Raw genomic sequence first — 217,754 nt, forward strand, 5'->3', positions numbered from 1 at the left:
TCTGTGCTCACTTCCACACCTGGCACGCCTTCAGAAACCAGCACTGCCCAGTAAGTTCAACAGCCTTGAGTGGGAGTCCAGTCTTCGCTTCTGCTCTGAGAGCCCTTCCTGGCAGCAGCTCCTTGCTAGCTGCCTAACGTACAGAAGTAGGTCAAGAAGATAGGATAAAACAGCTAGTCAAGAGATGGGGCCACTAACCATTTCACAAAGCACATTTGCCTTTCCCAGGATGCTCCTGCACCTTGAAAAAAGCATAGGTTAGTAGGAGTGACAACTTCATACATCAAAAGACTTCTTGCTGGAAGATTAGTCAGGGCATTTAACTTACCGTCTATTAAATTTTCAGTTTCCATTTCTCTTTCCTGCCCATGTAGAGAAAGAGAGGCTTGTGACCAGTTTACTAGACACAGCTACCTGAATGAGCAGGAGCCTACTTCTAGGCAGAAAGCAGGCTCAACACCTTCTGGGTTGCTCTGGCAGTGAGCAATGGGTTGGTGCCTCTCACACCCCCACGTACTAGGTTCCTCCCACCCTGAAGACTGGAGAACAGGGGTTATGCAAGGTACCAGAATAATTAATGTAAAAATAAGAATTGTCTGTGCAGTAATAGCCGTTAGACAACTGCTTGACTTCAATTCTGGCAGCACGCTGCCTGCTCCCTGGGCCTCTGTGCAGCACTAGCTGCAGGCTTCCGCAGCGCCCGTAGAGGCGGAGGAGTCTTCACTGGCACCAGACCTCTAGACAGATGCAGCTCTCAGTCTGGGGGAGAGCCCTCACTCTGTGTTTACACAGGGGTCCAGATGATATTGGGTCTAGTGGAGTACTGATCGCTTGTAGGACTCCTGCCCAGACAGGATGGGAGGACACCACCCGTTAACCTGAACGCGGCAGCCATAACGTACAACTGGGAAGAGGTTACAGCCTTTCGCACCAGAAAGCTTCTCAAACTTTACATGTATGGAATCGCTCCACGAGCGCTACGAGACAGCTGCTGCACCGGAGCGCGGCACCCAACAGGCAGCTTGAACCAAGGCAGACCGCTGCTGAGCTAACAGCAACCTAACCAGTTTGGCTCGCTGGCTGTGTTTACATTCGGATCTTGAATGCTGCCGCGGAGCTGCGTGACTGGCAGAGATCACCAGCCAGAACAAGCCTCTGCTGAAATTTGTGCTGTCAAGCCATTTGCAGAATCACAGTGACCCAGAAAGGTGGTATTATTTCAAACGATTTCAACTGGGTTTAATTTAAGAAATCACAAAGTGTACCAAACAACCCCTGACATTTTAATATTTAATTGCAAGGAGTCATCCTCTGATAGCTGGGGAGGCTGCATTTAAGTTGCTGAAAAAAGGTATTTTGACTTCACATTTTACAAGGCCTAGTCCTTTTCTTCTGTTATACAATGCAACTCCCTTGGAGACATCCTGCTTGTTTTCATGAAGAGCTACAGCAGGCATGTATGTCACTGTAGACTTCAGCTGTGTTGGTACCTGTGTAAACGTCCAGGAAGTGTAATGTTTTCCCACAGAAAACACTATTTTTGTCTTACGGATGCTGACCTTGCATTCTGAAGTGGAAAAGCAGTATTAATCTGAAGAGATTCTCCTAGTTTCTTTTATTACCATTATGAAGCTTCGAAAACTAGGCTGTTCTTTTTAAGTCAGATGAGATTCTATTGAAATACTCTCTGTTTCACTGCTAAGTGGCAAAATTAAGTATTTCTACACCAGAAAGTACTTTTCTTTAACCATGACATCTGCATTAATGAATCTTCTTTTGTGAACATGTTTTAAAAGGATTTGTCTCTCCAGTTTCTAACAATTGAGAATAAACCATGGTTCTAGCCTTAGAAACTCAATACCAGAGCAGTAACTCTTACAGTACCTTCAGGGGCCAGTCAAAGAGACCCGGGAAAATGTCAGAACGTAAGGGTTCACATACCAAAGAAAAGGGAATCTTCTGAGCCAGTGTTTCTCTTCTCTGCCTCAGTTACCTGCCAGAATCTAAAAATTTGCCGTTGCTTTCAATGTTTTTCATTATTTTCATGCAGAATAAAGGGAAGATAATGCAGAAAGGTGCTTTGTATTTGATGGAAGCAAACAAACAGGAAAGGGAAACAAAGTGTACAAAATGAATTTTTATTAAATGAAAGAAAATCTGTTTTGTGGGTCAAATATGAAATAGAATATACAAAAACTTTACATCAGGTGTCTTGTCAAAGAAATTAAATCCTATCTAGATTGAAGTAGCACTCGTTCTTTCCAAGACAACACGAATGGGTGAATATGCCTCTCATGGCAGTACAGGATCACAGAGTGTGCTGTGCTAAATTTCCGGTTACAGAGAAGAAACGTTAAAAACCTAAACGATGTCCCTAAAGAACCCAACTATTCCACAAAGTAACTTAAAAACATGAGTTTTGACCATTATGTATTCTCTTAGAAGCAAATGACAGGTGGGTCAAGTGCAGAGTTCACAAAGCTTGCATATCACTTTCTCTGTTTCGATACAAATATAAACCATTCTTTTTTATTTTAAAAATCCTTTTATATTTGATAGCATTTATTTGTGGAAAAGGATGACCAATTCATTAGGTTCCTGCTGTACTACCCAGACAATTCCATCACCTTTATCTCCTTTTTTTGAAGACCATTATCCATAAACCACAGACTGCAATATTTTTAAAAAGATGCTGCATGTTTAATCACAAATCTTTGTACCACTGTCCTGTATATGAAGGTTCTGTGGAGCAACTAACATGTCTTTGGCATAGCACACCAAGTCCCATTTAATACTTTTTTTGTTTAAAAAAGTATATTTTCCTTTAGTAAAACACCTTAAAAACATCTGTTTCCTATTTTGTAAAATAATGTGTCACCTCTTGTGTTGCTTTGCAAAATATACACACACATTTTGGAAAAACATTGAGTACTGACGTAAGGGACTCATCCGAAGTCCGATCTGTTTATGAGAAGTAAAATATAATTACAAATTCCGCCTTCTGCACGAGTGTCACATGAAGTCATTCAGTTCAGCTTCAAGTGCTGCTGCCATTTCATCTGCTTCAGAACTGCTTCCTTCCTCATCTTCATTGCTAGATTCTTTACTGGATTCACTGGCAGCATCATCTTCATCCAGCTTGCGCTTGTGACCCCTGGAAGGGTAGACAGAGACCATGTCCATGAATCAAGGTATCTCATTGTTTATTAACACAGGCCACTATTTAACGGAAGGAAAAAATGGGGCTATAGGACTCAACTTTTTTTCAGGTCTAGACAAGAAGTACAGCACTTGCTTTTAAATGAACAAACAGTAGTTAGTTTACACAACTGATTTCTTAATTGCTGTTATTTACTGTCAGCTGTAGGTGCAAAGAACAAAGTACTGTTAATTTTATTTCTCCCATTCTTCTGAACAAGGAATGAAAAAGTATAAGACTGTTTGAAAATAATGAGTTGATTTACTTTCCTCTCACATCCCAAAAGAAAGAAGAAATCCACTGTGTTAATGAGAGATTACCAAAATACATTATACGTTGTTACATGACTTTGAAATACCCAAGTTTCTGCTTTTTTATTATAAAAATAAATCCTTAACTGATGAACCAAATCTCACTGCACCAGCTTCTACACTTTCATGCTTCCAAATGTAGGGGTCTCGTTCTTCCCGTTCATGTCTCTCTGGATTAGTACTGCCAGGCTGAAAAACACATTTCTTAGTGTCTCAGGAGAATTAACCAGTTTAAACAGGAAGCCGATGTGCACCATACCCTGCCGAAAGAATCATGTTCCTGGTTGTGAAAGATCTCCAAGGAAAATCTAACGCTTCAACTGGGACATAGCCATAAGCAAAAGAATTTGGATTCGTGGAATCCTAAAATCTCTTTTCCTTGCCAAAAGGGAATTTTAAATCAGACATGTACTTCTGAGACAAAAATAAGCTGAGACTTTGCATTGCATAGAATTCATAATGAGCTCTAGAAACACCTTTAACATCCTCCCTTGATCATTTGATCAAATTCCAAGCAGAGAAATATATACAAAGGGGGTACCTCTGAAATAATTGTCCTTTTAATTGCTAGGTGGGGTTTCATTAAGAAGAGAATGCATCCACTTGCAATCATGAAATATTAATAACACGATCTTTTATCTTTTAGCAAAAAGCAGTAATTTAACAATGGTCCCTTTACTTCTGAGAGTATAGAGAAGTAATATACAGCAAGAAAAACCTTTGATAAATACTGACTTCAACTATGTGTATCCAAAAGAAATAAACAGAAAGATGAACAGTCAAACTTGTGAGCTTGTAAGCAACACTGAAATACAAAGCAATTTTTATTTACACAGACATTCTTATTGCCATTTTCTCAGGAGCCCAGACTGCTTGATTCGTGGGCTGGTTGAGTGACACCTGACCTCCCCTTTCTCAGCTTTTCAGGGAGATGGACAAGACGGGATGTGAAGTCTGGAGGGGAGTCCAGATCAAAATGGGAAGTCAGCAGGACTATGTTACCATGTTTTTCCTTTCTGCTGCACCAGTGGGACCAACAGATACGCCGCCGCTGCTTTACTGAGTGCTTCTTCACAGTGAGGTCAGGTAGGTTTTTCTGTTCGGTATAGGGTGGTAGGAGCAATACTCCAGGGAGGTAAGGCTGAAGCCCTGGGATTCAAGTCTGGGGTCTAAGTCCCTAACAAGGGAAAAATGGGATGAGGTGAAATCACTTCTGGAGTATTTTGCTATTGAAACTCAGATGTGGCCTGCTGAGGGAGTTACAGGGCACTAAATGCACTAATACAAAATACAAAACACTTTCTTGGGCATAGCACGGATTTCCATGCAGCCTACATCAGCACGCAGTTCAGACCAGGAAGCACTCGGACTAAAAATGCCCACTTGGAAGAAATCTTAGCACATTTCCATTAAAAGCTATACAAATGTATGGAGCTTGATTTTCACTTGCTCACTTCATGGTGATTTCGGCCTTCAGAGATACAGCACTATTTTCGGCATTAATGACACTATTAGCTAGAGAAAAGCTAACTGGGAATTAAAGAAAGCTGAAGGAGTCTTACTCAGCAAAAGAAGAAAAAAAAGTTGTGCGTATTTAACAAGTAGTGGATAACAAGTATACATGTAGTGTTAACCGAGAAATAAAGATAAATAAAGACATGGAGGGAATCTATAGAACAATGTTCGCAGCTGAAAACATTCATATTCATCTGTTTATAACACTGCATCTATAGAAACTGATGGTACCTACCAACTGAAAAATAAAATTAACAGGCTGACAGCTATAATTTATGCATACGAAACATATACACACAACCGCAGATGATGTATTAAAGAACCTGCAGAACAAGCAGGTTTTTAGAGCCAGCCAAATGTGAGTTTGCTGGGACCTAAATCAATAGCAAAGATCCTGTAGGAAAAAGGTCTAGGAAGAAACAGTATCTCACTGCCAGTTGATTATTTCTTAAAAGTGAAGAACAGTTCATTTACTAAGTAATTAAGGCAAAGACTAGCAAAATTACTAATTTATGCAACAAAACCACCTTTTTATTTAAATCTACTCCACAGCAACTAGACTTCAGTGAGGTCAATCAACAAAATACAAGGACCTGAAATACTCAGTGTAAGTTGTTAATTAAAGAACGGAGTTCCCGTCCACAAAAAGACTTCCCAGAAAACTCTAAGGGACAGTCCTGACGTATTTTCATCCCTCATTCAGTTGCATTAAACAGTACCTTTGCAAATGCAAAAGACTGAATGTGATCTATGTTGTCAGTTCTTGTTCTTTCGGGAAGGCTGGTACAACAGCTCTATTCAGTCTAGATGTGAAAACCTCCTCACTCATGAGGAGGAAAAAAACATCAAAAACATGAAAGAAAACACAACTAAGTATTAGTCCGCTGCTAGAAGAAACAAAACATCTCTTGAGAATTTGAGTATTGTTCTTATAAAGATATAAACACCTTTCACTATTCCGTACTGTAAACTGCAGCTTCATAGCTATTCCAAAAACATTTAAATGAGTATTATGGAATCAAATGCAAAGCTAACTCTGAGAGAAGTATGGAGGAAGACAATCAGTAGCATAGTGCCACATTTTTTATTTTCAAATTCAGAAAAGAGAGATAACATCCCCTTAATCATTTCTATCTTTAGAGAAAAGCAGTATATCCCCATGGCAGCATATCTATTAACATAACAAACAATTTAAAATGTGTATTTTCCTCATTATTTTCTACCCACTCCTTGTCATTTCCAGTTTCCGAGCCATTGTGCATAACACTTTTGAGTGGAAAAGTTAAGCACATACAGGATTCCTTCTTAATATTTAGAGAAAATGGTTCAGCAGTATGTTGCAGGCTTCCCTTAGCCTAATTTGCATTTTTAAAAGGAATTTTGCTGTACTGCTATTAAAAACAAATATATGGATAATAACTCAGTATCTTTAACCTCCTAAACGAACAATTAAACTTTCCAAATGACTTTACTTAGAACTTTAAATATCTGATAACTCCGTGAAAAAACTTGTACAATTCATATGTCCTTTGTCTTTGCATTAACTATTTCTCCATTGTAATACCCAGTACTAGGAGGCCCACCAGTTCATGTGATCAAGAAATTTTTTTAAAAGAGAACTACATTTTAAAAAGCCATGTATTTAAATGAATTATCAAGACATTTAAATAAACTACAAGTGTAATTAATAATGATATTAAAATAAAAAAACCCACTTGTAACTACAAACATATAAAGGTTATTTTTAGGAAAGTTTAATCTACAGAATGCTAATGATAAATATACTTAGTGGAATTCCAAATGAAGAGATAAGAAGAGAAGACATTACTAAGTTGCAATAGAGCATGGCATATGCCTATGAAAAATAGCACAGGAAAAATTATTGAAAATGAAAATTTATTCAGCTCTTGATCTGGTAGAATGACCACTAAATTATGTTTGCAAAGTACAACTATAGGTTGAATGAAAACTTCATTCTTACAAATTCAGTTTGAATTCAGTTCACCGAAAGAGCCATAGGGAACAAAGCAGTGAAAAAAAGTCCAATATTTGTTGCTTCTATTATCTTAAGGCTTTAATTTATAGTTAGCTGAAAATAAATAATGTTGGAATCCCCATTTTTTTCTGATTAATTGAAAAGCAGATTGTCTCCAGTCTGTTTTGCATCCCAATGACACCCTTTCAAGAAATACAGTGCTACCTTAAAATAGAAACATCTAATAAGCAGAGGAATTCAGAGGGCAACATAACCCTTGTTTTAACCAAAGCAAACATACACCTTTTCCTAACCTTGTTTTAAACTTGCAAAAGAGAACTGTAATAGCAAGTGTTTAAATAAATGTTCACTTTTATGTTAAACTCCACATACCCACAACCCCCACCCCTACTCTGATAAGTAAACTTCTAAATTATCGCAAATTGACCTCATTTTTTTCAATAGCTCCTAGAACTGGTACAGTAACAAAGTAGAGCCTGCAGACTAAGTGGGTTTAGTCTCCTACAAGCAACCAGCTTATAGGACTGACATCATAAATCAGGACTTAAATTGGGTACCAAATACAGTCATGTTACCCTCTAATGAGAATACTCACATAGCAGCCGTAAGCAGTTTGGAAGGCAATGGTTTGAAAAGGGCATTTTGAAACAGCTTGCTGCCTTCCAACAGTGTAACAACCCTGCAAGACTACCTACGCTGCCCCGGGCACACCTCTGAAGTCCGAGGTGGAAGGTCTGTCCCACAGACCTACATACACACCCAGTCCACATCTTTCTGTAAGCTCCTTCTGTAATGGAGAGAAGGGTGATGCTGAGTTTGGTAACACAAAAGGAATTTGACTGCCTTCCATAGAAATTTGACTGTGAGAACAATTTATTTAGATAAACTAGTTCTGTGGCAATGTCCTTCAGTTCGGAATTAGAGCTGGTAAACCAGAAGACCGTTCTTCAACCAGTTTTGAAGATGTCAGCCCACTACTTGACTAACAAGGTTAAAGAACATGAGATCTGAGAACACAAAGACTGAAAATCAGTGTTGTGGGCATTAATACATTAAACTGGACAGACAAGGTGATAAAATTTTCAGGGAGATGTTCCAAGTTTTGCAGTTATATTTGTTTAACATGGGATACATGGCAACATCTTTTATGTACGCTTGATACAATAGCGAGCAATTGTCCGTAGCAGGCCTGTAAAACTCAGGTGTCTGCCCTCTGGCAATTTGTCTCATACATCTGTTCAGGAACATCAAATTTTCTGCCCTGGTGCTCCTCCCTGGCCCTGGCACAGCACGCTGCCAAGCACCCAGCCTTAAGAGCAACAAATAGTACTAGCCCCATATTGGCAAGCTCGAGCGTGTGTTTTTACTTTCTGCTCATGCTATGACAAACAGGACGATATTTAGTGTCGCAGGAACAAATGCCAGACACCTCACATATTTCCTCATGAACTCATCCAACGTTGTCTGTGGGATTACAGGATGAACTAGAAATCTAATATGCAGAAAAATGCACAGAGAATGTTTATTGCAGAGCCCCGGCGTGCAGAAGGAGATCCTGCAGTTGGATGAACAGCATGCTTTTAACGCTCTTCACAAAAACGTCTTCGCAGAAATCCACCAATTCCAACCAACAGCTCCAAAATGTGAGATCTAATCAAATTCTGTACAGCTTCAGGGCATTTCTGCTTTCAAATTTAGCACACCTGCACACTATTTTAACACTGACCCTTCTGAAAACTTTAAAAAATATTTTAACAGCTTTATAGTTCTCTGAAGTAAACAGCCAATGTATATCTAAATTGAAAAAAAGTTTTTAAATTCAGCAAGTCATAGAAAATTTAAAACAAATTCAGAAATTACTACAATGTATCAACAAGGATATTTTATAAATTTTGCAAAAACTGTCCATTTGGCAAGGCTGTATTTTCCTGATATTTAGACCAACGGGAAAGTTTAGTAACAACCCCCTCCCCCCAACTCATTGAAAACAGTTATTTCTTAACAATTAAACATTTGGTTGGAATAGTCCAAAACCAAAGAGTGTAGCAATAAAGCTTTGAAATGAAAGACTGTGCACTGAACAAATTTTCTCTGCATTGAACTAATTAGGTACAGATAATTAAATTGGATCATGCAAAACTGAGAAGTTGAATCTACAATTTTGCTTATATAACTAAATCACAGATAAGCAAACTATGCCTCTAAAATATTACTTGTTATTTTACTAACTTCAAGTTGTTTAAAAACAATCCAGGTAGTTGCAAGAAGATATTTACAACGCCCAACATTGACTATTTCTTTAAGAAGCGAATATGACAGTGGCAGTTTTATGTCACATAACAAATACTCTTGTCATTGATTTGTAGAAGACAACAGATAATTAAATATCCTTTTCAATATGTGGAATTCCAGACTGTTACCTGACACTTCCATAATGGAAAATGCACAGATGCACTCTGGCATATCATCGCTTAATCCTATTGTAAATGAACAAAAACTGACGATCTATTCACCTTTCCTGAACAACCTCACCCCCTTTCTAGATGACTGCATTTGAGTAACCTCCCAATGGCAGAACAAGCTAAAATTTAGACAAAAAATACATGTTCATCAACATCAATATTTTCTAAAGGTAAACCAGGCCTTAGGTTGTTTGAATCAAGTTCTTTCTCCAGTTTCTTCTAGTTTACAAATACTACGCATTTTGACAACTAGTGTCAGGTGGCGGATTTGTAGCTCTGTGAAGATTCTGGGTAGCTCCAGGAGGCCGTAATAGGAGGTATCAAGGATCAGCAGCAAGCAAAGGAAGCTTCAAGTCTTCCTTCACCAGTGCCTAATAGGTACAGTACTGCAACTCTACCTGGATTTGGTTTGAAAAAAGTCCTCTGAAAATGGCGTCACTCAAATTGATTTGTTACAGGAAGCACTGCAGGAGATAGTCTCAGATAGTGATGAAGACTAATGTTCTCACTAGAGATCTAAATATGAGCTACTGTTTTAAAAAATAGTAGTATGCAATAAAAAAATTAAGATTAAAAGTGGGCAAAAGATATAAGATTTATGGGCAATTTAGAAAATTCAAAACCATACATCAAAATAAGGAGTTGGAAAAGAAACAGCATCTGATTTCTCTGAGAAAAGGCAAACCACCTTAATTTTTCTTACAGGAGCATACTGTGTGTGTGTAGGTACCCCTGTGCCAATATAGTGGAGTACAGCTACAATTTAAAGGCCCAGTGCTGCAAAGTAATGCTTGGAATTCACCTGCCCTGTCATCCTGGTCGGATTTGCCAGCATCGCCCAAACACTGAGAACATTCCTCAAGATGCACCACCGGGCATCTTAACAACTAAAGACATAACTTAGCTCATAACACACTAACTGTGCTGACCAAGGAGGATGGAAGTAGGACTTGGTATTCTCTTACTTATCTCGTGGCTTCTGAAGTTAGATATTCATAGCTTAGCTTAGTATGTATGTTAAAACATATGTTATGGGCTACACTGTTATACTGAAAGCTAAAATGATTTTGTCAAAGCTTTTAACTCTGATTTTCACTAACTCTTCCATGACTTTGACATTGTTTTCAATGAATTATTTAGATTAAATTGCAAATAACTAAAACCAACATCCTTCTAGGATGTTCATTCACTGAATAATGGCTTTGCTCACAAGAATATTAACTAAGATCATATCAGTTTCATCATAAAATATAAAAAAAACCCCACAAAACACATCACCAACTCTGTATGGATACTGCTAACATCTCCACTGGAGCACAGAGACGACTTAAAATTCCTTTAAAATGTTGCACTCCAAGGGGGTAAAAGACGCACACTCTCTCCATGCAGGTATATTCTTTTATGAAATGCACTAGCTCACTCCTGCCAAAAAAAGGGAGGACCTTCATCCTCCTGCATTCCCAGATCATTTAACTAGGTACTCCCTCGGTTTATTGGCTCTGCTGCCTGCCTAACAGTGTGGTAAACCAGTTAAATCCTCTGCTATCGCAAGTTGTCCACTGTCTTTTCTAGTTAGCTTTCCATAAGCATTACTTTACAGTGCAGGTGTTGAGGCACTAGAGCGGTTGTGAGGGTGCAGGTGATACTGTGGTACAGCTAGGAATATGGGAGTGAGATTGCCCCTATGGCAATCAGCTGCGACGTACGCTCCTCTGCATCATACAATGTTTTCCTGGAATAGTACGTTCCTCTACTACTTCTGTTTTTCCATCAGAAAACTTCAGCACTCCCCATGGCAAGACATGCTATCTTGGCACTCCCCATCCCCTCCACCTCCTCCTTCCCTCAATTCCCAGCCCTGCCAGCTTAGATTTTTCTTTATTTATTTATTCATAAAAAATTTATACAATAAATCTTTTTTTCCATTCAGTAAAACAGATTTGGGAAGACTTTATTTTGGAGATACAACAGCAGTGAAATGCATAGCTATGAAGAACCTAAAGATTAATTTGTCAGCATTAAAAAGCTGTATTTTAAGACACCATTTTGCTTCAGACATTCCAGTATGCTTCAGGATATTTTAGAAAAGCCAGTAAATTACAAGATGAAATGACATCAAGGCAGAATGTCACCTCTTGGTAGAAGAAATGTTGAACTGAAATTAGCTAGAAATTTGGGCTAGAAATTGCTGTGTTTCCATAAGAAACAGAGGAAAGGGGTGTCAAGGCTTGATTTACAAATAAGAAAAATTTGAGTTAAAGTTGTATCTGACAGAGCTACATGACTTTTATATCAGTTTTATAAGGTTTGTGTAAACAATATATACAGCATACCAATACATGCAATACAATCAAAACAGAATGCTATCCATCTTTCTTTAACTGTGCAATACTAACAAACTCCCTAAAAAGTGCATCTAGATTCATTAAATTTGGATCTCTACAATACTGGGTCACTAAGCATCACCAATTCAATGTGGATCATACTGGCATATGCCAGCCTATCTGCCAAATCAAATCACACTGCAGAGAATTCACCGTACCTGTTGTTTTCACACTAGCTAAGATATGACAAACTACTCAGTGCAGCAGATCACAGCTCTGCTAACTAACAGCACTTGATCCCATCTACAGTCTGCCCCACAATTTTTTCCATCAATATTTCTGGAACAAATTTGAACTAGCAAAGGCAGTTCATACTTGATCTGTACTTTCTGTTGTGCAGTTGCAAGTTTTTTTGATGGTCCTGCCCAAAAACCAGAATTCATTATATTGTTCAGCAGCAGCCTTTCCTGTACCTCTAATGAAGAAGATGCTTCATATCTATTACCAATCCAGAGTAACAGGTTGCTACTGAGCCTGGTCTTAGGTATGTAGTGGTACCAGCCATAGGCTCATTTAAAGTATGATTAGCAAGGTACATGGATATTTGAATGCATGCAAGAGAAATATGTGAAAAGGTGTTCTCTGGGCCCCAAATGACTACTGAGAGAGTCACAGTACTTCAAATGTTTAGCAAAAACTAAGGCTGCAACAAATTGTTCTCTTTCTGGTTGCTGAGAATGAGATAGCCACTCTGGTGTAGAGACAGGAGCGAGGTCTGATGGGCCAGGCAGAAGCCTGATCAGAAGAAAGACCAGACATTTCCCTTTGTGTACCTTTGGGAGTAAAACCACTTTGCAGGCCCTCTCCAAACTGACTGAGCATGCTCCACAGCTGAACTGTCTGGAACAAGGACTCGATCAGATATACCCCTGCTCCTTCCCAGCCAGCAGAGCCAGGTTACCCTTGGGGCACGGGAGGGGGTATGTGCAGCCATGGCAGAGAGGAGGAGCCAGGCCACATACAAAGATTTTCGAGGCACTTCTGGCCTCCCAGCTCAGGTGCGGTTGAACCACCCTTGTTAACACCTGGAACACACTAAAAACCTTCTTGGCAGACTTTCAGGTATCACCATTCTACACAAAGTGGTTTGAAGTGAACAGCAACATCAGCTGAGACATGTGTCTTTTATATTTCTGTTGATTGCACCTGTGAGCTATACAGGTCTAGCAGGAATATATTTTGTATGAGCATTTGTATGAGCATTTAACACAATCTGGTTTATCTGATGAGTTTTTTCACCGTAACTGGCAAAACAACTACTGTCATGTATTCTATTTAGTTTTCCAGTAAATATTTCCTGGGATAGCTAAAGGCACACTCAAGCCACAGTGGTAGTTTGAGAATCAGCAAAACGAGGGTCTGAACAGGAGATCTTCCCTTCAGTGACCAGGGACCTCTTCTGCACAGTGCGGTGGCAATATGCTTGAGCCACGCGGCAAAGGACACTTCTGCTGCTGTGACGTCTACTGTGGGGTGGGGAATTAAAATATCCATATTCTGCTTTCTATGTGCTTGGCTGATAACAATGCAGACACAATTCTCAACAATCAGCTTGATACAACAGACTTCTGAAATGAGTTAAAGTTTTCTACAAAATCTGACTTTGTTCTTCCCAATGGAAGAACCTACAATGATTAATAAACTACTCACAAATGGGATGATCTACCCACTTTAATTCCTGGGTTTTTTTTCCCTCCTGCATTAAGCAGCAGCACTGCTTCTCTTCTACCAACATTTTTAGCACATGCTTCAAGCAGGCATTTTAATTGTTGATATACATTGCTGTTTAGCAGCCATTACAGACTTGCAGAGGTCAAGATTAATAGACATTAGTTATTATGTGAAATAGTACTTTTAGAATTCATTAGGGAAACTAGAGGGTTGTAATACATCAGCTGTTTTTCCTGATTGGAACAATGTTGCCTTACAGCATTCGTACTAATGTCCTAGGTCTCAATAGGGGCATAGAATGAAGGATTAAAAACCTTCGCTAACAGTTGTTAATGTACTTCTTAGTTTCCTTATTCTCAAGAGATATTTAGATATCTGTACATCTTACTGAGGAAAAAAACCGAAATTGTTTAATAGCTTATAAATTGCACTGAAGCACTCAGTCTGACTAAAGGAAAAACTGCTGCCTAAATTACCTTAGGGCCAACGCTAGGCTACTCTTCGGAGTCTTCATGCCAGTCTTCTCACTTATAGGTAAACCGAAGCAGTATATTACTAGTTTTCCTCACCCTGAACTTCTACTTTACATCTTCCTTACCCCTCTCTATTCCTTCAAAGCCACAGATACAAACCAACATTAGTATCTATGGTCTGCTAAAATGGGGTAATGGTGGTAGTAACAAGTGCTTAAATATTCACCCAGCGCTGGGGGAATTGTCTCTCTTATGTGAGTGGGAGCAGGATACTGGAGTTTGGTACTGTTAATTGCTCCTGTGGAGAAACAGAAATAACTTCAAAATAATCCCATGCTTAGAATTTCTTGTTTGAATTCAGATCTCATCATAGGAAGGAACTGCCCCCTGTGTGTGGCACAAGTGCTCCAAAATCAGAGTGAAACGTTTTCCTATGCCTCCACCTGCGAGTGAACACTAAGAGCTCAGTTTTTTCAAATCCACTCAGCTTTCTAGTTCTCCCTCTCTTGCTCTGGCAATCACAGGAGCCAAACTGGAGCTACTGAGTCTAAAAGGTGGCAGAACATGTAACAGACCCTTAAGGAAATCAAGTCAAGAACTCCCAACTTGTCTCCCATTATCCTAGTTTCTTGCAGCCTTCATTTCTTCAAACTTAAATTGTACTCTTGGCATTTTCTGGATCTAGGTAATACCTAAATAAAATGTTTCACACAATAGCACCTCTCCCAGCTGGGCCAGAGACCCAGCAGATAATTGCCCTTTGTACATTGTTCTGAAGACTCTCCGCTCCTATCTGTGAGGCTGTTTTGAACAGTCCCACAGCCAACAATGCCGGGGGTAGCATTACAGTTCTCCCTCCCTACCTGCAAGCTCCTTGGACAGGGTCAATAGCCAGCTCCCATTTCCCTGGGTTGAGGTTAGGCTGGGGCAGCATGGGCTCTCTTTCTCTTTCACCTAATGCATCTCTGCTGTAGGCTCCTAGGACTTGCCCAGGGCTCTTCTGACTCCCAGGTAGCTTATGCATACTCTTTCCTCCAACTCTGACCTCAGCAATGTTGATTTTACAGTTCACTTAATGGTGATATGCTAATTAAAGCAAAGAAAACACTCATTCTTGATTCTGAGAAATTAATCTTTACTGCAGAAGCACAAGAAAAAAGAGCTAGATAAAAAGACAAACATGTTCAACTAATTTCTTCTTCTCACTAGTCTAAATCACTCCCTAGGCTTACAGCCAGGGTCCTTGAAGGGTGCCAGGATCCTCCCTGTTGCACACGGACTCTTCTCCAAACCGAAGTGTTGTTTTCCAATGCTTTGCACGTTGTTCTTCAGCTGGTCTCACAGTTAAACAAGAATCCTCTGCTAGAAAGCACGTGTCTCTCCTCTCTGATCATGTGAATGCCTCATCACTTTTCAGACCTCACTTTTTCTAAAACAGTAGTAAGAAATACTTGATTTCTATAGTCTGCTTCTACAAAATCCAGCTGTTTTAGACTGGTGCTTCTTGCAAATCTATTATAGAAAATTATTTACCCTCAGGCTCTAGTCATTCCATTGTCCCGGGGTGGAAGCTATTAGTTAATGGCTCTGCAGTGATAAAAGGCAATGGCTGCAGAAAGACTTCTACTTCAAATACATCGATGCATTAGTGAGAAATCGATTTCATTACTTCACCCAGAACTCTAAGTTATACACAGATTCACTGAATCATTACACACTGTAAAAATTAGAAAAGAGAAATGTAATACCAACAGCAATTCCTGTATATACTTTAGCATTTATTAGCACATTTAAGAAGGCAAGGAGAACAAGGTAAATACTCTTATGCCTGATGACCTAACATTATGGTTCCAAACTTCTGCCCCGGTACAAACTAGAAAAAAGTAACATCTTAGATTCTCAGTTCATTTTGCAGATACCAGCACACTTCTTATGGAAATTGCAAGTGAAGCCTATTTAGTGTTAAAGTAAATTGAGAAGATGAAGATATATTTTAACAGCACTTTACTAATTCTAGAAACATACAGACTCTTAAATTTCCTATCTATCCTTCCCCCAACTATTAGAACTGTTAGAAGTTAAGCATCATGTAGGCTTACTCAGTTAAGCCACATAGCTTTGAAGTAGGAAAACCCACTAAGAAAAAATGGTACCGACGAGTTCTCTATATACTAAGTAATATATACTATATTACTATATACTAAGACATACTAGCTTTCAAATCTGTTACTGAAAACACTTAGTATAAAGAGAAATTTATGCCATTTTTCACTTTTCCAAAGACACTTCTCTTCCCTGATCTCAACTGTGTAATCACTGTCCATCAATAGGTATAACCTATCATGTGTGGTTCAAGTTTATTAACTGTACACACAGACACACCTGGACTGGATAATATTATTGTATCTAAACAATTTCTAGTGATTTTCACAGTAGACAGTAAAAGAAGCTGAAGGCAGATGGTTACTATAATCAGACTGTATTTCAAAGCATTTTCAAGCTTCCTATCTGACTTGGTCTAACACAAACACAGGTATTATAAACTATCACTTTGTGAGAAAAGCACCCTTGTGCACTTTACATGTCTTTTCACAATTTGCAATGATTTGAATCCTCCATATTCTGGAGGGAAATGTGAAGATACCACAGAATATGTTAAAATATCTCACACAAGTTCAAGGTGCTAATGTTCAGCTATTTAGTGAACAATGAAAAAAATATTTATAGAACTATAGCTTACATTATTCTTAATGTAAAATTTATTAGATTTAAGTGATAGTTGAAGTGGAGATTACCTCACTCACTATGCCACCAAATGCTAAAGAAAATTGGCAAAAAAGCAACATCATATCCATATGGAGAGAGACTTTGGGAAAAATCTTAGAAAAAGGAAAGAAGGTTAAAAAATTTCAACTGCTGTTTATATCTGATAGGTTTGATTTGAAAAAACTTCACGTTTTGTGGGTATGGATATTACTGAGGAACAATTTATTCAAGTTGTTTAGGAACACTACAAAAAGGTAGTTCAGATATTCTCTCCAGAAAGAACCATCTCAGGAGAAACCAGCAAAAACCAGTCAGTCCCCTTGAACTTCAGCTATGGCATCTGCCATGCAAGATTTATAGAAAAAACCCACATGTTAGTGATAATACTGAAGTTTATAGGGACAAGATCAGTATCACTGACCATACAACAATAGTCAGCAGCATACTCACATGGGCTCTATTCTGCTGCTGCAGTTCTGAGCAGGCCACAAACAGCCCTCGGAAAGCAAGTAAGCATTGCTCATGCATGCTAGAAAGCGGAGCCAGCTCTTTTAGGATGGGTGCCATGCATATATGTAGCTACAACACTTGTCATCTAGGACTCTGGGAATGGCCCAGCTGCACCTTAAGAAGCTGCCTTGAGGTTAACGCATGCTCTAGCACAGGCCACAGTACAATGAAGCTAGTTACTTTTCGCATTAATTCTGTGCCAAGTTTTGCCTGGTTGGGCTGGAGAACTTTTAGATTGCACAGTTTGCTTTCTAAAAGCCTCTAGGAGGATAAGTATCTCCATTTTAGAGGAGACAAAAAAGCTGCAATAGAAACTTAACAGCCTGACACTTTGAGAAAACATGCACAAGCTGTGCATTTGCTCCTTGTAGGAAACAGAAATACAAGGCCTCAGTCTTGTGATCTAAATGTGAACCAGCACCTTGGTTAATTTTAGCTCTAGTTAATAGTCTAAATGTGTGAAAGTTTACACTCTTACTGGTCTCTCCCATTACTTTTTTTTCTTATCCAGTTAATGATCTGAGGCATTCCAAAATGCATATTCCTCTCTAATTAATAGATACTGTATTAGGCTTTTGCAATAACTCATCAGATAGCAGCCCAAAGTACTTCAGAAGCTGTAAGCAGCAGCTATGAAGTGAACAATGCCCTGTGATTTCTCCTGAAGCAGACTTTACATCAATCTCTTGTGCTATGTATATCAACAATATGTTTGTGTCTGGATTCTTAGAACAAGAACCTTCCTCTTCAACAGCTGAATATGCATACCTTCGTTTCCCTAACGATTTATGCATCTCTGAACATACAACAGACCTAGGTTTTTTCTCTGTAATTTTTCAATAATTTTGAGAGGTTTGACTTTGCAGTAAATGGTAGATGGAACCAGTTTGAATATCTCAACATATCCCTGCACAGTGAAATCCCATTCTCCTTTCTTTGCAAATCAGTAATTTTGACACAGGAAAACTATTTTATGAAGAAAGAAAAAATTCAGGATATATCTGACAAATAGAACAAAAAAAAAGAGAACTAGAATTTTATGCAAGAATACAGCAAGAATATATATATACACACACATATGATGTTTCTCCATTTTGACATGAACAGTAAGCCTAGTGCAGTAACTGGAAAACTGGAATTTCAGAGAATTATATCATGCTTGAAAAGCTTTACTGAAGAATGTTACATGTTTTTCTGATATAGAACTCCCACTTGAATGCCTCTGCTGAATGTGAAGTTTTGAAAATAAAAGTTTGAGGGCCAGGTGCCAAAGATCAGCTCTGGAGTGATCCACATTTCATGCGACCACTTTCATTATGGAGCAGTAACTTATGTCAGAGGAGTAGGATGAAGATGCTACTTTCCCTAAATTTCTGCCTATGACAACCCGTTCGTCAGAATCCTTAGCCTCTTGCAAAACTGATTTTGGTACTGCAAACTCTGGATGGCAAAAGCAGCCGCTTTTCATCTGTTCATTATACTAAAGTACCTTCAAGTCTAGGCTAGTACTTTAGATACTGCACATTTTCCATGCCTTTATTCTGGAATTATTATTATGCATGTTATGTAACAGCAAGGGTAAAAAGATTTTTTTTTTTTTTTAAACAAAAGGGGACTTGAGAAAAAAATTACTATGTCATTCTGAGGGTTGTATCACTCTGAAAACTCATCCACTCTGTGCTTACATCTTTCCCATCACAGCACGGACAGTGACACGTTAGAGGGCTAGTCATGCACACACATCATTTCTATTTTGCCACTGGTACTGTACCTTCTGGGTAATTACACTTAAAGAGTTTCCTGCTTTCCACAGGATTAAGAGTATGCTTTATGTGAAGGAGAAAAGAAATGTACAAATACAAGTAGCATCTAGCTCTGCACAAGTTGTAGCTTTGCATCTGCAATGTTGTCTTCCCATTTTCATTTAAAAACACAATTTCTTCCTTGAACACTGGTTGAAAAACTGAAAAACCTTAAGGGGAAAAAAAAAGTATATTTTGGATTGGTGTGTGCGTCCTCATATTTGTTCCTCTCTAGACCAGTATTCTTTGACTTACTTTGCTTTGGAAGATGTAGGAAATCTACACACTTCTCCCATTTGCCAAATATATATTAAGTACCTTCATCTGAAACATGGTGTAATATCTCAGTAGGCATAAATATGCCTTAGGAAAAGGTAATCTCCCCTATGTATTCCGTAAAGAATCCACGAAGAATTTCTTATAGTTTTTCTTCCCTCACAGAATCCTACCATAAATTTATAATACAACTTACAAAGAATCCTAAGGCTGGCAACATTGTTGTTTAATCTCTTAATTTAGCACATAAGAAAAATATGTTACCATCAAGAATCATACTAGAAGAAATCTAATGTATGCTTCCTAAACGAAGCTGGAAGCACAAAGCTTGCTTACTCATGCAAAATAGCTTTCTTAAATCCTCTGATTTTCATGCTATTCATCAATTTCTTCTTAAACACAACAACATATAAGATCATATTCCAGACAAGCATATAAAATATATTTTAATAAGAACACAGTTTCCTACAAAATTCACTGATGAGTCTTCAGGGCAAAACTACCGAGGTTAAGAGCAGCACAGATCCTTCCGTTAGACCCAAGTTTATCCCTCAGAACGGATGCCTGGGTCTTGGGGAGAGTTCCCCAGTTCCTTTCCCCCCCCTTTTTTTTTAAAAAAAAAAACAAACTAGTTAAGAACAACCTATGACTCTATATATGAAAAGCTGATCTCTTTGTATTAATATCTCATTTTTACTATAAAAAACTATTCCCTTCAAAACACTTTATTTTCACCACATATACAAGATAGAAATCACCTAAAATTTCTTCTTATTGAGATTGTTATTTAATTTTTTTTGTGTGTGGAACATCGCTTTATGTCCAAGGTACCTAGGAAATCATGGGTTTCAGTCTCCCTCTTCCCATATCTTATGATCCCCAGGCAGGAAGGACAATACACACATTTGCAGTAAGGACTGTGATTTTTAGAAGGAAGCCATTCTGAGGGCATAATAGAGTTGACAGTCTCTTTTTAAAATCCAAAGTAGTGTTTTATCAATTATCTTTTCAAAAATCATAAATTACCTCTTTTGTAATGGAAACAGCTGACAGCACTGAAGCCTAGGGAATAAGGAAGATGACAGATAAAGGGGAAAAAAACCCAAGCAATCAGGAATACAGGGAGTATGAAAGCCTCAGCCAGCCCATGGGAATTACTAATTCATATTTTTATTTTTAGAAAGATGCTATGGAATTTTCATCTAGAAGAGTGGCTTCAGATAATAGGAAGCCTGATCAATTACAGGGCTTTAAAATACTACCAGTGGGACTGCCTGACAGAGAATATCTAAGACAGGCACTACTGTACTTGAACTCTTAAGAGATTAAGGTGACAGTTCAGAAACTTCTCTTCTTCCAGCTTGGGAGACACTGAAATACATATCTAATAGAAAACGCAATCCCTGAAACGGTTGTACTGCTCACAGAAAGGGTGCACCACAGCAGGAAGAAACTCAGTGATGACACTGTCATGCAAGGTATGTGTTCCTTTACAACCAAGTACACAATTTTGATTTACAAGAGCGTATTTTCCTCTCTGTTGTCTTCAGGTTTTGATTTTGCTCTGTTCTCTCCTGTCTGCCCCCTCCAGAACTATCCGATGCCTTACACCAAGCTACCAACACTGGTACTTCACATCTTTTCTACTAGTTTCCCTAAAACTTGTATCTTCCTTTCTTCTTCTTGTACCTTCTTTTCTTCTCTAATTCACATTCTCCAGCATCCTCACAAGAGAGGCTCGCCTTTTTCTCAACATCCAGCCATGTAAAAATTTAAAAGTGACAAAACAGGGAAGGGAGCCCAAGCTCAGAAAAACACATTTGTTTTTAAGTTGCTGGAAAGAAAAAGACATTCCTTGATATGCAATATAGATGTCCCAGGCATTACACCCCAATATTCACCTTATAAATTATACTTGTGCCCTCAGCTTCTAGAAATAAAGCATCAGCTTAAAGCTCATATACCTTCCTTTATGAACAGTGAAGAACATAAAATCCATATGGGGAACTGGAAGGAGAACTTAATAAACACAGGAGATGGGAAGGGTTTGAAGGGTTGTTTTTAGTATTAAAAATTTAGCAATGCTAAAACTTGGCAGAAGGTGACAGCAAATATCAAAGAAATTTTAATTGGTAGAGTGAAGGAAAACTTTCAAGGCTTGCAAGTGTTTGTGTCACTGTTGACCTCTTTTCGAATATGAACCTTTCTACTGAGGAGAACATGCGATTTCCCCTCCTTTCTTCCATACTTTGATGCAATATGTCAATAGCATCTAGAGAAAGCTATTTTTATTGGGAACAGCTTCTAAAAACTGGCTGCTATTGATCAAATATTTTTAAAGATAACTATCTTTCCAAAGAACATATTTGACTGCAACGCTCCTTAGTTTTACAGCCGTACAAAACAGGGGCAGCCAGACTGTGTGCTGGGTTATCCTTGACAATAGAAAACTCAGGTAATACAAGTATTATCAGGTGAAGTTAGAGCATAGCACAAGAAACACCAAACACAATTTAGATCACTGATAGAAGCTGGGGCACTGCAAGACCCCAGATTTCTGTACTGCAACTCCAGAGAATGTTCTCAAAGAGGTGAAAAATCAGTGGAATAAAGAAAAAAAAAAACCAAACCAAACTCTTCACAGAGATAGCACACTTGAAACATCCAACTTGTACTGCATGGAGCCACCTCACTTCTGGGGGGTTTATAAGCTATCCAAAAGAGGCTGCCCTGCTGGAAATCGTGCAGCTTGGAGGTGTTGGACCTGAATTTGTACTGTACTACCTCGGCTTCAGCCTTTTAGTGTCTATGATTATGTAGCTAGCTCTCAGTTCTGTTGCTCAAATATCGTTTACCCCATGTTCCCTACTCTTTCATTGCACAGTATGGCCCCAGCTTTCCTTCTAATGCCTACAGCAGTACTGCACAGCACTGAAACCCAAGCAACAGAGGCGCCAGTGAGGAGGTGCTATGCCAAATCTGACAGCATTGAGCCAGGAAGGCGTACTCTTGGTGGAAGATGATTAGGTTACGGAACACTGAAGCAAACTGGGCATACATATAACTCCTTGGGCCCTGATGGGATGCACCCATGAGTTCTTGGAGAGCTGGCAGATGACACTGTGAGGCCACTCGAAATCTTTAAGTGGTCATAGAGATTGAGAGAGGTCCCCAATGACTGGAGGAATGCAATGTCACTCCTATCTTTAAAAAGGGCAGGAAGGAGGATAAAGGGAACTACAGGCCAGTCAGCCTCACCTCAGTCCCTGGGAAGGTGATGGAACAGCTAATCCTGGAAACCATTTCCAGGCACACGAAGGACAAGGTGATCAGGAGCGGTTAGCATGTGTCACCAAGGGGAAATTGTGCTTGACCAATGTGATAACCTTCTACAATGAAATGAATGGCTTGGTAGATGAGGGAAAAGCAGAAGATGCTTCACTAAGGCCTTTGACATTGTCTCTCATAAGATCATCATAGAGAAGCTGTTGAAGTATGGGCTGGATTAACAGTGAGGTGGCTTGAAAACTGGCTGAATGGCTGGGCCCCAAGGGTGGTGATGAGTGGTAAAAAGTCTAGTGGGAAGCCGGTAACTGGCTGTGTACCCCAGGGGTCCATATTGGGTCCAGTCCCATTTAACATCTTTGTTCGTGATCTGGATAATGGGGCAAAGCATACCCTCAGCAAGGTTGCAGATGATACAAAACTGGGAGGAACTGGTTACAGGCCATCCAGAGGGACCTCAAGAGGCTGGAAAAATGGACTGACAGGAACCTCACGAAGTGGAGCAAAGGGAAGTGCAAAGGTCTGCACCTGGGGAGGAATAACCCCATGACCTGTACAAGGTGGGTGCTGACTAGCTAAAAAGTGGAAAAGGACCTGGGGTTCCCAGTGGACACCAAGTTGAATCCGTGGTTCATGAACCAGCAACGTGCCCTTGTGGCAATGGGGACTAGTGGCATCCTGGGCTGCAGTAGGAGTGTTGCCAGCAGGTCGATTGAGGGAGGTCCTCCTTCCCCCCTAGACTCAGCATTGGTGATGCCGCTCACTAGACTCCTGCGTCCAGTGCTGGGCTCCCCAGGACAAAAGAGACATGTACATAAAAAAAGAGAGTCCAGTGAAGGGCCACAAAGGTGATTAAGGGACTGGGATCACCTCTCCTGTGAAGAAAGACGGAGGGTGGAGACTGGAGAAGAAAAGAGACGGCTTGCGGTATGGGGTGCTGTGTGGATCTCAATGTGCACAAATTTCTGAAGGGGTAGTGCAAAGATGACAGAGCCAGGCTCTTTTCAGTGGTGCCCAGTGACTGGACAAGAGGCAACAGGCACAAACTGAAACATAAGAAGTGCCATCTAAACATCAGGAAACACTTTCTCACTGTGACAGTGTTAAGCACTGGCACAGGTTGGCCAGAAAGGTTGCTGAGTCTTCATCCTTGAAGACCCTAAAAACTGCAGCACTACCACCTTGCCTCTCCAGCCCATTTGAGAACTCCTGTCTTACACGTAAGTATTTTATGCTTCTGTCATGAATGACCAGAAACTTTATGATCATGTGAAGAGCCTGATGCTGAACAAATGCTAGATTAGACTTGCAGAGATATGAAATCATTCATCTCCTGTTATAGGAGCGCACCTTGGTGCTCATCTGGGGGCCAGCAGACTTCAGGAGACAGCATTCACCTCTGGCGGTTCATTGCCCTTGCCTGTTCTCCCTGTCTTCCACCCAAACACATTCCAAATCTTCTGGAAAAAGAGCAGCATGCTAGCCCTACCTCTACAGCAGCACTAGAGCACTGAGATGGGCAGACAGCTAGATAACTTGCTGTAATATCTACTTTTCCCATAATTTTCATCCTCCATTGTCTCTAATACCACTCAAACCCATCCATTACATCCCAGACATGGATATGCCAATCATAATCAATCATTGCATAGTCTCTAGTGTCTTACAGACTGATGCATCAGCTCTCACAGAGAAAAAAGGACCACAACTAAACAAACCTGGGCTATACATTATGAAGACAGGATATTAACAGACCTATCTTGGCAAACAGACTGAAAAATTAAATTCATTCTCCCCTAACAACTCATGATACCAGAAGATCATGGAAAAGACAGAAAACAGGAATGGCTTCCTGTGGCTGGAAAAGTTTCCAGAGTCTTATCTGTCCTCATTCTGAATTTGGAGGGGAGCTCCTTCCAAACTTCTGGAGAGGAGAAAGTTTTCTCAGGGGCTACTCAAGGTTTCTGGAAAAAAATCCTACAGAATCCAAGGAGCACAAACTTCCACAGCTTGCTTTCCAAGTGAAATACTTCCTTTCTTAATCTGGACTTCTCTAGCAAATAGCTAGTTTTGTGCCTGCATTTCTGTATGTCTATGAAACACAATTTCAAGCAAGAACACACAACATTATACCATTGAAAACACTGAAATTATGGTAATTCATGACTAAGATGCTACGGAGAACAGAGTGAATAAATGAATCTGTACACATTCAGCTTTCTGATTTTCTCAATGCATCGGCACCTCACATATCTAGGACCAAAGATAGTACAAACTGCCTGATAGGTTCTTCCCTGACTGTTTGCTCACAGCGTTCATTTCCTGCTGTCTATGAAATCCTAAGCCACAGTCCGAAAGATGCCAACAGAGAGGTCAGAAAAAGAGGCCGTCACTGCAAGTTTGTCTCCAGCAAGGAGTACTAGCCCTGTGAAAACAAACTCTAACATTTTTCAGAAAGATCTAAATTCTAGATCCAAGCAGATCGAGGTCTAGAAATAAAATGCAGCTTTGCCACTGTCAGATAGATTTGTAAGATGACACTATAATCAAGCCTAGTATGTATGAAATAATGAAGTCAACATTTAACTTGCTTTCATAAAACAATATTCCAGTATAAGAAAGTGTTTGTATACTTTACAGATAATTAAGCTTTGTCCAAAAGTAAATTTCAAAATAAAAGCATAACTATACAAATGTGGCAGTTATAGCACTCTTTTCTCATCTCAGGACACAGCCCAGCTGGTTACTGATACAGAAGATATATGGTAGCAGGAAGAGTGCAACACATGTATTTGGATGAATGAGCAAAGTACTGATTCTCAGTTTCTTTGCCATCAAGACTTAGGTCCAGTTTCATGCCTTACTCAAAATCAAGGATCTTCTACAAGTACAAAAATCACTTATATGGCTACTTTTTGTGACAGATATTCCTCTTCTGGAGCAATGCTGTCATCTGCTTAGAAGCCCATTTATGTACAAACAACATGAATTTGATCTCTAGTTTCTGTTGGATAAATCAAAATTCTGGATGGGCTGCTTGCTTTCCGAGGTAAGCATGCTAAAGAACTTAGTTTATGGAGAACTGACTTTTAATTATTGCAGCTTTTCATCTTTAAGACTGCCTGCAGGCTGTAAATACAATTAATACACATAGCCAAAAAATTACTTTCTATTACAAATTATAATTTTTCAGTGTAAATGGATGACAGTAGGTTCTTACAGACAACATAATACAGGAATAAAGCCAACTGTAGAAGTGCAGAGAAAACTTCTCTGAAAAAACCTGAGGTGAACTGCAACCACTACTGGCCCCAACTAACTGAATATTCAGATTAATTTTCTCAGGTATCCACATGCACACTGTGTACCAACAAGACTAATCAGCACCTGGAAACATAACTGTAACTTAATCTGCAACTTAACTGAAGTTGTAGTAGGTGTATTTTTAGTAACAGCTCGAAAATTTAGGCCATTAAATTCATTAACAAGCTTGAAGATATGAATGTCTCATCTACTTAATTGAGTGCTTTTATATAAAACTAAGCCATGCATTCATTTGATTATATAGCTGATTTTGCCATTCATCAGTGCCACTCTTGTAATTTAAGTAATTTACCACTTGAAATTTTAAAATAAAGCAGTGTACTGCAATTTCCCAACATTTAAGTGATCAAGAAGAAATAATGCAAAATTGTGGTCACTTCTAGGTATAAGAGACTATCAAAAGTGATAGAAAAGGAATCCAACCCTGGAAGGATACAAAATTTTAAATGGAATAATATTCCAGGTGACATATACTATTGCCCTGTTGACACTGTACATACTGATAAAATATATTTTGTATATATGCACATGGGCCATAGGGCTAATTAAGACAGAAATAGAGTTTTACTTTAGATGAGCTATAAGCTCATACTGTGGCCTGAAGGTGCATTAGAGGCTGGAGCTTAGCAGGAAAGGTCTTAGAGTTGAATCCCAGCTTAGACTGACTTAAAGGAAAGGGTGAACTCCAAGACCCCTTGGGGAGGCACACCAAAGCATTGTTTCAAAGGCACACTCCTTATCTGGGCTAAAACACTGATGTAGACACAACCTGTAAGTACCAGAGTACATGCTTACTACCACCACTTGCTTCTCTGCTGAGAGCTGGGTACCTACTACATACAGAGACTGCTGCTTCATTTCCCAAAACTTCTTTCTTCTCTGATTTATTTTTGAAGAAATGTAAGAGAAATCATACATCCACACAACTCCGGTACTCTTGGTTTAATCCACCAAGAACCTCTACTCCTCACCTCATAACATAATCGTCATTAATGCTCACCTGGCTTACACCAACTTTGGAAGCATGACCCCTGGGAAACCACCAGATCTGAGGTTAGCCAAGTGTAAAAAGAAAAACATCCAATAGCTCCACAGAGAATATAACCTACATTTTGTGAACACCCTTGTACACTGGAGGGTATTAGAATTTTCTGAACAAAGACATTTTTCTGTTATACATTATTATAATGCAGCCTGGTCATAATATTAGTACATTTGGAGTATGACCTAAAGTAATAAAGTCATAGCTAAAAAGGTGATTTGATAGCATATAAAAGAGCCAAATGCTGCGTAGCTCAAGTGATAGCCTATCAAGCGGTACTTTTATAAATTATTTTTCTTTTTATAGCTGAATGATATATAGAAATAAAACAGAAGATTCTTCAAAAGCAACAGAAATAAATTATACTCCAATTATGGTCAATTTTATTTTATGCTTTTGCTAGTTTTATTTGCTAAACAGCCAGAGTAGTTCTAATGATGCTTTATGATTTATGAGTTTTTAGACTGGTCCACATGAATTTTCCCACATGAGATCATAAAGCTTACACTTCTTTTAAATTAGGGGGAAAAAAACCAAAGATTCTTTACCACAGCAGCAGAAGAAAACTAAACAAAAAAGCTGGAAGTGAAGGACACAGAGACCCACTCTAAAGGTTTAAGATATTAATAGAAAGACAACTTCTCTCTGAAAGCCAAGCAAAATGGTATAGCTTATAACTCAAAAACTCCCCTGGGGAACAGTTCCCTCAATCAGACAGCATATAATAACAAATGAAGAGGAAAAATATTTTTCACTAACATGATAATTTTGAGGTTTTTTACTAGTATTAGAGCACTCCATACAGTCTTCCTAAAAAGAAATGTTCAGTGCCAACCTCCCTAACACTGTTGTCCTCTTGTGGCAGGTCTTCCAGATAGCCTTTCGCTTGTGGAAATTAATTATTTTAGGGTTTCTCCCCCCCCCCTTTTTTTTAATAGAAATATAATTGGTTAAGAAATATTTAGTCAGGCATGACTGGCTTTTTTTTTTAATACTATCAAATAAAATAGCACCACACATTTATGTTCCTTAGACCACATCTACCTACCAATAACTTTCAGCATCTTTCCATCCACCTGTAGTTTACAAGGTACAGAAAACTCATCTCTGCACCTTCACCTGCTATTGGCATACCAATGCCGCAAAACCCTGATAAAACTAACATATACCCATTTTTCAACCTACCATTTCCATATGGTTTAAAGTTAGCCCCCCAGGAATAACATAACATAGCTATACCTCATAGCTTTGGAGGAGAAAAAAACCCTTTAGTTTTACAGGGCACTCATTACAGCATACTGAAGACCTAATTTAATTTAATATTAAAAAAAACTTGAAAATAAAGTTTTTGGCACAGAAAGACCTACAGAGACCTTTCTGTTAGTAAAAACTTTCTAAGAAGATTATACAGAACAAAGCAGAGAAAGCTGGGTATAAACCTTTCACAGCAATAGAATTTTGAAACCTCTGTGTAAAGCAATCTATGAAGCATTACAACTCCTCCTGTACATCCAACAAAGAAAATACAAGTGAACAAGTTAGATAAACAACATAATTCAGGCACAGGAAACGAGTTGAATATTGTTGCTATTTTGCCAACATCCTTGTTTCAAATATTGTGCATAAAAGAGCAACACGATTCCCTCAAAGTCAAAAAGGTTTCTCTAAATCTTAAGAAAAGACAACTCAGTCAGTAAAGCAGTGTTGACGTAGCGTTAACACCTTAAACCTTTAACAAAAAAACTGTTTTCAAACTAAATTTCTCTATGCATCTATTTTGGCCAAATTCTGAAAACTTCTAAATTTCTCAGTGTATATATTTTTCAAATAGAAGAATAACACAAATGTAAAGCCAAAAGATCCTTCAACGTTTTCATGGAGGGGTGTGTGTGTGTCTATAAAGGCACAGAAAAACATATTTAACTCCCTAAGTCACCTGAAATCACCTTCTTTGCTGAGCCTGACAAACCTCACTGGAGAGGAAAAAGTTAAGTTCCAGATAAACTCTGTTTTGTAACCTTTTTTTTTTTTTAGAAGGCAGAGGTCTTCCCAGTGGAAATACATCATAATATTAGGCTGACACAAAGAAGATAGTTTTCTGCAGTCCCTCCCTGCAGGAAGCACTCCTTTCCCCTCACTTGACTAAACAACTTGCCCATAACAATACTTCTCTTGAAGACAAGATAACTGTTAATTTTCTGATATGAGGAGACACTGAAGAGCAGCAAGCAGTCAGAGTAGTAACTTGTTTTCCAAGCCTGAAGTAACTAACAAGCCTCACAGTTGTTCTGGTCGCTGCAGACACAAAATATAGTTTTGCTCTAACAAAATGATCTCAGATGGTTGGTTGGGGGGGGGGGGGGGGGAAACAAACCAACCCGACAACAAAAACACCACCACACTAAAACCACCTCAGCCCTCTGCCCTGCCCTTCCCCTCTGAGGAAACATGCAGACAGGCACTGCCTGCAGCTGACAGCTTCCTCGGGACAGAAGCCATGCTGGATCTTCCATTTCGCCCTAATAATCAGAAGGAAAAAAAGCAAGTGGTTTTTCTAATAAGACAGCTTAAAAACTATATTCTGTAAGAGCTTTAACTTAGTTACAGAATAATTCATCATTTTACAAGGAAAACCAATGATGTTTAACCTCATTAATGAGGAGACAGAACTCTCTCTTTCTGGTCACGCTGTTACAGTACTTGCACGGTCAGACACAGACCAAAAGACTTGCAGTTATTTAACAGACAAATGACAATTAAAACCAAGAAAAAGCTTTAAACAATATAAATACAGTGGAAATGCTTCTTGATTTGTTACAAAGCCTATGGGTTTGCTTCTACAATGATTCAAGTCCACTGAGCAATATATGGCAAAATGTAAATGTGAAGTTCTTTCAGGCAGTTATTTAAGATGATTGCTTGTCTTTGTTTTAAGCAGGTATAGTATAACCCTCCATATCATCAAAACGAAATTTTAAGAGGCAATAGTTCGGTGAAAATATGCATGCAAACTTAGACTTATGACATTCAAAAAGTTACTTTCTCTATTGTACAAGTCTTCAAGTAGTCCTTGAAAAGAAAGACTGTCTTAGCAAACTTCAATGTCACTCGCACTTGCAAATGAAGCACAATGCATTATAATATATTATTTGCGAGGCCATAGCATAAGAATGATTTTTAGAAGTATGATTACAGTCAAATGATATGATTGGCATCTTTAAAAAGAAACCTGGTTTAAAGATAGTAAGAGGCATGATAAACAGAAGCGTGCTGCCAAGTAGATGCAATTTCAGGAGCAGGATTTCCAGCTCTCTTGATTTCTCCTTCTGCATCTTCTAAATCTCTACTGATAATTATAAATTGCTTTCAATATGGTGTTATAGCAGTTGAGTTTGTCTGACTTTTTTAGTCATTTGTAATTACATTCTAATACTGTTGAACCTCTCTGCTTAAAAATCCATTTAATTTTCAAATTTCAGTTAAAGCTGCAGAGATCAACAAGTAAAGACACTTAGAATAACTCACCAGTATATACTGAAGCTTTATCATACAGATTCCTCTAAGGAAGGAATTGCTTAAGAGCTTGGACGATCTTTCACTTCAATCACATGAAGCAAAGCTACTCAAAGGAAACGAAGTACAGGCTATAACTACCTCTTTTCAAATATAGCTATCCTTTGCACAGTTTGCTCTTAAATTTTTTTTGTGCCTTAAAACAGATACAAGAAGTACCAAAGGATGAGATTTACCTTAGTAGGTGTAGTTTATTTCACCAACTTTGAATGTCTATCTCCCCAAACTGTTTTTCTCTGAGAAAAATAGGGATAGACTGATTGGTTCAGATATACATAAATTTGGAGAGGTCAATTTTACCAGGCACATGAGATACTTTTGTTTCAAATATACTGTTAAGGTTGATTCTTAGCTTTTTATCTTTGTGTATCAACTACCAAAATAAATAATATTCTTACTACTTAATGTGGTTAAACATTGATGGGATGCACTTCAGTTGCCTGAAGCAACCCTAATGAACCTTTGAAGATGTTGACTAATCAGATCCTTAGCTAATCAAAGATTACAGCTGAAGGACTCTTGGGTTTTAGGACACATCTTTACCTTTAGAGTCCTAAGTGTTCCAGATTATAGCACTTTTAGTTTCTCCAGCAGGAAACACTTGGTGTAAAATACTTTACTAATCACATAAAACGTGAATAAGGATGGGCTAACACATCCTAACAAACTGTTGGGAGAAACACACGTACTTGGAACTTTGTCACATTTGGACAATTTTCAAGAGGGACTGAAAAAGGCACATCCTTGATACATATGCAACCTGTCACCTGAGATCCAGCACTCCAAAATCAAGGCTTACCAAGCCACAAACAGTTTTTTAAACACTGGAAAACTAGTGTGTTCTGCCTTTTAAAAATTTTTTTTTAAACTTTCTCCCCCCAGTTTAAATGGCTGAATGTTTTTTTACTTCATTTTTCCAAAAGCAATGAAGTGTAGAGCACAGAGCAAGTCTGAAAATATTTTAGCTCTAGCAGTTTATGCCTGGCAAAGTTAAAGCCAGTAAAATGGAGTTCTGCAAGAAGGATCAGGCAACTTAATGTTACTGATCCTACCTATTAAAATGTTTCTGCGAAAACAAAAGCCTTCCATCACAACAATTTATCACCTGCCAAAGCCTCCATTCTGCCCAGTTTGAGTTTTGGCCCTTTTTAGCTACATAAGTCCAGAAGGACTTGGAATTTAACAGGCTCGTAGGCAGTACAGCAGTGCGGTTTCTAGCTGGTACAATAGCAAAAAGCTTCAGGTTGAGTAAGTATTTTAGATATTTGCCCAACATGAAAAGAATCTTTACCAGGCTGCAGTTTAATAAGTATGCAGTAATGCTTTGCTGCCTACCTCCTCACACCACTAGAATATATTTTCACACGACAACTGTGTGTACATCAGCAGTTTAGTTTTTTATCCATATTTCATTGCAACCTTAAATAAAGGTAATCAGGAATACTCTGAGAATATATTCTAATATACTATTCAGAAACAGTATGAATAAGTGAGGTGAATAGGGGGATAGATACCGTATAGGTACTTCAATATGTTTTCTTTAAAAGAAAATGTATATTAATTAAAAAATTTTCTGTGTGAAGAAAAAAACATAGCATCAACAACCACTCATTTCCTGTGTTTGATTTTATTGTTTAATTTAAGGATCTATCAATGCCTTCTGCTTTTTTTTTTTGTTTCCATTTATCCAACCTTCTGGAACAAGGATCTACAATTTTCTAACTGGCAATCAGTGAAAGTGAGTTGTTGCTTCAACATAGTACAGAGGGTCGAGCATTTGGGACTAGAACAAACAAACAAAAAACAACCAAAAAAGGAAAAAAAAATCACATTTGTAGGAAACATTGATTTATTTAAAACTGCTTGAAAAAGCTGTTATTGCCCTAGAATCAATTTTGTCTTATGAGAGCTTTCAAGTAAAACCACTCCTAAATGAAAACGTATGAAACTAAATGAAAGCCCTCTTCCTTCTTAGTGTCTTCATCAAAATCACTTCCAAGCAGAAGTGACATTAAAATTCTGCAGAACAGCCAGCTCAGGCAAAAACAGCAAGATGTGCTGCCAAGAGGAGCGCTTGTCTTTAGAGGCTGATCCTGGATTTCAGTCTGGAGTGTTTCACCATTGCTTCTGGAAAAAGACCTAACTGAAGCTGCAGTAATTTTTTTAATTGCTTATGCGTACTACCTAAAGAGTCTGTTTACCTCCAAACTGTTGGAAACCCAAGGACATTCAGTCATTTAAACATACTCTTACCTTGTTGTAAGTATGAGAACTATCATTATATCAGGAAAATATTGTACCACCGGAAAACAACAACAAAATTTTCCAATTTGGAAGTTGAATTCAATCAACAATTTTGGGAAAAGGAAGTTGGAAGTTTCAATTCTTAATGCCTCAAAATACCCTTCCTGAATAGCCGCTTAAACTCTTCACAAGAGTACTGTACAGACTTGAAACATGCTAGCTAGTTCAGGTCTTGTATTACCCATATTAGTTAAGTTTTAAACACCCAAGTCAAAAGCACTTGCGGTAACCTTGCAAAATTTTTAATCAGAATTTCCTGTTACAAAAAACAAATATTAACCATATTCTCATTACCTGAAACATGGGGGGTTTTTTTCTTCTCAGATGTTGAATTTAGGATGTTGAATTAGACTGAATTTATAAGAAATTAGACTAATCACAGTAATAATTACAGAGACAAATTTGGATGTTCGCAGTGAAACAAACTCAATTTTCCCAATAACTTGAAACTTCAGAAGTGTAACAATCTAAAACTGGAGCCATCACATCATCTACACTGAGCTTCCTTTTACACGCTCCACCTTAAGAACAGGTTTTTCCAGGGAAGTACCTTCAAGCTGATAAATGCCATCTATTACTGCAAATTCTTAAAGCAAATCAGCTTTTCCCACAGCTGGTAGAGGAGGTGGTTGCCTGTCACGGATCTTTAATTTTGTGGAGTTTAGGTCTGTTTTTTCCCCCTACTCGGTGAGGAGACTTACTGGACCTCACTAAAATGAAGCAAGATGTTAATTAACATGTAGTATTCCAGTAGGAAAATTGCATTTGTTTACCAAACTACATCAAGGAACAATAATGAGCTGCTGCTCCTATCAAACACATTTTGTTTGATTGTGGATTTGTTATCTCATTGCCAACATCAATAAATGGGCTGTTCTTGCTTTCTAGCAATTGTAATTCCATGCAGATATCTTAAACTGCTCAAACAAGCTGCAAGATTCATCCTAATTCACCAACGCTTAACTGAAATACTGCTTCTGCAGTACAAAGAAAGGTATAACGTGTTTTGAGGGAACTCAGTCTTTAAGATGAGATGTTTTCCTCTGTAATCCCACAGTCATTGACACGGCAGGCCCACAGCCAAAACCACAGTGCAGTTTTAGAAATAGGCTTCTACTACAGTTTGAGACAATTCCAGTAATTAACTCCAGTTCTTGTAGAGTGAGATCTGAACAGGAGACTTACAAAATTACCTTAGTATTATGCATGACTAAACTCTACTGCTCCAGAAACTTTAGTTCAGCATAGCCACACACCAGAGATTCAGATTAAACATTTGAAGCAATTAATTGTGAAAAGTTATACCAATGAGAGCACAACGTTAAATTTTTCTTCAAATAAAATTTTCCAATTACCTACAATGGCAAATAATTATTTAAGACTTGTTCTCTCCAGAATTAAGCATGTTTTCTTGAACTTGATCCAAGTGTTGACCAAATACAGAAATATCAATCCCCTTTTCATTTTGCAGTCAGCCAAATCCCCTTAAATAAAATCTACTTCAAGGGAAAGGAGCTAATGAAATATTTAATTCTTAAAATTAACTTCACACAATGTGTTCTCTCTAGGGTGACCTTACAGAGTGGTTCTTCACCAGACAGACTGCTCGACAATTAAGTGAGCCATGGCTGATGGAACAAGTTAGCCGGGAAGCAGGAAAGGATGACTTTAAGCCACCAATATCTCTAAATTTAGATCTTCACCTTTTCTATATTGTTAACATCAAATGAACAGTATACTTGCATCATTGTAGTCTTCCAGAACTCATCTCTAATAGTGTAATAACACTGAGACTTCACTCATGAAACAATGCAATGAGTTGCTTAGTTATGAAAACAGAGGACCACTATTCTTTGGCAAAATGCTTGAATTTCTACAATTATTTTGCCAGCCCTATTTGAGATGTGCTGTTGGCTATTAAGGGTACTTTCAACAAGACTTTGGCCAATATACCAGTTAGTTCCTTGAAATGTTTTCAATAGATTGTCTCTGAAATTGTTTTTGAAAAATTTTCAGAGGACTATGAATTACAAATGCAGGGCTGACAGCCTGGGAAGCACTGAGCTGTAAAAACTTAGGTCCCAGGATTCTCAAAGCTGAGTGTCTCAAGAGGGATCTAGAAGATAGTGACAGTGAGTATACTGATTCGATTAGGATGAAAGGTGTCACCAACAAAATCTTGCACAGGAGTTTGCAGCACTCCTTTCTGGCAGCAAGAAAGCAAGCAAAACTAATTTCTGTCTTCTAGCAGAGTGGCTGTTGAAAGGAAATGTTATGTTTGAAATAAAAGAGAACACCTAAAAGAATCTAAGACATTCTTATGTTAGTACATAACATATCGCTGTTTCTTTTAGAAGTTTACCAAACGAGTACAGAGAAGACAATTGAAAGATTTGAGATTCTGAGCTCTGTTTTCCTTGATTATGAACTAGCAAGCCCTTTCTATAGAAAGCTGAAGTTTTATGAATCATTTAACACAGCTGTACTTCAAATTAAACCACTCTTCTCATTCATTAGGACAACAAAGAATAGACAGATTGACAAAACCTGTTATGGAAGAACTCAAAGGGCAGCTTTAATATGCAGACTCTTCTGACCAGACAGCCAGAAATGAGTGAAATAATTTACTTTAGTTCAGCAAATTCAAAGACTTATTCTACATAGAGTTTCAAAGACTGGAGGCTCCCTGAAAGACTTCAGATCAATACTACTCTGTAGCAAAATAACTTAAAATGCTTTTCTAGAATTCAGTAAGAAATACGTATCAGAAACTCAATGCAAATGTACAGAAGCAGAAGGCATTTCAGATGTTTTGAAAATAAGCTAAAGTCCAAGCATAAAGTACCATATACATCCTATACGTCTTTTACATCACTTTATACATCACTGAGCTATACTTCTGTAAAGTAGGATCCAATTCTGCAAGCAAAGTTTTGTTGCTAATAGATATCACTTCTAGTTATTAGATCTCTTCTCACTAGTTACTCAGAGGAGAATACTTCCTTCTTAAGCTGAAAAAAATATCTTAACACATGTATTGACATATCCATTCCAAAATAAAGAAATTCTCAGCAGAGCAACCATTAGACCTGACATCAGATTTATACAAGCTGAAATTACCAAGACTGGAACTACACACTTTAAAAAAACCTGGCCTTGGCACTGTGAATTGAGAGCAGTTAGAAAGAAGTTTATTAAAAAAGCACGCACTGGGAACCTGAACAAAACCTATGAAAATCAAATTAAAAATCCATACAGGTCTTCCGTGAATACATGATCAAACCTGTCCGATGTACATGAAGTCTAAACAAAGTTAACTGAACTGCTTAACAATAGACAGACACAAGTGTGGTTTACGAGCATACTTCAAATAACTGCCATACTTTTTAGCTGTAACCTTTCATGACTAAAATAATCTACTCAAACAGTTCATTGTATCACTGCATCAATCCATTTCATGCTTGCAACCTTTCTTCCTCATTCCTGCTCACCCCTGGGGGAAGGTCTCATGTTGGTGGACAACCTGCACAAAAAAAACAGAACAAAAAACCGACCCACCTCCCCGCACCAGAAAACTGCCCTTTACCAAACACCAAGCTGCAAAGGCCCATGGAGGTGCTGTGAACAGTGCTTTGGCAGCAGAGGGATGCAAAACCAGCCAAGCTGCCTCCAACCCCCTGTGCTTCAGGAAGGTCTCACATGTGGTGTGGTACCTGGAAGCTTTCAGCAGTCCCAACACCCAAACTGTCTTTCCTGCAAAGGAGCAGCTGCCACTCCTTCACTTCTCCGCAACTTCCCACAGTATAACAAGCCCTTACATTTACTAGAAACTGGAGACCTCTGAGAAAGACTCTCCATATCAGTGACTATTAACAGCAAATAGAACAGTGCTACAACAGTTCAGTTTCCTACTTAAGTTACTAAAAATGACAACATACTAATCCTATGAAAACTAATATTACAGCATAGGTAAATGAACTACATTATTTTTTACTTCAGTTTAAAGTACTCTCTGCTTGGACCATAATTCCTCAGGCACAAGTGAGGCATGTAAAGAGATATTGTACACCAGCGTGTTTGCAGCATGAGCTATCCTTCAAAAATCTGAAGGTTCCCATCATGTCCTTTCCCTCAAGAATTAGGACCTGACTGCAAGCCCTGCACTAGAACATATGAACACAGAAACAGAAGGGTTCCTCTGGACTATCACCTCATCATCTCATATGAACATAAGTACTCAGAAACTAAATTAGTATTATGTGATTTTTTTTTTTCCCCCTGCTAACTCCCACTCACCGCTAAACACATCCAATATCTTAAGAGAAATTTTAGGTGTATTATAGAAGATCATATGCCACAGATAAATGGCATGCCACTGGAAGACAGCAATAGAGACTGCACATCCCAGATTCCTGTTTTGTTGCCCCAGTTCCTTTGACATTTCAATTTATTAAATGAAGTGCACCCAATTTCCTAGCTTCAGTAATACAACTGCAGCATTTCCATCAAATATTTTCGAAGTCTGCTTTGCATCAGAAAATAGGCAAGTCAGACACATAGCACACATTTGCTGCACAGGGCTTCACAACTCCACTAGAAATGTCCAGGACGTAAAAACAGAGAGGCTAAACCCCAGCCTCTGACATATTGCTTGGCTGATTTTCTCAATGGCATTATTTGTTTCATGTGCCTGTCCATCCTTATACCAAAGATATTCTTTTAAGACTGTCAGTCTTTCACCTGATTTTTCCTCTTCCTACAAAGACCAGTATTAAAGCAAACTAACATGGAATATATTTGTTCAATATGCATTCTTATGGCAGCTACTTCCCAATATGCAAGTTTAAGATAAGGGGAAATAAGAGAACTGCAATTATGTTCACCATCACTCAAGTCTCAGTGGAGACAGCAGAGTGAAATCAAAATGCACTTGGAAAATAAAGCAAACTGTGCACTGACAACTTAAAGCTTGAAATATCTCACCTAATTTGACGCCTCTTGTTGCTAGGTATATACTGAGCTATGGAAGCTAAACACTGTTCTCTCACAAATTTTATTTGTACCAGTCTCAAAAGTTTTCATATTATGTATCATTAATTCTTACTAACACTTATTAAAACAATTGTGCACTTTCATGATTTATAATTCCTTATTCATGACTTAGAGCAAGTAGTTTCATGCGTGACATGTTTCAACTACATTAAGTGGAATTTCATTTTAAGTAGAAAATTTTAGTAGAATTCTGAGGGGCTCAGGTCCAGCTCCTGCTGAAGTCAGGCTCCTCTCCACTTCAACAAAAGGTGGATCAGAGTGCTAAACAGCAATTCATTTATTTAAAAAAAAAATGGTAAGAAGGAGCTCAGAAAAATACTATGTACACAAAGATCAAGACTATTTAAGAATAAAAGCTTGTTTACCTCCTTTAGGTTTTGTAACTAAAAGCTGCAAGTCTATTTTTATTGTTATGCAGGTCATAATCACAAGAGGCTGATCAAATGTTTATAGTATAAAGGGTTTTTTAAATTTACTAATTTCTATTTCATCTTTTTACACAGTATGAAAGTCACATTCATTGTTTGGTCTATGCAGTACCCTTTTACCATGACATGTGAGATAAAGGCAAGCATTTTATTAAGTTGCATAAGCAGCTAGGATTTTAAAACAACTCCAGGCTGTCAAATTGCAACCTAACTCTATAGTACCTACAAAAGTCAAAAGTAAATGGATGTAGGAAAGATGCTGCATTTCCTCTCCTTCTCTCAAAAAGTAGGTATTAGGTTTCTCCAAGATTACATTTTCTCCACCCATGAGAATTTTAGATCTGGCACCAATCAAAGAAATGATCAAGGTATTCTATAGATTTCAAGACTCAAGACTAATATTGAACAGCAGTGCTATATTTCTATCTTAAAAGTGCTATGGTTCCAGTGTCAGTAACTACTGGAAAGGTGCAATGGAGCCATGGAGCATTGCTTACCAGGAACCTGCAGTCTCTGCAGCCCTCACCTCTGCTAGAAATGAGCTGAACCAGAACACGAGTACTGGATCATATTTGGACTGCCTTTCTCTTGTGTATCTTTTGTTTTCTGGAAACATTAATGACTAAAATATGGAATCATGGTGATCATAAGTTGTGAAATAATGATGTGAACAGCTGGTCCAGGGTTGATTTACATAATGAATAGATGGGACTAGCCTTTAGAATACAAAGCCTCTGTATTTTAATGTGGCAAGAGGTGACGGTGTTTCATGGTAACAAATAACTCACAACTTCTAGCTATATGACAGAGCAGAAATAGTTTAAACTTATTAAATACAATTACAGCATCATTATGCTCCTAACACCCCAAAGACTCAAATTTTCAGAACAAGAACTTAAAATCTTTTTGGGATGTATATGCTTGTGTAGCATTTAGGTTTTAGAGAAGTGGCCCCCAGAAACTGTAGCTAGTATTTGTGTTGGTCATGGACATTTTAATCCTGCTGTTTAACAGCTATTCTTATATTACCCATCTGGTATGGTGTCTCTTTAGCACATACAACACTGACCACAAAAACATCAATTCACATTTAGAATGGAATTAGGATGATGGGCAGAGGCTCCTTTCTATCAAGCAGGATTTTCTGCCTAGCAGACACTGGGTCAGCACCTGAACCAGCACTTTGTGAGTACGTTTTCAAGCACTCCATCCAGGTTCAATCCCAGATGCAGTTTAACATAATGACAAGGAAACTCTTAAGAGGCAGAAAGGTCAAAAATAGAAAAAAGTTATTTAAGTAAGCCCTCTCAAATACTTTTTTTCTAGCATTAACACTATGACCTCCACATGGCATCTGCGTACAGAAGTACCGCCAAGCTTACTTATGAACCTTCCTATATAAAGCTAATTACAAATGCACAATCTCTGTCTTTGTAAACCATACATGTGGAATAGCATTTAGCAATAACCTTAAGCAATATTCCTTACTATGACTCTTTTTGCCTTTTGTTTTTCAGAATTTGGTTCATTTTCTACACAATAAAATATCACAGCATTAGGATTAATTAACAGTGACATGCCACCACCATGCCTTTACTGCTTCAAATGGTATTCTAAAAATATTCATTGCTGGCTTGCCTTTCTTCTTCCAAACCTCATTTAGAAGGGAATTTTTCTTCTAGCTATGAGAGACAGATTAAAGTCTTATACCTTTTAGACTGATATTTTTGTGAAGATGCTCAATGATTAGACATACCATGATAAACTGAAAGGCCTGAGCAAGCCTCCTATGTAGCTCTTTCTCCAATAAACTCCTGACATACATCAACCTTGCTGCCCCAATCAAAATCTCCTCATGAATATTTATAAATAGTGTTCTGTGGTGGTTTTTGCAATTTCTCTCATACATTCTTTGTGCGCTAGAACAAAGTTCATAAAAGTTAAAGTAATGTCAAGAAGTTGCTCAAGTCCTACTAATATCCTCCATTAAGGAAAAGATATTAGAGCTTAAATGCTTATAAGTGAGAACGGAATCTGGCTATGAGAGCAGAAGGAAACTATGATGCACATCTGAGTCATGTTTGCACTTTTAACACTTTGTGGTACAGGATGACGATCCCAGCAATTCTAAATTACAATTGCTATAGTCTTCATCTTATATTTCTCTCTATACATTGTTAGGGTTAAAAACTATTAATGGGCTGCACATATTTAAAATATATGCTTATTTCAGCAAGTTCTAGTTTACTAGCAAATTGGTTTATAATAGTCGTTCAACAGTCAATGGTGGGATACTAGAATACCTTTTGCAGAAGAGACTAGCAAGTTTACATTTCTTTCTGAGAAACTACAGCAGCAAACCATCTCAACAGCCTTATTTTTATGAATTTCCTATATAAAAATATCTCCAAAATTCAGCAGGAAAAAAACCCATAGCTTTCCAAAATCATGCTTTATTTTACCTAAAGTAACACTACAGATGATATTGTCATATATCTGATTCAGGATCAAGACTACTTTAAGATAAGTGCAGTTCAGTGGTCTTCAATTCTTTTAAAGCAGGCAATACCATCATTCTCAACAGATAGTTACTATGACCATTTCCTTAGATCAACCCCAAAACATTGCAGACATTGCATGACAATTTCAGAGTTACGAAAAAGTTACCTACTGACAGAGGTTATCAACAACAAAAAGACTGCATTGCCAAAAAGCATGCTGAATAGTGCACGAACACAGTGAAACTTCATTAACGCTTCTTTTTACACTTGAAGAACTCATACCTGGGTACACTGCCTGTTAAGCTTCGTTCACTTGACGATGATGACGACGATGATGATCCAGGTCTCTGATCTGTTTTCATTCCTAGAGTCTCTGTTGCACTAATCTGAGGTTTTTTACTTTCTTCTTCTGGTTTTTTTTTTTCACTATCACTTTCATCACTGCCTTCTCCTAAGATGTCATCCACCTGCCAAAGAGTGGAGAGTCAGTGTATCCACTGAGACTATTCTGTATCAATCCTTCATAATTGTTGGATTACCTTTAAATAAGCATTAAGAACATGCTTCAACTTTCCTTGACCTTCTTGAAAATTCAAATTAAAACCCAATATCTTCAATGCAGTTTCTCTAAGAGCTCTAGCAACATTCTATTCAAATTGAATATATTTAGTGTTTAACTTAAGCTAGGTGTGTATATATACTCACATACATGATACAGTAACAATTTAAGGTGTTTACACTTTATTATACTAACTTGAACAGCTGTAAACAAGAAACTGTATTATTTAAAAAGTGCTGTCTTATGAAATTAAAGTGATAGATGTTTTATACTATTGTAACATATAACAACATATACTTTATACTATACATACTTTATACTATTATATAGAATCACTTGGGCATGACATTAAAATCCTAGGTAATAAGTATTCTTATATTTACAGGTATTCCCTGATAGATGTAACTTTAAAGTGTATAAATAATACAGTACAAATGGAATGGAATATACAGAACCCCATTCTACCCAGATTGTCTGCTTATGCTAATTAACAGCAAACCTATCAAAACATTTACACATTTCATTCAGTAATTGTTTGGCCTTTGGTTCTGAAAAGTTAGCAGGGGATTTGATACTCTTCTACATACATGCTAATTTGCTCTGACAAGTCTGGAACTGCTGCAACCATCATTAAAAGCCAATCATACCCATGAGTTACCCTGCTGAGTTTCAAAACATTATATTCTGCATCAGCATTGAACTTTCAGAAAGAAATAAAAACGTGAGAAAACAGAGGTGAAGATCCTACAGCCTCTCTATTTTGTGAATGGCAGAGAACATGGAAAGAAGCTATGTGCGAATATTTCTCTACTAATATTTAAGAATTTTTCCTAAAAGCAGCTTATCTCAGCATAAGTTAAAATATGCTTAATTCTTTTCTGATGCCACAACTGCTTTATCAAGAAGAAAAACTCTGTATATGAACACGGACCAAAAGTCTGTAGACTGCTTATCCACTGCTTTTACACTGATAATCCCAAAAGCTAGAAGAAAGCTGTAAGAAAATCACATAAATCCTTCATAAATGCACCTCTAATTTATTTGTTTGTCTTGATATGCATGGTAGGAAAGTCAAAGCTGCCCTTCTGTTTATCAAACTAAATGCAGATCTACGCTGTGCCATTACTCTACTGGAAACATGGTAGAGGTAAATGAAATACCTTTTTCAGAGAAAGGGAACTCAAGGGAGAGCTTGCAAGCAAGGAGGGAGAAAAAATAGAAAAAAAAATAGAAGTTTGGTAACAAAGACCACCTATTCCATTTCTTTTTCTGATGTCCTAAGAGAAAAAAGGTGTATGACCCAAGACGATTAAGGTGCTCCATAGGCCAATTTCACCAAGGTGAGTCATAGGTGACTCCCATCACACTCCTGTTGACTTCAGAAAGATGGAGTATGTGGCATTTTTCTTCAGTCCTCTGCTAAACAGATGGATTTGGGGCATTTATTACCTTCCTACAGGCCTCACTCAGCTATTCCTGTTTGACGGTAGCAGCAAATAGTTTTTCTAGTTTTTCTTCCTTGTCTGTGCTACTTTCTACTGAGGATTCTGCCAATCTATATTCTTGCAAAAGATAAATTACGTAAAAGGAATAATACTAACAAAAAAAATCCCCAACTGTAAGAAGTACTTCAAAACTATTATTTTTGGATCTTTTCAGGAGACTTGCCAGCATAAGGGAAAGCAAGGACATTTTGTTACAAAGCATACTTGTGAAAAAACAATTTCTTTACATATGCAATTGTTCCAGAGTTCTACAACTGAACCTTTAAACTGGATTTAAAAATCCAGGCTATACTATCCTCAGATGCAATGACTTTTATAAAAAGTGAAAAATAACTTGCAAGCTTCTTAGACCTACAATTTAAGCTGTTTTTCTCTTGGCCCCTGTCTCGATACATTTTTGCTACCTGAAACATTGCTGTCTAATGGCTGGCTCTTTCATTGTGACAGCTGTAAAGAAACCATAATAAAAAAGGAACCACATACCAGCTTAGTACATCTAAACACAGATGACAGTTTCAGGTAGAAACTTTAGGAATTGCTGTGTCAAATCAAATTACATCAGTCCAAAAATGCTTTTCCCATGACCAGAGGTTGTCACATGCATTGAAAATAAGGATCATTGAACACATGGACTAAATTGCAAATTCTGCTGAAAAATACAAAGATTACCATCTTCATGTTCCAGGATTCTCAAAAGAAATGGAAAATATACTATGTTTCCATTGAGGCACCGAGCTTTAAGCCCTTCACTTGAACAAATTAATAGGTTAGAAAAGCACATTAGTACTTAAGCAGTAATTATGTATCTAGACACATTACTAACTTTAAATCAATTAAAAAAAAGCTTAAACAGAGGAAACTTTCAATCTGGTTCAGATCAAGACAGATACTCATGTAGCAACTACAACTTCTGCTTGTAACATTAGATTTTATATGATGGATACAAATGGAACACAACACTTCAGAAGAAAATGCCAACTAATACCAAATCTAACTGATAAGATACAGTGAGAGGATGTTTACTGCTTAAACACTACCGTAGCAGCTATCTTTAAAATACTTAAAGACTTTTATAACACAGCAAGAATGATTAACATTGAAAAAGAAAAATGATTCATCCCTTGAAGACAACAAATTGTTCCATTTAGCAAGAGAATGAGAAGTCTGACAACTCTTTTAAACACCCGATTGTAAAAGCTAGAAGAAGCCCTCAGCTGACAAAGCTATTTTATTTCTCATTTAGAAGGAACACAGCATACACTCATGCAGACAAAATATAGAGACCGAAAAGCAATAAGATGTTCAGTCTCATATTCTCTGATTATGAGCTGTAAAGTACCTAAAGCTGTGTTAAAAAGAAAGCCAAAACCTTCTGTAACATTAACAAACCAGGTCAGCTGGAAAATGTTCTTACTCCAGAAGTTGAGTTTACGTGTTCAAAATGAATTAAGACTGAAAAAACACCAAAGAAGAAACTGCCATGAGCAACCTCGATTTGTTAGAAAGGTAATTTACAGGCAATGTTTTGGGACAGCATTATAGATGCGACAGATCTATCATGATGCTTTACGTTTTTTGGAAGAAGCAATTACATGTGCGGTAATGTAAACTACATATTAAAAAAGGGAGCTGTGAATAAACTTTAATTCTTGTTTTAAACTAGCAAGTATTTAAAAATCCATGTTTTAATAGAACTGAGAAACTAACTACCTTAGACAGCAACAGGACAACACAGACAACTACCTAAATGATCCCTCCTAAGAGTGGTAGAATGCTCGGAATCAGTTCTTTACTGGAATTACAGAAAACTCTAAAAAAAGAATAGGTTTGATGGATAGCTATTAATTTTGTGCTCCAAGTTTTGCACAGAAGATACCCACATTCTCGCCCCTCCCCCCTTCCCAATAGACCAATTTTACTTTTGCTCCACTGACTGTATAAGTTAAGGGAAAACCAGAAAAAACCAGGTATTTACAAAGAGTTCTTTAGGTTTGTTTCTACTGCCACAAAAATGTCTCTTCAATGTTAGCAATGAAACAATTGAACCAGTATTGACAGTAAGCACAGATAAAAACCAACTGCTTTTCAGCAGTGTCTCCTAAGCATGTCTTTGAGATTGTGTTGAATACATTGCATCTTAGGGAAGAGCTTGCAGATATTAATATAATCTGCCATCTGAATGCGCCAAAAGGTTTTCATATGTACCTTATATTCCCCCCCATGGCATATAAATTCATAAAAATAACTCTAAAATGAAATGAGATGTCCAATTACCCCAGCAATTGCAGGTATCCCCATGTAAACATGGTACTACCCCAACATACTCTTTACAAGACTTTAAAATGCTGCCATGTTTGGGGCCAGGGACCGTGATGCCCTCTTAGTAGTTATTAAAAACCTAAAAGCTAGCAGATCACCACCTCTATCCAATCAGGGGGTAAATTGATGCTCTGAAACAAATGCCAGACAAAAAAGGCAAATAGATGTTTCACATATCAATTCAAATTTCACTAGCTTTATCTGCACTTCATTTCTTTTAATGTTCTTTCAATTAGCTTAATAAGCCTGACTCTCAGTGTTTCTGGTCAGGATGACATACGTACATCATGAACACGTTCAATACAGATGTCTTTTAATACATATCTCAAACTACCTATGTTCAATTACTTAAAATGTAATATCTGGTAGTCTTGAAAAAATTAATAATGAAATGCACATCACACCTTTTTTGAATATACTTAAATGTATTGCTGACTTCCTGAAATCCCAGCATGCTCAAACCTGTTCCTAAGAACTAAAACAGTTCCATGTTTGGGGCTGGTTTTGCTTGACATTTTCTCATTTTACCAAAACATATTTTGGGACTGATCTCCTACACTCTTGCATGACTGATATGAAGATTCTTTGTTATTAAAAAAAGAAGAGTAAAAAGCCAGTGTTTTGCTCTTATGGGTTACTTCTAAACTACAGGACACAAACTGCTCAAGGCTGTAAATATAGTGCATGTATTTTAGAAATTATCAAGTAAATGTGCATAAACAGGCAGAGAACACGAAAGACACTGCTTTTTAATTCTACCCTCAATTGCATCTGAAGTGTCTTACACCACATCTGCATTAGGAAGCTGTGCCTGAAACATGGGCACCTTCCAAATGCTGCTGACATCCTAATTGCTTTGCAGTGCATTAGCAGTACTGCCAAAAGATGCTCTTCCATGTAATTCATTGCTTCTCCAGCAGAACCGGTGGGCATGCTGTGTGTGGAATATGAAGAGTTTCCCTAGAGGACAGAGCTTGCTTTATAAGCTCCCATAATTCTCCATTTGATCCTATAATCTTTACCCCACCTTCATTTCCAATATTCCCTTCTGCTTTGTCCCAAACTATTGCTTTTTAGTAGATCAGTGGGGTTTTTACATATATTTTACATGAAACATTACAGAAATCAGCAGACTATTTCAGGAACTTTAACACAGCAGTAAAATTAGAAGCCAAAGAAAGAGTAGATGGGAAAAGTTAAATTCAAAATTATAAATTAAAAAAACACTTCTGAGCCTGTGAAATTAACAGTGAATAATGGTATTAGATTCCAAATCAGACAGAGTGGTGGCTCCATCTTCCTGGAGTTGTGCACTGAACTTTCTAAACTTCCAGCACAGAGGTATTAAACAAAACTGTTCAGCCAGTGAAAAAATAAATGGAAATAATATTGTAAAAAGTTTACTAACATCACATTATTAAGTACTTAGCAGGAATTAATACAGTACTGATAACTAAAAAAGTGCAGTTATCTTCCCATAACCCAAATTACAAGAGTCACCCAACAGTGCTTTACCACAGTGCTGCAGCCCTCAAAGATTTGATGCCAGCCAAAAGATACGTGCAATCTGGAAGCAATACCTGAACATGCAAAGGAGCCATACACTGTCCCATGGCAATGTAGGCCACTGAGAATATTTCACTGGCAAAGTACCACAGTCAAAGAAGATAAGACTCTTAAAAAGTTACGTTCTTCAAAAAGTTCAAGCAAGGCTGCCTAGCTGCCGACGCTGACATAGCATATAATTGCCTGACAAATTATTATTATTATAGTGCGTTCACAAATGCTTGTCCTCTCTTTCCTCAAGCTTCTCAAATCATACACCAGGCATTTGGCAAGAAAAGGAAAGGTTTATCAAGAGCCAGATTGCAGAAGTGAGATTTGTGCAACTGACTTAGGAAGTTTAATCCCTTGACACACCAAAAAAAGCACTTTTGCAAAGAAGAGTGAGAGGCCGTGACAGGATTGAAAAAGCATCTTCAGGAGCACAAGCAGAAAGTGAAGCACAGGATCTTTTACTCTTTGCAGGCAGCCATCTTTAATTTCAAATACTGCTTGGTCCTGTGCTAAACAGCATAAGACAGATTTTACCCATACTTTAGTAAAATGTAAGCAAGACCAGGTGTTAAGCAACTCTATATGTCAGAGTACGGTTTTTACAACGGCTGCCTATTTGAACGTTGAGGTGCCTATCGAATGCAGCATTAATCTAGTTTTTACTATATTTTAAAAGGCAACTGATTTGTTTTACATTATATCCTTGGTAAAGGGGGCTGAGTTCAGCAATATACATATAAAATTTTTAATTTTAGTGAAGCTAAAGAGCAAAAAAGCAATATCAACACCGAAGTATAGAGAAAACATAGCTGCCTTTAAAGACAGTTCCACTGAAGTTCCAAAAGCAAACCTTTTTTAGAAAGAAAAAAAAAACCTGAAATCAAGTGAATTAATCTTAGACAACCATAGTTACCCACACTGTGAAAAGATTCAAAGTAGAATCTGTTTTTAATGGTTTAAAAATGGTTTTAGGACAAGCTTTCAGAACATCCTATTAGTTTCAAAATAAGGGAACTTATTTTTCTTCACAATTTTTACTATCTACTGCATTTAATAAGTCTTGTTCTTTGTTCTTATATTCATAAACATTTTTTGTTTCTCTCTACCTTTCAGCAAGAACAACCCCAGAAAAATGAAATTTTTTAAAATCAGTAGTTTCTTCATTAGTAGAACATTTTAATGATTCCTTAGTTGCTATGTTTTTGTAATACAACAGCATTAATGAAATAATCAAAGGCTGCTGCTGAGGAACAAAGCAGTAATGAAGTCCCAGAATAAGGAGATCTTCATTCTCAAAATTTATTATTTAAAATACACCTTGCTTTTCTAAATATCTTATGGGATATTTTTGAGCAGGAGGTGATTACCTTTTTCCTCTGTGAAGGGGCATTACCCATGGATAATTTTTTTTAGTTTAGGCAATGAACAGATTTCCAACTTATATTAGAAGTCAGGCCTTCGCAACAAGAGCAAAACCAAACCTGTAACGTGTGCTTCCTGCACTCATGGTCTGGAATTCTGCTCATCTACTATTACTGATTTGCATATAGAAATATTAGCAGCCTGTGGTAAAGACCTACCAGTTTTAGGATGAAAAGCAATTATGTGAGGGGAAAAAACGCTTTAACCCTTGGCTCTATGCTGAGCACAGCTGCTCTGCTCAAGTTTGAAAAACAGCAATTGAAAAATACCATGTGGAAGTTACTTACAGGAGCTCCCACTGACAATCCCTGGAGGCCACACTGGGACCCTGCTGGGGAATAAGAGTGGCAACTGCAGTCCCGATAGCTGTAGCTCTCAGCACTGCTGCACGGGATTGGCTATAAAGCCTGCACACATTTTAACTGCAGCCCTGTGCAATATAGCATGCTCCTAAAAGGCAGATACTGCAGGGAAGAAAACCAAGTGAACCAAACAGGTCGCCCGTATTAATGTGACCACTTCCGCAAATGAAAAGGAAAGGTGAATTGTAGAGTTGTAGTCACAGTTACTACACTTGGGGCTTACTACTGCAGTTAATATTTAGACTAGAAACGAAATGTCAGAGATTACGTACTGTTACTGTTATTGAAACATAACACTAATAACAATCCTATATCCTTGCTTATGATCAAGTGAGAACGTCAATCCTCCAAAGAATTTAGAAGTTTTGAATATCTTTGAGTTTCCTGTCTGGAAAGCAATGCCTAGATTTGAAGAGAAACTTAATAAACATTCTTGAGATCTTTAGGGCAGATACTTGAAACTGCGAAAAGAAACATGAGGTCAAGTCTTTCCTTGGTAATTAGGGTGCCTTGAGTGCTGACTTAAGGATTCTAGGCAGTCCCCCTAAAACATTAGCATTATTATCAGCATAATGAAAATTGCTTTCTTCAATTAAATCAGTAACACTTCATGATGCTGGAAAGAGAAAAAAGGTCATTCCTAACTACCAATTTCTAAAATATAAAATTAAATTTGCATGGACTAAAAGTTACTAATTGTAAAATTCACAATGATTTCTTAATTCAAAGCCTCTAAGGAGAAAATGCCTCAAGGGAGATAATACAATGACTTCTCCAAAGCCTTCCTGAGTCAGTGACATCGCTGCCGCCTGGAAGCTATAGCTTTATCCTATTAAAAAGCCATCCATACCTCTAATCTTCCTTTCCTTTATTCTGCTTTCATAAGAAATCCTCTGCCAAAAGTTTGTTAAGTAGTAATAGGCCTGTAAATCTACATTGTAGTTTTTTTAAATGGTGAAAACTGAGAATAAAAATCACAATTACCATAATACCTACGGCCAGCATACAGCTGTTCACCTATCCAGCAAGACAGACTTGATGGAGATCACTGAAAAGAACGAACAGCATTTCAACTCTGCCTCAATTGCACATTAGCTTATGATTGGGATGGAGAGGAAGGACAGCCTGAGCCTACCGGAGGGTGGAGCCCTCTGTTTCTTCGGTTGCAGCATTTCTAAAACAGTGATGCCCTAACAGAAATCAGAGCTCCCTGGCTGATAAATGCAAATGACTTTTCACTTCAGACTGCTGAAAATATCCATGCCAGAATTTCCTTTTCTAGGCTCCAACAACATGAGTCAAAGGCCAGTGAGAAGATGATCTACTGCTACCCTTCAAAGAAAGAATGTGTTTTCAGTCTGTTACTGACCATTACTTAAGAAAATTTCTGGCTTTAAGACAAAAAGCCAGTAGTAGGAAGGGGTCTGTCCTGGGCTGCTTTGCAGGGAAGCAGTCTTCTGCTCACACCAGGGAAGCCTCCTCAGTAACAAACAGCCTTTCAGTTGAGTCCTGTTGTTCCACTGTGCTACACTGTGCACCTTAGTTTTGTAACACCATTTTAATGGTTTGCCTAGTGTTACTTTACCCAGCCATTAAAACTAAATACCATTAAACAAAGGGAGATGTGGCAAGACAGAGTCGAGTAAGGCCCCTTCCTCCTCTCCAAGCTTAACTGGGTGATCACAGAAAGCATGCTAGGAGTAGTCAGTTGAAACTTCACTGCCTAGATTACTTCTATGTACTCTGTAGCACTTGTATTGCTCAGCTGCAAGACCTTGAATAGAAGAAAAACCCCATTAGGGCCTGGATTTCTGCACTTCTTGGTGTCTTTTCCCAATATTTCTAAATCCATTATTAGGTTTGGCTGAAATGAGCTAACAATATTAATTTCTTCTAACTTCAATAGCTATAAGCAGCTATGGGCTGCAGCATGAGGCCATTTCTTTCTCAACAGGAAAGAATCCACTTAGTTTGACATCAGGAAAATTTTTTCCAAACATGGTAGCTAATCTAATAATTTTAAACTTATTTGATATTAATTTTTCCTCTGTACATGAAAACTTTTCATCTTCCTTTTGTCTCAATGAAATTAATAGCTTTTTGTGTATATTCTTACTACCTGAATGTTTAGGAGCAGTTATCTAAGGAACAAGACATTATCACCCACATCTTCAAAAAAGCTACCTTGTTTTTTAACATGCTTTAGGAGGTGATATTATGACATAATACATGTGAACAAAAACTTTCCTACAATACACAAAGCCTACATGAAAGGGTTTGGGCTGAATTTAAGTCACTTTGAAAGAAAATATTTTCTCCTACAAAGATGTCACTGGAAGGAGAAACTGTCTGAAGCAGGTTAAGTCATCCCCTCAGTACCTGACATTTAAGGGAGAATGCGTGATATAACTCAGTCCCATTTCTTCCGAGTAACCTCAGAAGAACTTGCCTTTCACTTTCTGTTTCATCTATTTTCTTTCTTTGGCATTAGAGCTTTTTTTCCTTTCAAATTTCTGACTTGATTTTTAGAGTCACATAATGCATTTATGCATGTGCTTCAACACCCCTTTGTCTCAAGCACTTCAAATGCAGATTTTACTGTACTCTATCACAATTATCACTGGCTCATCTGAGCAGGTGGTGAATCAGTAAAGTCAGAAATGTAACAAAAACTCATCTTGTTCATAATTCAAAAAAGAGTATTTTTTCCTCTATTTAAATCTCCATACACTGAAAACTGTCTTTGTACTATTCTGTTTTTGATAAAGGCATGCTGCAGGTTGGAATGTCAAGTCGGGCAGTGCTATTATATCTACTTTGATAGATTAGAAAAAAATTGCTGTAAACAGTTTAAGGAATATTACTAAACTTTAAAAAAGCTTTTATGAGATTAATTTAACATATAATTCATTTAGAGATTGAAGAATATGCAGTTTGTGACAGAGTATATGAATGTATAGCCTTTTTTCTGACCAGCTTTGGTTTCACAAACTGTTTCAGCAGAACGCATTTTAATTAAATTTAGTGATCCAAGATGTGAAAATCAGTGTTGGTTTCCCTACTGAAAATCACAGGATTTGACTAGTAAACATGCTCAGTACTTGCCAGCTTGGAGGTAATGGAAACCATTTGAGTGTTCAGCTTTTCCATTAAGCAAACTATTAATCTTGCTTTTTCTATTTCACATACCCCACCTATTTAAAAAAAACATCTTATTGGACATCGAAGAGTTTGTTAGTCTGTGATTCTAGAATCACAGAATAATTTAGATTGGAAGGGATCTCTGAAGGTCACCTGGTCCAACTCCCTGCTTGAAGCCAGTCCAGTTGTATCAGGTTACTTATGGCTTTCTCCAGGAGAGTTGAGTATCCCCAAATAAGGAGATCCACAACCACTCTGGGAAACGTGTTCCAAAGTTTGATCATCCCCAAGATTATATAATTTTTCCTTCTGCAGAGTCAAAGTAACCCATATTGCAATTTGTTTCTGTTGCCTCCTGCTCCGTCACTGCACACCTTTGGGTGTGCAAAGCCTCTGCCCGCTCTAAGCTCTTATGCAGTTGCTGACAGCTACTGAACTCTCATTACCATTACTAAATGAGTTGCATTTTGTTTGTAATAGTGTGTATTTTTTAAGGAAAAGCACTAGTTTGGATCTTGGTGGGCTCCACACAGGAATTTGTTTTAATACCGCATGGCTTTTATTACTAGGACAGAAATGAATGTTTTAATGGTTGATTGTCTGATTTCTGAAGAGCTAATATTTTATGGCAATTGAAATAAAAATATCAAGAGTATGAATTTAAAAAAATTAGGGGAAAGTAGCATGCTGGAGTTTGGCTTTACTTTCACAAATTAAAAACTTTTAATTTGCCTTTTCTCAGCGAACCAGGATAAGAACATTGAAATTACAGGACAAAAACTGAGCAACAAAAGGGAAGAGGTATTTAGTTAGATTTATCAAAATTTTTTTCCTCCCCTGCATAACACTATCAAGCATCAAGCAGAAACACAAGTGAGTACACCTTCAACAAGTAGGTGGTAGGTTTTAATTTAAATACAGGGTTTCCAGGTCTTGCAAGATTAGCAGAAACAAAAAGGAAGGAGGACTGCCACTTTCAACATCTCGCTGCTAGGCTGGACTACATACAACAAAATTATCTCATTGCTTGATAAGCAACATGTCAGTGATAGTAACAGCTTAATTACCTCCGACTACCTTTTTAAGCTGGTTTATTGCTTAGCTACAGCAGTTCCCTGTCCCACTTAATTTTATGTCTACACAAACACCCATAAGAGCACATGACAGCAGGAACAAACCACTAGGAATAGACTTCGGGTAAACATCTCTTAAATGTGTAGCCACAACCTGAATAGTACCAGTCTGCAACAGGAAGCAGACTGGTGACTTGGAAAAGTTATGTTAAAAGTGTTATCATATGCTCTTTAGTGGCCAGTATAGAATTTCGTAAACTGATAAACTGAACCCTCCACTGCTATTGCTGCTTACTGGCACTATCAACAGATTCTCTTATGGATAGTAAAATTCGTGTCACTGGGCAACCTTCAAGCTTTTCTGTAGCTGCAAATCTTAAAAAACAAAACCAAAAAAACCTGCAGTGGAACAGAAACCCAAGCTGCATGTTCAAGTTTAAGTACCACTCTTTTACTAAGTGTCCCGATTTCACCTTAGGCAAGCCTTCATCTAAAAGGAATGAGCTAGTGAGTGAACCCACAGACAATAGCCTGTTGTTTTGAATTCTGTTACACTCTTTTTGTAGACATAAGCACTATCTAAATATCCAGAGACTGGAAAACCTGGGGAGTCTGTTGATGCTATACAAATAGAATACTAATGTACACAAACTCATAGAGTAAAGGGAAAGGAGCAAGGAGAAGTCTTATACAGACTGTTGATGATCTTTAATCAATAGAAGTTAACTTTCAGGTGTGCAAAATGAACAAAGCCTAACATCAGTGTAGACTTTTCCTAGCCAACAAAAAGGTCTGGTAAAGACTAGAAGTATCCATACCTGTTAAACAAAAAAGGTAACACAGGTGGACACTTCAGGAATTTCAGCCTGCTGCAAATGTAACAGCATAGCTCCCACCTTGTAAACCTTTTCAGCAATATATTAAGATGTCGTAACAGTTTATAGTAGTACTGCTCACCCTTGTTTTAGAACAGGGCAGTATCATGATACTACTTGTTCTCGGAGCCATTCTTTCTACTTTAAAGAAAGTATAATTTGCTGATATGCAGCAAGAAGTAGCTTTGTTGCACAACTTTGCAAGTTCTCTCCTAAGAACTGTCAGTCTGGCTATTAACTGAGGCAGAGTTTTGCCAGAAGTCGTAACTTTCTTCTTATTCCTAGAGATGTAGCAAGGGACATGCACAAGTAGTCTAGTGATCAAGATTTTTTGTTTAGTAACATAAATTAATTTGCTAATGAAAGAATGCATCCAAATGTGTTTAAATACTATCACAAAATACCACTGACGAATTAAGCTAGAAATCTTAACATACTGTTAAAAATGACACATGGCAATTTGAGAGGGCACAGTGCCTGGGCTCTGAGTGATTTTTTCTGACACATTTTACTGCCAAGGGGAGACATCTGTAGCAAGATGCTAATGAAGTGCTGAGGGCAGCAAAGTATTGGTATATTAGTATCAAGGGACTGTACAATTTCTGAGCTCCTAATCTGGTTTTATATTATGTTATAAAGAGCAGAAATTTAGTACAAATCATTTAGCATAAAAAGTATTTAGCCTGCTTGTATTGCTTCCAGTCATTGCCTCAAAGCAAGTTTTCTTTGGACAGAAGCTTTATTTTACAACAATATTTTGATCATCAAAATATCTCCAAATGCCCTCTTGATGGCATCTGCTCTTGGAAATTCCATTTAAAATCCATAGACATTGAACCTTTCAGTTTTGTTTTGTGTTTCTATCTATTACGGTGTTTACCTCCACAAACATTTTGTAGAGGATAGCATATTGATTGCCCATGCCTAAAAAGCCATAGGATTCCTAGATAAAGACTAGGATGAAATGTAATCTACTGCTCAAACTCACTCCCACTCTGGCTCAGTTGATATCAGGTTCCTTGACACAGAGGCATCTTTGAACAGGTGCAGGCAGGTTTCTTCCATCCATCCAGCTTGTTGTCTGTCCAATTGGCTTCAAAAAGAGAATGGGACAGTTCTCTCTATACTCACTATTTTATCTGGCAACATCTGCTGAACCAGTAGAAGAGGTTTAAAGTAATTCCCCCCCTTGTATGAGAAGTGATACAGGTTTTTGCAGCCTGCACTTCTAAACAGAAAATCTCCACTTTGTAAAAAAAAGTACCAGGACACTTATCTACATATTCTCTTTCAAGTCATCCCCAAAGGCACTAGCTAATGCTGTAGCCAACCTGCAAGTACACTTAGCACATTATCCTTGAAAACTTCTGAGAACCATTTAGGACTTAACCCATTTGGTACTGCATTAAAATAAGAAATCCAAGAGCAGGAGGGAGCTTGAGTTGAACTAATTTCCAATCACCTCAACCTGAATTACAAATTTAGATTACATTTAAGGCTCTAACATGCTTCAGCTCAGACAAACACCAAATTTCTGAAATGCTGCAACTAATAATGCAGTCTGTATTGATCAGAAAACATTGTCTTTATACAATAAATCACAACTATGGACTTTACTCCAATAGATATAAGAGCCCAAATAATCCTCATGCGGAAAAAAGATATATGCAAGCATAAACAGAGTTTCAGGTATACACAATATGCAGACAAAAACCCATATTTTTTGCATCTCAATTGTTTCAAAGCTTTCTCACAATGAATCCTTGTTATCAGATGTTTTAACAACTCTGCTAGCACAGTGCTAGGTTTTACCATCCCAAGGTTAAGTGAAAGATATGCTTTCACTTACAGAGACTGAATAAATATGCATCGCTACACATATTTCAGAAAAATATGGTTTTTTCCATTTCAAAGGTTGAACTCCTGAACTACTTGTTCAGCATCATATAAAACTGTTCAGAAGTCATAGTTTCCTATATGAAATTGAAAATACAAAGGTGAGAAAAGACAGGCAAAAATCTGCTTGCATTTTTCTGCAAGTATCACGGCTGCAAAGGAACTTAAACTACTGCTGTGTAGAGCAATTTGGATACAGTAGAGCTTACCAGCTCAAACACACTCCTATATAAACGCAGATATGCTGTGTTCAAAATAGATTTATTCACACATACTATGAACAAGCTAGTAAACCCACCCTGATCCAAGCTACCGATAGGCAGAGCCAGCTTGGATCTTCCACGGCTTAGTAATTTTAACCTAAGTTTAGCGGTACCACTGCCAGACATCAGCTGGCTTCATGAAGGATTGCTTGGTTGTCAATGAATCCCTCTTCAGTAAGCCTGATTAGCTTGGTCTCATTATCACAATGGCTTGAGCCACTAATCCGTGTGTTCAAGCTAACAAAGACACCTCAAATAACGAGTATTGGGGAAAAACTATTTCTGAATTGGCTTTACTAGAAACTTGAAGATGGCAGTGAATACAGGTCAGTTTGAAATGGTTTCTGCTGAACTGGGCAATGGGTCTGCAAACAGACTATACAATCAAACATGCAGCTTTTAAGTGAAGTAGTGAAGAAATACGAGCACTGTGTATGTGCAAGTGTCCTGCACACCTAGCCCACTCAATAGCCAGGATTAGACACAGAATAAGTTCGGGGGGGTTGGGGGGAGGAAAACAATCCAAAACACAGTGAAAGATAAGCCCAGCAGCTGAAGAGTGGTCAGTTTCTAGAACAAGCTCAATATTAAGTTGATGAATACTATGCAGGTTCTGATCGGATCTCTCTGTCATGGCATGCCCACTATATCCCATCCTCAATACCTCTGTGATGAAGGAAGTTTGATGTTGGAGCCCTAAAATATCTGAGATAGGCAGCTGTCTGTGTTCATCTCAGAGAAAGTGGTATCATCATATTTGCTACAAGGAACAAGAGCGAATATTGCCTACAGCTGTGACCCCAGCAACGAGAAAGTCCAAGCTCATATACAAAAACCATAAGAACATAGAGTAACAATGACATTATCTCAAGTATAAAATTAATACCACTATTGTAGACGTGAAAAAGTTATAGCAGCATGGCCATTCAGGTAATTATTCATTTTGTGACTGCATTGCAGCAGGAAATTTTTCACATCAGTAGGAGGCTCTAGTTCTGCAGCTTTTCATCATATCTGTTAAAGCTGTACATGGAATGGAAATATTCTTGGTGATGCTGACACAGTAGCTAGTCCTGCAGCTGCAAGTGTTCTATCACACAGAGGCAGCACTGAGTGGCTATATTCAGTGCTCTCTGAAGCTGGTGCCTGACAAAAACAAAGACTACCAAAGCAAAGGAAAGATATATTAACTCGAAGACGTCTTAGAAGCAAGCAGTTGCAGTTATGCATAATTTCAATTTAAATAAGTCACCTTTTAATAACTGATCAAGAACTGCTGATTAAAGGGTAATGGTACAAACTCTCATTCAGTGCTGCATTTATAAATACCCTTGCCTTTATGTCACCAAAACGGACTTGCATTTTTATAAACCCAGAATTCCAAACACAAATTACATCTGTAAATAATTACAGCAGACTAGCATTATGCAAGTATTTGTAAAGATTCTCCATAGCACTTAACATATATTACGCTATATTGCATAGCTGTATTTATCCTTATGTTGAAATACAAGTATCAGTGCCTCTTGAAAAAACAAAAAAAAACAGTTGTGAAGAAACAGTTCAGACAGACCAGGACTTGAGCAGACACTTTTATATATCAGTCAGAGAACAACAGCTCAAATTTAAATGTAAAAACATGTTAGACTTGTGATGAGGCTCAATCAGGCCCTATATGCAGCTGCTCAGAATTATGTTAGGGATCAGCTTGCAAATTGTTTAACATGGCTCAGACAACTCAATCTTAACTGTGGCCAATTAGTGTTGACAGCCTAGCTGCATTTGATTTAGAATATGGAAGTAGACACATATGTTAAAATGAGGTTATTGAACTCTATATAAAGAAGTCAGTGAGCAAGCAAACAGCTGAAAAAGGCTTACAGCTTCTCTTTACTAAGGCCAAGCAGAGAAGGCTGCAGATACACAGTGTACTATCAGTGTTGGTAGAAAAACCAAACAGAATGTATGGAAAAGCCTTCTTCCCTATAGAATAACCAACCTTCACTTTAACACCTTGTACATACATTCTAGATGTGGAAGCTTTATAGACCTACTCTCCATTTCATATGGAATAACATTAGAATAATATATTTGCTGTATAACCAGGCAAAAAGCCTAATAAGTTGTTCATACCTGCAGAAACAAACACACAGAGCTCAGATTTAACCTTATTTGCATAATAATTTTTACATGTTGCTTAGCAGAATGACAGCAACATGTAAAGAGAAGATTGTTTTCTCAGTAGCTAATGAGAAAATCCTTTAAATGAAACATTTTTGAGAATACCTTTGGAAGAATGACAGAGGATCTGAATCAACTGTTGAGTGCGTCAGAAAAGTATGAAGAATATGTAAGATGGCAGAAGCATCTTTGTTGACAAGTAAGTCAAATCAATTTTTGACTTATGTCAATATAAGAAACAGGGAAATCCAGACAAAACTCAATCTTATTACTATAAATTTTATCAGATTCCTCAAAAATAGGTCAGGTCTGAAGTACAACTGCTTCTTTTGTTGATATCCATATATGGTGCAGCCCGTTAATAATATCTGTTGTAGCACAAACCATTTGTACTTATCTCATGATTAAATTACCTGTTAAAATATCTGGGCATAATAAAAGTGAATCAGTCGCAATCATATGTTTTTTTTATTTTCTCCTAACATAGCCCAACTAGCCAAGAATTTGACTGATCACGTTCATTCCCCACAAGATTCTATATAGTAATATCACCTTGTAATTAACAACTTGTCATAAGTGCCATCAAACTAATCCTTACATATATAGGTAGTTTCCATTTTTATCTCCAAAATGCAGATATTTATACAGTGTGCCATCTGAATGCCAAAAGGTTCCAATATGTTTCCCATATCCCCTCATGGCATATAAATCCATAAAAATAACTCTAAAATTAAAATAAGCTAAGTAGACCAGAAACCTTGCCTAATGTTTTCTAAGCAACCTGTGTAGAAAAACAGAAGCCATACAAAATTGATTGCCTACTTGAGATAATACCAAAGTAGATAAAAATTCTTCTCCTGGTTTGGTAATCAGTTGTCTTCTTGTAAGTCATGATATTACATATAAAAATGGTCTTTACAAACACTTAAAAAAAAGCTGCCAGGGCAAACTTGGACCATGATGCCCTCTTAATAAACAAAAACTAGCAGATAACCAGCTCTATGCAATGAGTGCATAAACTAAAGGTCTACAGATAAATATCAGACTAAAAAAAGGAAAATATGTTTCACATGTTGATAATCCATTTCAATTTCAGTAGCCTTATCTACACTGCTGTTTCTTTTAGTCTTCTTTCAGTTAGCTGAGTAAGTGTCAATGTTTCTGGTCAGGATGGTTTACCTACAACTTAAACATGACCAATACTGATTTACTTTTAATATGTTTATATTTTCTGTACCTAAAAAAATAAATGGAAATGCATTGCTACTTTCTAGAATTGTTTCCATTTTTTCAGTGGAAAGTGAATTCTTCAAAGCAAAGCAAAACAAAAAGGCAGAAACAAATATCCAGCTTCCTTTAAGTACTTGTCTTTCTCCATCCCTCTCTACTGATCTCAATTCTACAGTGCTGATTCTCATTGCCAAACTATTAAAAATAGAACTGGTCAACTTTACTCAGTTTTCTCTACTAATCAGATGAGATGTGGGTGATATAATTGCTTTAACATTATAATGTTTTAATGTTCAATTATTTCTGTGTTCTTTAACCATACTAGAGACAGGTAAATGTCAAAGTCTTAAACAGCCAAAAGCAGTAAAAATACTTTCCCTGTTTTACAACAGCTGTAGGCTATGTTCATTACGAAACAAAGTAACATTTCTTGGTGCATGAGGCAGCCACCACCCCACAGCAAGCGCTCCATGAAGATAAACCAGCACCCTGATTCCTTCCTAGCACAGCAGCCTCACTGTTTCTCTCCAGAAAACTAATCTGAGTGAAAGCAAGCAAGCAACACAAATTTAGTCTTGCTGGGTTAAGCCATTTGGTAATAAGCACTCCACACTGAAAACCAAAAGCTGATGGGGCTGGAGAATTGGAGTTTTTACAGCTTCCACGCTACCTGCTCTGCAGAGCACGAGGGCCAGAGGGGGCGCGGGAGCTGGCATGTGAGCGAAGGTGGCAGGAGGGCTGTAGGTAAGGGAACAGACAGCACCAGGAAGCACCAAGGCCCACGATGGACCTACATCAGCCAGTCCAAGTGTTCTCAGGTCTATTTATGCCACAAGATGTTTTGGCAAATTGTTTTCATACAGGCTCTTACTGCCTCTTAAGTTTTTGAAGAATAGCAGCACATTTACCTTTGACACTTCTCCATAGGTATACTTGCATCAATAGTTACCTCAAAAGTTTTTTAAAAGTTCAGTTCAAGGGGAAGCGGTCTAATAGTTGTAAAGCAGACCTCATAACTTCCGAGGGCTACGGTGCCTGTATGACAAGCACCGACAACAGCATGCACACGCATAGGCTCATTCCTTTAACTTAAAAAAAGGCTACAATTTATAAGAATAGACTGCTAGCTATATTTAGTATCTGGTAAATTTACGACATGCTACATGATGAGGTGTCACACAAGACATTTTGTATGAGAAACGTAGTTGTGGAAATTCAAAGAACTGTTAATGTACAATTCAGTGTCCAAGTGAGCCCCCCAGGCAGCTATTACTTTGCACTAGAGACCACATCCTCCACAATAAATTAGTATTTTTAAACTAACCAAGAGGCAACATGAGGTAACAGCTTTCACTAAACTGAAGGAGAAAAAACACTGCCTCTTAATTCTCTGCATGACATAGCCACTAACTTAAAATACAAACCAGAAATTAAAGGATAAATCTGCTTAGATGAAAGCAAAATGCAAAGCAGCAAAATGCAGAGTGACAAAATGGCCTTATATAGGAGCAGAATGTTGTCATTTCAGTCTTTATATATGGCACAAAAAATTCCAGCTTAGTTAAAGGTAAAGAATGTGCAGAATATACACCAAATCAACTGAGCCATTTTGATGCAGAAGTGGTTCATTAGGCAATTCCCACTCATGAAAAATCTGTATACTTAAGTGCACTGATGCACAGAACATACCTTTGCAATGCGGTCAGATTGCAGCTGCTTAGTACATATCCAGCCAGATGGTAGGAATCATTGCAGCTCCACTAACTGAAGTGAGAGATGGGAAAGCTGGAGGTCTGACTGGTATCAGATTCACTGTTTCTCTTCCCCTCTCCTAAGTCCCAAACTGAGAAGAATTTAAACCAGCAAAATATTTTACCTTAGATGGCAGAGATGATGACACTTGACAAGATACAGATGCTGCTCTCAAACACCCTGACAAAACCACGGTAATAATCACAGAAGCAAAACCATCACACAGCTAGTAGACTATGTGTGCACAGCTGTTCCAGGACATTAGTAATCCCAGGCCATCTTGGATGAGAAGGCACTGCAAAACGTAATTAGAAGTCTTTCTGCCTTACTGGAAGTTCCTTTTTAAACTTCTCATCAGCGAAGCCCATACTGGCTACCTGCCTAAGACTGGTCCTGCAAGTGTTGACAGAGACAGATGACAGCAACCTATGGCTGTCTTCTACTGTTACTTCTAGTCTACTACAAAAGTAGCAACAGCCTATGTAAGAGCAAGAGAGAACTGGATCTGGAGCTCAGTACAGGCTTGTAATTCACAGTGGGGACAGACAGAGGGGACAGACACGAGAGAGTAATTTTTTTCTTGTCACTGGCATTTTATAAGGAAGCATCTTGGAAACCATTCTATGCATTTGTACAATTTACACAGACTGGTGAATTAGAAAACAGCTGAATAGTAACATAAAGGAACTGTATTGACAGCCACAGCTCTTAAAGGAACAGTCAAGAGAATAATTTGTAGCCAAAAGGAAGAAAGGAATGAAAGTCTTGACCTTGCTTACTTATCTCATGGAAAAGTGATTTATCATACACAAGAATGACAACCTAATTGTGAAAGGGACACTGATTATGAAAGTGAAAATCTTTAAGATAATATAAAGCTGATTAAATAATAAATTAAATTGTCATTAAATTAAATTTCTAAATAAGCAAGACTAACAATTTATTAAATATTGCTCATAGGTCATTTTTGCTGGCCTTCTTTAAACATGTAATTGTATCAGTGCAGAAAGGAATCAATACGCCAGAAGTTCACAGGAGCAGTTCTCAGTGAATTCTGAAGAAATATCCTCACAAGATGATCCATGAGTAACCTCTGGGAAGAAGAACTGCATGTCATCAGGTACTGAGATAATCGGTTACAAATGAAAAGACACATGTATGCCTTTGCATGATTTGTATGCCATTACTTTCCTTTCCGCAACTTGCTTTAGGTAATAAATCTTATTTCTGGAAATGAACAGTCATTTGAAGCCTGGATTCCACTTTCTGGTTTTTGTTAGTGAAATACAGCAGACATGCACAACATTGTAGTGACTGGTAGGTCGGCAACTTCCACCTAGCTCAGGGGAAGGATGATGACTCCACACAATCACACCAAAAGCACACAATGAGCAGTCCTGTACCTCTATAGTAAGCGTTTGGGCAAGTAGACCTCTGCTGTAATGGACAGGAAGAGCTGCAGGCAGCCCAGTTCGCTCTCCCTACAGGACAGGCTTTTGCAACAGTTACTTTCCAACACAATCAATGAAAGGAAAAGTAGATACCTTCCCAGTGAAATTATTAGTTTTGAGAAAACAAAAGTCATCCTGGAACAGGTATTATCACAGAATGGTAGGGTTTGGAAGGCACCTCTGGAGAACACCTTGTCCAACTCCCCTGCTTGAGCAGGCACACCCAGAGCAGGGGGCACAGGAACATGTCCAGGCGGGTTTTGAATGTCTCCAGGGAAGGAGACTCCACAGCCTCTCTGGGCAGCCTGTGCCACTGCTCTGTCCCCCACGCAGGAAAGAGGTTTTTTCTTGTATTTAAGTGGAGCTTCCTGTGTTCCAACTTGTGCCCATTGCCCCTTGTCCTGTCATTGGGCACCACTGACAAGAGTCTAATCCCACAGTCTTGACACCCACCCTTTACCTATTTATAGGTATGAGATCCTCCCCACAGCCTTCTTGTCTCCAGCCTGAACAAACCCAAGTCTTTCAGCCTTTCCTTGTAAGGGAAACACTCCAGTCCCCTGATCATCTTTGTAGCTCTCCACTGGACTTGCTCAAGCAGTTCCCTCTCCTTATTAAACTGGGGGGCTCAAAACTGGACACAGTACTCCAGGTGTGGCCTCACTAGGGAAGAGCAGAGGTGGAGGATAGCCCCCCCTTGACCTGCTGGCCACATTCCTTTTTATGCACCCCAGGATACTGTTGGCCCTCTTGGCCACAAGGGCACAATGCTGGCTCAGGGTGGGCTTGCCATGAATGTCCACCAGCACTCCCAGGTCCTTCTCAACAGAGCTGCTTTCCAGTAGGTCAACCGCCAACCTGTACTGGTGCATGGGGTTGCTCCTCCCCAGGTGTAGGACCTTGCACTTGCTTTTGTTGAATTTTATCAGGTTCCCTCAGCCCAGCTCTGCAGCCTGTCCAGGTCTCATTGGATGGCAGCACAGCCTTCTGGTGTATCAGCCACTCCTCCCAGCTTGGTATCATCAGCAAATTTTGTCCAGGTCATTGATGAATATACTGAACAGGGCTGGATCCAGTACAGACCCCTGGGGAACACTGCTAGTGACAGGACTCCAACCAGATTCTGCCCCGTTGATCACGACCTCTGAGCTCTGCCGTTCAGCCAGTTCTCAATCCATCTCACTGTCCCCTCATCCAACCCACACTTCCTTAGTTCGTCTATAAGGATGCCATGGGAGACAGTGTCGAATGCCTTACTGAAGTCAAGATAGACAACATCCACTGCTGTCCCTTTGTCGACCCAGCCAGTCACGCCATCATAGAAGGCTATCAGGTTGGTCAAGCATGATCTTCCCTTGGTGAATCCATGTTAACTACTTCTGATAACCTTTTCCTCTAACATGCTTGGAGATGACCTCCAGGATTAACTGCTCCATCACATTTCCCGAGATTGAGGTGAGGCTGACTGGCCTATAGTTCCCCAGGTCCTCCTTGCTCTTTTTGAAGACTGGAGTGACATTTGCTTTCCTCCAGTCCTCAGGCACCTCTCCTGTCCTCCAAGACCTTTCAAAGATGATGGAGAGTGGCTTGGCAAGAACATCTGCCAGCTCCTTCAGCACTTGCGGGTGCATCCCATTGGGGCCCATGGATTTGCGAGGATCCAGTTTGCATAGGTGATCTCTGACCCAATCCTACTGAACCAAGTGCAAGTCCTCCTTTCTCCAGATTTTTTCCTCTCTTCTCGGGGGGCTGGGATGCCTGAGGGCCAGCCTTAGCAGTAAAGACCAAGGCAAAAAAGGCATTCAGTAACTCTGCCTTCTCTGCATCCTGCATCACCAGGGTCCCTTCCTCATTCAGCAGCGGGCCCACTGTATCCCCAGTCTTCCCTTTATTGCTGATGTATTTGAAGAAGCCCTTCTTATTATCTTTGGCATCCCTTGCCAGATTTCATTCCAAGTGGGCCTTCGCCTTCCTCGTTGCATCTCTGCCTACCCTGACAACATTCCTATATTCCTTCCAAGTGGCCAGTCCCTTTTTCCGCATACTGTGAACCTCCCTCTTCCACCTGAGTTTCACTAGAAGATCTTTGCTCATCCATGTGTGTTTCCTGGCTCCTCTGCCTGACTTCTTCCTCCTGGGGATGCACCAATCTTGAGTTTGGAGGAAGCAGTCCTTGACTACTGACCAGCTCTCTTGGACCCCTCTGCCTTCTAGAGCCCTAGCCCATGGGACTTGTCCGAGCAGGTCTTTGACGAGGCCAAAGTTGGCCCTCTTGAAGTCCAAGGCTGTAATTCTACTTGTTGCCCTGCTTCTACCATGCAGTATCCTGAAATTGACCATCTCATGGTCACTGCAGCCAACGCTACCCCCAACTCTCACATCCTCAACCAGCCTTTCCTTATTTTTTAGTGTAAGGTCAAGCAGCACATCTCGCCTTGTTGGCTCCTACACTTGCATGAAGAAGTTGTCCTCGATGCTCTACAGGAGCCTTCTGGATCATGCATGGCTCACTGTGTTGCTTTTCCAGCAAATATCAGGGTGATTGAAATGCCCCACGAGGGCCAGGGCCTGCGATTGTATTATGGATAAGAGGTATTTCTAGTTAGTTATTATTGACTGCAGTTAATTGTTTGGAGACTTCCTCTTTAAAGATGGTTTTCAATCCTTGCCCTTTGGTGAAACAAGCAACATATCATTAAGATTACAGCATACTAGATACAATCCAATATAAATAGAATTTTTATGGAATAATCTTTTGCAGGACATGTATCAGACAACAAGTTACTTAAAAAGAAAAATTTATCTAGGCTTTTAAAAATTACTATAAACAAGCTAATCTAACCGGCACCATTTAATTCTGCTTTCCTTTACCATTCCATAGCAGAGACAAAGAGCAGCAACCAGTTGCAAAGCATCTCTGTCTGGCTAACACAGAAAAAAGGTAGAAAGTGTTCTCTCAGCTGTGAGGCAGCAGTATTACCAGGCCGTGTCTTTCCCAAGTAGGGATCCATTCCTTATGCACTGATTTGGCAGTTGCCCTTTGAACAGCAATCCCATTACATTGAATACTCAGGTTCTTGCACTTTCCTAAAGCTCAGTCATGTCAGAGGCAAAGAAGCTATAATAGGGTCTGGTCTCCCAGATCCTCGGCACCAAAAGAGAGACACAAAAGGCTAAGTGGCCTGAAACTGCAACCCAATAGCTGGGATGCTATTAATTTCCTTTGACCTATTTGGTATCCACAGCCTGATTACAGCAAAAATAAGAGAAGATAAAAATCCATATAAGATCAAGTTTTAGCAGAGATGCCTATCCATGGCAGTTCTTCCCCGTGGCATTGGGAACAGGCTGTCCAGAGAGGTGGTAGTGTTGCTATCCCTGGAGGGACATACAGACGCAGCACTTCAGGGCATGGTTTAGGAGACATGGTAATGTTGGGTTGACAGTTGGACTTGATGATCCTAGAGGTCTTTTCCAACCTTTATGATTCTATGATTCTAATATTGGAACAGATATTGCTTTTTTACTAGGAAAAGCAACAGATTTTTAAATAGGTTAAGGAAAGGGATTTAATTTGGGAATAAATCATAATTAAATTCTCTTTATTGGCTTCCATCTTGATTCTTCTAGAAAAACTCTCCCCTGTATAAACTACATGCAAATTCTGTATTGCCTGGGGCTATGTGGTCTTTTCAGAGATTTTTTTGCAAAGAAAAAAACCAAGATTTCCTTTCCATGTTAAGCACAGAGGAGTTATTTATTGCTTATGTCCACAGGAACAGTGTATATAAACGCTTGCATTTCCTATTTAATTTCATTAAAAAAACCCCAGTGCCTAAAGCTAAAGGACTCCTTTTGATCTGGTAAAAATCCTTATCTGAATTTGCCAGGGCATTCAGCAAAAATACTAAGGATGCAGCTTTAAAGCTAGAGGGCTGCAGTTCTGCCTTCATTGCTCATTCCCAGCTCTTCCCATCTTCTGCCTGCTCCTGGCACTAGTAGTCATGCAGTGCCAACAGAGTTATTTCAGGAGGCTGGTAGTGATGAAAATTAACCTGAAAACTGATCCTTTTCTGACCAAACCAGCTCCCTGAACTAGCTTGCCGTATGGTCCCATGATTATCAACAGTGGCTCAGGGGCAGGAACACAGCAGCTGAAACTTGGGTTGGCTTACACTGCAGCAAAATCACACTGTAACTTGCTTTCACTCCTCTTGGATGACATACCCCTAACCCAAACAATCTCAGCACTACCACTTGTAGTTGTGGAGCAACACATCACCACCATGACTGAAAAAACTCCCTCTCTCCAGCAAGGTAGTCTGAGCAGCTGTAGATCTTGTGGCTGGTATAGCCACTAGAATGGGCACAAATGAAGCAAAAGCATTTTTGCAGCAGAGAGCAGAAATTTCACACTTTTTCGTAACATGACTGCAGAAAGGTTCTTACCCTGTAACATGTTTTGATAAAGAGTAAGATAGGGGCAAACACCTTTCTGTGGAAGTTAAACTAGTCAGTGTCACCAGAGTGAAATGAGCACTTACCAGCAATGCTTATCAAGCTTATTTTCACTTCATTTGATAATGTTCCTGACTGCAGAATCTCCTGTGTATGCTCCACTAAACTTATATTTTATGGACTACATTACCACATGTCCTCCCCATTTCATAATTGTACTCCCACACAACCCCATAAAATCCGATTTTATACTTACATTTATTGTACGTTAATACATCGTCTTTACCAAGGTGATGCTAGCAGTCCCAAGGCTAGTTCACAAAGGTTAGCCCCGCTTCGCTGCCTCTATAGTCAGCTCCCAGGAGACAACATTCTGGCACTACCATGTCCAGTTCAACCTTCCCAATACATGTCCTCTGTGCCCCCCCCCCCCCCCGCCCATGTCAGTGCTCATGTTTGATCCTTGATCAAACCATATTGGGGAGCTAAAATACCAGAAACTCCCGCCCTTCTTCCCCACCAACCCCCCCAGAAAAAAAAAAAACAAGTGAAAAGTTTCTTCTGGTTCAGCTGCTCAAGGATCTGAGAAATGTTAATTTAATAAAGACAGGGGTAGGAACAGAGACTGGTCAAAGGGAAACCTTTTGGCAACAACCATAACCTCAAATCATACTTCTGGAACCAAAGCTAAGTCAACTATGAAAAAAATCCATTGGAATTTGGGCTTAATTTGTTCTGAAGTTCAAGTAGCCTAGTCTCCAAAGATAATGTGCAGCTTAACTAAAAACATAATATAAAAACGGATCATCGCAATTTAAGATGTTTATATTTGCAGGATAGGTAGAAAAAACTTAATTTCTTTGGTCTAACTGTAGCAGCATAGAGAGAAATCAATCACAAAATGAACAGTGCCAGGAGATTCAGATTTCTAGCAAGGTCCCTAAATAGCACCTTTAAAAACAGAACAATACTTTACGCATTAATTCTGTAAAACATGTACACTTTCTTTTGACTCAGTGCACACACTGCAACAGCAATTCATTAATGTTTACCAAAAGCCACACCATTCGAAAAATGTTAGTACACCAAAACATAAAAACAGTGCATAATAACAATTTGCTTTAAGTACCACTGACAACCCAGAAGGAAGACACAGATGGATTCAGGGACTGGCATCATGACAAGAAATACTATTTCTTCTGAAAGTCTGAGATCAAATGGGCAAAATACCTTGGAACAAAAAGCAAAAGAAGTCTGAAAGCATCAATGCTGAGAGTTACTGGGTGAAGTTAAAAGCTTACACTCATCTGAAATTCTGATTAGATCATCACATTGGTTGAAAGTTATTGGACCTATCCCTAGAAAATCAGCTCAAGTTCCTCCAGAACCTTTCTAGCAACACCACATCTCAAAATTACACTATGCTGTATACATAAACCCTTTCTTTCCCTGGTGAAATGTGCAGTTTCCTTCTCGCACTCTTTTGAGGCCTGTTACAGCTAGACACTTGTAATCAACTTACTGCCAGAAACTAGCAAGTTATAGGCTCATGTCCCCACTCCCATGGATTATCTAAGCTCAAAGATGAATTTAAGCTCCAGGATCACTAGGTTTTATAGTAAAGTCACACACAGTGTAACAAATTCATAAAAACATGGTGCAAAGTGATAGGTACTTTTTCCTTGATATATCATTTAATATTATGTAAGACAGTAGCTCATTTGGAAAAAGCAGACGAGGATAAGCAAAAAATAAGCAGATGCTAGAGGTTCACAATGAGTTTAAAATAATGTGTTTTTGTATGAAAGAAGTACAGTTCGCCCTGTAACAGAAAGCTTCCTTCACCTGCAGAACCATGATAGCTATGATTTAACAGCACCACAATTACACACCTACAGATAACGAGGTCCCATGCTCCCCGCCTTTTGTTCTCTGATCTTCTCTACAGCCTGTGCCTTTCACATCCACAGACCTCTCTTCCATCCCACCATTGGTTTTGTCCTGATCATTTGAAGATTTTTAAGAAATAAAAACAGTTTAAAGTGACATCTGGCACAGCTAAACACACAGCAATGTGATAACGTGTTGCATGTGACAAAGCTATTCTTAACTGAAGTTCTGCTTTAAAGGCTTACTCACACACAAGAGGACTCCCATTCCTTAATTCGTTTGCTTTGCAGAGCATAACTACATTTTAGACTGAATAGTACTTGCTTAGTCTGCTGTAGCTTTTATTTCAAGCTACTGTAGTAGCATAGAAGGTCAGTTCAGACATGCCTAATTTAACAGAAGTTACACTGTTATGCATAACTATCATTACATTAGAAATCTGTCAGAATTAGTTAAGCTCACCTCTTTATCCATACTCTCTAAATCCTCTTTACATAAGGTGTACAGGGGCATTGTCTCAGACATACTTGGCTGGCGTTTCCGCTTAGATGGACCAGGCTGCTCTTCATTTTCACTCGCTGGTAGGTCTTCCTCTTCAAACATCTGCTGTTGATGCGGTTGAACAACTCTGAAAAATTTCAGGGGTCCCACATAAGATTTACTTGATTTACAGCTTGTCTAGAAATAAAATCCTATAAACAATTTATGACTACTAAATATCTATAACTTTGCTTAATAGGGTTCTGTGTTCATCAACAGAAGAAAGATCACGTCTCCCAATGATTGCTTCCATTTTCAGTCTGATGGCTTAAGTTCTTATTCTGCCTTTGACAAGGTACTCAACATTCTTGCCTCCCCATTGTTCTTGTAAGTAACCATCAAACCTTTCTTGAAGCCAAGAGTTTCAGTAGCTGCAGATGTGCTGCCCTTAAAATATGTTAAGGTTTGCTCAAGTGGAGTTCGTGCATCGACACATTTATCATTCTGGAAACAATTCTTAGGTTCTAATATATTTTCTCTCATCTATGTTTTGCTTGTATTCTTGAGTCTCAAAGTATACCTTTCTATTTCTCAACCTTACAGACAAGAGGTTTGCAAGTAAAAAGCTCGTTTCTGCAGCCTCAATGTTCAGACACTTCCCAGATGCTAAGCCTGGACAAGATGCAAAACAGACTATATTTGGTTTTGGCTCATGTATTCAAATATGGTAATAAAACACAAACTAAGAGAAAACGCTATTTTGTTAGTTACTGTATTTAACCAGAACATGCAGATACGGAATGTCAAAATGTCCGTAAAAATGGATAAAGTCATAATTATGGGAATTGCTTCATAATAGTAATAAAGAGACTACATCTAGAACAACAGGAGGAGACTTCTACCTTTCTTGGGTAACTTTTTTCAGTGACTATTGCTTCTAAGTCTTTAATAGTTAAGTAAAGACTGCTACACAATACAGTTTAACTATGAATATTAGGCTGTCACACTAACTTCCTGGAACACATTAGAGCAGCTCAGCGCCAACCTAAATCCTGTTCAAAGATCTCAGGTCATAAAGCTCATGGAGCACAGATGATTTATGTTAGCCACAAGACTGTGTGTGTGGAGAATGATTCCCACAAGTATAAAAGTGACTGTATTTGAAATCACGAGCTGTTTGAAGTTGTAACTAGGTGAGATATCATCAAGCTGTTTGAGGGTGGTGGCAATTAAGAAAGGGTACAGCATGGCCTCTGCTGACAACAGTTTCAGCACAGGATGGCTGCTTCTCATCAAGCCTGAATTTTTAAGAAACAGCTTTTGAACAGCAGCCCCACCCAAAAAAAGCCATTATTAAATTATGTAAATCCAGTCCCAGGTAAGGTTCTACAAAATTGTTTCTCCTCTCGTGAACATGACAGCTTCTAAACATCTAAACATCATATTTGGTTTTTTTTCTACATCAGTAATTTAATCCCAGAATGTATGACATCTGAAAGCCATACAAAGCTATCAATCGAGCTCATTTTGAGGGCTCCTATTTCCTAAATACACGTCTCTCTCCTCTCAAATCCCATGGATAGGTACAGGAGATGTGAAATCACATTTTTTTTAATTGGGGGTGGGTCATGGGGGAAGAGAACCAAGCCATTGCTGTGCCACCCAGAACTGTGCTGTCTGCTGCAGAAGACCCCCATCAGCTCAGCACTACTCAGCAACACAGAAGTGTTCCCCTTCACAGTTTGTCATTTCTGTGCACTGGAATCTCCTATGAAGCAAAACCAATGATTTAGATGTTGTGCAAATGGACAAACCAAACAGTTTTTCCATTAGAAATTTTCATCACAGCTTCATAGTTTGGGTCCTGCCACCCCCCACCCCCATTAAATGTTTTCTATTTTACAAGACCACACAGCTTTCTTTTGCTATTAAACTGCTCTCAGCCAATAACTTTCAGAGGTAAAAGAGGAAAAAAAATACAACATTCCACTATATTTTACAAAAGGATCTTTTAAAATATGATTTCCATGCCTTTTTAATAGGTACCCTAGCCAAGAGAAAGGTGGAGGAGCTATCTACATCCTTAGTAAAACAGAGAATGACAAAACAAAAGGTATAAGCATCTTAGACAACTGCATTAAAAACATTACAAGCTTGGCATGCAAGAATTACACATAAGTTATATGTAGCAGGCAGCCAAGCAGATTTTCTTACACTAGAAATTAATCTAGGTTTTTTTTTTTTTTTAAGAACACATTATCATACTGATGACAGTGAGAACTCCTCCTTTTGCAGTTCCTGTATCATTGTATTCTTTATTTTTTATTTGAACACTTTAGAGAACATTTCCCTCATCTCAACTGGTGGCAGAGGGCAGGAATTATTTTGCATCATATATAATAAAAATTGTATTGACAGTAATTCTGAAATACTGCACCCAAGACTAGACATAGCTAAGAAATTTTTTACTCAAGCAATAATATGCAGAAATATTACAAGTCTCAGGTTAGTCCTGAAGGCTCCACCATTGTTAAAAAAATAATCCCCCCAAGAATAAAATGTGATATCATCCTTGATCACATTATTATACAGAAATATTAACTGTAAAATAGCTATATTAATAGCTTCTAAAGGTTTTTCAGATTTTTCCTCCAGTATTTTCCAGCTGCTACTATATAAGAAACACTGGACTTCTCACCAAAGCATTCAAAAAAACAATATAAAACAAAAGACTTCAAGGTTTGTAAGAAATGTTTTTATTTTATCAAAGACATTTTTCAGGCTTTACATTTTTCCGCTGCTCATTACGTCAATTAAAATTTAAGGACATACAAATGCAGGAATTTACATTTATTTCTAATCAGATGAGATTCATGAGTACTTTTTCAAAAATAACACCATATTCAACCCTGCACAGGTTGGTTGACATTTCCCAATCTTACATGCACAAGGACGTGCACTAGAACTCACCGCATGCAGGGTGAGTTCAACATCTGTGGAATTAACAAGCATCTTAACACTTTCATTGATACGGCACCAGGGCAAAAGCTAAAATAGCATTATCATAATGGAAAAGTTAAAAATATTTAAGTTCCATTGATGATTTTAATTTGGTAATTCACATTTTTGCTGTCATAACAAGACATTAGATAGGAGAAAATTTAACAATGAGCATGTAAATTAAGACAAAATTTATAAGTTAAATGAATTTATATGAATCTTAAAGAATTGCTTTAGCCACCACCTGTTTGACATGCCTTTCCAACCCAAATATTTGGTTCATCTTAGCATTATTTAAAACCAGAGTACCACTTTTCACTTCTCATATGTAAATTATACCCATATTTTAAACCTTGCTTCACCTGTTAGTGTATTACTAGCATTCACTAGAATTTAGCCTGTAATATTTTGTCTTTATTCTAGTCCAATATGCCATTAGCATTTTTGGGGACAAAACTACATTACACTTCTCATGACCTGTTACAACTTTACTGTTTACTGTAATGTTTGTAGAATACTGTTGCCATGAGAATGCAAGTTGTTGAGGTACAGCTATGACAGGCAGGTTATTTTTAAAGAGGAATCCTTTCTGTTCTCCGAGAAGAGCTGCTGCCAGCCGCCACTGGGCAGCACTGCATTCCTTCCCTTCCAGTACAGCTGTAAACTCTTTACCACCCTTCCACTCAGGCTGTGACAGCCACGACAAAAAGCAGGTGTTTAAGTCTCACAGAGCCAAACACAATGGCAAGATCAATGCCTGTCGCACGAAACACTGACCAAATTAATTGAACCATCTGTAATTCACTGGTAACAGTTTCACTGCACATGTAAATATTTAAACTAATCATATTCTATTTTAAATTATGTTTCAAGTTGAATCCCAGAAAAACTAAAAGTGTTGAACCCAAAATAAAATAAAAAGTGAGAACTGAAACAGTTCATATGAAATGGTACTCAGATAACTTGAAGCCCTTTTCAGTAACCAGCCTTTCAAGATAATATCTTTAAGGTCTATTCCTATAGTAAGACACCAAGTACCATTGTTATGTCACATGCAGCTATCATCTCCAAGGGTTTCCTTTCTCAGCAGTGCAATTTTGTTGCCCATTGTCTGAAATTCAGAATCAGATTAAGTTTTCAGAAACCATCAAAGAAGATTATTGGTGGCTTCAACTATGTCCACCCACAACAGGAACAGTTGTGAGTGTTGGCAGCTTTACCTAACTCTGCTTAAATTCAATGACTTAGTTACAATTACTCTCATCTTTCTCTAGGAGGTGAACATATGAGCACACGAAGTCTGTCAGAATGCAAAATACTTTGCTCTTTCCCAAGAAATTGCTGCACTAAGGTAATTTTCTCTAAGGTCAAGTAACACATCAATTTTTACATTAGATGTGAAGCTTTTTTAAAAGCTATCATTGATGAATGCATTAAGACAAAGCAAAGCGATGATACAGTACTTCTGCCTCAGCTCTTGCTCGGTCAACACTCAAAGCTGTTCCTATTTGGCTTTTTGTTACTTCTTTACAGCCTTCATGCTCTGTCTGCACTGTACTTCCTATCCATTAAAACCACTTAAAGCAGTATTTGATCACTGCACTGCTTTCCTCCTAGACTTTATCAAGACACTCCTCACCATCTTAACTGAAGATAGCGGAACTGCTCTGAGGAATATAGACATGCCCCAATTAAGAGATCAGTGTTTACAGGTCAGTAGTTTTACCACTAGGAACAAATCAACAGGAAGTGATGGTGAAAATACTATTTCCCAGCATATATCTTATGCTAATCTCTTTTCTTACAGCTGCTTAGTTATTGGGTGAACTTGCAGCACTTTGTAACTGGATTAACTTTCTTAGATTAAAGTATCTCAACCCTGAGCATTGATAGTCAAAAAATGCCTAAGCGAAATAAAATAAGGGAGCAGAAAGGAGATACAGTCTCACTCCACCCCCAAAACCTGTCTGGGCCTCTGAGAAACAACTAAGAGGAGAGCTGAAGTATATTTCTCCCCTTTCCCGTAAGATGTTCAAGTGAAGAAGCACCTCTGCATTAAACAAAAATAGGCTTACGTGTGGACATAACTCTTCATTAAGTTGTTGTCAAAGGTAGAACAAACATCAAAACCTATTCTTTTTAAAGCATTGAATGATGCATTAATATCAACATAAACCATCATATTGAGGCATCTTAGAAGTGTCATGACAATTCTATGCACGTACAACATTCCCAGCTCTATTTCTAGACAAATTCTTTTCCACAATAACTGACAAAACCAGAAGTGTTTCAGCCGCCTTCTGGATCCATTCTGTGTCTTGATGATTCCAAGTTTTTCCTGTTTGTATAACATGTCATAGTAAAGTAAAATACAGACTTTAAAGACACAATTAAAAAGGGAACTGAAAACAAGATGTCTTCACAAAAGAGAATCAAAGGATCTGTGTTGACAGAAACAAGGAAGCTGAAATAAGAAAATGCTTATAAAAAGATGACAACAAAACACCATAGGATGAAATAATTTAGCAACAGGAAGATAGAGTGGAAGCATAACAAGCTACACTAATATACAAAACCCTTACAGGTGATACACAGCAAAAATGGCAGGGGAGGGAGCAGAAAGGTAGAAAACTGTGTGCATTTATAATTGTGCTTTGTATTTTTGTGGTTGCTTGGAAAACTGAATTGCTTTATCAGAGTATAGCAGTTGTTATCACATTGTACAAAGGAATTTTGATTACATTTTATGAAGACAAAAGCTTTGCCTTCAACTGGATACTTCTTTACCATTGGAGTCAATAAACCTTCTTAAACTTGTTAGCATTCTAGAAAGTTACATCTTTTATGTAGATACTTAGGCATGAATTTTAGATATTTTCCGCATCCTTAAGAGACAAGTGTTGTCTCTGTAGCTTAAGCAAATCCACAAATTTTGACGAAGTCCAGATGCTAGCCTTTGTACTTCAAAAAGCATGCTGCTTCCTCCTCCTGCTGCTTTAGCGTCTTGATTTAACGATCTAAGGATTAACTAGCACTTGGTCATATGGCCTTATTTAATAATCTGTCTGCAAAACAAAACACAAAGCTGATGTCCCATTTGAAGGAATTAAGTGAGGAGGAAAATTTTATAATCAAAAGTCGAATGCTAGTAGATATATTTTACAGACAGAAACCCAATCCAGTATTCTAAGACTTGTTAAAAAACATTAGCCTGCCCCACTTCAGAGATGAGTTATTCTAACGTTCTTTAGAGTGCATAAACTACACACTGCATTCATTTGTTCTGAGGTTTCTAGTTGCACTTAGGTAAGGCACAAAAAGCATCTGGAATTCTAGCATCATGATTTCACTTCAGCTGACTACTCACTTTCACTCATTTCCTTGGCTTTTTAGAAAGCAAACAAAGTAACTAAAGCAAAGATGACTATTTGATCAAATGCAAAAGATAACAAGAGTTAAATTTACTACAGCTTCTGAAAATATAATTGAGGCGACTCTTAGCTATGCTTTAGGTACCTGAAGGACGAGTGTTCACCGTGGACTGGTAAGGTGATAGGAGGAGCTGGAGACTGGATGTACATCGACTGGCCAGAGGTCTGAGCGCCCTTCCTGATTAGTTTTCCAGTGTTAGGATCATAAAGTCGAACTTCAGGACCAGGTTGAGACTTTGGATGGATGGGTGTTGGGTGAAACAGAGCTGTCTGAAATGTGCTGTGTGTATCAGGAAATGTGGCAGGGCTGTTCTCTCTGTTGGATGAAGTTCAGAAAAATATTGCTTCAGAAATTTAAATAAGCTATCTAACCAGAACAGAAAAAATGAGCATTCCCTTTTTCTAAGGGAAAAGGAAGGGGTGGATGGGGATGGACATGGAAAATTGTTGAGAAGACTTCCGAAGAAACATTTCTTCTCCCCCACCCCCATTAAAGTCTCAATGAATTTAAAACAGAAAAATGCAAAGACACAGATAATGTCATATTTACATTATTATGAAATTATTAAACATGCCTTAAAGTGTCTCAATATATAAAGTTACTGAAATTGCTTCCAGGTAGTAACAACTGAACAACTGGAGTAGCATGATAATCTGCATACATGCAACAAAGAGAAAAGCATGCTGTTGTAATAGATCTTAGTATTTGCTCTCCGATTTGGCTCTGAGAGAAAATAAACACAGGGTATTAATTTGCAAGTCATCCAAACTAATTTGTTAAAATACTAAGTTGCCTATGACCACACTGTTGCTTTTTAAAACATGATTTTGTAAGTGTCAGCAGAAACATTCAGATATCATTCTGCAGGAATCACCGTTATGGCATAGTATGATGAAGTGCCACAAAAAAAGGAAGCCAATTGAATAATTTTTAAAAATATTCAAATAAAACAGCATGTTACACACCATGAAACTGATGCTATAGAAAAAAACAGTTAAACTGTATTGTAACAAATATTAGAAATGCCACGAAACTGGAGTTTTTGCCATATGCTTTCATGGATGTTTCTGAAGTAGGCTTGTAGCATTAATACTTAAGGTCAACCAATTCCAAGCTTACGTATTCTTTTTTGCTATTCTCAAGCTCATTTTGTATGCAAATATTTTCTCACAGTTCATCCCTCACCTAGTTCATAAGTACTTTGTACCAGTAATCACTATTTCAAGCAGACTCAGCAAGGAGTAAATAGTTTCCAAAGAAGCTGCACATGTTGGGTTAATAAAGTAGAAGTATTTGCATTAAGATAGATGTCCTACTGACTAAGGTGGGGGGGTGTGGGGGTGGGCACGGGGAGTGAGGTAAAGTGTGAAGGTACATTGTATTTGAAACACAGAAGTAGGAAAAATCATCATTGCATTTCAATAAAATGGAAGAGTAAATTAAGATAGGTAGAAAGACCAACATTCATCTAGACAGCAAAAAATGGTACTTACAAACCACTGTCCAGATTTCTACTGAGAACCTGTCAGTGCCAGGCCTCTGAGACAAGTTAAACACCCCAAACAAATATTCCAAGTTTGATTAAAAAATTCTGATAGCACTTTAAAAAAAGTATTCTAGTCAAGCCATAAGTAGGCTACATAAGTTTTAGAGATCCTGGCTCTCTACCTAGTCCCCCATTTGATAAGTGATCTCACTTCCAGCCATTTCTACTTTTGGTGTCTTCAGAGCCTGTGAGGACTCTGCACACACACACTCTACCCTCAGAGGGCTAGCATCTTCTAAGCAGAAAGCAGATCTCTGGTCTACTTAGTCAATCACACCACTATCAGTTTCATATAGAAAACCCAATATGCTATGCCCCTTTCTGCCTAACCACAGAAGGGAAGGGCCTCCATTCGGCTTGCAAGACGCTATTAATGTGAGTCCATCCAAACAGATAAGTCAAGAAGCAGGAGCTGGCTCTACAGATTCTTGTCATGAATTATTTTACCCATAGCACTTTCCTAGAGGGGACTGTCCTTAATAGCCCTGACTACCTCTGTGTTAACAAAATTTTTGGCTGTCCCTTTTATTTGCTGTCATCCTAGTGCACTCATTTTTAACTGTTTCTCCTTCACTTTTTCTTTTAATGACAAATCTCCTATTCTCTCACTATTTCCTTTCTTCCAGTTGTTTCTAGTTTTTGCCTTCCAAACACTCTTAGATTCTTCTGCGGTATTTTTCTGTTTCTCTCTTCCTTGCCATACTTGTCATATTTTTCATGTTGTGGGAGTGCATACATTTTTTTAATCCATTTGGCAGCATGAATGATCCTGCACCTTGGTGGCATTCTCTGTGTTAGTTTGTAGATGAGCTGACAAGGTCAGCTGCTCCAGCTGAAGACTGCTAACAATGACAAATGCTAAAGAAACTACTGGTACCACAGGTTTCTCCTGATTCTGCTAGCTGCTGACTGCCTCCCAGTCCCTTAACAGTCTTCAGTTTAAGCAGCATTGTTGCATTAATAGTATGAATCTGAGGAGTGGCTAGGGGGAGACCCCTCTGTTAAGTCACGAGGTTCAGACAGGACCCCCTTGCTTTCTAAACTCCATTTCTGAGAGGAGTCTAGGTGCGGCTAAGTCCAGTCTTAGTCTCAGACTTGGTCAACGGTTTATTTTCTAAGGACTGTAGATGTAACTACCCATCAGAGTATTTGTGGCTAGTAACTAATTTGGCAGATGCCCAATTTAACATTATAAGGCCAATCGTGTTCAATGAGAACTATCACAGCTAGATTAATGAATAGTGTAATTTATTAAAGCAAGAAATACACAGGTTCTTTGGATTACCAGTGATAAATTTGCTGGCTACAAGACACACATAAATACCAAGGATATGAGCAACACTGCTTGGCTACAAGTACGTTAAAAAAAAAAATGAAGCAATTCTAACACATTGGAGATTTAAAGTGACTCTATATAGAGGTTTAAGTTTTCCCAGGGAAACCCTTAGTATAACCAAGTGTTCAAATCCTACCTAAAGGTGTCCCAGTGGGGGAAGAGAGGCTCAGCCTATCGACTGGTCCCAGAAGTCAGTATCTTCCCTAACACCCTTTTTCTCTTAAATTATTTTTTACCTGTCAGGTGGAGCTTGAGTGACTGTAGTCATACATACCTTTATTATGGTCAGTATAAAATTTCTTGCTTTGCTTTTAAAGGTGTAGACTAGAAAAAATTCAAAGTGCATGCCCAGTGAGGGGTGGTCGCACCTTACAGGCAGGTAGCTTTTGGGATGGGGGTGTGTTTTGGTATTATAATGAATAAAGTTTACCAAAAGGAAAGCATTTCATCAAAAGCATGACAGACTGTTGCCCAGGGTGGCAAATGTGCAGCGTACCAGCTCCATGGTACCTCAGGTTCCCACTTATCACACAGCCTGGCCACGATGCCTCCACACCGCTCCACCCTGAGCAACTCCTCTCAGAGTTAGTACACCAAGTTCTCCTGGCATTGCCGACACCTAAGGTTACGGGCCTACAGAACTCCTGTGGAATGGATTCCTCATGTCAGCTGGACTCCACCCTGAAAGCTTCTTCAATGCTGTATCTTCTCTAAAAACATAAGTTTAGTTTCTATGTCACCTCCAGCAATTATTCCACAAGCATAGAAACAGACAAAACCAGAAAACCAGAGGGTCTTTCATAAAATCTGTAAGCACTGCATGCCATTCTGAATTTGTCAGAAACCGATTTTATATCTGCATTAACAAATTAGAGTAGTTGTATGAATAACCTATTTTCATGGCCCCTACTCTCCCAAGTTCCCACTTACCTGTGTGTTTTGATATAGTCATCCTTCAAGGGAAAGAGCTGTTCCTCAACCTTGTCCCAGCGCTCCAGGCAGCTCCACAGCCAATCGGGGTTTACAACATGGAGGTCCTTGCAGTCCTGAGCTTGCCGTACCTTTTCTGTGCCTATTACGAAGACAAAAATAAAATTACAGTGTTCCCAGAAAGACAAAAGATAGTTTTAAGTACATACTGGTTTAAGAAAAACACTTTGTGATCAATCTTACAGAAAAAAAACACCTCTCCCCAATCCAACAAAACAATCACAACTGGTAGAAGTGAGACTAAGTGAGGTGCAATTATCTCAGTCTCAAGTTGGATGAAGGTATTTCTAACTTCCCAAAGCACTGGCACAATAGTCCGCTGAAATGAATCCATCCAGAAAACCTCTACATTTCCATGTTAACTAAACAAACAATATAAATACATTTTTGTATTTAACTCCTTTATTTCTATTTGTCAGAGCCTAAGCAGCAGTGACTCTTCAATGCTGTTAAAGCCTAACACTAACTTACACTAACTTCCTTATGCACAGTCCTCTGTACACACAGTATACTACCTTTTAACAGCCAGCCACCCACTCAACCTCCATTTGCCAGAAGCAGAGGCAAAGCAGACAAATGGATTATTTTGTGCCAAACGGGAACAACAAACATGAAGTTAAACATGGCGGGCTAGCACAAAGTCCACATGCACACTGCATTGTTGATGGTTTCAAGTAACAGGTGATCTCAAATTCCATCTTCTGGGTAAGCCAGAATAAGAAAGAAACTCAGTAAAGTTGCTATAAATCTTCACCAAGAAGCATCAAAACCAGGAAGCAAAAAGAAGCAAATAAAGATAGAAATTAACCTTTAAGTGTAGTCTGTCCCCAGAAACAGCTGACTGTCCAAATGATTCAAGAATGTATTTCTTCTATTTGATTGGAAAAATTAATTTTACCAATCATGGTACTTGTTTCAGCATTTATCAAAGAGATCTATGGAGGGACTGAACACCTGGAGACAACATGAAATTGTATAATCTGATAATAAATCATTAAATATATATACACAACATAGAAAAACCAAGGATTCTGACCTGATATATCTATGCTCACCACTTACATTATTTTTACACTGCACAAATACTGGTGTAGATGAATGTGATAAAGGAACTCTCAATCTGACGGTCTGTCTCATAGCTGAAAGCCACCACTCTTCCCTTTTGTTATATCCATATAATTCCTAGCATTTCATCTTATTTACATGTTTTTTAAAATGCTTATCAAACCAAATAATTTGTCCACATTCTGTCTTCGTGCAAGGACATTTAAATACACTTAATGTTGCACTACATTTTTTGTTTAGAAATGCAAAATAAAAGGAGACCATCAAGAACTAAAGGCAGGAGATCAATTAATGACTTAGCCCTCTAGGTTAAGAGCAGAGCTCTCAGACCTGAAGGTGAAGAATACATCACTTCAAACACTACCCACTCCTGTTGAAGTCCATCAATTCTGCACAGAGACCCTGGGGTTTCTTCCTGCAGATGCTTATATAAACCACAAGACTCCAGTCTAGTTTACCTTATTAACAAAAAAAAAAATCTAAGTAAAGTTTAATTTTTTAAAAATTTCAAGTTAGAATTTATGAGCCCGTGTCTATTTTCACAGATGTGCCTTCAGGAACAAAGCTTTCAGGAAAAAAAATCATGTTCCAGAAAAACTCTGACAAAGAAGCAAGAACAGTAAATTAATTTGATGGTTTCAACATAATTCCCTGCAGTTTTATCTGCATGACTGTCATTTAACAACACAACTTTCATTATTTTAATTAAAATGAAAGTCTTGAAGTACCCATACTTCTCCACATCATTTGCAGATGAGAGCAAACAGTCAATAGCAAATTCCTAAAGGCCCGTGTACAACCTGACCTAGAGTCTACGGGACAGACAGATCAACTGGAATGCACTTGAGGATCGACCTAACGAGTTACAGTTCAGTCTCTAGACTTCTGTAAATTCAAAAGGCTAAGTAAAACAGAAAGGGCAGGAGATCACTGTCCTTCACCAAAGTGCTGAAAGCTTCTGTTTCCCTGCTTTTTCTTCCCCCGCATCCAACAGATACAGGACCAGGGCTACCTTTTCCTCCATCTTTAGATACAAATATGTTTTTCTTGGATTTAGATTAAGAAAAATGTTCTGTGCACAAATACGTTCCTTCTATTTTCAGCAGCAAATGGAAGTAACTCCACAGTTGAGGATTTAAGAGCTGTACAGTAAATGTAAAGCTTTTCTCCACACTAGTATCTTTGCAATAAAAAAGCATTAATTTAAGAATCCAAGATAAACAAACAAAAATTAGTAAAGATAATCCCTTTCCAAACCACAGATGACTTAGAAATGCAATATTTTAAGTTTTGCCATAAAATAAAAAATAAAACCACTGTCCAACAAAGACTCAACAAAAACAATGTTAGAACTCCAATCACATTAATGTCAGCACACCTTTGCTGTTCAAGATGTTTTAACTGGCTAAAAAGCAAAAATCTTTAAGAAGGGAGGTCAGTGCACCCAGATCATTCATCTCAATACAAGAAATCTGTTTTTCAATTAATCATCAGTTACAAAAGTACAGTGACCCAGAGCACTTTCATGCAACAGTTGATGGAAATGAGGCAGTTTACAGTGCCAGAGGAAGCTTCCACTGGATATATTATTGGTTTTTAATTATTTTTATTATTTATATAGTCTCATTAGGAATTGTAGAATACCTGCAGTTAGAAACAGATAAGTATGAAGCTGTATTTACATTACACTGGGTATGTTTCAGAGGAAAGAGAGCAGAGGTTCTGAAGGATAATCAGATTGAGATCTGGTGGGGGGAAAACGGATTAAAAAAGTGAAAGATTTGGGTTGGAAAATGCTTTGTTTTGAGATTAAAGAAAAGCAATGACAACATAATAAGAACAGAGGTAAGACGACAGCTGTTATGAAGAGGATGCTGAAATCAGGTTCATAAGCATGGGAGTTTCAGGGGAAAAAAGCAATAAGAGCAAGTCCAGTGGAAGTTTAGGTACTTGTGCCTGGTATTATCAAATATGAGACATGAGTAGCAATACTGTCCTGCACATCACAACTCTGGAGCAGACCAAATACAATATAAAATAGCATGTGATTTCACTAGTAAGCACACAGAACAGTTACCCAGAGTTGGGGGTGCTACTGGATAGACAGAATAGACAGACTGCTTGTAATACCCTGAAGAAAAGCTTATCTGATACTGTAGTACATCCATTCACCCACTAAAGATATTGCTGCTCCTTTTGGACTTCATTGGGGGAACCTGAACAAAACCACAGAACTGCACTTCATCTCATGTCAAATCTGTGAAGTTATGTGAGAAGATGGCTTCCTCCAACTGTTTTTAAAGCTGATGTTTCTACACTGATAATTTGTCAGGTGCTTCATCTTGCTGCCTGTTCCACACATATGCATGCTGCGTTCACGCATATCTGAACATTTCATACCGGATATATGCTGAGGAGCTAAGTAAATTCTTCTTCTAGTCAACAGGATTGCAATGGAAGCCTTAAACATGAAAGGCAAAATGGCACTATTTTGTATGAAACTCTCAAGTTTCTGAAACAATTGCTCCAAAAGGTGTAAGCCATTAACATAAAATTAAAGTTGGCAACATGGAAGACCAATGTGTAATCAAACCCACCCCCTGAGGGTCAAAAGTCTTACCTTTCTCACCTCAGCAACACCAAGGCTTCTGCTCCCTCCCCGTTTCTAAAGCGCAGCTGCATATTGCACGCTTCAGCATACTGAAAATCGCATGAGGTAATACAACTGTGTCATCTCAAGGGCTGCCTTTTATTTCTAGCTGACATGTTCACAAACCAAGATTTCACACATAGGATGTTCTTAGACCAAGATTTGGTGGAACACCAAATGTAACTGGGTAGGAGAAATAGTACTTCAATACTTAATATCCTTGTCTTTTTCTCTCCCTTTCCCCAGCGTAACTTCCCCTTTTGGAAGTATGCTTATTAAGAACAAACAGCAGAAAGGATTTTAATCCCTCCAAGCAACAGTACTTCATCAGAAGTTCAGAACATCTGACTCATCCAACTGAGCTAAAAAATCTCTTAGAGAAAAACTGTTTCTGGACTGCTTTTTTGCATTATTCTCCTCTAATTGCTTTTCCCTACTTCATGTTCTAGTCTAAAATTGTTCCAAGAAGTTAGAGGTGCACAAGCCTTTCCATGTGAAGCAGCTGGGGACCAAATTCATCACATCTGCCCCCCTCTTGACAGATACAGCCTAAAGCACATAATATTGGGGAAAAGGTTATTTTCAAACCTGGGGAAGGGACTCATCAATTCTACTTTTGAACTTGCAAACAAAGGTTGAACACACAAAAAAGCCTTCTATTATTCTTAACAATTTGTTACTAAAAAAGCGATCAAAATCAATAATGCAACAATAAACTTCTACAGCTATTCTCCAAGACATACAGTTTTACTACAGCAGTTTTGTTTTATCTAAAGTATGAAGCAGACTAGGCACTTAAATAACATAGATAAACAAGACCTAAATGCATGTTTATGAAGACTAAGAAGAAACATTATACTGCATACTTGGCTATGTCCACATTACCAAGCAGTGCAGCCCAGAAGGGAGATCTGCAGGGCAAAAGGGTGCTGGATGAGCAATGCCCACCCCATACGTATTTCAGGGGGTTTTGCTTTGGGTTAGGTCTGCCCAGTCCTGTGGATTGACTGGCCACAAAAAGCTCAGCTGCCTGTGTCCTCCAATCCAATCTCACCCCTGAGGAACCCAGCGTATGGGCTTGAGGTTGTGCTGGGATGAACCAAAGTACATGGTAGGAAGTGACCACCAGAGTCACTCAAAACTTTCTCCTGATTTCAACACACTAAAGTCAACATATCCTTATGACAGTTTGCAACCAGGTTGCCAGATGTTGCTTGGAAAATCTGATCACAAGAAGTTTATTTCTCTTCAGACCATTTTTATATATAAATCTTGATTTATGATTAAATCCTGAAGTTCTTCAACAACGTTAACCAAAGACAAGTTGTACAGAACTCTGTCTTGTCCTACAAGTATTAAATGATCATGAAATGGTGACAGATGCGCTGTTTGGAGGCTATGTCTAGAGTTCAGCTTTAACACTATACTGTGCCTTGCCAGCAAAAGCAACAGGCGTACCTGGCCAGTGCCTGAGTTTAGAGCAGTGCTTAACTGAATTTTTTTAAAGACATGGCCTTTGAAAATATTCTTCAGAAAAAAAAAATCTGTGGACACGCCATAGCTATGTCTGGTAGAGACTTCACACCAAGTCGTAGGACAGGCTAACAAGACTTCATCTGCTGGCAGCTTTCTCTTCTCTTTTAGTACCTCAGAGCCAGCCTCTGGAGTAAGCATTTTTAAGTAGGCAGATGAGGATGAATAAAAGGAGCCACAGTTCATAGTACAATTGGTATTTTAAGCAACATGATACTTAATGGTATTAAGCAAAACTTGATGTAGGCTAAGTCATCTAAAGTAAGGAAGTTACCCCCATATAGCTTTCAAAGTATAGGAAAAGCCAGAATTAAATATATTTTGAAAAAGAAAAGAAAGATTCAGGGCCTAAACTGACATATTTCCACTCCTACTCCACTAGAATAATTTTTAAGTGACCTGAACAGCTTTATCTGCTCCACCAGCAAAGACTCAATACAAAAATCAACTATAGTATCTTTCATTTGTTCAGGAAAGAACATAACAAGGTTTATGAAATAGTGTGTTAACTGCTTAGCCAAGTGTGTACACAGCTATAACAACTCATCATCCGGTGCAGTTTACTGTTGCTTAAAGCAAACAGCAGATGTTTCAAAAACTGAAGTAAGATTTATGCAGCCCAGAGGTAAGTGGAAAGGACTACAGGGTAGCCTTTTCTCAGTCACTCAGATTTATGAAAGCCGATTAGATGATACAAAGATCCTTGTGTTTTACAGTACTTGAGGTAGATAGTATTTTCCTCCCTATATAATGAAAAAAATCCTAATTTTCTCCAGGAACAAGGATCTATTTATTTTCAGAATTCAGAGTATCTGTATCTGCAGAGAAACAAGCTGCCTGTCTACAGAGAGAGACATAAGTATATTCAAAGAATAAAATAAAGTTGAATTATTGCAATAGGCTGGCAAGAATGCTATAAACATTCTAAAGTGGTACTCACTAGCTGTTCATTCCATACATGAAGCTATGATGTGCTCACTTTGCAGGGGAAAAACCCATCCCTCCAAATTCCAAGGGGGTACTCTGTTTCACACCAACTTCTTCCCTTTTTATTTCCTCTGACAAATTCCTGCTCTGCCTTCAGAACTCAAAAGCTAACAGTATTTACCCTCACCGCTGCTTATTAAGCATATGCTGTTTACTAACAGCTCAGCTAATGCAAAGTGAACTTGCTTGTCTGAGTCCCAGGTCTGCTGTTGTTAGCAGGATCATCCAGAAACACCAAACAGACACATGCATTTTAAAATCACTTTTCTCAACCACATCAAAAGAGAAAAAGAAAAAAGAAAAGCAGAATGACATTGTCTGGTCTCAGATCACTGACTTCTCAATAAAATTCAAGAAAGGACATGCTTTTGTTTCCTCCTTTCACCAGCAATTAGATATCAAGCCCTGCTTCACATGTTGGCCACAGGAGCCAGAGATGCCATATTTGTATGGCTTACTAGCTGTAATAAAGACTGGTAGAATTTGCTTTCTAACCACATGAGAATCAGTATGAAAATCACATCGACAGCTGAATTATCACAAATCCAGCTGTGACAGGACACAATTTATATCCTTAAAATCTGATTAAACTTCAGAGTTTCCCTCATGAAATTAGGATGATGCAGCATTACTGCTCCCATCTAACCAGAGTTGAGGAAATATAGCCTTAATTTAAAAAAAAACACCCACACAAAAACCCACAAAAAACCCAAGACACACAAAACCCAAAACCCATCACAAAACCAAAATAAGTAATCCACAAGAATCTTACAAAAAGCATTATTGGAGAATATAGTTTTTTCTACCCTAAATCCCCCTATTTCATTGCCTTTGTTACCGAAATAATTACTAAGTGATGATGAAAGATGACGACAGTTGCTCATTAAGCAGAAAAGACTGCCAAGATACCTCTTCTACAATTAGTGCAATTCTTTTCTTCCTAAAAGCAGGGGTCAGCAACTACATACTGACAAAAAAGATTTTTTTATCCCAGCAATTCAGGAATAGTGGTGTTCTTGTGATTTCTTGTTTCAATTAGCAGGCAATATTTGAATATATTTTAAATAGCAAGTACAACACCAACATTACTTGACTACTTTGAAGGATAGTCTAGGTCTTCACAAAAAGTCTGAAATATATGAACTGCCCTGAAATTTATTCATTTTTCAGAAGAGCACTGAATATTACTTTAAATGTGTTAATAAACTCAATTCAAATACTATAAAGCATATTAATGTAATCAAAACCTGAAGTTAAAATAGTTTTTCATATTAAGATCTACATTAGTGGACTATTCACTAATAATGTGCAGGTAGTGAATAACTTGCTCATACACATCTTTGTTCTACTTTTGTACGTATCTATATAAACATACAACCCCCTTCAAACTGTACATTCCAAAAACAAGCAGGAAAAAAGCCTCATTTGCTGCTCATTATCACTGTGTACCTTAACATAATGTTATCCAACATTTTTTCCTCTAGAGAACTGCCTATGTTTGGGGGTGGGGTGGTGGTCTCATTTATCCTATCAATTTTATCACATCCCACAATAGTTGCATCCAATGTACAACTACACTCAGATGCTATCTAGTACCAGTTAGACAAAGCAACTTTGAAATGAAGAATTTTAAGCTTTGAAATTGGAAAAAAACATGAAAGTTATATTAACAGCTATTATGTCTCCGATGAAGTATGACAAACTTGTGTGATTCTTTGCTGATACAAGTATTGCTATTCCTGCAGTATTAAAAGAACTGTTCAGCAATAGTAATGAAACTACGGAGTCCTAAACTGATGCATCCACAGATTTTATCATTTCCCATTCACTATTTCAATTTCTACACCTTCACAAATCAGAATCCCAGCTCATCTCAATGAAACTAATTCAGCCTCTTCTGGTTTTTAGGTCGTTTTTACTACTCATATGCGTATCTACACCAGGACAATACATACAAACTCGCTACTTGACTGCAGATCCATTGGTACAATTTTTATTCTGATGCTACTTGACTAGGTCAGTACTGCAGCCCCTTCTTGCTACAGTTGGCCTTACCAACTTTTTAGTACAAGCCATCTGTGGTTTTTGTCACTAGACCGGTACATTGACATAGCTGAAAAGTGAGGTAAGTTTACAGTAGCCTAGCAAATATACAGCCTTATTGCTATTTAGGCAAATAACTATAAAAGATAGCTGATTAGCATATCACAGTATACTGGTAAATTGGCTGGTTTTAATCCATAGATTTTAAACTCTACTAATATTTAAAGGGGTAGAAATTAAGGAACTGCAACATTCTGCTTTTAGTCACTAAACACTGGAGGTTTTTTTATCACTGCCTCCTCAACAGGAGGAAATGATTCCTGGTCAGCTGTATAAGAAATGGAACAGGATATTTCTTAAGTCACACACACACTTCAAGAAAAGTACACACATCTATACTACCGCCAGTGAAAATATACTCCATTCTTTTATAGTGCAAGGTGATGAAACAAAGATGCTTCTTCTAAGTACTGAAAGCTTACATGAACAACAGCCAAGAAAAAAAAATATCATAGGTGGCAGATGTGTATTTCTTTGCTTATGACATATAAAGATGTCCTAAAACTACCTTGAAGTTCTAGATGATCTAAAACAATCAAAACCATGAAATCCAGAAGTAAGACTGCATATCAGATATTTAGATTCCATGCAACTTCAAAAGGCCAACAGTGAGGGAAGGGTGCACAAAAAATCTTTTACTAGAAGCCAATGGTGGCCTGTTGGCTCCTCTATGGCGGCTACCCAATGGTACATTCCTATCCACTATAGTTATGTAAAAAGAGGTAGCTTTGTGAAATCCATATCAAAAGTTATGCTAATCTCTTACATGTGCCATGACAATACACACAGAGCAGTGACAGGGTATCATCAGATTCCAGTCTCTTAGGATGATTAGGATGATGTGAAACTGAGCCATGAGAAGCTAAATCTGAGAAACTGAGGAAGAAAGAATTGCTATAACTTTATAGCAAGACCATTATAAACTTTTATCTGACACAAATGTCGAAGTTTCTAGTCAACATCTTTAATAGCCAGACACAGCATCACCAACTCTTAACCAGGAAGTGAGACATAACACGTTATGTGAGATGTTATTTAGTGGGTCCTCCTTTTAATTGTTAAAAGCCACACTTGATCAAAAAGCTGCAAAAAAGCCTTCAAAAAAGGCTTATTGTTTTAGGATGAATCTTCCCTTTAATTTCAATTTTAATCTCAGTTACATTAAAGCCTGTAGGTTATACAAAAAACAACCAACCAGCTCAAGGCATGAATGAACTGAAACACAAAAAAAGCTGATTGAAAACAAGTCTCATTTACCTACCTGTCCTTGCTGCAATGAGATGCGTTACTTTGTCAGGATCATCAGCACTCAGTACTAAATTCTTCACAATTTTAGCTCCAAGTGCTGTAGCATGATAGTGTTCCCGTGTTTTCTCAATGGGGAAGTTTGTTGGGTAGAGTCCGCTAAATATTATGGTTACATCTGCCAACACTTTACTTTTCAGTTCTGGTACTATTTTTCTGATGTCTGGAATTTCCTCAATTTCTTTTTTCAGGTACTTATCATACTTTGTGTAATAATCAGTATGAACCCTCACAAGGATCTCTTCGAGGTATATTAAATGGTCATCATCATCTGTATCATCCTCTTCCTCTTCTTCCTCCATACTCTGGTCTAAAGACTCTCCCATTGTAATTCCAGACTGTTCACTATTCTGAGACTCTGTTTCAGCTTCTTTCTTGTCTGCACACCCATTTCCTAAATCACAAAGGCTTTCCTGTTCACTTTCTTCTTGTGCTTCAAGATCAGTTTTGTCATGAACATTTTCACTAGGTAGAGATTGCGTGTCCCCAGAATGGTTCACCAGACCATCCTCCTTCTCACTCACATCAGTGCAACTCCCTTTCGGCAAATTTTCATCCTGCAAAGGTTGTTTGGATTCCTTCCAGCTTCTTTTTTCCTCGTTCTCACTATCTGATACAGAAGTGGATGACTTTCTGTTATCCAACCCACCGTCACTTTCACTGTCACTAGACAGTTCAAAGTCCAAGTCATTTGTTGTCTTGTCTTGGGTTTGCTGCTTCTCTGTCACTATTCTATCAACTTGTTCTGAAAAAACGTGAGATTCTTTTGTATTTGTCAAATCATTAGTGACCTCACTGTCCATTTTGTGATCAGCGCTATCATTTAAGGAGTCCTGGACATTAACTTTATCACAAGAGTTCATATCCCAGTCAGATGTTTCACTGCTTACAGAAGTACTTCCATTTGCAGTGCAGGTGTCCTTTGTAGCTTTGAGACCATTGCTTTGTTCTTCTACACATGTAACATTCTTTATTTCTTCAGCATCTTTTGCTGAATCCAGTGCCTCTGGTTTTGCAGAGTGGTTTACTAAGACACAGGGAAGAAATAAAGCATATACATATTTTCTCAGTTTCTTTTTTTAAAAATCTTAATCAAAATTTAATTATCTTTCCTTAAACACAGTTTACAGATGCAGTTAAAGTAACATAGGTCATGAGTAATTATTTGTTAACTATGCAAACATTAAAGGATTTATCTTGGTGCATGAGTTTTATGATTACATCTTGGGACAATGAAACTACTGTAGAGAAAAAAAAAATAGAGCAGAATTCGCTTCAGAAGGTCTCAATCCAGAACTACAAGGACTTTATAAACTTCCATGGCTTTCATATATTTCCTATTTTTCATAACCAAAATAACTGTATTTTAATAGTTGAAAAGATATGTTTTAGCAATACTAAGATGCTGTTCAAGGTTCATTTGAGACTGTGATGGAATGCAAGTAAAGAATAGACTCAAAGGCAGAAAAATAGTTTTAGGATGTGCCTTCAGATGTCTGCAGGAGAGAGACACAATTAAAGAAACCATAGGCATCCAGAAATCTGCACACAGACATTCATCAGGAACACCGGATGAAGTCACCCTGCTTTGTCTCTCTTCTGTGCATGTCCCTGCCCTGCAAGTAACAATACCAGTCAGGCATAGAGGTTCCACACCATAGTGGCCCAATCCAGTTTGAATACATTATTACTGTTTCCATATTGGACATCTCTAGGTCAACAAGGGAAAAAGAGTGATGTCACATAGATAAAAATAAAAAAACCCTTGGCAAAACTGGAAAAAACCTGCAATTCTTTCTTAGCTATTGTCTTTCAAATACATTTTTTCCCCAAATTAATACTAACATAGTGATGTATACCTTCTAAATCCACTGTTTATCTTATGCTGCTGACCCTGCTGAATGTAAGATTCTTGTGTCAAATGCCAGAGTGCCACATTCAGTGCTAAACATCCCACAGTAATTTTATTAGCATGATTTGGGTGGTAAGGTAAGCAGAGATCAAAACATTCATTTTCAGCAGTATGTTAAGACCAGACTATTGCTCCAAAGTGGGGCAGGGAAAGGGACCAAAAAGGAGAAAGAGGGAGTTGGTTCCCTGACCACTTACAGAGAAGAAAAAACTGCCTTGTTTTACATGGAGGGAAGGAGGAAGAGAGAAACTGTCCTCTACATGTTCTTTAACAGTTTTGTGTATTGCCACATCAGCTTTCCAGCCTTAACAGCCAAAATGTTATTACTGGTACTCCATTTTGCTGTAGTCACCTACTAAAAGGAAAGCTATTAACAAGAACAGTCAAGTTTTACTAAGCTTGTTGCATTTGTGCTGCAGGAGCATTCTGTCAACTACAATAGTCTAGGATTGCTCATCCAAGTGCAACAGCAATACTAGTAAGACCATCACAATGACTTATATCAATCACATCTGAAAAACAGAAAAAGTTGTAAAAGCAGTTTAAAAGCTATGTAATTACCTTTCTTCTTCATTTGAATTTCCCTTGACCCAGGAGGTGCATTTATATCTCCTATCCCCTGAAAGTATACATATTTCTTCACAGTTATCAAATTGGGTGCAAACTTCCAAACATCTTCTCTATCATCAATGATGCAAACCATGGAGTCCCCACATGGGAAGAGATCTCTAAGAGACAAAACAGTTGATAAAATTAATCTAGTTTTAGAAATTAATACTATCAATGAAAGTAGTTTCTGTTGATGTTCTGGTATATTACGAGCATGGCTGCAGGACATGCTTATATATGAACTTACAAAAAATCAGCAATATTAAAATTACAGAATTCAAAATACAATATTCAAACTAAGTTAATAAAAAAGGGAAACAGCTATTTTTAAATCTCTATCCCAAGAAGCAAGAACTAACAAGCCTTTGCAAAAACAAAACATTACAACATTTTGATCTAGTTTTCAGTTTATGTCAAAGAACAGCCTAAAGCCAACTATCACACGGATGATACACTACCTATATATAACTAGGAAAAAGACCCAGTTTTTAAAGAGTAGACTCATTCAGTCTAAGACAAAGGAAGTAAAAATTATTAATACTTATATAACCTAGGTGGAGGAGGTAGAATACTTAAGATAAACACATGCATATTAAAAACAGAGCAAGAAAAAAAGGCTTCTCATTTGCTATGGTCAGATGGGGATGGGGCAATAATTTTTAATTTAGCTATATGAAATATTAAACATATGTCTTTTAGAAAAAATCTTGGCTTTATAGTCCGAAAAAGATCAGAACCTTTTATTTAGACTAGAATATGAATTCAAGGCTCTAGGTTACCTAGTCTCAAGAAATACTGCAGAACAGAAACTACTAGATGTATAGCACATTTGAAAGCCAGAATACTAGGTATTTAAATATGAATTAACCTGAAACTGAGAATTTTAGTTTAATAAAAAAACTACAACATAAGTCATTATACCAGATCAGAAGCCATTAAAGTGGCAATATGGCTAAGTTACTACAAGAATAAAAAGAATAAGTGAAAACATGATGCCATTGCTGCACATTCTTACTGTTCCAGTACCACAGAACACATCAAGTAGATGAAATGCTGCAATACCCAGAACATTTCAGTTTTACAGAGACAGGGTTGATATTTAATAGGCAGATAAGGAAGAACTACAAACATGTTAAATATAGAGTAATTTAGCATATTGTTTCTCTCTCTTGTCCTATTTTAATGCATAAGACCCATATACATACCTAAGATTCCCAGTTTTAGAAAATGGATCGATACATTCATCCCTTGACAATATCCGATGGGAAAAAAGCTTCTTCTCAGGGTCCAAAAATCCTTTTGAAAGAAGAAATCAAAAAGTTAAAGTTCAAGATGTTTGTTCCTTGCTTATGTTCTATATAATGCAGCTATTTTAATCTGTGCAACAACAGTTTAACTAACAGACAATTTTAAGACAGGAGATATTATATGGGAGAAAGGGTAAGAACAGTGGATCAAGTATTTGTAACTAATGCAGTGGGATTAATTTTTAAAATCCCATCTCATTTTCTTTCAACATAGCAACAAAGTTCAAATTAAAATAACTAAATTTGTGACAGCCAAATAAATTAGGCTGAAAGAGATACATCAATTGATAGATACACATGATTTTTGTAACTTACATTTATCTCTCTACAGGTGGTTCTTTAAAGCTAAATGCTCTCCTTAGCTCATTATGCCTAGGGACTGCAGAGAAGTCTCACAAGAGTCGGCAATGTGCTGCAATACTTAAGCACAGTGGGCAAGTTAAGGGACAGTTTCAGCCGGAGCTCTTGCATTTTGTAGGTTTTAAGTTGTACCTCTAACAAATACTTTAATACATTTACATATAATGAATATAACCTGGGATTCCTAGAAATATTTAGGCCCAGTTGCAGTAACTTTTCTGACTGCACTCTAAAAAAACCAAACCAAAAACAAAACAGGAGAAGCTGTGCTAGCTGATCTTAAAGCAAGATAAAATGCCATTATTTAGGAAAATGGTGACTTGGGTGTACAAACACACATGCACATGCTTCTGAACCTAGCCTCCAATAACAAGTTCATCTTCATGAGCCACATCATCGCTTAGAAAGAAACTGGCATTTTACATGCTAATCTGAATTTTTCATTTTACTGTATTTATGTTGAAGTTTGCATCAACTTCTCATTTTTCTTATGAATAATACAAGGCAGTCAATACTTATCTGGGAACAATTTTTTACAGCTTTATTTTATTTTAAATGGTGGCCATCTTACAGCCAGAACCAGTTCAAAATAACTACAGGCTCTAAGGACCAACTTTTAATTTTCTTTCAAGGAGCTTTGCAATTTGCACAGAACACATGTTCAACTCCTTTTACAAGTCCAGCTCCCAGGAGTACATTAAGTTGGGTCTTCAAAAACAGAGGGTATAAATTAAAAAAAAAAAAATCAGTCATTTCTGAAAAGTTGATCCTTTATGTATTTAATATTAATGTGTAATTGGAATAACTTAAAACCCATAAAAGCAAGAAAATTCCGAGTTAAGGACAGAGGTTCAACCTTAACTCACCCGACTATGCTTAAGAATTGCTGCAAATTCGTAGAATCATCCCCTGTAGTGAGACCCTTGCAGTACCTAGGCATAATGAATTGAGAGAATTAGCTACAAAGATTTATTGCCATAAACACAGATATTTTGACAAACTACATAAGCTGTTGTACAAGTTTTTGTCCTCCCCAACCAAATTCTCTTCTACTAATTATCTGAATACACAGGGACGCTCTACACTAAATTGGACAGCAGCGCACTGATTAAATGGCAAAACCAGAATGAGGCATTCAGTTGCGGTGTTGTCTAGCTAGAGCTATAAGAAAAGGGAAGTTGAACTAGGAAAGCCTGAACACAGAAACCCTGGCTGCCAGGGATTAGAGATGAGGTAGCGTTCTGGAGCTTTTCAATAATGCTTTTGCAAAGACTTAATTTTAATACTTTTTCTTCTTCCTTGGTAATTCACTAAAAATACACTGAGGATAAAGCTCAGCAGAGATGCACCAGCAATGATAGAAGCCCATCTTAAGAAAGTTGGGTCTTTCAAAGCTAAGCCACTTGAACAGCAATACAGAAAAAAGCACTAGTCTTTCAAATAAGTTCTCCACGTGTCTTAAACTGTCGTTTCTTTTGAATGTTGCCTAGCCGCATGAATCAATATAACAGACAATCCTGATGTTTTCACATTTCAGGGAAATGACAGATAACATTTCATTCATCATAAATAATTCTTTTTCTTCAATAGTATGTGAATACAGTCTTTAAATCTTTGAAAAGGCTATATTGGCTTTTCACTAACCTATTTAGCAATTCTACTCCATGCAAGAGCAAACAAGACACCTAGTGGCTAGAGAACATATTGTTAGTTAAACCATTAACTTTTAATTGGTTTATGATTGCAAATAGAACATAAATCTCAAGAAATAAACTTTACATTAAAAATAATTAGATGCAGATACACCCTTAAAGATAAAACTAAGTAAAGGCTAAGACTTTATTTTAAAAAAATCATTATACTGCTTTCAATAACAAAAAATTGGGAAACCCTCATCATGGAAAACACTACTACCTTCAAAATAAAAATCTTTTCACAACCTACATATTGAAAGATTTAGAATTTTATGATAGTACACTGTTCAGGTATTAACCTTTAATAATGAAGGCTTCAAACTGATAGTACCTTCCAAAGTATTGGTGGCTTTTTCTTTAAGAAAAAAGTCCATACAGACCACCCACTTATATGTGGGGGCATTTTGTTGCAAGTTTTTATTACTTTGGAGCAATGGAAAGGTCTATGTATAAACTCATCAAGTATACAGAAACGGCAACAGTGTTCCTCAGAAGTGCTCTTAACATTGTTTCATTTATTTATTTATTCCTATCCATTTCCCACCACTGTATACTGAAAAATGATTATGGTCACAGTTTGCTGTCTTAGTGTTGATAATGAACTTTTTTCTTTGCAGCTTTTTTTTAATTGGAGAAATATCGGTTTGCAAAAATCATTCCAGAAGGATAAATGTTGATTAATTTCTCATTTTATAAGCATGTTTTAAAACATTAAAGCCTTTCATAGAATTCAAAGTGATTGAAGACAAAGACGCTGTTTCAAATCAAAACTGAGCTTCCATTTTTTTTTCATACATTAGACAATGTGCTAAGTATGCCTGTAAGTAGTATCTTGAACAAACTGAAGACACTATCATTATCCTTCAACTGCCATATTAGGAGGGACTCTTCAGTAGACTTACCTACAAGAGATTATTCCCCCAGTTGTTTGTTTTCCAGTATCTCAGACTGGGTCTTTGCACGCACAGTCTTATCAAGCTGTGTTACCTAATCTCACATAGACTTAGAAATGCAAACTTTTAAACTTAATTTTACAAGTCTTATTTAAAAACATTACAAGATGCAATGTTCAAACGTAACTAACTCATACTGGGGAAGTCCCAAATCTTGAAGACCTATTGAGTTAAATAGCAACTCCTAGTAGAAGTGATATAACAGCAGGATCCAACATGAATTTGAATAAATCCTTTTAAAAATAAATCTGAAATTAAATTGCTGAAGAATCAGGTCCCCTCCAGTTCTACTTCAGGTCCTACTTTAGAACCTGGAAAGGAGCTGTTGACCCAACCTTTCAGTAGCATTGGAGACCTTCAGACACTGGTGATTATATATACAAATATATTCTGTCAAATATTTATGGAAACACATACTGTAATATACTTGCTGTAACAAACCATACCTATGAATGCCCTCAACTTAGTCCTACTTTCTAAATTCCACTATAAATCTTAAGAGTGATTTCACATTGCGTTACTGTTGCCTAGTGGCCTCTGAACTCAAAATTCACAGTGGCATTGTCTTTTAAAACCAGCATTCAAGCTGACTTCAGTATTAAACACACTGAACTTCTCTTATGCCGAGTAGGAAAAAAATTAAGTAACAATTGGTCCAAAAAATTGTTTAGAAGAGAAATAATATAGGAAACTCTGGATTATAAAATTCAAAACTCATCATCATAAACAAGATACTACTTTGTAAATGTGTCAGACTAAGAAAGTGTTTAGGATAAATGACTTCAGCAGACAAACGGTGCTTACAAATATCAGCTAATCCCATGTAACAGCTGATGGGAGTCAGCTGGAATGAGAAAAAAAGGACTGACAAGATGTCATGGGTTTGCAAAATGAGGAAAAAGCCTTCCAGGACATGGAAGGAGCAGCTCAAGAGTTCAGATTTCAAAGGCGCATAGGATGTATATGGCGAACCTAAGAAAACAACCTCTTGCTTGTGAAAAAGATTCCTGGCGTTTTATTACAAGACCTTCCTTGATGTCGCATAAAATACCAGACTGACAGCTCTCCTTGAGAAATCATTTAACCAACACTGCCATCAAGTGTTCTCTATCTGTATTAGCTACATATTTCTGTTACTGCATCTCAGTTATATCTTGTGGACCAAAGGCTGTATCAACTGTTTCTCCATACCAACCTATTTCAGCTGAAACTGTAACCATCATCACTGTACAAGTAATCCACTTGTAGTTTGAATGCCTCTGAAGAGGTCAGACAGCTTCAGGCAAAAAATCCAGAAGTCTGGGGATGTCAGGAAGCAGCAATACCCTGATTTGCTTATTTGGTAGCTATTTACTTTGTGGAACAAATGGAGCAGCTCAAGTGTAATGCTCACAAAAAGGCCTGTCACATTGTAAGTATCAGTCTGTACCAGCATGGAGACTGCAGGGCAATCCAAATTTTAGCTCAGAGATTAAAATGAGCAAACACAGGACCAAATCACATGTTTAGAGAAGATCAATCATTGGGGAAGCATTAGTTAACTACCTCTGCAACTCACTCTTCTCCCTTGCTCTGAAGCATCTTCTGACCTTAGGTGACACGCAGATTTTGGCACATAGATCCAAGCAAGGAAGATTGCCCACCTGCTTTCTTACTACCAGGTATTTAGATCTAGTGTATAAGAAAACCATTCCCCTTTTGCTGCACAAGAAATAACCACGCTCCAAGAAGGACAACAAGGTACAAAAGTATTAATGCATTAGCAGTACACAACGTAAAATGCAACAGTGAGGCTGACAAAGCTTCAGGAATCATAGAATCATAAAAGTTGGAAAAGACCTCTAGGATCATCAAGCCCAACCATCAACCCAACACCACCAGGCCTCCTAAGCCATGTCCCCAAATGCCACATCAACATGTTTTTTGAACACCTCCAGGCATGGTGACTCCACCACCTCTCTGGGCAGCCTCTTCCAATGCCTGACCACTCTTTTAGTAAAGAAATTTCTCCTAATATCCAATCTAAACCTCCCCTGACACAGCTTGAAGCCATTCCTTCTTGTTCTATCACTAGTAACTTGGGAGAAGTTGTTTGAAGATTCTTCAAACAACTAAGCAAATACATATTGAGTAATGCAGGAACGTTTCCTTGGATGGGCAGGACAGGACATGCCTTTCCTGAACTTTCTTTCATGGAGAATTACTTGGAGACCACAAATAGGTATAGCTTTCCAATTACAGAATTCTCTTACATTTGTTGTTACAAGCATCTTCTGTAGCTTATTTAACATGCATAAAGAATTCTCTAATTACAGAATTCTTTTCCAAACTGTTCTAGAGCTTAGCTCTCTAACTATTTTGGAATCTTGCTTTCTTGCCAAGAAGTGGGATCATTGCTCAAGGCACACGTGGCAACATGACACAAAAAAAGCAGATGTGAAAGACAACTTAAAAAACATAGGAGACACAGAATAGCGGCAAGGACAGTCTGACATGCAGAGTCATAGCCTAAAACACTTAATTATATGGTCTTAGTCTGACAGATTTAACAAAGGAAAGTCTGAGGTGAAAATACTCTTCTGTCAAGGAAGACTCAAGATGCGGTGAAAGCCAATTTTACATTTTAAACACACTGTCACACTCCTAATGTGAATTCAACCCATATGCTTGCATCAGGTTTCTTTCATGCTTAATAGAAAAAAGAAAATATTTCAGCCAGTGACCCCCACCATAGACTATTATTGCTAAAATTTAAATGCAAGTCTTCAGTTACTAGGAGAAAATATTTCTAAAGTTCCTGAAAAGAGTATGTGAAAATATTGCTAGATCTGTGCTTTTCCTCAAATAAGCGCATCTCAGCTCCAGGATGCAAACAGAACTGCTGTAAATTGATCTATAGCTGCCAAACTTCCTTTGGTGAAGGGAAACAGGAGGAGGAGATAATTTAATGTTTTTCTGGAACTGTTGCTTTAGATTTCTAAGACAAGTGATGTTGCAGATCATTTTTAAAGCCCATTAGCATAATTTCTTACTTAATTCAATAGGAAGGAGCTAGTTGAAATGCCACAATCTGATTCTCTAACCATCAGGGAAGCAAAAAAAGCACACTTCTGATGGGGAAAAAAGGATTATTTCTAGAGTTACAGGCCATGCAGGAACCGCCTTGTAAATAAGCCAAGAATTCTGCTTACAGGACCACTTAGGAAGTGTTTTTGCCCTAAACAAAGAATACTTGAAAACAACCACAGAAAGAAAATGAGTTATATTAACTTTATGATTATGATGGCCGATTACATAAAACAACATACTACTCACCTGCAATTGTATGTGCATATAGTCTGCTGCCAAAAGTAAACACATGTAATTCATACAGCTTGGCAATTTTTTCCAGGAATTCCTTACAATGAGGACGCAAACGAGTATGCAGCATAGGCTCACCTCGACCTAACTGGAAGTGAAATATTCCCTGGAAGAAAAAGCATGTTTTATATTATCAAAATACTAAACAAAAATGACAGCATTCCAGAAATGTCCTCTTTCGTCACTTCCACTACCTTTATTCAGTCTGACTAGGCTAAAGCAAGTTTCAACCACAAAGGTTACGTAGATGAATAAAATCCAAAGCACATTTTCTCTCTGTGCCAGGCAGTCCAACACTAAGGTTTTCAAATGTAGGAAGCTGCACTGTTGAAAAGTTTATGATCAAGGTAACTGTCATTCAAATCTTTACTTATGGGAAACCAGCCTGAGAAAAGCAACTTGAGAAATCTCTCAAAGTTCAGGATCCCACTCCAATCAGTACTACTCAGTGAACTTCACTCAGATGAGTTTCAGTACACATTGAGCTCAGAGAAAGACTCTGTTGAATGGAAAAATATTATGTCTATGGAAACATACCATCAGATAGCAATCCAGGAAGGAAGTTTGCAGACAAAGATCCCAGTTAAAAATTATCTCAAAATCTTTTAAAGATTTTAAAGGTTTCTTCAAACCATGCATTTATACAGATGAAGACATAGCCTTTCAAATACACAAGGTTTTTTTAATCTTCAAGCTGAATATTCACTGTTCCCCTTCCTCTCAATTGCAAAGTATATTCACAGCTTGTTTTTTGCTAGCAGGTGTGAACACATGCTGAACCTACTGGGCACGAGAGAATGGCAAGAGGAACTAAGCAACTGCAGTTTGCATGACACTGGAGTTTGAATTTGCATCCTCCTGTACGAGACACTGTAGACACATTCTAATGTGCTTCCTGTTTTTAAGTTTCCAAATTGGAAATATTATATGCTAATAGTCCCTATCAGTTCAACAAGTGTTTCATGAAGAAATTAAACAGCAACACCCAAACTCCCACAAAAGAAACAAAACCAAAGGAAAAAATCACTAGATGTATTTATGGAATGACAGATGTACTAACATAGGACTTTGAACAGTAATTCATTATATCTGCTTCAGACTTGGAGGGGAACAAGTCTCATTACTGAATACTCAGCTTGTGAATTGTAGAGGAAGGAAAGCAGAGATTAAAAATAGCTACCTGAAACTTCTCACTTAAAGTTACTGGAATGGAGAAGTGCAGGAAAGCATAAATGGAAGAAAAAGTGTCAATTTAAATGTAGAGAAAAAAAGGAATATTTTCAGAAGGCTTGTTTCTCATTTTCGGTAGTTCTTCAACTACAATTTTATCTAACCACAGAATATTTTCTTTAAGAACTGTAATTTAAATGTTATTAGAAATATTCCTGCTACTTTGGCTTGAAAGTTAACACCAAATACTTACCTTATTAGACATTTGTTGGCAGTGCTGTTCTGTAGTATGGATTAACGTCTGGTCCAAATCTACCATGAGCACCAGCTTTCGATTTCGATGTAGTCGCTGTTGATCTTCTCTTCCTAGCTGCTCAGCTTGCTGTAACAAAAATATTCACAACTAAGCTTAGAAGAAGCAAATTAGGATTACTGCCATTTGTGTATTGTAATCTTGGGAAGTTCTGCTACAAACTAACTGAATAAGAAATGATGTTTCAGCATAACTGTAGTGATGACAGCTTTGTCAACAATTTTTTCTACAGGAAAAAAAATATTCCCAAAGTCTACTCTCAGATCTTTGTGACACTAGGAACTCTTAGAATTAATAAAGCAACACAACAACTTCCAACTTCCTAATGTAATAAATAAGTAACCACCAAGGTAATTTAAGGCCAAGAGCCTTGAGTAGAAACAGCAGTAGCTTTGGGGTACACAAAGGACAAGCTCATTGGTAAGTTCGAAAACTTTGGCTGCTACATTCAGCAATTTTGTATCAATTAGATACAATACAGCTGACAACACAAGGCTGAGTATAAAGCTGAAGCTGCTAATGACAGAAATTTTTAACTGTCAACCTAAGCTTAAAGCATATATGGCTTCAGACATAAATAGTTAGATTACGTAGTTCTATGTGGGCACTGGTATCAAAGACCTCATACTCCAGTAAATCTGAGTTGAAGTTAACTTTCTCTTGTGCACATTTATGAACTTTCAAAGTACCACATTAAGCTCTGTGTTCACTTTAACCACTTCTGATAGCAAGCTGTAACGTCACTCACAAGACAGCTAACTTAAAAGCAAAGTTAAGTGGACCATTATGGAGAAGTAGGAGTCAAGTGCAAATTGCCCTCTAAAACATGAGGACACTTCTAGCTGCTTATAGCTTCACGTTTCTTCTCATTGGTGTTCGTTGAGGAGTTACCAAAAAAAACCGCACCGAGCAGCAACATAAAAAGGTAAAAAAAGATCAAGTTGGTAAGGAAGACAAATAGAATGTAACCCAGCTGAATGCAATATCTGAAACATAATGAAATAAATTTAGCACACAGGTCAGCTGCAAACAAACTAGGTTTACTATATCTAGCAGCACCAATTTCAAGGTGAAGGGTGAAACTAGGTTTCAAAGACACTGCAAGCTTTGAACACATTTCAGCTAGTGGAATCTGAACTTTACATAAAGTGCTCATTCTTAGAGACAAAAACATTAAAGTAGGAAACTTTCAGGCTGCTGTCACAGAAGTGCCATGTTTTCAGTGCACAGCTCTAACACCACTACAAAATCTGATAACAATCAATCTGCATTAGGGTAAACAAACCATAACCATGGGCTACAGACATTCAACATCAAATTCTTCTTCAAAGGGAAGCCAGACTTGCTGTACGACGTAGATACAACATTGAAGAAACTCCTGTAGTTAAGCTTCTGAACTATAGAGCTACGGTGAAAGGTATGAATAAAGCAAGCATGACAGTACTTACCTCAGAGCTGACTTTCAGTTCTGGGACACTGTGAACCATAGACACAGTTGCTGTGGATAGTGGCACATTCTGCTTTCCATTCTTGCTTCGTATCCTAATCATGCAGGGAAAAGCACCAAAAGAGAGTAATAGTTTAGTGAGAAGTTGAACAAATCTGTAGTAACAAACTAGTCACCACCAAAACCACTATGATTAAAAAAGAGCTATTTTGACTAATACACTCCTTCGAATTCTTGTTAATGCAAGTTACTCAACAAAGTGGATAGAGAGATCGAAGGAGCTCACCATAAAAAACTTGCAAAGTCACTATAATTAGTTATGCTTCCATATAATTATTTAATGAAAATTGACTAAGATGAAACAGACATCTATTTACTGATTGGCATTAGAAAATGGCTATAAACTAAGTATAACTACCAAACCATTCAAGTTTAAAACTTCCTTTTTTTTTTTTTTGCAATCATTCCCCATGCAATTATCTACTTTTCTCCAAGCCAGACTATGAAGGAAATTTAAGCCAAAGGATAGGCGAAGTTACTCTTTTCCCTTCAGCACAAACATAACAAGGTACTACATGTGTGTACCTGTATTTTATTTATGTGTATAATACACACACATACAGTCTTACTTATGTAAAAATCCATATGATATATAGATGCATGTATATACAGATAAATATTGATACATACAGGTACATATCATATTGAGAGAATGAGTATGTGTACACACACGAGTACAAAACCTTGAAAACTGACGAAGTCGCCCCACACAGCATCAGTATCACTAGCTTCCAGCTTACACAGATCAATTTGTTGGGAACTCAGATATCTAATTTTAAAGACACTATTTATGGTTCACCAACATAAAAAAGATGCTACTGTACAAGTTTTGTCCTATGCGACACATGCAAATCGTTTAATTCTCCCAAGTACCTGTCCTACCAAGGACAAGATTTGGTATCAGATCTACAGCCAGAGTTAAACTTCACCCAGTTTTCACTTCATGACAAGCAAGCTCCCGAGGAGAAAAATGTTGCTGAGCTGTGTTAAGGCCGACAAAATCACAGATATGCTTTTATTTTACCGTAGTGTTTGGAAGCACCGATACCCAGAAACGAAAGAGGTATTTCATTTGGTCCAAAACTTATATGCACATTTTAGCATCTTGCATCCTTTGCTTCAGAGATCAGAACACCTCTTACATATAACACAGAAAGGTATTTTAAATGAGCCTTTATAGAAGATTAACTGTTTTCAGACCATTTGTTGAATGAACTTAAGAATTGTTTAACAGAAAGGATGTACCACCAACTAACACCCAACAAGCTGGCTGTAGACTGGCTGTACTTGCTTTTCTTCAAGTATTGATGCTTTTGAATTGCTTTCTGATGTAGGCTCAGCAGACCTTACACATTCTTCCAGATGTGTAAGCCATTTTGCATAAAATGAAGAGATTATCTGAAGTAGAGGAGTATTAACTGAGAAAACTTAATTCATTGCATACCCTGAGTTTACCTAGATTTTTAATGGACCTCAAATCAAGTATTCATTCAGGGCATGCAAGGCCATATTCATTAATATCCTAACTTTGTTAGGTCTGTTTTGCCAAATAATACTTGTTTACAAAATATTAACAGCCAACTTCTAATGAAAAGTTATATCCAACCATTGACTGGGCTACATACTGCATAACATTTTCAATATTCAGTCCACTTGCGCTGGTTTATAAGATAATGCTCACAAAATAATTCTTAATAATGACTATGAATTAAAATGAAACCAAAGTATTTCCTTCCAAATGAAATGAGCATGCAACATTCATTTCTAAAATCCAGGCTACTATGCAGTCCATTTTGGAAAAACAGCTGTTGAATTAGTCATTTGATATGCATAAAAAACATTCTATTTACCAACTATTAGTAATGAGAGAGCGCAAGAGAGAAATACAATCATCTTTTGAATTTGCTTTCTTTTTGGCCTAAGGCTTGAATTCCTTTAGTTCCATGGCAGAACATTTCACAAACAAATAGAAAACAGTTCTGAAGTCTTAAATTGAAAGCACTAGAGACAAGCTAGCTCCATTCAGACACAGTACAAATGAAGCAAGGTCGCATGAATGAGACATATTACCTCACAGCTATTTATACCTGTACAGATAAAACTCTCAGGTTTATTAAGTCACTGTTGACACACCTTACAACTCTCAACCTCAGTTGTGAGTACATAAAAAGCAAAGTGGGATATGTTGTGATGAGAATTTATGTCTGTGTGCATGCTCTTTACATTTTCTACCTAAGGTAGTAAACTGCCCCACATTTATCTCCACAGAAAGAGAGCGAGCACAGTTAAGTCAAATTTGTAGCGTGAAGTGTAACTCAAGTACCCATGTGGCATCTTATTCACCCATATTCCTAGTTACAAATCCCTGTAATGGCTAAAAGGAAATATAGTTCTAAACAATGTATCTGGGACTACAGTGACACATAAGGAGCAAGAGGGCATATATTTGAAAATTTCAGGGTGACAAAACAAGTGCCTTGTGTAAACAGCAGAAGTAAATGAAGACACTTTGCAACAGCGGCACAGATCCTGCCTATTTCACAGAACGGTCTAGGTTGGAAGGGACCCCTGGAGATCATCTTGTCCAAGCCCCCTGCTTGAGCAGGCACACCTAGAGAATGGGGCACAGGAACATGTCCAGGCAGGTTTTTAATGTCTCCAGGGAAGGAGGCCGCACAATCTCCCTGGGCAGCCTGTTCCACTGCTCTAGCACCCTCACAGGTTGGTTTTACTCACAAGGAACACCAATTCCTGCCTACAAGCAGCAATTTTTCAGTAAAGAAATATACTTTATTAAACGATTACACTGTTAATGTGATCAAGAATATATTCAGTCCACTCTAAGCAACAATTTAATGTACGAATCTCTCTCTACATATTTATATACACTTCTTTTAAAGCAAATGTGAAAGAGTGCTTTATGCTGAAATTTAACTTTCAGAAGAAACTCCCTCTGAACTTTCCTTATAGGAGCACTCTAAGTAGACCTACTTATGTTAGCCAGTATGAATTACTGTTCTTCCTCCCTACTAATATCTGCAGCTTCTCAGCTGCCCTTATAGGTATGACTCTACTAAGACTCAAAACAGAGAATCAAAGAAGTAAATGAGAAAAGGAAGAGATAGGATCCCTAAACACAAGCAAGGAGGGGATAGAAGAGTTGAGAATACTTACTGAGTCAAGTCCTGGCCACATTCTGCACACAAGCCTTTCATAACAACAGGATGGCTGCATCCTTCCAGTCTCACCAAGATGCCCCTAAAAAAGATGTAGTCATTCCATTTATTGCAGGTTGATTTCAGACACTTAGATTAATGACTGCAGATTGAAAGAATTTAAATAATAATTTCTGATTGTGATTTAAGTGCCAGCCCCTTAAAATATATGCTTTTGCCCCAACATGGGGAAAAAAGACACCAACTAAGTATTCAAATTATTCAATTTCACACCTTTAAAAGTCAAAGCATATATTAATGTCAGTTTCTAACCTTAGTTTAGCAAAGAAGGTCAGTGCATTAACAGAACAAGCATTATTTGTCCAGAAACAGTTTACATTCAATTAGATACAGCTCCCCATTAATATGCTAGAGCTACACAGTAATTAATACCTCCAGGGATGTTGACTCAACCACTTCCCTGGGCAGCCTGTTCCAGTGCTTCGCAACACTTTCACTGAAAAAATATTTACTAATATCTAAGCTAAGCTTCCCCTGGTGCAACTTCAGGCCATTTCCTCTTGTCCTATTGCTTCCTATGGGGGAGAAGAGACCAACACCCACCTCACTACAACCTCCTTTCAGGTAGTTGTAGAGAGCGATAAGGTCTCCCCTCAGCCTCCTCTTCTCCAGGCTAAACAACCCCAGCTCCCTCAGCCGCTCCTCATAAGACCTGCTCTCCAGACCCTTCACCAGCTTTGTTGCCCTTCTCTGAGTTGCTGGAGCATGTCCAACATCCTTCTTCTAGTGAGGGGTCCAAAACTGAACACAGTATTTGAGGTGCAGCCACCCCAGTGCCAAGTACAGGGGATGGGTTCTGTACTGATTTCATCTTAGTTTATTACTTTCTTGTGTCATAGCAGAAACATATGAAGACTGAAGCAGCCTTTAGTCTTCTCACAAAAATATTTTAATTTTTGATCCTTAAGCCTTGATTTGCCACATTTTAAACTAAAGACATGCAAAAGGATATTTTTTTCTTTCTTCCAAACAAGAGCTAAAACAAACCAGAAATTAGAGCTTGAAATGAAGGAGTACTATGTTTACTATTGCAAACTGCTTAGAAAGCAGTCTGCTTTTCAGCTGAATCATCCACAGCAGCACTCCTTTGTTCAAATTCAGTTCTCAAAATTCAGGGTCTTGAAAATATAATTTCTTTTCTCTCAATTACTTGAACAGTCATTACAAGAGACTTCTCCCATTTTCTTCAATACAATTGAAGGAGCTGATCTTTCAGACTCAGCTTTTTTAAAAAATCTCATAAGTAGATATAGTTCAGCTACTACAAGATTTCTCCAACTCTGACCATGAGCTGCAGCGCCTCTCTAGTATTTTACAAAAATAAGAGTCAAGCAAGTAAAAACAACCAAAATCATAAGCTGCTTGTCGTGTTTTCTCTTTGGCTTCAAATCTTTATTGCAATAAGCAGACAGCATCAGGAGAAACTGTTTTGCATGCTCAAATCTCTCATTCATATATTTGACTATTAAGCATTTGGGAATTCCAAAAGAAAATCCACTTTCCAAATGATGCCTGCAACTGCCTACTTCCAGTTCTCAATGACTAGAAGACTGATCACTCTACTAACAAAACTGCAGCTGACACCCATGCTGAGGATTTTTTTGTCTTTGAAAGCAAAAAACTAAATACAGGTGAGATTTATTTAAAGTCTTCACAAGCCATCATACTACCAGTAAGCCCATTTACAAAACTGCAGGTCTATTCTATTCTCACTGGCAGTCATCATCTGCTTGAAATTATACCTCCTCACCCTATACAAGCATTTTAGATCTCCTTTTTTAAACACAGTATGTATTTCACAGAAAACAAATAGTCTCAGTTTTGTACAAGAACTGCACAAGAGAAGCTATTTTTGTGGCTCTTGACTATGGGTAATTCATTGCTTTATTTAGTTCTCCTCTTAATCACCCTATGTTTGCGTTACTTCATTTCACTCTTCCCCCCCCTCCCTTTGACAATATGTCTGTCTTGCTATCTTCTACCTTGATTCATTGCTAAGTTCCTTCTGTTTAGGCTACCAGCTCACACTAAGGACCATGTCAGAATTGCTCATCTCCAACCTGTGTTCAGTGTATGAACCTGAAATTACAGACACCTAAAATGCAAAAAAACAACTCATGACACAATCTACAGAAACAGGCATAACAGTTTACAGTGATTGAGTTTTTACCCCAATTTATTGGTTTTCGGTAGTTCAGAAAAAAAGTCTTCTGAAGCCAAAATATCTTCAGACATTCTCTACTTTGCATCCAAGGTAACATCACACTCCAGGAACGTGACAGGAGGAGCTGGTATACTCATGCCCTGAGGTATGATTCAAATTAAGCCATTCAAGAGTTTCTGTTCACATACAAGTACACATCATCTTATCCTTTTGATTTTAACAGAGATTCTCACAAGAAAATTAGTTTAAATTATTAATCAATATTGTTAATTATTGTTAATTTGAGGCCACACCTGGAGTACTGTGTCCAGTTATGGGCCCCCCAGTTTAATAAGGAGAGGGAACTGCCTGAGCAAGTCCAGCAGAGAGCTACAAAGATGATCAGGGGACTAGAGGCTGAAACACTTGGGGTTGTTTAGCCCAGAGAAAAGACTATGGTGGAGTTTCATAAATACCTATAAATATCTAAAGGGTGGGTGTCAGGATGATGAGACTAGGCTCTTTTCAATAGTGCCCAATGACAGGACAAGGTGCAATGGGCACAAGTCGGAACACAGGAAGCTCCACTTAAATACAAGAAAAAACGTCTTTCCTGCGTGGGGGACAGAGCAGTGGATCAACCACGTTGATCAAGTTTCAAGTACAACTGTCAGGGTCTTAAGCAGACTTCTCCCAAGAGAAAAACCCAAACAACCCACATACTACTTAATGCTGCAGAAAGAATTAAGCATGCTTAAATATTCTACGCACCTAAATTTTAGCACTCATGCTTTAATTACTAAAAAATGAATATACTGTGGAAGAACAAGTATGGAACACAAGTAAAATTACTTTTGTGAATTTCAGAACTGGAAACACTCCTTTTACTATTGAAGGGTGGGATTTTCAAAAGGTAATGGCCAAGTTCCAAGACAATTATCAGACAAAAGCGAGCTGAAGTAAAGTGTGCATGCTTATTTTTAAATGGCTGCATGTACCAAATAGGGGTTCAGGTTTCTGCTTGTTCTCTTCTCCAGGTCATGAGTGAAGAAGAACACTTAAAGAACAGATCCACTGTTTACTCCACTTCTAGAGAGATTCCCTCCCTCGCCCCAGATCTGAATAATTACAATACACTCTACTGCTGGCAGCATTATCAGCATCTTCCTATTTCTCCCCAAACTTCTCCACGACCACTTGGTAATAAGCTGAGCTCATCGGCTACTTCAACAGTAACATTCCAAGGAAAATTGCCTCAAAAGATGCAAAATCTTTTTCCAGTTTTACAAACTGTGACAACTATGCAAGTGACCCAGGCACTGGGGAAGAGCTGTTGGGCTGTGAAAGGTGCAAGTGTTTTGGGGGGTGGCTGTGGAGGGGGTAGATCATTCCAATACCTACCCTGAGAGCCAAAGGACTGCAATAGGACAGCAAACTGCCCACATGGTTCCTTTTAAGTAACAAAATACAATTGGATTTAAGTGAAACTTGAACAAGTAAACAAGGAAACCTACTCTAGGATCTTATTGACATTGTTTCCAGATGTGCTTGTAAATAAGAAACAGATAACTAGGTGTGCCATTATATCAAAATTTTAATGTTGTTGCAACAATCATGGATAGGGATAGACATTTACTAGTGGTCTCAGGATGCAGATGACCATAAGCCCATCACTGTTCTCCCAGCACTTCCACACTTACACATTTTGACTGTTTCTAAAACAAGTCTTTTAACGATATCTGCTTTCAATCAGCAGCATGGGGGTCAGGGGGGAAATAGGAAAGCTTTCATGAAATCCAGTACAAGCATTTTGCTTTTATTAACAGAGGAAGTCAACGCCTTTGCTAATTCTAAGGCCTGGTCATTAGCACCGAGTCCAAATGTAAGAACTTTGTATCAAGCACAACCATGGCTGTGGTTCCTGGTAGGTTAATTACCCTGAGAAAGCCACCACATACAGTTCTCGTACCTATGCTACAATTTGCTACTCCTCAGCTGTAGCAACCAGTTAACTGTATCACTGAAGTGAACTCACTACAAACAAAAAGGAATCCCCTAAAGGTTTTATTATTTTCAAAATCTGTTGGTTGTTGGGTTTTTTTGCAGCATGATCTAACGCTTCCAGCAGCAAAGAATGATGGCAGCAAGTGTAGGAGTTACAGGACGACAGGAGCAATGACCATGAGATAGCTTTACTGAAGAAAACCACGCAGAGTTGTACCTTAAGGGCACCCAGCATAACAGGGTAACAGATAGGTTATCTCAGTTATTCAGAACCGGTGTAATTGAGTGTACGTTAGCCATGGCCTTCCATTACAGCTTGGCTCCACTTCGAGTCAACTGCTCCAATAGCTTGCTGCCAAAGAAAGGCAATGGCTTACTGGGGTGTTTTTCCCCCCACCCTCATATTCCTCTGAAAGCCCACCACCTCCTTTGGCACTTCCGGAAAGGACTATTTCAGTACCTTGGGAGCTAGAAGAATTGACCAGCCCTATCCGGGTTTGCTGCTGGGTTTAGAGAGCTAAAGCAGCTGATATAGGAGTCCAGCAAGTGACTGATGGGAAAAGATCAATAGTGCAAATGTTTCTACAAACAGAGGTAAGACCTGGGCAGTTTCAACAACACATATTTTCTCCCCACAGTAACCAGGCCACTTCATTAGCATTTATCTTACTTATCTGTTCAAGACTAGCTTGAACATCTCCATGCCATAGAGGCATAAGTTTTATTTATTAACTTAACACAGTCTGTTTCAAGGAACCATGCACTAGCATAGAAAATACAGTGCAATTTTCCAAATGTGTGAATGGGAAAATAGAAAAAAATTTACAAGATGAAGCTACTGCCCTGCACTCACTTGTATCTCATGGGTATCTGTCAAAAGCCAAGAGACTGCTGGGTTTCCTCAGATCAGTTTGGGACTGCCCTGGTTTTGGCTGGGATAGAGTTAATTCTCTTCACTGTAGCTGGTATAGTGCTGTGTTTTGGATTTAGGATAAGAATAATGTTGATAACACACTGATGTTTTAGTTGTTGCTGAGCAGCACTTACACTAAGTCAAGGACTTTTCAGCTTCTCATGCTTTGCCGACTGAGAAGGCTGGAGGTGCCCAAGAATCTGGGAGGGGGCACAGCCGGGACAGCTGACCGCAACTGGCCAAAGGGATATTCCATACCATATGATGTCATGCTCAGCATATAAAGCTGGGGGAAAGCTGGCCAGGGGAACACTGCTTGGGGACTGGCTGGGCATTATTTGGCAGGTGGTGAGCAATTGCATTGTGCATCACTTGCTTTGTACAGTCTTTTGTTATAATTACTATTCTATTTTACTTCAATTATTAAACTGTTCTTATCTCTTAAAGCTGCTGTTCTCAATCTGGTGCCATATGTCCTTGCAATTAGAAGATATAAAACCATACTAATGCAGCAAAATGAGATTCTAGTGTACAGGTGAACAAAAGCCCCCTCCAGGTTCCGCAACATGTTTAAGAGAGTGTTATTGGCAAATTGTCTAGGGATGAAAATACCAGGTGAACACATCTCAGATCAATGATTATTAATACGAACTACTGAATCAACCAACTGATCTAGAACAAACACAAGTACACAATCTTTTAGTTCTCATAAGACTAGAATGGCAGACAGATGAAGTCTGATTCAACTTAAAGCTTGCTTCTACAGTTTAATTTACTCAAATTTGTGAAACACTGACATTTGTTAGCTTGTATCAGAACAACATTTTGTGGTATGTGGCTGCAGCATTTAGAACCACTACAAAGAGCCCTCAAGCCCAATTTATATCAAACCACAGCCTCTGTTACAAAGGACTCCAGCTTTACAGAAGGATTTTTCAAAGCCTTAATCACCTTGAAAACACCATGTAAGAGTAAGTAAATCCTTACATGTTTAACCATTGTATGTATTTAACTCTCATCAGTATCTGTGAAGAAGCAGAGAGAGTCCTTCAATAACTGATTAACCATACCAAGGATGACAAGTACACATGGCCTGTGCTGCTACAGGCAACCAATGGCCTACAGCCTCTTCCAGATGCTGCAAGAAACTTGTCTCATCAGTTCTCTACAGAAGCCACTTGACTTACACTCAAGGACAGGGAAGCAGAGAAGGCTGTATTTCAGTATCTGTGAGGCACAAAAGGCCTCACCCAACTAAGTCAGCCATTGTGATAAAACCCAAAAAACCAAACAACCCCCACCAAAGAACATGCCCTATCCTAGCATGATGCAGACATCAGGGTAAAGACACATTTGTAATCATAACTATATAACAACTGTTGCAAGCAGTAGCTCATAGAAAGCATAGTCTACACTTCAAGGCATCACCTCAACCCTGCAAAGCTAATGGGGAAATCATGGATCTTGAAATTTTTTCCCTCCTGTTAAGCAAAAACTATTCATAACTATGAGTTAAAAATGTGTGCGAACTTCAAAACATTTTAGAACAGAAAAGCTGAAGTAAGTTTTCTTCTTTTCAGGCAAGATCTGTTCAGTTTTAGACATAGCTTATGAATGCCAAGAGAAACTTAGGCCCAGAGTTTCTGGATTTTATTTATAATCCAAAAGACATCTTAAGCATGAACTAAGTCTATTTCCCTGATTTGCAAGCCTTTAAGAAGCACTTCCATTTATTTCTGGAGAACAGTTCGGCATTACAGGGAAGGAAGTAATCCCCTCCTACCTTCCATGCACACATCTATGGGCAGCTTCTTACATTTTGAGCAGCGGCTGAGGGAGCTGGGGTTGTTTAATCTGGAGAAGAGGAGGCTGAGGGGAGACCTTATCGCTCTCTACAACTACCTGAAAGGAGGTTGTAGCGAGGCAGGGATCGGTCTCTTTTCCCTAGTAACAAGCAATAGGATGAGAGGAAATACTCTCAAGCTGCGCCAGGGGAAGTTTAGGTTGGATATTAGGAAAAACTTCACCAAAAGGGTTGTCAGACATTGGAACAGGCTGCCCATGGAGGTGGTGGAGTCTTATCCCTGAAGGTATTTAAAAGAAGGGCAGATGTCGTGCTTGAGGATATGGTTTAGTGGTAGACTCAGCAGTGTTAGGTTAGCAGTTGGATTCGATGATCTTAAGGGTCTTTTCTAACCTTAACAATTCTATGATTCTATGTTTCTAAAAACCACTGTTAAAAGTTAATGTACAATTAAAAAAAGTACGAAAAAAAGAAAAACAGTTTGCAGTGCCCTTTACATAAAATCTAGTAAATATTTCAAAGACGATTTAGAATGGTTTTCTATTTAGAACATTTTTAACTAAAATCTTATTTAGAAGAATTTAAAACTACTTTTTTTAAAAAAGGTAAAGTATATACTTCGCCATATTTTCACATAAAACCCCCTCAAAACAATGACATTCCTACAGAATGAATTCAAAAGTACAGAGTTAAGAGCTCACATCTTTCTAACTTGTTTCTGGTACTTCTAACAATAACAGAAGAAAACAGGCTGTCACATCTCAGTAATTCACTGAAGCACCAAAAGGTTCTGTAGTCCATCCATCCATCCCCCCAGTCATTACTATCAACTATTGACATTGCTGTTCTATGCATTTGTGTTTCTGTTGCCACCTATCCCCGACTGCAGTGTTAGCAGTCATGCAGCACTTCCCAAATAGTTGCAGCACAAGTCCAGCTGAGACTTGAGGAACTGCATCTAACAGTGCAGGCCGGAAGGATTGTAAAATTATTTTTTGTGTTCACACACAGGTTAAATTTTCTTAACTGAAGAGATGACTATCACTTGAAGCAGTAACAGTAAAATCAAAGTGAACGCATGTCCTTTGATTCCTTGACTACATTTAATATTAGAATTTTACACCAACCATAAAAACGTTATGGGAAGAGTCCCATAGGACTTCAAAGTACTCACAGCATCTCTAAGAAGTATTTGCAAATTCTAAATACAAACATATCAGCAATAGTCTAATTAATGCCAGTCACAGCTGGAAACATAACACATATCATAGCGAGCTTCCTTCTACCACATAAAGCGTCTTAGAAAAGTAAGAATTATGCAGGGTATAAAAGATGTTCTGAAATAGTTAAAACATAGTAGCTTTAAGAATGTGTCCAAATTTAAAAAACTGAACCGTACCTGTGGTTTCAATATGAATACCCAGGATTTTCATTGTTACACTAAAGAAGGTGTTTCATTTTTTATGATTTCCCCTCTCAGCATTTCATGAATCCACTGCCATCAGCACCTGCTTGTATAAGAATCACAGGGCAAAAGCAATAAGTGATACAGGTTTAAAAAAAAAAAAGAAACTACTTCACTCAAAGAAAAGCTGGCAAGGGAAGAATGAGGCATGGTACAGCTCCTACGATAATCTACTTGCAGCTTTCTAAGGAAAGATTTTTACAAAGCTTACATTATCCCAAGATCCATTTTTCTAAGCCACTAAGTGTAGCTTTTTAGCATATACACTTCAAGACAAGTTCATTGGTTCAGTTATATACATCTGACCACAGGATCGAAATTCTAAGTCACTCAAATCAACACACGGCACACATACATATTTATGATGAACTCTGCCAACCTAACTGGCATTTATCCAGAAAGTTGAAGTGGCAGAGTGGTGACTGTATATCCCACTAATTGACAGAACAATAATTAACCTAAAACTGCAGTTTTCAAGCCACACTTCAACTTTCACATCAGTTACTAAGGAACGGTAACCACAGCTGAACTGCGGCAGAGCCAGGTGACAACAGTCTTGGACTAATCCCATCTGACTCCTTTTTGTTCTTTTCCAGTGTATACCTTCTCAAATTCCCCACCTCTCCTTCACGTAAAGGTGCATAATTTCCCCTTATCTCACACCAATTTACCACTGTATTTCTCCTACACCCAGCCAAGATCACCTGTGATTACCTGAACAGATTCAGTTTGCCTTCTGCACCTGCAGGCATCTAGAGAAACAGCAACAGATGAACACCAAAACAGCCTGGACACCAAAGCAGAGAAAGGTGACTGAGAAAGAGACAGTTTGAAACACACACACAGCTAGCAGCAAAGCTATATATATGCTTTTTGCTTCTTCCTGGGCATAAGAAATCTGAGAGTCCTGTGATCTCTCCCCCTCTGCCTTAGATAGGTGCATCTCTCAACAAGGAACAACTACACCTTCTCCAAACATTTCACCACCTGCTCCATTAGAACAAGATACTTAAGCAACCGCAGTCCTTTGTCTGTTATTTCCAAACAATGAATAAAATGGGAAGAGGCCTACCACAGGGTGCAGAATCCTCAAGTCTAACAGCTTCCTCCCCTTCTTTCCCTTTTTGGATACTGTGGCAAACTTATCTTGACACTACCTTCTGCATGTTTTCCTCTGGGACTTGCTGTTACACCAAATGAACACACTTACATAGGAAAATTTAATAACTCTTAACACCCTTAAAAACAATTGTGAACAAGACCATTCTACGTTAGGCAGCGGTTTTCAAACCAAGGAGCAGCAGCTCCATATTTGGTAACAGCCACATGACATCACATGCTGTTGGGACACCCAACAGGAACCCCAACACACACTCCAAAAGCACAGCGCAACAGTTTAGAAAGCTGCTCAGCACATAAAGGGAAAGTATAATAAACAGCTGTAAAGTTACCCAGAAAGTTAATTAAGTTCCCTTCTTGTTTAGCAGTGGATGCCTGCCTTGGCTAGAACTGCTCACCCACCCTCTCTCCTGTAAGTGGGGATTCACCCAGTTCACTCCACTAAGCTTGGACAGAGGCCTTTTGCTTTAAACACCAGCCAAATGCTGCAACGTTTTAGATGTCATTTTTAAACTAGGAAGCACTACAATGCAAACAAATGGGTATTATTCAGTTCTACTCTAAATGTTTAAGTCAATGCCTTACTCTACAGTTTCTGAAAACATTTGTAGAAAGGCTTTTTTTTTTATATTATTAGTGAAGCAGCAGCCTGGCAATATCCCATACTTTCCTTAAAAAAAACATACTATAAAAAGCTGATGTGTTTGTAAGGCATAATCTACATGATACCACCTTTTACCTAGTAACGCATAAAGTAGAAAAGTCCTTCTGGATCTAGAGGGTTCTGATGAATGATATATTGTATAGATCATCCAGCATCAGCCTGGTTACCCGAAAACTAAATCACTTCAGTCCCATCAGACGACTAAAGAGAAACTCCCTTCCCGTTGCACTGGAAAGAGCACAAAGCCTTTGCTCTTTGTTTTGAAAATAGGTTTTTATACTGGCTTTTTTTCCCCTTTCTTTTTTCCAGTAGGACCACTGTTTCAGAAAACATGAGAAAATATACAGCATGCTCTCACAAATGGCATGTGTATTTCACCCTGGCTAATTCCTTTTCATCAACAGGCTAGTCTGAGGCCAACAGTAGTAGTTTCTACTGACTGGAAGCAATGGTTCATCCTTTCAGACAAGCAGCATTTCTTCACTAGAAGTAGGGATATAGATTCTGAAGGAAAACACATGGTTGTTAAGCACTGTTGTGCTCAAAATATGCTGAGAAATTCTCACCTGAGTTTCACAGTACACATTAAATATGGCAGCACTTTCTTGCCCACACCAAAGATGGGGGAACTTTTCCATCCTCCAAAGTCTTTTGAAGACCAGTAAGTCTATCCTGTTAGTGACAGTATCTACCTTTCCCCTATAGTCCAAAGGTGAGATTTCCAATTCCATAGGTCTAGGTTCAGCAAAACAAAACCTAGACAAAATGTATAATCAAGATCTTTGAACCGTAACCTGTAATGCTTTCCAGGAAGTCATTTTATGCTTCCCTATATACTTTAAGAGGCAACTGCTGCAAATTCAACTATCCACATGTGCTAGAAGACCTTAGATTAACCTTTAATTAACAATTTAAACTACACAAAACAGATATTCATAAGAATATTTTTATGAGTGACAACTTGCAATGTTGCAATTCTCTATTATTCTCAGAAAGATATCCCAAAATGAAAGGCTGGTAGCCCTTTCCTGAACCTTCAGACTAGAAAGTCCCAACTGGAAATATTTTTATATCATTTTGCTAATATTTTAGAATTTGCAATACCATCATCCCATATTCAGTTTTATTTAGTGAGTTCCAACATTGGGTTATCAAATCACCTAAGGGGAGTCTTCCACTAGGCAAGACTGACTTTGAAAATCCAAACAGCTGGGAACCCTACTAGGGTCAGCCCTTGAGTTAACACCAAACACAGTCATCAAATCAGAAAGGTTCAGGCAGGCATGCGAGTTGTACTACTAAGATTTCTCTAAAGGAAGAAAGCCTCTTAAGTCAAGATAGACTTTTAAGACAATTCAAAGCAAAATTCTTGTCTCTCTCTTCCTTCCTCAAACTTTTCCAATTGCTTCCACCTCAAAGGGCTAGGTATTGTGCAGCACAAAAATTAAAGATCTCATTCTAGTCCTCCAGTCAGAATTTTTGTTTATATATTTTCTCATCAGAAAAGAATTTATTTTACAATTAAAGAAAACCATGCAGCAGTTTCAGAAAAGAAATAACATGCATGTTTGCCTTGTGGTTTTCTAAACGCCTCTAGTATTGAAGTAAACCTCAAAAATACATTAAAGAAACTACACAGCAATTAAATAAAAATCCACTACAATTTACAGAATCACAGAATGGTAGGGGTTGGAAGGGAGCTCTGGAGATCATCTTGTCCAACCCCCCTGCTTGTGCAGGGACACGCAGTGCAGGGGGCACAGGAACGCATCCAGGCGGATTGTGAATGTCTCCAGGGAAGGAGACTCCACAGCCTCTCTGGGCAGCCTATTCCAGTCCCAAAAAACTGGGTAAAAGCAAAATCCATTTCCAGCACAGACATCTGCAAACATACACATTTTTTGGAGAGCGCTATAACCAGCTTGTAGTTCTGCAATGGGATGCAGAAAATAGTCCCATGAGCTATCTCACTCTGTCTGCTGGCCTGTGGGATTCTGCATACGCTCACATACAGTGGCAAAGTCCTTGAGGTCAAGTATGACAAGCAACTTACAGTAAGAACTCTGAGATCAGAAAAATCCCCTGGTTTGGGAGAAACTTCTTTGGGATAAAAGTAACATGTTGCTAAAGACTACCAGCCAAAATGCCATATGGGACATACACAATCTCACTAATAATATTTCCTGGTGTCAACATGTCATTTGCCCCCTTAATGACTCCAACAGCATTTACACAACCACTTTGATCTGACCTAAGTACATGCGGCTGCTGAAAGCATAAACTGCCCTCCCTTTCCATACACTACACTCCTGTTGCATCAACTGAGCAAAACAAGGGAATTGACCAGCATGGACCATTTCACAGGAGCTTAGGCAGGAAGGATAGAAATGAAAGAAAAGAGAGACCAAGCCATCTTTAGCTACATGATTTCCAACAGCCAACTCGCTGCAAGCTGGAGGCACACAGAAGTGTGAACATCCTTTCCAGCCAGCTCCTGTATTAGCCTGAAGCAATCACGAAACCACAGCCTCAGGAAGCTGCACTGAGAAGACCTGCAGACACAAGGCTGCTACAGCCATAACCACTGGTAACTTCCAAGCCTGATGCCCATTTTCAGTCAAACCTGACTGAGCAACTTGATTCTCTTAGACACAAAAGGGCCTACAGGTTTTGTGAAAATAGATGGTCACGTAAAGAAAAGAGACTTTGTACTCTACCATTCAGTCCTATTAGCTATAGTGTGAGCTCCCAACTTGTTAGGTGCCAGAGAACTAGGAAGAGGAAAAAAAGAAGGCAATGAAGGATGGAGAAGCCTCATTTAGAACTCTGGTATTTTCCAATATCAAATTCAAGCAAACACAAGACATGCATTAAAAAGCAAGCTTCCTTAGTATCACAATATACGATGGGAAGGGGGGGAAGACACACAGGAAACAGGCCAGAAAGATGCATACCAAAGTTTACTATATGAAAAAACCCCAGTGGAATGAATCCAAGGACAAAAAGGAATTAGATGACAGACGTAGTAAGCTGGGATTGTTAAGTGTTATTCAACAATCCTCAGTGGTTGGCAAGGAGGTTTTTTTGTAGACTCTAATTGACAGGGTATTATGAAAACATTTCTGTCTAACTGAAACAGCAAGTTGTTTTCCCTGTAGTTTATTACAAGTGTCATCAATTCAAAATAAACTGCAATTCATCAGCATTTTATTCCCCTTGAAGACTGTAACATGAAAGGTGTTGGGGTCCAGGGTTAAGTGTCCTCATCTTGGGTGGTAAGCTAGGCCTTGAGGCCCTGTGACATTAGATGAGTAAAGGAAGACATTTTAAAAATAGATAATCAAGTTTTTGATATAAAAATGCCAATTAACACCACATAAAAACCTACAGTGTTTGAGAACAAGTTCCCACCTCTTCCCTGCTATCTTCTCCAAAAAGAATAATACAAGTTTTACTTCACTAGAATCCAAATAGGTTTAATTTTTATTAAAACACTCATACTTTATGTTCTGTAGAACACCACAAGTTTTAGCTATTAAAGCTATGTAGTAAGACACAAAGTTACCAAAGCTGAAATGCACCGGTAATAAATATTTTGGAAGACTCTACTAATGTGAACCAAACAAAAGACTTTCAGTAGCCTATCATCAGTAGGGCCTGAAAGGGGACAATCATTTCATATTAGAAACACTGATGTAAATATTCACCTAGAACAAGGTACCGACCCAACTCAGAATTCTGACATACCTGTAGTAGCTTCAGAACAACTAACCTTGATGGGTAACTAGCATGAATAATACACAGAGCAGTGCAGCAGTTTTTGACATTCTATTTGTTGCTCCTGCCACCCATAGAAATTATGCTTCATTAACATCAAAGACCTTTCATTAACTGCTTGCTGCCATCCCTGCTATTTACAGTCCTAACAGGTCAAACACCTTCCTCTCTCGAGTCCTAGTTTGACATTTAATGCAAACCTACCTCTGCTAGTAGAGGCAAAAGCCACCTCCTGCCCACCTCGGGCTGTCACCCCCACCCCATACCATCCTCTCCCCTGTGGATGGTTTATGCCACTGTCAACACCAAAAAGCAGGTAATCAAACCACAAGAAAATTAAGTGCTATATATGTGGAAAATTACTTTCATGTGCCAAAATATTTCATCTCGTGCCTGATATAAGAGAAAAAAAATAACAGAAAGTTAGAAATGTATCTTCTTAAGAGAGAGACTTGTGCTAAAAGATGTCATTGTTTTCAGAAATAACGATGACCAAATTGACATAGAAAAAAACTTCGCCAGTCACATTATTTAACCTCAAATAAAAAGGTTTAATCAAGTTGTGTTCTCAGGTTCTAATGAAAAATATTTGGAATAGAAACAGTATTTCTACAGTGTTTAAGTGCCTGACAAATATTTGCACATATCTCTGGCTTATAGAGAATTCAGGGCTAAACTAACCAAACCCACTTTTCTGGAGGCAGCAAATGGCACCTACCACCCTGGATAGTTTGGATTAAACAAAAAAGTGTATCTTCTGGAGATGCTTAATAAATTTCAGCTACATAAAATACAGGTATGATTAAGGTAGGTAAACATTGCACAACCCTAACATATATTTAAATATTGCTGATAGGTAGTGAAAGGTTTTATTTCCCTTCCACAGAATGGGAAGCCACAGGCAAGAGATTAAAACCTCACCAAAAAAAACTTTCAAGTGACCAAAGAAATGCAGTTATATCTCCAACTGCTGACCAGCTCGACTACCCTTAGGTCATGCTGCTTCTACCTCTTTGCTTAAACTTTTCTTTTGCATCCACCAAGTAAATACCACTACAGCACGTAACAGAGAATGCATGCTGAAAAGTCAGAATTCCAGAAGCATAACATCTAGCAATGGCCAATATTAAGAACTAACTTCTAGCAGTATAAGAGACAAATGTTTTAGAAGCTGAGAACAATAATAATAAAGAACAGTATTTATTTTCTAATTGTCTCAAAACAAGGACTTGCTAATTGTAATCAAGTGAATCAAGTCTAGACAGATCCAATAAAAGCATTGTATAAAAATTGGTCCATTCAAGTCCTAAATGAGCAAAGCGAAACCTAAAATGCTGCTACATTAGACCTAGCATGTTTTATATAGTTACATTTACCATTTAAAATCTTTTTTGTTTTGGTTTTCGTCCCAAGTGCTTCACTAACATAATAAAACGACAACAAGATAACTTGATCTCTATTTCTATTCAGCACTATCAGGATGAATTTCATCACGTGTGTGGTGTTTTAAAATTTTAGTCTGTATTTTTAAGATGGTTTTAGTCCACCCTATCATTTATGGTACCTTTGTTCTAAATCAGATATTAAAAGATTGTCCACATTGCAACAGATGCAATAGCACAATGCTGATGTGGCACAAAAGGAAAGCCACAGTCTTATCTCAGAAAGAATAATACTCTCCGTAGCAAGAAAAACACAGCTTGTATCTCCTCTGCACCACCTTATATTACGGTCTGATAAAAGAATCAGATTGTTTTTTTCCTGAACCTTTGAGAGCACCCCCATACACAGATGTTTTGCATATACTGGCGATTTTCAATCAAGAAAGTTTAGGCCTGGCTGCACCCACCCAAAAAATCAAGAGAACTGCAATAAAAGAAAATAACTTGCTGTCATAAAACAGAGGAAGTAGCATGTTTCAATGGTTTCCTGTCGAGGAAAAAAAATCTGCTTGAAGTACAGCGTAGCAAACTATTAGCCCAATTTAACCTAGAAATCTGAGAGGCCCTAACTAACTATTAGCCATTTAAGAATTTAAAAACCGACAAACATCCAGTCTTATCAAGACATAGCCACTGTTAAACTGTGGAAAATGTGTCTCATTTAATCCCTTGCTCTTCTGAAAGTTCAAATTACACAGTCTTATTTATATTTGAGAAGCCTTATACCTTAAAACACCTACAGTATTAAGAGCATTTATGCTGCCAGTATTATATGTATGGTACCTAGTAATTCAAAAACATCTTGCCGCAGCGCTGATTCCCATTAAAATTCCTCTTAAGCAGCAGGAAATGATCCCTCTGCTACTCGAGTTTTGCACCGACCTAAAAGCGAACTGCCAAACTAAAATTAAAAAAAGTATTTCCGAGCAGTTTGGCCAGTAAGAGCAGTTTTCAGAGAACCCCGAAATAGGCGAAAGGGATGCTCAGCCCCGAGGCCGAGCTCATGGCAAAGGGCTCAGCTCTGGAACAAGGGACTAGAGCACGATCGCTTGCACCTCCCGCCCTCCCCCTCCTCCTCCTCCTCGCCCCGTCCTTCCCGGGCCGGCTGGGGCCCGCACCCCGGCCGGGGCAGCCCTGTGGGGACGGGACCCCCGCCAGCAGGGACAGGCTGCCGGGCCCACGCCAGCCGCCGCGGAGGGGTGGGGGGGGCCGGGAGCGAAGCTGGGGGACGGGACGGGGCTGCCGTGACACACCGCCTCACTAACGCCCGCCGTGGCGTGGGGCTGAGTGGGGAGCGGCCGGGAGGGGACGACGAGCGCCGGCGGCACGTTCCCGGCGGGCACCCAGGCGCAGGCCGCCCTCCAGCCAGAGGCCCCGCAGGGCGAGCAGGGCCCAGCCCGGCCCGGCCCCTCCACAGCAGAAGAGCGAAACCCGCGTGCCGGGTCCCGTTCCCCGGGCTGCCCGCCCCCGCACTCACCCGGGCGCGATGACCTGTCCGGGCCGCGCACACAGCTCCCGCACCACACCGGGCCGCTCCGCCTTCAGCTTGCGCTCGGGGCCGGCCCGCTGCTGAGCCGGCCGGGTGCTGGCGCCGCTGGCGGCGGGAGGCGGCGGAGCGGCGGCAGCGGCGGAGCCGGGACTGGCGGGGGGGCGCGGGGCGGGTGGCAGCGGGGCGCACAGCGCCAGCACCGACCCGATCTGCACCGCCGTCCCCACCGACACCTTCCACTCCAGCAGCCGCAGCGGCCGCGGGCCTGGCGCCCGGATCTCCGTGATCACCCCCGCCGGGCCCTCCGCGCCGGGCCCGCTGCCCCTCTCCGCCGTCCCCTCCATCGCCCCGGCGGGGGAGGGGTGGGGTTGGGGGGTGTCGCTACAGCAACGCCCGCGCCGCCGCTGTCCCGGCAGCAGGGCCGGAGCCTGGCGCTGCCGCCGGGGCGGGGGGAAAGAGGGGGCTGGGGGCGCCCCGCGAGTCACCGGCGGCGCCGACAGGCAGCGAGGTCACGGCCCCTTCGCGCAGGCGCCGTGCGCCAGGCGTCCGGCCGGGCTTAAAGGCACAGGCGCGCCCAGCTCGCCCCGCGGAGGCGGAGCGGGAGAGGCGGTGCGGGGCCGTGACGGGGAAGAGGAGGAGCCCCGCCTGCCCCGCCCCGGCGGAGGGAAAACGCGCGCGCCCCTCCCCCACTCCAAACACGTTTCCGGGTCCGCGCGTGGAACCGGTTCGTTCGCGGGGCGAGCGGCGGGGAGGTGCGCGCGCAGGAACTACGGCTCCCAGAAGGTGGCGCGCGCAGGGAGGGTCTGCCAGGCCCCGCCTTGCCGCGCGTGCCCGCCCTGGGTCGCCTGGAGGGGCCGCTGGGGGGGAGGGGCCGCTGGGGAGGCGGGGCGGGGCGGGGCGCGCGGGGCATGCCGGGTGCTGCGATGCTCCCCGTCCGGACCGGGGGCGGGAAACGGGCTGGGCTCAGGGGGGGCCGAGGGGAGGGAGAAGGATGGGAAGAAAGGGAAGAAAGACTCGGAAGAAGAAGCAGGCGGGGCGGGCGGGGCGGGGCGGGGCGGGGTGGGGTGGGGGGGCGGGGTGGGGTGGGTGGGCGGGCGGGCAGGGGGTGTCCAGCAGCCCTGAGCTCAGAGGCAGACACATCCGAGCACGTGCTGCTTGCTCCAGCACAGGCAAACCCTGACGTGGAGGTCCCTGCTGCTCTCCACGGGACCAACACTAGACCAGAGCTGAGGTCCGAGGCATTCCCAGGGGAGCACATGTATTTCCATCGAAAGAGGCCATGAGCATGCTTCCCGCCTGCCGCAGCAACGTCACGGAGTGCGGGTGCCTCTTCACATGGCCTCATGCAGTGCACCGAGGCGGGGCAAGGTGCTATAAGCATCCCTGGGAATGCACAACTACCTAGTGTCAGTAGCGCTCATGTAGCAAGCTCACCAAATCTTTGTTCCTCGTTGGCACTCCCAGAGTGAAGGTGTCTGGAGCAAGGAGCTCAGAGCAGAAGGCACAAAGGGGCTTCACAAAGAGGTCGCTTCCAGAGAGTGTTTGCCTGACTTGCTTGTAGCTGGGGTTTTGGCAGGGAGAAGCCAATGTGGACAGGAAAGCTTGACAGCACACAGTCTGTGGGCAGTCTCTAAAGAGCAGGTTCTCCTCATGTTTCTCCTCCAAACATGTCAGTAGGGATACCTTAGAACAAGAGCAGTGTGAGTGTGTTGGGAATTTGGGCTGCAAGGCGTCGCAGTGAACTCTGTGACAAGATGGGGTTGTGAGGCAGCCACCATTACCAATGACCAGAGAAAGAGGAATTCTTGAATGAAAATTGCCATGTGTCTTTATCAGCTGCTTGTACACAGGCGTAGCAACACACTGCGGGATTGCCTGTCTTTTCTAGATTCCTTTCTCGTGCAATGAACTGAAGGGAGCTGCTTTTTGGGAAGCCTCGATGTTACATAGTAAAGGAGGCTGTTGACTGTACAGTCCTCTGCTCATTTGCCAGAGAAGTTGGAAGGTGTGTTATGAATTACAGCTTCCTCACAAGGGGAGGAGGAGCAGGTGCTGATCTCTCTGGTGACCAAAGACAGGACCTGAGGGAATGGCAGGAAGATGTGCCAGGGGAGGTTTAGGTTGGGTATTAGGAAAAGGTTCTTCCCCCAGAGGGCGGTGGAGCACTGGAACAGGCTCCCCAGGGAGGCAGTCACAGCACCAAGCCTGCTGATATTCAAGCAGCACTTGGACAACACCCCCAGAGACATGGTATGAATTTGGTGTTGTCCTGTGCAGGGACAGGAGTTGGACTTGATGATCCTTGTGGGTGCCTTCCAACTCAGGTCATTCTGTGATTCTGTGAATGAACCTAAGGAACTGCAAGAAGAATAGTCCCGTTTCGTGGTGCTTCATTTGTACGTTGCTTAGGAGAATAGTATTTGCTCATTCTCTTTCTGCTCCAGAGTTCTTGTCCAAGGCAAGTGACTTCAGCCACAGTTTTAAGAAAGTGTTTGTGAACGTACTCTGCCCTGGAGTGTGTGAGGAGGGGGTCAATCCGCCTTGCCCTTACTGGACGAATTTACTCATAAGAAATTTTGTTATTGTAGTGATTAACAGGGTTTGAACAGTGGGAAATAAGTAGACGATGAGGCCACACACTGAACGTTGGGTTTAAAACCGAATACTGGACATTAGCATTGTGAGCCCCAGCTTTTCTTTGTATTTTGACTAGCAGCCTTAATTCTTATGTTCCATAGTGTGTATTGTTCTTAATAATATTCTTTTAATGTTGTCGTGTGCGTGCAGTAAAGCTACATGATAAAAGGTGAGTTGTTTCTTTTTTGTATGCTATTCCTCCCCTTACAAGGCTGCACAGTTCTCACTGGGGAGACTGGCAGTATCTCTCTACTACATATGTTGCACTATTTGCTATTTCTTAATCTGAAATAAAAACAATCAATGCTGAATAGACACGTCCACCCCCTTTCGTACATGAAAACTGAAGTTTACGCCACCAGTGACCACTGATGAGGCCACCATGGAGCTCCACCAGGAAGTGCTGACTTGCAGCCTTTCTCTTCATCTCTCATCTGACCAGTGTTTTTAGCACATACCCAGGCTTCTTTCTTGGTGGGGAGCAGATTGATAACATTCTGCTCAGGGGAAGCAGGCTGAGGCCTGCCTTAAGAGTGCAAATGAAAAGAGACAGCCTCAAAAAGCAGGAGAATTAATCAGGAATTTCCCTACCATTAAAGCTTTTATGGACTTCCAAGTCTAGCAAAACCCTGTTCCATCAAGAGTGGTAGTCATGATAGTCAAGAAAAACTGAAACAGTAGCTGATGTGGGAAGAGACCTCTGGAGATCATCTAGTCCCAACTCCCCAGCTCAAAGCGGGGCAACTAGCAGGTTGCTCAGGGCTGCGTCCAGTTGGGTTTTGAATATCTCCAAGGATGGAGGCTCTGCAGCCTTTCTGAGCAACCTATGCCAGTGTTCAACCAATCTTACAATGCAAAAAGCTTTTTCTTGTGTTTAAGTGGAATTTCCTGTGTTTCGGTTTGTGCCCATTGGCGCTTGTCCTTTCACAGGGCACCACTGACAAGAGTCTGGCTTTGTCTTCTTTATCAACCCTCCCCACCCCATCACATATTTATATACATTGGCAAAATCCCTCTGGAGCCTTCTTCAGGCTGAACAGTCCCAGCTCTCTCAGCCTCTTTTCTTATGAAGAGATGCTCCAAGCCCTTTAACGACATTTGTAGCCCTTTGCTGCACTTGCTCCAGTATGCCCATGCCTCTCTTGTACTGGACCCAGCACACCCCATGTGGTGTCACTAGTGCTGAGCACAGGGGAAGGGAGCACCTCCCTCACACCTATTGGCGGTGCTCTTCCTAATGCAGCACGGGATGCTGTTGCCATGTTTGCTGCAAGGGTTACATTTGCTGGTTCCTGGTGAGCTTGGTGTCCACCGGGGTCCTCAGGGCCTTTACTGAAGAGCTCCTTTCCAGACACTTGGCACCCAGCCTGTCCTGGTGCCTGGGCTTGTTCCTCCCCAGGGCTTGTCATGTCCTTTTCCTGAACTTCATGAAGTTCCTCTCTGCCCATTTCTCTATGTTGTCAAAGTCCCTCTGGATGGCAAGCACAACCATTTAGCCTGTCACCCACTCCTCCTGGCTTTGTATCACCTGCAGTCTTGCTGAACATGCTCTCTGCCCCATATCAAGGTCATTAATGAAGATGTTAAACAGTATTGGCCCCGTTATTGATGTCTGGGCAAACCGCTACTGAGTCAGTAAGTAGTGACAGGACACTCCTAGCGTAACATGAAGCACCAGGGACCAGCTTCATATTCATGCAGTATGGTTTGTTAGGGTTTTTTTTTTTTCCATTTCTGCCATAGGGAATAGTCTCTTTAAGGAAACCAGAAGAGATTGCAAATTTTCACCACATTCCCTGTGTGTAATCTTGCCCTGTGTTTGAAGATTAGCTCAGTGAAACTGTATTTGCTGGTACTGAATGATCTCTTACTGTATGTGGAAATGATAGTCTTGGCAGCAGAGCAGAACCATGTCATAAAAATGATGTGGCTTTGTTTGCCCTACAAATATCTCAAACCAATGGTTACTCTGTTTTCCCTTTGCCTGCTAATCTTCCTCACCCAAAGACGTACGTTTATGGTCACGCAGCTTTCTGAACACCTGCCATTTTCCTAAAAGCTGGCCTACCACACAGCCTTTATATATTTCAATATCATATCTGTCCTACCAGACCTCCTTGGATGGATAAAAACAGACAATATTTGATCCCTCACGGGCAGGTTTGATGCATGAAAGAATTGAGTGACTGAAGCCTGACACTGTGTGGCCACACAGGACTAGAACTGGTAATGTTACAGGTAAGGGATGAAGTAAGAAGAGCTCACCTCACCTTACCAACCCTGGTACGTTAACTCTTATCTCTGGAACAAGCTGAGGGTGTGCTGCAGCTTCTACAGTACTGCTGCTCTCAGAAAGTTTCTGCAGCCCCTCCTCCCACTGAAACTATTTTGTGATTTTCTCTGCACCTGTAATTGTGCAGATGACAAGCTCAGCTGGGAGAACAACAACAGAAATCTACATAATAATGATTTTTTTTTTCTGGTTACTTTGATTGCACCGAGACAAAGCTTTACAAAATAATTGCACCAATCAATCCTAGGTAGGTGCAAGGGAATCCCTGTGATGGTATGTGATGAGAACATTAGGGGAAGAATCTGTAATTCTCTTAAGCAAGTATAATTCTAAGGAACACACTGTGTTAAAATGCTTGACTTCATGTCTGGATATACCAGATGGCTTCCATCAAGAGGCAGATGTTTTCCCCAGTCTTCCCCTCAAAAAGGACATCAGAATTTAACCACGCCTTTGTATTTGAATGCATAGCATGAACAAAAGCATATGCTGTAGATATCAGCTTCATATAACTGTTGAGTGAAAGCACTGGGGTGGTAGATATAGCTTTGTGGGGATGCATTTCTTGAAAGTGATAGATTTTTTAAAATACATGCATTCAGTACGGCTGACTTCCAAGAAGATAAAGGAGATAATCTGCAGTTTATCTACTTAAGGTTGAAACATGCTTAGCTAAAACTTCTTTTAAGATAAAATACAAGTTACCCTGCTTTCAGTGTTCTAGCTTTAATGAAAATTCGAAATGCATTATATAATGCCTCTTAAAGGTGACTTGGCTGAGTATTTTCCTATTCAGACTGATGACTTTGATGCTGTAAGCCTGTCACAGCGTACTTAATCTACACTAATACCTGTTCCAGAGCAATTTTGTGAGGCTGTAGAGCACAAGGAGGCCAGTCTCCCAAAACCTACAAGCAGCTTTCTGCAAATGGGCAAGAGCTACGAAGTGCATGCTATATACCTCACTGCTCCCACGAGAGCTGTGGGGTGGTTTGCAGACAGGACGTGAGAGCAACTCACCAGTGATCCACAGATCCCCCTCCAGCTCGAAGCCCGGGCGTGCAGCTGCGGTGCAGGGTGGCTGGGCAAAGTCGCTCTTGTCTTTCCCCTGTGGCTGGGGATTTGAATGAACCAGCCGTCCTGGAGCTAGACAGCCCCGTTGCCAATTACATGACGTAATGTTATTAGGAGAGCTGTATCTGAACTACTCAGAAGTGATGTAAAAGTTGTTCAAGAGTCACAGACTGGCCAGTCCCTATGGCAAGGAATTTATAGCTATTTATATATAATTCCTCAGTGCAAGAAGTCTGCAAGACGGTATCACATTTAAATATTACAACAAAATATGGAGACATTCGAAAGCTCTCACCGCTTTCCCGTGCCCAGACACCTCATTGGATCCACTGTGATAACCAGTGACAGATTTCACTTGGGGAAATGAAATAACCTCATCGTGGTTTTTAAGCATTTCCAATAGGAAAGGAAGCTTTACCCTCCTCAAAAGCCGGCAGGACTTATTATCAGAAACTAGAGCAACTTTTGCTGTACGTGAGTATCCCACGTAAAAGATGTTTGGGTAGTTTCCATTGTGGCAATCCTTTCCTGTTTCTAGACTCTTGACTTGTCAGCCAAGGAGCTTCTGCCAGGGTTTCTGCTGGCTTTTACAGAAGCGACTCAGGGAATGACTTTAACACACAGAATACAATAAAATGCATATCTAGGGCTTGATCCCACTCACACTGAACTATCACAAATGTCGTCAATTGCCTTCAAAAGGAGACAATGCAAATTCTTATCATCACAATAATCAATTAGCAGGCAGTTTAAATTGCGCTGTCACCAGCTTTTACATCACCTGGCTCTTTGTGTTTGAAAATGTGATTTTCATGCTCTGTTCACATAGGATCTTAATTTTCTGGCAAAACTCTGTCCTATTCAGTGGAAATATAGAGGAGACTAATTTAGCTTCTCAATTTTTGTTTTTCTTGGGCAACCTGAAAGAAAAGGGTATAAAAAAAAAGCGTCTGTGGAAGTTAGTTACATTTTCCCTGCTCCTCCTTCTCTATGAGTGGGGTTAGTTTTACACTGGTGGATCTGCACAGGTGTATTCTGAGCAGCACAAATACTTTTGGATGGGTATTTTTCTATATAACAGTATACAAACTGGTTCCTGCCAGCTCGTCTGTGCAAGAGGTTATCACATACACACACCTACCCGAATGTGGCTACCCATACGTGCCCCAGCATAGACTCATCCTTCTGGTCCTGCCCTTGAAAACCCTACAGGTAGGTGTCCTTACTCATAAAGTAAACCATTATTTACTTTGTTGGGATTACTCCCACGGTGCCTTCACAGTCACGCTTCACGTCTTGAAGCCCACATAGTTTTGAAATGCACGACTCGGAAGCATGAATCAACACTTCTCCCTTTCTTAGCAGGAATGTGTACAGCTTAACATCCCTTCCCTCCTCTGCAGAAGGAGAACATGTCTAAACATTTTCATTTCAGAAAAGAAGCTGATGACAGAGTTTCCTGTGCCGTCACAACAGAAGTTCATTCAAGCTCTAGAATGGGCCATCAACCAGACAGGGCAGGCAATTTTTATCAGTGAGGATGTTTGTGAATGCAAAACTTTAGAGTGGTGATTTTGAGCCTGCGCTCTGCAGACCCTTGGGGCTGGTGAGTCCACAGATGGTGATTGAGGAAGACACTTTGGTGTGTAAGTAATCTACAGATGTGAAACTTTTGTCCCTCATCTCCACTGGAAAATGTGTAGAGATGAAAACCAGCAAACACCCAAAAAGCCCTGCCATAATGAAACACATGCTTTTCTTATCAGACATGTGCAAAAAGTTTTTTCAGACCCAAACTTTTTACCCTGCCCTTCCCTTTATGGAAGACCAAAGCTGTTTTTTTTAAGAAAGGTTTTTATCAGACCAAAACTTTCTGCCCTTCCCTTCCCTTTTACCCTCCCCCTTCCCATTTCCCATGAGTCTCCAGCCCAAGGAAAAAATGGGGGTGTTGGACCCCCCTTTGGTGACAGGCTGGGCGGGCAGCGCTACATGCTGTCCCTGCCAGGCGGCAGGTTCGGACTGCTCCCCCAGCCTGCTCCCCCAGCCTGGGAGGACTCGTGTTTCTCTGTAGTCTGCTTCAAGCAGAGTGCCACAGTGGCCTGTAAGGAGATATGATGTTGCGAATACTGAGTGTGACAACTCTTATTTGGGGGAGGGTGGGATCTATTTAGAGCAATGGGGGAAAACACACTCAACTGGGAAATTAAAAGTGTTGTTTCATCTGCACAGGCACAGGTAAAATGTAACCAGTAAGATTCAAAGTTCAGAAGAAGATTTAAGGTAATACTTTCCTGCTTATGGTGGATCAGAAAAAGTTCAGAAAACCAACCAGGAATGTAAGGGGGAAAGGAAGAAGCTGCCAGCAGTGGTTTTTAATCAAAGAGAAAAATCATAGCACTGCAAAGAAGATAAGCAGAATCAAAAGCGATCAAGAACGGAGCTACTGATAGAAGTGACAATTAAATAATCATTTGGTCTGGTGCCTTGCTGAGGAAAGATGAGCCTGGAGACAGAAGTCATTAGCAGGTGAGAACAGGGTGAGGCAAGCACCATTTTTTTTTTTCAAAGCGGGAATGAAAACAAGTACATCTGAAGCGGAAGGGGGAAGAAGGTACAACCACATAAACGATCAAAGAAGACATATCGTATACTGAGTTAGCATAACAGACAAGCATGGTAGCTTCTTAAACTGATCTTACAAACCATAAATTATGGCAGTAGCGTTAGTCGTGAGCGTCTGAACTGGTGAAAGTGGAGTTCCACATGCATTACTAAGAAACCTGTAATCATACATTGAGACACACAGAAACAATGTGGGTGTCTGCACAAACTGAGAACTAAATCCTTTTTCCCCTTTTACTTCATCTGAGAATTTGTTAAAAGGATGATGCTGAGATTTTTCTTTTCCATTATTTAAGGAATACTCAGGGGAGAGACATTTTCATATCCTGTTCTCATGAAGGCAAATTTGGACTCAACCTGATCCTGCTGATGGGTAGTTTCAAAGCAAAGGAGAGCATCTCTTAAAGATGATCCGTGAAGGAACCTCAATCAGTACACTCTTTGCTCCAGATGCTGGCTTCTTTGAGCTTTTAATGTATCACACAGGTGGAGAGGCCAGCTCTCAGTTAGCACACTCCTGGCATATGGAGTCATTTAAAGAATAGTCCCCCGAAGCAGATATAGGAAGCCACAGTATCCTGGAGTACTTGATCATTGGGTTTTGGACAAATGTATATATTGTATGCATTTCAGTTTGATAAAAATGCTTCTGTCTTAGAAATGCAAGCGAATGGGGTATATGTCGTATACTAAATATACATTTTTTTATAGTAGTAAAATCATAGTCTGGTAGAAAAACAAGGTCCAGGTATGATAGCAAAAGTCAGAACCATCCTCATGCTGAATTCAATTATGATCAAGACTTTCTGGTCAATATTTTGCTTTTCAACTGCATATTTTGCACACTATTTGCATGACATCTCCTTTTCTCTCTTTCCCTTGTTGGCTGACTTTATGCCCTTTTGGCTTGTCCTTTTTTGTTTTTTTTCTTTTTGAGCCTAGTGGTGATTCACTGGAAAAAAATCCATTTAGCCAGTGAGCAGGAATTTATGACCTATTTACAACTGAACTTCACTGTACTTTTGATAGGCCAAAGTCAACCCCCAAAGCACCCACCAGACTGCCTTTTAGAAACGGTGTCAAGTTCCCAGTGATTCCCTCCAGCCCTTCTGTGCTTACCTCACCTGGCCTGCTGTGTCATAGATGTTATTCACTATTTGCTCACCTAGAGTATTTTCTCTTAAAAGAACCTATAATCTTGGGGATGCACTGCATGTCTTCTGACAGGTCTCTAGAAGATACTGCACTGCAGGAGGAATAATGAGAAATAATGGCATTTGACGTTCTACACTCTGCTTCCTGGGGTAACACACCCAGCTCTTGTTTCTCGAGCTGTTGCTAACTCTGCTGCAAAGCCACTGCATTTCAGAGGCTAACCCTGGATCTATGAGCTGGACAACATGATGGTTTCCTAACATTCACCACAGGATGGCAGTGCAAGATTTTAATTTTCAGCCTCTGTTTCTATTGTATGTGTACGTGCCATGTGCGTGTGATGGCGTAGTTAGACAGAAAATTAAAACCAGTAGTGCTTTTTTCCATTTTGAAAAAAAGATATACTAGTTTTCTTTCAAATAGAGTTGGATTATGGAAACAGAGAACGAATAAGAAAACAATGCTGCTGCTGCTGCTGCACGTGAGGTGTTGCTATAAATGCCACATTTCAGAAACGCACCTCAGCCTTGTTCCTATGCTGACTATGCATGTAATTAATTTACATCTTCACCCCCGCCCCCCAGTATACAGTTTAAATTGCAAAGATCATTTAGATGATGCATTCTAAGTGGCTTTTGAATTCAGAGAGCTAGTGTCCTAAAATTACATCTTTGGCCTGTGTGCTAAGGCAGGACCCATGTGGTCCCAAAGCACGTTCAGCCGACAGAGCTGCAAGCAGTTGCCAGAAAGTTAGTTCAGCCTTCCTCGCCTGTCTCCAGCTTCACATTCCGATTTCTTTTCTGTTTGTGAGGCAAATCAGGGAATTCGACCTGTCTGAAAATGTACTGGACAAAACCGAACAGGTAGTTTTTTATCTGATTAGTTCCCCCATCTGTCTTGCAGCTTGGGTGCCAGCACTGGCAAGAGGAGGCAGCAGGGAGCCTGGATCATCCTTCCAACTGCACCTCATGCCCAGGCTGGTTAATGCAGGGGCAGAGCTGAAGAAAGCTTTCAGGCCTGGGCTCCACTGGTTGTTGATTCAACTGGCTTGCCATCACAGGTGCTATTTTCTGGTTTGGCGTTCACAGTGAAATGCTGATGGTGTAGCTTGCTCTGCGACATTTTTGTCAGGATGCAACACAGTAAAGTATCATCAGGGCTATATTAATGCCAAGGGCAATGCAGGATTTAAACAACGCGTCCTGCTTTGAACTGCTGTTGAAACACACCCATACACTCAACTTCTTACTGATATATGTGTCCATGCTAGTGAATTGCACTGACTGCACAGCTAAATCTCTACAAAAAGACTAGGCAGGTGAACTCAGGAGGCCGAATGCTGTATTGACAGCTGTCATGATTTCACAGCTTCTGTGATTATATGAGAACCTTGTTTGTCACTAAAAAACTTCACAGTTCAACAGAAGAGTTGAAAATATGAACTCTCTGGCTCAAAAACATGAAGGCATGTTTAATGTGTAAATCCATCATCTTTAGGGTAATGCTTTGAATGATGGGGACCTGCTTTACGATTTTTAATCCTTGGGACTGGCAGCCTTGTTGTTTCTTCCCTTCTGCATCATCCCAGTGGCTGAGCAAGGAGGGGTGCTAGGGTCTCAATTTGAATGCAGAGGAGTGAAAGCTGGGCACGCTCAACTCTGAACTCTGCTGCTCCTGTTCTCACTGAGCAAAAGCTCCAAGAGGCACAACTGGGGCATGGGCAATGTTCATCTGTTGGCTCTGAGTGCTGCTGGAGACAGACAGTTTGATAAACAAAAGCTAAAGTGTTCTTCCAGTGGCAGCTATCTGTCAGTGTTGCTACTTTTTTAAAGCTTATGTACGTGTGTTTACTAGTCCCAGTAGTCCACTGACAAATAAACAAAACACACAGTTCAGCAGTGCTGCTTGAGGCGTAATAAAGGCTCCACATAAACGCAGCAGAGCAGCACGCGCTTCTGCTTTCTCCCCTTCCCAATAAAGGGCAGTTTTATGTTTCAGAAGGTTTCTGGGATGACTGATATGATCTGATACAGAACCAGCCTGTATGTAGTGGGTGTCTCCACTGGAAGACTTAATGGAGGAAAAATGCATTTTCCATAGCTAGTAACACCCAGCAGTCTTAGCTGTATCTGAGAGAAGCGCTACTCTTACCCTGAGTGTCAGTCTTAGACTTCAGCCCATATTGGTAACATTTCTGAAATCTGGTATTTTTCTTTGCAGGGTAACTTCAGGTAAATCTCCTTTTTCTCTAAAGAGAAGAATATTTTTTTTCTCTCTCAGGTCATACCTTCCTCTCCATCTCTTCTAATGGGGTAGTGCTGACTGAAGAGCAGACAGAAATGCCCATTTAGTATGAGATGTGGCTGCATTCTACATTGTCTAAACAGAACTGATAAAAAACCTTTGCCTGTTCACTCTAAACTATGCAAAAGCTTTTCCCTTCTGTTCCGGACATGATATAATTTGTGTTTTCTTCTTTCATACATAGAAAACAATAACAAGTAGTCAGAAAGAGTACATGTGTGTATGCAACTGCAGTACCCCTTCAAAAACAAACCTTTAGTGCTACAGCTAATATTCTCTTATGTTTCAAGACACAGTGTCCCAAACAGATACCCTGCAAGTTCACAACCGCACAGACCCCGAGCATGCCACACAGCCTGTAGGGAATTAAGCTTCGCAAAAACCCCATGGCACAGGGAAGTATTTTGATTCCCAATGGTGATAATATATATTTCCACAGCAGCCAGTGGCAGGGACAGCTGCAGCCACAGTATGAGTGGGAAAGCAGGGAGCCTTTCTGCAGCATGTGACCCACAGCGTGAACACCCACCATTGTGGGCTGGTGTGGGGTGCTGCGTGGAGGAGTAGGGGTAGAAGGGGAATGGGACAGCCTTCTTGTAAATCACTGTTAGGATGGTGGTCCCACTAGGCTTGTTGTCCTGCAAGCCTGTGTAGTTCTTCTTCTTCTTCTGGAGAGTTTGCAATATGAAAGGGACCAGACTTGATGATCTTAGATGTCTCTTCCAACCTTAATGATTCTATGATTCCATGACGAGTGGGGGGGGGCATCAGGCTGCAGCGTAGTTATCAGGGGTACAGATGAGCCAACAGCACCAGGCTCTCCAGGTCAGAAGGGTGCAGACACTGAGCAGTGGTGATGGAGGCAGACCACAACCATGGGCAAACACTACCTGTTGCCTCTAATGCCTTTAATTACTCGAGCTGGAGCCCAGCTGTCCCCCTTTGGGAGGTACCGTTTTGCATGCATGTTCACCCACGTGCATGCACTTCACAGTGCCTCACTCCCAACACTTTCCTTTGGCAGGAGCTGTTTGGGGCTGAAGGGGGGAGGGGAAGAGATGGTCAAAACCAGAACTGAAAATGGGCAAAGGGAAGAGGAATATGGCAAGGAGGAAGAAAAAGAACAGAGGGGGGCAGGAAACACAGAGGGAACAGAGACTTAAGATACTGGCTGAGGACCTACAGTGGTGGGAGAGGGGTCTTGAAGAACAACAACAATCAAAGAGCAACAGACCAAGTGGTATTGCTTGTACACAAGCACATACTCACACACATATCAGAACTAACAGAAAATAGGTGTTAAGAGGAGGGAGGCTATCTCACATAGGAAGAGGCAGGGTTAAGCCATCTGTGGCTGTCCTGGTTACAAGAAGAGTCCAAGTGCCTCCTGCTCTGCACCCAGTTCAGTGCTGTGGCAACCCTGAGGCTCTGGAGGTGCCCACAGCCACCTTCCCAGTGTATCCTTCAGCTGCAGCAATGGTATGGGTCGGCAGGGCAGGCGGCTCTGGCGAGGCTCTCCATGGCTGCTGGCGAGCAGGCAGGTCAAGCCATGCATCTGCAGGAGCTGGCAGAGTTGAGAATAAAACTCAGATTTCCTGTGCCTCAGCTCTATCCACGAGGCCGTCGCTTCCCCACGCACTGATCTGACATTACAGAACGTATGGCGACGCAAAGCCACAAAGAAACTAAATTAAGAGAGTAGTGGGCGTATGACTTGCATGCAATGTTTCCCTTTCACTGCAAATTTCTCATTTACTGTTATTTTTGCATAGGCCCGTGTGACTGAATTCCCATAAAGTGGTCTCCCACACCTCAGGCAGTTATTAGAGCAAGAGGCAGTCACTGGGCCGATCTGTGCCTGGAAATTAGAGAGAGACAGACACAGACCAGGCATCTAAGAAAGAGACTGCAGCACGGGAAGGGATATATGAACCACTCTGGCACAATTGAGTTGTTAGGCAAATGATTAAAGCTAAAAAGGAGGAAAAATGAACCGCTTCCCTGGTTGTATATATAAGCTGGACATTTGTGGAGAGTGAGCAAGTGGAGCGGTTATCAACAATAAAGGAGTAATAAAAAGATAAGATCTTTGCATTCCAATTAAAAGAAAAATCATTGCAACAGGATCAGATGTTTTCCCTGGCAAAGAGGCAAAGAATTTTTCTCCAGGCAAAAGACAAATACCCACCTCTTCCTTTTTATCAAGTATTAACCCATAGGCCTCTGATAGTAAAAGGCAGAGAACCAGCATAGGAATTTCTATTGCAGATGGGAAACCACTTTTTTTTTTCCCCTTTGTTCAAATCTGAAGAAAGATTGGACCAATGAATCAATGGGGTGGAGGGAAACCAAGCTATTAGGAGATTAACATCAGGGGAAACTTTAGAGCAAGATGGCTTTTCTGATGGAATCGTGTAAGAAATTAAAGCAACAAATATCAGCTTTGCTTCCCCTTCCTGCCACCCCCACATTAGCCACATCTTTGCAAAACAGACCATGCAGCATGTACTGATTCAATGGCAAGGCTTACTTCTGTGATAAAGATTTTTCTCACTGAGACTTTCAAAGCTCCAAACAATGAAAAACAAGTATCAGGTGAAAAGATTCAATGACAACTTTGCAATATTCAATGTTGAGGTGACATGTACAAATGTTTGAGTCAATGGAACAAAAGTAAGTTTGCCTTTTCTGTATTGTTTTTTCAAGATTGTTCCAAAGCAACTAGAGTGATGCCTAAGGGTTAAGCACACAATTTACTGAAGACCTTCAGTGGCCACATTCTGGGTTGTCTTCTCTCTGTCAGTGCCAGGCAGTTAGAAAGCTAATCAGAGAGAAAGTCACTGACTATCCTTAAGGATCCATTGTGGAGACCGATGCTTTTTACAAAGTCAAGAAATATAATTGATTCAACTCCTCAGGAAGCCTGCTAACTGCTTAACCAAAATTTCAGAAATTATTTCAAAAATAGGAGTGCTTCATTATTTACGATCAGGTACAGTTTTTTAATCCGATTGAGCTTGAAAATTTTCAAATCTGTTTTCAGTGGAATATTGAGGTTTTTATTTTGTGCATATGCAGTGTAGACCTGAGAAGAGTATCTGCTTACCATGGAAAATGTTGACTGTAACTGAAAAAGAAAATGCCTTAAAATATAAGGAAATGCACCATTTCAGCCAGCATATTCAAGCCAAAATTATTTCATTTGATTGTGGCACAGTAGTACCTCTTAGAAAATGTAATGCAGTGGCTTGGTTTCCCTGGTCTCTTCTATGAACAAGTTTCCCATCCTGGCTCCAGCTCCCATCACGCCGGGGTAGCTGTGCTCATGCCAGGGACAGCTGTACCATGCCAGGGGAGGTGCATGCTCATGGGGAGACTTGCTCAGGCACGTGGGACTTCTGGCCTATAATGAGATACTGCAATTGCATTTATAGATCACAGTTTTGAAGTTATCACCCCTCTGCTGAAATATATCAATTTTCCAGTGGGAAATCCCTTCTCCAAATTTTCTGAGCAGAACTTATGTTTATCAGTCTCCTAATTCCAAAACCTTTTCTCCAGCACTTCCTTTCCTTTGACAATACACTAATAGCTTCATTCCCTTCCCTATCATTGGCTCATCTTTCTTCTTATGTGCAAGCATAGATCAGCTGAAACATGTATATCTCTTGTCTCCTTCTAATAACAATCTGATTCTTTACATTAGCTTTCAATTTCAAACATATTGAGGAGAAGGGTAAGAGGTTTTTGTACCCGTCATTTGTTTCAGTACTGGGTCTAAACAGAAATTCATTGCATCCCCCACTTCTACGTTTTACATACATTATAAAAAACGTTTTAACAACATTTGGCAGAACACAATTAGCCAGCGAACAGACCTTCCTGATAAATATTCACAGGTTCAAATCTGTAAGCAGTAGGCTGAATTATTGTCTACACTTATTGCATATGTTAAGTATGATGTCTTGGAAGTCTTCAGCAAGTTTCTAATTCTTAGTGTATGTTTGTTCTGTAATCACTGGGGAAAAAATATACACACACACACACACACATCTAGCTGTTGTTCCAGACAAAGATTCCTCATGTAGGTACCCAAGTGGTATCTTACACTCATTCCTTGTGGTCAATGAGTATGATGAATACATCCTTAGTAGCAAGATGACAGTTACTTCCTCATGGCAGGGAAATACCCAGAAGAGCATTAATAGATGTCAGTTGCAGAAAAATTGTCTGACCCATTGAACCTTTATTTTTTGCAGAGTAGATAGTAGCTATTTAATTTAAACATTTTTAATGTTGCATATATTTCATGAGGTATGTGTTTTAAAAAGTAGGTTTCCAGTACTGCGCAAAGTATTTGTCTAAGTAGCCTTTTCTTAGTTATCAGAGTTCAGGAAAACACATCTTAAAATAGGCCAACAGCTGAGCTTCTCAAGGGTACCTGCTAACCTAGGTATTCCTCATTTAGCCTGAACTTAGAGCCCTTAGAGCCTAACTTAGCCTCCTAGCTTAGGCACCTGAATGTGAACCCTCCCTCCCACATAGTTTCATATCTTTGGTCTCAAACAGGGAGTTGAACTTGGTCTCTTGTATTCTAGGTGACTGACCAGGCTACTGGCTAATAGGGGACAAATCTGTCTCATCCTCTCCTGTGAGGGGTGCTCCACTTAATATCAATAATTAAGTACTTATTTGAGAAGGTATTTGAACTCTGAACTCTGCAGTATTTCCCAGCTAATGGGCTGGAGAGTCAGGGTGTCTTCTCTCTCCCTGCTCTCTTCCCTCTACTTCAGTTTCTAGACCAGTAGTAGTTAATAATTTATCTGAAATGGAACATTTCCAGCAGTAAAGATGGAAAGAAAACAACCCCTTGGTACCTATATCACCCCCAAGTTATGCCACTAAAGAGAGATTTGGGAGAAAGTGCTTGGCTATCTTTAGACAAACAAGAGTCTGAATCCCACAAAAATTTTTGATTGAGTTGTACTTAATACTTATGGGTCCAATCTTTATCTGCCAGTGCCCTTGTACTACCCCGACTCTTCCCCATATGGTGAATTTGGGGGAAAATGAGGGAGACTGAGCCATAAGAAAACCTGTTTTAAAATATTACCACAAAAGTGCCATACTGAGAAACAATCTGCAACTCTGTTGACTTTCCACTGTCTTTGAAAGATATTACTAAATCCGCTTCCTTTAGTTAATTTTAAATGTTATATTCTCCTGGTTATTTTTGTTAACTGTGTTTCCCTAATTTTGCTTTTAAAATATTGCTTTTAAATATTAAAAGGTTAAGGTTTCCTTTTTCTGCTTCCCTCCCCCCACCTTCTCTGGTCTAGCATAAATGCCAGCAGGACAAAATGCACTCTCAGACTTAACTTATCCACTAGCTGTAAATATTCTGTACTAAATTAAGTACAGAAACAGATACCTGGTACTCTGAAAGTATGGCTTTAACCAACAGAATTGTGATAGCTCAGGAAACTATGCACTGACAATCAGCAAGAGCTCTACCCTGATGAGTAACGGGGGAGACTTGTCACTGTCTTTTCCCACTGAAGTATTTACAGATGAACTCTACTTCCAGAACTAATTAGGCATCATATACTTCTGCTCACTGGCGCACTTTCCTGAATAATATGGGAAGGACAAACTTTTGAATTAAAAAAGAGAAGTTCAGATCAATCATGCTTATTTTCATCTTGCCTTTAAACGTGCTGTTTCCTTTTTTTCTTTAAATAGTTTTCTATGCGGTTGCTGAAATGTCTTTGTAAGAGAAGCTACAATAGACAGACAAGGAAAGTCCCTGGTGGTTTTTAAACACCATTTTTACTGAGATTTTTTAATTAAAAAAAGAAAGATCTAATAAGCACATCAGTCATAGGAACCCCTTATCATCATGACTACTGTTTAAGTTTTATGAAGAGTAAGCAAAATGACATCTATGTCACAGGTTAGTCTATGGAGGTGTCTAAAGTGGTTTGGAAGGTACATTCTAAAGGAAACATTTTTACATGCAGAAGAATTAGATCTGAAACTGTATTCATCAGACAAGGAGATTAGCCATGCAGATGATAATTTAGGTGTGTAATTTTATGTTGTTTAATGTGCACGATAGTCACAGGAAATGAAGGTACACACATAAGCCAGCAAATGCATTGATTATCTGCAAGAAACATAGGCCTGCCTTCCAAATGTTTTCCCCTAGTACATTAGTGTTCTCTAAATAATGTTCCAATGGCTAAAGCTCTGAAGACAAACTTTTTGTCTATGCCCAGTATAGGTAGGTACAACATAGATAATGCTATTCAACAATTTCTCTATATCACCATCTAATGTTCTCAAGAATTTCTGACAGACCCTTGAAAAGAACTTTGGAAGAACCAGAAAAGAGATTTTTTTTCTAGGAAATCCATTCACAGTATTGCACCAAACCCTCCATAATATTGGAAAGGACCTCAAGATGTTAGTCATGGTAGGCAAATGCCCTGACAGTGCAGATGCACACATTAAAGATCACAGTTGCGCACCTTTACAAAGTCTCTAGTGTTCAGAGAGCATTTTGGAAATTTAAATACATATTTCAGTGCGTGGATGAATTCTGTCAAACCATGTTTCCATCAGATAGGACAGAAGGTCAGATTATCTAAACTATGTTGGTTGTCAGTTTTTACTGTACAAATCATGACCAGGCTTGCAGGAGGTAACTACGGATTACAAGGTAAATAATTCCAGAAGTGTCTGGACAAAAGACAGTGTGTCTTGTGGGCTTCTTTGTTTTCAGACCACAGTCTAGCACAGAAAAGCTAATGACTGGGATAACTTCGAGACCTAACTTTCAATAAAGGTAGTAAGATATCTATTCAGTAGCTTTTGGTAACTATGAGATGTTGATGACCTGGCTGCATCAATTAGCCAGCCTGGATGGGATCAATTCCCCTCTGTAGCATTCTGCCACCTGCCCAAGACCCATCAGTGGGGGTCAAGCAGTTAAATTCAACCAGATGAATCAGAGGAAAGGCTTGAGGAGGAGCATGTGTAAAGGCTGTCACTTGTCCACATCCCTCCTGTTGCAAGTGGTTTGATGCAAGGAGGTTTCCAGGGTTCAAAAAACTTGTCTTTGTCTTGTTTCCCCTATCTACCAATTGAATATGGGAACAAATTTTAGGTATGGTCAGAAACTACTTCTTTCAGCTTGAAAATATTGGAAGATACAGCCTTTATTCCAGACTTACATCTCATTACAGGAGTTCACATCTAGAATTATTGTGAAGTAGACTGCTGTAATGCACTGTGCAGCATGGAGCTGCTGTTGCAGACCACAAGTGGTGCAGAATGTGGCTGGGTGGTGGCGTGCAGCACACTGTCCATGAATTGGCAATGCTGGCACTGGTTCAAAAGCTGCTCTAAGTAGTTGCCACTAATAGTGTTGCCAGCAGAGTTCACAACCATTTTAGCGTGCAAAACTGAAAATAATATCAAGTAAATCTGTGGTGTTGCCTGTTGACCTGCCTCTTACTGTGGTGATTAAGATCAGCTGAGCTGAAAGATGAGCCAGTGCTGGCACAGTGTCACCCTGAGAAGACGTGAGTCTGAAGCCACACAGTTGACTTCCAGTGATTTTTAACTGTTCTTTTTCCACATACATGTGCAAGCAGCCCAGATTCCTTTCTACTTCTCCATGAACTGCTTGGAGCTAGAGACCAAATGTATTTAGGTGTGTTGTAGGGTTACTGGGGGTTTGTTTTAAGCATATTCAGATACTTTGGAAAGGTTTTATCTGCCTAGATGGACAGGATAAATTTATGATTGTTCTGCTTACTGGACCAGACTTCTTTTTTTCCTTTAAACTCTTGTTTGTAATTATATTTGAGCTAAGTACTCACAGGCCTTAAGACACGAATCCCTTCTTTACTAGCAGTCATAATTAGCCCTGATTGTTCCTTTTTGTGTCTGTCACGAGCAGGAAGCACAGAAGCTCAGAACATGTATTGCTACATGATCATTATGCAGCATCTTTCCAACACCAGGAGAAAAGCATAGACTCCTCATAGGACAGCTGATTCAAACATACAGTGCTGTGCCACCAGAAGAAGTACTCTTATTTATTATTAAAAGGTAGCAACGAGGCTGTCTAAGTATTAATTTCATATTCCCCATAATTACTGAGTGCTTGCCTCTGCTCACAAACAAGATAGTGAGTCACCTTTCAAACCTTCCTCTTCCTGTCACTCAGGCCCTGTGCTACATCGCCCTTGGTTCAACAAGAAAAAATTCACCAGGCAAAGCTGACTTTCAGCAGTGACTTCTTAGGCTTCTTTTACAATAAGGCTGTGAAATGAGATCATAGCATTTTGTTTTCTCAAGTTTCCCTCAGTCCATTCTCAGTGGCCTCCTTCGGTGTGCAAATTAAGTCTGGCTCTTGTGGTTCAGCCTCTTTTCAGCATGGCTGTAGTTAGCAGTTGGCTGAACACCCAGCACTGTCACTTTGTTTCATAGCTTTGCCATCAGCAAATGACAGTTATAAACCAGTTTTTTAGCTTGTTCCCCAGGTGCCTGCCTGAGACTGGAAACCCAGTGTTTGCATCAGTTAAATTTTTTTTTTTCTAAATTAGTGTCCCTAAAAAAACCAAAGCAACAAAACCACTGCTGCAAAACACAATTTCTGAGCCTGGCTGTCCCAGCTTTCATGCTCTGGTAGAGGAGAGTGCTCTGTTAGAACACAGGCAATTCAACAGATTGAGATAAGCAATGTTGATAAGCAAAGTATGTTGATACTGCAGCAACAGGAGGTGCGTGTTACTTCATGTGCATTAGACAGAGTGTTCATGACAAATCAATCTTCTAAAGCATTTCTAGGGACTGAAAAATTCTACAGTTAATAGATTTTTGAAGGGTAAATGGAACATTTATCATCATCTCACGTGGCCTCTAAGCCACAGATTTCACCTACACTCTGTGTTGGAACCCTTCACTGAAGTTGAACTTGAGTGTTTGTTTAGACTGCTAGGACTTCGTATCTAGTGCATAGGGATCTTCAAGCATCAGCAGAGGAACAGGTCACACTCCACAGCTACCTCTGCCAGCTGTCCCCACCTCAGCATTAAAGCACAGTTCCAGACCTAAACTTCTCCCATGTATAAGTAGTCCTTAGATGGGGACAACGATTTCAATTGGGTATATGCTAACCATATGCTAACCTAGCTTCACATGACAAAAACACCTTTTTTCATGCAGTATAAGTGTATGCGCATCACCGCCTAAGCTGGTACAGTTTAAGTTAATCTCTCCTCCCTGCTTCACTGGTTTGGTACTGCTCCTTATCTGAGTATCGTCACTGGCAATATGAGGACTCTGTCTGCTTCAGTGCAAAAGAAAAACACTACCAAGGCTTAGCAAGTTCATACCATTAATAATTTCCAGACAGTGCTTTCTAGTTATGAAAAATACACGACTCATCTGCTGGACCATCAAAGTTACCTGAAGAGGTTAGATTAAAAGAACAAAATAAAAACATAAGCAAGGCAGCATCAGCATTAGGGGATTTGTTAAATTATGATTACTGAATTAATGAAAGCATTAATTCCCTGAACGGATGAAAGAAGGGACACACAACAGACTGCATGTCTCTTCTACTCTACATAATGTCTTCTGCACAAGGGACTCTTCCTCTCACTATCTGTGATATCTGTGGGGGTGGAGAAGGGGAAACGTTCAACTTGCTCTTCCTTTAAGCCCTAGTAGAGGTAGATATAAGATGTCGTAAAGAAAAGAAAAATAATACAAAGCCCACAGCATATTTAAGCACTCCAACAATACTAGGAAATTGAGATGCCTTTTTCTAGAGTGTTAACATCCCGTATTTTCTCCCCCAACTTCCCCACGAGGCACGGGCACACACCCTGCTCCAGTTAGAGCTCCTCCTGCCTTCTTTTTTCCTGGAGAGGCCCTTGTCTTCCTCTGTCACAGGGCAACCCCAGGGCTTTTCTCCTGGGCCTGTCTGCACAAACTGACCTGCTGCCTCGCTCCTCTTCTATTTCTCTCATTTTCAGCAAACGAATTGCCCTCTCCTCCTCTTCTTCCTCCTGGTGTTTTTCCAATATTCTTGGTTTCACTGTTCCAGACTTAATACTGTGAAATTGCCAAGAGGATGAGGATAGCAGTTCTTTAATATGTCTTTCTGAGTGTCCTCGTTTGTGAGTGTTGGTGTAAGAAACATGAATGCAATTTCCTGAAGTTTTGCATGAGACGTGTGGGAGCAACAACGTACCTTTCATACCCTGCCAACTTGATTTCATAAAGTCTTGGAGAATGTTGACCCTAGGGACAGTAGATAGCCAACTTGTTATTTTGTATAGCTAATATTTGTTATGCAACCTTTACGTGAGCAGGCCTTTACTGTATATTGGGATATGTCTGTGCCTGTCCCTCTGCCCATGGGCTACATGTTAGATCCTTCATACAGGCAAACTCACTATACCACACCCTTGCTTTGGAGACGGTTTTGTAGCAGTTGTCCAGCAGAGTAAAAAGGCTAATTAATTACTTCTCATTCAGAGGACCTAATAAGTTTAACCAGGGCTCTTCCCCTTCACCCAGTATCAGAAAACAAAAATTACAGAGTATTAGGCAGGAAATGCTGCTGTTAGCATACTTACAAGCAATGCCAAAGTTAGATGAAAAGTAATAGGTTCTGTTTAATGTGTGTCCCGTCCTCCTGTCTCCAAATCCTCAATGCTTTACCATTAATAGAGTATAAAATCTTACTGCGTCCTTGTTAGGCAGGTGGGTAGACAAACATTATTATCCTTATATTACAGAATGAATTAAGTGAGGCAGACTGGTCTCTGAGTCTATGTCTAAACTAATCATCCTATTAGTATAGACATAGAATAACTAGTATACAATAATTCTATATTAATAGAAAACGATAATAAAATGACGCCGAAATGACTGGCACAATATATTTTGTGTCCATACAGATGGTGAAACACTTCAGCCAAAACAGGGTGGGTGATTTCGAATTACTTACTGGGAATGATTCCTAGTCTGTGTTTATACCCAAAAACATGCCTACGAATTGTCTGGGAGAGTGTTAGTTGGCCCAGGTCAAAATGTGCCACAGATAATTTCACAGTACACCTTCGCCCATAGTTCGTGAGTACAGACATAACCAAAGGATCATATCTAATGCCATGCAACAGCTTTATTGCTGTACTTACTTCTGGCATCATCTTTTGCTTTTGTGAAAGTGGCTTTTGCTTCTTCTGCCTCTGTTCCTCTCCTCTTCCAGCCTAGCTAGGGTGTGTTGCCACTGGGGGGCAGGTCTCTAGAGCAAACAAGCATGTTTCTTTCTTACCGGCTCACTTCTAACAAGGCAAAGAACCTTGCCAACAATTTGGCGTTTTGCAGGTCTTTCTACAAACATTAAAGTTATGTTTAACTCGAGTTCCTGCTTAAGGGCTGGATTCCGTCACCTATACAGTCTTGAAGTGACACCTGTGTGTAATGCTCTGTTGAAAGCAGTAAGGCCAGATACTGCTCGTCATTTAGAAAGGATGGAAGATTCTGACCATGAAGTGTTATGTTACACAGAAAAATAAAACCATAGACAAAACTCAATACAAAGCAAAAGTGACACACTATACCTCTGCCACCATGTCTGCAAAAGGCTCAGTTTTGAGCAACAGGAAACTGGTGCAACTCTGGAAACTGGTGCAAGCCTGTACTGAGTGTGTAGGAATCCTGCAATACAGTATTTTAAGGGAGTTTAATATCCTTCGTTACACAAAGTATGTGTAATGTGGGCCAAATTAATCTCTGGCTCAGTTCTACCCAATGCATTAAAATCCCTTGGTTTATTAATTAGTCCCAGAGCTAAATATTTTTCCACCATTCTGTCTACCATTGTTGAAGCAGCAAGATTTTCATTAATTCTCATGCAACACGGCAAATTGCTTCCTAGAATTCAAATCCCCATTTATCTTGTAAAAGTCAGGGGCCTTTGATGAATATGGGAGTTGAGCCAACATTAGTGGGACATTATATTCCAAAAAAGCTGCATGTAACAGAAGATGCACATTTCTATACACAACTCATCTACTGCTGTGGGCAACATACAAGTCTATTAGAGTGGACTTAATATATTATTTTCTGTCTATTCTAACTGGCGGGAGCAATAGTGGAAATCCGCTATTGAGAGCCAAACAAAACCTCTGTGCATCCATCTTGCAGACAGGAAAGATGAAACAGAACATTCACTAGCTGTCCAGGGTGGGAATCAGAACCCCTTTGATAGTGGGACGAAAAGGAAGTGGAAGAAACTGTAGGTACGTACAGGCAGTCAAAGCAAACTCATAGCAGCTGTAGAAAAATGAAACGCTACTCATTTCATCCCTGGAATGTCTAACGTCAAATCACTTCAATGCACTTAACAGCCATCACTCGCATGTGCTGCAGTTCAAAAGGTGCATACACATTTTAATTTCCGTCCCACAATTTGTGATCCACCTGCAATAAAAAAAAATCCTTCTAAATGGAACTTGCTATGCTTCTTCACAGTCTTGTCACCTCAAGATTAGCCTCCTGTAATATGCTTTGCTTTAGGCTATCGCTTGAGATCATTCAGAGTCTGAAGCAAGTCTGGAATGCAGCAGTCACATATTAATCAGAGCTTAAGTTGGCAGCATGTAACACCAGCACTCTCTGTGAGCTGTGGTGGCTGCCAGCAGGATTCAAGGTATTGGTCCTGACCTTTAAATCTCTGGATGCAGGCTCTCTCCTCAAAGCACGCTACCAGACGGCCATCAGCAGAGGCATTTGGGTGGGAGCTCAGCTGATAGCAAAGGCTGCCAGTGGGGCACGGTTTGCCAAATCTGCCTTGGCTCGGCAATTCACTGCACTAAACCGCCAGACACGCTGCTTGAGCTCGTATGTGTTTCTTAAGAATTTGGAGAAAGATGATCTGAGGGATGAACTGGCTTTTCTCTTTTATGAGCTGATTCTAAAGCTTGGTATAGGTGTACCTGGTTTCACCACACTTTATAAATAAACCCACAATATCTGAAAGAGATTAAAATATGCTTGCAGTTAGCACCTGAGATGCAGGCTTACTGTACCTGCAGGCTTGACATCTCCACCTAAGCGAAACCTCTGTTTTACCTTACAAAGTACTAAAGAGCAAATCTAATTACTGTGCTTCAATGAGAAATGTCTGCATCAAGTCAACGGGACACAAGAGACAAGGGCTGAGTGCTTGTTCCAAACCTGGCCTGTGGAAAAACAAGACCTAAGCTAGTTAACGTAAAGTCCAGTTATAACGCAGTGTTTTCTCTTGGGTGCTAGAAATGGCTGAACATTCAAGCATCTGTATGTTGGCAGTAAATGAATTGTGTAAGTGACCCCAGCTATAATACTAGATTTTAGCATCCACTGTGCTAATAGAAAATGCACTGATGCATATTACTTAAGGAGAGTCCTGAATATGAAGTAGCAATAGAGTTAAAAACAATTCTCAGGCCATTGTACAAGGCAGGAACTGATAGTAATAATGGAGATTTCTACTCCCTAGAAGGGGCTTCTCTTCAGTGACAAGTGCAGTGCAGTGGCAGTTGCATACCTAGTTATGATGATGCAGCTGTTAACAAAATCCTATTTGTAATGAAGCAGAATTGAAGTGTGAAATTATTTCATAAGATCTTTGGATGGTTTGGAGGAGATGGGTCAGAGGAGATGGTTCCCATCATCTCAGGCTGCAGGTTGAGAAGGCTCAAGAAGTAGGCAGCCCTTGTTCTACCCCCAAGGAACCATCATGTCTGTGAAAAAAAATATCATGGAGTGTCTCTAAAGGGGAACCACCACTGTTCTTTGCAGTGCTCCGAGGCTTCGTGAAGGTGCTATAATTTGATAACTTTTGTGCTTCTTGCACATTCATAGAAGTGTACATTGCTATGCTAAATAAACACTTTGAAACACTAGAATGTGTTAATTTCTAAGATTCCTGTGTAACAAACTGTTATGTATTCACATGCAAGCATGCATTCATAAAGCTATATTTTTAGAGAGTGTATAAGTATGACATTTGAAAATAAAGCCCCACATGGGTAGTTTTACCAACAACTTCCTACTATTAGAAGTTATGTCATTCAAAACAAATTGATGGCAGTGATACTGGTGCCCGGCAGGTCTCCTTCTACTTTACTCTATTGATCTACTTAATATTTTTCCACATTACACATACCCAGCCTTAAAGACTGCTTAGCTTGTAAATAGTCTCTCCATTACAGAAAATAATAAGCAGGTATCACTGACTGCATCCCCTGGTCCTTAGTGTTTGTCCAAACGGCTCTCCTATTCACAGTTATCACTATGTCAAAAGTAAAAGATCCATTACCACAGCTTTTACTCTGTTATCTGGTTGCCCTATGGGATTATTCAGGTAGGTAAGGAATGCAGAAGCAAGTCCAAAATCTAGCTCTTTCTGATACAAAACAAAAGAGTAAAAACATGAAAAAATGCAAAGAATTAGGTTCTGTGTGACCTCTGCTCCTCCTGACACCATTGGGAGCTGAGAGCACTCCGCACCTTGCAGGATTAGGTCCTGTGATAGAGCGTGCTTCTGCAGTAACTCGTGTGAAAACTGCCCACCTACACATCTCATATCTGATCAAGAGGAAAACATGTCTTTCAAACAGTACAAGTGTTTTACTGCAAACAGAACATGTTTCTCTATTTGCAGATTGAATCACATCTTAACTATGGGCAAAATTGTGAAATTTCTCAGTTTTAGACTGCAGCCTAATTTTTTGCAGAGATGTTTCCCTGTTTTTGTAGCTATGGAAACAGCCTTTTGTTTCTTTAGAAATAAGCCAAGAATTAGGGGCCAGGCCACAAAATATTTTGTTTTATTACAAAACCACCAAAACGTGATTTCTCACCAGTTTAACTGGCAGTGAGAATATTTCACACAGCAGTACCGTGCACTGATGTTCTCCTGGGGAAGCTCAGCAACAGTAACTTTGGCTGAGAGTTAGGACTATTTTTGGAAGCTTGAAAAGTATCTAGGGAAAGTACTTTTCACTTTTATTCATGTAAACAGTATCTCTATTTATTAAAAAAGTGAGAAATGGCTTCTCTTCAACTTCAAATGGCTTTGACAATAAAATTCTGCTTATATCAAGGTCTTGGGAGACACATGAAGCCTTCTGATAAATGGGGTGTTTGGATGATGAAGAGATGACTTGAAGACTCGGGAAGAGATACTTCAGACTCCCGCCCCTGGAGCACAGTGAAATAAAGGTGAGTTCACTTAGATCCTAGCTCTGTGTCGCCTACCTGATTAATCTCTCGCATGCCTGCATAGGCATGGACTATGATGAACTATACAGTGTTTTCCATCTTAAATAACTAAAAGGCTAAGGTAGTCATTCCTGCTGTGAAAAGAAGGAAAAGACCTATCTAAATGTTTAGGTTCCTAAGTGCAGGCTTAAATCTTATTGAAGTCCATGGAATTTAAAGTACATTCTTAAATGTTTTGCTGAATACGGATATGCTGCTGAATCATGGCCAAGACTTCTTAAGCTGATGTACTGTTACTCATGAAATTACTAATATACTCAGTATCAGCCCTGTACTTAAATGCATTGTTAAGGGGGAATAGACTTTTTCAGGGCTTCTGGTTCATTACTTACAAGAGCATCTGGCTGGATCAGGGATTCAGAATAAAGCCGATAAGTAAAAATGTTAGAAAATAAAAAGCCTAACCAGAGCAGGAAACTGTGGGATAAGCCAGGGCAAGACTTTTCTAGACAACTAAGCTGCTATTGGCAACTTTAAGGCTCAGTACACTCTGCTGTGGTGTTACCTCTCATTCTGAAATTTGCATTCCAGTGAGCAGAAAACAAGATCAGGAATTCTACTGGAAGTGTACCATCTTCACTGGTGTAAACTGTCTGATTTGCAGCCCTTTGTGTCCATCACCTGTGGATGTACCCAAATGTTAACATCAGCAGCAGGCTAAAGCTCATGGTGTGAACAGGAAACAAAGTTTAACACTGTCTGTCACTGCATAAGAATTTCCAGTACCCTTTTCTAACTTTCTTTTTCTGTCTTCCACCACTTCTCCAATAAACTTTCTGATCCACCACTGTGTGAAACCTGCAATGTACTCCGATGCTCTTGCTGTGAACTGTGGGTCAGCATATCTGTTTGCAGTTAAGCATATATATATGCTGACAGGATTTACTGGTTATGGCTGGAGTGATCAGCAGTCATAAGATTAAACCAAAATTTTTGAACAAAACATCAATGAGGCTTCAGCCATCAAAGATGGTGTTAAACCAACTGCCTCTATACTTCAGTGGAGATCAGGTTTGGGTACAAACATGGCACTCAGTGGCTGTTCAAATGAAAATCCACCATGAGGTTTTGTGTCTCTCGTTCCCTATCAGAAACACCAGTTTCAACTGTGCGGCAGTACATTTTCCCATTCTGTCAGGCACTGTCCTTTGCCCTCAGCTTCTCTCTGTTTTGGCATTGTTGACCTTCTGGAGGTCAAACCTCACCAAAAAATTGTTGGGAGCTGATTTCTGAATCTGAGCCATTCTTATGCATGTAAGTAAGTAGTGAGCAAACCCACATGTTAAAGCTTAACTAAATAGTGTGCACTAGGAGTGCTGGGGGCTGTTGCTGCCACCAGCTGCCCTGCTCCCACTGAGCGCCACCGCAGCCACCATCGCCAGGGGCCCTGCTCGCCCCATGGCCCGGAGTGGCCACCGCATCCACACCCGGCTCCTTGCCAAGATGTAGTTTTGAAAAAGCAACAGGAAAAATGTGGCACTTCAAATTACTGCAAGCCATTGTCCGCTGAGTGTAAACAAGAAGCTCTGTCCAATCCCTCTTCTCATTGCATGCCTCTCTGTGCTAGAGTACTTTTTGTTGCTTTTTCAGTAGCTCTCCTTTGCCAACAAATAACAGGCATTAAGGATAGAAAAACAATAAAATTACATGAGGAGAGAACAACAATCAGTACACAAAGATAAACATCAGCAATAAACACTTTCAGCTGCCAGCCCTACAACATATACAAATGACAGAGGGGTGTGGGTGAGGCAAGGGAACAGAAGTGGTGAGCGCAGATCCAGGAAGGGATGGTGTAAAGGCTCCCAGAAGGAGCTTGGGAAAGCCCACACAGTTCAAGAATGCTGGAGCCACAAATAGTTTGAGCAGGAGAGCCTACTACGCCCAAATGCTGCACCACCGTGTGTCCCTTTGGCTTCCCAGAGCTGAAAACTGAGCTGTAGGTTAAAGTGTTGTGTCAAACACCTAGGAAGCAAAAGTGGCACACATGCCATAAAACTGACCCTCTAAGAGGAAAAAAGATTTTTTTTTTTTCTCTCTCTATGATATTGAAGTCTAGTCTACAAATAGAATAAAATGGTTTATGTTTTGGGGAAAGAGGAGCTTTGCTAGGTACTTGGTAGAGATATTTTTCACTGTCTAGTATTCATTTCTAGATGGCAGGTCTTAGCTTTGTCGTTCTCCCTGTTTCAACACTGTCCAGCCCAAATCTCAAGTTGCTATTTTTCTGAGAAGGAAAATTTTGAATCTGGTTAAAAGAATGACACTTCTTGCAACAGACTGACTGGAGGAAAGAAGAGCTTGCTATTTGGTGCTGGTTTTAGATCTGGAATATTAGAGGTGGTCCAGCAGAAGAGGAACATGATGAGCTGAGAGCAGGTGAAGCGGTGAGGAGCGCATGCTGAATTCAGTTTGCCCAAGCTGCTCTGTGGCTGGCAGCTCAGATGGCCCCTGCAGCCAGAAGTGGAGTCTCTGTTTTCCTTTCCTTTTTTTTTTTCCTTTCCTTTTTTTTCTTTTTTTTACCTGCTGACACTAACACACAGTTTCACAACTGTGGACAATTTCAGCTTAATTTTATACACATAGGAATCGGTGTTTGGCAACAGATATTCTCTGGACTACCAAACCCCTACAACAGCAGCTCTCTGAAGTAAAAGTTTTAAAACACTAGGGTTTTAACTGCTTCCCTGCTATTAAATCTTATGGGGACTCAGTTGTTAATACCACTGTCCCCTGCTTTGCTCCAAAGTGACAACGCAGGCACCACACTACCATTTTGCAACTGCCAAAGACCATTTTGGACTGATGATTTTATTAAAGGCATTAAGAGAGGTAGCTACTACAAGCAGAAGTGATTAGATTTGGTGTCCAAGGAGCGCCTTTCTGGGCAGACAGAGGCCCAATGTCAATGGAGAGGCACTACTGCTGCACAGGTCAGGTGTGTTCAACCCTGAGGATCACTGCAGATGTGTGGGGCAGACATGGAAAGCCTATTGCTCTCAAACATGCCAAATAGGTAAATCCTATTTTCCCGGCATCTGTGAAACTCAGAGGAAAAACTGAACTGTTGTCCATATGACAGGGCACTTGTCATGTGCAGACTGTGACTTTAGGTACAACTTTCATGGAACAACAGAAGGGTTTAAGCTGATTCAAGGAATCACGTGCTATGGAAAAAACATTATAGGTTGCCCAAGTCAGAGCAGCTCAGACTGATGCTTTGATAAAGAAGGATGGATACAAACCATGGAACAAACAAAACCTACTATTTACTTTCAAAGAATATTAACACGATATGGCAAAAAATAACTCCTGATTAAATTCAAGGACTGTCATAATGAAAAAATATTTTCACCTTCAATCAGATAGAAATGATGTTTTTCAGTGCTTGAGACAGACACAACTAAGCTTGCACATCAGCAAACTGGATAGCAATTCTAAAATACTTTGAAGAAATTATCATTGTTGTCTATAGACCTCCTTTAAATGCATTTCTGTATGTCTGAAATGAGGCTTTTATCAATTCTTTTTCAAGCGAAGTGACTTGTTTAGGGTCACAAAACAGATTAGTGGCAGAGACGAAGCAAAACCATCACAGTCCACTGATGTCCAGGCCTAAACTGCCTGTCTCAGTCACTCTTTTGTGGTATTACAGCCTCCTAGTTAGTGCATTTTGCCCATTTTTCTCCAGCATTATGCTAACATTATACTAAGCACTGAGGGACAAAAGCAGAAGTTACTTTACATATTTGTCTTTTTAAACCAGAAATTGTTTTAGTCAACTCTTCAGTGTGTCTATTGTTTCTTTCTTAGCCTATTGACAATATTTTTCATCTAATCCAGTGTCCCAGTTTTAGGAGAAGACAGTGGCAAAAGCAATACCAATGTAAAATGGATTGTTATAGACTGCATGATGCAGTTCTGTTGCTGCATGAAAAACTGCCAGTCACTTAGCCTCTCTGTGGATGCCTAGTGTAGCACAGCAACACCTGAACTAGCTTTAAATTAGCTACGTATGACAGCATTAACACTTGAACTGTAGCAGCACGGGGCTCAGCACTGGCTGGGAAGCTTATGTTTGGTGTTGAATGGAGCCCTGAACACTTGTGGTGAAAGAAATATGAAAGTAGTATCTCCGTGTTATAAAACACTGTCCTTAAAATCTCATGATACTTAGTACTGCTAGACAAAACTGCTGGATGCATATGTCACATGCATTTCCTTTTTGAATCTGGAAATGGAGAAGTTAGTACAGTGAAAAACTGGCCACGAAACTGATAGTCTGATGCTTCAGAAAGCCAGCATACACCACCTTACCCTCTCTTTCAGGTCATAATTAGTATGAGACACTAGGACAAGCCATTGCTGAGTAATGCACACATGAGGATGCTGGAAATATTCAGCTCTGCCTCATCCTTTGCTATGCACCCATGTTGAGTGTCACTCAGCTTAACCATATAGAGCCCAGCCTGGAGTACTTTATTGCCAGGCATCAAGAATGACCCACACACAAGGAATCTCATTAAATTTTTCAAACATCAGATTAACATTGTTTGATGCTCCCTTGGCTGCATTTTGCAGTTTTTTCTGTTTAGAGAGAGGCAAGGTTCCATAAGCAGTTTAGTTCACCTTCAAGAATCATGACAAACCAACACAAAGTTTATCAACCACCTCGAGAAGAAAGACTAACAGTAGCCCCCATTTGATACACACTAGTGTATCTCCTTGCACACTCTAGTATGTCCTCTATGGCATATTAAGTTGATTCATGAAATTTAATCATGGCCAGTTGTTAATAGACAATTTGTAAACAAGTCACAATAGTTTCAATTTTCCCAAGTAAACTTTTTAATACAAGATTCCTCCTCCCAGTGAAATAAGTAAATAAACAAACTGAGCTGACAATAGACATCTTTTTGAAACACAGAAAGGAAAGGAGGATTACATTTTTGTCGGATACACTCTTTGCCACTGGGAGAAAAGGCAGAGTCTCTCTCTCCCTCTCTCTCTGCCAAAATGCCCTGTTTAAATGCTGCTGAGATACATGATTTAACAAAGTAGTTTTATCCTCATCAGGGAAAACTCTTATCTGTACTGGAGGTCATAACAACTCCTTGAAAAGAAAATAGACACACTGTTTTCAAGTTGTGAGAAAACACATCTAATAATTTTTTACTGGCTCATCAAGATAGTTTAATACTGAAGTGATAATGAAATGACCGCATAACTCTTTGCTCTTGGGTTATGATAGGCCAGTCTAGTACATTAAATAGTTCTACTATCACATGAGAAACAACCCCTGCCTCATGCTAACTGGAAAGAAACACTATTATTAGTGTTCAAAATAGCTGCAGTTCTACAGCAAGCAGCATATCTCCAGTCATAATGCTTTCCAGCAGAAGACGCAGCCTTGGTGGGTCCCTCCCTCTGGCCTTCTAGGTGGTCTTTCCTACAGACCTAATGATAGGTCTGTCAGAGTGATTTATGGTGTTTGTCCCTGCCTCTGTGTTTTCTGCTCCTCAGCTTTGGGTCAGCTCTGGTCTCCAGAGCTCTGTGGTTGTTCTTAACACATATTCAGTAATCGCACAGACCAAGACTTTGTTTTTCTACATTTGTGTTTTCTTTCATTCTGCCTGTCTTAGAGTTTTCAATAACACTCATCGCCACAGGATTCTACTTCTATATTTCATCTGTCAATAAAGCTTGAGCTAATCTGCTGCAACTAACAATCCTCTCTGCTGGCTCATATTTACACACATGCACACAAACACAAACTAAAAATGTATGATCACATTACTGCTAGTTCTGGATCCTTGTGCTTCCCATGCTTGATCCACATGCCATTAAAATCAGTAGGAAGTTTACCATAAATGTTAACAGGAATTTTAATAAGCCCACTTTATCTAATGTGGGGATGGACTGAATTCTCCTATATGGTGCACAGAAGGAAATAATATAGCACAGAAAGCCCACTTCCATGCTTCTCCTTGCATGCAGTCACACTAACATGAAGTGCTGGTTACCAATTTTTGAGAGAAAAACACTCTGAGCAGGGCTGTGGCAGGAAGAAATTCTCTGCTCCACATGCGTGGGGTGCTTTGTTCACCTCTTCACAGAGCAAGCAAAATGCCTCCAGGACTTGAGGTTGCACACCCCTCCAGAATGTGGGAGCAGCAGCAAGTTAAACGCATGACAGAGCCCATAGCCTGACTCCTTGGGATGGTGATCTCCTCTTGTATTTATCTCACTAATAATAAATCACACATCACTTGCTGCATGGATGCCAAACAGAGCATCACCAATTCTTTTTTATTTAGCAACTGTTTCTGTACAGTGCTGCTTTATCTGATTATAGTTCTAACAACAAAAACATCTCTGAGATAGATACTTCTTACAGGATCAGTAAAATATTGGAGGTCTACCTAGGGTGGTCTAAAGTATTTCCATTGAAAAATATATAAAAAATCTGAATTCCAGCGAAGCAAGGCCAGATAAAAGGACCTCAGACCACTGCATTAGTTTTAATTAAATGGGAGGAAGAAAGGGCTGTTGTATGTGCTTTACACACAGAATAAAACTCTACAGCTTTTCTGCAGGTGAAAATTCATCTCGGGCCAAGGTGAGTTTTGTCCTAATTGCAGAATCAAGGCCATATTTACATTTCTTTGCCTATATATTTCATAATTAAATAAAGTTCCACTGAATATGAAGAATGGGAGCTCTGTCCAAGTAGGAAGCTTCCAGTCCTCAGTGATTACCCAAATTGTGATTTCTCCCCATCATTTTAGAAGAAAAATCATTTTGGAAAGCAGCAGCCATGAAAACAAGCAAACAAAAAGTAAAATTAAAGTAGATGAAAATGCGACTTTCATGGTGTTTTATCTGAGATGTTTCACCACCACTTGAGAGTCATGGTCTAGAAGAAGTGACACTGAAGTAGCCAGTGGAGAACAAAGTGCAGCTCAGAGCAAATTATGAGCTAAAATTTCCAGGAAGCGTCTGTGATTTGTTTCATGTTTTAACTTGGGTTGTAGGAGACACAGCAGGAAGTTAAGTTAATTTGCAACAGGAGAAAAATATTTTTATCAGTAAAAAAACTAGAAGATACTATATTTTCTAAAGTATCTTAGATGTTGTAAGAGAAAGGGACAAGCCAAGGTAGACCACTTCATGCAGTGGAAGCATGATAGGGGTAAATGTAGCTGGCTGAGGTAGCCTGATGTGAAACGTTGGTTTGGGACAACAAAGCTGATTCCATCAGCCACAAAGCTGATGGAATTTTTCTCTTAGTCTGCACTTGGCTGACAATGGACACCAAACCTTTTCACTGGGTGATCCCACCTTAGTTTGTGCCTTTTCCTTATTTAGTCCCATTCTTGGCCTCGAGATGGGAAATGTCAATCCTTCCCTCCTACAAGGTCTAGCGGTCTCAGTGGCCCTGGATTGTCTTCCTACAGACGTGAAACAGAGACTCTCCATCATCCCACCACTTTCCACATCTCATAATAAACATCTCCTGGCTGGATCCAGGAAAGAAGATGACCTGAGAAGTAGGGGGTTCCTCTGTGCAGGACTAGGCAAGTCTGAGCCTGATTGCTAAAAGCTGGAGGAACACTATAAAGGGCACTAAGTTTATTTATAAGTCTGCATATTAAGCCCTAAGGCCTAACTCTAGTTTTCTTCCATCAAGGCTAAATTAGAGATTTCAGTTGCTCCCAGGTAGGGGTAGCAGCTTGAAAAATGCAGGACATTCATCTCAGAATTTCTGTATAGTTTTCTCTTTAGGAGAGACAACAGGTTTGGATGCTTGAAAGGGGTGACCTCGCTGAAATAATGTGCTTGAACATTGCTGTGAAGCTGTATTTACTAACCTTCACTAGCATTTTGGAGCTGATACTGTCTCTTGGCACTGGTGGAATGAAAGACTTCTGTGGGACGGTGGGAAGAAGCACAAAAGGAGGTAACACCCCCTCCCTAGCAGGGATCACCAGGAACAGCATCATCTTGGTTTACAGAAGTCTTCTGGAATATATGGTGGTTTTTTGTAGCTGACGATGCCAGTCATCCAGCTCAGATGCTGACCTTGAACATCAGAAGTGACGATTACTGCCTTGATCCTGTGATTGGGGCTTTGGCTCAGCTCCTCCTAAAAACAGCCTGAGAGAGGCACAAAGTGACTAACCCTACTGGACTGAGTAGTACTTACTATGCTACCTAGAAACGCTAAACACTAAACAGTGACGAGGTACAGAGTAACATTACTTGACTTTAGACTGTGTCCCTGCATGTAGTTTTTGCAAATCTACTTCACTTAAATAATTATACTTTGGTTGAGGGAGCTGATGGAATTTAAAAAACTAACTAAATACAAGTGACATCAAGCTGTCACAGAAAGTGACAGGGTACAGTGGCAGAGTACAGGATATCCTCTAGCAAGGTGTTAAAATGGCTGAAACACCTGAGTGACATCTATTCTGCTGCCAGTGAACTGGTGTGGGAAGTGTTTGGTGGTCCCATGGCCCTAGCAATGCAGATAGACAAACCTGCCAGCTGGGAGGGAGCAAAAGGATCATCAGAGAAGAGAGGGCAAGAAAAGTGTGCCGGTCCCTTCCAGCAGCCATCACAACTGGTTCCAAGCAGGGTTTGAAAAGGTTGAAATAACAGATAAGAACAGGAAAGAAGAGCAGCCTACAGGAAAGGCCAAGAGGCTTGGAGGGTTCAAGAGATCAGAGGATGGTTTGGGAGAGGATAGATTTAAAATGATTATGGATGGTCCAGCGGTATTTGTCCACAGAGAGGGATTCAATCACATATCCTTAGTGACATTACTAAAACCGCAAGTCCTGTTCTGCACACCTCATTTTCAGGCATTGCAGTCAGTCAGGTACTTGGTACTGCTTATTTCCTTTTAGCTGGCTGCAGTTTTGTGGAGTTATGCCACATCAGTGAGACACACACTACTGGGCCTGAGGCCCTGTGCCTTGTTAGTGTTCATGTACGTGACATTACACCAGCATCGGAGGTATACCATCCCTACAGGCTGGACCCGGACAGAGCATTATTCAGGTGGCATACTGCTTCCAAACCCCAGTAATGTTGCTGGGCAGACTGAAAGCAGAACGTGGTTTGCAAATATGGGACCTACTCTGTTTCCCTGTAGGTCAACAGCAAAACTGCCATTAGCTTTTGTATTTGTAGTATCTGAACCTTAACAACCTGATGAACTCTGTATAATCAGCTTGTGCCAATGAAAGTCTTGTTCAGCACATCTGGAAAACACTTCGCTGGAAGGGTTCGGTAGCCCTCTGTAATCTAATTGAGTGCTACCCCCTGCAGTTGCTCCTGTGGTCAGTTGGAAAACATTGGATGTGGGGAAAAAGGTGCTTTTTTCTTTTCTTCTGTCTAATACACCATGGATTAAACTTATCACCTTATTTTAAGGAGGACTGTGCTCCAGATGAGATTGACTCTTGGGACTAGAAGTCCCCACTTAGCGGCTGAGGAGCTTCCTATAACTACCACAGAGGCTAAATTACCTGCTGTTCTCAAAGAAGCAGGTGCACACAAGCACTCCTCTATGCACAAGAGGGAGAGGTTACTGAGAGGACAACTAATAATAATAGAGCTACTTGTGGACTGCATCTGGCACATGTAGTCAGGTGAGGTGTTTTGTTCTATGCCTTTCTGATTTCCAGGCAGCACTAGTGTTTTCTCCTCTCCAAGCAAATAATAGTAAAAAAAAAAACCCAACCAAAACCAAAACTAAAAGTTTTCAGTACAACAGAGAAGTTATTTTTCTGCTTTTGTAACAGACAGAGCTCTGGTGATGAGTAAGCAAGCTGCATGAGCGCACAGAAGTGCTGTCTATCATGGCCTGAGAGAAAGCTGCCAAGTGTTTGTCTTCCTTCAAGTGACACTTCTCTCCAAGACAAGACTGAAAAACATGCAACACTTAGAGTGGAATGAGGGAAGAAAATGCCTTTACTATTTGAAGAAAGTGGTTTAGACTGGCTGTGAAAAGTGTCCAAATGAAAGGGAGCTTCCATAGCTTGTGATGAGTTTTCAGATTTCCATTGAACTCATAGGCTCTGAAAAGATGTTTGAGGATGCACAGAGCTATGGCTATGCAAGACATCAGCTTTGGAAGAATTTTAATCCTTCTGAAATACCAAAATCCCATTGGGAACTAAAAGTCGCAGTGTCCAGGTTCCTTGCTGTGGTGTCTGCTTTGGGCTGGGTAGTAGAGGATAATTTACAGTCCATTCCAAAACTGCTGAGTCTAGACCATGACTTAAGGAGACTCTGCACGGAAACACTAGTCAGTTCTGGCTGTGTTCCTATTCAGAATGGAAGAAAGGAAAGCTGCATGAATCGAAGATACTGAATAAAGGTTTCCCTCTAATGTGCATTTTTGCATCGTGTCAGGGGTCTAAGTGACTCATACCATTCAGCATTTGCCATACCAGCAGATAAACTGGGTTGTTCTGATCAAGTCCTTAAACATGAACTGCAGGAGTCCTAAACACTGTCTGTGTATCTTGCATGAGCATTTCCATAGGTCAGAAAACACTGAACTTAGCCTGATCTCACTGAATAGTGAATTGCTGCAACTGTAGACATGAGCAAGTCTATCCATTCACTGAAGTTTCCTGGAATAAGTGGTGGTTTAGAAAGCAACTGTACTTTCAGAATTACTTAAGAAATAATTCTTCTTTGTTATGCATTGCTTTTTATGACTTTGTTAGTGGTCAGATGAACAATTAAATAAGATCAGAAATGTAAGATTAAGTGAGGATGTGAAAAGAAGGAGGCTCCAACCAAAGCGGGGAGGGGAGTATTGATTTTTGTGGCATGTCACAACATGAGGATGGGTCACAATGAGTCACCTTATTGTCTATGGACAATAATGAGTTCAATAAGAAAACAACCCTGGAAGAATACCCTAAGAGACAGAAAGAAAAAAAAGGAGGCATTAAGATCAAAGGCAAGGATGATACCAAAGTAGAGATGGGGGGAATGGATGTGGAAACATTAGAAGAAAAGAAGAAAGGGGAAAAATGAAATGGAAGCACTGCAAAAGCAGTAAATTAAGGACAGGATTTTCAAAACTGCCTCACTGTCCTAAAGAGTTGTAATTACTTTCCCATTGATGCTGGCAACAAAAGTAAGTAGAGGTGGTAGAGTCAGGCTAGCAATGAGCACTTTAAAAAATCTCACCTTAGAATTACATTGCTTTCTTACAACTTCTGCTGCAACAATGATGTCAAGCAATACTCATGGCTACTAAATTACAGCCAATGTCTGCTTAGATGTTCTGGAAAACCTCAGATGTCTGTGGCATTAAGACACCCAGCAGCAATTACAACACAGGAACTTTCTGAGGCCCTCAGAGGCTGGTTAGAAAATTCACTTGTTTTAAATAATGTAAAAACATACATTATTGTGGAGCTTAGAAAAATCTATTTCTCAGAGTAATTAAAATGAAATCACTAAAAGTCAAATTGCATTTACAAACAGCTTAGGCTTCTATGCGCTCTTTCATTATTCTGGTTTCCTAAGTGCAGCACTTGGGAAAAGTGCCAAGTTTATGTCTCCACGGACTGGGCTTCTCCCTGTTTATCAGAGGCTGATCAGAGAGGCGGGAGCGGCACCGCACGCTTCCCTGTGCTGCCCTGCCAGCGAGCCTCAGCCCTGACCTGGAGGGACCATCACTGGGCGTGAGAAGGCAGCTCAGGCTCCACACCTTTGAAACCTTTGGCATCTTTGCTGAGCCTAATAAGAAATGAGCTAGTACTGCCGGTGATGTTTGCAATGTGTCCTTTTATCCACAGAAGACTATTGCCATCTATTTCATTTCACATTTTGTGTAGGCAGCGGAATAACTTGCTAATGGTGACTGTTCTGGTCACTACTACCTTGAACTGAGTTCATCCCAGTGGTTCAGTATCTCACTTTTAATCTTTGAACTCAAATGTTCAAGGGGTTTAGAGTCCTAAGATACAATTCATTTGCATTTCCCCAGGGATCAAATTTTAAGTCTAGCAAATGAAATATTTACCACTTGGACATGTTGGAAAGCTCAGATCTTTATGTTTATTAGTTAAGAGTGCAATAATTATTAGCTAGAGAGAAGCACAACTGCAATCAAAAAGAAAACTAAATAAAACCCACCTACACAGATTTCTCACACTGGGCTCCGGGCATGACTCACTGGTTATGTATTAGGCATTGTGGGTGGGTACTCTAATTTGTATGTGTTCCATTGTTTAGATGTGTTTTGTACGCTCTAATTCTGACTTTCTGTTTTGGCAAAACCTTACCAAAAAAAACCAAAAAAACCCACCACCCTCTTGGGTCACAGTCATGAAACGCAGCTGCATTACCTCACCTGCCTATCTTGGGATCAGGGTGGGCTCTGCAGGGGAAAGGGATCAGTGCTTGCTTGGGCTGCCAGGAGGAAGCATGCCACCAGCAGCCACAGACACTACCTGGCCACGGATGAGCTTTTGCAACGTCTTACCCTCTGCACAGAGGATCATTTTGCATGCTTTTCAGGCCAGATTTTCAAGATCAGAAAAACATTTTTTGTGCTTTAAAGCATTCATGGGAGAAATAACTCAGCCTGTAGTTTGCAATGCATTTCTGAGCTCAACCTAACACACTAGGAGACAAGAATATATTAAATGTTAAATGGAGGGGACTTTTAAGACTGAAGAAAAAGGGCATCCTTCCAAAATACTGGAATGCCAGTGCATGCCTAAGCTCAAAAAGAAAATTTTTAGAAAAAGTCACGAGAAAATTATTAGAATTGAAAGTGTTTTCTTGGCATTGGACCACCAGTAACCATCTTCATTTGTGGAGCATAAATTATAAATAAGAATTCAAATGTATAAATTATACAATATATGCATTATAAATATATATATATTTTCTATTAATAGTAGGAGAGTTTGCATGGCACTTGTTAACATGAAATGAGAGAAGGAAATAGGAGAGCATGAAGAATGAAGCATGATGATGACTAGAAAAATATTGTGATATATCTGGGAAGCTGACTAGAGCTGCTAACCATTTTGGTTGCCCAGGAAAAATGTAAGGCTCTCCTGCTTTCACCTTAATACGTGCCTCTGTGATAGACTAATGCACGTCTCCAAATGCATTCTCAGGAAAGCTCTCCCAGCTATGCTGTGAAGTTTGGCAGGTGCTGTCAGCTGTGCAAACTGCCGCGACCGTCACTGTTGAGGAGTAAGCCTACAGTGGTTAAAAACCATCACTGGATGACAGAGGAAGAAAGGTCTGCTTTCTTCCAAGAGTTCATGTGCTTTCTACAGATGGACGGCCTATCAAAACATAAGCAAAGAGACCAGAGGAGTCAAAAACTTCCTGCAGAACAGAAAGAGCTGGCAAAAACCCAGGTGTGAAGCGACGCCCTCCCAGAACATCTGAAGGCCTAAATGACCCCGACCCACGCGCACTTTGGCTGCATCTCCGAGCTTGCCACACCTGTGTAACCTGGCATCCCCCCGGATGCCTCAAACTTTCTGGAGTCACAACAGCTGCAGCTGACCTTGCCGGCATCCCTGACAATACTGATGCCCAACTTTTCAGGAGACAGAGGCTAAATCAAAATCTTAAGCCTTAATATTCCACAGCTCATATAAGGATGTACTCAACACACCACCATTTCTTGCTTCCTTTGTTTATTTCACTCGCAAAATATGCAACTTTCTTGACCTTAAGTACACTCCTTAGGAGTGTTCAGGCTGAAAGGGGCTCCACATCAGCCAAAAATAAGCATGGTTGACCTTAATAACTACTTTCCTTCAATCACAAGGGAAACACCAATGTTACACCATGTGTGCATCACTTTTCCTTAACGCCTACATTTGCAGTGAAAGAACTCCGCAGGTTAACCCTTTCAGTGCTGTTACCAGTGCAAAAGCTTACAGATTTGGGCAGGGTCCTTAACAGCCTTTCAGGTTTGTTTTCAAGGAGATACTTGTGGGATTAATGCAAGTCATTCAAATTTTCCACTACATCACAAAATGACACTCATGCCTGTTCCCACTATTTGTTTAAATATAAAATAGCGCTCAACTTCCCAGCAGCAGTTTCCTGTTTAACAAGTATTTAAATGAATGGTTCAATAGGTTTTACCAAGCACACTTGGCAGCACTAGAGGTGCTCAGCTCAGAGACTAAACAGCAAACAGCGCTTGCGGGTGCTGATGAGGCAAACAGCAGGTAGACAGGGACAGGATGACGCTGCTGTCCCATGCATGCTACGGACAGGGTTTGCTGGCAGGTTGTCTGCAAGAAAACAGAGGAAAGTGCAGAACCATAAAGCCAGGGAGACTATATGGCCTGAAATGAATCTAGGAGAGGAAAAGCGGATTTCCTCCTCACTCTTTTTGAAACACACAGCTAAAGAAAGAAGCTGCCTCATTGCTCAGACACGCCGAAGTAGCTGAGTAGGAATTAAATGCTGCCCTTTATCTTGCTGCTCCCTGTGAACTGGGGGGCATTGGCTTCTGAACTGGCCCCTGAACTGCACTAAATAGGCAGGGGGAGGTGGACCTTAGGCCAAAAAGGACAATAAATTTTGGCTTGTCAGGGTGAGAATTTTCCATGTTTCTCACTTTTATATCCAGTGTGATTTCTGTGTAGTCTATGAAATTATGCCAGATTTAAAGAGGTGCAACTCACAGCAGAATTTCATCTTTACTACTTAATACTGATTCTTCTTAATTAATTCCTTATGCCAGGACCAAAAGCATGCTAGGTGCCTATAACATTCTCATTTACTTCTCTATTTCTTATAATTCTATTTCATACTGCAAAACCATTTCCTGTAATTGGACCTCTGGATACCTATTGACTTTCCATAAAACTGGCTGAAAACTACCACTCTGTTCTTCTTACATTTTTGCTGATATTTATTCAACTGTAGGTTCCTTAATGTTTTAATTGGTTACAGCAGCTCATATATATGAATGGCTCTCAGGCAGAAAACATTCTTCCAATGATATTTCATACCAAGGAGGTTACTGTGCTGTGATGAGATCAGCAGCCTTGTTAGAAATATATGGAATTCAATTAAATGCAAAATGTGTAGCACTGTACTAATTGTCTGTATTGCAGGGAGAGAGTACAGCATCCACTTGATGTTAATAATAAGACTAGTAATGTGGCAAAAAAAGACCAGTCCAAATTAAGATAAAATGTCAGAATTTCTGGAACCGAAATGAGATGCACCACAATAGTAACGCTAAATGGGTATGGTCAATTAACGCATTCATCACTATAGAGACTGCACAACTCACCACCTAAATAATTTGCCATTCCACATGCCAGAAGGCAGAGCGAGATTTTTATTTCATATCACTATGATGAACTTAAGCTGCTGAGAAATAAAGGGCTTTATTTGGGAAAGCAGCCATTGGTTCTGGTTGTCTCTGCCTTAGTTTGAAGCTTTATTGGTCAGAAATCAGCAGGTCTGGGTGCTAAGAATTCTTCTTTAAGTTTCTGGAAGAAGACTACATGAGATATGAAAAACCACGAGACCCCAGAACTCCTGACCACATGGTTTGAACTTGCAGGACAGCAGAAACTGTGAGTGGATTTGCCTTTAGCATATTTTGCAGTCAGAGGCGACTGGGGACTGTTTAAAAACAAGCTGCAGTAAGTTCCTTACCACTGGTTGCACAGACCTAGAAATAAAATCCTAATTGCCTACAGCCTTACCATGCCATTCAAATTTTTGTTGGACTGAAGTGTCTGTGTAGCTGTCTAATTAAAATACATTAGAACATTTGTGCAAGGGGAAAACCCCCCAATATTTAAAGGTGTATTTTTAAAATCACTCTTGCCCTCTGTTTTAGGTTTCCATGGGCTGAGGCATTGTTGCTCTGTTGCTCCTGGCCTGGCTTACGGGACGCTCCTCATGACAACTTGTAGCCTTGATGGTTCAGAAGATGGAAATTATATGTAACAGGGCACCAGAATTCACATTTCACAGAAGGTTTTGCTGGGAGATTGATTGATATACATGACTTCACTGTCTCAAGCCCCCCATCAAAAGGGACTTGCTTCCAACTGGCAAAACAGAAATAAAGTGCTTTATTGCCAGTGAAATTGTTTTGTTGATTCATACATGACAGGTAACTTGGATTAGATTGCTCATTACGATTTGAAGGATGGATTGTGGTAATACCTTTAAACTCACTGAATAGCTGATAAACTTTGAGGTTAAGAAGTTCACTATTAGCTCATGTGCTACGAGGGGGGAGAAAGTGTACTGATGGAGACCTGCTGGCCTCATTACAGTGCTGCGGGGTGAGCCTGCCTTCCCCAGGGTGCTGTTGAAGCTTGCTGGCCTGCGCTTGCCTCACATGGAGGTTGCAGCACAGCCATGATCGCCTGTGCCATGCTGGCTGCTGCTGAGGTCCAGGAAGACTGTCTTAGCCTTAGACTAGGAGACACATCAGCTGCCCTGGTGAAGAAGGGATGCTGGGGTGAGGAGAGTGCTGGGGAAAGTGCCCTGCAGGATCTTCTGCCTGTGGTTAAAAAAATAGCAGTCATGTTAGCTTTTGGAGCTCTGGCAACGAGTGCTGAGTTATACTCTTTTAGGTATTAGGTCTTAACCAATAAATGATGACAGATACCTAAAAAAGAGAAATGGAAACCACACAAAATTATTTTGATAATGAAACCTTTTCTCCCCTGCTCTCAGATCAGCTCTTTTGGAAACTGTGTTACAGAGTTTTTGGCTACCCATTCAAACCCACCATTTTTAAGAAAAACATTTCCTCACATGAGGCACCAGCAGCTCATACCAGAAGCCGGTCAGCTCGTAACTTGAGGCCATGATTAAGAGAGCCTGATCACAGCTCCTGGGCTAACTGCACCTCTCATCCTTCCTGCCGCCTTCTTCCAGCTGTGTCTGCTCAGACCTCAACCTATGGCTGTTCCCTTGAGCTGGTGTCAGGCAAGGCCGCGGCTTGTATCCCTTTCTCATTATGTGCGACTGTCTCAGCCGCCTGACTTACCTTCAGTGTCTGTGGTTTTAGGTGCCGTGACAATGGCTGTCAGGAAACCAAAATGACTTTCTAAACCAGAGTTATTCAAAAACAAAAGCACGAGAGAGAAAAGCAATATGTAACAACATATCAGTACAGTCTACATGCATGTCTGCCTTTATCATTCCCTAGGGAGATTTATCATTCCCTGGAGAGGACCCCAAATCTCTCTGCCAGATGTGTCAGCATGTCCCTCTAAAAATCCTCAGCAGCTGTCTCTACCTCCATCTCATAAAAGAGGTTTTCTAAGTATTCCACAATCTTTCAAAATCTAGGTTTTCAACTAAGCAATATCTGTCATGCATTTTTTCCTAGAGTCAAAAAACCATGATGTAGCTCTCCAGCTTTGCTTACTAACCTTTCAACCGTAAAACACTGTATGTGCCTGTGGAGATGACATGCTGGATCCCTGACTGCTCTTCCAGTAGTCCCTGTTGCATTCAGTGGCACATAGGGAAAAACCAAGTGCCCTGTTAACCTCTATGATATATTGGATCCAATTAAAGGATAAATTGCCTAAATTATTACAGTCCATAATCTTGATTATTAAAAATAAGCTTCATCTCTGCCAAAACACCCCTTTGGTCAATAGATATAAAGAGACCCTAAAAAGATGCTTAGATTGTTAACTAAGGCATTAGAGATTAAAAAAAAATCTAAAAGGCAAAACTATGTGGATTTAGAGAAGGAAAAAGTCAAGACAAGAGAACCAGTATAACTGGGAAAGTTACTTACACGGGGAATTTGAAGCTTAACTCCATCACTTGCAATGATGCTACCAGTGAAAATGTATTGGCTTGCATATGTTGAGCCAGCAATTTTTCTGTTGGTACATGAAGTAAAATATTAGATTGTTTCATTTTTTTCTCAAATAAATCAGAAGCTTGTGATTGACCACCAACAAACTTAAGCTACTTGGTTTTGCCAGCCATATGAAAGAATTAATTTGACTTATTGAACTGAAAACAATTCATATACAATTTTGAAAATGTCAATGGCAATAGCACCGTTGTGTACTTGCACAGTGTTAAATGAATAAAGATATCACCCATTTGAGCAGGTAGACTGTGAATAAGCACATTTGATAGCTTTACATACAAGCCTTTGCTGTCTGTGTACTCTGTTGCTCTGGCAGATTCTGGGGGCTTCAGCATGGGGCCCCGCTAGATGAAACCCAGTTATTTTGAGATCCTGCCCAACAGAAAGGGAACATGACAAGCAGTTTCTGAAATGATACCTATGCCAAGTGCCTCTGGCCTCTCCCATTTCTCTGTGTAGTCTACAGATTCATGTTATTACAGCTTTTTAAATGCTTTTCCTCTTCTTTGCTGCATCAGAAATAAAAGCAACAGGGAGAACTGGGAGACCTGGCTGCAGAAAAAGGGCTGAAAAGGAAGGCAAGCCAAAGGAAAATACACAAGCCTTTCCCTGTATCATCCAGTTTGGTAACACCAACATCACAAGCATGACATACTCAGAAAGTAATGCCATTTTTGAGTCGAACACTTCCCTTCACATTTTTCACCTGCAATATTTCTACAGTCTAGGTCAGAAGGCTTTGTGGAATGTTTGTTTTTACAAAGGCTATTGTGCTTTTCTCGCTGGGCATGTACAGTACCTTCTGGCTTGCCTTGCTCCTGGTAAAACTCCGCATTTCCTTTGTATATGACAAAGGTAGGAAGGAGCCTGCCCAGGGACCAGGCTGTCCCGCTGACCTGCCGGTGCCACCAGCAGCACAAACCCTTTTCCCTGCAAGCTGGCTCCCAGAGATCAGCTCTCTGCCAAGCCATTCGCTACGGCCACACGCTGTCGCTGGAGTTTAATTATACCCTTCATCACACAAAAGCAGTTAATCCATGCTATAAATCATATCCCGACACACAAACTTCTGGCATCTCATTTCGTTCGCGTGAAATTATTTAATGCAACTAACTTTGAGGTGAGGAACTCTTTTATGTTGTTGATGTTTAGAGAAAGATTAATAGATTATTTGTTTCTGGTTTAATAAATGCACTCCACAAACTGCAATCAACTGTCTCCTATTCATTTCACAGCTCCTAATTGGCTCAGGGTACAGGTTCTATTTCCACTCTGAAACACCAAGCTTATGTTTATTAAAATATAATTACCTTAATGTAATTGTTTTGAATTATTACATCGCCATTAAGTAGGACATACTTAAAACAAATAAAAACATTCCTTGATCAGAACTGATTTTCTAACCAATTATGGAAATGACCACAGGAAAAAAAAACAAACCCCACACTTCAAATTAGGTTGCTTTCCTCCTGTGAATTAACCACAGTCTTTGTACCCACATTAGGGCTGTACTTCAAAATTATTTCTTCACCTATAGTTTCTGCATCGCTCCACAAACTTAAAAATATATAAAATTTGCTAGTTTAGGGGCAGGAGTTCAGGGTCTGCCCAATGTTCACAAGACTTTAATAGCAAAGACTGAATGAAGTGAAGGTCTCATATTTTTGTGTCACCAGACTCCAGGCTCAGACCAACAAGAGAAACCTCAAATTTGTGAAAATTATTCAGCAAGGAGAGTTTAAGTATTTCAGTACATCAGGGTTTCCAAAAGCCAAAACTGGTTCCAAATGTGCATTTTGCAGTTTTCTCCTATCTTTAATAATTCACTTGCAGAGGCCAAATCTTTAATGGACTGGCAGGAAGGGGGAAGAAGAGAAGATGATCGGCTAGGCTAGAATTCGAACTGTTTAAAAATTGGCTTGCAATGGTGCAGTTTGAACTCACTTCTAATTTCCAGGAAAATTGTCTGACCAAATTCAGTTGCTTTACATAAATTCCACCTCCCAGTTAGGCTGTATTTGAAGGCCTGGATGGATTTTCACTTGCACAAAACCTCAGGAGTAAGATTCACAACCCAGCCTGTCTTACTCCCATGGTGGATGCAGATCACTGAGATTTCCAGTGCTCTCAGTTTCTCTGGGTAGAGATGTCCATCCAAAGAGAGGGGAGACCTTCACTTTAAGACATTATTTTTTTTTTTACCATCATTTTACTACAAGCCTTGCCCTTATCCACCCCACAAAGCTAAAAAAAAATATTAATTTTACTCTTCCTATACCCCTTTTGGAACAAGCTCTCCCAGAATCACACCAGTGTTCATGGCATTTTAGATATTAGATTCATTCTTCTTCACATTGCAGAGTCAATAAGTATTGCGCCAGAAAAGTAGACTTGTCAGAAAGAAATCTCTGAACAGCATCACATGTTCAGGAGATCTGGGAGTAGTGTGATGTGGCTTGCACTCTTCAAGAGGGACACCAAACAGAGGTCCCAATTCCAGCCTAGCTTTCTTTTCCCAGGTCCTCTGCTCATACTGAAGGTGGCACTAGGTAGCACTGCTGTGAAGCTGGGGTGTGTGAAGCAATGTAAATTGTTGTGATTTCAAGGCTGTCAGTGCTCCTGATTTAACTACAAATTTCTCAGCATTTAATTTTTTTTAATTAAAACTCCAGGCCCTGGATTTACATCTGCTTGCAGCACTCATGGGTCTGGAGAAGAGCTTTGAACACTGATCTGAGAGCCACCTAAAAGTATAAAAGTGAAATAATTTTTAAAAGCAAACGAAAAGGAACCCATGTTTGTTTTTATTACATCTCATGATCATTAACTGAGTCCCATGATTTTTTAAGATCCGATTCATGTGTTTTGAACATGAGGGTGTAGCCAAAGAACAGCTATGAATTAGGTCTCCCAGGTTGCGCAGTCTACTGAGCTGTGTAACAAATTTGGCTGCACAGACCCCGTGCACATCTGGGATGCCGGAGGCTGACTCAGTGTAACTTAAGACTGACCTTTAAGAGTTATCTGGACACCAGAAAACGAAGGTCAGCAAAGGAGGGGTCAGTGCTTAAACCAAGTTGCAAGAGCAAGGGTTACAGCAGCAGGGTTCTCCCTGGACAGAATGCCGTCAGCATGGCGCAGTCTTGCAAGGAATTTCTTCATGAAGTGAGTTGGCAAGACCTAAACGGTAAAAGGTAGTGCAATGTGGTCACCACTGCCGCAGCAGCAACAGGGAATTTCCAGGGTGCCTCCTTGTCATCCACAGAGGCATCCCAGACACAGTGTGTTCAGGAACTGCAGCTGCCCCACCAGACCCATAACTCTTGCAATTCATGAACCAATTTTCACATTTGTGCACCCCTAAGTTATTATCATCAGGAAAGTGGAAAGATTAAATCCTGAGCTGGCTTGTGAATTACAGTTTTGTTTTTCTAATCAACTGGTTTTTTTTTTTTTCTCAATTCTTTAGTCCTTGCCTATTTGTTTGTCTGTTTTGGTCTCCTATTTTACCTTCTGAGTTGCTGATGGTTTAAGCTTTGTAGCTAAGGAACAATCTTTCTTACTCAGCATGTGTGTGAGCACATCCCTCGAGTGCTACCATAATACCAAGAGATCGTAGTAGTCTCTGTTCTGTAAAGTGCAGTGCAATTTTACAGCTGCAAGAACAGAAGACATCTTATGGGGCATTTGGTCCATTGTTGCCTCTTCACAGAAAAAAGTAGCTCTATCCTTTGATACTCAAGGGCAAGCCATACACAAGTGACATCCATGCGTCCTCTTGTGGCAAGCGATGTTGCCCCTTATGGCTACAGCCTGGAGCCCTTTCCTGCACTGAATATGTATGGGTCAGACAGAACACCTGTATATTAATCTCATCACAGCAGAGGGGCTATGGTACCCTGGCAAAGATGGCAGCTGGCAGCAAATGACTTCCAAAACACTTTGTTAAGCCTCTTCCATCTCTAATTTTGAGCAGCTGTGGGGAAAGAGGTTGGCTGAGGGAAAGATGTCAGCTCAGTGACCTGGCCTGGGTGATCTATGTTGGCTCGCTGGCCTGAGGTTTGACATCCCCACCACACATTTTAGCACTTATATTTTCAGGAAGCTTTTCAAAGCTTTTATGGAAGATTTAATGCACCGCCAGAAGGGAGTTTCTGATGCCATTATCTGTCTACTCATTCACACCCTCTTATTTTCCTTTACTCCTTTGCCCGCGGAGGGAGGGGAGGCTGGCAGATGCAGACAGCCGTGTGTGGCAGGCTGGCAGGAACCCCATGGCCAGCAGGCCTGTGGAGTTGCCCCTCACAGGGAGAGGTGAACATCAAAGAGGGGTTGATGGGTTTAGGAAAGACCTGTTGGCTTCCTGCCAGCCGCAGCACGAGGGCTGTGGTAGGGCAGCAGAGGGAAGAGGGAAGCGACACAGCTGTGAAAGTGGCACTGGGAGTGGGCAAGTCAGGGGAGCTGCTTGCCAAAAGCAGGTGGCTTCTTCAATGTGACTAGTGAGTGCAGAGTAAAAATCTATGGAAAAGGCTTTTACCTCCTGGATAAAAACCCTGCCGTGCTATTTTCTTAGAATCATAGAGTCATAGAATCATTAAGTTTGGAAAACACCTCTAGGATCATCAAGTCCAACTGTCAACCCAACACCCCCATATCTCTTAAACCATACCCTGAAGTGCCAAGTCTACACGTCTTTTAAATACCTCCAGGGATGGTGACTCTACTACCTCACTGGGCAGCCTGTTTCAATGCCTGACCACTCTTTCAGTGAAGAAATTTTTCCTAATATCCAGCCTAAACCTCCCCTGATGCAGCTTGAAGCCATTTCTTCTCATTCTGTCTCTAGTGACCTGGAATAAGAGACCAACACCCACCTCACTACAACCTCCTTTCAGGCAGTTGTAGAAAGCGATAAGGTCTCCCCTCAGCCTCCCCTTCTCCAGGCTGAACAACCCCAGTTCCCTCAACCTCTCCTCTTAACACCTGCTCTCCAGACCCTTCATCAGCTTCATTGCCCTTCTCTGGACATGCTCCAGTAACTCGATGTCCTTCTTGTACTAAGGGGCCCAAAACTGAACACAATATTCAAGGTGTGGCCTCACCAGTGCTGACTATAGGGGCACAATCCCTTCCCTATTCCTGCTGGCCACCCTATTCCTGATACAAGCCAGGATGCTGTTGGCCCCCTTGGCCAGCTGGGCACACTGGTGGCTCATGTTCAACTGGCTGTCAACCAGCACCCCCAGGTCCTTCTCCGCAGTGCAGCTTTCCAGCCACTCTTCCCCAAGGCTGTAGCATTGCATGGAGTTTTTTGTGACCAAAGTGCAGGAGCCAGCACTTGGCCTTGTTAATCCTCATAAAATTGGCCTCGGCCCATGGATCCAGCCTGTCCAGGTCCCTCTGCAGAGCCTTCCTACCCTGAAGCAGATCAACACTCCCACCCAACTTGGTGTCATCTGCAAACTTACTGGGGGTGCACCCCTCATCCAGATCACCGATAAAAGATATTAAACAAGACTGGCCCCAACACTGAGCCATGGGGAAACCCGCTTGTGACTGGCCACCAACTGGATTTAGCTCCGTTCACCACAGCTCTCTGGGTTTGGCCATCCGGCCAATTTTTCACCCAGTGAAGAGTACACCCATCCAAGCCACGAGCCACCAGCTTCTCTAGGAGGATGCTGTGGGAGACAGCATCAAAGGCTTTACTAAAGTCCAGGTAGATAACACCCACAGCCTTTCCTTCATCCGCTAGGCAGGTCAACTAGTCATAGAAGGAGATCAGGTTGATCAGGCATGACCTGCCTTTCATGAAGCCATGCTGGCTGGGCCTGATCCCCTGGTTGTCCTGCACATGCTTGGTGAGCTCACTCAAGATGAACGGCTCCATAACCTTCCCTGGTACCGAGGTCAGGCTTATAAGGTATGCATAAAAATGTCAGTTAGTAGATGGGGTATAAAGCCCTGGGGTCAGCTGGATCTTTCTGTGTGGTCAGTGATATTTGGAGCAACAGTGAACTTGTATGTGTGCTTTGTGAGATACATGCATAGCTGCGCCTCTAAGGTTTAAATACTGTAACTACAGGACCCTTAATACTTGCTGGGAAAGTGCTTAGCTCTGGCTGACTCTACCTGACCAAAGCAATCAACTGAACTTTTTGCAGAAAGCAGAAAATTTGGTTGCTTTGGCTTCAGATCCTGCAGCTTCTGAGTGACCTGCTGCCAGTGGGGTGGTGAGGACCACTCTGGAGAGCTGTGGCTGTTAAACAACAAAACTAGCAAAATCTGGTGTAAATTCCGCTCAGAATAAAAAGGACAAAAAATGTGACCCCAGACAAATTCCTCTGTTAGCTGAAAGGCTGGGTGATTCTCAGAGGAGAATACATAGAGATACTGGCAGGAGAGAGGCTTGAAATGGTGCTTCCTTCTCTGTAAAGAGGGGATCAGAAACAAAAACGGGGGAGCTGAAACAGATTTTTTTTTGTTATGTCAGTGTAAGTAAAACATAACACAATGAAATGCAGAGAATCTTCTACAGGACTTAGATGAAAAATAGACGTTTCAGACTTGTGGAGATATGACAACAGATCAGCAGACCCCAGTGCAGCAATAAGTGCCCTCTAAATGAGGGCAAAACAGTTACAGTTTGCTATTGCTTCTCAGCACCTTTTGATAAAAAAAATCAGAAAGTAGCCCTAAATCAAAGGATGAAAGTGTTCAAAGGAACAGGAGTGGTCTGCATCCTCACATATGCTGCCCATAAACTCCACAGTGAGACAAGAAACACCATTTGGGCTATCCAAAGAACCTATCCATTTGTTCACTTGCAGAAAACAGAAGAGAGAATAAAAATATGGGATATACCAGCTAATCGCCATGACATTTTGTTTAAATTTGAACAGCTTTAATTTGGTTTGCTGTAAACACAAATAAAATTTCAGAAGAGGGGTAAGTGATGTTGAAACTTGCTTAGAGGTTTACATTTCCATTTGGTTACGTTATGGGCAACCGTTTCAATAGCAGAGGTGGGGTACTTGACATTGGCTTTATTTATTGGTGATTTTCAATCATTTGGGGCTGACTACTCAGTTAATGCTCTTATGTACAACCATGGCTCTACCCACTGGCTACTGAATGACCGATGGTCAGTAGATACGGTGCAGGGCGACAGAAGATGAGAGGAAGTGCCGAAGAGCAGGCTGAGGCTTTGCAGCCCTGCTGGTGGGGCAGTGGCCAACCCCTCTGACATGAAACCCCATCTTAATTAGGAGAAATTTATCCAGATTAGGCTACTCTGCCAGTTAAAAAAATGGCTTATCCCCTGTGTGCACCTCATAGACAGCCTTCCAAATGATTTCTTCTATCTGTCTTAAATGCAGCAACAATGACTATTTTTCCAAAGAAGCTGTAAAATCGTACACTTCATAAAGACCCATATCACTCTTGAACAAGGATGGCAAAATCTTCGCCAAGGTATATACAAATAGCCTAGCACCTTTTCTGACATCCATTATCCACACTGACCAGTCAGGGTAACCCCTCCAGAGGCAGGCCAACAATAACATGAGGAGGTTATTAAATATTATTCATTACCTTCAGTGGAACAAAATAGAAGCCTAATTCGCAGTCTCGGTTCCAAGAAAACATTTGATAGGATCCCAAGGGATTTTTTTGTTCTTTACTTTAAAAGTTTTTAATTTTGGCTCTGAGTTCAGATCATGGATAAAAATGTTTTTCCAGCAAACTATGCCTTGGTGATAACAGCTTGAAATCCCTCCCACCTTACCTCTTGATTTAAGAGGAATGAGGCAAGAATGTCTCCTCTCCTCCCGTTATGTGTGCCATCCTAGTCACGCTCGCCAGGTCATAAGTGAAAAACTGGGAAGCAGCAATACCAGAACTTGTTCTTTCAGATTGTCTTGGAAAACTAGCTCTTCCCAAAGCATTTGCCATTTACCCATGTCACAGCTAGGACTCATAAATCAGTGGCCATTTCTATTGGCCCATTTTGTTAAAAGTATATATAACCAGTGAATTCTTGGGTGAAATGAGTTTGAAATATTTTAGTGAAAAAAGTTTAGTAGAACTACGTCCTATTTTTCAAGAAAATATATGAATTCTGTTAAAAAAATATCACTGAATGCAGACATCTGGTAAAAACTTTCTAACAACATTTGGCCTTATATCCTTCTCAAACCCAAGCACTTTTTTTAACCCTTGCTCCTTCACTCATGCAAAACCACAGACAAAACCATGAAATAAAGCAGAGAATTTCTGTGGAAAGCCAACCATCAAGATAAAGTATACTCAAAGGAACAACCTTTTCTACTTTCACATTAAGTTAAAAAAGAAAGAAGAAGAAATGAGCCAAGGCCATTTTGTGTGGTAAAACCCTGCCCTCCAAGTAATTTTTTGCACTTTCCATTACCAGTATTTTCCTCTTCTAAAATAAAATGCCCCTGCTCACTTGTGAAAACCCAAGCGAAATGACTGGGAGACTGATGAAGAGCTTGATCCTGCAAATGCACATTAACAGCAGCAGCTCACACGAACGAAGCTCCTTAGAGGTAGAAGGTGTGTCAGCACAGCCCTCACTCACTGCACCTTATGCCTGGAAGCCATGGCTCCAGCTGCACGCTAAAATGATCCTTGCCTTATACATTCTTTTTAAACAATAGCAGAACAAAAAAAGTTAACGCATAAGTGCTAATGGAGCCCATCAGCTACGATCAAAAGAAACCAAGCTTTTCTCAGCTGGCATTGTTCTACTGAGTATTTTTAAGAACAGCAGGGGAATGAATGTCCTTAAGACATGTTGCCTGATGTCTTGAGGACCTTCGTAGTATTATATTTGGAGTCCAAGTGCCCCACAAGTAGTGCAATGGAGGCCTGGAACTGTCAGACTCACAACCCCCCTGCAAACCAGCACAGTTACAGGAAAGGATTGAAGACAGAAAGCTGTCTTGGAGACGGTGCGCTAACTGTAAGGCTAGCTCCATCCCAGCTGACCATACATTTCCATTACCGGAAACAGGTACTAAATTGGCACTTGAAGAAACTAGAGCCATCTCATGCTGCTTCTTAATCAATTTATATCAGCTATGCAAACTCAAATATGGGTGAGATGAATGATCCAGCGCATGGCTTCAGGCCTGAGTGGTCATGATTGAGGCAACGTTTCATTATCTGTTAACTTGATTTTTATGATCCTGGAAAGTATTTATATATTAAATTATTGATATAATTGATTCTTTCTAAGGTTCGCTAGTTAACATATGTCAACATATTCCAACAGTGACAGAATAAATATGTACATGGAAAGATTTCAGGAGATAAAGAGGCAGCAGCACTCTCTTCTTAACTCTTGGCTTGGAAATAAATATGGCTGGATGTAACATTTCCAATACTACAACACAGCTTAGTCTTCTAAATCTGTTAAACAACGAATATTAGAAACTGGGGCAGAATTCAGATAATTTATTTTAACTGACTAAATTATAGGCACCATATTTTAATTAATCAGTTTAGGCTGTGCCCTTATCCAATTACAGAGACATTCTTAAAGAGGATAAACTGCCCAATATGATTCATTTCATTATCATAAAGTGGGCTTCTGAAATGGGGAGCCTGGAATAACTACCTCACTGTCTGAGCTGGGGGGAACCCTGTCCTCTGTGGTCTGCAAGTCTCTGGGGTATGCAAGGCCTTCCCTGGAGTCAACGCCATGCCTAACTGACTTTAATCTGCCTAGTCCAGAGGCCAGCAGCAGGGAACCAATGGCAGCAGATAGCTCCCCATCACCTGACTGACAAAGTATGCATGGCTGACAGCCGACATCCTTACAGATACTTGGGTATCCACTACTCCACAGACAACTTGTCCATGCACTCACTCCTTTCTCTGCACTGTAGTTATCTGTGATTATCCATTACATAGTCTGTTTACTTTTATCTTCTGGATCCCAGTCTTCGACGTTGGTGGTGTGATGACTAGGAAAGATATACCAGGGTTTTGTGGAGCCTAATTATGGATGGGATTAACTGTTAAGTAGAAAAGTTAATTGGCAAGATTTCAGCTATAAAAGCAAGCAAACTTCTGCTCTACTGAAAGCAATAGGTAACTGGTCAGGTTTGGGGTTTTGTGGGGTTTTTGTTTTTTTTTTTTTTTTTTTTTAATTACTGAAAGTAACATAACTCTAAAAGGGGACATCCTGTCAAATTCTAAGAGACAAATTACCTTGATTCGTAATAGCTAAATACAGCAAACCTGAAGTTCTCTCTATAATTCTACTGATGCAACCACTTTATGGAGAGAAAACTGCATAAACCTGTGTTTCTACTGCACTGAGTTTATCTGCAGAAGCAACCATTGAGCACACTACAGATAGCTCAAGTCTATGGAAGTGTATCAGTAGAAGCACAGTCCAGATGACCTACATCTTAGCAGGACATTAATAGGAAGCAGATACTAAATCTGTATATGTGTCAGGGGACGGATGTATTATTGGCTTGAGCAAAGTTTCAAAGACCAAAGTTTCGCCTCACCAATCAGATGAAGGGAATGGGCATTTCCCTTTGGAAACCTTCTATAAAGTGATCTGTTTAGTGACTTGGTGTAGGCAGCAGGCAGACCCATTCAAAAGAGTGTTAGAGGAGAATGGAAAAAGGCAAAGTCAAGAAGGGAGAGAAAACCAGTAACTGTTTTTACGAAAGAACAGAAGGTAAAAAAGTTGGGGGGTGGGGGAGTTGGAGGATAGCCCATGCATCATAGTAACTTGGTTAGATGTCTCATTCCAGTGTGTGCGTTAGTGGGAGATAATTAGGAGCTGAAGTCTCCCCCAGCCAATCAGCCTGCAATTTATGGTATATTTAGCCATTCCTCAGTGATGAGGAGTCCTGGGCAGGCATTCTCAGAGCCTTACTGCCTTTCCTGCAGCCCTTACATCACCACCCAAACTCTGCAGTCATCATCTAGAAATTTATACCTCTCAGCTAACTACTGTTTCAGTAGAGCAAACGCTACACTATTTCTTACCAAGAAGACAGCTTGTGATAATATGCAGCTTTTAAAAGTCTTGTGAGATCCTGCGTATATGATAATGCACTGTTGGCAGCTTGTCAAGGAGAACTGCAAAAGCAATCATGTTGTTTGGAGCAAGAGACAATGATTAAAGTTTGGTTTCTGTGGCTTGATGAAGAACTGACAGACAGAGAAGAGAAAAATTATGAGGCCAAGTACATAGCTGATATTAAATTACCAACACTTCGTTTACTTATGCTCCAAACAACCACTCAAGATCTCTTACTTACTGAAACATTAAAAATAAAACCTCTAAGAACATTTAAAGCTGGCCACAGGCATTTAGCGGAAGCTGGTGTTTCCCAGCTCCCCATAAGCCATTAGGGCTTCCCTCCTACACCTTGACATGCTTCAGTTAGAAACAGCTGAAGGCACTAAGCTTTAAACAAGAGTCTATTTACATGAAGCTTTTTTTGGTCTACAACTTTTCCACTGGTGGTAGTGATGATGGGAGTCAGTGTAGGCAGGGCCCCAAGCAATTTAAGCATCTGTCCCTGCCGAGAGCACATCTGCATGGGACGGTGCTTGAAAGGCTGGCAGCTTGGGAAGCACCATCTGCCTCCCCATCCTTTCTGTGGTGGCCGCTTCTGCAGGCAGAGCGGCAGGCTGGGGGGAAACAAGCCTCAGGGCTCGAGGTGTCAGTCCTGGGGAGCAGGTGAATCCTCTGGTCACGTTGGCTCTGCCTGCAAAACAGGCACACTTTGAGGTGTTTATATTGCTTGAATGCTGTTTCCAGTGCTGCTGTAATCAATCTTTTGTACAGAAGTTACTAGATACTGTGCTGTATGCACTCTTCTGCATGGGTTGACAACTAGGTATGAAGGCAGGCAATTGTACAGATTTTGTTCTTAATACCTTTGGATCGGACTGGGCAACTAAAAACATGAGTGTCCTCTCTGTGATTAATATTTTTAATTAAATAATATTTTTTGTGATGCTGACTGGGCAGTATCTCTAAGCACACATAAGACCATCATGAAAGCTGTGTTTAAATACAGGCAATTCTGTATCAGTTAATCTGCTTCACTGTATTAAATAACATCATTGACCTTTCTGTTCTTCTAGTTTAGCCACAGAAGTGACGTGATTTGAGGGTTGCTGCAAAGGTTTAATGGGTTACCCTGCCCTAGCTCATGCCCACCCAAAACCTTTTTCTAAATCCGTAAGGAAAATGGAGGTGAGCCCCACCTGTGGCAAACAGGGTGAAAAGGCATGGGCACTCTATGGGCATGGGCTATGCATAGGTTCTGCATAGCTGTATCACGTCTTCATCCCTTATAACTACAGAGCACCTCTCCAGCAGATGTGGCAGCTGTGCCTTCTTCCATATGCTCAGACTAAGCAGATGGTAGATGAAAGATGGCTGAGAAACCGCTGAATGCAGATGCTTCACTTGGCCTGACCAACTGCTGTTCATGCACTTGCTCTGAAACTCCCCAAACTTAACACGACAGAACAGTTTCTGGCTGTGGAGACTGGGACAAACCAGACAGAAAAGGAGGAATGTGGCAAAGAGACACAGAATGGAGGTCATGGACAGAAACAAAGTGTGGGAGAGAGAAAAAGGCAGACGGAAATAGGAAGAAAAAGTATTAATACAGTACAATATTCAGCAAGAAGGAAAATTTTGTGGAGGGGAAACAGACTTTGGAAAAGACCCAAGAAAGAAGAAGAGAAGGAGGGGAGGACTTGGCAAGGGAGATAAGCAACATTAACAAAACCAGTAGATTTCTTATTTTATCTTCTAGAATACTGCTGCCAAAATAAGATAATACTTAACTATAGTTACTGTTATTAATGCATGTATGCGGAGAATGTGAAGGTGAAGAGGAGATTACCAAAGAACGTAGCTCTGGCGGGATGCCAGGCACCAGGGAAATTTGCAGGAGGACAATGCAGCAGTTTTCCTGAAGAGAATGGAAACTTTTTAGGGCAACCTGGGTGGAAAGATTGGAGCAGAGGCTCTGCTCACCTGTGGATGAAGAAGGGTTGAGCAGATCGTCAAAAGAGCCAGTTGCCTTTTTCAATCTCATGGTAGGTTGAGTTAGGATGTCTCAGGCAGAGGGAACAGAATGGTCAGAGAAACCCAAATTCTTCTGTAGTTTGCGTACCAGTATTGGTGGTAATTCAACAACGCTTTTGCATGGATTTCAGCTGAATCAGCATTCATAGTTAATATGATCTAGTGGATGCAGCGCTGCAGCAGCAGGATATTGGTGCTATTCCTAGCTGGTGTACTGGGTGGCTTTGAGCATGTGAAATTCCTTGTCTGTTCCTCAGTTTCCCCATCTGTAAATCAGGTAGTGGTACTTCTCTGATTCACTAAGATAATCTGAGATCACAAGAGAAAAGCACTAAATAAGAGCTGGGTATGACTAAAATTACCTTTTCCCCCTGTGTACACAGAATTAATTTCCTTATTAATTTTCAAGTTTTTTACATGTTCTGCATTACTTTTCTGTTCTGCTTTGTACCTAGATCACATCAATAGACTCATCTTCTCACTTGCTTTTCTACTTCATAAACATGCTGATATTTCATAGCCTAGTTTTAAAGTAAAAGAGTGAAGAATACAGAGTTCCTTAGTAGAGTAATAGTAACGTCACCCAAATGCCCAGAAAAATAACAAACTCTTTCCTCTTAATCTAGGCATAATCTACTAATTCCCTTTACCCCACTTTAGAAATATATACTGTGTTGCACTGTTCATTAAGGAGTATGGAGAGATCAGAGGTCATCCACAATACACAGTGCGTATTCCACATGCAGCTATCTTTAAGAATAGTGGAAAACATCATGAGCTGCCTGTAACTTGCTTAAATTTTAAATTTAATGATATATTTTGCTACAGATTATATTACACTCACATTTTGAAGGTATTAGCTTGCCAGGAAGCCTGTTTTTAGAATCTACTTTAAAATATCCTCCCTGCTATGCACAAGCACCTATCAAAACCTCCTTTCCCTGCATCGAGACTTCTACATACTATCACAAATCTAAAATATCCCACCTATTTGCCCCTTATATTTGTAAGCATTGGTGAAATCTGTCCCCTCAATTTACTCTTTACAAGTAATAGACAAAGTCGCAGTTATATTTACCGATAAAATTAAGAAAGTAATTAACCACAGTAGCTGCTACATTTAGTAGGATATTCCCTGGTGGTGGCTAGCCACCCCTAGGAGGACAATTAGCCTCCTTTTACATTGTAGGGGAAGAAAAGATAAATGTCTATCAACCAAATGAAGGTCAGTCCTAAAAGGGGGAGATGGGGCTAAGCAAGTCAAACAATACAATTTGATAATATGTTTGTAATTTAAAAGTTACGAGTGACTTCCAGGTATCAAAGAAGGAAAAAAAAGTTATTATTTATATTTGGCATGATTTTCAAAGTTGTCATTGTACTCACAGGTTCTCATTGAAGTCACTGTAAACTGTGGTACGCAACACCTTTGAAAACCTTGCCAAAATTGCCTTTAGACTGTAAGTTCCTTAGGGCAGAGACCTGTTACTCATTTGGTAAATCGTATTGCGATGCTCCTTTGCCTAAACAGGGCTGTTTGTGTAGTAATAATAATAATAATAGATAACAGATTTGAGCTGGAATTCAGAAATATCTGATGTGGTTCTATAGCCTTCTTATTAACACAGTATTTCAAAACATTAAATAAAAGCTCATTTTGTAGGCAAATCACCAAGGAAGTATGACCAAAGGAAGCTGGCTGAAAACAATTTAGAACCAGAGAGGTGTTTACTTGGTCAAACCTGGAACTTCCCTTCCACTGTGTGTCTCAGTCCCACATTATTTGACTCATAGGCTGTCAGCTGGGAGCCTTGGTGAACAGGTAGGCCATGAAATATGCATCTGCCTGCAGTTTAACAAGTGTAGAATCTGAAACATGTAAGTACATACATCAGCACACACGCCCTCAGCCCTGGGGGTGTTGCTACACTCCCCAAGTTCATGTGCAATTCCTCTGCCTGTCCCAGAGACAACTATGAATGCATGTTGACTCAACTTTGCCTGGGAAGTGCCAGAGCATTAGGTTTCAAATTCAAAGGGTATCAGCACAACAGCTATGATTCTCTACTCTTACTTCAGAAATCTTGCTCAGTTCAGCAACTCAGTCTATTTTGCAGTTTAATTTACAAAGTAAACTAATTACACAACTTCTCAACACACATATGAAAAGCCAGTGGTGACAGAAACAGCACTCTCACCCCAAGAGTGTCAGGGAAGCTGCAAATAATCCACACCTACTCAAAACTGCTTATTTCTCTAAGCCCTGCTTTCCTCCAGCTGTTCCTCATCCACAGAGTGGGCATAATGATACCCACTTTTCTGAAGGGCTTGGAGGCAGGTGAGGAAGAGCACTGCCCAAGGAAGGTGCATGATATTCTCAGAGGAGCATCTGCTGCACCACTGAATTAGTACCACTATGGCTCCAGGTGCTGGCTATGTCAGCAGACAGCAGTGCAGAACCCCTTTCACTGTGCTATTTATCCAGAAGATAATTATGAGGAAAAGAAAGAAAACTGACCAGTCCTAATAAATACCAGCCCTTTCACAAATACATTTGAAAGCCAGTTTTCTAGGTATCAAATGATAGGAATCATAAAGTTAAAGCATGTGCTTACTTTAACGAACCTGGTCAAAAGTGCTGTCTGGAGTGTTTATTTATTCATTAATTTTTACTTGAGTAGACAAATTAAATCTGCCCTTGGTTTTCATAAAATCGTTCTTGCTACATTCTATTTAGTTTAAATTGGCGTCTATTTGATTCAACCTGGAAAGCCCAGCCAAATCCAATTAGTGTCATTGAAACTCCTGAAGTTCACTTTTTCTTTTCTTTCCGCTCCCTCGGTTTAAGAGCTGAAGCCGAGAGGAAGAATTCCAGAGATCTAAAATTGAAATTGTTCCCACTTTTCGCTTGCACAAGGGATGGGATGGAAAGGAGTAAATAACAATAATGTCATGGAAGTTAAAGACCTGGTTATGGAGCCTGTTTTTGCCTGCCTGGCTGGTTTTTCTCTCTTGCTACAACACTTTGCTTTTTTTTGCATTTGTTTTCATTAAAACTTCCGAGCAGCTCAACTCAAATCCTGGTGGACTCAGTTGCAGGTGGCAACAGAGACAGACCTCAGTGTGCTGCTTGCAAGCAGAGAACCTGGGGTAGTATCTGTTTCCTCTGTGTCCCCCCACTCCTCTGCTGCTGGAAAGGTCCACGTGGAGCCTGGGCTGGTGAAGAGTGATGGAGCGTGGTCTGGCAGCCGTGGGGAAGCATGCGGTCCCTGCCACTCAGCTCCTTCACTGACAGCAGGTCCGCAGGCCTGCGCTCTGGCAGCCTGGCAGCCACCCAACCAAGGTGGCTCCCCTTCGCTTCCTAAAAGGGTGTAGCTGGGCAGCTGCTGGGCCGCGGGCGGTAGAGAAACAAGTTAATTTTGCTCACAAAAGCTTTGGTAGCTCATTACAGAAAAGGAGCCTTCAAAAATATTGCTAAAATATGAATGTTTTGCAGGGGTTGCCACAGAAACATGGAGAGCGTATAATCCAAAATAGGATGTCTAGACAAACTCCTACTGTCTGACCTTTTATGTATTTCCTAATCCAGCCAATCTTGCCAAGCAAATTGGTGACTAAGCAGCAATTCACTTTACACGGTGTCGTAAAGGCCTGACAAGGCCCAGGTCACGGTTATAAATTTCAGTCTGGCTACTTCAGCAACTCTCAGCTTCCTTTACCAGCATAGCTCCCGTGTGGTTTCTGGGCTGTGATGTGTGCTCTGGATCATCGTGAAGTAATTTTGGGGCTGTAAAATCCAAAAGCCACAGCTCCGCTGCGAAACAGAGAGCACTTTCATCAGACAGGACCCCAGAGTTTACATAAAGCTGTAAAAAGGGAGGCTGGAGAGAGTCTTGGGCAAAAGCAAAATGAAAGGCAGTGGCACTGGGGCCTGCAGCAGCCACCTTCTTCTGAGGACCGAGGGCTGGCGTTCCTCCTTCCCAGAGCACTCGGGGTGCCGACCACCCGGAGCTAGCGGTACTGGCATGTGCTAGTCATGGCGAGTCACAGAGGTCTTTCTGCTTTGGGTTCCCCTTTCCATCTCCCAGCAGGAGCACCTTTGCTTTCCTTTATTTTCCAGAAGTTGTTGAGCACAAAAAAGTAGTCACCTCCAATCCTCCTGTTGCAGCAAAAAATCCACCAAATGCCCTCCAAAGAGGTGTCATTTATCAACGTGGTCAGATTCCTAATGAATCTGAAAAATGGCTTTAAAAACAGGGAAGGAGGAAGGGGTCATTGACTCAGTGACCTTTAAAAAGCTATGTGCATCTAGGTGCATGCATCTATGTTTCTACATACGCATATACACATGTATGCATACATGCATTTGTACAGATGCAGAGATGCACAAGCTCATAAAGGTAAATAGATTTTACAGAAAAAAAGAAACCAGAGTAGTAACTTTTTTTTTTTTAAATTCTTTGTTCTACATCACCCATTCCTCTCTCCCCCACAGAGCGAGATCTGGTGCTCTGCTTAGGCTGAAGGTAGGAGGGCTGCCCTGGACAGGGGTCCGAGGCAGAAAAAAAGCTTCTGAGTTAAGTTGGTCCGAGGTACCTGTTCTGGTAAGCTTATGGAAATCTTGTACACACTGCGGAGACATGGCTGCATAACACATATGTTACTGCACAGAAAGCTAGTGAGAGAGAGAGAAAAGAGAGCTATTGTCAGAAGGAAATGGGAGTGAGGACCCAGAAAAAGTAAGGGAAAAAAAGTGAAATAAATTACAATCTGATCAGCACATTAAAAGAATCGTGTGCTGTATAGTATTATATAGTGGTAATTATACACTGTGTATTAAACAGTGGTTAGAATTAACGACCTAATATCTGGCCACTCCATATAGCTTGTTATAGAGAGGTGTTGGATTTTATATATATTTTCTGTGAAGTTTAATTTTCCATGTGGCTTTTTTTCAGGAAATGGAGAGCCCCTCAGGTAGAGTGCCAGGAGAAACCCTTCTGAGGAAGACGTGTGCTGTGGTGTGCGGGGGGAAGATCCCAGGAGCGAATATTTCATCTTCTGAGCCACTCACTTTGTTTTATGCACAAGACATTGTTTCAATCACAGAGGTTTCATTCTTAAGAAAGATTCCAAAAAAAAGGTGAAGAAAATGTTTCTGCGATGCATGGGCATCAATCCATCCAAGTGCAAAAGAAATTAACAGCTTGTGAATAATTAGAGATTAATAGGAGGCATGTGAGGAAAAGCACTGCCCTGAATCCACGTCCTGCATCACTGGTAAACAGCTGCTCCTTTCATCTGGAGGTTCAGAAGTTTCTTCTTCAAAGGGCCATTACCATCGCCCCTGCAGAACGACCCGATGGGTAGAGCCCTGGTGTCAGGAGAGCCAGCTCTTAATTCTCGCCCTGCCCTGGTGCGGTGTGCCTGCGGGACAATTGCTTTGCTGCTCTGTGTCATTTCTTCCCGCACCTGGCCTTTCTTTGCCCAGTTTCCTTGGCTCTTCAGGACAGGCAGCTCCTCCTACTCCGTGTTTGTGCAATGCTTCATACAGTGAGGCCTTAATGCAGAGGCTGTTAGGTGCTACCACAAACAAATGACTAAGCCACCACAGCAGTTAAAATCTGACAAATTTCCCAGATCCTGAAAAATTTATCTCCTGATGGGAAGAATTAGGCACCACATGCTTCATATGTAGAGCAGGCAGTTCTTCTTTGGATAAAAATATACAAGAAGAAAACAGTACTCATGGATCCTGGGCTGCGTGGTCCACATTAAAAATAGAGGGGACAATAATAGGGATGACAAGGAGGTTGTGGAGGTCTGGAAGGGACAGATAAATTAGTGTTTAAGGAATTCCAGTAGTGCAAAAATAGATAAGTTAACGAAAAAGGAGTGCAAAAAAGTTAAAGTCCCATGTGAAAGCAGATCTAGAAGTCTCTAAACCTAACCTTAAAGACTAATCTTAACACTCATGATCATAACCCTAACCTTAACCCAAACACTAACTATAAACATAACCCTTACCTTAATGACTATAACTCTAAGATTAACCCTAACCCCTAACCTTAACCTTAATGACGATAACTCTAAAGCTAATCCTGATCCCGAACACTAATCAGAACACTAAACTATAACATTAAGCCTAACATTAATAACCCTAACCCTACCCCTAAACCCTAACCCTAATCCTAACCCTTACCTCTAACCCTAACCTTAAAGACAATAACAGTAAGCATAACTTATTCCCAAGCACAAACCAAAACACTTAATGCTAACCCTAAAACTAACAGTAAACTTAATGCAACCCTTAAGCTTAACACTAAGCCCTAAATCTAATTACCCACACACTAAACCCACAACCTGATCATAAACCCTAAACCCAAACCAAAATCAAAGCAATTCTAGAAGTGTCTAACCCTAAACCTAACCTTAATGACCCTAACCCTAAGCCTAACCATAACGCCTAACACTTAGTCCTAGCCCTAACCCTAATGAACCTAACCTTAATACCAAAATTAAGCCTAAACCTAAACCTAACCACAGTTATAAACACTGGCCCTAAGCCTAAATCCTAACCCTAATGACCCTAACCCTAACACTAAGCCTAACCCTAAACCTAAGCCTAACATTAACCCTAAACCCTAACCCTAATTACCTTAACCTTAACCCTAAACCCTAAACATAAACCCTAATACTAACCCTAACTGGTGTAAGACTGGATCAAACTTTTCACGTTTGAAATCATACTTTTCAGCTTTTTTTATTGAAATTTCCTGAGGTCATTTTGCTGGCTAGATTGTGTTACGGTTCCTCCTTTTTGCTTGAATGAAAAAGACAAATATGTGGTGTGATCCTCTGCTTCAGAGACACTCTAGCTTGGGGGAACAGACATCTATGCCCTTGGAGCTACATATACCTAGGTTAGTCCCCACTGTTCATGTAGCTGGCAGTCCCCGTGATGTACTCAGTGAAGTCATTTTAGCTACTGGCTGCAAAGAGCTGCCTGCCTGGGGCACAGTGCTGCTGCTGGCCTTCTTCAGGAGGTCGCCTCACCCCTCCTTCCCTCTCCCTGCTCTCTTTAGAACCTGGACCTCTTTTTTTTTTTTTTTTTTTTTTTTTAAACAAAGACTCCTGTTCCCTGCAAATATAAGCAAAATTATATTCTGATATATGGTTAGATTTCACTGAGAAAATGGCAGTCTGATCTCTCTCTCCCACTTTGCCCCCCTGACACACACAAAATTATATTACACATACTTGTCTCTATGTTCTGTCATTTTCTGTCATGTAAATGTTGGCTGCACCACTACCCCACCCTTGAAAAATGGGTTTATTGGGCATTTATTATGGTTTATTATTTATTGAAAAAAAAAGGATTATTTAGTCTGATGTTTACTTTAAAGTCTGAGCAGGGGTGTTGTGTGTTGCTGTACTACTGGTTCTGGCAGCCTTTCATCCAAGAACATCGCTGTTTTCTCTGTTCCCTATTAACGGTCACAAGATGGTCCAGTCAAGAGATAGCACTCTTCTGGAAAATATTTATAAGGGAAAGGCAAAGGAACATGCTAGATATTTGTTAACTATGAATTATCAAGCTCATAGTGCTCAAGGATCTATGACTTCTAATCCATTTTCTCAGATTAATTTTCTTATCACTAAATAGAAATTGTGGTTGTGCAAAATACCATGCTTTGTTACAGAAAGCATAAAATGTACCCTGATGTATAAAAGGAATGCACCTTCAACGTAACAGTGAAGCAGGTGGCCAGCAGGAACTACTGACACCATCAATCTTTTTCCTCTTTCTATATCTTAGAGAAACAAACCTAACACATACTGCAAAGTTGCAAATTTTACACACGGTCTATATAGCTCTGTTTCCTGTCACTGCTGGCCTCATCATTTCTCTTCCACTCCCTCTACTAATTTATCACACTGACTTGTTGCATCATGTAATAATTTTGATTTTCAGCTCCAGAGAAGATAGCTGTCACTTGGTATATATATTTATAGGATGTTGCCTTGATATAATGAGAATGCCAGATGAACAAGTATTAGAGAACAGCAAAAGACAGCACGAACACCAAGCAGACCCAAACAGAAACATCCTGGCTTCTTCTTTTTTTTTTTTTTTTTTTTTACAGGGCAAGTAACACTTTTGTCTGGTTTGAAAAATTAATTCTCCCAATACAGGCAAAGGTAACTCATACCTCAGATTTTGTGGGCTGCACAACAGTCAGCAGAGAGGTGGGACTAAGTAATATTAATATTGCTTTGGACTAACGTTTAATTTGATGGTTAAATTGTCCAAAAAACCAAAGCTGACTCTGTCCCAAAAATAAATGCAAACTCCAGGCTGACTGGAACTTGGAAATCTTATGAAGACGCTAACATTAACTGCTCCCCTGGAATGCCTCAATCCTGTCTGCACACTCAGCTGGTCTCACTTTACATGTTCCTCCTGTCTGAGCAACAGCTAGCTGAAGGCAATCGAGTCAGCAAAAGGGAAGCAAGCACAGAAGTGAATGCACACAGACACAGCCCAGCACTTGCCGTTAGTTTGTGTAATGGTTATAGACACTGCCACCTTCATAACACCATTAGAGGTTAAGTTTCTTTTGTCTGAAAGTAGCTCTAATCCTGCGTGGGGGAGGAGAGCCTCATTTAGACGATATGTCACCCGGCTGAATTGTCCTACTGCTTTCTGACATAGGCAAGTAGCAAGTATTCATTTCACACACCTTTCACCCCATTATCATGAGAAGGACTAAACCCGGGGGCTACAGTGACAAGGCAACAACCTTCTTGTCTTTGAAAGATTCAAAATCTTAGACGTGTCTTTCAAAACGTCTCAATCCAGTCCATGTCATCATCGTCTGCAGTTCATAACTCCTGTGTTACCATACAAACAACAGGATCATTGTGTTTTACAGGACAATTCCCCGGTGAGGAAATCTATTTGATCTTCGACCTTTTTCTGTGTACAAGTTCAGGATGTTTATCATCACTGTGCAAGCTACTGCAGTGACACCATTTCTTAAGTAAATATCGCTGTCCATAAACATGGCTGATGTTGCCAAGGGTCTGCTAGCTGAATCTTTTAAATGGAAACAAGAAAATTAAAGTTTAAAAACTGGCACACTGTGGCCTCAGAGATTTGAACAGCTTTGATCTGAAAAAAGAAAATGGAAACAGCAACTCTTCTATTCATTTATGAACAAGTTAGTCATTTTGATCTTTGGTACCAATACACAACTCACAGAAAGGGTGATTGGCGTCATTTTTTCTCACGCTGCAACTAACTACCGTTAGCAGTTTCTCGCAGAGGAGCATCTGGAGGTCTCAAGCTGGCATCCCACTACATGAAGTACTGTCCAGCTCTAAGCAGGGATTGGTCAAGCTGGCCTGGCAGTTGTGAATTGTTTTTTCAAAGCATCTTGTCATTAGAACACATTTACTATCAAACCCCATTTTTTAACAATTAGCTATTAGAAACCCAAGCAAGTGAGAAAGCATTACTTCAAACACATTCAGGTCTTTGCCAAACAGTTTTTGCTATATTGTTTTCCAAGGAACAAAGAAAGTTTAATGAAGGGAATTTAGTAGTCCTCCATACCAAAGTAGGGACTTGTAAGAAAAGCTTATGAATAACCGCTTTCTGCATTAGTCAAGGACAGAAAACTATTTCATACAGCAAAAAATAGGAAAAGCAATGATGCTAACAAACACATTAAAAAAAATGAATATCCATTGGGACTCACAACCTTGCTTTCGGTCATAATGTCCCAGTCCTTATCCAAGTGGGTTTCCTCTGGCACATGTTCAGTGCAGAAAATGGCCATGGGGCTGCTTGCCAAGCTCTGTTTGAAGGGAAAGAGCAAGGACTAGAGTAAATAAAGAAGTGGCATGTTGTAGGAAACACCTCAGCAGGTAGTACTGCAGAGAGTCCAGACGCCATGGTTAGCTGGAAGACTGCCACCATTTACAGAGGGTATCCAAGTGCTTGCCTACACGACAAAAAGAAGGTGTGATTGCAGCGTGGATAGATGTATCTGTGATAGCTTTAGTCTGGCAGTTGTACATAACAGCAGTTGAGACATTCTGGCAAAGGCATCAGCATCTTCTTATGACACAGCACCTTCCTCAAGACTACGAAGACCCACAGACCTTGATTTTTTGATTGCTGGATTGTGGGGTAGTATTCATTGCTCTTACTGCCCAGGCTAACTAGATTCAGTCTTCGACATATGTCAGGCCTTCTGTGCGCTGTGCAGCCAGGCCAGGGATTTCGCCTGCCCTTAGGCAATCAGAAAGACTAGAAGAAGCACCCATAGCCACATACATCTTATTCCAGGTTTTCATTTTCATCTGGGGGAGAGAATTGAGAAAGAGCTGCTTGCATTTAAATGGTAACTCCAAAAATCAGTGCTTGCCTTTGTATTTTGGGTAATACTGAGCACACTGCCAGTCCCACGTGAAAGGCTTTGTGAGATGTGAACATGCGTGAGAACTACACAGGTCTTATTCTGATCCTACTGCTTTTAAACTGTAATCACACTGAATTTGTCAGGGTAACTGAGAGCAAAGTCAGGCACTGCACTCAAATCATGGTATTGTGCTGTGTGAAGCAAAGTAATTAATTTTCCTTTTCCACTTCCTTATTTCTAATTTTAAATAAGGAAGCTGTCCTGGAGGATCTTCATTCCCTATTTCTAAGTGTCATAATGTATGTTCCTCTTTGATGGATGAGTAGTTTTCTCAGACTGATGATTTTCTGGTATGTCCCCAAAATGCTTCTGCCGAAAAAGCCACATCCAAAAAAACTAGATCAATGCAGAACTTGCTTAATTTCAGGATGCTACAAATGCAACATGCAGATCCTAACGATTTAAAGATTTTATGAGTTCAAGTTTATTCAAATCGGGAACTCAAGTCAATGTGAAGGAATGCAGAAAGGATGGGGAGGCTGATCACACACAGACACCCCCTCCCATATTTGCATGAATCACCTTATGCTAAAATAATAGAGTTCTGTGTATGTAGACCCAGCTGTTTCTTCTATTACATTGTCTGAAAAAATACATCTTTATAGCATGCAATTTTTGCCTAGAATTGTGGCTCTATTCCACTATAAACGTTCATTAACTTATTTGCTAACCTGTGAAAACAGGCCTTTCAGGTTATTCTTTCTCTCTGATCTGCCTGAATCCAGCCTACAGGCTGGTTCCACCAGCCCATAGCATCCATAGGGGAGGAAAGCACAGGACTGGAGACATGCCAGGGGCTTAGAGGCAAGGAGCTCCATTACTTCTTCCCAGCCCAAGAAGAGGTATTAAACTGGTTTTGGATGTACTCTGCTAATGCAGTTGAAATAGCCTGATCTGCTTGAAACAGTTAGTCCCATCTGCTTTTTCACCTCTTTTCAACTTTGCTAAGGCTGGGATAGTTGTTTCTGTCCCCTTCTATGTGAACATCACCTGAACACAATTCTACCAGCTCCAGCAGCCCTCCCAGCCAGAACCCCAAAGCAGAGCACAGAGCACAGGGTATGACCTATACAAAGTACAAGAGGGGCTTTAGAATCGAGGTAGCAAAGAAGTGCTCAAAAGACTCCAGAAACAGCGTGATTTTTGCAAGCCAGGTGAGAGAAGGCATAAAGCAGCAGGGTGATCACCCAAGATAAACCAGGGTTCAAGAAGGGTTGACTAGTCTTTGCTGGGGCAAGGTGCCACTGCCAGCTGTTTGCCGGTACTTTTACAGCACTTCCCCTGTACTTCTTTGTTCTGCCCTTTCTGTTTGCAGCAAGACATCAGAAAATTTCCCCCTAAATAATGACTGTATTATTTTATAGGTTTAACCTTGTAACTCTTTCCTCTTATTTCCCTCTAAGTCACATGTTATCTCTTTCACTGCTAAATATTTCCTGTCTGTTCATTCATCGGCTTATTTTAGCTTCTTCCTTCCTCTTTGTTGGCTGCCTGCCCCCTATACGTCTGCTCTACATGTTTATACTCTTACCCATTGTTGCCTGTTTTCTTGGCCAGTATATTGGTTCCCATTCTTTGCCATTGTGAAACTCTCAAAGAATAACCAACTGACTTCACATTCTCTTTGTGTGAATCACGACTCTTGTGGCCTCCACCACAGCAGCCATCTTGACCTGTGGCAGCTCCTTGGAGACCAGTTCCATAGTGGGAGTAGGCTCAGTCTGGTCAGTAGCCCTTGATACTTCACTTGCATTTAACAGGTAGCTTCAAGTCTCACCTAGGTTTTCTTTAAATTCTCTAATTTCCTTTCTCTCTTGAAAACAAACAGAAACTAACCGTTCCTCCTTTTATAAAATTCATACTGGGTCCCCAAGAGGGCAAAGCAACTTAAACTTTGGAAACCTTTACTCCTCCTACTTCCTAGCAACCCATTGAAAGGAAGCAACAATTCCCAGACACCCTCAACCACTCTCCTTGAGTCCATTATAGCCCCAAATAAATAGATAATGTGTGAGGTTTTTTTATCCCTGTGAAGCTCTGTGCAATAGCATACAACATTATGATGCTAAGAGCCTCTTCTCTTGATTCATGCTGATCTGAGAGGCACAAGGATCACATCCCAAACTAGAATTCTCCAGAAAAAGACATTTTCTTTTTCTATGCCTGTTCCACTGTGATGTTCTCTCCCAGCCCTTACCCCCCTGCTGTTACTTAGGTGCTCCCTTGTTGTTTACATTAGGGGTGCAAGAAGGAAAAAGCAGCAAGAGTGGGAGCTCTTATGACTCAAATTTACTTGGTCAGCAAAAAGCACTGAGCTCCAGAGTGCACAATTTAGGAATAGGTGGGATAATCAAGGATTATATTTATCTACTACTTTTTGCCTTTTTATTTTTGTTTAAAAATCAAGATTGCTGCTGTGAGTCAAAAGTTCATTAAATACTGAAACTGGAATATGGCTGACACACAGGTCACTAATAGGGAGGTCCATCTTGCATCCTTGCATATATAGCCCACACTGTTAGAGACAAGGACGGTGCATCCCAGATGACCTGGTGCTGTGCAACTGCAGGGGCCACAGCATTTAACCCCATTAGAAAGTAATTCTGATTGTGAATGCAGTCTTTGCTGGATTTTACTGTGCAGTAATGATAAAAAAATGACAACCCAAAGTGCTGTGTATATTTATTCTTTTTAAAAAATGAGTCTGATTGGTTTTTATTAGTATTTTGTCTTGTATCAGCTTTGTATTAAAGCTGCAGACTGGCTTAGTATTTATCTGAGTACTAAACAGACATAGAAAGGGGAGGAGAACATCCTTCTCAATCCACAGCACCCTGATACAGACTTAAAATAAATAACGGTAGGGGACAATCATCTTTAGAAACTTAGATGCATACACAATTTCTGTCAATATTTAGAAGTTACATTTCTCCCTTTTTCCAGATATACTCCCCAGAAAAGATCGATATTGTGTAGTTTCCAAGGCAGACCTTCCATATACAAAAGGATTTGTTGCTAAGTTATATACACACATACACATGTTCATATATATATATATATATATATTTCACCTTATGAAATATGTGTAACTACTGCCATTTTTTGAGAGCTTTCTGTTTCCTTCCCTTTCTCTGCCTCAGCATGGCTTCAGTATTTACTGTGGCTTTTCTCCCAGTCACTGGATTTTAGTGAAGTGACACATGTTTTTCAGTTTCACACATGTATGCTATTCTTCATTCAGCTCGCCAGAGCCATATACTGCATGATTAGTTAGTGAATCTAAAATTTCAGGTTCACTAACCACTTCATGAAACATCATGAGAAGCCAACACAAGGCTACATCTTTGGTAAGTACCTGCCCATCTGAAAAGATAAATTCAGTTCAAGTCACAGCTATAAAACAGCTTGTCATATGGTGTACTCACACTAGAAAGCTTGCATCTTTAGCATTGGCGAACTGGAGAGGAAGTTCCTCCTTAAAAGAGAGGCTATCACAACTGAGCAGCAGTCTCTCCTTCCATGCTGATCAATTTTCATTACAAGAGTACTTTGTAAGTAAATAGTTATTAATAGATAAAGTGCCAGGAGACAACAGCAATTGGTCTCTGTCCTAGGCAGTTCCTCGATTTTGCAGGATTAATAAAACACGTTATTGTGCACTGCAATTGGCTTTTCTCTGGCTACCCTTTATATCTGCTCTTGGGCTCTCATAGTAGCCCATGCCTCCTGAATTCCCATGTTCTTGCAGGCAGGTGCTCATGGCACCACTAGGGCAGACCTCAGCTCCAGCTCATGGCAATTCTCCACCATCCCACCCCACCCAGAAGTGTGGTTTCTTGCAGCTCAGCAATCTCCTAAATGCACATAGATGAAGGGTTAGCTCAGCATCATGCTATTCAAACTGCTTTTAAACAAATTTTATTCCAAGTATTGTGGGTTTCTCTATGCATTACCTCTACGTTGATTATTGTGGCCTTCCCTGATTGCTTAGATAAAGGCTTCCTGAAGTTAATGGTTAACACTGTGACTCACAAAATGGGAACCCACCTCATTGACTCTGATACAACTCTCAAAGGGAAGGTTATTCACTGTACTGACAGCATGGACTCTCGTGCTCAGGGTAAGCTCATAACTCATCTTCTTTCACCACTAGCCCATGGTGAAAGCTAGGTTCAATTACTGGTCAAAGAAGCCTGCCTTCACTTAAGAGGTACCACAACTTTTTGGTACTATTATCTGTACAAGTCTGTTTCTATGACTCCAGTACTAACCTAGGCCTATCCTTTCCACAACACTCAAGCTTATAACATCACTGATTTCTATTTTGCTGTGACCTCCTGACCAAGTTATCTGCCCTAGCTATCCCACCTCAGGATGGGGATGACATGTTCAGATGCCTACTGCCCTCTCTTCAACATTTTGTGCTGGGAAGTTAGACAACCACCTGGCTGACCTTCAGAATCATGGACTTTAACATATTTCATACAGTTGTCCTCTGATGGACAGAAAGAGTGCAGAGAGAGTAATCAAACTGCCAGAGATTCTCCAGAGCAGGAAACCAACTATAATTCTTCTAGGTGTTGGGCTAGCACTCAAATGTAATGCCTGTACTCCTTCTAACCACATCAATGTGCAGATGGGTTGGTATATAAAGACAGTCATACCTCCAAATGAAAGCGCTATTGGACACCTTTCACAGGAAAATGCCACAGAAAACCTCTCAGAGACTGAAAGTTTGATTCAGACTCTGCTTACTGATCCTCATGCTCTAAATACTCATAATCTCCCTAACTGTGCCTGTTGTACACTCCAGCCACGATGAGCAGACCCATTCAGCACAATGTTTACCACTTTCATTAAAAACAAACATGTTCTGAGGAAGAACACCCCCCCCATTAAAAATGCTACATTTTTATTGTCTATGAAATGTGACTAGGATATGAGCAGCTATTACCCATCACAAGCAAGATGCTATGTTATACAGTCATACGTAAAGCCACACATTCAGACTACTACTCATACAATTTCCTCCAGACATCTAATTTGAGTGCCATGCAGAACCACAGTTAGAAGCCCAGGTTTATTGTAAAGGGAAAAAGACATTTTCAGACAGCAGCTCAGAGCATAGATGCATGCCTAAAAGGATACTTGGTCTACAGTCAAACTGCAATATTCATCTCAGCTTGGACCTCTCTTGATTTTCACAATCTATGTATGGAATCTGATTGATAATTTACAACTCAAGTAGATCAGTTCAACCCAGTCCTCAAAACAGGCAGGTAGGCAGAGAGCTGCTTTGAATCCAAGCTGCTTCTTGTACAAATTATGCAAGTCTCCCATGATTGAGAATTAATTTATCCAGGTTTCTAAGCATGCCAAGACAGACTTGGTATTTGACTTTTACAAGTTCATAACACAATTCTTTTCTGTTTGCAAAAACATGTAAGTAATAACAATCCAGCACACTTACTTAATGATACCTTTGCAAAGGCTGAGCACAGGCACAAGAGCTAAAGTACATTTTCCGATGGCACCTACAGTGATGAAAGTATTGCTTTGTAGGTTAACTAGAGACACCCCTTTGCTCTAGATCTTTGTTCTCATGTGTTCACTGCATTAAAAAAAAAAATCCTGAAATTGAAGCTGAACAAATTACTGTCCCCAAAGGCTTAAACTCACACCTCCTTTTCTCCAAAGGCAAAGAAGCAACAACCCCACTAGATAACCATCATGAGGATCACAAGACCCTCCTCAGGAACTTTGACAAATCTCTGTTCTCAGTGACCCCTATATCCAATGGTCTCACCCAGCTGGCAATCACCTGGACAGTGAAAAATATTAAAGGTTCTTCAGTCACCATATCAGCCCTTTTCCATCTGACCCCTGGTTTCAAACCACTCGCAGCTCTGACCACATGGAGCATCTCCTCTAAGTGAGAACTATTCAACCCTGGAAACTTAAAAATACTCATCCCACTACAACTGCTTGAACTCGTGGAAAGGAAAATTAGAATCAGCTGTTTAGCACAGTCTAAGAGTCTTCATGTTATGCGAGCTTGAAACTACTACACCTAAACTGAGAGAAATAAATTTAGGGGTTCTGCAAGCCAAGAAGGAATATATTTTGTCATGGCTCTTCACAACAGCAGTGGTAAAAGTCACTTTGGATTCACGACTTCCTGTTGCTTTAAAAGGACCTCGCTTGCTGTCTAGGTATTGTACAGGTGGAAATGGGCGTGATTCAGGAAAACAGACTGTCCATTCATTTTCTAAGTTATGTTTTCCTATCTGAACTGGGCATTTCCATGGGCTGTTGCCACCTCTTCCTAAAAGCACTGTTTCTGAAATACCTATGGCAGCAATGCTGAATAGCTACTTTTTTGCCAAGTGACTTGGAAAACAAGTTGCACAGGGCAAGTATAAGTTCAGAGTGGACGACATGTCCTGCACAACCCTTACGAACCCCTCCCTGCTATTCTGCTAGTCAGGGACGTGAACTGGCTTCACAGCCGAGCAGCTTTCCCTCCTCAGACTGTTTGTGGCACTTAACATCGGGGTGAAATCAATGTTTGTTTACTTTCCCTGAGTAAACTAGGGGCGTGGAAAGAGGAGGAGTCCCAAGCCTCAAAAACAAAAATGAAAAATTCAAGGAAATTTGAACATTGTACCAGCCCATTGTACATGTACCTACGTCCAGAAGAAAGAAAAGAGGAATTTTAACTTGGAGAGAAGGCGGGGTGACTCTCCTGTCACTACTTCCTTCCACCTTTGCTCTTGGCTTCTGCAACGTTGTTCCCAGCTGCCAGCATGGAGGAGAGCAGTCCGCTTCTTCGCGCACACTTACAATAGTAAGTGCCGTGTCCTGGGATCACTTAAATCCTCTGCATTCTTAAAAAAGGTCTTTCAATCTTTGACATTTTAAGTCAGAAATAAAAGCGGCCAAGCACATTATTAAATTCAGTCTCAGTTTCAAGAAAGGGATGGGTGTGGGTGTGTCTGACCATGACTACACTGGGGAGATAACTGTTTCTAGGAGAAGAGTGTCAACTTTTATTTTTGGGACAGCAGAGTTGGCAGGCGCTCTTGGCTTCCACTGCACAATTCATGTGAAATGAAGAAAAAAAAAAAAAGGGGGGGGGGGCCAAAAAGAAATTTAACTAGCGCTGCCCAAGAAAACCAGACAGGCACACACGAAAAAGGAATGATGTACCATATAAAGCATTAAATACACACACACGCACACACAGGCAGGACTCTGCTTTATAGGATTTGAACCATATGCGCATATACACATACACACGCACTAACTCACACCCGTAAATCATTTAGCCAGACTATCTGTCTGGTGTGTGGAACAGAAACACACTTATGAAATCTGTTTTCTTCTTTTAGCAGCAGGCTAATAATTGATAAAGAGCCAGACTGGGGGCTCTGAGTTTTATGTGACAGATATACAAGGCTGCAGTTCTCCTCGTGTGCGCTTTGCTCGTTCTCTTGACTGCAGCAACTCCAGCCTGAGAGCAAGCAAAGCCCCTCGCTGGCTGGCACAGACCAGGCTCCTCCGCAGCTGCCAAGTGGCCCTGTGAGGGCAGGGCAGATCGCCTGATTTAGCTAAAGCAACAAGAAAGAAGTAGCCAGTGGGGTGACTCAACAGGCGCAGGAGACAGCTGTGCTTATGGCCCCACTTGGGAGGCTGCGGCTGCCGGCCCAGCCCTTCGGGTAAGGTCTGGACACAGGGATGTGCTTGCAGCACAGTCCTGAGCCTCCCTCAGCAGCACCCCAGCAGCCAGCAGTGGCGTGGGGGTGGCAGCACGGTCTCACCGTAATGAGAGAGTGGGCAAAGCAGCAGAAGTAAAATGCCCTGGTGGCCCTTCTGAAGGCACCCCCGCCGGCTCCGGTGATGCCTGGAGGTGGTGAAGCACAGGCAGTACCAGTGGAAATAATGGGCTACTCCAAGGGCCAGGGCTTTCCTCCCTCCTCTGCCTGTTGCCTGAATTACAGTGCCAGCCCCAGACACTGTATCAATGAGATATTGTCTGAGTTTATTTTTCCTAGGGTTTTTTTGCCTCTGTCTCTTTTTTGTGTGGTCATTTCCCACCCTTCCCAAACAAACTCTAAGGCAAAGTTGGGCATGTGGCAGCAACAACCCATTTCTGGGTACAGCAGTACCAGGGTGATTCCTCGGGTCCATTGGCTTTGGGCAGCTGCTGGCAAAGGGGCAGGTCAGGCAGAGGGGAGCCAGGCTGGCTCCAGGACAGGCGGCAGAGGGATGCTGGGTGGGACCACCCATCCCGGCCTGTACACTGCCCCTGGAATATCTTCCATGGCTGCCCCAGTCTCTGCAACGCTCTGTGCAGGGATGTGCTCACAGCAGAACGGGCTGCTGAAGACAAGATGAAGACCTGGCAGCTGGCAGGTATGGGCCCTCATTTCCACTGGGATAGACCATCTCAGGCAAGGCACCTGGGTTTGAAATGCCTCTGTTTATTCGTGCATTAAAAGGGAGAGGAGGCAGCAACGAGTAGAAGGTAAAATGGTATGTGCATGGTGCTAACATTTACCACCAGCTGGGTTTACTATAAACTGGTTATCATAAGCCAGGCACACCAAGGACATTGCTGGCTGCACAAGCCCTCAGTGCTCTTAATTCTGCCTGAAGGAAGAGTGCTGATGGGAGCTTCCACCACCACCTCGGCCGTGTCCTCCCCAGAGGGCATGGCCGTGAGTGAAGTGAGAGAGAACACAGCTCACCACCAGCTGGTCTTGGTGCAGGGGAACACGTCCCCCTCCCTTGCGCTACTGGAAAACTGGTAGGCTAAATTAAATCCTCTTAACACCTGGCAGGCCAGTCCCTAGAAAAGCCAGGAAGAAAACGGTAGGTCCCCATGCCCAATGGCATGCCAGTGGGTTGATCTTCTATGCCATGTGTTATTCCCCGTGAAGCAGCGTTGTGACATGTAGCTTGCCTGCCTCTGCTCTAGGCTTGGGGTAGCCCAGAAGGTGGTGTAAGCTCTATCTCAGGCTGACTCTGGTGGCAGCAGGAGGTTGGGCTAGAGACCTCCTGAGGTCCCTTCCAGCCTGAATTATCCTGTGATCCCTCTGGGTACTACTGAGCAGCCAGCTTGGACTGGCTGCTTCTCCCCTTTTTGCACCCTGTTTTCTGCTCCCCACTCTCTTTCTTTACACGGTACTAACTATCAGTTCTTCTAACGTACACCAAGATTGTGGAAAAAAAAGTAAACATAAAGTAAAGCAAAACACAGACTTAAAATATAGTGAGATTGTGAAAAAAAAAAAGAAACACAACCCCACAACCCGCTCTGAAATTATTTCCATATTACTTGGCATAACTAAGGGGCAACTCTTTTTCAGGCAGTTCCAGTTTTTTGGCCTTCATTCCCTCACATTGAAGTGCCACAACTGGTTCCCCAGACTCTCTTGAGAGGCGTGACAGGGATAAGCCCACTTTGGTGAATCTCGCAAAACAGAGAGCACGTTTGCTTCAGTGCCTGGAGCCTGCCAAGTAAGCCTGCCAACAGGAGGTGTTGCTGGCACGGAAAGAGCATTTACCATGCTTCCCACTAACAGAAATACCTGGTGCTCGTAGTGATCTTCCTTCTGTTAGGCTGTAAGGAGTCCAAGCCTGCTTTGTTTGTGCTGAGCCCTGCATGAACACAGCCAGCGAGAGAAGCCGCACTGCAGTTTCTGATTTTCACTAATTGCATCTGCCTTGATTTTCTCCCCCACATCATTCCTGTGTAAAAGGACCAGAGCTGCCTCAAGGATATGCCTCATTTTTTGACTCTATGACAGCTGGAGCACAGTCTTCAACTTCAGGAACGCGGGCGTGCCATGCACACCCTGTTGAGTAAAAGGAAACAAGGTCTATGAGCGTCATCAGAAAACTGGCTTCTCCCCTTCTCTCTGAGGCACAAAACCCACCAGCAAAGCAAAAAGAAATTAAACATCACCTTTGGGATCTATGAGCTATTTTAGCTATCCCATTCTCAGAGAAACCATCAGGATTTAAAATTTAAAACACATTTAAGGTAACAATCACTTCAGATGATGCTTCTGTTACAGTGTCATCGAAGTGCTTTCTCCGACCCTAGTAGCATTTGTATAGGTGTCACTGAGAACAAGTCTGAATCACGCTTGCTCTGGGGTACTCTGCTTCCAGAGACAGCAGCACACCACCAGACTCCCTGCTGAGTTACACATGCAGCCACTAACTCTGCTAGGCCCACTCAGATAGTTTTGTTTCAGGTTAGCTTAGCCTTTAAACCACATAACTAGTGAAAAGATGACTGTGCATCATGCTTACACCAAACAGGCTCTCCACTATACCAAGAAACAGTTTTGTAATTGTAGTGTGTTTGCACTTATTTGTTATGAGAGGTCTATACCGTGCCAGGGCTGTGGGAAGATGCCAGCTGTGTATAGCTACCACACACTGGGACTGGGAAGAAACAGAATTCCTTGCACTTCGGTGCTGACATTTTAACATTAAATCATTGCAAATTATGATGATTGCTATTCTGTGGGGTATGGACCGTGGCATCTTCTTATAGCCAGAGAGGAAAGGGTAGAGGAGCAAGGCTCTGTCTTTAGTTGGTGTGCTCTGGACTAGGGTTTTTCTACCCAGTTCTTGACTGCCATCAGCAGAGATGTTACGCTGAATTCTCATAGTTGGTGCAACACATACCACTTTCATCTGACTTCAAATCAAGTAACCCTGTTTACATCTTCAAACAGTTTGATTCAGGAATTTCATGGGAGGTTTACCTTCAGATTCCAAGCTACATTTGGTTGAGTTTGGCCCTGCATGTGGGAAAAACCCTTTAGAGAAGCACAGTAGTTAATGTACAGACACAGCTGCCCTTTCTCCAAATGAAAGACAGTATTTCATCTGTTTCAGTGCTGTTTTAAGTCAAATAAATTTGGCCCATGGCTTGCTCTGTATTGCTTTTGCCAGATTTGATTTCTGTGTTTGGAGTTTGGTCTGGTAAGTAATAATGACAGCAACGTGTCTGAAACTAGAAGATATTAACTCTATTTATACCAACACAAGCAGAATTATGAAATGCTCTCGATGCCAAATTTCAAGCAGGCTTTGGTGTGCATGGAATACATTCAGGAGATGAGAGTTTGGCAATGGAGAAATACCAAGGAGCTGGGAGGAGGGTTGGCTGGGAAGAAGATCCAGATTCTTGCTGTCGTGGGGAGATTTGAGGAAACAAGTCATCTTATAAGGAGAGGACCAGATCCACGTAGATGGTGCCTGGACCAGTGATGAACATGTGCTTAATGCAATCCCTGCTGCGTAGCACAATTCCTGTGACACACGGGCTAGACTACAACTTCTTACTCCAAAAATGAAATGGTTAAGACAACTGTGGAGCTGCCATGTACAGATCAGTGAAGTACGCAACATCTTACCAGCTGAAATATCTGAGGCCAAACATTAAGTCATTACTCATTGGGAGCTCTGCCATTAAGCTCCCTCTCCCCTGATATTTATGATTAACACTTTAAAACATCTGCATTGGCTTTTTGACTCAGAAGAATTCCAGTTAAAGTGAACTGATTTTCTGTAGCAAAGTTTCTGACTGTTACAGAAGAGGAGACTTCTGGTTCAGCTATCTCTGTCCTTTACTATTGCCAAAGCAGTAAATCGCCTTTGGGAAGGAGTTGTCTCCTGGTGCCCCAGCTCATGGCTGAGTCCCCACACTGCTCTCTACAAGCACACAAGCTGCAGTGGCCATGAGCCTGTCCGCACCTTGCCGAGTGCTAACAAGCACTGGCCCCTCTTGGGCTTCCAGGCTACTGGAGACACATGTGAGTGTTGGCCCTACACATTTGACCCCTCCTTTGCAGCACTAGCATTAGGATACCCAGCGTGGCTGATGGGCCCTCCCTTAGACAAGCTAAGACGGAAGCTCTGCCAGCAGCAGAAGCGAGCCCAGTAAGGGAGAGCTGCTGTGGAAAGCAGGCACTTCCTGAACTGGTGTTTTGGTTGCGGGTCCCAAGAAAGGGAAAGCGAAGAGTGTATGAAGATGGAATAGAGACACATGAATGCAGAAGCATGTGAAGCACAGAGTGCGTGCTTTTTCTTTCTACAAGCTCTTCCCAATTAAAAGAGGTAGAAAGCAGAAAGTACTTGAAAATAGGACCTATGGTTGCAGAACTGCATTTCTGAAATACAGATCTCTCAAAGTATCAAACTACACTGCAGAATGACTAATTGTGGGGTGACTAATCCCTGTCTCCCCTCCAAAACTATTACTTCACAGTGGCCAAGAAAACATACCATAAAGATGTTGTTATTGCGTCACTCACATTTACTTGGATTGAGGAAGACTGAGCCTTTTACAGTACTTGTCTGATTACCAAGAGATATGCTTCTTCCATGTAAGAAAAGGACCACTTAGTTTTCATAGTTCATCCTGGACAGTTGTGAAGGTGTTTGGTTAAATGCCTAGGGACCTGGGAGCTGGCTTTCAAGCAAAGAAAAAAAAATATTTTTGGGGGGTGGGGGCATGGAGATGGCAGAAGCAGATGGATATTCAGGCTGACAGAAAATGAAAACCTGCCTTCGTCTTGCTTTCATTAGTCTTCATTATATGACCACGACAGCTTTAATTGCTGCCCTGCATACATAAGTAATAAAAATGTAAAATGTTTAAATGAACTGTGGCTCCCAAAAGCCATTATAAAAGATTAATGATAAGTACTCTTTGCTAACTTAAACGTCTTCAAGAAACACATCTGAGCAGCCCTTGTGGTTAAGATGATATTAGAACAATATTTGTGGGACCACTTGTCTCGAACCATTACGCACCAAGCTTTGATGGTTTTGATTATTCTGTCTTTAGCTAGTTTGAATTGTAGACATATTTGATTCCAATTTACTCATTCCTGACAAGTTATCCCACTCCTGCAATCCAAAGAAAGAGTCTTCAGGTACTCATAGTTATATTCTGTCTTCAAGAATTGCTGATGTTTGCCTCAATGGTTTTTATTGCCAAAGTCATTGAACGTAGGGTTATTAGTAGCACTCCAGAAGTTATCGTGCTAATTAATACAATATCCAGCTGAAAGGGAAAATACACATTTTTTTTCTATTTAAATTGGAAGCAGTACCAAGACCCATCTTTGAACTGCCACTTTCCCTTGAGGGGCACAGCTTTGACTCTGTTTGAATTCAGATGTGAGAGTGGAGTTTTATTTCTAAAAGAGCTTCAAAACTCCATCTCTGGATGGAGCAAAGGGTCAGACCGTGCCTGAACCTTGCACACATGGCCAACAGAGCAGGGGCACGATGACAGGGCTAAGGCGACCTTCTGTTCTTTTCTCCCTGTTGCCTACAGGCAACAACTAAACTTAAATGGGCACTACCAGCTCTTCCATGGATAAGCACCTCCCATGCAAAAGTCAGATCAATTCTCTTGACAGCTACACATCTATGGGAATGAAAAGATCTGCACAGACAATCTGAACTTTTTCTGTTTGGTGAACTCTGACGTTTGGCTTTCAATCCAATTTTCAGTTAATACTAACAGATTTGGGAAGACACATAAAACTTGATACTGTGCAGCATAAACCACTTTCTCGCTATTTAGGATTGAACTAGGATTTTCACAAATGGCAGGAATTTGTTGTCTGCAGAGTTTCTTTATGCCATTCTTTCCAGTGTCACTTGTGGAGGCCAAAGACTAGACTGGGGGACCACCAAATGATATATTTCTATGTTCCTGTCTGCTTTAGTGTTCATGTTGCTATATTCCACTCAATGTTGACTTTCACAATACAGCCTCCTCTGCCAGGAGTGGATTATATTGGCTACTTAAGACCTTCCAGGCCTTCACCAGGTCTCCCACACAACAATGTCCAAATTTTCCCATTTCCCATTCCACTCCTGTTAGCTCTCTGGGCTCATTTCTGTACACATGGTCCCGTTTCTATTTCCTGACCACTGTTTGGAAGCTGCCTCCCCAGTAAGTCTGGCTCCTGGGCTCTCGTCTCTTCCTGCACAGTCTTCTGGGCTGGTCCCATTCCAACCTGCAGGCCAGAAACTTTTCCAAGACAACTATCCCTTCTTCAGTGCTGCAAAAAAGACCCCAACAACCACCAAACCCATCCTCTGTTCAGCATCACAGAATAGACTGATACTATTAGGACCGCAGGGTTAATTATATTAGGGGAGAACAGGATAAGATTGCTGTTCCTGAGGAGAAGAGCAAGATGCTGGAGAAAGAGGAGTGTGACTTACTGTTGCTATTTCACAGCTGGCTGAGCGGGAACTTGGCTCTACTCTTCCCAGCCTAAGAAGAAGGGGCAGGAGCCCCAAGGCACAGAGGCTGGCTTGCCAGGTCTTTTAAATCAGTGACAGGAGGAGCAGGAGGAGCTTCTTCCCCTCTTTGTCTCCTTCTCCTGTTGGGGAAACTCCTCAGGGTGGTACTTGGTCTCCCACAACTCTTCTGCTGCTGCTGCAGCTGCCCTGGAAGCCCTCAGACATTCCCAGCAGAGTCTGGACGGCTGCTTTGGTGACAACCTGGGCTCAATTTAGTAAGAACATTCACGTTCACTTGCTATGCTGGCGGCCTGCCAGCATATTTTCTTAAGGCACATAAGAGAGAGAAGGGAAATGGTGATTTTTAACAGGTTTTTTTTTTTTTTCATCCAGCCAAACCTGACTGGAATTTCATGGATGAAAGAAAAGGCACTTCTCTAGCCCAGGGGCTTTGTCCCTGCCAAATTATAAGGGCCTGCTGCAAACAATGGAGGTGTTGGAGCTTCTAAAAAAATAAAAATGTTGAAAGAATCTTTTATAACGGAAAATATTAGGCAACCTAAATCTCAGGCCAGCTGGTAGCGGGCAGTATAATATAAGCTCTTTGGAGGAGAGCTGTGCAAATAATAGGTTTTCAGAATTTCTTTTCTCCCACTCCCCCTCCCCCCCCCCAAGTTTGAACTATTTGAACTATTTTCTCCAGCTGAAATTATTTGCCAAATTCAGCCAGTTGCTAAATTCTCCTCAAATTTTTCTTTTCTCTGTCGACAGGTTTCTTGTGAAAACAAACCCATTCTCCCACCTCCGGCTTGGAATTACGGCGCTCGCCAGTGACACAGCTAGGAAGAAATCTGCCTGTGGTCAGCTCTTTCTTTTTTCGCTACGTTCCTGTCGGAGCTCACACGTTACAGTAACCAAGCTGGCCTGATAGCTGCTCCTGGCAGCATGCAGGGGAGGTTTTCCATTAGTCTCCACCATCCCCAGCTCAGCCTGCGCTGGGCTGAGAGCCTTCGCACAGTGTGGGGCTGGAGGTTCATTAGGTTGTGGTTTTCAGACTGAGTCTTCACTGGACCAGTTCATAATGGTGATGTTTCTGGTGTCAAGCAGACCAGCTGTTGCACCTCGTGCCGTGCCGCCAGAGGGGAGAGCTTTGAGGCGACGCAGGAGGTGGGAGGCTCTGAGCGCTCAAAGTCATTGATCCCACAGCATTTCTTGTATCCGTGCAGGTGTTAGTCATGGTGTCCTGGCCAAATCCCATTCTGGCACATCACCAGCTCTGGCAGTTTACCTCCTTAAAGTCACCTCTGTGCTTCTAATTGCAGAAGTTGTTCCTCACTTCCCTTTTTTAGCAACAGATTTGTGCATTAATGGCTGGTGGATGTCTGTGGCACCCCTGCCCCGCTGATCCAGGGATGGCAAAGCCATCCTTTCACGTGCAGTCTTCAACGTCCCTTGGGATGAGCAGCAGCTCCATGTGTAGGGCTGGAAGGGAGCTGCCCTGCAGCGCCAGACAGAAACGACAGAGACCCGGGGGCAAGGCTGCAGCAGGCCTGCCCGTGGCGGTGGGGCACTATAAATGTATTTAGACAAGCTGCCTGAGCCCTAAAACGTAGTTCCAAAGTAATGAAATGTGGTTGTTTGGCAGTGGTAGACACTGCCTTGTTTTCAGAGGCTGCTTTATGACCGTTAGCATAACATAGCCCTTCCAAAAACTCCCCTGCTTCTGTCTTTCTTTTTTTTTTTTTTTTTAAATTATTAAATCTATCCCTGGAGAGGCTGAGCCAAATTTTCAAACAGATTATTCAGGTCTTCTGTTAGGTCTTTATTATTATAGAGCCCATACACTGCAGGACCAGACAGGTAATGTAGGCACTCACGTTCAAAAACAGAATACTGAAAATTTTGCCATGAAAGAACTGTTAAAACAAATTAATCTCTGGTGGCGATTTAAAGTGAAGCAAAACTCCTAGTGTGAATGTAATCTCTTTTTGTTGATGGTGGCATTGCATCTTGGTTAGAGGCTCTGGCTCTGCAGTGAGCTGTGGTCAGCGAGGCCTTTGTTTGTGTCTAGCGCAGCATAAACTGAGCTGGGCAAGCTCTGGCTTGGGTTACGGCCCCACAGCTGCAGGGATTTCCATCAGGGAAGGCTTGGATCCACCGTGCTTAATCGCATCGGCAGAGGAAGGAGGAGTCGAGACCACCGGGAACGTAGGCGCTGCTCAGCGCTTCAGTAACGTCTGTGAAATTCAGCCACATGGGAGCGAAGGAAGGTTAAAACAAAATCTCACATTCAGCGATTTGGCAGTAAACATTGTATGCAACCAAGGCTGAAATACTACTTTTTCCATTTTCCTCACTACATAGTCCCTTGAAACATTGTCCCCTTTTCCTTTTAAAATTGGGAACCTGGGTGCCTTCCCTGTTGAAAGCTCTGGACAGAAAACTCCTTCTGAAGTTTCCTTTTGCCATTTGAAATCAAGACAGAAAGTATACAGAGGAAGGACTGTGCTGTAGCTATGGGCCTTCTAAAATAATTGCTTCATGCATAAATATTGATAGTCAGTGCTGACTTCTATTTTTATGCAGTGTAACTGAAAAATTATACATATAAAACTTAACAAAGAACATCTTCCTAAAATAAGGAGCAAAACCAACCTCAAGTATAAACAGTAACGACAAGAAAAAAAAACAAAAAACCAAAATAAAACAAGATGTATTTTGGGACATGTTCCTTTCTATTTTTTCAATCTTCTATCATTATTCTATCTGTGAGTAAAGCCTCAACAAGGATTATTTAGGGGCTCTTTGAGACTGTGTAAATATGTATGGTTGCTAGGTTGTGAAGCATCCCAGCTCCATGCGACAGAAGCTGCACACGTTAGCAGAGTAGGAATAATGCTAGCGAAGGCCATGGGATCAGACTGAGCCAAGCCTGGCTCTCCATTGCAGTGATCTTGATGGCTGGAGAAGGCAGCAGCCAGTAATGGCCCGATTCCTCATGGTAGGAAATGCACCCCCGCAAGGACATGCACCCATTTGTGTGCAGGAGCAAGTGGCAGGGACACCTGCTTTGGGTAGTGTCTGGCTTAGGACCTGGCAATGCTGTAAGACTAGAGAACAGCAGCATTTATACTAAATACTTTTGCTCAAATCTTTCCAAATGTGAGCCCATGCACTGAGATTTCCACATCACCCTGCTCAGTCTCCTCAGGGTGCAGCCTGGGATATTGCCATGACAGAAGGATGGGATTTGGCCTCACCAGTTTGGCCCATTTGGGCAGCAGGAAGTCTTCTCGAGTCCAGTGAGCTCCGCTGGCTGGACAAAGTCTCCGACAGCCTGTACGGTAAGGTCTCCATGACTCAGTGTCTGTTGAGTGACCCAGCTGTCACTCATCTATTGCCTACATTTCAGCCTGTGTCAAAGCCTATCACCCAGTGCTTCTGGTTTCCCTGCTTGCATACACCCCCCAGTGCTTTGTACCATCAGAAGCGAGACACCCCCCCCCGAGAGCCAGTGTGCAGACAGGGTGTCTCTCCCTCCAGATTTGTCTCTCTCGGATTCAAACCAGCAGAAGCAGGAAATTAGGGGACTGCCACCACTGTGCTCCCTGTGGCATGCAGATAAGTCGCTGACCTGCTGGAGGAAGAGGAACAGATTGGGAGGCCAGTGGGAGCAGGCATAACCTCAGACCCACGAGTTCAGCCAAACATCCCAGGTCAGGCTGATGGGCCCGCAGCACTGATAATCAGCATCTATGGGCCCAACCACCCGGCCAGATGGAGCCTGGAAATCAGCTGGGACGAGGGTGATGCAACTTCACCTTCTCTAAAGAGCCAGGATGGGGCTGAGGCACGTGAGCTTTTTCCTTCTGCAAGTCAGCCAAAGTGCAGTGGCTACTGCACTAACCCTTTTTTTGACTGCAATAAGCCGGTTGTCCTCTATTCCCTTTACCCCATCAGTGCTTCTTGCACAACATAACGTTGATCATAAAGCTCTGGAGAAGCAGGATTTTGAGCCCAATCTGATCTCACATATTCTGGCATAAGTCAGGAGTAACTACAGTTATACTTGTAGGCGATCGAAATCAGACCAGTTCCTTTTAAATGGGCAAAATTTATGGTCTGCAGAAACAAGAAAATAATCGAAGATGTGAACAATAGAGCCAGCTGAAAAAGGAGGGTGGGTTATTTTTTTCTCCTCCAAAGTTCAGTGTTTTTTTGGCTAGCTCTTTAACTAACTGAAAAAATAGTTTTGTGGGGGAAAATAATCCCACGGTACCTAAACATTTGGCATTATGATGCAAAATTTTATAGAAGAAAACAAAAATTGGAAAATTCCCATCAGCTGAAAATAGTACTGATACTGTCTCCAGTGGCAACTTGTATTATGAGACAGAATATAGCAATGCTGGGATGTGTGGTTTCACTTATTGAAGAGCACTGACTGAACTCCATCGAGTAACGTCAAGTGGATGCTCAGAAAACAGAGCTGAAAAACACAGCTCTTTTCCCATCCTGATGCAGAAGGTCAGTGCCAAGGAACGGCATCCAGCAGGCAAGATTTCAGTAGGCAGGCCTGGACCTCTAGCACTACCATGCTCACCAAGCTACAAAGCAACCAGGAGCTCAGAAAGCCCTCTGAGGATCAGCATCGTGCTGTGACTGTCGTCCCTGCAGGTCTGCTTTCCAGCACCTAGGACTCCCTGAAGTATGAACCCTCCTCTGCTCTTTGCGGTTGCCTGGGCATGGCTGGACCCTCAGCATCTCACTGGGATGTGTGCAAGGCACGTGGCATGCTGACAGCACAGCCAGTGAACTAGGGAAGCTGTGGCTATGGTGTCTTGCCAAAGTATGTCTGTGTGCCAAGCTACAGGCAGCCACGGTGGGAGAAGACAGGAGGAGAGAGGAACACCAGGCACTGACTAGGTTTATCTTCCAGCCAAGTACTGGTCCAGATTAACTGCGTGTGTGACCAGAGGGACTTAAACTTGTTCCTTATCATGGTTATGAAGCATGGCTGTGAAGCACAAAAAATCCTAGAAACAAAGATATTTAGAACCTTCACATAGTACAGTCTAGTGCTGTGTCACACGACTTTCTGGGTTTAGTAAACGAGAGGCTTTATGTGCAGTCAGCCTTTCCAAGCACATTAAAGAAAGGCCTAAAGACACTAAAAACTTGATTTCTTGGATCAAAAAATCCCAGGGGATTTTGACCAAGTACCATGCCAGCTGCTGGGACCATGATGGTTCTGCGGCAGCTCAGCAGCACTCGGCAGTGTGTCCGCAGGAGCCAGTGGCAGGAGAGATCCCCTGCACTGGGAGGCAAACACGGGCACACTTCTGCTCTTCTGAGAAGTTCCCTCAAACTGGGGACGCCCGACCGAGGTAGCCACAAGAATCCGGATAAAGCATTAGCGTGTAAAACCACAAACCCCAGGGCCAGGCTGCCTCAGTGTCTTTCTTCTCGACTGGAGCAGTTCAGACACATTAAGCTGATAAAGATCTGCCTAGAAAGAAAAGGCCTTTCTGTGTTTTCCATCACCCAGCAGAGCCGGCAGGAGCGATACTCTGCAAGACCGTGCTGTAATCTGCATCGGGACTGAAGTGCGTCAGCAGACGGTGTATGGTGTGTTTGTTATCCTACACTTCACAACCCTGGCTGTGGGGAAAGGAAATGTTGGGGTTTTAGGTCAACAGCTGGACCAGTAGGTAGCAATGATAAGTGATGTGCTGTCACTGCGCTTGACCACTGCTTTAGAGCTCAGATGGCGTACTTGAGTCACCAGAAATGCATACTTCACCCACAAAAATGTTTTAGGGACACATTGTGTTATATAAGAAATTATTTAACATTATTAGTCAGTCAAACATTCTGTTTAACTCTTTAGGCCTGTAATGCTCATACAGACCACATACATGTGAACCACAAATACAGCAATCATTTTCCATTATTATTTTTAGCAACAAGTTTTACTTCTCTACTTATCTTTTGGCACACCCACGTATTTTAGAAGGGGTTGGGTAGACCAAAATTTTTTCGCTGTATCTAAGCTTTTATTATGGTCTTTACTATGTGTTGACCTGCTTCACTGACACATTCTGCTAACGCAGTGGTTCCTGGCTGTCTTGGTCACTGGCAGCAATACCAAGGGGTTAATCTGCTAAAGGCAGCATCCCTCCCTGCAAGCTGGGGTGACTGCAAGAGACGCTCTGGAACCTTGTGCCTGTGAGCTTTGCCAGAGGTCTCGGGTGCCTGCAACCTTACATCAAAACAAGATGATCATTGCTATGGGATGATCACGTGGATGTTCAGCTGATCGCCTGCAATGAAGGTGGCCCTCGGTATGGGCAGGTACTTCACCACTGTGGTTCAGCAGACATGTAGCGCTGCGAGGAGAGCAGCACCTGGCTCCCGTCCCTCTGATGCTGAAGCCTGAAACTACTGACTTTCTAAATTGAGAGTGAGAGTTTTCTGATCTTGTTCACCACTCTTGAAATTGACTTTCTAAAGCATCGATGGCAATGTGCACTGCAGGGAAAGCTGAACTAGAAACTCCTACACTGGGCTGTGTCTTCACGTAGGTGCTCAGGTTGTCATTTGTATGGTCAGCAGGAGTCATGAGCAGCTGCACCAGAGCACCCCAAGAACACTTGGTGACTCCTGCTCCCAGTGGCGTTTCTCTGCTGGAAGGGCTGTTTTGCTCCTGAAGACAAGGAGGGACAGGGAAATGGTTCCCCCCCCACCACTCCTCTGCCCAGACCACACTGTTCAGTTGGAAAGTTAAAGAGAAAAGAAGATGTGTTTTCATACACCCACCTGCACAGACTCATCCCAGGAGTCAGGCAGAGTTCGCTCCCTCCCACACACCACCACTGCTGTGCAGCCTTGGCCCTGGAGCCCCTTCAGTCCTGTCCCCCCCAGGCTGCTGGATGGAGAAACCACCATAAACCCGCTTTAATTGCTCTGACCAGCACCTGCCAGAAGGAGGGTGACAAGTGGTCTTCCTGGGGCATGTCCCAGGGGCACACTGACACAGGGTTTGTTTCCACAGGTGTGCTGAAGTGTGGCTGTCCTCAGCCCACGCCCTGCTGGGTCCACACTCACCCCTGGCTGGGCAGTGTGGCCAGGGCCCCATGGGTTGTGCTGTGGTGGGTCTCCCCTCCCTGCCTGGCCCACAGCGTCACCAGGAAGTAAACGCCCATGCTTCTGCTGCCTTGCCAGCAACCAGGTTAGTGCCATGTGGTGCTTCTCCTCCTGCATCTGCCTCTTCTGCTCTTCCCACCCCACCCCACCCCCACACTTTTTTTTTGCAACACTACTAGCACCACTAAATCATGGGGTTGCCAAGGATTTGTCACAAGGCACGGAAGGGGATGGAGCCTTGTCAAGGGCCAGGCAGTTTCTGTGGGTCAGAGAAAGAGGCTTGGCTCCCCTTCCCTGGCACTGCCTGGCTGGCAGCGGGAGCAGAGAGTGCTCGGCTGGTGAGGTTCTTCATGAGGTTCCTTGAGCTAACCCCCCCGTACCACCAGCAATGAACTCTGTCCTCTCTGTGCATGCATCCAGCATCTCAGCCCCTTGCTGTGGGGGAGCTTGCTGCTGGACGGGCTCCATCCCGGTGTGCCAGCAGGGCAGACAGGGTTAAAAACCAGAGGAGCAGATGCCTGTGCATGGGGTGGGTGGAAAGCGCTGGAATAACTCATTCAATATGCCAGAAGGTGCGTGCTCAATTTAGTGTCATCATCTGACTAGGGCCAATCTGTTTTATAGGATAAAATATACAAGAAGCTTATGGTAAAAAAAAAATAATAAGAAGAGATTGCCAGGAGGATGAGAGCAGTGGGCTGGATCAGCTCGGACCAGGCAGGAGCCCTGGAAGGGGACCAAGGAGGCAGGAAAGATCCATGAGGAGTTTCCTGCAAAGAAACCATTCAAGAAATTGGGCAGAGGCAGTATGCATGTGACGCCTGTGCAGCTCTGCTTGGGTGGAGGGGGAGCCATTGTCTGGGAAAGCAGCCCAGTCTAGGGATTTGGAGGGGAGTGAGGGGAAAAGAAGGTGCAGTTTGGATCAACCTGACCCAAAATAATATGTGGTTTGTGTTTTCTAAGCATAAAATTAAAAAAAAACCCAAACCAAATCAAAAACACAAAAAAGTAAGTAGAGCAAAAGATTTCATGTTGGAGGAAATGTCATTTTTCATATAAAAACCCAAAATAAACCAGACCAGAAAAACCCCAGTCCTTGCACTTAAAAATTTCCTGCCGAGCACTGAAACATTTTCTTGTGAGGCCCAGAGATCTCTGCTCTCCCCCAGTACCATGAAACTGGTGTCACTGGAATGTGACTGGATGGGAAAAACACAGTATTGAATTTTGGGACAGGGTCATGATCAACAGCGCAGAGTCTGATTGGAGGCCTGTAACTAGTGGTGTTCCCCAGGGGTCTGTGCAGGGTCCAGCCCTTTTAATGTATTCATCAATGACCTGGATGAAGGCATAGAGTGTACCCTCAGCAAGTTTACTGATGATACCAAACTGGGAGGAGTGGCTGATACACCAGAAGGCTGTGCTGCCATCCAACGAGACCTGGACAGGCTGGAGAGCTGGGCTGAGGGAACCTGATAAAATTCAACAAAAGCAAGTGCAAGGTCCTACACCTGGGGAGGAACAACCCCATGCACCAGTACAGGTTGGCGGTTGACCTACTGGAAAGCAGCTCTGCTGAGAAGGACCTGGGAGTGCTGGTGGACGTTCATGGCAAGCCCACCCTGAGCCAGGATTGTGCCCTTGTGGCCAAGAGGGCCAATAGTATCCTGGGGTGCATTAAAAGGAGTGTGGCCAGCAGGTCAAGTGAGATCATCCTCCCCCTCTACTCTGCTCTAGTGAGGCCACACCTGGAGTACTGCATCCAGTTCTGGGCTCCGCAGTTAAAGAAAGACAGGGAATTACTGGAGAGAGTCCGGCAGAGAGCTACCAAGATGATCAGGGGACTGGAGCATCTCTCCTATGAGGAAAGACTGAGACACCTGGGTTTGTTTAGCCTGGAGAAAAGACTGAGGGGGGATCTTATAAATGCTTTTAAGTATCTAAAGCATGGGTGTCCAGGGGATGGGGCCAGACTCTTTTCAGCGGTGCCCAATGACAGGACAAGGGGCACAAATTGGAACACAGAAAGTTCCACCTGAAAATTATTAAAAACTTCTTTCCTGTGAGGGTGACAGAGCAGTGGCACAGGCTGCCCAGAGAGGCTGTGGAGTCTCCTTCTCTGGAGACATTCAAAACCCGCCTGGATACATTCCTGTGCCCCCTGCTCTGGGTGTGCCTGCTCAAGCAGGGGGGTTGGACGAGATGATCTCCAGAGGTCCCTTCCAACCCTGACCATTCTGTGATTCTGTGGCACCCCTCCACCCCCATGGGTGTTCTTGGAGGTTTTGCTTCCCAGAATTGGGTTTGTAAATGTCACCAGTGCAGGGCCTAAAAATGCATCTGAAACCACAGAGTCTGTTCTCCTGGGACCTCCCAGTGTGGCAAACAACTTCTGAGCTGGCGAGTCCCTGTGCCCCTGTCCTGACCAGTCTGAGGACAAGGGATGGTCCTGGAGCTGTCAGAAACTGCTGTAGGGAAGCCAAGAAAGTGACACCACCTGAGGCAAACCCACGTTCAATTTGGGCACCAAGGGCTTGCTTACAAACACCTTCAGCATCGTGGGCACATGGTGGCCCCAGGGCACTTCTCAGCCACGCTGGGGGAGTGATGGCCAAGGGAGGTGCCTAAAACAGCTGCATGCGGTTTTAGTAGGCGGCTGTTCCCACTGGACCAGCTACAGACCAGTGAAGTCAAGTCAGTGAACTGGCCATCAGTCTGAGAGTAAGCCCTGGGCTGGGACAGCTCTGCCACCGATAGCCACTGTCAGTGTGCACTCTATGTCATTTTTGACCCAGAAGCCCTCCATCAGCAGTGCTGGAAACAGGCTGGGTACAGGAGTTGCGGGTGCAAAACTAATTCAGAAGAGATGCTGGAAACTGATGCTGATGGCATTTTTGGCAACTCTTTGAGCTGGAAAAAGAAAGGGATTTCCTAAAATGACTGAAGATTAATTTGCCACATCTGCAAAGAGTGGCTTGTGGTTGCCTGTCCCTGAAAGTAGCTAAGGAAGCGCTACAGTCAGCAACTTTTCAGTTCTAATTACAAAAGCTAACGTGCCCATGGGCGATGGCAAGTGCCAGGTATCCTACCAGTTGCCTTACATCCTGAAAATGCAACCATTTGAATTGTTAAAGCCCCATGAGTTTGCACAGTCCAAAAATACAGTCTCTTTGGCCAAAAAAAGGAGCTGGTTTTGGAATCAAGAACGGCTTGTAATTAAAGCCAACAGTATGAGAATCTGTAACTGATCTGCTCTGAACAAATTATTTGGCTACCTGAAAAGAATCAAAACCTTTTTATTTTTTTGGAAAGAGTCTCAAAGAAGAAAACCATTAACTTGCTGAGAAAGAGGAAACAACACAGGCAAATTAAAACAGGCAGACACTTAACCTCCATATTGGGCAAGCATGTGCAAAGGTGGAAGATGGGACTTGCTTTAGTTTGATGAATAATCCAATCACTGCTTATGACATAAAATTAGACCATTTGTTTAAAAAAGAGCTACAGAAACCAAGCAGATCTTATGTTAGTGACCTTAACACTCCTCTGTAATACACTTGATGAGAGGGATTTTGTTTTATTTTTACTGAGACAAATTCAATAGATTTACAGTAATGAATGCAATAAAATTACACACATGTGAAGGAAAGCTTAGCTTCAAGGCAGTACCGCTCTGTCCGTCCAAGAAATTTAACTCCTTGAAATTTGCCATTTTCAGCTGGAAAGGAAAAATCTCAAAGGCATGACTCCAGCAGGGCTCTTTAGTCAAACAGTACCAGATGGATGAGTGGGATTCACCTTCTGCTTTGGTTATGAATGAAAGGAGTCAGCTAGGAGTTTGCTAAAGGCTATTTTTGCCTAAAGAAGTCTGGTCAAGATGTGGTTAATGTAGCCACGCTTGGGTCTTCTGTGCTTTGAGGAGGGGATGTGTGGAAATGAAAGGGAAAGGAAGCTTGGAGGAAGCCAGGTAGCACAATGACCAAAGTATGTTGATCGGATGAATTCAGTTTGTGACCAGACATTTTGCTTTGGTACAAAATGATGCCATGGTCTCTGGCAGACATAGGGAATTTGTGACTGAGTTTTCAGTGTTTTCCTTTTTCCAGGAACCTCACCAACAATATGGCTCACGTTGTCCATGTGAGGAGCAAATACAATTATTTCCACCTTCCAGACAGGGAAGCAGAGAAAGAGCACTTTGACCTCTAAAGAGCTGTGCAGTATCTGGGTTTCAGTGGGCTTGGGGTGTCTGCCTCTCCTTAAATTGTGAAGGATTCAGCAGCAGCCCCACGGGAGCCAGGTGTGACAGTGAGCAGGGTGTGTCATCCTCTACTCACAGAAAAAACGATCCCAAGGCAGAGAAAGGACTTAATTCAACAAAGGCTTAAATGCATATTTGTGTCTCCTTCTTGACAAACTTTTAAAATGTGTTTAAATGTTTACCTAAATCAGGACCGAATGGTGTTGTGCTTATCTTCTTTATAACCTGCCTTCGGACTAGAAAAATCAAAGCAGCTCAGGTTTTTCCAGCGTTTCTCTGTGATTTGGCCCATCAGGCTTCACATGTTGGTACATACAAATGCACCACCTGATGAGGTGACTAGAAACCCAGACCCGTGTTCAGCTCACCTTTGACTGACACTCTACAGTTGCCCCTTCTCCTTCGGGGCAGAGCAGTGGGGGGATTCAGGGAGTAGGACCCATCACACACATTGGATTGATCACACATATGCAGCTTGTGGTACGCCCTCCCCTTCTGCCAGGCTGTGGGCAGCCCTCCCCTTGCAGGGGTAGGAAAGCCTCCAGCCCAACTAAAACATCTCTTGTATCTTCCGCACTGAAGACCACAGATCCAAAGCCTACCCTTAGCAGCCCATGCGTTTCAGAAATAGTTCCAGGGACAGCAGAAG

The 217,754-nt window shown here is 40.7% G+C and overlaps 1 protein-coding gene across 4 annotated transcripts; it reads right to left on the bottom strand.

The window, feature by feature from the left end:
* Positions 1–2,122: 2,122 nt before the first annotated feature.
* CTDP1 (CTD phosphatase subunit 1) lies at positions 2,123–122,982 on the bottom strand. 4 transcript variants are annotated; one of them, XM_075083865.1, is made up of 13 exons: positions 122,465–122,982; positions 105,595–105,678; positions 102,362–102,455; positions 100,854–100,982; positions 99,386–99,536; positions 92,962–93,052; positions 91,709–91,875; positions 89,192–90,262; positions 79,533–79,674; positions 75,805–76,035; positions 69,271–69,436; positions 41,157–41,341; positions 2,123–3,154 (listed from the first exon to the last, which is right to left on the bottom strand). In XM_075083865.1, exons 1-13 carry the CDS (start codon positions 122,818–122,820, stop codon positions 3,013–3,015), a joined length of 3,009 nt encoding a protein of 1,002 aa, XP_074939966.1. In that variant the 5' UTR covers positions 122,821–122,982; the 3' UTR covers positions 2,123–3,012. The 4 variants fall into 4 exon arrangements, with proteins under 4 accessions (XP_074939966.1, XP_074939965.1, XP_074939964.1 ...); XM_075083864.1 differs by lacking the exon at positions 122,465–122,982 and adding an exon at positions 113,920–114,029; XM_075083863.1 differs by lacking the exon at positions 41,157–41,341 and having other exon boundaries at positions 122,465–122,959.
* Positions 122,983–217,754: the final 94,772 nt, after the last annotated feature.

The sequence above is a fragment of the Phalacrocorax aristotelis genome, chromosome 2 (genome assembly GCF_949628215.1).
Source record: "Phalacrocorax aristotelis chromosome 2, bGulAri2.1, whole genome shotgun sequence".
NCBI classification, from domain to species: Eukaryota; Metazoa; Chordata; class Aves; order Suliformes; family Phalacrocoracidae; genus Phalacrocorax; species Phalacrocorax aristotelis.

What these genes read in the sequence shown, in the direction of transcription:
- CTDP1 (XM_075083865.1), bottom strand. Translation starts at nt 122,820, where the DNA reads ATGGAGGGGACGGCGGAGAGGGGCAGCGGGCCCGGCGCGGAGGGCCCG. An exon ending in GCCAACAAATGTCTAATAAG is followed by an intron (nt 99,537 to 100,853) that starts GTAAGTATTTGG and finishes TTTTTCTTCCAG; the next exon opens with GGAATATTTCACTTCCAGTT. An exon ending in GACTATATCAAAACACACAG is followed by an intron (nt 76,036 to 79,532) that starts GTAAGTGGGAAC and finishes TTCATCCAACAG; the next exon opens with AGAGAACAGCCCTGCCACAT.